The sequence below is a fragment of the Kogia breviceps genome, chromosome 1, assembly GCF_026419965.1.
Source record: "Kogia breviceps isolate mKogBre1 chromosome 1, mKogBre1 haplotype 1, whole genome shotgun sequence".
Classification (NCBI taxonomy): domain Eukaryota; kingdom Metazoa; phylum Chordata; class Mammalia; order Artiodactyla; family Physeteridae; genus Kogia; species Kogia breviceps.
In genome coordinates this window covers 154,307,242-154,595,599 of record NC_081310.1, presented here as the reverse complement: position 1 = coordinate 154,595,599, position 288,358 = coordinate 154,307,242, and the positions used below count along the sequence as shown (strand labels likewise).

Below are 288,358 nucleotides of genomic sequence, written 5' to 3'. Positions count from 1 at the left end.
AAGATAAGAGATTTGCTTAAAATTGGAGGTAAGGAGATTCCTGAAGGACTAGAATTCCAGATCTCTTAATTTCTAAACTAAAATTCTTTTCTTTACATCCTCAAAGAAGCTCAGAAATTTCTGCTGCTCAACCATGGTTTCAGAGAGTAATTTAGAGGGACTGCAGAATTAGCCTCCTGTCTTTACTAAAAAGATGAGAAGTTTTATGTTGTTTTGTATTATAGATTTGGAAAGGAACAACATTGTTGCACCTTCTGTCACTGAAAAGCAAGAATTGGGTTCATTGATTGTCAAGCAGTTATTTGTTACAAAAAGGGAGCTTGAGAACACAAAACAGTAGTATTACTGTACAGCAGCCTCAATTCAAGTCAATATGTTTACCTTTCTACAAGCAGTCATCTTTTTTTAGCTAGAAATTATAGCAGTTAAGAGCTAACATTATGATAATTCAAAGAGTGAATGCTGTTCATTAAATTAAAAAATAAAAAATCTATCTAGAATGGACAGAGGAACTTGCAAATAAAGATGTGGCAGTTCGTCGCCAGAATGGGTAAAACTGGAGCTACGGCTGATAACTCAAAAGGAGACTCATGCTGCCACCTTGTGTCATTGTAGAAAAATGCTAGGACTCCCAAAGTGAAAGTTGTCATAGTTGGGGGATGGGGAATGGTTGTAATGGGAATTCAGAATTTTTATATCATATGTGAAATAATAATAGCCCAGAGTTTTTGATATTTTCCTGATCCAGTATTTATCATTCATGTGACAGGTATATACTGAGTATCTGATATGTACCAAACAATTTTAGGAGCTAGGGATATGGCAATGAACAAAGCAGACAAGAATTACTGTCCTCATTGAGGACCAGTAATTAGGTCTCTAATTATTTCATATGTATGGACTCATTAAACAATTCTATGAGGAAGGTTTTCCCATTTTACAGATAAGGTTACTTGGGCACAGGGAAGTTAAGAAACTAGTCTAAGATTATGAGGTTACTAAGTGGTAAAGCCTGGATTTGAACCTGAGCCGTCTGAGACAAGAGCCATTGAGACTTTAATCATTAATCCACACTGAATAAATTTGTCCTCTGTCTAAGGTACACAAGGGAAAGATCAGTGGTTTCCCCAAGTGGCACTTTAGCTGTGTGTGTCTGGGAAGAAGGGTAGAAGATGTGAACAGTTTTGTGTTTGTGTGTGAGTATACACATAAATATACATTTATGTGCATTTACTGAATTCATATGTATACATATTCTGTATACCTATTCACATACATTATGTGTGTATTCACTGTATATATATGGGTGTTTATTCATTCGTTTAATCACTCACACATTTTCATGAGCACCTGTTCTACACTAGAATTCATGCTAGTGCTACAGATAATCAAATGAAAAGCTTATGGTCCCTTTCCTCAAATGACTCATTTTTAGTAGGAGAAAAACATAACCAAATACTTGCAATATTATCCTGACTCTCATCACATTTTATTATAAAGACTTAATTGGTTTCTTCAAAAGCCTGTACTCTTCAGACAAAAGCCAAACCTTTGTGCCTAGCATGGTACATAATAAGTCATCAAAAGTAGTTGTTGAATAAAAGGTTAGCAGAAAGTTATAAGTTCCACATAGGGCCATCAGGGGAAGTTTCAGAAAGCAGATAAGGCAGGGCTGCATAATAAGGCTGGAAAAGACATGTAAGAACTTGAGTACATAGAAACAAAAAAAAGATGTGGCACATATATACAATGGAATATTACTCCGCCATAAAAAGAAATGAAACTGAGTTGTTTGTAATGAGGTGGATAGACCTGGAGTCTATCATACAGAGTGAAGTCAGTCAGAAAGAGAAAAACAAATACTGTATGCTAACACATATATATGGACTCTAAGAAAAAAAAAATGTCATGAAGAGATTAGTGGTAGGACGGGAATAAAACACAGACTTACTAGAGCATGGACTTGAGGATATGGGGAGGGGGAAGGGTAAGCTGTGACGAAGTGAGAGAGTGGCAGGGACATATATACACTACCAAATGTAAATTAGATAGCTACTGGGAAGCTGCCGCATAGCACAGGGAGATCACCTCTGTGCTTTGTGACCACCTAGAGGGGTGGGATAGGGAGGGTGGGAGAGAGGGTGACTCAAGAGGGAAGAGATATGGGAACATATGTATATGTATAACTGATTCACTTTGTTGTAAAGGAAAAACTAACACACTATTGTAAAACAGTTATACTCCAATAAAGATGTTAAAAAAAAAAAAGTTAAACCATTCATAAAACTTAATCCCAGAAGGATCATTGATATAAACATGAATGATAAAATACAGCTTTTAGAATCGAACAAAGAAGAACCTATTCATGACTGTGGGGTAGGCAAAGATTTCCTATAATGGGAATAAAAAACAATAATGACAAAAGAAGAGATACAAATTGGAATATTTTAAAATTAAGAATTTATATTTATGAAGTACATCCAAGGTCACCAAACTATGGCCTGTAAGTTAAATTCAACCAACTACACATCTTTGTACAGCCTGTGAGCTCAAAATGGTTTTTACGGTTTCACATGGTTGAAAAAACTCTAAAGAAGAATATTTCATGATATGTGAAATATATATGAAATGCAAAATTTTGGTGCCCATACATAAAGTTTTATTGGAATGCATCCATGTTTATTCATTTAATTGTATGGCTATCTACAGCTGCTTTTGAGCTACAAAGGCAGAGTTGAGTAGTTGCAACAGAGATCACATGGCCTACAAAGTCTAAAATATTTTCTATCTGGCCCTTTATGGAAAAAGTTTGATGACAGCCAAAATACATAAGTAAGAAAGTGAAAAGGCAATTAGGACAGATTAGGAAAAGATGTATATCTGCAAACAGGATTTATATCCAGAATGTATAAGGAACTACAAATCACTCAAAAATACAGACAACCCCCCACATTTTTAAAGATTCAGGGGAGAGGAGCGAGTCTTAAATAGGCACTTCACGAAAGAGGGTATATGAATGACCAATAAGTAAAGGACAAGGTGCTCAACATAATTAGACATTAGGGAAATGCAAATTAAAACCACTGTATATCTGTCAGAATGGCTACAATTAAAAATCCTGACAATATCAAGTGTTGATGAGGATGTGGACCAACAGGAGTGAAAACTGGTATAGTTGCTTTGAAAAATTTTTTGGCAATATCTACTAAAATTAAACATATGCATATCCTATGACCCAGCAGTCCCACTCCTATGGATATGCCCAACAAAGATAAAGGCATATGTCTATCAAAAGACTTGTACAAGGAGGTTCAAAGCAACTTTATTCATGATAGCTCACAAATGGAAGCAACACAAATGCCCATCAAAAATAGAATGACTAAATAAATTAGGATATATCATACAGTGGAATACTATGCAGCAGTGAAAAAGAATGACCTGCATCTACACAGAGGAACCTCTCAGGCATAATGTTGAAAAAAAGAAATTGACACGCAGAAGCCCTAAGAAACTAATACCCTGAGTTACTGAGTATATTATTTTCTTCAGTCCAACAAAACTTTTCTTTCTTTCTTTAAATGTTAGAGGATGGGGAAATGGGATACAGAGGGTAGAGACAGGAAGATGCGGGACCTTTGCACTGAATGTTCCCTCTGTTGTAATGTTCCCCTCCTTCAGCCCTTTATTCACCATGTCCACATCTCTCCTGACGCCATTAATTTATTTTTCTCCATAGAATTTATGCATCTTACTTGTTTGTTTCTTTCCTGTCTTCCTCCACCAGACTTCAAACTCTATTAGAATAAGAACTTTTGTCTTTTTTCACCTTGTGTATCCTTAGCGCCTGGCACTTAGCAAATATTTGCTGAATTAGTAAATAGTCAACTTAGTAACTAATTGAATTACTAAATAATCAAACATGTGAGTGAATGAATGAATCACCAGCTGGAATGACACACACGAATGCTTCAGGAAGACTTAACGATAAGTTTAGATATTGTCAAGTCAGAGTCCTCACGGGAGGAGGCCTGCTTTATTGATATTCATCAGATAAAAGACACAGCTGTGGAGTTTCATCTCTTAGCAGCCAGTGTCCCAGACCAATCCAACTCTCCTTTTCTCAGGAACTATAGTGTCTGCTTCACTGTTTAAGCTGAATTCCAAATTTGCTAATTGTGTTCTATCTTTCCAGCCTGGACTGTGCCTCCTCTCTTAGACATTCCTTTTTCCATTGTCCCCTCTTCGGCAATGTTAACCTGGCTTTATCTCCCATCTTACACAGTTGGGCGGTATAGTGGGCTTTCCAGTAGAAGAGGGTATCTCGGGTGAATCTAATCTGGATAAAAACTAAAGTTTGATTAAGACAAAATTCAGGTGGAAAAATAAGGAAAGAAATTTTAGTCCCATTCTTTGAACATCTATTACACACTGGTGTCTTTCATGTATATTATCTCATCTCTTCATGTTAACCCTGTAAGATAATAGTAATAGTTACCACTTATATCGGACTTATATGCCAAGCCCAAAGCATTTTGCTTGTATTATCTAATGCAGCAGTCCCCAACGTTTTGGCACCAGGGACCGGTTTCATGGAAGACAATTTTTCCACGGATGGGGTTGGGGGATGATTCAGGCGGTAATGCAAATGATGGGGAGCTGCAGATGAAGCTTCGCCACTCCCCTTCTGCTGTGCAGCCCAGTTCCTAAGAGGCCATGGACCAATACCAGTCCATGGCCCAGGGGTTGGGGATCCCTGATCTAATGCATGCACTATTTAATGCCCCTAGGAGAAGGTGCTTTTATTAATGAGATTCAGAGAGGTTAAGTAACTTGCCCAAGGTCACACAACAATAGTCATGGTGGAGCCAGGATCCAAAACAGACAGTTGGGGTCCAAAGTCTGTGCTCTTAACCAACAAGCTGTAATAACCCAATACGCTATTATTTGACTTTTAGAGGGTATTGCTATCTCCTGATGAAGGAATCAGGAAAAAAATAATTTTACTCAACGTCACAGTGCTAGTAAATGGCAGAGCCAATATTTAAACCCAATTTAGACTCTATATCAAACTACCTATGTACATAGAGGCTTTGTTGTTTTCAGATGCATCTCAAATTTAACATGTCCGGAAATATACTATCCCAAACCACTCTTCCTCTAGGGGTCTCCACCTAAGTAAATAGAATCTCCATCTACCAATATCCTTCATGCCCTATATCCTACCAGTCACCAACTTTCATTGCTTCTCCCTCCAAAGTAGATCACAAACTCTATCTCTTATCTCTGCCTCAATATCAACGATCCTTTCTTCCTTATGTACTGCAATAACCTTTTAATTGCTCTGGTTCTACATTTGCCCACTTCTAACTCTCCACACAACAGCCAGAACGATTTTTGAAATGGGAATTTGATTATGTCACTTACCTGCTTAAATCCTTTTTAAACTTTGAGGCTTATGATAAAATTTTAAATCCTTCATAATGTAGTCCTTAACTAACTCCCCAGCTTATTTCCCACCTTGTTCATACACTCTGGGGACACTGGCTTTCCCTGTATTCCTCAAAGATACTAAGTTCCTTCCCAATTTGGAGTCTTTACATATACTGCTCCTCTTATTATGTTCTTTCCTCCCTTCTATTACCTTCCATTTTTTAACAGCTTTATAAAGATGTAATTCACACAACAAAAAATAGGCCCATTTAAAGTGTAAAGTTCAATGGTTTTAGTATATTCACAGAGACGAGCAACCATGACCACAATCAATTTTAGAACATTTTATCATCTTCAAAAGAAAGCTGAGGGCTTCCCTGGTGGCTCAGTGGTTAGGAGTCCGCCTGCCAAAGCAGGGAATGCGGGTTCGTGACCAAGTCTGGGAAGATCCTACATGCCGCGGAGTGGCTGGGCCCGTGAGCCATAGCCGCTGAGCCTGCGCGTTCGGAGCCTGTGCTCCGCGGCGGGAGAGGCCACAATAGTAAGAGGCCCGCGTACCGAAAAATAAAAAAAAAAAGCTGGAAAAAAAAAAAATATATATATAACCAATTTTAGAACATTTTTATCATCCTCAAAAGAAACCTGAAAATATATATATATATAACTGAATCACTTTGCTGTACAGTGTAAATTAACACAACATTGTAAATCAACTGTAGTTCAATAAGATAAAATTTTTAAAAAGAAACCTGGGGCTTCCCTGGTGGCGCAGTGGTTGAGAGTCCGCCTGCCGATGCAGGGGACGCAGGTTCGTGACCAAGTCTGGGAAGATCCCACGTGCCGCGCAGCGGCTGGGCCCGTGAATCATGGCCGCTGCGCCTGCGCGTCTGGAGCCTGCGCTCTGCAACGCGAGAGGCCACGACAGTGAGAGGCACGCGTACCGCAAAAAAAAAAAAAAAAAGAAAAAAAGAAACCTGTACCCATTAGCAGTCACCTCCCTATTTCCTCCAATCCCTACAGTGCCAAATAGTCACTAACCTATTTTCTGTCTCTATGGATTTGCTTATTCTGGATATTTCATATAAATGGAGTCGTATAATATATGGTCTTTTTTTTTTTTTTTTTGCGGTATGCGGGCCTCTCACTGTTGTGGCCTCTCCCGTTGCGGAGCACAGGCTCCAGACGCGCAGGCCTAGCGGCCATGGCTCACGGGCCCAGTCGCTCCGCGGCATGTGGGACCTTCCCGGACCAGGGCACGAACCCGTGTCCCCTGCATCGGCAGGCGGATTCTCAACCACTGCGCCACCAGGGAAGCCCTATATGGTCTTTTTTGACTGGCTTCTTTCACTTGGGTAATGTTTTCAAGGTTCATCTAAGTTGTAGCATGTATTAGTACTTCACTTTTTTTTTCTTACCAAGTATTATTCCACTGTATGGGTACACCACATTTTTGTTTATACACCCATTGGGTGACATTTGGGTTGCTTCCACTTCTTGGTTATTATGACTAAAGCTGCTCTAAATATTTGTTCCACTGAGGGACTTTAGCCTTTACTCAGAATGAAATGAAAGTCTATTTCAGAGCTGGGGTCAGAGGAGTGATGATCTGACTTGACTTTTAAAAGAATAGTTCTGGATGTTTTGAGAGTAGACTGGACGTGGGCAAAGGTAGAAGCAGGGCGTCTAGCTTAGAGACTATTTCAGTAATCCGAGAAAGACAGTTGTGGGTCAATTTAAGGCAGTGGTGGTAAAGAAGGTGATGACAGAGGTCAGATTTTGGAGATATTTTGAAGGTAGAACCAACAGGATTTGCTGATAAACTGGATGTGTGGTAGGAAAAAAAGAGAGACGTCAAAGATGACTTGGAGAGGGCTTCTTTCCCTGGTGGTGCAGTGGTTGAGAGTCCACCTGCCAATGCAGGGGACACGGGTTCGTGCTCCAGTCCGGGAAGATCCCATATGCCGCAGAGGGGCTGGGCCCGTGAGCCATGGCCCCTGAGCCTGCGTGTCCGGAGCCTGTGCTCCGCAACGGGAAAGGCCACAACAGTGAGAGGCCCGCGAACAAAAAAAAAAAAAAAAAAAAAAAAAAAAAAATGACTTGGAGGCTTTTAGTCTGGGTAACTAGAAGGATGGAGTTGCCATCCCTAGAGGTAAGAAGAACTGAGAGGGAAGCAGGTATGGGGAGGGAAGATCAGGAGTTCAGTATTGGACACGGAAAATTTGAAATATCTATTAGTTGTTCAGGATGTCAAGTAGACAGATGTATATTACAGATATCCTTTTATTTGTCCTTGTAACATCAAATAACATACTACTAATTTAATTTTTTTACTCATTCAGTGAACAATTAGTGAATGCCTAGATGTTTAAGGCACACCTGTAGATATCCAATAAAGATAAGCTAATTCTGTTTATGCCTCTGACACTATTCTATATACTGCCAGTGAATCAGTGAAAGCAGCATGGGGTGGGACGACAAGAATCTTAGTTCTGTCTCTGTTGCAATTGATTATGTGACTTTGGGCAAGTATCTTCATTTGTTTGTGCTTCAATTTCAACTTTAAAATGGGGGGTTGGACTTCCCTGGTGGTCCAGTGGTTAAGAATCCGCCTGCCAACACAGGGGACACGGGATCCATCCCTGGTTAGGGAAGATCCCACATTGCCACGGAACAACTAAGCCCATGTGCCAGAACTACTGAAGCCCGCGCACCTAGACCCCGTGCTCCGCAACGAAGAGTAGCCCCTGCTCGCCGCAACTAGAGAAAGCCCGCGTGCAGCAATGAAGACCCAGCGCAGCCAAAAATAATTTTTTTAAAAACGGGGGGGTGTGCAAGATGATAGCCAAGATCCCTCCCCCACCCCCAGCCCTAAAAATCCTTCAATTTATTTACCTTAATTGAAACCTAGTTTTCCTCAGTTTACAACATTTCCTTAAACTTTGCTGAGGAAGGCAGCTACTTTACCTTCTAATTCATTGGACAAAGAAAAAGAAGTTGGTCTATATATTCCTGACTCTCCATGGCCACTTCCATACCTTTGTTTCTCTTTCATAAATTTAACAATCTCTTCTTTAAAAAACAAACAAATGAATCTTTTAATTATTATTACAAAAGTAATACATATTCAATGTAGACAAAAATTAAAATTATGTTGCGTCTTCTTTTCCTTTGCTAATTTCTTTTTTTTCTTTTTTTTTTTTTTGCGGTACGCAGGCCTCTCTCTCTCTCTGTTGTGGCCTCTCCCGTTGCGGAGCACAAGCTCCGGACACGGCTCACGGGCCCAGCCGCTCTGCGGTACATGGGATCTTCCCGGACCGGGGCACGAACCCGTGCCCCCTGCATCGGCAGGCGGACTCTCAACCACTGCGCCACCAGGGAAGCCCTGCTAATTTCTATTATTAAATTTTTAAAATTATTTAAATTTTATTTTTTTACATCTTTATTGGAGTATAATTGCTTTACGCTACTGGGTTAGTTGCTGCTGTATAACAAAGTGAATCAGCTATATGTATACATATATTCCCATATCCCCTCCCTCTTGTGTCTCCCTCCCACCCTCCCTATCCTAACCCTCTAGATGGTCACAAAGCACGGAGATGATTTCCCTGTGCTATGTGGCTGCTTCCCACTAGCTATCTATTTTACATTTGGTAGTGTATATATGTTAATGGCACTCACTCTCTCACTTCATCCGTACTTCCCCTTCCCCTTCCCCATGTCCTCAAGTCCATTCTCCACATCTGCGTCTTTATTCCTGTCCTGCCCCTATGTTCTTCAGAACCTTTTTTTTTTTTAGATTCCATATATATGTGTTAGCATACGGTCTTTGTTTTTCTCTTTCTGACTTACTTCACTCTATGTCCATCCACCTCACTATAAATAACTCAATTTCATTTCTTTTTATGGAGTAATATTCCACTGTATATATGTGCCACATCTTCTTTATCCATTCATCTATCGATGGACACTTTGGTTGCTTCCATGTCCTGGCTATTGTACATAGGACTGCAATGAACATTTTGGTACATGACTCTTTTTGAATTATGGCGTTCTCAGGGTATATGCCCAGTAGTGGGAATCCTGGGTCATATGGTAGTTCTATTTTTAGTTTTTTAATGAACTTCCATACTGTTCTCCATAGTGGTTGTATCAATTTATATTCCCACCAAGAGTGCAAGAAGGTACCCTTTTCTCCACACCCCCTCCAGCATTTATTGTTTGTAGATTTTTTGATGATGGCCATTCTGACAGGTGTGAGATGATACCTCATTGTAGTCTGGATTTGCATTTCTCTAATGATAGTGGTGTTGAGCATCCTTTCATGTGTTTGTTGGCAATCTGTATATCTTCTTTCGAGAAATGTCTGTTTAGGTTTTCTGCCCATTTTTGGATTGGGTTGTTTGTTTTTTTTAATATTGAGGTGCATGAGCTGCTTGTATATTTTGGAGATTAATCCATTGTCAGTTGCTTTGTTTGCAAATATTTTCTCCCATTCTGAGGGTTGTCTTTTCATCTTGTTTATGGTTTCCTTTGCTGTGCAAAAGCTTTTAAGTTTCAATAGGTCCCATTTGTTTATTTTTGCTTTCATTTCCATTTCTCTAGGAGGTGGGTCAAAAAGGATCTTGCTGTGACTTATGTCATAGAGTGCTCCGCCTATGTTTTCCTCTAAGAGTTTTATAGTGTACGGTCTTACATTTAGGTCTCAAATCCATTTTGAGTTTATTTTTGTGTATGGTGTTAGGGAGTGTTCTAATTTCATTCTTTTACATGTAGCTGTCCAGTTTGCCAAGCACCACTTATTGAAGAGGCTGTCTTTTCTCCATTGTATATTCTTGCCTCCTTTATCAGAGATGAGGTGACCATATATGCGTGGTTTTATCTCTGGGCTTTCTATCCTGGTCCATTGGTCTATATTTCTGTTTTTGTGCCAGTACCATACTATCTTGATTACTGTAACTTGGCAGTATAGTATGAAGTCCGGGAGTCTGATTCCTCCAGCTCCGTTTTTCTTTCTCAAGATTGCTTTTGTTATTTGGGGTCTCTTGTGTTTCCATACAAATTGTGAAATTTTTTGTTCTGGTTCTGTGAAAAATGCCATTGGTAGTTTGACAGTGATTGCACTGAATCTATACATTGCTTTGGGTAGTATAGTCATGTTCACAAAGTTGATTCTTCCAATCCAAGAACATGGTATATCCCTCCATCTCTTTGTATCATCTTTAATTTCTTTCATTGGTGTCTTATAGTTTTCTGCATACAGGTCTTTTGTCTCCTTGGGTAGGTTTATTCCTAGGTATTTTATTCTTTTTGTTGCAGTGGTAAATGGGCGTGTTTCCTTGATTTCTCTTTCAGATTTTTCATTATTAGCATATAGGAATACAAGAGAATTCCATGCATTAATTTTGTATCCTGCTACTTTACCAAATTCATTGATTAGCTCTAGTTATCTGGTAGCATCTTTAGTATTCTCTATGTATAGTATAATGTCATCTGCAAACAGTGACAGTTTTACTTACTCTTTCCAATTTGGATTCCTTTTACTTCCTTTTTGTCTCTGATTGCTGTGGCTAAAACTTCCAAAACTATGTTGAATAATAGTGGTGAGAGTGAGCAACCTTGTCTTGTTCCTGATCTTAGTGGAAATGGTTTCAATTTTTCACCATTGAGAACGATGTTGGCTGTGGGTTTGTCATATATGGCCTTTATTATGTTGAGGTAAGATCCCTCTATGCCTAGTTTCTGGAGAGTTTTTTTAATCATAAATGGGTGTTGAATTTTGTTGAAATCTTTCTCTGACTCTATGGAGATTATTATATGGTTTTTATTCTTCAATTTGTTAATATGATGTATCACATTGATTGATTTGTGTACATTGAAGAATTTTGCATTCCTGGGATAAACCCCACTTGATCACGATGTATGATCCTTTTAATGTGCTGCTGGATTCTGTTTACTGTATTTTTTTGAGGATTTTTCCATCTATGTTCATCAGTGATATTGGCCTGTAGTTTTCTTTTTTTTTTTGTAACATCTTTGTCTGATTTTCGTATCAGGGTGATGGTGGCCTCGTAGAACGAGTTTGGGAGTGTTCCTCCTTCTGCTATATTTTGGAAGAGTTTGAGAAGGATAGGTGTTAGCTCTTCTCTAAAAGTTTGATAGAATCGCCTGTGAAGCCATCTGATCCTGGGCTTTTATTTGCTGGAAGATTTTTAATCACAGTTTTCATTTCAGTCCTTGTGATTGGTCTGTTTATATTTTCTATTTCTTCCTGGTTCAGTATCGGAATGTTGTGCTTTTCTAAGAATTTGTCCATTTCTTCTAGGTTGTCTATTTTATTGGCATGTAGTTGCTTGTAGTAATCTCTCATGATCCTTTGTATTTCTGTAATGTCAGTTAATACTTCTCCTTTTTCATTTCTAATTCTGTTGATTTGAGTCTTCTCCCTTTCTTCCTTGATGAGGCTGTCTAACTGTTTATTGATTTTGTTTATCTTCTCAAAGAACCAGCTTTTAGTTTTATTGATCTTTGCTATTGTTTCCTTCATTTATTTCTGATCTGATCTTTATGATTTCTTTCCTTCTGCTAACTTTGGGGATTTTTTGTTCTTCTTTCTCTAATTGCTTTAGGTGTAAGGTTAGGTTGTTTATTTGAGATTTCTCTTGTTTCTTGAGGTATGATTGTATTGCTATAAACTTCCCTCTTAGAACTACTTTCGCTGCATCCCATAGGTTTTGGGTAGTCGTGTTTTCATTGTCATTTGTTTCTAGGTATCTTTTAATTTCCTCTTTCATTTCTTCAGTGATCTCTTGGTTATTCAGTAGCATATTGTTTAGCCTCCATATGTTTGTATTTTTTATGGTTTTCTCCCTGTAATTAGTCTTAAAGTGTTGTGGTCCGAAAATATACTTGATATGATTTCAATTTTCTTAAATTTACCAAGGCTTGATTTGTGACCCAAGATATGATCTATCCTGGAGAATGTTCTATGAGCCCTTGAGGAGAAAGTATATTCTGTTGTTTTTTGATGGAATGTCCTATAAATATCAATTAAGTCCATCTAATTTAATGTATCATTTAAACCTTGTGTTTCCTTATTTATTTTCATTTTGATTGATTGTCCATTGGTGAAAGTTGTGTGTTAAAGTCCCCTACTATGATTGTGTTACTGTCAATTTCCCCTTTTACAGCTGTTAGTATTTGCCTTATGTATTGAGGTGCTCCTATGTTGGATGCATAAATATTTACAATTGTTATATCTTCTTCTTGGATTTATCCCTTGATAATGATGTGGTGTCCTTCTTTGTCTCTTATAATAGTCTTTATTTTAAAGTCAACTTTGTCTGATATGAGAATTGCTACTCCAGTTTTCTCTTGATTTCCATTTGCATGGAATATCTTTTTCCATCCCCTCACTTTCAGTCTGTATGTGTCCCTAGGTCTGAAGTGTGTCTCTTGTAGACAGCATATAGATGGGTCTTGTTTTTGTATCCATTCAGCCAGTCTATGTCTTTTGGTTGGAGCATTTAATCTATTTACATTTAAGGTAGTTATTGATATGTATGTTCCTATTACCATTTTCTTAATTGTTTTGGGTTTGTTTTTGTAGGTCTTTTCTTTTCTTGTGTTTCCCACCTAGAGAAATTCCTTTAGCATTTGTTGTAAAGCTGGTTTGGTGGTGCTGAATTCTCTTAGCTTTTGCTTGTCTGTAAACTTTTAATTTCTCTGTCAAATCTGAATGAGATCCTTGCTGGCTAGAGTAATCTTGGTTGTAGGTTTTTCCCTTTCATCACGTTAAATATGTCCTGCCACTCCCTTCTGGCTTGCAGAGTTTCTTCTGAAAGATCAGCTGTTAACCCTTATGGGGATTCCCTTATATGTTATTTGTTGCTTTTCCCTTGCTGCTTTTAATATTTTTTTCTTTGTATTTGATTTTTGATAGTTTGATTAATTTGTGTCTTGGTGTGTTTCTCCTTGGATTTATCCTGTATGGGACTCTCTGCACCTCCTGGACTTGACTGACTATTTCCTTTCCCATATTAGGGAAGTTTTCATGTATAATCTCTTCAAATATTTTCTCAGTCCCTTTCTTTTTCTCTTCTTCTTCTAGGACCCCTATAATTGGAATGTTGGTGCATTTAATGTTGTCCCAGAGGTGTCTGAGACTGTCCTCAATTCTTTTTATTCTTTTTTCTTTATTTGCTCTGTGGTAGTTATTCCCACTATTTTATCTTCCAGGTCACTTACCCGTTCTTCTGCCTCTGTTATTCTGCTATTGATTCCTTCTAGAGAATTTTAAATTTCATTTATTGTATTGTTCATCATTGCTTGTTTGCTCTTTAGTTCTTTTAGGTCCTTGTTAAACTTTTATTTTATTTTCTCCATTCTACTTCCAAGATTCTGGATCATCTTTACTATCATTACTCTGAATTCTTTTTCAGGTAGGCTGCCTATTTCCTCTTCATTTGTTTGGTCTGGTGGGTTTTTACCTTGCTCCTTCATCTGCTGTGTATTTCTCTGTCTTCTCATTTTGCTTAATTTACTGTGTTTGGGGTCTCCTTTTCCCAGGTTGCAGGTTCATAGTTCCCATTGTTTTTGGTGTCTGCCCCCAATGGTTGAACTTGGTTCTGTGGCTTGTGTAGGCTTCCTGGCAGAGGGGACTGGTGCCTGTGTTCTGTTGGATGAGGCTGGATCTTGTCTTTCTAGTGGGGTGGACTGTGTCCGGTGGTGTGTTTTGGGGGGGTCTGTGAATTTAGTATGATTTTAGGCAGCCTCTCTGCTAATGGGTAGGGTTATGTTCCTGTCTTGCTAGTTGTTTGGCATGGGGTGTCCAGCACTGGAGTTTGCTGGTTGTTGAGTGGAGTGGGGTCTTAGTGTTGAGATGGAGATCTCTGGGAGAGCTCTTGTCAATTGATATTACATGGGGCTGGGAGGTCTCTGGTGGACCAATGTCCTGAACTCGGCTCTCCCACCTCAGAGGCTCAGGCCTGACACCTGGTCAGAGCACCAAGACCCTGTCAGCCACATGGCACTATATTAAATTCTCCCAGTGATATCTTGTTCTTGAATAGTTGTTTGTTGTACTGATTCTCTTCCCCAGAAGAGAATGTAAAATGCTTGAGTGATGTTTCCTAGTCTCCCTGATACCTGCTAGTCTTAGAAGGTCTCCTGGGAGTGGGGGAGGCAGCTGTTCATCACTTCACTCAGGCCGGGGAGGAGTACAGCAGCCACGACTGGGGTGTACACAAAGTGCCTGTGGTGGCAGAGACCAGCAGGCAGTTGCAACAGACTCCTCTGCTAATGTCTTGTAACACTGTACTCACAGCTCTGGTAGCATCTGTAACATTTTGTCTGCTATTATAGTTATTTGTGTACTAGGAGACTGTACATTTCATGAGGTCAGTGATTGTGTCATACACATTTTTACAGTTCTCATAGTGTTCAGTTCATTGTCTTGTCGATAACAGACACCCCAAAAGGGTATACTGAATTAATGAGCGAGTCAATCAACCAACTATAACAAAATAAAATTTAAAACATCTGATATACAGGGGCTTCCCTGGTGGCGAGTGGTTAAGAATCCGCCTGCCTGTGCAGGGGACATGGGTTCAAGCCCTGGGCTGGGAAGACCCCACATGCTGCAGAGCAACTAAGCCTGTGCACCACAACTACTGAGTTACTGAGCCTGTGCTCTAGAGCCCGCAAGTCACAACTACTGAGCCCCCATGCCACAGCTACTGAAGCCCGTGCGCCTAGAGCCCGTGCTCCACAACAAGAGAAGCCACCTCAATGAGAAGCCTGCAAACCGCAACAAAGAGTAGCCCCCGCTCACCGCAACTAGAGAAAAGCCCACGCACAGCAAAAAAGACCCAACACAGCCAAAAATAAAATAAATAAAATAAAGTAAATAAAAAACATTTAATATACAATAAACAAAATTTCCCAGGAAGGTCGTTCTGACATCTGTGGATAGTTTTTCTGCTCTTTTTGAGTTTTTATGTAATATCATTAAACCCCCTTTGATTGTATATACACCTATGAGATCACTGGAATTATCTCTGGCACAGGAAAGATATTTCTAATTTTTGAAAAAAGTAGCATAATGGAAATATCACAGCAAGTAGAATCAGCAATTTGAATTACAATTAGTCTCTAAGTAGCTGTGTGACGTTGGGCAAGTTGCTGTCTCTTCTTAAGCTTCTGTTCCCAGTGTGAGAAAGCGAGAATTGCAGACCTTATATTCTAGGCTGAAGTGGGAATACAACGAGATAATTAATGTGGAAATTCTTTGCAGACTGAAATGACCATATTAAAAAAATCATCTTTAAAAAAAATTAACTTCTGAGAAGATATACTATTATTACATTATTTTTACTGTTAAAAGGATCATAATTCTTCAGTGGAATAGGTTAGCTGACTCCTAGTTTAATGCTAAGATTTGATAGGGATTTTACTAGAGAGGCATGTTTTGTAATTTTCAAATAAGGGGACAGAGAAATATGTCCATAAACATTTTGGAAATGTATAAAATCTTAGGGCCACCACACGTGGCTACACAATTCCAGGATCTCCATCCATGTGGACATATATGAAGGCCCCTGGTCTTATATAGCATAGCAGTCCTGGTAGTCAGCCATGTGGTTAAAAAGCATGGAGAGCCTTAGAATGGAGCACCAGATAAATTCTGTGGATATTTTCAGAGATATATTTATAATTTATAGATGTTTAAGCCTCAAAGAAAAAAGGTGGGGGGGAGATAAAGACCATCTCTAATTTTTATGGGGTAAAATCTTCTTGAGGTAAGAAAGACTTAAGACAGCTTGGGGCTCAATATGATCGTTTGACAAGAGGAATTGTTTTAAGCAAGACATTGAATCACTGTCAAATATGTTTCATTCCAGCCAATGGGGAAAAACTTATAAAGCCCTTTGTGAACCAAATTCAGAGCTATGAATTCTGGAAGGGGAAGACCCTTTTCCATTCCCAGTGATACCAGGAAGGGAAGCAGCAGCAGTTTTGGAATGAGCCCAGCAAGTGTCAGAGCAGCAGGGAGACCTGGAGTAGCTGGAGCACCAGCAAGAAAACTTCATCCAGGACCCCATGGGAAAGGCAGCCACTTAGGGGCTTGGGATCCCAGTGACCTCACTGAGAAAGTTTAACAATATTAAAGGTGGTCCCACAGTAACAAAAAGAAAGGGTTAACACAAAGGGACTCGTCACTCAATCTTTTATAAGAATGATAATCCTGTTTATCTTTTTTTTAAAAAAAGTCTTTTTTTTACAGTATTATTTAAATTCAAAATTTCCATTTTTTAACCCAGTTGGTAATATAGTCATAAAGAATATATTATCTTACTGTTGAATCTGGGCAAAGTATTTTGTCTATTTCCCTAATCTGTGAGTTGGAGTAAAGGTAAAGGTCACTGCCTCAAGGTAATCACACATAAAAGTTTGTGTTCTTTCCTTGAGTATTCTTTCCAAGTCATTCTTCTGGGATAATCAGTAGTTATTCAGGTTTCAGGATTTGATACAGATACTCTCTCTTAAAATAGGGCAGGAAACAGAAAACAGGAGAAAATATTAGGACTAATGTTTGAGGAAGTTCCTTAACCCTTAATAGGCATGTTTCTGAATTTTTTTTTTTAATTTGGAGGATAATGGATGTCTTCCTTGAATTACCTAAATGATTCATTTGATTAAACTCAATATTATGATAGTACAGAGTCAGGATGAACTATTTACTAGCACGTGTGACCACGGGCAATTGACTTCAGCTCTCTGTCCCTAGAGTTTCCTGATCCGTAGAATGAGGAGACTAGCTCTGCTTTGAAGTGTTCCTGGGCAGACTAAAAAAGAATGTATATAAAGTCCCAAATAACATGTTCAATTCACAGTAAGTGTTTTATATTTCAGCAATGTAATGGGAGGACTCCCTAGAAACTACATTCTGTCATGAAGGATTAATGCTTCACATTCGGTAACTAACTGAAATGCTCAAATTTCTAAAATGTATAGACAAATGAGAACGGAAACTTAGTATTCTAAACCAGGCAAACAGATTCATCAAAACAGAAAGAGAGCTAAGGAGGAAAGCAAGATTGTGAGTTCATGTAGACCAATAAAAATCTTCCTCTGAAAAAGCCTGTTGAAATTCTTCCTAGGCTTTGTCATCCGACCTCTAGATTATTTGATTGTATCTAAGTAGGAAGAAGGGTGATAGAATCTACACTCCTCCTCTCTGCAATTTACAAGTTGCAAAACTGGTCTGTGACCACCTTTGCCACAGAAATAAGGTATCTCAGCAGAATTAAGTCTTTAATGCATAAACATCATCAAATTTTAGAGCCATAAGAACTCTTAGTTGTAGTTTGGACCTCATTTTATAAGAAGGAAGTTATTGTAGGAAGACTAAGGAACTTGCTTAAAATAGAGAAAGACCAAGATCCCAGATTTGGGATGATCTGTTTTTTGTTCTTCTGTATTTTTGTTTTTGTTTTTCAGTTTAAATGAATTGAATTTTTAAAAAATCCCAGATCTTCTCATTCCTAGTCCTGTGCATTTTTCACCACACCACATTGATTTTGTTCCTGTTTTGTTTTGTTTTACATGTAAAGGATTCTGTTTCACCAAAGAAATTGAGGGGAAAAGAGACTTTACATTCATATACCTATTCCTCTGCCTCCTAATCCATAACTCTTATACATGTGGTTTTCAATCAGAGATATTTAGAAACATAGGATGATATTTTTTAGTAGTAGTGCTAAAATAACTTAGCACTCTTTTAAAAAAGACATCAAAATTGATACCAGGCACCGTAACATCACAATGTCTAGATTCCAGTGAAAAATTGCAAAGAAGCAAAGAAACGTGTGGAGAAGCAGGAAAATGAGACCCATAACTAGAAGAAAAATAAGTTAATATAAACAACTCAGAAATGACAGATGTAGGCAGGAGCTTTAAAACAGTTCAAGAATTTAAAGGAAAATATAAATACAATGCAGAGGAAATTAAAAATTTGAAAAAGAGTAGAATGGAAATTCTACAGTTGAAAAATACAATATCCCAAATTTTTAAAATTCACTGAATGGGTTTAACAGCGTAGGTACTACAGAAGAAAAGATGAGTGAATCTGAAGACACAGTAAACTGAAATATAGCTAAGTGAAGCACAGAGAAAAAAGACTGAAAAAGAATGAGCAGTTACAATGGCTTGTGGAATAACACAGGCATATCTTGTTTTATTGCACTTTGCTTTATTGTGTTTTGCAGATATGCATATTTTACAAATTGAAGGTTTGTGGCAACCCTGCACCTATTGGTGCCATTTTCCCAACAGCATTTGCTCACTTTGTGTCTCTGTGTCACATTTTGGCAATTCTCCCAGTATTTCAAACTTTTTCATTATTATTATATTTGTCATGGTAATCTGTGATCACTCATCTTTGATATTACTTTTGTAATTATTTTGACATTTTTTAGCAATAAAGTATTTTTAAGTAAGATATAAACATTGCGTTTTTAGACATAACGTGATTGCACATTTAGTAGGCTACAGCATAGTGTGAACATAACTTTTATATGCACTGGGAAACCTAAAAATTTGTGTGACTCACTTTATCGCAATACTTTGTTGCAGTGGTCTGGAACCGAATCTACAGTATCTCAGAAATATGCCTATTTGTCATGTAATATATATGTAATTTGAATCCCAGAAGAGGAATAAAGGCTGAAAAATCTCCAAATTTGATGAAAACTATAAACCCACAGATCCACGAAATTCAACAAATAGCAAGCAGAATAGAAACACACACACACACACACAGCAAAGGCAAATCATAAACAAATTACTGAGCACCAGTGTAAAAAGAAAATCTAAATGCAACCAGAGGAAAATAGACATATTACACATATGAGACATTGTCAGAAAAAATTCTAGCCAGAAAAACATATAACAATATACTGAAAGTTTCTTGGGAGGGAGATGTCAATCTGGAATTATATACCCAGGAAAAATATCCTTTAACAATGAAAGTGAAATATAGATTCTTTCAGACAAGAGCATGAAATTTATTGCCAACAGACCTGCACTACAAGAAATAATAAAGGAAGCTCTTCAGGCTAAAGGAAACTCATCTCAATGGATTAGGGCATGGATTGTCCCTGATCCAAGGTTGTGGTCAATTGCTAAAACCCATAGGTGGTAACTTGAAAGAATGTTCTGGTGAAGGGGATTCCGTGGTTGGTGTAATGATTCAAGCATGGGAGTGGGAGGCGATGCATACAAAGACAATGTAATTGGCTAGTTGTTACTAAGTTGTATCTTACAGGTTCTCCCTCCTACAGAGGCATAATGAAAAGCTGAGGGCAATTAACAATGGAAAATTAATTGTGAAGGCCAGAGATCCTTTGTGGTATCTTAGAAAGAGTCCTACTTCACCTACAGTAAGAAGCAGAAAAAGTTAAATCCCAAAAGAACTAGAGAGAGTTCCTAACTTCAAAGACAATTGAACACATAACCAAAGAAGCTCCATCATGCCCATGTCAGTGCCCTGGTTGGGAAAGCCTAGGATCCTGACCCATGGAATAGAGATAACTGCATATCCCCTGAAGAGTTTTGCTCCCCAGACTTATCTAAACCCTCAGAACCTACAGAAGTGGCCTACCCGTCCTCACTTAGAGCCAGCATGCTCTTCATAGAGGAAGACACTCGAGGGAGCTCTCCTTGACAGTGCACCCGGACCCAGCTGCCAAGCCATTTGCTCCACAGAGTAATAGCATAAGCCAGCTGAGTTCATGTTGAGCCTGGTAAGAGAGGATAAGGTTAGTACTCCAAATGCACTGTGAGAATTCATAAGCATGTTCCAGCTGGAGCCAGGGGTTACCTGTGGTACTGGATTTTAGAACATTTTATCAAAGGAACATAAACGTGAATAAGGGAGAGTTTATTGACTTGGTGGGAACTCTCTTGAGATATTGGCTGTAACACCCTTCTAAGACACTCAAGCGACAGTGCAAACTCACTGCAAGGGTGGCTGCAGGAAGTAATGGCTTATGCCAAGATAAGTAGAAATGCTTGTATTTCTGTATATATGGTGGGCAGAGAGGATAAAAAGTTCAGGCAATGGACACGCTGGGGTAGACATACCATGTAAGGCTAAAGGACCCACCAGAAGACTTTGTTCCATGGAAGTCCCAAAGATCATGCAATTTACCAAGGCCATCAGGTATACACCAGTGAGAGAGGCACCTGCATCACGAAGAAGTTTAGTGGTGGCTTTCCTCTAAAGGGCAGGTCTGACAGTAAGAGAGGTATGAGAACTTAGCTCATTGTTAGGAAAGGGGATGAGGCCAACAGGTAGTGTTTAACCACCAGAAATCAAAGGCTCACAATGATCATAATAATGGGCAAAGTTGATGTAGCATCTAAGATACTGACCCACAGACTTGTAGAGATGGTTAATAGAACACAGTGTCCCTGGAGGCAAAACAGATGGGCAGTCAAAAAAGGTACTGCTTTATGCCTCTAATAAAAAACAAAGCAAGAATAGATAACAGGGAGCTGAAAACAGTGGCCTCAATAAAAGTTGATGATTCCTTGATCAGTCTCTGACCTGTGGCAGATACCAAACGTGGAGTCCAATTTTTTCAGTCTGGGTCCAACCAGGAGATAGAAACCACACTGTGATTTAGACAAGGGAAGTTCAATATAAAAAATTATCAAGCAATGATAAAAGAGTAAGTATAAGATATAAATATACCTTGGGGCTGAGGGAGAGTAACCAAGAAAGGACAAACAAGTACAGGAGTTCAGACCTCACTGGAGAATGTGTAGCTGCAGTCCACTAGATGATGAAAAATTCTCTGATGTCCCAGACCACAGCTGGTCCACAGTCGCCGGGAAAGCAGGAAACAACCGTCTGGAACATAGGCAAGCCGAAACCAGTTGGCATGCACAGGTTGTAGGAGAAAGCTACTCCCCTGAGTAAGGGAGCTGAGAGTTAGCTTGAGTTTGTCATTTTTTTCTCTGTATGTGCTGAAGTGCTCTCAAAGGATCCAGGCCATACCACCGTCCTTATAGTCATCTGACGGCACAGTGGTCAAACACAGTAGACACTCAAGTTTCCAAGGCACATACGCCATCTGGCATTTCATCACAATCAACCACAGCTGGATTAATTGTGATGCCATTGCATGTCATGGGTTACTAGCACCCCATTTCCTATTACCAACATGCTCAGCACTGCACTCAAGCCCATGACCTACCCAATCCCCCAATCCTAAATTTCTGGGACCATTCCCATTCTATATCAGTCTAAGTCCAATTAAGAGACAGAAACCACACCATAATTTGAAGAGGGAAAGTTCAATATGAAGGATAATTAAGCTATGATAAAAAGAGTAAGTATAAGACATTAGTACCCTAAGGCTGAGGGAGGGTACCCAAGAAAAGACAACTTGTAAAGTGGGAGGTCTCTCTTGAAGACTGGGTTCAGATCTTGTTGGAAAAGGTAGGTATAGCTGCGACACACTGACTGGCAGGGACATGTGCTGATTTTCCCAGGCCAGGGCTGGACCAGTTTCTGGGCAAGCAGGGAGACAACCCTTTGGGAGTGAGGATGGCCTGCAGGGGGAGTCAGAGTGCCAGTGGAGATGCCATGTCTGGAGAGCACAGCGTCTGTATCAGGAAAGCCACTCAACTGCCCGGGGATGTAGAAGAAAAACCTCTGGGGGGAGGGGTGGAGGCCAGCAGGAGGTGGGGTGCTGGTGCAGGCAGTATGCTTTGAGGGCACAATGTCTGTGTGGAGAGGGCTATGGGAAGATCATCAAGCTAGGCTGGGGTGGTTCATTCATCTTAGTGATGCAGGTGCCCTCCCTCACTGGTGTATACCTGATGGCCTTGGTAAATGGAGCAAGGCTGGGGCAGAGGATGACACTGAGCAGCCAGAAATAGTGAAAGAAGCCCTTTCCTCCAGCAGTGCATCTCTAGCGCTCTCTACTGAGAAAGCTTAGCATTTTGCTCACTGTAAAGAACAAATGCTTAAAAGGAAGGATTCCATCCATTTTCACAGAGTATGTATTAATGTGTAAATTTAAAGCTGGGAGGTAATAAGTTGATAACTAGTACACCACTGAATAAAGAGGTGATCGTCTTCAGGAAGAAGGATCCTGAAATACCACACTAAGTATATACTCAGATTCCCCAGACCTTTCCCAAAGGGACCTAGGGCCATTTGCTTGGGTGACTGTACAGTGGGAAAAGAGAAATACCAATACATTTTTTAAACTATTGCAAAAGGGTCTGACTTTTGACATCGATACTGTGATGGTTAATTTTATGTGTCAGCTGGGCTAGGCTGTGGTGCCCAGATGTTTGGTCAAATACTAGTCTAGATGTTGCTGTGAAGGCATTTTTCAGATGTGACTAACATTCAAGTTAGAAGACTTTGAGCAAAGCAGATTACCCTCCAAAGTCTGAGTGGGCCTCATCCAATCAGCTGAGGCCTTAAGAATAAAAAGATAGGTCCTCTGTAGGAAAAAGTAATTCTTCCTCTAGACTGCCTTTGGACTTGAGCTACAATAGCAACCCTTGCCTGGGTGTCCAGTGTCCAGCCTGCCAGCCTGCCTTGCAGGATTCAGACTTACCAGTCCTTGTAATCACATGAACCAATTCCTTCAAATCTCTCTTTCTCTCCGTATACACACACACACACACACACACACACAACAAAACAACACTGTATTGGTTTTGTTTCTCTGGAAAACCCAGGCTAATATAGATACCTAGAAACTCAATGTTATCCTAAACTTCTGTACAGTGGATGCAAGAGTGAGCCAAGCAGTAAGTGGATTCTTAGCCAAAGTCTGACTTAAAATCTGTATACTAGGCCTGTGCACCCACCCTGTGGTTATTTCCCCCATCCTTGAATGTATAATTGAGATTGACATACTTGGCATTTGGAATAATCCTCAGCCTGTGGGGTAAGGGATATGAAGGTAGGGAAGGCAAAGTGGAAGCCTCTGAAGCTGCCCCATCCCCACCGTTTAATCAAGATAAGAACAACACTATATCCCAGGGAGAATGGAGTGGATTAGTACCACTCTTAAGGATCTCAAGGATGCAGGGGTGGTGATCCCTATGATATCTCCATGTGTCTAGCCAGTCTGGCCTCTGCAGAAACCAGATGATAGATTCTGGAGAATGACTGCTATGAGCTCAACCAAGTAATAACCCTAATTTCAACTAACAGACTGGACATAAACCTTTATAAGAGCACATTAATTGTGGCCTTAGGTGTATGGCATGTGATCATTAACTTGAAGGATGTATTCTTTTCTATTCCAATCAAGAAAAAGGACCAGAATCAGTTCACATGGAATGGACAATTACGTACATTCACAATTTTGTCCCCAGAGCTACCTTACCTCTTCTGCTTTCTGACATTAATACAGTCAAAAGAGATGAGGGCTTTCCTTTCCAGATGTTCCACAAAACATCACATTGATCCACTGCAGTGATGACATCATGCTGATTTGGCAGGATGAATAAGAAGTAGCTAGCACACTAGCTATTCATGTTCTCCAGGAGGTGGGAGATATATCCCATGATAATTAAGGGCCCTGCTGTTTCGGTAAAGTTTCTAAAGCTCCAGTGGTCAGGTACTTGCCAGAACAACTCTTCCAGAGCAAAAGACAAATTGATGCATCTTGCACCTTTCTATAAAGATGGACGCACTATGCCTGGTAGGTCTTTAGGTTCTGAAGGTAGTACACTCCACATCTAGGAATACCACCCATATGTTAGTGTCATGAACGTCTGTCAGCCTTGAGTTGGGCCTGGAATACGAAAGGGCTCTGCAGCAGATCCAGGCTGTAGGGCAAGCAGTTCTGCCACTTGGGTCAGACATTTGATAGATCCTATGTGTTGGAAATAGTGGTGGAAAAAATTTCCGTGTCGAGTTTGTGGAAAGCTCTAGTTGTAGATTCACAATGCAGGCCCTAAGGCTTCTGGAACAAAGATACTCTATTCACAGCAAAGAATTATGTGCCTTTTGAAAAACAGCTCTTGACATGTTACTGGCTCCTGGTAGATGTGGAATGACTTAGGTCACTAAGGACTTAAGGACCGGGTGTTCAGCACTGCCTGCCATGACTTGGGCTCTGTCAGACCCACCAAGTTATAAATTTGGGCAATCCCAATAGTAATCCATCATAAGATGAAAGTGTTACATCTGAGATCAAGCATAAGCAGACTAAAGGGTACAAGTAAACTGCATAACTGGGTATCCCAAACATCCCAAAGAACCCTGGAGGAGATATTCCCTAGGGACTACATGACACAAGAGGTGGACTGTAGTGGTAATCGTGGTGCACCACTTAGCTCTCCCTTCAAGAAGGAACTTGTTGTCCACCACAGTTGCAAAGAGTGAAGTCAGTTGACAGCTTCCAGTTTCAGTGCCTTCAGGATTCATTTTGGCTTTTGAACTGAGAACTTCCTCTTTCCAGGCAACACCAAGCCAATGACTAAACACAGTGGAGGTGTGTTATGGACTGAATGTCCATGTCCCCCTTCTACCAATTCATACGCTGAAGCCCTAACCTTCAATGTGATGATGCTATGGTCTGAATGTCTGTGTGCCTCCCAAATTCATATGTTGAAATACTAATGCCCAGGGTGATGATATTAGTAGGTGGGGCCTCTGGCAGGTGCTTCGGTCAAAAAGGAGAGGTTCTTCAGTCCTCTGAAGATTAGTGTTCTTATAAAAGAGTTCACTAGCCCCTTGGGCCATGTGAGGACACAGCACAAAGTCTATGACACAAAAGTGGGCCCTCACGCAACCATGCTGGCACCCTGGCCTCAAGACTTCCATCCTCCAGAACTGTGAGAAATAAATTCCTGTTATTTACAAGCTACCCATTCTGTGGTATTTTGTTAGAGCAGCCAGAACAGACTAAGACAGATGGTACTTGGAGATGGGGACTTTGAAGTTAATTAAGGTTAGATTAGGGCATGAGAGTGGGGCCCTGATGGTGTGATTTGTGGCCTTCTAAGAAAAGGAAACTAAAAGGACATGTGAGGATGTTGAGAGAAGGCAGCAGTCTGCAAGCTAGAAAGAGAGCTCTCACCAGGGACTGAACCCTGTCCAACTTGGATCTTGGGCTTCCCAAACTCCAGAACTATGAGAAAATAAATGTCTGTTGTTTAAGTCACCCAGTCTAATGGCCTTTTATTATGACAGCCTGAGCAGACTAAGTCAATATACTACAGCCTGGCCATTTATGTCCAACCAGAACCCTGAATCTTTGCTCTAGAGCTCCTCATTGGATTGACTAAGACTTTGTCAGCTCTGCATTTCAGTCTTATGCCCCTGCTTTATTGGTAACTATTCTAGATATATATGGTTTGCAATTTTGTTTTTTCATATAAGCAAATACTAATATATATAGCTGAATCCTCCCCTCCCATTTTTAGATAAGTGGTAACATACTATATTTTCTCCTTGCTTTTTACACTGAACACTATACCCTGAAGGTAACACCATAGTAATATATGTCTTTATTCTCTTTTTTTTTTACATTTGCTTGGTACTCTATTATATGAATGTGCTATAGCATGCTCATCTAATTCCCTGTTGATGACACTGGGTTGTTTTCAGTATTTTGTCATCAGTTTATCTTTAGGATAGAGTCTTAGAAGCATAACTGCCAAGTCAAAGAGCAAATAAATATGTAATTTTGCAAGATATTCATTCTTTAATTTGACATGAAATCCATTTCTGCTCCTTAATTTACCATCTTCGCACAAATAACTTCTCTATCCAGTCGAACAAGTCAGACTTTTGGAAATTTCCTCCAACCTTCCTTTTATTCCCTGCCACTGTCAAAATAGGTATAAAATTAAAATAATTTTGCTTTCCAGGGAGGTTTCAAATGGGGTTCTGACTTTGAATCCCTAAAGCCACTGCTTTAATTCAAACACTTGTAAACTGTTTGGACATGCTCTCTCTTACATCATATTATTGGTGTCTTGGTGCCTAGGATGGAGTGTACAGTAGGAATTTGACTTAGTTGGACAGTTGGAGGATGCTTGCAGTAAAAAGATGATTTCTAAAATTATACCTGAAGACTGAACAGACATTAACTAGAGAAAAGGCATTCTAGGCAGAGGGAAAAGCATATCCTAAGGTACTGTGGTAGGAGGGTGCATAAAGATTGGGAGGAGGGCTTCCCTGGTGGCGCAGTGGTTGAGAGCCCGCCTGCCGATGCAGGGGACACAGGTTCGTGCCCTGGTCCGGGAAGATCCCACATGCCGCGGAGCGGCTGGGCCCGTGAGCCATGGCCGCTGAGCCTGCGCGTCCGGAGCCTGCGCTCCGCAACGGAAGAGGCCACAACAGTGAGAGGCCCGCGTACCGAAAAAAAAAAAAAAAAAAAAAAAAAAAAGATGATTAGGAGGAACTGAAAGAAAGCCAATGAGTTAGAAGCACAAAGAGCAAAATAAAATAAACTGAAGAGGTAGTTAGAGTCTAGAACATGCAGAATTTGTAGGTTAGATTATGGATTCCTTGTTTCATTCTAAAATATATAGAAACAATTTAAAGATTTTAAGCAACCGGGTGACTCAATCAGATTTGGAAATTTGAAACATTATTCTGGCTGCTGGGTCAACAAAAACTCGAGTAGTCCAGGCAAGAGATACCAGACTGGTAGCAGTCATGGTGGCAAAGTAGACAGATTCAAGAAGTATTTTAAAATAGATTTAATGGCAATTAAAGTAATTAAAATACTTTAAAACTCTACAAATAGACATGCTTAGTGATGGACTGGATAAGGGGGTACTTCCCCCTTTACCACATTTCTGCTTATATGACTTGATGGTCAGTAACATCAATCACTGAAACAGAGAACAGCAAAAGACAAGCAGGTTGGGCAGAGTGGAAGGTGGGCTGGAAATAGTGAGTTGGTTTTTTGGACATACTGAACTTGCAGTGCATTTGAGATTCCAAGATAAGATAGTAAACACAAAATGGAAATAAGGGTCAAAGGAGAGGTCTTGGTTGATGAGATACACTTGTGAGTCATCTGCAAATAACAAAATTTGAAAGCAGGGGTGTATATGAGAATGCCTAGGCACGTAATGAGGAGGGAAGAGGCCTAGGCCAAGTCCTGAGGACTCACAGCATTAACAGCCAGAAAGAGGAGGAGGAGCACACAAATGTAATAGAAAAATGGCAGCGTGTAAGTGGGGTTAAAAGGAGGCCAGGGAAAGACAGTGTTTAAAGGAGAGAAGGCTGAGTTGCGTTGACTGCTGCTTGAGGCTGAGTTAAAATGAAGCCATCAATAAAGATCATTAGATTGAGCAACAGGGAATCCTAGGTAACCTTTATAAGGGCAGTTTTAGTGAAGTGGTAGCCCAATTAAAGTGAGTTGAGGGGTGGATAGCAGGTGAGAAAGTGGAGACAGCTTTCCCTGTAGACTGAGAAATGAAGTACAGAAGCAGTAAATGACTACGTGCAGTAAGGGGATGTCTTTGGAAGATGGGAGAGCATTTTGAATGCAGTCGAGTGAGAGAGATGATGGTTGCAAAGAGGAGGGAGAAATTACAAGGAACCAAGCCTGGGAGAAGGCCAGAGGGAATCAGATCTGTATTGAGGAACTGGCTGCCAACAGGAGAAGGGGCACTTCATCAGATGAAATAGGAGAGAAGCAGGAGATGTGGGCAGGGTTTGTTGACCTAGTGATAAGATTACAACAGAGTGCCCATCTGATGGTTTCTATTTTCCCCATTCAATATGAAGAGAGGTTATCAGTTGAAGGTGATAGCAATGGGGATAGGAAGTTGGAAGGTAGAGATTCTATGAAACAGATATCTCAGAGAATATGAAAGTGAGCTTATGAGAGGAATATAGCCTTATGGTTGGACGGTGCTGACAACTCATTTTACTTGTCAATTGGCAACATTACTGTTCTTCTCAATTTAACTTCCTAGCTTGTAAAATTAATCCAAATTGATCTCTGCAAGAGTTTGGTCTCAATTAACCAGATGATGGCTTCAATTTTCCACTTTATTTATGTCCTAGCCTGGATCTCCCAGAAGCAGACCCTGAAGCAGAGGGCTTAGGTGCTCTTATTTTGTTAAGCAGTACAATCCCAGGGAAGAAGAGTGAAGGGCAGGCAGAGTGGAGCAAGGAAGGCACGAAAGCCAAAGTAAGGATGCTATATGTTAATTGCTGCAAGGCCTGATTGTTGGCTGGCTCCCAAAGACTGTGCTCTTAAGAGTCAGGACACAGTGTTTTTCAGGACTGCCCTCTTAGGAAAGAATGCAGTAGAAGAGAGGAAGATTTTAGCCATTGGCTATAATCTGTGAGATCCTTGGTTCACCCCCTGTGCTTCCCGGTCTTATATGTCTGGATGTCTGCACTCTAGTAGGGTCCAGAAGGGGCTGTAACACAAAGAAACCCTGGGATGGGAAGAGAGGGGCACCAGGCAGGGCCAGGAGGCAAAGTGGTTTCAACTTGGGCCTGTGTGAAGTTTGTCAGAGCCCATGCAGAGCTGGTTGGCCCCATAGCAGCTAGAATAAGAGACAGGTACGTCCAAAGAAGTATCTGATACAACTTACAACTGGGAATATGGCTTCCTTGATTTGACTAAACTCACCTAATACTTTATTTTTTTTTAAGATTTATTATTTATTTATTTTATTTATTTATTATTTTTATTTTTGGCTGCGTTGGGTCTAAGTTGTGGCACGTGGGATCTTTCATTGCAGCCGCGGTCTTCTCTCTAGTGTGGCATGCAGGTTTTCTCTTCTCTAGTTGTGGTATGCAGCCTCCAGGTCGCACAGGCTCTCTAGTTGAGGCACGCGAGCTCAGTGGTTGTGGCACGTGGGCTTAGCTGCCTCATGGCACGTGGGATCTTAGTTCCCTGACCAGAGATCCAACCCGCGTCCCCTGCATTGTAAGGTGGATACTTTACCACTGGACCACCAGGGAGTCCCTAAACTCACCTAATTCTTTAGAAACACAGACAAAAATGCAAATCAACTAGTCTGTTTCTGAAGTCATGATAAAGTCCTCTAATCCGGATGATGAACTGACTAGAGATTTTAAAGACGCTTTCAACGTAGCAGGAGGATTTCAGATTTGCATTGGGCAGAAAACAACTTTAAAATTGTTATTTTAATAGGACAAAAGAGTCTTATGGATTCTGAAGGCTGACTTTTTCCCCCTTAATCATAAAGCACTCTGTCCTGCCATCTAGCGTTCACTAGCTTATCAGAGGGAAATTTGTAAGGAGTTGCTTATCTGTTTCCCAGCAGTGGCACTACCAGCATTTTGTGGGAGGACAATTTCTAGTTATGAGGGGCCACCCCAGGCATTTAGGAATATTAGTGTCTCTGCCTCCACCCCACCTCCTCACTAAATAGCAATAACCAACCCCAGTTCTTGTGAGGACTGAAAACACTCCCACATGCTTTCAAATGTACCACTGCAGGAGGGGTTGACCGTGGGTCCCCACTTTTCAGATGAGGAAACCAGGGCATAGAGAAGCTAAGTGACAAGGTCACGTTACAGAAAAGCAATGGGGCAGGTGCTCAGTAAACACAAGTCCTTTTCTAACTTCCCCCTTTCCCTCTACAAAGGGTCTTGAAGTAACTTAAGCATTCTTAGTGCATTTGTACGACACAATTTATTAAAAAATTATTTTCACATGGCTGTATTTCATAAAGTAAGGCTCAATTGTAAGATTATCAGGGTAACAAAAATAAGACAGTTAAGCGATCAAAGTCACAAAGTACAAAGATAATTGAAAGTTTGAGAAAGAACTTGTGAGAGGAAATTTTAAGCAAACTTGGCTATGGAGTCTAAAAATTAGAATGAGGATTTGATAATGGCTTTCTGGTACATGAAGGGTTTTCACACAGAGAATGGTGAGTTTATGTGACATACTACATAGTCTGAGATAATATGAATTCATGGTGATTGTATTGGGGTATTGTTTGTACAGCGCTTAAAAGCTTATCAAGCACTTTCATATACATTATCTCATTTAGTTGTGTTAAAATGTCAATGCTATTTATATGTATCTTGTTATGTACATATGTAAAAGACTGGGAAAAAAACAAACATTACTGATAAAAATGAGAAAAAGGGCTATTGAATACAAACATATCTAATGACCAGATTTTAATTAGATAGGAAGATAGGCGTTCATATGAGCCCATGCCTGACCACCTAATATCTAGGTAATGTAGGGAACTGATTAATTTAATTGAAGGTATAGGTATGTATTACAAGACTTAGCTAGCTGAACAAACCAATAAAACATCAATTAAAGTGAAATCAAGTTCAAAGAGAAAGTATATATGCCTGACATATTGCCAGTTATCTATGAAAACAAACCAGAAAACAGTTAAATTAGGGACACAGAATTACAGGGAATGCATGAGGCACAATAAAAAGACAGGACAAAGAAGATGATATAAGAGAAAAGCCTGAAAAAAATGAGATTTGAGAACTCCTTATGAGAACAAAACTGTGTGTAAGCTACAACCATCTAATTCATTATTCATGAAGAATTGTCCATCCAACTACCCACATTTGTTAGCCTGAATAACTAGAAATGGGCACCTGATGTGAGGTAAGAATGATTCACTATGCATTGTGGATATTTGTTTTCATAGTCACAGTATCTGACCAACTTTTAAATCAAGGAATTATCTTCTGTGATGGTGCTGTTACACCTTCCTCCTTGCATTATTCATTCCACAGAGAGAGCACCCACTGTGTGCCAGACACTATTCTAGGTACTGGGGATATAGTAGAGAACAGGATAAATATATTCTTACCCTCATGGCGATTTCTTTCTCATGTGTATAAGAAGCAGGGGAGGGGAGAAATAGAAGATAGATACACAAAATAAAGAAGTAAAAGAAGTGCAGCATGTAAATAGTGTGACAGAATTAGTAAAGCAGGAAAGGAGGTTAGGGACTATTGGGGCATCAAAGAAAAAACAACATTTGTTGCTTAGCATAAAATATTAGGTGAAAAGAGCAGGACTGAAAACTGCATGTAAGTACATTGCCTATTTTTTATGTAAAAATATATTTTAAAAATATGTATAGAAAACAGAATCAAAGGAAATATTCTTGAATATTAAAGTGATTATCTTTCTGATTGGTGAATCTCAAAGTGGTTTTTAAAGTGCATCTCTTTATTCTTTGCTACTTTATTAGTTTTTCTATGATTAGCATATATTACTTTTATAAATCAGAAACAATAAAAATTTTAAGATATGTTTCTAAATATCTGTTTTCCATTGCCACTGAATATAATGGTTTATGTTCCAGCATAATATATTTGTGTTAGATGTATAGAAGAATCATTTACTCAAGGGATAAAATAAAACCTTCCTGAAGTGTCCTGTATTATCTATCACTACTCACATTTCTGTTAAAATGTTATTAATTTTTACAGTTCTGAACCATATACCCCTGACTTCTCTCCCCTCATGCACTTACTGCTTAAACCACTCATAAGATGCTTATCATCTATTTTCTTGTATCAGTAGCCTCCCCTTGAGAAGCAGTATAATAATCTCTAGGTCCATCCATGTTGCTGCAAATAGCATTATTTCATTCTTTTTTATGGCTGACTAAAATTCTATTGTGTATATATACCACATCGTATTTATTCATTCATCTGTGGATGGACATTTAGATTGCTTCCATATCTTGGCTATTGTAAATAATATGGCTAGGAACATTAGGGTGCATGTATATTTTTGTATTAGAGTTTTTTTCTTTTCCAGATATATGTCCAGCAGTAAGATCATTGGGTCATATGGCAGCTCCATTTTTAGTTTTTTAAGGAACTTCCATACTGTTTCCCATAGCGGGTGCACCAATTTACATTCCCACCAACAGTGTAGGAGGGTTCCCTTTTCTCCACACCCTCTCCAGCATGATTTGTAGACTCTCTGATCAATGTGAGGTGATACTTCATTGTGGTTTTGATTTTCATTTCTCTAATAATTAGTGATGTTTGGCATCTTTTCATATGCCTGTTGGCCATCTGTATACCTTCTTTGGAGAAATGTCTACTTAGGTCTTCTGGCCATTTTTTTGATTGGGTTGTTTTTTTGATATTGAGCTGTATGAGCTCTTTGTATATTTTGGAAATTAAGCCCTTGTCAGTCACATCCTTTGCAAATATTTTCTCCCTATCTGTAGGATGTCTTTTTGTTTTGTTGATGAATGTTACTCATTATTATTCTAAATGTAATTTTCCAAAAGGCAGGGACTATGTTTTATATTTCTCTATATTCTTAGCTACAGTTAAGCACATAGTAAATGCATCCATCCATTTTATTTCCCTAGGACCTAACATGTGGGGAAGAGGTGAGATTTGGGGTGGTGTGGGGGGAGAATTAAATGCCATTTTTAATTAAAAATTAAATGCAGTTTTATATGTTACGTTTGTAATCCATTCTATTATTCTGTGAGGTAGATAGCAGATATGCAAGGTGAGGCTCTGAGAATTTAAACAACTTGCCCAAGATCACCCGGCTGTTAAGTGCAAATTAAATCCATGTTTGTTTGACTCTTTCCTTTGTACTGTGTGTTTGAAATAAACGTGAATAAATGGATGAGTGAATTTGAGAAGGATCTAGAATTGTCTTTTGGCTCCTCCTGTGTTTATCTATTTACCACTGTATTCCCAGAACTTCCCACAGTGCCTACTTCACAGGAAGAATTCAATAATTATTTTTTAAATGAATGAATAAGTAAATGAAGAAAAGGACAAAGGAACAAATCAAGAAATGAATGGACAACATAGCCACTCAAAAATTCTCCTACATCCAGTATATGACATATTTATGACAAATTCTTCTATTCGGTACCTAGAGAAAGTGGAGGAAGTAATTCATTACCTATTTGATACACGTACAAATTCAGACCATCTGGTACACAATCACCTTTGGCTTTATTTTTATAAAATGAAGAAGTAATAAGTGTCTAGCTGTGCAACCATAAGTTTCATTTATTTGTCTGTGGGTTCACTTGGAATAAGCAAAGGAATTCAAATAAATCTGTGTAGTGTATCCCAAACATATTTTTTCTTTCTGATTCAAGGAACTTTGGGAAAACACACATTTGTTTGTATTTTAGATAATTGTGTTCAACTCCCACCCTGCCCCACTCCCCCCCCCCAAAAAAATCAGCCTCAAACTGGTAAGGGTCTACAGGGACTAGGGACTCCTGGAGGGACTATTACAGATACTGCTTTGGATTGAAACTAGTCTCCACTTCCTCGTAATATAAGCATGGAGGAAACACCATAAGCTTAACATAAAATGGATTTGTTTATAATAAGATGTCATCATGATAAAAACACATTAATACATCTGCAGGGTACAATGAAAAACTACTGCAAAAATCAGCTGTAAAGATAATACACATTTCGATGAAAAATACCAGATAGCTCAGGAACGAGCCAATACATGTCTTTGTGAAGGAAGTTTATATCCCACTTGTGCTTGTAAAACATTTCTCAATTTATAAAAATATGCTTTCGTGCATGATTTTAGAAGATATAAAAATACTCATACTGGAAATGGCATAATATCAGTATGTTTTATATGGTTACATTCTCTCCATTCACACATACAAATCTTCAACATTATAATTAATTTTGGAACGCTGAGGTTGTTCTGAGCTAGCCACATAACTAAGAATCACAAATACTTTGTAGTGAGAATAGCAGAAATATAAATGAGTGTTAGTTGTAGATGATTTTCAAGTTTTGTGATGTACTGCTAATGCACAGCATTGAACAAGAAGTCTTTCTTAGTGTTGGAACTACAACCTTGCTACAAATGAGGAAATTGCTCATGTTTGGTATGATTATTTTTATTATCACACATATTCGAGTGTATAGTTATATGGCATTGTATTCATAAACACGGCTTTTTAGTTTTGTTTCCTGTGGTCATTGGTGGATAATGAAAACCATCTGAAGCATTTAATAAGCCTAAAGTTCTATTTTATTACAGTGAAGCTCCCTTACCTCATGTAATTTTCTGCATTGCATTAGATTAATGGCAATAAACTTTATGGTAAAAATGAATCGCTGTCCTTTTGAATTTTATAATCTAAGGAGAATCATGACAGATACATAGCTATTAATTAATTTATACAATCATACAGATATATAGACATACCTGTAGATTATTGCCTGTCTCCGAATATTTGCATCCCAATATTTACATACACTTTGGTACTAAAAAGTTGACATTCTATTAAGGGTGATCAAATGGAGCATATTCCACAATCTGTATATAACATTAGCTTGTTTTTCTGTATTGAAAATCACTTGAGATATCTTGTCTTTTGTTTATATTGTTTACTTTTTTTCACATATGTGTGCTCATAAGGTTGATTCATATTAATCTTATTTGCTGCAGTAACAAACAACCTCAAATTGCAGTGGTTTATACTAATAATGGTTTATTTCATACTCATAGGTCTGTGAGTTGCCTACAGCTTTGATGGGCTCTGTGTGTTTTCTCAGTCTAGGACTATCTGAGGAAATCTCTTCTTTTGGCAGAGGTCAGAAGCTCAAGAGGCCTTGTCAAATTGTGCAAGCATATTTAACACCTCTGCAAAGAAGGGGTGTATGTCACATCTGCCCATGTTCCATTGGCTGAAGCGAGTCACATGGCTAAGCCCCTGGGGAAGTGCATTCTTCCCATTGTGAGGGAAGGGGGATTGGAGAGCTAATATTAACACACTCTATCATGACTACCGATTATAAAGTTAAGTCATATCCCTGAGTTACAAAAAGAGTTAAATACTAAAAAATCATTGCAAATGTAAGTAAAAGTTTAATATTTCTTTGAACAACTACTTACCAAGGACATTATTGTTTGGGAGCCAGAGTGGAAGTTGAGAGAAAAAAGTCCGATACATTAATTAAATCTAAGAAAGTACAAAACAAAACACATTCATTCCTCTTTGGGGCTCCCTTAGCACCTGTGCTTACCTCTATCATGTTGCTTATCACTGTGCTTTCTGATTGTTCATTTTTAAGACAGGAGCACTACTGATTATCTTTGTATATCTGAGGCCGAGTAAAATCCCTGGCACAGAGTAAGCACTCAATGACTGTTGAATGACTAAATGAATCCATGCACACATAACCCAGAAAACATTGTTCTACTGTTTCTTTTTTTAAGTGTGAAGTTATTTATATTTTATGACATGGGAGAACTAACATATTTGCTTTACTACTCCCCACTTTTTTTTCTACCTGGGACTTTTCATGTTTCCTTCCCTCAGTGAGTTTATTTTATTTTTTCTCTTTTCCTTTTATTTATTTCTTAAATTTAATTTTATTTATTTATTTTTAATACAGCAAGTTCTTATCAGTTATCAATTTTATACATATTACTGTATATATGTCAATCCCAATCTCCCAATTCATCCCACCACCACACCCACACCCACCCCACTTTCCCCCCTTGGTGTCCATACATTCATTTGCTCTCTATATCTGTGTCTCTATTTCTGCCCTGCAAACTGATTCATCTGTACCATTTTTCTAGATTCTACATATATGCGTAAATATAGGATACTTGTTTTTCTCTTTCTGGCTTACTTCATTCTGTATGACAGTCTCTAGGTCCATCCACGTCTCTACAAATGACCCAATTTCATTCCTTTTTATGGCTGAGTAATATTCCATTGTATATATGTGCCACATCTTCTTTAGCCATTCATCTGTCGATGGGCATTTAGGTTGCTTCCATGACCTAGTTACTGTAAATAGTGCTGCAATGAACATTGGGTGCATGTGTCTTTTTGAATTATGGTTTTTTCAGGGTATATGCCCAGGAGTGGGATTGCTGGATCATATGGTAGTTTGATTTTTAGTTTTTTAAGGAACCCTCCATACTGTTCTTCACAGTGGCTGCATCAGTTTACATTCCCACCAACAGTGCAAGGGTTCCCTTTTCTCCACACCCTCTCCAGCATTTGTTGTTTGTAGATTTTCTGATGATGTCCATTCTAACTGGTATGAGATGATACCTCATTGTAGTGTTGATTTATATTTCTCTAATAATTAGTGATGCTGAGCAGCTTTTCATGTGCCTCTTGGCCATCTGTATGTCTTCTCTGGAGAAATGTTGATTTAGGTCTTCTGCCCATTTTTTAATTGGGTTGTTTGTTTTCTTAATATTGAACTTCATGAGCTGTTTATATATTTTGGAGGTTAATCCTTTGTCCGTTGATTCATTTGCAATTATTTTCTCCCATTCTGAGGGTTGTTTTCTCATCTTGTTTATAGTTTCCTTTGCTGAGCAAAAGCTTTTAAGTTTCATTAGGCCCCACTTGTTCATTTTTGTTTTTATTTCCATTACTCTAGGAGGTGGGTCAAAAAAGATCTTGCTGTGATTTATGTCAAAGAGTTTTCTTCCTATGTTTTCCTCCAAGAGTTTTATAGTGTCTGGTCTTACATTTAGGTCTCTAATCCATTTTGAGTTTATTTTTGGGTATTGTGTTAGGGAGAGTCCTAATTTCATTCTTTTACATGTAGCTGTCCAGTTTCACCAGCACCACTTATTGAAGAAACTGTCTTTTCTCCATTGTATATCCTTGCCTCTTTTGTCATAGAGTAGTTGACAATAGGTGTGTGGGTTTATCTCTGGGCTTTCTATTCTGTTCCATTGATCTATATTTCTTTTTGTGCCAGGACAATACTGTCTTGATTACTGTAGCTTTGTAGTATACTCTGAAGTCAGGGAGTCTGATTCCTCCAGCTCCGCTTTTTCCCTCAAGATTGCTTTGGCTATTCGGGGTCTTTTGTGTCTCCATACAAATTTTAAGATTTTTTTTTTCTAGTTCTGTAAAAATTGCCATTGGTAATTTGATAGGGATTGCATTGAATCTGTAGATTGCTTTGGGTAGTATAGTCATTTTCACAATATTGATTCTTCCAATGCAAAAACATGGTATATCTCTCCATCTGTTTGTGTCATCTTTGATTTCTTTCATCAGTGTCTTATAGTTTTCTGCGTACAGGTCTTTTGTCTCCTGAGGTAGGTTACTCCTAGGTATTTTATTCTTTTTTGTTGCAATGGTGAATGGGATTGTTTCCTTAATTTCTCTTTCTGATTTTTCATTTTTAGTATATAGGAATGCAAGAGATTTCTGTGCATTAATTTTGTATCCTGCAATTTTACCAAATTCACTGATTAACTCTAGTAGTTTTCTGGTGGCATCTTTAGGGTTATCTATGTATAGTATCATGTCATTTGCAAAACATGACAGTTTTATGTCTTGTTTTCCAATTTGTATTCCTTTTATTTCTTCTCTGATTGCTCTGGCTAGGACTTCCAAAACTATGTTGAATAATAGTGGCGAGAGTGGACATCCTTATCTTGTTCTGATCTTAGAGGAAATGTTTTCAGTTTTCACCATTGAGAATGATGTTTGCTGTGGGTTTGTTGTATATGGCCTTTATTATGTTGAGGTAGGTTCCCTCTATGCCCACTTTCTGGAGAGTTTTTAATCATAAATGGGCGTTGAATTTTGTCAAAAGCTTTCTCTGCATCTATTGAGACGATCATATGGTTTTTGCTCTTCAATTTGTTAATATGGTGTATCACATTGATTGATTTGTGTATATTGAAGAATCCTTACATCCCTGGGATAAATCCCATTTGATCATGGTGTATGATCCTTTTAATGTGGATTCTGTTTGCTAGTATTTTTATTTATTTATTTTTGAGTCTTCATTGTTGGGTGCAGGCTTTATCCAGTTGCGGCGAGTGGAGGCTACTCTTTCTTGCAGTGTGCAGGCTTCTCATTGTGGTGGCTTCTCTTATGGTGGAGCATGGGCTCTAGACACGCAGGCTTCAGTAATTGTGGCACATGGGCTCAGTAGTTGTGGCTTGCGGGCTCTAGAGGGCAGGCTCCTGTAGTTGTGGCACACAGGCTTAGTTGCTCCACGGCATGTGGGATCTTCCTGGACCAGGTCTCAACCCCGTGTCCCCTGCATTGACAGGCAGATTCTTAACCACTGTGCCACCAGGGAAGCCCTGTTTGCTAGTATTTTGTTGAGGATTTTTGCATCTACATTCATCAGTGATATTGGTCTCTAATTTTCTTTTTTTGTATTATCTTTGTCTGGTTTTGGTATCAGCATGATGGTGGCCTCGTAGAATGAGTTTGGGAGTGTTCCTTCCTCTGTAATTTTTTGGAAGAGTTTGAGAAGGACGGGTGTTAGCTCTACTTTAAATGTTTGATAGAATTCACCCATGAAGCCATCTGGTCCTAGACTTTTGTTTGTTGGAAGATTTTTAATCACAGTTTCAATTTCACTACTTGTGGTTGGTCTGTTCATATTTTCTATTTCTTCCTGGTTCAGTCTTGTAAGCTTATACCTTTCTAAGAATTTCTCCACTTTTTCCATGTTGTCCATTTTATTGGCATAGAATTGCTTGTAGTAGTCTCTTATGATGCTTTGTATTTCTTCGGTGTCCATTGTAACTTCTTTTTCATTTCTAATTTTACTGATTTAAGTCCTCTCCCTCTTTTTCTTGACGAGTCTGGCTAAAGGTTTATCAATTTTGTTTATCTTCTCAAAGAATCAGCTTTTAGTTTGATTGATCTTTGCTATTGTTTTCTTTGTTTCTATTTCATTTATTTCTGCTCTGATCATCTCTTTCCTTCTATTAACTTTGGGGTTTTTTTTTGTTCTTCTTTCTCTAGTGCTTTTAGGTGTAAGGTTAGATTGTTTGAGATTTTTCTTGTTTCTTGAGGTAGGCTTTTATTGCTATAAACTTCCCTCTTAAAACTGCTTTTGCTGCATCCCGTAGGTTTTGGATCGCGTTTTTCATCGTCATTTGTCTCTAGGTATTTTTTGATTTCCTCTTTGATTTCTTCAGTGATCTCTTGGCTATTTAGTAACGTATTGTTTAGTCTCCATGTGTTTGTGTTTTTTTCGTTTTTTCCCTGTAACTGATTTCTAATCTCATAGCGTTGTTGTCGGAAAAGATGCTTGATATGATTTCAATTTTCTTAAATTTACAAAGGCTTGATTTGTGACCCAAGATGTGACCTATCCTGGAGAATGTTCCATGTGCACTTGAGAAGAAAGTGTAATCTGCTGTTTTCAGATGGAATGCCCTATAAATATCAATTAAATCTATCTGGTCTATTGTGTCATTTAAAACTTGTGTTTCCTTTTTAATTTTCTGTCTGGATGATCTGTCCATTGGTGTTAGTGAAGTGTTAAAGTCCCCCACTATTATTGTGTTTTATCAATTTCCTCTTTTAGAGCTGTTAGCATATGCCTTGTGTATTGATGTGCCCCTATATTGGGTGCCTATATATTATAATTGTTATATATTCTTGGATTGATCCCTTGATCATTATGCAGTGCCCTTCCTTGTCTCTTATAACATTCTTTATTTTAACGTATCTTTTATCTGATATGACTATTGCTACTCTAGCTTTTTTTTGATTTCCATTTGCATGGATTATCTTTTTCCATCCCCTCACTTTCAGTCTGTATGTGTCCCTAGGTCTGAAGTGGGTCTCTTGTAGACAGCATATAAATGGGTCTTGTTTTTGTAGCCTTTCAGTGAGCCTGTGTCTTTTGGTTGGAGCACTTAATCCATTCACATTTAAGGTAATTATCATTTTGTATGTTCCTATTACCATTTTCTTATTTGTTCTGGGTTTCTTTTTGTAGATCCTTTTCTTCTCTTGTGTTCCTCACTTAGAGAAGTTCCTTTAGCATTTGTTGTATAGCTGGTTTGGTGGTGCTGAACTCTCTTAGCTTTTGCTTGTCTGTAAAGCTTATGATTTCTCTGTTGAATCTGAATGAGATCCTTGCTGGGTAGAGTAATCTTGGTTGCAGGTTCTTCCATTTAATCACTTTAAATATATCATTCCACTCCCTTCTGGCTTGCAGAGTTTCTGCTGAGAAATCAGCTGTTAACCTTATGGGAGTTCCCTTGTATGTTATTAACCTTATGGGAGTTCCCTTGTATGTTATTTGTCATTTTTCCCTTGCTGCTTTTAATAATTTTTCTTTGTCTTCAATTTTTGTCAATTTGATTACTACGTGTCTCGGTGTGTTCCTCCTTGGGTTTATCCTGCTTGGGACTCTCTGCACTTCCTTGAGTTGGGTGCCTATTTCCTTTCCCAGGTTAGGAAAGTTTTTGACTATACTCTCTTCAAATATTTTCTCAGGTGTTTTCTCTCTCTCCTCCCTCTGGGACCCCTATAATGCAAATGTTGGTGCGTTTAACATTGCCCCAGAGGTCTCTTAGTCTGTCTTCATTTCTTTTCATTCTTTTTTCTTTATTCTGTTCTGTGGCAGTGAATTCCATCACTCTGTCTTCCAGGTCACTTATCCATTCTTATTCCTCAGTTATTCTGCTATTGATTCCTTCTAGTATAGTTTTCATTTCATTTATTGTATTGTTCATCTCTGTTTGTTCTTTAATTCTTCTAGGTATTTGTTAAACATTTTCTTGCATCTTTTTGATCTTTGCCTCCATTCTTTTTCCAAGGTCCTGGATCATCATCACTATCATTATTCTGAATTCTTTTTCTGGAAGGTTATCTATCTCCACTTCATTTAGTTGTTTTTCTGGGGTTTTATCTTGTTCCTTCATCTGGTACATAGTCCTCTGCCTTTTCATTTTGTCTCTCTTTCTTTGAATGTGGTTTTTGTTCCACAGACTGCAGGATTGTAGTTCTTCTTGCTTCTGCTGTCTGCCCTCCGGTGGATGAGGCTATCTTAGAGGCCTGTGCAAGCTTCCTGATGGGAGGGACTGGTGGTGTGTAGAGCTGGCTGTTGCTCTGGTGGGCAGAGCTCAGTCAGTGAGGTTATTTTAAATAAAATAAGTTGAACATGCTTGGTGTGATATACCTCAAGTGTGTTCTGCAGATAAGCTTTGTGAACGCACATGTGTGCACCTGGGTGTGTGTGAGTGTGTGTGTGTGAGAGAGAAAGACATCTGTGTTTTTATACACTTAGGAAATATTTTTAGGGTATTCACTATATATTAATGAATATCAGTTCTTGAACTGAGTTCTTGCCACATTTATTTCTTTTGTGATTTGCTTACTGGGAAAACCTTCAGAGAATCACATTATATAGTTATGAGCCTTTCAGAAGGACTATTTCCATGCTAGCACAGTTAAAAAGATTTCAAATAGGTTGTATAATGCAATGCCTTCACAGTAAATATCAGACAACAATAAAGGAATGGGAAAGCTATGATAATTCAAAAGAAATGAAAATGGAAATAGCAGAATGCCAACTGGTTTCTATTACTGTTCAACACAAATAATAAACTTTTCAATTTCTATAAAATTATTGTTAAACTCACTTGGCTCACTTGTGTATTTTTAAACTTCACACTGAAGTATTTTCAAATGAAGTTCGTAAAAATTGCATCTTTGCAAGTCATCAAGAAATAATATAGAGATATCATCTTTACAGTTCCCCACCACTTTCCAATTCTGTGGCTGGTTTTTGATAGACTACTTATGTGACAAGAGTAGAAAATATTTCAATGTAGCTACAGAAAAGGAAACAGAATTTGCTTATGATTTTTACAAATGCATATCATCTTACTGTGAAAAACTTAATTGCTTATGACAAAACTTTTGAGCTCTCAGAGGGATGATTTCTCAGTTCAAGTGACCTTGGGTTTTTTTTTTTTTTTTCCTTATAGGTTAAAATGTGAATAACAGTTTAGAGACTAAATGAATAATCCAAAACACAGAGCAAAACCAGCTTGCCCCATGAAATATCAGATGTATAAGGAATATTCAGAAGAAAATTTTAACTTTGGAACTTAGACATATCATGGCAGGAATACTAAAGTCATTAAAAATAGTTAACATTGAAATCTCAAAACCTTTTCTGACTGCTGAGAAATATTAGCAATACAGTAAGATTGTTGTTTTTACTTGATGATTGATTCTATTCTAAGGATGCTATCAAATACAGACTCAGCTAAGACTCATGACATAAACCTATGATATAGAGCTTCCAACAGCAAAGGAATGAGCATGTACAAATTCTTGTAGGGATTTATTTCTTAATTCATATTTGAAAAATATTTCTAACAGATGGGAAAAAGTAAGGAGCTATTCATAAAACCTTTGGCTTATTCCCACGAAAATGCTCCATTTATTGAACAGGAAACAAGGTGCTGAATGTACTTTTAACCAAACTGAGAATTCATTTCTCCAGTTTATAAAAGCTATTAATTCCTTCTACCAATCCAAACATTTCCTCATCTGATACCACTCAATATGCTTGACTTCTTAAATCAAGCTCAGGAAGAGAAAAAGGAAACATTCCTTTTCAAAGTTGATGAATTCTAGTGAGTGACAAGGTTGGGGATTACTTGGTGTGACAAAAAACTTGCCAGATTGGCATGTTCCTGGTTTATTTGATACTATGGCAACCTTTTACTCAGGCAAAATCCTGGAGCTTGCTAGGGGGTGCCCAAAATTTTTAGAATGAATTTTGGACCTGTGAGGATGAACCAGATGTTTTTGAGACCTTTAGACTGTGGATGGAACAGGAATGGAAAACAAGCATAAACATCAAAAATGTAGAATTAACTGGCAAACTAAGAGGGAAAGTAAGGAACCACTGGTGAGCTGGTGAGCACGTATTTACGACCAATCTCTGGAAGTGCAGAGAGCACTTCCAGCAATAACTCAAGAGTTGAAGCTGAATTTTGGATTCAAGGAACATAATCAATGTCAGGATTTAGAAGATTTTTACAGACAGGTTTGATTAATTTTGTCTCAAAAAACAAAAACGAAACCTCTTTGCCTTCCAGCTTGTTTTCACTAAGCAATCACCATACCATTTAGTTTTTGTCCTGTGGGCATCATAAAAACATCATTAGATTTTAGAATGAAGAAGTAAAGAAAAGGGTGGAAAAAATGTATAATCACAGTCTCTCTCTCTCTCTCTTTTTTAAGAGGTCTATGTTTCTAAGGGTATTTATGTTAAATGCAATGAAAGTAGGTAACAAAAATCGGGTAACTTCTTTCTTATGTAACTAAAGAGAGTTTGGTGAAAGATATATGAGCCGCCGTTTTCATCCACAAGTTAAAATATAAGTAACTTGTCTTTAAATTGTTTCCTGGGTATAAGTCTTCTCCTTGAGAAGGTAAGAGCCTTCAAGGCATTGTTCATGAGATACTTCTTTTGTATCTAAAACGGTAGGCATTAAAAATCCTAGAGGCTTGAGTCATACTCTGAAAAATTAGCATTTAACTTACTCCAAAAATTTCTCTAATGATTCAACTTTATAATAAGCCAAATAATAACTAACTGAAAAAAATTCATGTTAAAAGTAGCTGTAAATTTGAGAAAAGTGAATTAGATCAGCTAAAAAAGTGCCTCAAATTTTAAAAAATTAATTGTTCTTCAAATGGCCTTTGAAATAGTTTGTAGAAGGCTTGACATGTACTTTATAAAATGAGAGGAAGATACTTAAGGTGCTTTTTAAAAAAAATTCCTTAGGAGGAAAACTTTAAAGCCCTATTTCTAAGAACATAGTTAAAGATAGCTTTGAATTCTTTTTTTTTTTTTTTTTCTGGAACAACTCATGAGAAATGTTGTGATAAGTTTTTCATTATACATCATAATTGTTAGCATTTCCCTATGTCTGTAGCTAAGTACGCCTGAAATTCTACACAACTTATTACATAATCTATGAGATATCAGGTAGATATCATAATCTGTGAGATATCAGGTAGATCAAGTAATGAAAGAGTAAAGGAGCAGGATCATTGTGAAGATGCCAACCACATGCTCACTTTCCAAATTCTGGCAAGGGCACCAAAGTGTCAAATTTGCACAGGGTCCTCCCCACGACATGGCTTGTTCTCCATTCTCCCTTTATCTCAGTAACAGGAGAAGCCTTCTGGGGCACTAGGATGATGACAGAAAAAAAAAAAAAAGTGGGGGAAATAAAAGCTGCCTCCAATCTTTGGAAAAGTAGAAGATGTTCCCTGCGAAGGTAATCCAAGTGGTAGAAGAAAGCAGAAAAGACAGGTACAGTGACTTGGGCTATTCAGTTATGGTTTGCAGGTATACTGCTTATGACTACTTGTGGATGATGTCCTTAGTATGTTACTGAGTCCTTTCCCTGAGAAATCTGTTGATAGCTCTTCATTGTCAGGGGCTATGGACTAAAAGAACAAAATCACCTTGTCAATTGTTAAGAGTCGTCACCGTGAGGAGAAAATAAAAATCCTTCCTCCTTAATTTTGAGAATCAGGATGGCAGCAGAGGGCGCCAGATGGACAAACAGTGCTGAGGATCACTGGGAGATGGAAATGAGTGTGGGTCTCATGGGTTCCACAGGGAATAGAGGTCAGAAATCAATAAAACCTCAGGGTAAACTCAGTGCCTAAAATATTTCTACTTGTTTCCAAGACTAGCATGACCTGGGGAAAGAAGCATCATTTTTAAAACGAAAACTATTATTTTCTTAAGAATTTAGTTTATGAAGGACATTACTGTCTTCCTCTAACCTGCACAAATAATTATTTCTGGCTCTAAATAGTAATAGATTAAATGAGTGGACTTATTTTGTACAAAAGACAAAGTCTGAATTCCATCTGAACTTGGTAGTAGAAATAATGCTCCTTCCTTCCTTCTTTTATTCATTCAGCAATTATTTAAAGAATACCTACAATGTGTAAGCCTCAGTGGAGCAAAAGATAATCATAAATAGTTACTAGTGACAGTGTAAATGCAGTAGAATAATTGTTTATTTGAACAAAATAAACCATATCAGATTCATGAGTGTTGATTTACATTCCTCTCCAGTGGGAAAGTATAGAATTTTACCAAGTGCTCTAAGAATTGGTAGGGGTGTGTGCTACCCAAGTGCAGCAGTACACAGAAGAGTTGAAAATCACACTCAACTATATATATATAGATATCAATTGATATATATATTGATATATATTAATATATATATTGATACTATATATCAATAATATCCTAGAAAGTGATGATTACACAGAAGAGATATAGCTACAGTTTAATAGGATGCCAGAGCAAAAGATTAATCCTAGCCAAGAGTGATTAGGGAATTCTTTGTGAAGGTGGAAAAAGATGGGCCTGATTACATGTTATAAGACTTTAAAAGGTAAGATAGCTCTTTAATTATTAAGTAATACATTCTTAAAACATTTATTGAGAACCTAGGTGCTTGGGATACAAAGATAAACAGGATAAAACCCACGCCCTTGAATATTTCAGGCAGGGAGAAATGTTTTTCTCTCTCATAAAGGGAGAAAAAACAATCCCACAGAACAAATACAGTGTTATAGCACAACATAGTGCCAGAATCGAAGTGATAGAGGGCCTTAGAGGAATAAACCAAAAGAAGCCCTAGTGCTGCCTAGGAGGGGATAGGTAAATTGAGATAAAGTTATACCTGAACTGAGATTTCATTCATTTGTTACTCATGCCTACTATGTTCACAGTGCCTGCTCTCAAGGACTTAATAGTCAAATGGTGGCCCAGACATAAATAGATAAGTACAGTGATGGATCTAATTAAGTGTAATTTACACAGCTTTATTACATGCAAGTGGCCAAATGCATCTGGGAGGTTGAAGAAAGCTGCATAGGGGAGGTGAATTTTGAAACTATGTCTGTTAGGTAGACTGTGATTGAGAGTACGAGGCACTAAAGAAGTTCCAGACAATGAGAACAATGGAGAATGAGTACAGAGGCTTACCATAGCTTGCTGTGTACACAGAGTGGAAAGAAATTTGACATGAATAGAGCTTTGAGTAAGGAAGATGAGGTTGGCAGAGACCAGATAGAGGGCCTTGAATGCAGAGTTAAAGACTTTGAATTTGACTCTGTAGACCAGTACTTTTCAAACTGGATTCCACTAAGTCCTTGAGTTCCAAGGAAGTACCTCAGGAAGATGAAGGGCAAAAGGGCAGATTTTAGAGGTCCATGAATTCCAGTATAGAGTTTTAAACATTAATTTTTAGGCAATGTAAAGTCTTTGAATATTTTGAAGGAAGGAAGTGATAGACTAAGAACGGTTTTTGGAAGATTCATCTGTCACAATACCATCATCCAGAATTGTCCCATTTCTCTCCTAATTTATAAATAAACATCACCAAATCCTATTCATTCTTTCTCTTAAATATCTCTCAAATCCATCCATTCCTCTCCTTCCCTACAGGAACGGCCAGTGGTTCGGGTCCTCATTATTTTTCCTCTGGTTAAATATAAGAGCCTTTTAACTTCCTGCTCTACACTCTTCAGTCAGTCTTATCCACAACTTTTCATATCACTCATTGCACCATTCTGAAATTTATTAATTTAAATGTATATGTTTTCCATTAGAGTTTAAGTTCCTTGAAAGCAGGTATGGGTGGTCCTGAAGGAATGTCAAAATGGGATCCACTGCTAAATGCTCTATAGTATTCACTCTGTCACACACCATCCTTTTTTCTTTTTCTACACGATCATTCCTATCAACATACAAGCATGGTGAATTTTTCTTCACCCTAAAAAAATCCACACTTGCCTCCACATTCCCGCTTTGCTACTGCCCCCTTCATAGTAAAACAAAAATTTTCTGCTCCCTTTCATGGCAAACATTAAAAGAATTGTATAGAATCACCTCTCTACTTCTTCACTGCAACTTTCTCATAAACTCAGTCCACTCTTTATCTCCATCATTCCACTACAAAGTCATTTGTCAAGGTCATCAAATCCAACTGTCAACTCTTCATTCTCATCTCACTGGATCTTTTGGTAGCATGAGACATGGTTGATAAGTGTCTTGAAATAGTTGACAATAGTTTCTTAAATTTCCTCCCACTTTAAATTGTTTCTCGTTTTTATTTATTTTTATTTTTTCTTTCTTTCTTTTCTTTTTTTTTTTGGCTGCATTGGGTCTTCGTTGCTGCCTGTGGGCTTTCTCTAGTTGCAGTGAGCGGGGGCTACTCTTTGTTGTGGTGCGTGGCCTTTTCATTGCGGTGTCTTCTCTTGTTGTGGAGCATGGGCTCTAGGCACATGGGCTTCAGTAGTTGTGGCACGTGGGCTCAGTAGTTGTGGCTCACAGGCTGTAGAGCACAAGCTCAGTAGCTGTGGCATGCAGGCTCAGTAGTTGTGGCTCGTGGGCTGTAAAGTGCAGGCTCAATAGTTGTGGTGCACAGGCTTAGTTGCTCCATGACATGTGGGATCTTCCTGGACCAGGGCTCGAAACCATGTACCCTGCATTGGCAGGCGGATTCTTAACCACTGCACCACCAGGGAAGCCCCTCCTCCCACTTTAGTGGATATTCCTTTTCAGTATCTTTTGTTAACTCCTCTTCCTTTTACATATCCTTAAACCTGGGATATCTCAGTCTGAGAATCTCTTCCTTTGGTTGTTTCTATTTCTTCCAAAGGGATCTCCAGTCCTATTGTATATATGCTGATGATTTTGAAACTTACATTTTCAGTTTGGACCTCTCCCCTGAAGTTCACACTCTTGTGGTCAGCTACCTACTTGACCTATCCTTTCGAATTTCAATTAAACATCTCACACTCACAATGATCAAAACAGAATTTTGTCCCTCATCATTCCCTTCTTCCCAACTTATTTCTCATGAAGTCTTTTGCATGTCAGTCTATGGCACCCTTGTTAATCTAGTTGTATGGGCCAAAAAACCCAAGTCTTTGATCCCTCTTTGGTGATTCTTCTTACACCTCCCATCCAACAGTGGCAAATCCACTTGGTGCTAACATCAAAATATATGCCAAATCTGAATGCCTCTCACCATCTTCATTGTAACCACTGTGGTGTAAGCTACTATCAGCACTCAACTGATCTACTACAATGGGCTCTTAATTAGTTTTTCTTCCACTTTTGTCCCCTTAGACTCTTTCCCACACAGCCAAATAGGGAGATCCTTTATGTTTATAATTCATATCATATCATTTCCCTGTTCAAAAATATTCCAAAAATATGTGATTACACTTTAAAAGAAAATCCATAGTTTTTAACATAGCCTACTCTAGATGATCCGGCTCCAGGCATTCTAATTGCAAACCCTGCCATTCTCATTCTTGTGCTTACCACTCTGAATACACTGACTTTCTTGCTATTCCTCCAAAATGCTATTTGTACTGTCTCAGGGCCTTTGCACTTCCCTTTCTTTCTGTCTGGAATGCTCTTATCCCAGATATTTCAATGACTCCTTTCTTCACAGAATTCTCTGGTCTCTGCTCAAATGTTACATTCTCAGAAAGACCTTCTCTGACAACCTATATAAAATGCCTATTCAACCCTCCCCCTTTCCCCACTTTCATCTTTGTATCCATTTACTCTGCTTATTTTCCTTTACAGCACTTGTCACTAACAGTACATTATATTATATATTTGTTTGATTGTTTATTGTCTGGCTCTTCCACTAGAACATGACAAAGACTCTCTCCTTGACCTAACTCTTGTCAGACTCCTCTGAGCCCCAATAGGCCCCATCTTTGGGCACGTCTTCAAGAGCCCAGTTTAAACAGGAATCCTGCTAAGTCAGTTTAGCCAGAATAATCATCCTTGATATCCAACAAAATTCCTCATCCTCACCATCACCTTGGCCTTCCTCTGGCAAGGATCCTGTTAGGTTAGCTTAACAAAGAATTACCCTACCCTCTTAGTAATTTTCTACCCACCAATACTCCCACCCTGCTCCTTGGCTGTAAATCCCAACTATTCTTTGTTGTATTCAGAGTTGAGCCCAATCCAATTTCTCTCATCTCCTGCAAAACCCTATTACAGTAGTTCCTATACCTATAACAATAGTCCTGAATAAAGGATGACTTAGCTTCTTTAAAATTGTCATGAATTTTTTTTCTTTAACAAATGTTAACACTACGAGTGGTAAACAAGAAAGACACCAGGTTGTCTTCTTCATTATCATATCCCCAGTACCTAGAATAGTGCCTAGCACACAGTAGGCATTCAATACATCTTTTTTCAATGAATGAATATATTTAGAACTAGGAACAATATACTCAAAGACTCTGGGAATCTTTAATTGGTGAAATAGCTAGTTTTATACCACTTTTAAAACATTTCAGTATTTTTAAAATGAGAGTGTAAAGTTTATTAATGAACATTTTAAAAAATTATTAACACATTTAATTTCATAAAATCAGAACCTCAGAGTTAAGAGCCCTTAAAGGGCACCTAGTACAAGCCCACTTTCTAATTAAAAAAGAAATGGAAATCTCTGGCTATTTTTTAAGGTCTTTATTCTCGGAGGGAGAGTTATTTTATTATTTACAGAGCATTTGCAAAATTTGAAATTAGCTAATTGATCTTAAGTTTGCACTAATTAATCATGTTAAAGCTTTGTAGTTAATGTTCACAGGATTGAACCAAAAAGCCAAAGCATTAACACCTGCTGAAGGTCATTAAAAATGTATTATAAAAGACTTCAAATAATGTATATACTGTATAATTTTGTCAAGGGTTGTTTTAATTCCAAAGCACAGCCATAACAAAGATGATAATCGTTTCAAGGTGACATTGGTATCTCTTTATTCAAACCTCACTAGTTTAAAAGCACAGTATAGATAGGCACTGAATCCATGCCAGGGGAGAAATAATTGATTTAACTGATTTAAAAGTATGTTTGAGATTTTTTCAGACAAGCTGTCAACACACAAATGAAAGCAAGATTCTAAAAATGCTGTTAGATCCATAATGTTTATACAGCAAAGCAAACAACCTTTGTTATTCCAATTAATGAATCTGCTCACAGAGGAAATCTGATCCAAAATGTTTTATTTTTTTCTCAACTATGCTGAAAAAATGTTGACTCATCTTGAAGCAATTTAGAAACGTACTAGGCAGCAAAATGGAAATGGATTACATTAAGTTTAATATTTGTTACTAGGCTATCTGCTAAAAATAACATCACAAAGTTTTACACTTCTGTGAAAGGGTTTTAACGATTGTCACATGTATTGTATCTATTAATATTTTTGGAGAATGTTGGGCCAGGTAATATCATTCTCTCAACCTTACAAATCAGTAATAATAAATGTCAAGAGGTAAAATGTATGCAGGGAAAATAATGTAGCAAGATCCGTTCATTGAGATACCTTGGACTATAGCCTATAGTACTTCATAGTAATCTCCCTTTTTCCCTTGATAAAATGGGGAGTGGGATTTAGGAATTGAATTGCCTAACAGCTGAAAAGAACTTTAAAAATAATCTACTTCAACACTACTAGTTTTGCCAATGAGATGTAAATGATCTGTTTAAGGACACAGTTAAGTGACTAAGCTGAGACATGAACTCAGGATTTTGTTTATAAATACTATGCTTACTACCATACTACCTCTTATGATCAAGAATAATTATTGAGCTAAGTCCAACAAGGTTTATGATATTCAACAGGTAAAATGACCCAATTTTTCAGCAAATAAATGACATTTTTTAAAAAGAGGGAGGAAAAAAATCATAGATTAAAAGAGATATAAGATCCATCTCAACAAAGTGCTAACTATAAACTTTAAAAAATCTTGTTTAGAATAAACTAAATGTACAATTACATTCTTAAGACAATCAAGGGAAATTGAACACAGAGTGGGTATTTTATAATAGTAAGGAACTATTGTTAATTTTGTTAGATATGATAGTGGTAGTATGGTTATGCTAAAAAGAAGTCCTTATCTGTCAGAGGTATATACTGAAGTATTTACCAGTGACATAGCAAACAATATGTTTTCTATAAAACACCTTAGGAATCAAACAAATTAAAAAGTGCAAAGATAGACTGGTAAATGTTAACGATATTGATAATCATTAAGGGTGGGGGTTAGTTATCCTACTTTGGTGTATGTTCGAAATTTTTCATAATAAAAATTAAAAAGAAGGAATTATTGAACTTATACCACATATAAGACAACATCAACGCACTTCATTAATCACTGAGTGTCCAACTTTCTTTTTATTTTAAACTGGAGAACGATAACAGAAAGACCTTATCATGAATCTCTAAGGTCCTATATGTTCTAGGTTCTGCCTATCGTCAACCTCACTAATGAGCATAACACAGAGATGGGAAATTCTGCTTTGTATTTAACATATGTATGCATGAAATGAAACATTAATTTTGACTTATTTTAAAAAATACTCTTCCCAGAGATTGGTTCAAGATGGCAGAGTAGAAGGATGTGCGCTCACTCCCTCTTGCGAGAGCACCAGAATCACAACTAACTGCTGAACAGTCATTGACAAGAAGACACTGGAACTCAACAAAAAAGATACCCCACGTCCATAGACAAAGGAGAAGCTGCAATGAGATGGTAGGACAGGTGCAATCACAATAAAATGAAATCCCATAACTGCTGGGTGGGTGACTCACAAACTGGAGAACACTTATAGCGCAGAAGTCCACCCACTGGAGTGAAGGTTCTGAGCCCCACATCAGGCTTCCCAACCTGGGGGTCCAGCAACGGGAGGAAGAACTCCCAGAGAATCAGACTTTGAAGGCTAGCGGGATTTGATTGCAGGACTTCGACAGGACTGGGGGAAACAGAGACTCCACTCTTAGAGGGCACACACAAAGTAGTGTGTGCATCAGGACAGAGGGAAGGAGTAGTAACCCCATAGGAGACTGAATCAGACTTACCTGCTAGTGTTGGAGGGTCTCCTGCAGAGGCAGGGGGTGGCTGTGGCTCACCATGGTGACAAGGACACTGGCAGCAGAAGTTCTGGGAAGTACTCCTTGGTGTGAGCCCTGCCAGACTCCACCATCAGCCCCACCAAAGAGTGGGGTAGGCTCTAGTGCTGAGTTGCCTCAGGCCAAACAACCATCAGGGAGGGAACCCCGCCCCACCCATCATCAGAGAAGCTGATTAAAGTTTTACCTAGCTCTACCCACCAGAGCAACAGCCAGCTCTACCCACCACCAGCCCCTCCCATAAGGAAGCTTGCACAAGCCTCTTAGATAGCCTCATGTACCAGAGGGCAGACAGCAGAAGCAAGAAGAACTACAATCCTGCAGCCTGTGGAACGAAAACCACATTCAAAGAAAGAGAGACAAAATGAAAAGGCAGAGGACTATGTACCAGAGGAAGGAACAAGAAAAAACCCCAGAAAAACAACTAAATAAAGTGGAGATAGGAAACCTTCCAGAAGAAGAATTCAGAATAATGATAGTGAAGATGATCCAGGACCTTGGAAAAAGAATGGAGGCAAAGATCGAGAAGATGCAAGAAATGTTTAACAAACACCTAGAAGAATTAAAGAACAAACAAACAGAGATGAATGATACAATAACTGAAATGAAAAATACACTAGAAGGAATCACTATCAGAATAACTGAGGAAGAAGAACGGATAAGTGACCTGGAGGACAGAATGGTGGAATTCACTGCTGTGCAAGAGAATAAAGAAAAACGAATGAAAAGAAATGAAGACAGCTTCAGAGACCTCTGGGACAACATTAAACACAACGTTGGCATTATAGGGGCCCCAGAAGGAGAAGAGAGAGAGAAAGGACCCGAGAAAATATTTGAAGAGATTATAGTCGAAAACTTCCTTAACATGGGAAAGGAAATAGCCACCCAAATCCAGGAAGCACAGAGAGTCCCAGGCAGGATAAACCCAGGGAGAAACACGCAAAGACACATAGTAATCAAATTGACAAAAATTAAAGACAAAGAAAAACTATTGAAAGCAAAAAGGGAAAAATGACAAACAACATACAAGGGAACTCCCATAAGGTTAACAGCCGATTTCTCAGCAGAAACTCTGCAGGCCAGAAGGGAGTGGCACGATATATTTAAAGAGATGAAAGGGAAGAACCTACAACGAAGATTACTCTATGAAATCAAAAGCTTTACAGACAAGCAAAAGCTAAGAGAATTCAGCACCACCAAACCAGCTATACCACAAATGCTAAAGGAACTTCTCTGAGTGTGGAACACAAGAGAAGAGAAGGACCTACAAAAACAAACCCCAAAGAATTAAGAAAATGGTAATAGGAACATACATAATGACAATTACCTTAATTGTGAATGGATTAAGTGCGCCAACCAAAAGACACTGGCTCACTGAAAGGCTACAAAAACAAGACCCATTTATATGCTGTCTACAAGAGACACACTTCAGACCTAGGGACACATACAGACTGAAAGTGAGGGGATAGAAAAAGATATTCCTCGCAAAAGGAAATCAAAAGAAAGCTGGAGTAGCAATACTCATATCAGATGAAAGAGACTTTAAAATAAAGAATGTTATAAGAGACAAGGAAGGACAGACACTACACAATGATCAAGGGATCAATCCAAGAAGAATATATAACAATTATAATATATAAGCACCTAATATAGGAGCAGGTCAATACATAAGGCAAATGCTAACAGCTATAAAAGAGGAAATTGATAGTAACACAATAATAGTGGGGGACTTTAACACTTCACTAACACCAATGGACAGATCATCCAGACAGAAAATTAATAAGAAACACAAGCTTTGTCCATTTGGGATGGGATGAATTGGGAGATTGGGATTGACATATATACACTAATATGTATAAAATAGATAACTAGTAAGAACCTGCTGTATAAAAAATAAATAAAATTAAATTAAAAACTTAAAAAATATTGCTCTTCCCTGTATTCTGTTCCTTGGTTCTACAATTTGGTAATCATTTTATTTATTTCAATTCAATAAATATTTCTTCAATAATGTACCAGGTCTGTTAGGCCCTAGGAATAGCAGATTGGGTATGTCATTTTCACATGTATATGAAATATTAATTTATATATGAAAATATGTGAAAAAAATACAACGTATTCATATATATAACAACAGAATTGATAGATGCTGTATTAACTACATGAAAAAAGCACTATGGGAATCCTAAAGAGGAAGATGTGAAGAGAAACTTGATCAATCATGTTAGAAGAAGAATGGAATTATCTTTCTACTCTCTCTATAAAAATATAAAATATGAAGAGGCAATCAAAGAATACATAGCCAAAAAAATGTAGAAAATAAGTATTATAGAGACATGTGGAATAGCTAATTTATAAAACTATTGTTATTTTTCTGGATTTAGGGATGTTTGTATTATTTGTTAGCTTCAAACATTTTTTAGATAGTTATGTTTTTTTCATTTCAAATATTCACTTTCATGCCCAATTTTGTATTTTTTAATTAAAGAGGTTCCCCCTCACTGTATAAACTTCAGGTGCCCCACCAGCTGAATCCACTGGATGGAGGTTCTGTAATTTGCTAGGATATGTCAGTGCTAAGGACATATCCATCAGTGAACAAAAATAGAGGGGAGAAAACTCTCTTGTGAAGCTTACATTCTAGTTGTGAGACACAGACAAAGCAAAAATGTAATAAACAAGGAAATTAAACCGTATGTCAGAAGGTAAGTGCCATGGAGAAAGTGGAGAAGGGTTAAGGGGATGAGAGTGCAGGGCAGGGAGCATTGGGTGGGTGGTCAGAGTAGATAAGCCTCATGGAGAAGCAAAGAATTGAAGGAGCTCGTAATTGATAATATCAGTGGAGTCTAGTTAAGTATATAAGTTTAGTGGTGCTTCATTATTCTATTCCTCAGCCCCCCAATTTAGAATATTTGAAGTAAAATAATTCCAAAGTAACAGTAGTAGGAGGGTAAAGCAGCAACAGTTGGACTGGGGTTAAGAATTGAATAGCTGCGTGGGACATTAATCTTAGAGACTGGTACTGAACAACAGAGGGACACTAAAACATCACTGGAAAAAAATAAAATGGGGAATATTGTATTTACTAGAACTTCTTTGGAGGGGGGAGGTGAGACCCCCCAAGTGGCACAGCTCTTAAGGAGATTCAGTCTGATGAACTGTCAGGTTGTATTGCGGGGTAGGGTGAGACAAATATGGAACCGTATCTGAAATATTCAGGGCAACAGAAGACTGAGTGCTGCCACCAAGAGTTGTCCTTTCCCACCCTCCTCACCCACTGAGCATTCGATCTTTTCTCTAAATAAAAGTTGGGAAAACAGCCAAAAATGTAAGTTTAAAGTATATATTGTTAGCCTGCCCTAAAAATAATTTAAAAAATGAGAATTGGACTATAATTGTGAAAAATGTAAACGTTCTTAGAGCATCACATATTCTTTTTTGTATAGGTAGCTGTTGTATAGTAGAAAGACAAACAGACAAGTCAGAACTGGATATGAGTTCTGACTCTGCCATTTAGCTGATTAGCCTTGGGCAAATCAGAAAGGGAAAAACTAAGATTTGTCATCTATGAAACGGGGATAATAATAAGTTTCTTTTATGACAATTAGTGAGATAACTGTGTTTAAGTGAACTTTTTAATCAACAAAGTATCATCCCACTTGTTTGGCATAATAATAAAGCTACAAGGTAGTTCATAGTTGCTAGGTAAGGGTCATAGTTATGAGGTGTATAAATAGTTCAAGTTGAAATTATCAACCAATAGTTAAGACAGTGCAGAATGCTTTAAAATCTCTATTTATAGGCTGTCTTCATATAGCTTCAAGAAAGCAAGCTAACACTCTTTAACATCTTTTACTAGGACGTCATAACAAGAGACACATACGTCTTGTACCTCAAAAGTAGAAGAGGTATTTTTTTCTTACTAACTTGAATGAATACTGAAGGAGTGACCCTTAACCAAATGAAGGTTCAGTGTCAAAAATAACTGGCTACTTTCCCCGAATTGCCGGCTAGGTAGAGTGATTCTTAAATGATACTTCTTGTCAGCAAGAAAGATGATCCCAAGAATGAACAAAAATAGCCTCTGTTCAACAGCTGTGATGTCTATAATTTATAAGCTGTGATCATCTCTCATTGGATTGTCTTGGTGTCCAAGCAAGAATGGATGCATGTTTGTCACTTGCATATTTATCACTTCTCAGAAAACAAATTTTTGTTACATCTTATTCTTTCTGATCAATACATTTTTCTCTTTACCTATAAATAGTGAGATGAGACTTACTGTTTGGGGAATGTGACCTTGAAACCCTACTGTCAGGCACAGAGTTAAAAATGTTCAACTAACCCTTAAACATTGATTCCCAATCACGAAAGCACTAAAAGACAGGCAACACTGAAGAATTGGGCATTGAAGGAAGGAAAGAAGAAAAGAAGGAAGGGAGGGAGGAGGAAGCGATAATCACTTTATTTACTCTACCTGGGCAGTCTTTAAATGCTCTGCCTGGATGTCACGCTACTAATTACCTCTTACCGGTTTTCTCCCCGCTTCAATCTTTACCTTTAATTTGTGTACTTATATTGCTCTTGCGCTTCATAATTCTTTGTCCCTTAGGTTTCTTACTTCCCATGCTCACCGCATTCAGTTTCCCTCTCCATTTCTTTCACTGTTTCCCTCTTGTACAGCTCTACCACAAACTATTCCTACGCTATATATTTATGTAAGTATGCGCTAAAATACAATCGAGCAAATATTGGGACTGATTGACCGGAGAACTTTGTACAAACTAGTTAGAATTGAGAGCTCTGGGGGAGACGGTCTCCTCCATCTCAAGGACAAAATAATTGAGAATTAGAAAGTACGTAGAGGAGGACCACTGAAGCCAGCACAGAATCGGGTTCTCTATTGCGCCGTGACCTGTATCAAAACACTCAGCCAGTGACTCAAGAAACTTCCTTGCGGCTCTCCTCCGACTGACCTTCGATCAATGCCCTTCCCCACCGTCTCCGGCCCCCACTTCCCTTGGACCCACACGCTGCTTTTCACGTCCCTCTCTCCTCACACTTCAGGCCTGTTTCTTCTCCAGATTCTACTTCCATCTCTTTCCATTCGCTAAGATTCGGCCCAAATCTCACCCTCTCTTTTCCACTCCCTCCGGTTCTCCTGCTCACCGGCCGCCTAACCCGGCTCCCGCCCTTGGGCCTCTCCCCCAGGTGGCTGGGCGCCGTCCTGCCCCTCACCCCCCGCCCCCGCGCACACCTGTCTGCCTCTGACCCTCCCCGCACGGAGCTCGGGCACACGCTCCACTCCTCCCGCAGCGCTCGGCGTCCCGCGCCCACCCCGGCCGCCCGCCCAGGGGGCTGGGCGCGCACACGCCCCCCGCCCCGCCCACCTGCTCGTGGGCCCCCCCCCCCGCCCCCGCCTCTCCTGGTCCCTGGCGTCTCGGGCCCCCGCCCCCCGCGGGCCCGCTGCACTGTGGGTAGGCGGCGGCGGCAGCACAGAAGAGCTCGCGGCGGCGGCGGCGGCGGCGGCGCGGGCGGCGGAGCAAGGCTGCGCGCGCCGAACATGGCTGAGAAGCAGAAACACGACGGGCGGGTGAAGATCGGACACTACGTGCTGGGGGACACGCTGGGCGTTGGCACCTTCGGCAAAGTGAAGAGTTGAGTACGCGCCGAGGCCGCCGCGCCGAGCTTCCAACCTCGCGGGAGGCCGAGCCCCGGAGCCCCGGAGCCCCGGAGCCCCGGAGCCCGGGAGCTCCGGGCCGCGGGCGGGCTGCTGGCAGCGGGTGGTGGGGCCTGGCGGCAGGTGGAGCGGCCCCGCTCGGGCCGCGCGGAGCCTGGGGACCCCGGGAGGGCAGCGTGCAGCGCCTCGCCCCGCAGCAGCTGGGGGCGCCGGGCGAGGGGGCGCGAGCTGGGGCGCGGGCGTCGCGGGGTCCAGGGTCGGCGCCCACCGCGCTTCTCCCGGCCGACCTCAGTGCTCTCCTCTGTGAAGCAGGGAGACTGTTCTGTAGGGCGAGGTGCCTTCCAGCTGGGAGGCTGTACGGATAGGACTGGGGAATGACCCACGTTCCTGATGGTGGAGTTTCCATTTCGTTCCAGGTGCCCAGTTAGGTGCTTCACGTGTTATCCTTTAATCCTTATAGCAGGTGCAGGTGTTATCTTCACCTTAAACGTGAGAAAACGGGGACCCCTAGGGGTCTAGGAACGTGCTCAAGGTCACACTGAAATTGGCAGAACAGTGATGAAGGTCTAAAATGTCCTCTTAATTTTGGCCAGGCTGGGCGGTTCCTGACATCCTGAGTCTTTCGTGCTCCCAGACTCTGGGTTGGTGGGGATGACAGTTGATGCTCCCAGGGCAAGAACGGGGTGGGTCTTTCTGATGCCTGTGTGAAACGCTGGAATGCCAGCTGGCTTGAGTCAGGGCTTAATCAGAACTGGGAGGTCTGAAGGTTGGTGTTTGTAAAATGGTTCTAGGAAGGCTTCTGGGATGGGGAGGATGGTGATGGAGATCTTGGAGGATGTAGGGCTGAGGCCAGAACTGCTAAGACATGCTCTGCTGAGGTCTGTGTTCTTGGTGATGGGATCCCATTTTGGGTGTAATAAAACAGGCTGGTTTTGAAATTACTTTACTTCTTACCAGTTAAGTATTGAACTTTCCTGTTTTTCTTGTTAATAAGGGTCACGTGGGATTTAATTAATTTGTCCTGTCTCCAGAACTAGAACGAGCTTTTTAAAAATACTTCTCTTTTGATTGTTGCAAATCCAATATTATAAGTAAAATGTTTGCTTTTTCTTTTTCTTTTTGCAGGGGAAATATTAGGTAGGCAGTTTGGAGATTTTATTGAGACCTCTATTTCCTTAAGAAATAATATTTTAACCTTAAATCAAGGCTGTTAAATGGATAGAAGAGACTCGTTCATTCCTGTGGCAAGAATCAGCTCTTATTTACTTCCACGTGTCTGATACCCTTTCGTTTGTTCAGAAAACACTTATTGAGTGCCTACAATGTGCCAGGCACTGTTCTAGGTAATAGGGATACCCTAGGAACAAAATCAATTAAAATCTCACCTTTTGTGAAGCCTCTCTTCTAGTAGGGGAAGACAAACAATAATTGCAATATGTATATAAAATATTCAATATACAGTATTTTTAGTGCTATTGAGAAAAATGAATCAGAGAAGGGAGGATAGGGAGTTTAGTGAGGTTAGCAGTTTTCATTAAGGTTGTCAGGCAAGGCCTCACAGACAGGGTGGTATTTGTGTAAAGACCTCAAGTTTGTAAAATTCTTTGAAGTCCTGTGAGGCTGGGCTGTGAAGTCCTGGCTTAGGTTTGAAAGACATCATAAAGTAGACAGTTAGGAGAATATATTTAGAATGAATATAGGAGGATCCAGGAATTGGATTAATGCCTGTGACATTACTAAGGACTATTGTGTTTTGACGTTATACCCTCAAACCTTTGCCATCTAGACATGTACACTCTCCAGGTTATATAATGTACCCTACGCCCTTTCAAATTGTGTTAAAATTTTTGTCTTTTAAAATTCTTCTGTAATCTCAATGTTGGCTAAAACACCCATCAGATCAATCGGTCCGTTGTCATAGGACAACTTAAATATCTTTTGTATATATTCTTGAGCTGCTTCTAGGCACTTCTTAAAATATAAACCAACAGAAGGTACTTTGATTTATGAGAAATCCTTTTCCTGGAGGACCCCCTTCCTAGTGAGCAACCAACTGGAGGGGTGTTCCTAACACTATATTAGCACTTCTCCAAAGTTAGGCTGTGGTTTCCCATCCAAGGTTAGAATTAGTACAGTTGCTTCATAAAAATTATATAAGTTGCTGCAGTCTAAAGTTACTCATTTACAGTTGACCGTGGAATAACACGAGTTTGAACTGCACAGGTCTACTCCTACAGCAGACTTTTTTCACTAAATACATACTACAGTGTTATACAGTCCCAGGTTGGTTGACTCCTAGAATGCAGAATCATGGATACTGCAGGCTGACTGTAAAGTTAAATACAGGTTTTCAACCGCCTGGGGTTCAGTGCCCCTAACTCTGGTGTCGTTCAAGGTCACTTGTAATTCTTTAAGGGACTAGAAACAAAAGCACATGCATTTTAAACACAGCTTTATTCAGGTGTATTTTACATATCATAAAATTCACCCATTCCAAATGTACAATTCAGTGATTTTTAGTAACTACTGAATGGTACAGCCATCATCATAAATCGATTTTAGAACATTTTCATCACTGCAGTAAGATTCCTCATGCCCATTTATAGTTAACCCTCAGCCCTAGGAAACTGCTAATCTGTTTTCTGTCTGGATAAATCTGCTTTCTCTGGACATTTCTTATAAATGAGATCATTCAATATGGAGTCTCTCATGTCTGACTTCTTTAACAATGCGTTTGAGGTTCATGCATGACATAGCATGTGTCAGTAGTTTGTTCCTTTTTATTGCTGAATAATATTCCATTGCATGAGTATGCCACCTTCTGCCTATGCAGTCACCCATTGATGGCCATTGTTTTCCGTTTGGGGCTATTACAAATAATGACACCACAAACGTTCACATGCAAATCTTTGTGTGGACATATGTTCTCGGACACATTGGATAGATACCTAAGAGCAGAATTGTTGGGTCATATCATAGTTTTATTTTTAGCTCTTGGGGAAACTGCAGACTTTTCCAAAGTGGTTGTACCATTTTACAATCCCACCAACAGTGTATGAGGGTTCTTATTTCTCCAAATCCTAAGATTTGTTTATTGTCTTATTATACCTGTTCTAGGAGGTGTGAAATTGTATCTCATTGGGGTTTCAGTTTGCACTATGCTAGTGACCAATGATGCTGAACATCTTCATGTACTGATTAGCCATTTGTATATCTCCTTGGGTGAAATGTCTGTGCATATATTTAGTTCATTTGTTGAGTTGTTGTTGTAAGTTGAGTTTATAAGAATCTTTTTATAAATTCTGGATACAAGTCCCTTACTGCAAATATTTTCTCCAGGTCAGTTGTTTGACTTTTCATTTTCTTAATCGTGTCTTTTAAAGTATAAATGTTTTGAATTTTTATGAGGTCCAGTTTACTGACTTTTTTCCTTCTATGGACGATGCTTTTGGTGTTATATTTAAGAAATCTTTGCTTTGGGTTTCAAGGATTTGCTCGTATTTTTTTAAATAAATATTTTATTGTTTTAGCTCTTACATTTACGTCTATGACCCATTTTGAGTTAAAATTTGAATATGGTGTAAGATGAGGTTCTAAGGCTAACGGTTTGAATATGGATATCCAATTGTCCCAGCACCATTTGTTGAAAATACATGCCTTTTTATTTGGTATAGAGTTAGACTTTGTAAATTTAATTTCTACTAAAAAACTTAGTAGTAAATGATTTAGTTTTATATGGCTATAAAAACATGGAAATGGGGGAGTGATGAATATTTTATGTGCCTTCTCTCTTAACTATTGTTATTTACAGATATTGAAAGTTTAACTTAAGTTGTTGATGTATCAATTTACAGACCAGAGTTAGGTACAGTAAACAAAAATGGAAATAACTAGTTTTCATTTAATAGTACTGGTTTCAAGCTATTTTTAAAAAGCATATGGAAATCCTTCTATTTGTTGATAAATAATTGAAGCCTTATTTAAAATATTCTTAATTGATTTTTCTCCATTGTTCTAGTGTAAGAGTACAAGGGGAGTGCTTATGGAAACAGATTATGTGGGCTGACAGGGTTTAGAAGTAATGGCTTTTTATCTACTTAAATTTTTTTCTGTGTATTGATTGTTTTGGTTCTTACTCTTTCCAGGGTAAAGTAGAACTTCTGTTTAAGAGCTCTTGTAATTAGACTTGCTCAGTTCTTATCTAAATATTGAACGTGATAGAAATTCTAGAATAGATCTGGTGTTTGTGTTATACACTGGTTGAAGAAAAAAAATGTTTTTAATATAGTGGTAATTATTTGTTTAAAAAGAAGCCTGTATTTTTGAGGTGAGGACTGATAGATTTGGTTTATGAAATAATTACTCTTCATTGGAATTGTACACCATAGGATCCTTTGTAGTCAAAGTAGCCTTTTCTAGTCAACAAGGTCTCATCAAGGCATTACTTTTTCTGTTTTTCAAATAGTTATGTGCATGGCTCACAGAATTGGCTTTCAAGAAATTAAGTAAATATTTTATTAAATCCCCACTTATTTTTTAGGTAACAGGAAAGATAAGCAAATGGAAAAATTTTTATTAATTTTTTTAAACAAGTAATGTTACTTTTTTGAAATAAAAGTAGCAAGTCCTAAATGATAGATTAGATTTTGGGCAACTACCTGGTCAGTTGGTGGGCCTCAGTTATACCTATGGTATTTGGGGCCCACACTGGCATTGTTTTTGACTCTCATGTAGTATCAAGGCCCTAAACAAGTCATTTAACCTCTCTGGGCTTTGTTTTCTTCTTCTCCTAAAGCAGGGCACTAGAATGTGAAATTTGTGAGGTCTTTTACAACTTATTTTTTAAAGATTTAATTTCAAAAAATGGGAGCATTTAATTGTTCCTTCCGGCTTATGGAAATTTAAATTACTGAAGACCAGAGCTGAAATAAAGATGTAGTATAAAGCAAAAGAAAAGGGAAACACATTTGTAACACTTTAGTGATAAAAGCTACAACTTAAATCAGTTCTTACTATGTTTACTATATATGCACTTGATTTTATTTATTCCCCCAGAGTAATCCTGCATTTGATATTATCTCCATTTTACTAATGTAGATATTGAGAATCAGCTACTTTAAGTAATTTGCCCAAGGTCATGTAGTAAGTGGCAGAAATGGCAAATTCAGGGTTCTCTGATGCAAGTCTGTGGTATATGGAATGGAAAGTAAAAATGCATAGTGTGATATCTTGTGAGTTTCAAACCTACAAGGATATCATTTTTACATGTCCATAGATATTTATCAAGGATTAAGAAAATAAGATTTAAATGTATTTATTTTAATCCAAATTTACAGCCAATAACAATTTTTTTGAAACTCCATATGGATGGTTAAAAATTATATTTTCAAAAGAAAATTATATTTTCATATAAATTTTACTCTGGTGCCTTAATCCATTCCATTTTTTACATGATAAATTTACTGAATTCTGACAGTTTTAACCCAAATATTTTAAAATACCAGGTATTTCAGGGTTCCCCCTCATTATGGAAATAACCTTGACTAAAGATTACCAGTAACCTTTAGTAAACAGACTAAAGAGAATTTGTAAAAAAAAATAATAATAATAATAACTTGATGTCCTAGGAAGAAAGAACATTGGTTTAGGAAAGCATTAGCTGGGGATTTTAATTCCATACCACAGCCAGTTATATGAATTTGGGAAAACCATTCAACTTCTCTAAGCCTGTTTCCTCCTTTGTAAAATGGCAATAACAACACTTGGCCTACCTGCTTTCTAGAATTTTTTTGAGGATTAAATAAGTTGAGGCACTAAAATGGCTTTAAAAAATATATTGCCATACAAATAGATGGCACTGTTGTGGAGATGACTAGATACATGGCCATTGTGAGTGAATCCTGCAGCCTGTGTGAGGTGTTAATAAGTGTTTGCTGATTGCAATTCTGATTGCAACACTGAGACAGAGCTTTTGTAATCTGCCTCTATTTTTTGGTTGCCTGCATTGGAAAGTTTCCAATGACTAATTCATTTGTGCTATATGATAATTATTAATGTTTATATTAAAAATGCAGTATCCTTTTTGGTTAAGCCATGAAATTTGTTTTTTCACAAATATGGAAAATGAATAAAATAAAAATGAAATAGAAATAACTGAATGTTCATGTAAGTTACTAGCTGAACTGATTTTACTTTTGAAAATATGCAAATTCTAAACAACTGTTAAACAGTACTTCCAAATAATGAAGCTATATGTTTTCTGAAATACTAGAACATTAGTGTTGGAATGAAAATCAATTCATCATATCTCTCAAACAATTAAGTGAACAGTGTGCTATTTAGGGTTTTGTTTTTTGTTTTTGCTGATTTATATATTGTTTTTTATGATTTCAACATAGGTAATTTTGTCCTTAGTGCTGCATGGATTTTGTTCTTTTTGTGTAATCCATTGACTCTCAAAAGATATTTTTCCATAGGAAACAATGTTTTAAACGATGGATAGATTTCAGGTTAAGTCCACAAAGGCAGCATGGTATATAGTATAGAGAACACTGGATTTTAGAAAGCCTGGTGTGGAAGTTTGCTGTTATATAAGCCAGCTATGCGGCCTTAAGCCAAAGTCACTTGATCTCTGAAAAAGGGAATAAGACTATATGTTCTTTTATACTGTTGAGAGTAGTACAGGAGAAAATGTAGGTGAAAAGATAAAAGTACTTAACTTTTACGTACTTTATATATACTTGGGTCCTATTATGTACTTAAACCTGTAATTTGCTGAACTCTGAGAATAATCTGTGATCTGGTTCTGAGACCAGAATTTATTTGATGATGAGGAGGAAGAGTTTACTATCTCCTGTTTTATTTTTCCCTTGTCTTCTTTCCTATTTCATTTGAATATGTTCATTAATCTAATTCTGTAGACGCTGCTCACTTATCACCATCTTCTGTACACCATGCGTATGCATGCAATGCATATATGCAAACATGTAACAGGTGTATATTCCAGGTCTCATGGTAGTGATCATAGAACTCTTGGAAGAAGGAGGCAAAGCTGGAAAAGGGAGGAGGATGTGAGCAGCAGTTGGCAGTTTTTACGTGTGGCTTGTTGTCAAGGTTCTACTTACAGTAGAACCAAAATAATACATGCAGTTCATTTTTTGTCGAACTATGGAAAATGCAGACTCTGAGCTAAAAATGCCTTTCTACAAACTTTCTCCTAACATATTTATGTAAATTAGAAAGGATTTTTGTAATTGATCATATACTGAGGAAATTACTTCAATTCTGTGGATTCTCTCCCTTTCCCATGCTGACACAGCACTGCTTTATCTAGGTTTTTTTGTTTTTTGTTTTGTTTGTTTGTTTGTTTTTTGTAAGAACATGCCAAAATATTCACTTACCTCGTGGTCCATGTTAGCCTTCCTTAAAGCATTTCGTACTGTTTTGTAATGATGACACTGCCCCATTTATTCTGAGATTCCTGTGGTTTCCTTGATGATAGAGAAAATATTTTATAGAGAAAGCAGTTAATTTTTTGAAGCCAGGTAGATAATTTAATTGGATCTAACAGAAGATCTAATCTCAAATCCTTTAAGAGATAATGAGAAAGTTGGGGGCACAAGACCCCTAAAATACTGAATGGATTATGAAAGTGAGAGCCAATCTCCCTAGTATATTTATTAGACACAAATATAAGAGCAAAGACTGAATCAGGTTGAAATGATTTTTATCTATTATTTAAACCATTGAAATGCATGTGCAAAGCAATGTGTTTATTTTGAAATGTGGTGAACCATTTTATTTTTAGTTTGGTGTTATTAAGGAAAGAATTTGAGGCAGCTCTTATCTCTGCTAATAATAGAAACTTCACCCCTTCAAGGGAACAGTATTCTTGCTTAAGTGGTGTCTTATGGTTAACAATGTTTGCCTCTGATAAATTTTACTGTATTTCTTTTGGTGGTGCTTTCATTTTTAAAGTGTTAATAATTCCTTTTTTAATTTGCCCTTAGTTTTTTTAAACAGCCTTTTATATAATCATCAAGTCTTGCTGTAATGTCTCTTATCCTGAATGCTTATGTATCAATTTATTAAAATACTTGTTTAGAATCTTTTTTCTTCATAGTATTTTGTACATTTTACATGCTATTAAAAACACAATGAGCAATATGTTCTCATTTAACATCTCTCAATTTCTAAATTATAAATTAGTTATAAGTTATCTAGCTATCATAATTGAAAATAATGGAATTAAAATTTTAAATATACCATAAATTTTTCTAAATTCTGACTTTACTTGATGAATACCATAATTATTAGTTATTTAATTTTTGTTTTTAATGTGTTGGAGCATAACTTGGTACCGTATGTATCCCATAATTGACTTCAGTTCTTCCAGACTTAGTTCATGAAATAATTGAACAAATATATATTAAGCATCTACCATGTTTAGTCATATTGGATTTTAAGCAAACTATTTTTACCAGTGTTAAAAATGTGGCAATGATACTACAACAGATGATTTACTAATTTAAGATAAAGAGGAAAATATTCATCACAGAATTTACTTAAGTGATTCTTCTCTCACATTTGAATTCTAAGTCAAATATGATATGATGAATCCACCTTTTACTCAGGTTTATACCAGCCCCTCTTAGTGCTCTACTAATTCACAGATGGATAGTATAACAGTTATACTATATGCTGTAAATTTGCTTTTAGTAAGAAATTTGACTTTGTGTCTTATGGTAGCTTTTCGGATAAGATAAAGAAATGTGCTCTGAATGTCTTATTGCTGATGAACAACTATTCCCAAAGAATAGTTGTTTAGGAGTCATTCTAAAGGGAAATCTTTGTCGTTTATTCTATTTGATAAGTATAGTAAGATTTCCTGTTTGGGGTAGTACAAAGCTAGATGAGATAATTAATAGAAAAATCACAGAATCAGAATTTAAATTTGTATCGACTGCTTGAATTGCTAGGTAGAATTTAATAGGGATAAGTGTCAAATCTAGCACTTGGTTAAAAACAGAAACAAAAAACAGGTGCATAAAAGAGTAGAACAGTTGATAGCAGTTTCTAAGATGTTGAAGTTCTGTCTGACCATGAGTTTTGGAAATATATATTATGAGTGCTTAAATGTAAAAATTGTTATTGGATAGAAAATAGACATATAGAGGCCATACTAATTGATAGTTGTAGAGGTAGTATAGTTCTGTACTTCATATTAAGCTAAATTTTGAATATTGGGTTTAGTTCTTGGTTCCACAATTTGGAAAAAATCTTAGCCAATTATGTTGCATTCAGAGAATGATCATTATAACTAGAGGGGTTCAAAATGTATGCCATATGAGGTATGGTAAAGAATATTTTTCATACTATGAGAAAACCTATTTTAAGTGTGATAGCTGTTTTTAGACAACTAAAGTACCATCATCTGGAAAAAGGAGTCCCCATATTCAGTGATGCTTTGGAGGATAGAACTGTGACTATTGAATGAATGTTTTAAGGAGGCAAATTATAATCCACACGTCAGTTGTATTTCTGTTATTGACATACTTACTTGGGTACCAGATGGCTACTAAGATTGTTGCCATAAAATTTCTAGTTTGAATGGAAAGTTGGCGTAGATAATCTATAAAGTTCTTTTTAACTTTAATACTCTATTACTGCATATACATTTTTTCCAGTGTGATTGACTTCCATATCTGGCTATGATTTCTAACTTGCATCAAATCAATTTTCTAGTTACAAACAATTAGAAAATCTGGAGAAAATTAAAAATCTGAAGGCAGTCAGGACTTGAGTGATCACTATCCCTGGGAGAAGAAAAATGCATTGGAGTGAGTCTGACATTTTATTTGGCTTTTCTCTTTGAGTCATTTGCCAATTTGTAAAAATGGTAACTGTAAGAAGCCAAACAGAGAGCAGTGGCTAAAAGGCATTGCAGAGTTTGAATCCTGGGAAGAACAACAGCTGGAGTTCATAACTTATCAAGGAGGAGAGTCCCAGGTAACCAGTTGGGTTTTGGTTGCAACCCCCTGAAGACGGAAATCCTTAGAATCAGCTTAATCCTAGACTTATTAAGATGATCTGCCTCCTATCTTTATTTTCTGGAGGGAAGTAAAGTCAGGTGGACCGTCTACAGTTTTTCACACACAGTGTTTAACATTCCAGGAGACAAGGCCAAGACAATAGAAAAAACCCCCTAGGGATTCAAATATTAAAGCTATCAGACATGGACTTTAAAATAACTGTGATTGGAGTTATGTCAGCGTCATGGTGGTGTGAGTTGTTCCTTTTTTCTCTGCCCTTCAATTTACATCTAACTGGACATGCATAACCAAAAAAAAAGCGCTTCTGCATAGCATACCAGGACACTCGAGAGATCCATCCATCTGTGTACCTGAAAGTGGGTAGATTGGACTGGCAGAAGAGGCTGTGGAGTGAGGGAATGGTGGCAGCAGGTCTATTTATGGGCCAGCACAGACCTTTTTGGCAGAGGAGGTGAGGGTGAAGGTGGTCAGTGGGGTCTGCCCAGCTCTGCATGCTGCAGCTGCAGAAGCTTGTTTCTCTCTCTGAGGAGCCATCTCAGTGACTGGTGGAGGGAAAGGAAAGGGAATTAGGCAGACAAAGAAAACTGAAGGAAAGCATCTCCCGCTGTTGGTCCTAGGATTCTGGCAAGAAGACTGCCCACGGTTGCTGGCTGCCCGTCCCCCCAGCCCCAAACTTGGGGATCCCTCTACTAGGATGTGGGCACACCCAAAGTCTGAAGTGCTTAATATACACCTCCCTCACTGTGCCGCCAGCCACTCTCCCCTCTTCCATTTTTCTCTGACAGTTTTTGTTTTGTTTTTAATGCACCACGCCCCACTCCCAACCTTAGTGATGAGTTAGCACTGGTAAGAGAAATGAAAAACCTGTGCTGTAGCGCCACCTTCTGGAAAACAAAAGGAAGTCTTCTTATTACCAACCTACTGAACTGTTAGGATCAAAGTAAACAAAGCCTTGCCTAAATAAAGCAAGGTGTTGCTACTTCAAACGTGGCAGCAAAGGCTCTTTTCATCAAACACCATGGGAAAAAAATCATTGTAATATGGTATCACAAAAAGAAAATGACAGTTTTCCAAGAACCAAACCCACGGACATGGAATATTGTGATCTAACTGATAAAGAGTTGAAATTAGCTGTTATGAGGAAATTCAATGAGCTACAGGAAAACTTAGGCAATACAGTGATCTCAGGAATAAAATTAACAAACAGAAGGAGTACTTTACCAAAGAGATTGAAATTCTAGAAAGGAACCAAACAGAAATTCTGTAGTGGAAGAACTCAATAAGTGGGATGAAGAATTAGAATGCAGTAGAAATAGAGCAGATCAGGTGGAAGAAGGAATTAGCTCAAGGGCAGGAATATAGAGATGATTGAGGTGGCAGAGGAGAGAGAAATAAGATTTTTTTAAAAATGAAGAAACCCTGCAAGAACTCTTGGACTTCATCTGACGAGCCAAAAGAAGGAGAAGAGAGAGAAAAGGGAGCAGAGGGTGTATTAAAGAAATAATGTCTGAGAACTTCCCAAACCTGGAGAAGGAACTGGATATACAAGTCCACAAAGCTAATAGAACCGCGAACCATTTCAACACAAAAAGACATTCTGCAAGACAGATTATATTAAAACTGTCAAAGGTCACTGATAACTTTAAAAGGCTGCAAGGAAAAATAGTAGCCTACAAGATTACCCTCATTAGGCTATCAGCAGATTTCTTAGGAGAAACTCTTATAGGCCAGGAGAGAGTGGAATGACATATTCAAAATATTGAAAGATAAAAGCTGCCAACCAAGAATATTCAATTTGGCAAAATGATCCTTCATATATGAAGGAGAAATAAAGGCTTTCACAGACAAACAAAAGCTGAGGCAGTTCACCACCACTAGACCTGCCTTACAGGAGATCTTGAAAAGAGCTCTTCAAGCTGAAATGAAAGATGAAAGTATACAAAGCTCTGATTAAGATGTTAGACTGAAAACTAACCTTTTTTAGAATACTATATTAAACTCTTAATTAGAGTATAAAGTTTAAAGGAGAAGAACTGTAGCTGCCACAACTTGTAATCACTGCATAAAAAGATAATTTGTGATGTCAAAAACGTAAAAGGGGAAGAGTAAAGGAATGGAACCTTCATAGGCAAATGAAGATAAATTGCTATCACCAGAAAAAGGACTATTTTATCTATGAAATGTTTCGTGTAAATTTCATGGTACCCACAAAGCAAAAATCTAGAATGGAGATTGAAACATTAAAAAAAAAGGGGGGAGCGACTTCCCTGGCAATCCAGTGGTAAAGAATCTGCCTTCCAATTCAGGGGACGCAGGTTCGATCCCTGGTTGGTGAACTAAGATCCCACATGCCGTGGAGCAACTAAGCCCGCGTGCCACAACTGTTGAGCTCGTGCACCTCAACAAGAGAGCCCGCGTGCCACACACTACAGAGCCCACTCTCTCTGGAGCCCACGTGCCACAAATATAGAGCTCAGGTGCCCTGGAGCCCGTGTGCCACAACTAGAGAGAAGCCCAGGAGCTGCAACTAGAGAGAAACCCGAGCAGACTATGCACCGTACTAAAAGATCCTGTATGCCTCAACAGAGATCCTGTGTGCTGCAACTAAGATCCAGTGCAGCCAAAAAAAACAAGGAAAATAAATTTGTTTAAAAAATGTTTTTTAAAAAATGGGACACTGAGCAAATCACCATGAAAAATCACCAACTTATAAAGGTAGACAGAAACAGAAGGAAAAAGAAACAGTGGAGAGATAAAAATAACAGAAGATAAAAATAAAATGGCAGTAGTAAATTCTTACATATCAGATAATCACCCTAAATATAAATGGATTGAACTCACCAATCCAAAGGCACAGTGTGGCTGGATGGATTTTTAAAAAAAAGACCCAATTATATGTGACCTACAGGAGACTCTTTAGCTCTGAAGACACACAAAGGCTCAACGTGAAAGGATGGATGATGATATTCCAAGTAAATGGCAACCCAAAGAAGGTGGGCATAGCCATACTTATAGCAGACAAAATAGACTTCAAGTCAAAAAGTGTAAGAAGAGACAAGGTCACTGTATAATGATAGGGGTCAGTATATCAAGAAGATATAACAATCATAAATATATATGCTCCTAACATGCAAGCACCAAAATGTATTAAGCGAATAATAACAGATCTTAAGGGAGAACTAAACAATAATACAATAATTGTAGGGGACTTCAGTATTCTACTATCAGCAGTGGATCATACAAAAAAATTCAACAAGGAAATGTTGGAATTGAATCATACTTTAAAACAAATGGACATGTACAGAACATTCTATCCAACAGCAGCAGAATACACATTCTTCTCAAGTGCACATGGAACATTCTCCAGGATAGATCATATGATAAGCTACAGAACAAATCTTAGCACATCTAAGATTGAAATCATACCATCTTCTCTGATCACAATGGTATGAAACTAGAAATCAACAAGAAGAAGATAGTGAGGGCTTTCCTGGTGGTTCAGTGGTTGAGAGTCTGCCTGCTGATGCAGGGGACACGGGTTTGTGCCCGGTCCGGGAAGATCCCACATGCCGTGGAGCGGCTAGGCCCGTGAGCCATGGCCGCTGAGCCTGTGCGCCCGGAGCCTGTGCTCCGCAATGGGAGAGGCCACAACAGTGAGAGGCCTGCGTACCGCAAAAAAACCCAAAAAACAAAAAAGTGAGATCTAAAAATATATGAAAACTAAACAACACACTTATAAGAAGCCACCGGGTCAAAGAAGAAATCAAAAAGGAAATAAAAAGTCTTGAGACAAATGAAAATGGAAATACAGTATATCAAATATTGTGGGATGCAGCAAAAGCAGTTCTGAGAGAAAAGTTTATTGCAATATACACATGTATTAAGAAATTGGATCTCAAATAAACAACCGAACTTCATACCTCAAGGAATTCAAAAAAAAAAAAGAGCAAATTAAGCCCAAAGTTAGTAGAAGGAAGGAAATAATAAAGATCAGAAAGGAAAACAATGAAACAGAGACCAGAAAAACAATAGAAAGGACCAGTGGAACTGAGAGCCTGTTCTTTGAAAAGATAAACAAAACTGACAAACCTTTAGCTAGACTAAGAAAAAAAGAGATAAGACTCAAGTAAAATTAGAAATGAAAGAGGAGACATTACAGATGACTACAGAAATACAGAATCATAAGAGACTTATGAACAGTTATATGTCAACAGATTACATAACCTAGAAGAAATCGATGCATTTTTAGAAACACAGAACCTAACAAGACTGAATCAGTACTGGAATCCTAGCTAGAGCAGTTAGGCAAGACCAAGGAATAAAAGGCATCCAAATTGGGAAGGAAGAAGTAAAATTATCACTTTTTGCTGATGATATGATCTTACATAAAAAAATCCTAGAGTCAGTCAAGAAACTGTTGGAATGAATCAACAATTTCAGTAAAGTGGCAGGATACAAAATCAACATACGGAAGTCAATTACATTTCTTTTCACTAATGAAGAAGCATCTGAAATAAAGAAATAAAGGAGGCTATCCCAGTCATGATAGCATCAAAAAATAAATGCTTAGGAATAAACTTATCCAAGGAAATGAAAGATCTATACAGTGAAAACTATGAGCCTTTGCTGAAAGAAATCGAAGATACAAACAAATGGAAATACATCTTGTGTTTATGGGTTGGAAGAATTAATAGTGTTAAAATGGCCGTACTATCCAAAGCCATCTGCAAATTCCATATAGTCACCATCAAAATGCCAAAGGCATTCTTCACAGAAATAGAAGAAAAAAATCTTAAAGTTTATGTGGACCCACAAAAGACTCTGAATGGCCAAAGAAATCCTGAGGAAAAAAATAAAGCTGAAGGTATCATACTTAGGAATTTTAATCAAAACAATATTTTACTGGCATAAAAATAAGCACATTGACCAGTGAAACAGAATAGAGAGCCCAGAATTAAATTCCAGCATGTATTGTCAACTAATTTTCAACAAGGGAGCCAAGAATACCCAGTGGGGAAAGGATAGTCTCTCCAATAAGTGGTGCTGAGAAAACTGAAGAAACGCATGCAGGACAATGAAATTGGAACCTTCTTTCACAAAAATTAACCCGAAATGGATCAAAGACTTAAACAAAAGACCTGATATTATAAAACTCCTAGAAGAAAATGTAGGGAAGAAGCTCATTGATTTTGGTTTTGGCAATGATTTTTGGACATGATGCCAAAAGCACAAGCAACAAAAGCAAAAATCAACAAATGGGACTACATCAAACTCAATAGCTTCTGCACAGCAAAAGAAACAGTTAACAAAATGAGATAACAGATTTGAAAAAATGTTCATAGATGTTCTCACTCCAGATGAACAATAGAATCTTCCAGAAACACTCCCAAAGCTTCTTAAGTCATATGTAGGTTTATAGAATGGGAGAAAATTTTTGTAAACCATATATGGGATAATGGGTTAATATCCAAAATACATAAAGAATGCAGTCTCCTTAATAAGAAAACAATTCAGTGCAGTGAAAAAATGGGCAGAAGAACTAAATAGACATTTTTCCAAAGAGGACATGAAAATGGACAACAGACATGAAAAGATGCTCAACATTGCTAATCATCAGGGAAATGCAACTCAAAACCACAATGAGATATCACTTCACACCTGTTATAATGGCTGTCATCAAGAAGACAAGAGACAACAGGTGCTGGTGAAGATGTGAAAATGGAACCTTTATACTTGTTAGTGGGAATGTACTTGGTCTGAACACTATGGAAAATGATATGGAGGTTCCTCAAAACATTAAAAATGGATCTAACATATGATCCAGCAATTCCTCTTCTAGGTATATTCCCAAAGGAAAAGAGAATAAGATTTTAATGAGATATATGCAATCCCATTTTTATTACAGCATTATTCACCATAGCAAAAATATGGAAACAGCCCAAATGGTCATCAACAGATGAATGACTGAAAAATTGTGGTACATATACACAATGAAATATTATTCAGCCATGAGAGAGGAGGATATCCTCCAATTTGTGACAATGTGGATGGACCTTGAGTGCATTTTGCTAAGTGAGATACGTCAGAGAAAGACAAGTATTGTATCATGTCATTTATATGTGGAATATAAAAAGTTAAACCTGGAAAAAACAGAGTGAAGTGGTTGTTACCAGAGGATTGGAAGGAGGGATAAGAGTGATGGTATTTAAGGGTACAAACTTGTAATGAATAGTAAATAAGCCATAGAGATCTAATTCACATTATAATTAATATAGACAATGATACTCTAATTATATAATGTGATAAATATTGCTGTGTTGAAAAACATATTACAACATGTAAATGTATCAAAGTAACATGCTATATATCTTAAATTTACACAATATTGTATGTCAAATTTATTCAGTTAAAAAATAATTGTGATTAATATGTTCAAGGTGGAGAATTTTGGCAGGGAACGGGAATCTATAAAAATAACCAAAGGAAAACTCAGTGCACCCCTTGTGCAGGGCTTAGAAGCTGCATGCATTTGATGTGGTTACTATTTGAGACTTCTGAATGCTGGAGTAGATTGTATCCATCTACAACCTAGTCTCCCTGTGTGATTGATTGATTAAGGGTCTGGGAAGCAGCGACTGATATTTTAAGGACTCCTGATAAAGATGTGTTTGATTTTGCCATGCTGATATACTGTTTCCAGTCCTAAGTCCTTCCAAAAAGCCAAGTCTTAAGATTACTACCTGTTGTGTCCTGTGAGTATGAATGTCATTTTGAACCCAAGACCACTGATGATCATGCAGAGTAGGCACTTTCACAGTTCCAGAAGAGGAAGGGAGAGGGAGTGGGGCAGAAGCAATATCTGAAGAGATAATGGGAGAAAGTTTTCCAAAATTGATAAACACATCAAGCCACAGATTTAGAAGATACATGAACCCTAAGCAGAAGAAATATAAGAAAACCATTCCTAGGCACAATCATTGGAAAACTGCTCAAAACTGTTTTTTTGTTTTTGTTTGGTTTTGTTTTGGCTTGAGACTCTCCTGTGGACTTCATCTGTCTATGCAGAGATGGGGGAAAATGTTCAGAGAAAATCTTAAAGTAGCCAAAGGATAAAAAAGGGCATATTGTTTTCCAAGGAACAAAAGTAAGCAGACTTTCTCAACAAAAACAATATGAAAGCAAGGAAGCGGTGGAGTGATATCTTCAGAGAGGTGAAGGAAACAAACTGCTAACCTATAATTTTGTACCCAACAAAAATATTCTTCAAAAATAAAGGCACAATACATTTTCAGGTAAGCATAAACTGAGAGAATATGTCTCCAGCAGACCTACCGTAAAGGGAACACCAAAGGGAATTCTTCAGGCAGAAAAATAGGTGATGCTTTCCCAGATGGAAGCAAGAGTACAAGAAGAAATGAAGACCATTGAAAAGGGTAAATATGTGGGTAACTAAATAGATATTGACTATGTAAAGTAATAACATCTTGCGAGATTTAAAATACATGTAGAACTAAAGTACAACAACAGAAAAAGTAGGAGAGGAAGCATAGAGTTAAAGTGTTCTAAAGTCTGTGCATTGTCTAGAAAATGGTGAAAACATTATATTAGATTCTATTAATGTCCAAGATGAATATTGTAATCTCTAGGGTAACCACTAAAATGAACACTTGGAGAGACCTCTAAATTATTCCACAGTTCGACTTTCAGGAGAAATTCTATGGAACATAAAATGATATTCAGTAAATATATTCAAAAATAAAAATTATTCAGGTAGGGGCAGTTGATGGGCATAGAAGGGGAGATGTTTGAAGACAGGAAAAGGAAGGAGAGTGAACAAGAGAGAGACAAAGCATGTAGAATAAGAGAAACACAGAGAATAGACACGTAAGGACCAGAATTGGAAAGACAAGAGGGGATGATTTAAGAAGTTTTGGGAGTGTTTCCGGAAGATTCTGTTGTTCATCTGGAGTGAGAAACATCTATGAACATTTTTTCAAATCTGTTATCTCTGACCTGAATGCTAATACTTTCTCCAGCAGTTTTAAATAATCTCTTCTATACCAGAAAACTTTTTCCCTGACTCTATGTAAATGATTCATCTTAAATGATTCTGTAAAATGTAAGTTGATTCTCCTATGGAATTCTTGATTGACTTAAGTTTTAAAGAAGTACTTTAAAATTATAGTCCAAGCCAGTATAAACACAGGTTTTAAAAATAAAGCAGAATATAGCATATCATGAAATCAGTTCTCAAAGAAGGTAGCTTTAGAACAAGTCTTTGCTAAAAAAAAAAATCACATCCTCAGGCCCTTCCTGATCTGTTTAAATTAGTTTTCCCACCTTCACCCCAGTCATTCTTGTTATTCCCAGTACTCTGCTTGATTTCCATTTTTTTTATCATTCTATCACCATTATTATATGTTCTTTTATTGTTTATATTCTCCTCCAGAATACAAGTTCCATTTATACCTGCATTTTCAGCATTTGGAGCAATGGCTAGTACACATTAGACCCTCAGAAGATATTTGTTGATTGAATGAATGAACAAATGAATGTTCAGGCCAACAGGGAGTAAAAACAACTAAGAGAAGAAGGTCTTCAATGATATGTGAGTTTGTTCTCTCAGTAAAAATCTAGTGCATGTTGCATATTGTATTATGGGATTATTTCAGTCTGCATTTTATTTTCTTGAAATTAGGCAGTTCTTAAAGAACAACTTTCATATATCTAATCCATAGTAAAGGCCACAGCCCTATCCCAGCCTGCATTTGAGCTGAACATAGCAATTCTTCTTTCTTGATTTTTCTCACTCCATCCCTTTACTGTGCCCTGATTTCTCAGCTGAAATGCTGGACATAAAAGGATAAACATGCAAGTAAGCACTCTTGACATGTTATAATCAAGAGAGCTTGGTTATTGGGAGGCAAAGTAATGTGAGTTTTGAGCTTGTGTGTTGGAGGCAGATAAACCTTGCTCCTCATTGTTCTCTAATTCTAGTTTCTTCATCTGTTAACTAGGGGTAATGTTTACTTATAGGGTTCTGGGGAATAAATAAGATTTGTATATAAGGTGCCCATAGTACCTTTTTAATTAGTGGTATATCAAAACAGGAAATCTTTTGCTTCCTGTTCATAACTGTCCTTTAGAGAATTTTAAAGGACTTTCAAGGAAAGGAAATTTTGAGAAAAGTAATGAGACTGTTTTGTTTCACCATGGGTAAAGAAGAAGGGAGGCTTGTGTTATTTTGGCAGGAGTCTGCTGAAGGTAGGAGTCAGAACATGTGTGCATCAGATGACACTCCTGACTCCCAGAATGAAGGCTCTTGATACAAATGAGTAAGGGTGTCTGATGCCACACAAGACCCTGCTTGCTGACACATGGTGTCCCTTGGCTTGTAATAGCCTAGGTATGGATATAGTGTCATCCAAACATTCTTTCTTAACGTTTTAAATTGAATTGTACTATGTATGTAAAGCGGTACATACATTCTAAGGGATTTCTTACATAAATCCTCAATGAATTTTCACAGACTGAGCATAGACATATAACCACTACTTAAAGGCACAAAAAATGACCAGTATCACACAAGCCCCCCACCTTTGTCCCATTTTAGTTAACGTTTCCATCTTCCACCCCCACCAAAGGTCACCACTATCCATGGATTATAAATAGTTTCATCTATTTTTGAACTTTATAGAAATATAATCATATTTCTCTCATTTATTTAACTTGAGATTATGTTTGTGAGATTTACCCATGTCATTGCATGTAGTTGTAATTCATTCATTCTCATTGCTGTATAGTATTACATTAAGACTATACCATTATTTATACATACTGTATAATAATAATATAATAATTCAAATTATTATACATGTTATACAGTTTGTAGCCTTTACAGAAGAATGATATTTTGACAGTTCTTTGAACCTCAAAGATAAATAGATGATAATTTAGACTTAAAATACACAATAGTTTATTTTTTGATTGTTCTTTTATTAGATTTTAATAAAGGATTTCTATTAAATTAGATTTTAATAAAATATTTTAATAAATCTTAGATTTAATTGTTTCTTTGCTTTATTAGATATATTATGGTTTTAAATTATGATATTAAAATTGAATGAAGTATTTTAAATGAATTAATATGGAAAAATATATAGGAAGAGAAGTGTTCTAAGTTATTTTTCATAAAATTATAGGGTCCATGCTTGTGGTAAAAAATGCTAGACTTCATTAGGAATGATACTGTACTTTAGAAAAATTATAGTCTTTGTGCAAAACAATCATGTATTTACAACTCCATAATACATCCATAAGAAGTCCTGTGTCTTGTGTATCAAGAAAAGCTGGAAAGCATCCAGAAAATGACAACTAAAATCAAGAGGCTAGAGTGGCTTAAAAGATTTATACCCTTAAAAGATGTAGTGTGGAATGATCCCTGGGGATATAATTACAAAAATCTTAGAATTGGAAGGGGAATTAGGCTTGATCTAGTCCAACCTGTTAGTTAATGCAGGAATTTTTCATATGGTGATCTTGACAAATGGCTGAGCTTCCTCTGTTTGAATATTGGATGGTGCGTGCTGCTGGGTTTTAATTCCATCCCTGCTACTTCATAGCTGAACGACTGTGGGCAAATTCTTAACTTCTCTGTACCTCATTTTCTTGGCTTACCGCTTATTGCCAACCCTGGCAATAGAAAAAGACTACAGGGGACCTGACATCCAGCCCCGTCCCATCTAGTATTGAGAGATGAACTGAAAAATCAATAAATGTCAGTGTTACACATCATGTGAAAAAAGGAATACTCAGGATACAGTAGTAACATTAAAAATTTTTAATGTTTTAATTTTCAGTATAGGCTTGAGTGGTGAAAAAGGTGAGAGGGGCTTCGTAGAGCAGAGGACTCTGTTGAAAGAATTTGTATTGATTATTCCCAGTTTTGCTCCTAGAACAATATAAAACAGTTTTATTCTTTCTTCTGTATAACAACTCTTCACCTTATCAAATGTAAAATTCTAAAAGGATAGATTGGGTAAGTATAGATTTTTCAATCGCTTTAGAGAGTATTGTGTATAATTTGAATAGAGTTTAGGAAAAACAAAATGGACCACTAATGAGTGATAATTTTGTAGAATCCTTTAATCCAAGAAATTGTATGGGCTATAAATTATAGTTTGTTTCCATTAGTTCATGGATGGTAGTTCAGCAAAATGGAAAATTTGAAATAAGTTCAAACATTTTGCATTTTAAAGTATTCTGAATAGGGTATTATTGAGATTCAGCTGTGAATGACAAGAATTTTCAAAATAAAAATAGCTTAAACAAGATAGTATTTTACTGTCTTGTAACAGGCTGAGCAGGTAGTTCCAGGCTTCAGGATGGAGGAAGGGATGAAGAAGCTGCAGCTAGAGACATTTCTGCTCACATGTCATTGGCCAGAACATAGGTCACATGGCCATACCTAGTTACAAGAGATATTAGGATGCAGTCTCTACTCTGGGTAGACATGTGCTCAGGTGTAATTTGGGAATCACATGTCTAGGAAGGAAGGCTGGAATAGATATTGGGGGACACCTAGCAGTGTGACAGAACTAATTTGTTCACTGCTTACATCCCAAGTGCCTATTAACTGCACTTGGTATGGAATACACCATAGTAGGCATTCATTAAATAGTTGTTCCATGGATGAGTGTTCTTTATTGCTCCTGTCAAAAGCGGTATTGATCTGGATATTTACTTATATACATGATAAATTATGGCAAATTTGCCCATCCTTGGTTTTTAAAAATGTTTTCTCATCTATGTTCTCCCTTCACAATCCCTAACAGTTTTCAGACAGATTTGCTACCATACAGAATCGATTTTAGCTCCTTTATTGCTGATTGTTTTTCTCCCTAAAACTTGGAGAACTGTTAAATCTCTCTTTACATGTGTCTTTGATCAACACAGTCCTGGCATGTAAATGGTGCTCAGTAAATGTTTCTAGATTGAATAAATGAATGTTAGTTAAACATTAATGAATCCAAGCCTTTTTTCCCCTGTTACTTCTGTAGAAAAGTTTATAGCTGTAATACACAAAAAGAAATTCTTGGTGTTAAATCTGTTTATATTACAAGATTTTTAGGAATATTCATTTGGCTTTCAGGTAGGATGTGATTATGAGACAACTATCTGGATTTAATTAATTATAGCTAAGTACTAATTCACTTAATAAGTTATTAGGTAATAGAGGCTAGTATATTTCTGCAAAAAGAGGGAGTGTTCTTGATGAATTTGAATCTTTTGACCTCAGATAACCAATTAGCTTATCAGTGTGCTTAAGTGTTTCAAGGGATGATGCCATTTCTTTTTTTTAAATTTTATTGGAGTATAATTGATTTACAATGTTGTGTTAGTTTCAGGTGTACAGTACAGTGATTCAGTTATACATATACATATGTTCATTCTTTTTCAAATTCCTTTCTCATATAGGTTATCACAGAATATTGAGTAGAGTTCCCTGTTCTATATAGTAGGTCCTTGTTGGTTACCTATATATAGTAGTGTGTGTATGTGTATGTTAATCCCAAGCTCCTGATTTATCCCTCCCCCTGACGTTTCCCCTTTGTAAACAGTAAGTTTGTTTCTGATATCTGTAAGTCTTTTTCTGTTTTGTATATAAGTTCATTTGTGTCATTTTTAAAAAATTAGATTCCACAGATGAGTGATATCATATGAAATTTGTCTTTTTCTGTCTGACTTACTTCACTTTGTATGATAATCTCTGGGTCCATCCATGTTGCTGCAAATGGCATTATTTTGTTCTTCTTTGTGGCTGAGTAACATTCTGTTGTATACATGTACCACATCTTTATCCATTCCTCTGTCAATGGACATTTAGTTTGCTTCCATGTCTTGGCTATTGAAAATAGTGCTGCAATGAACATTGGGGTGCACGTATCTTTTTGAATTATGTTTTCTCCTGATATATGCCTAGGAGTGGGAATTGCTGGATCATATGGTAGTTCTATTTTTGTTTTTTAAGGAACCTCCATACTGTTCTCCACAGTGGTTGTACCAATTTACATTTTTACCATCAGTGTAAGAGGGTTCCCTTTTCTCTACACCCTCACCAACATTTATTGTTTGTAGACTTTTTGATGATGGCCTTTCTGACTGGTGTGAGATGATACCTCATTGTAGTTGTGATTTGCATTTCTCTGATAATTAGTGATGTTGAGCATCTTTTCATGTGCTTTTTGTCCATCTGTATGTCTTCTTTGGAGAAATGTCTATTTAGATCTTCCACCCATTTTTTTATGTTGGTTTTTTTTTTTTTTTTCATTTTTGATCTGCATGAGCTGTTTGTGTATTTTGGAGATTAATCCCTGTCAGTCACATCATTTGCAAATATTTTCTCCCATTCTGTGGGTTTTCTTTTCATTTTGTTTATGGTTTCCTTTGCTGTGCAGAAGATTTTAAGTTTAATTAGGTCCCATTTGCTTATTTTTGTTTTTATTTTCATTACTGTATGTCATGGTTCAAAGAAGAATTTGCTGCAATCTATATCAATGAGTGTTCTGCCTATGTTTTTCTCTTAAGAGTTTTATAGTGTCCAGCCTTACATTTAGGTCTTTGATCCATTTTGAGTTTAGTTTTGTGTATGGTGTTAGGGAATGTTCTAATTTCATTCTTTTACTTGTAGCTGTCCAGTTTTCCCAGCACCACTTATTGAAGAGACTGACTTTTCTCCACTGTATATTCTTGCCTCGTTTGTCATAGATTAATTGACCATAGGTGCATGGGTTTATTTCTGGGTTTTCTATCCTGTTCCATTGATCTATATTTCTGTTTCTGTGCCAGTACCATACTGTTTTGATTACTATAGCTTTGTAGTATAGTCTGAAGTCAGGGGGCCTGATTCCTCTAGCTCCTTTTTTCTTTCTCAGGATTGCTTTGGCTATTTAGGGCTTTTTGTGTTTCCATACAAATTTTTAAAAATTGGGGGCTTGTTCTGTGAAAATTGCCATTGGTAATTTAATAGGGATTGCACTGAATCTGTAGATTGCCTTGGGTAGTGTAGTCATTTTGACAATATTGATTCTTCCAATTCAGGAACATGGTATATCTTTCCATCTGTTTGTGTCGTCTTTGATTTCTTTCATCAGCATCTTATAGTTTCCAGAGTACAGGTCTTTTGTCTGCTTAGATACGTTTATTCCTAGATATTTTATTCTTTTTGATGCAATGGTATATGGGATTGTTTCCTTAATTTTTCTTTCTGATCTTTTGTTCTTAATGTATGGGAATGCAACAGATTTCTGTGTATTAATTTCATATGCTGCAACTTTACTGAATTCCTTAAGAACTCCAGTAGTTTTCTGGTAGCATTTTTAGAATTTTCTATGTATAGTATGTCATCTGCAAACAGTGACAGTTTTACTTCTTCTTTTCCAATTTGTATTCCTTTTATTTCTTTTTCTTCTCTGATTGCCATGGCTAGGACTTCCAAACTATGTTAAATAATAGTGGTGAGAGGGGACATTCTTGTCTTGTTCCTGATCTTAGAGGGAATGCTTTCAGTTTTTTACCATTGAGAATGATGTTAGTTGTGGGTTTGCCATATATGGCCTTTATCATGTTGAGGTAATTTCCCTCTGTGCCCACTTTCTGGAGAGTTTTTATCATAACTGGGTGTTGAATTTTATTAAAAGCTTTTTCTGCATCTATTGAGATGATCATATGGTTTTTATTCTTCAGTTTTTTACTGTGGTATATCACAGTGTTTGATTTGCAGATACTGAAGAATTCTTGCATCCTTGGGATAAATCCCACTTGGTCATCATGTATGATCCTTTTAATGTATTGTTGGATTTGGTTTGATAGTAGTTTTTTGAGAACTTTTACATGTATGTTCATTAGTGATATTGGCACATAATTTTCTGTTTTTGTGATATCTTTGTCTGGTTTTGGTATCAGGATGATGGTGGCCTCATAGAATGAGCTTGGGAGTGTTCCTTCTTCTGCAATTGTTTGGAAGAGTTTCAGAAGAATAGGTGTTAACTCTTTTCTAAATGTTTGATAGAATTCACCTGTGAAGTCATCTGGTCCTAGACTTTTGTTTGTTTGAAGTTTTTAAATCAAAGTTTCAATTTCAGTATTTGTGATTGGTCTGTTCATATTTTCTATTTCTTCCTGGTTCAATTTGGAAGGTTGTGTATTTCTAAGAATTTGTCCCTTTCTTCTAAGTTGTCCATTTTACTGGCCTATAGTTGTTCGTAGTAGTCTCTTATGATCCTTTGTATTTCTGTGGTGTCCATTGTAACTTCTTTTTCATTTCTAATTTTATTGATTTGAGCCCTGTATCTTTTTTTCTTGATGAGTCTGGCTAAAGGTTTGCCAATTTTGTTTATCTTTTTGAAAAAACAGGTTTATTTCATTGATCTTTTCTGTTGTTTTCTTTGTCTCTATTTCATTTATCTCTTCTCTGATATTTATGATTTCTTTCCTTCTACTAACTTTGGGCTTTGTTTATTCTTCTTTCTCTAGTTGCTTTAGGTGTAAGGTTAGGATGTTTATTTGAGATTTTTCTTGTTTCCTGAGGTAAGATTGTATTGTTCTAAACTTCTCTCTTAGAACTGCTTTTGCTGTGTCTCATAGGTTTTGTATTGTGGTGTTTTTGTTGTCATTTGTCTCTAGGTATTTTTTTTTATTTCCTCTTTGATTTCTTCAGTAATCCATTGGTTGTTTAGTAACATGTTGTTTAGCCTCCATGTGTCTGTCTTTTACAGTTTTTTTCCCCTGTAATTGATTTCTTTTTTTTTTTTTTACATCTTTATTTGAGTATAACTGTTTTACAATAGTGTGTTAGTTTCTCTTTTACAACAAAGTGAATCAGTTATACATATACATATGTTCCCATAACTCTTCCCTCTTTTGTCACCCTCCCTCCCACCCTCCCTATCCCACCCCTCTAGGTGGTCACTAAGTACAGAGGTGAACTCCCTGTGCTATGCTGTAGCTTCCCACTAGCTATCTAATTTACATTTGGTAGTGTGTATATGTCCCTGCCACTCTCTCACATCGTCACAGCTTACCCTTCCCCCTCCCCATATCCTCAAGTCCATGCTCTAGTAGGTCTGTGTTTTATTCCCATCCTACCACTAATCTCTTCATGACATTTTTTTTTTTTTTTTAGATTCCATATATATGTGTTAGCATACGGTGTTTGTTTTTGTCCTTCTGACTTACTTCACTCTGTATGACAGATTCCAGGTCTATCCAGCTCATTACAAATAACTCAGTTTCATTTCTTTTTATGGCTGAGTAATATTCCATTGTATATATGTGCCACATCTTCCTTATCCATTCATCTGTTGATGGACACTTAGGTTGCTTCCATGTCCTGGCTATCGTAAATAGAGCTGCAATAAACATTTTGGTACATGACTCTTTTTGAATTATGGTTTTCTCAGGGTATATGCCCAGTAGTGGGATTGCTGGGTCATATGGTAGTTCTATTTGTAGTTTTTTAAGGAACCTCCATACTGTTCTCCATAGTGGCTGTATCATTTTACATTCCCACCAGCAGTGCAAGAGTGTTCCCTTTTCTCCACACCCTCTCCAGCATTTATTGTTTCTAGAGTTTTTGATGATGGCCAATCTGGCCGGTGTGAGATGATATCTCATTGTAGTTTTGATTTGCATTTCTCTAATGATTAATGATGTTGAGCATTCTTTCATGTGTTTGTTGGCTATCTGTATATCTTCTTTGGAGAAATGTCTATTTAGTTCTTCTGCCTATTTTTGGATTGGGCTGTTTGTTTTTTTGTTATTGAGCTGCATGAGTTGCTTATAAATTTTGGAGATTAATCCTTTGTCAGTTGCTTCATTTGCAACTATTTTCTCCCATTCTGAGGGTTGTCTTTTGGTCTTGTTTATGGTATCCTTTGCTGTGCAAAAGCTTTTAAGTTTCATTAGATCCCATTTGTTTATTTTTGTTTTTATTTCCATTTCTCTAGGAGATGGGTCAAAAAGGATCTTGCTGTGATTGATGTCATAGAGTGTTCTGCCTATGTTTTCCTCTAAGAGTTTGATAGTGTCTGGCCTTACATTTAGGTCTTTAACCCATTTTGAGTTTATTTTTGTGTATGGTGTTAGGGAGTGTTCTAATTTCATACTTCTACAGGTAGCTATCCAGTTTTCCCAGCACCACTTATTGAAGAGGCTGTCTTTTCTCCAATGTATATTCTTGCCTCCTTTATCAAAGATAAGGTGACCATATGTATGTGGGTTTATCTCTGGGCTTTCTATCCTGTTCCATTGATGTATATTTCTGTTTTTGTGCCAGTACCATACTGTCTTGATTACTGTGGCCTTGTAGTATAGTCTGAAGTCAGGGAGCCTGATTCCTCCAGCTCCATTTTTCGTTCTCAAGATTGCTTTGGCTATTCGGGGTCTTTTGTGTTTCCATACAAATTGTGAAATTCTTTTTTCTAGTTCTGTAAAAAATGCCAGTGGCAATTTGATAGGGATTGCATTGAATCTGTATATTGCTTTGGGTAATACAGTCATTTTCACTATGTTGATTCTTCCAATCCAAGAACATGGTATATTTCTCCACCTATTTGTATCATCTTTAATTTCTTTCATCAGTGTCTTATAGTTTTCTGCATACAAGTCTTTTGTCTCCTTAGGTAGGTTTATTCCTAGATATTTTATTCTTTTTGTTGCAATGGTAAATGGGAGTGTTTTCTTAATTTCATTCTCAGATTTTTCATCATTAGTGTATAAGAATGCCAGAGATTTCTGTGCATTAACTTTGTATCCTGCTACTTTACCAAATTCATTGATTAGTTCTAGTAGTTTTCTGGTAGCATCCTTAGTATTCTCTATGTATAGTATCATGTCATCTGCAAACAGTGACAACTTTACTTCTTCTTTTCCTATTTGGATTCCTTTTATTTCTTTATTTTCTCTAATTGCTGTGGCTAGAACTTCCAAAACTATGTTGAATAAGAGTGGTGAGAGTGGGCAACCTTGTCTTGTTCCTGATCTTAGTGGAAATGGTTTCAGTTTTTCACCATTGAGAACAATGCTGGCTGTGGGTTTGTCATATATTGCCTTTATTATATTGAGGAAAGTTCCCTCTATGCCTACTTTCTGCAGGGTTTTTATCATAAATGGGTGTTGAATTTTGTCAAAAGCTTTCTCTGCATCTATTGAGATGATCATATGGTTTTTCTCCTTCAGTTTGTTGATATGGTGTATCACGTTGATTGATTTGCGTATATTGAAGAATCCTTGCATTCCTGGAATAAACCCCACTTGATCATGGTGTATGATCCTTTTAATGTGCTGTAGGATTCTGTTTGCTAGTATTTTGTTGAGGATTTTTGCATCTTTGTTCATCAGTGATATTGGCCTATAGTTTTCTTTCTTTGTGACGTCTTTGTCTGGTTTTGGTATCAGGGTGATGGTGGCCTCGTAGAATGAGTTTGGGAGTGTTCCTACCTCTGCTATCTTTTGGAAGAGTTTCAGAAGGATAGGTGTTAGCTCTTCTCTAAATGTTTGATAGAATTCGCCTGTGAAGCCATCTGGTCCTGGGCTTTTGTTTGTTGGAAGATTTTTAATCACAGTTTCAATTTCAGTGCTTGTGATTGGTCTGTTCATGTTTTCTATTTCTTCCTGGTTCAGTCTTGGCAGGTTGTGCATTTCTAAGAATTTGTCCATTTCTTCCAGGTTGTCCATTTTATTGCCATAGAGTTGCTTGTAGTAATCTCTAATAATCTTTTGTATTTCTGCAGAGTCAGTTGTTACATCTCCTTTTTCATTTCTAATTCTATTGATTTGAGTCTTCTCCCCTTTTTTCTTGATGAGTCTGGCTAATGGTTTATCAATTTTATTTATCTTCTCAAAGAACCAGCTTTTACTTTTATTGATCTTTGCTATTGTTTCCTTCATTTCTTTTTCATTAATTTCTGATCTGATCTTTATGATTTCTTTCCTTCTGCTAAATTTGGGGTTTTTTGGTTCTTCCTTCTCTAATTGCTTTAGGTGCAAAGTTAAGTTGTTTATTCGAGATGCTTCCTGTTTCTTAAGGTATGATTGTATTGCTATAAACTTCCCTCTTAGAACTGCTTTTGCTGTATCCCATAGGTTTTGGGTCGTCGTGTCTTCATTGTCATTTGTTTCTAAGTACTTTTTGATTTCCTCTTTGATTTCTTCAGTGATCACTTCGTTATTAAGTAGTGTATTGTTTAGCCTCCATGTGCTTGTATTTTTTACAGATCTTTTCCTGTAATTGATATCTAGTCTCATAGCGTTGTGGTCAGAAAAGATACTTGATACGATTTCAATTTTCTTAAATTTGCCAAGGCTAGATTTGTGACCCAAGATATGATCTATCCTGGAGAATGTTCCATGGGCACTTGAGAAAAATGTGTATTCTGTTGGTTTTGGATGGAATGTCCTATAAATATCAAGTAAATCCATCTTGTATAATGTATCATTTAAAGCTTGTGTTTCTTTATTTATTTTCATTTTGGATGATCTGTCCATTGGTGACAGGGGGGTGTTAAAGTCCCCTACTATGATTGTGTTACTGTCGATTTCCCCTTTTATGGCTGTTAGTATTTGCCTTATGTATTGAGGTGCGCCTATGTTGGGTGCATAAATATTTACAATTGTTATATCTTCTTCATGGATCGATCCCTTGATCATTATATAGTGTCCTTCTTTGTCTCTTGTAATAGTTTTTATTTTAAAGTCTATTTTGTCTGATATGAGAATTGCTACTCCAGCTTTCTTCTGATTTCCGTTTGCATGGAATATCTTTTTCCATCCCCTCACTTTCAGCCTGTAAGTGTCCCTAGGTCTGAAATGGGTCTCTTGTAGACAGCATATATATGGGTCCTGTTTTTGTATCCATTCAGCCAGTCTGTTTCTTTTGGTGGGAGCATTTAATCCATTTACATTTAAGGTAATTATTGATATGTGCGTTCCTATTACCATTTACTTAATTGTTTCAGGTTGTTCTTGTAGGTCTTTTCCTTCTCTTATGTTTCTTGCTTAGAGAAGTTCCTTTAGCATTTGTTGTAAAGCTGGTTTGGTGGTGCTGTACTCTCTCAGCTTTTGCTTGTCTGTAAAGGTTTTAATTTCTCCATCAAATCTGAATGAGATCCTTGCTGGGTAGAGTAGTCTTGGTTGTAGGTTTTTTTCCTTCATCACTTTAAATATGTCCTGCCACTCCCTTCTGGCTTGTAGAGTTTCTGCTGAAAGATCAGATGTTAGCCTTATGGGGATTCCCTTGTGTGTTATTTGTTGTTTTTCCCTTGCTGCTTTTAATATGTTTTCTTTGTATTTAATTTTTGACAGTTTGATTATTATGTGTCTCGGCATGTTTATCCTTGGGTTGATCCTGTATGGGACTCTCTGTGCTTCCTGGACTTGGTTGACTATTTCCTTTCCTATATTAGGGAAGTTTTCAACTATAATCTCTTCAAATATTTTCTCAGTCCCTTTCTTTTTCTCTTCTTCTTCTGGGACCCCTATGATTCGAATGTTGGTGCATTTAATGTTGTCCCAGAGATCTCTGAGACTGTCCTCAGTTCTTTTCATTCTTTTTTCTTTCTTCTGCTCTGCAGTAGTTATTTCCACTATTTTATCTTCCAGGTCACTTATCCGTCCTTCTGCCTCAGTTATTCTGCTACTGATCCCGTCTAGAGTATTTTTCATTTCATTTATTTTGTTGCTCATCGTTACTTGCTTCCTCTTTATTTCTTCTAGGTCCTTGTTAACTGATTCTTGCAATTTGTCTATTCTATTTCCAGGATTTTGCATCATCTTCACCATCATTATTCTAAATTCTCTTTCAGGTAGATTGGCTATTACCTCTTCATCTGTTAGGTCTGGTGTGTTTTTATCTTGTTCCTTCATCTGCTGTGTGTTTTTCTGTCTTCTCATTTTGCTTATATTACTGTGTTTGGGGTCTCCCTTTTGCAGGCTGCAGGTTCGAATTTCTATCTATTTTTGGTGGCTGTCCCCAGTGGCTGAGGTTGGTTCAGTGGGTTGAGCAGGTTTCCTGGTTGGGGGGACCAGTTCCCCTGTTCTGGTGGATGAGGCTGGATCCCGTCTCCCTGGTGGGTAGGTCCACGTCTGGGGGCGTGTATGGGGATGTCGGTAGCCTTACTGTGATTCTAGGCAGCCTCTCTGCTAATGGATGGGGCTGTAGACCTGTCTCGCTCTTTGTTGGGGATAGGGTGTCCAGCACTGTTCGTTGCTGGTCCTTGAGTGAATCTGGGTCTTGGTGTTGAGATGGAGCTCTCTCTGGGAGATTTTCGCCGTTTGATATTACGTGGAGCTGAGAGGTCTCTTGTGGACCAGTGTCCTGAGGTTAGTTCTCCCACCTCAGAGACACAGCCTTGACACCTGGCTGGAGTGCCAAGAGCCTTTAATCCACACGGCTCAAAACAAAAGGGAGAAAAATTAGAAAGTCAAGAAAGGAAGGAAGAAAGGAGGAAGGGAGGGAAGGAAGGAAGAAAGGAAGGGAGGGAGGAAGAAAGGAAGGGAGGAAGGAAGGAGGGAATAAAGAAAGGAAGGGAGGGAGGAAGAAAGGAAGGGAGGAAGGAAGGAGGGAATAAAAGGAAGGGAGGGAGGAAGAAAGGAAGGGAGGAAGGAAGGAGGGAATAAAGAAAGGAAGGGAGCGAGGAAGAAAGGAAGAGAGGGAGGAAGAAAGGAAGAGAGGGAGGAAGAAAGGAAGGGAGGGAGGAAGAAAGGAAGGGAGGGAGGAAGGAAGGAGTGAATAAAGGAAGGAAGGGAGGGAGGAAGAAAGGAAGGGAGGAAGGGAGGAGAGAATAAAGGAAGGAAGGGAGGGAGGAAGAAAGGAAGGGAGGAAGGAAGGGAATAAAGAAAGGAAGGGAGGGAGGAAGAAAGGAAGGGAGGAAGGAAGGAGGGAATAAAGAAAGGAAGGGAGGGAGGAAGAGAGGAAGGGAAGAAGGAAGGAGGGAATAAAGAAAGGAAGGGAGGGAGGAAGAAAGGAAGAGAGGGAGGAAGAAAGGAAGGGAGGGAGGAAGAAAGGAAGGGAGGAAGGAAGGAGGGAATAAAGGAAGGAAGGGAGGGAGGAAGAAAGGAAGGGAGGGAGGAAGGAAGGAGGGAATAAAGGAAGGAAGGGAGGGAGGAAGAAAGGAAGGGAGGGAGGAAGGAAGGAGGGAATAAAGGAAGGAAGGGAGGGAGGAAGAAAGGAAGGGAGGAAGGAAGGAGGGAATAAAGGAAGGAAGGGAGGGAGGAAGAAAGGAAGGGAGGAAGGAAGGGAATAAATAAAGGAAGGGAGGAAGGAAGGAGGGAATAAAGAAAGGAAGGGAGGGAGGAAGAAAGGAAGAGAGGGAGGAAGAAAGGAAGGGAGGGAGGAAGAAAGGAAGGGAGGAAGGAAGGAGGGAATAAAGGAAGGAAGGGAGGGAGGAAGAAAGGAAGGGGGGAAGGAAGGAGGGAATAAAGAAAGGAAGGGGGGAAGGAAGGAGGGAATAAAGGAAGGAAGGGAGGAAGGAAGGAAGGGAGGAAGGAAGGAAGGAGGGAAATAGGAAAAGGAGGGAAGAAAGGAAGAAAGGGGAGAAGACAAAATAAAGTAGGGTAAAATACAGTTATTAAAATAACAAAATAATTATTAAGAAAAAAATTTCTATTAAAGAAAAAAAAAAAAAGGTCGGTCTAACCCCAGGACAAATGGTGAAAACAAAGCTACACAGACAAAATCTCACACAGCAGCACCCACATACACACTCACAAAAAGAAAAAAGGGGAAAATAATAGTATATCTTGCTCCCAAAGTCCACTTCCTCAACCTGGGATATTTTGCTGTCTATTCAGGTTTTCCACAGATGCAGGGCACTTCAAGCTGACTGTGGAGCTTTAACCCGCTGTTTCTGAGGCTGCTGGGAGGGACCACCACCTCTCTTTGTTCGCACAGCTCCTGGGGCTCAGCCCTGGACCTGGCCCCGCCTCTGTGCGAAGGTCGTCCGAGGGCGTCTGCCCTTTGCTCAGAGAGGGCGGGGTCAAAGGAGCAGCGTTAACGGAGCAGCTGATTCGTGGTCTCTGGCTCACTCAGGCGGTGGGTGGGGGGGCACGGATGTGGGGCGAGTCCGCGGCGGCAGAGGCCGGCGTGACGCTGCACCGGCCCGAGGCACGCCACGCGTTTTCCCGGGGAAGCAGTCCCAGGATCCCGGGACCCCGGCGCTGGCGGGCTGCACAGGCTCCCGGGAGGGGCGGTGTGGAGAGTGACCTGCGCTCGCACACAGGCCTCTTGGTGGCGGCAGCAGCAACCATAGCGCCCCATACCCGTCTCTGTTGTCCGCGCCGACAGCCGCAGCTCGCGCCCGTTTCTGGAGCTCCTTTATGTGGTGCCCTTAATTCCCTTTCCTCGCGCCCCAGGAAGCGAAAAGGCAAGAAAAAGACTCTTGTCTCTTCGGCAGCTCCGCGCCCGTTTCTGGAGCTCCTTTAAGCGGCGCGCTTAAACCCCTCTCCTCGCGCAGCAGGAGGTAAAAAGGGAAGAAAAGGTCTCTTGCCTCTTTGGCAGCTCCAGACGTCTCCCGAACTCCCTCCCGGCCAGCCGTGGTGCGCTAACCCCTTCAGGCTGTTTTCGCTCTGCCAACTCCAGACCTTTCCCTGGGATCCGCCCGAGGCTCAGTTCCCAGCCCCGCCCGCCGCGGCGGATGAGCAGACAAGCCTCTCGGGCTGGTGAGTGCTGATTGGCACCGATCCTCCGTGCGGGAATCTCTCCGCTTTGCCCTCCGCACCCTGTTGGCTGTGGTCTCCTCCGCGGCTCTGAAGCTTCCCACTCCGCCACCCGCAGTCTCCGCCCGCGAAGGGGCTTCTAGTGTGCGGGAACCTTTCCTCCCTCTCGGCTCCCTCCCACTGGTGCAGGTCCCGTCCCTATTCTTTTGTCTCTGTTTATTCTTTTTTCTTTTGCCCTAACAAGGTACGTGGGGGGGTTTCTTGCCTGAGGTCTGAGGTCTGAGGTCTTCTGCCAGCGTTCGGTGGGTGTTCTATAGGAGAAGTTCCGCGTGTAGATGTATTTCTGATGTATCTGTGAGGAGGAAGAGTGATCCCCGCGTCTTACTCTTCCGCCATCTTCTCGCTCCGCTCTGTAATTAATTTCTAATCTCATAGTGTTGTGGTCAGAAAAGATGCTTGATATGACTTTAATTTTCTTAAATTTACCAAGGCTTGATTTGTGGCCAAAGATGTGATCTATCCTGGAGAATGTTCCATGTGCACTGGAGAAGAAAGTGTGTTCTGTTGCTTTTGAATGGAATGTTCTATAAATATCAATTAAGTTCATCTGGTCTAATGTGTCATTTAAGCCCTGTGTTTCCTATTGATTTTCTGCTTGGATGATCTGTCCATTGATGAAAGTGGGGTCCCCCATTATTATTGTGTTACTGTTGATTTCTCCTTTTATGGCATTTGCCTTATATATTGAGGTGCTCCAATGTGGGGTGCATATGTATCCATAATTATTATATCTTTTTGTATTGATCCCTTGATCATTATGTAGTGTCCTTCCTTGTCTCTTGTAACAGCTTTATTAAAGTCTATTTTGTCTAATACAAGTATTGCTACTCCAGCTTTCTTTTTGTTTCCACTTGCATGGAGTATCTTTTTCCATCCCCTCACTTTCAGTCTGTATGTGTCCCTAGATCGGAAGTGCGTCTCTTATAAACAGCATGTATTTGGGTCTTATTTTTGTGTCCATTCAGCCAGTCTGTCTTTTGGTTTGAGCATTTAATCCATTTAAACTTAAGGTAATTATCAATATGTATGTTATTGCCATTTTGTTAATTGATTTGGCTTTGTGTTTGAAGATGTTTTTTCTTCCCTTCCTTTTTTGTTCTCTTCCCTTATGATTTGATGTCTATCTTTTGTGCTGTGTTTGGTTTGCTTTTTCTTTTTTGTATGTGTATCGTAGATTTTTGGTTTGTTGTTCCCATGAGGTTTTGATATAGCAGTCTATACATGTACAAGATTGTTTTGAGTTGTTGGTCTCTTAATTTCCATTGCATTTTCAATATCCTGTGTTTGTACTCTTCTCACAAGTGCTGGTTTTGATATCATATTTGTGTGTGGGTGATTTCCTACCTTTGCTTTGTGTTTGCCTTTACCGGTGAGCTTTGTGACTTGTAATTTTCTTGTTTCTAGCTGTGGCCTTTTATTTTCTGCCTAGAGAAGTTCCTAGGATTTGTTTAATCCTGGTTTGGAGGTATTGAATTCTCTTAGCATTTGCTTGTCTGTAAAGATTTTGATTTCTCTGTCAAATCTGAATGAGAGCCTTGCTGGTAGAGTATTCTTGGTTGTAGGTTCTTCCCTTTCACTCTGAATATATCATGCCCATTCCCTTGTGGCCTGCCAGGTTTCTTCTGAAAAATTAGCTGATAACTTTATGAGGATTCACTTTTATGTTGTTTGTTGCTTTTCCCTTGTTGCTTTAAAATTTTTTTTTTGGCTTTAATATTTGTCAGTTTGATTAATATGTGTCTTAGCATCTTGTATGGGACTCTCTTTACTTCCTGGACTTGAGTGAGTGTTTCCTTTCTCATGTTAGAGTAGTTTTCAGCTATAATGTCTCCAAATATTTTCTCAGGCCCTTTCTCTCTCTCTTCTCCTTCTGGGACCCCTATAATGTGAATGTTAGTGCATTTAATGTTGTCCCAGAGGTCTCTTAGACTGTCCTTATTTCTTTTCATTATTTTTTCTTTGTTCTGTGGCAGTGATTTCTACCTTTCTGTCTTCCAGCTCACTTATTCGTTCTTCTGCCTCAATTATTCTGCTATTGATTTCTTCTAGTGTATTTTTCATTCAAGTTATTGTATTGTTCATCTCTGTTTCTTTGTTCTTTAAACCTTCTAGCTCTTTGTTAAACATCTTTTGTATCTTCTCGATCTGTGCCTCCATTATTTTTCTGAGATCTTGGAACATCTTTACTATCATTACTCTAAATTTTTTTTCAGGTAGGTTGCCTATTTCCACTTCATTTAGTTGTTCTTGTGGGTTTTTATCTTGTTCCTTTGTCTGGAACATTTTTCTCTGCTGTCTCATTTTGTCTCACTTTGTGTGATTGTGGTTTCTGTTCCACAGGCTGCAGGATTGTAGCTCCTCTTGCTTTTGCTGTCTGTCCCCTGGTGGGTGAGGTTGGTCCTTGGGCTTATGCAGGCTTCTTGGTGGGAGGGACTGGTTCCTGCCCACTGGTGGGTGGAGCTAGGTCTTGTCCCTCTGGTGGGTAGGGCCTTGTCAAGGGATGTGATTAGAGATGGCTGTGAGCTCAGTATGGTGTTAGCAGCCTGTCTGCTGATGGGTGGGGCTGTGTTCCTATCCTGCTGGTTATTTGGCCTGAGCCATTCTAGCAGTGAAGCCTGTAGGCTGTTGGGTAGGACCAGGTCTTGATACCAAAATGGCGACCTCTGGGAGAACTCAAACTGATCAATATTCTCTGGGGCCTATGTTACTAATGTCCTTGCCTCCACAGTGAACCACAGCCAACCCCTGACTCCCCAGGAGACCCTCCAAGACTTGTAGGTAGGTCCAGCCCTGGTTCCTGTTGAGTTACTGCTTTCTGCTGGGTCCCTGTGTATGTGAAACCTGTGTGAGCCCTCCAGGAGTGGAGTCTATGTTTCCCACAGTCCTGTGGAGCTCCTGCACTCAAGCCCCACTGACCTTCAAAGCCAGATGGTCTGGGAGTTCCTCCTTCTGGTGCCAGACCCTCAGGCTGGGGAGCCTGACCGGGGCTCAAGATTTTCACTCTTGTGGGAGAACCTCTTGAATATAGGTATTTTCTAGTTTGTGGGTCATCTATAAAGGGGTATGGGATTTGATTATGTCATGAAAGCACCCCTCCTACAGTTTTGTTGTGGCTCTTTCTTTGTCTTTGAATGTAAAATGTCTTTTTTGGTAGGTTCCAGTCTTTTGTCAGTAGTTATTCAGCAGTAAGTTGTGATTTTGGTGTTTTCATGAGAGGAAGTGAGCTCAAGTTCTTCTCCTCCACCGTCTTTTCCAGGATTGAGGGGCTGCTCTTAGTTTGGATGCTGGCTGTCTCTTTCCTCAGCGTGTGTTGGCTGTTATCCCCTTGATACAGCGTATGCAGGTGCAGTGGCCCTTGCGCACTCTGGGGAGAGCGGCGGCAGGGCTCATTGCTTGCTTGCGGGTCTGCTAGGGGCAGCTGCCATTCCCATGCTCCCGGGACAGAGCTTGGCACCTGCTCACCAGTCTCCATGGGTGGCTACTACCCATGCACTCCTGGGACAGCACCCCTCTGGAGCCCAGGATGGTAGTGACAACTTGTGCCCGCCCCCAGAGTTCCTGTAGTCAGTGTCCTCTTGCCTGGGAGAGCTCACAGGGAAGGAAGCTCTTATGGTGTTCCCGCCTCTCTCTCCTCGTGCACCCCCAAATAATGGCACCTTGCCTCTCCAGTGAGATCTGGTTTCTTCTGAGTACCCCCTCAGTTGCCACAGTCCAGCCTCTTCAGGCTGTCTCTGCACATCCAACTCCGGTCCTCTTCCTGGGTCTGACCTCTGAAGGCTGAGCTTCAGCACCCAGCCCCCACCCACACTGACAAGCAAGTGTCTAAGGCTGGGGAGCACAGGGTGGCAGTGACAAACTTCTGTGCTCGTTACTCTCCATTTTGCCTTCCACAAACCAGTTGTTGTACTCTCCTCCTAGGCTCCAAAGCTCCCCCTCCATCCAGGCTGATCTCCACACTGGTGAGGGTACTCCCCAAGGTGCATAAACCTTTCTTCTTTCATAGCTCCCTTCCTGGGGTTCAGGCCCTGTCCCAGTTCCTTTCTTTATCTTTTCCCTTTGTCCTATATGGTTACATGGAGGTTTTCTTGCCCTTGTGGAAGTCTGAGGTCTTCTGCCAGTGTTCAGTAGATTTTCGGTATGAATCATTCCACTTGTAGATGTGCTTTTATGTTTTTGTGGGAGAAGGTGAGCTCCCCATCCTACTCCTTTGCCATCTTGATCCTCCCCCAATTCCATCGATGCCATTTCTTTGCCATTGCTTCACGAGGAAAAATTTCTCCAGGTATAAAGATAAATGAGTGTGTTATTTCTTCAGATATCATAGACAAAGCAATGATTTGAAAAAACTTTAATTAAGGATTCAGCTTTATTGGGGTATAATTGACAAAATTATAAAATATTTAAAGTGTTCATCATGGTGATGTTTTACATTAGATCCTCATATCTTATTCATCTTAGCACTGAAAGTTTGTGCCCTTTTACCCACTTCTTATTTCTCTCATCCCTCAGCTCCTAGCAACCACTTTTCTACTCTCTGTTTCTATGAGTTTGACTTTTTTTCTTTGATATCCCACATATAACTGGATTTCATGTAGTATTTCTTTATCTGGCTTATTTCACTTAGCATAATACCCTAAGGTCCATCCATGTTGAAAATAGGATTTCTTTCTTTTTCATGACCTAATAATATATTGCACTGTGTGTGTGTGTGTGTGTGTGTGTGTGTGTGTACATGAGAGAGAGAGAGAGAGAGAGAGAGAGAGAGAGAGAATATACACACCACATCTTCTTTATTCATTCATTCATATGTTCATGGACACTGAGGTAGTTTCCATATCTTTGCTTTTGTGAATAATGCTGCGATGAACATGTGAGTGTAGATATTTCTTTGATATCCTGTTTTATTTCAAGTATCCAGAAGTGGGATTGCTAGATCATATGGTAGTTCTATTTTTTATTTTTTAAGGAACCTCCACACTGTTTTACGTAGTGGTCACATCAATGTACATTCCCATCAACAGTGCACAAGGGTTCCCCTTTCTCCACATCTACCAACACTTGTTATCTTTTCAATTTTAATGACAGCCATGCTGAAAGGTGTGAGGTGATAGCTCATTGTGGTGGTGGTTTTGATTTGCATCTACCTGATGGTTAGTGATGATTACCTGATGATTTTGTGTACATGGCCATTTGTATACCTTCTTTGGCAAGAGGTTTATTCAGTTTTTCTGTCCATTTTTAAAATCAGATTGTTTGGTTTTTTGCTATTAAGTTGTTAAGTAATTTATATATTTTGGGTATTAAAACCCCTTATCAGGTATATAATTTGCAAATATTTTCTTCCATTCAGTAGGTTGCCGTTTCATTTTGTTGATGTTCTCTTTTGCTGTGCAGAAGCTTTTTAGTTTGATTTAGTCCCACTTGTTTATATTTGCTTTTGTTGCCTTTGCTTTTGTTGTCAAGTCCCAAAAAATCATTGCTAAGACTAATATCAAGGAGCTTACCTCCTTCTAGAAGTTTTATGGTTTCTGGTTTTAAATTTAAGTCTTTAATCCATTTTGAGTTGATTTTTATGTACTGTGTGAGATAGGGGTCTATTTTCATTCTTTTGTACGTGGCTATCCAATTTTCCCAACACCAATTATTGGAGAGAGTATCTTTTCCCCATTGTATATTCTTCATTCTTTTGTCATAAATTAATTGACCTTATATGCATGAGTTGGTTTATGGGCTCTTTATTCCATTAATCTCTGTGTTTGGTTTTATGCCAGTACTGTGCTGTTTTGATTACTATAACTTTGTAATATAGTTTGAAATCAGGAAGTGTGGTGCATCCAGTATGTACAAAATACTGTGCTTATATACTTCCTAGGAGATTCAGATGAATACTGACTGTCTTATTCAGGGAGGGTAAGAGCTAATAGTTCATGTCATATGATTTTTCAAAAATACAAATATATATAATAGCCTCAAAATGATGAATGACACATGAGCTTTATAAATATACTGTGAGGGTTTGAAAGAAGTTCAAACCCTCAGTATTACATCATTTGAGATTCCATCAAATAGGGAGAAAATGGGAAAGCTTTATAGAAAAGGCAAAAAAAAGGTTACATGTGGATTTTCTGATGAAATAGTTTTGAAACTAGTTATGAGTTTTAGTTTATTGTAGCAATTATTTATTCTTCAATAATACATGACTGGATTAACCAGAAGAGGAGAAAGAAAGAGATTAACGAAACATAGTAAATTCTATTCTATTCTATCCAAAAGATGTTTCAAATATGATTATACTTTTAGTTAAGAATATGGAATTCAGTTGTCCTTTCCACAAAGATTTAATTAATGTCTCTGTGCTAGGTGTTGAGGATACAGAGGAGATTAAGATATAGTTTCTGTCCTCAAGGAGTGCATACTTCAATAGAAGAGACAGACATGAAAAGAGATATCTTCTGTTCTATGCAATAAATGATATCAAAGAGGCATACATGAGTAAAGAAGTTTGGGGTTACAGTGGAAGGAAGCATGAATAAATAATTATGTTGCTATGACAGCAAGGTTATTTTCCTTTTTCTTTTCTCTAGTTGGAGAACATCAATTAACAGGCCATAAGGTGGCAGTTAAAATTTTAAATAGACAGAAGATTCGCAGTTTAGATGTTGTTGGAAAAATAAAACGAGAAATTCAAAATCTAAAACTCTTTCGTCATCCTCATATTATCAAACTGTAAGTATTTTTGCACTTGATAATATAAAAGAGAAACTGTCTTGAAATATTATATTTAATAATTATTTATTTTTAGTTAAACTTTTATAAATATACAATTTTTTCATATTTATATTTAGCAAGTGTTAATTCATTTAACCTCATCAATCCTTTTTTGCATACTTCTGGTTTAGAATTAAAAGTCTAATTGTAGGGCTTCCCTGTGGCGCAGTGGTTGAGAGTCCGCCTGCCGGTGCAGGGGACATGGGTTTGTGCCCCGGTCCGGGAGGATCCCACATGCCACGGAGCAGCTGGGCCCATGGGCCATGGCCACTGAGCCTGCGCGTCTGGAGGCTGTGCTCCGCAAGGGGAGGGGCCACAACAGTGAGAGGCTCGCGTACCGCAAAAAAAAAAAAGTCTAATTGTAAATTGGCTCATCGCTAATATTCATGTTGAAGGTCATTTAGTAGTTTGCTATATCTAGATTTCTTTTATAACTATTTTCTAGTCACTTTTAATTAACATACCAAGATATTTTCTTTATGGAAAAGGTAGAAAGTTACTATTAAAGATTATCTGCCATAGTATTGAATATTATTTGTCAAACTGCAATCATTAATTACTGATCGTAAAGCCCTTAGGAAGGCAAATGAATTTTTTTCTTTTTGGATAAGACAAGTTACAAACTTAGAAGATAAGTAAATTAAGAGTTTAATAAATAACTAAGAAATTAAATTGAAAGGTAAATAATAATTTAAAATCAACTAAACCCATAGAAAATTTAGACATTAAGTATGCAGCAGTGTTCCTTTACATCATTTGAAGTTGTTTTTAATATTTATTGCGAAAATGTAATATGCTAAACACTGAAAACTGTCTTTACTTTTATCTTAAAGCTTGGGTAGAGTTTAATAAAATAAATATTAATTTTATTGACTACCTGATAATGGCTAGAAACTGTATTGAGCATTTTGCATACATAATTTCACTTCATTCTCACAATAAACATATAAGGAGTATTATTATCCTCATTTTATGGATAAGAAAATTGCATATCTAAAGAGGATCAGCAACTTGTCCAAGGTTAAATAGCTAGTAAGTTGCAGAGCTACTGATTGAGTTCATATCTGATTTCAAATGCCATGCTGTTAATTTCTACTTCAGTACTGAGAAAACTGAGAGGACAAGCAGTAAGTAGTATTAATATCTTTGAGGCTTTGTTTGCTAGGTCATTATAGTCAGAGGTTATATTTAGCCTAAACTTTGTTAGTGAGTAATCTTTAGATGTCAGCATTGATGGGGAACGACTTGATAACCCTCTAGAGGTATGTTGTTTACCTAATAACAAGGCTGCGTAGTAGCTGTCATAGAGAATAGTGCCCCCCAGTCCCAAGATGTCCTAATCCCCAGTGAGTATATTACATGGCAAAGGAGAAGTCCAAGGTTATAGATGGACTTAAGGTTGCTAATCAGCTGACAAAAATAGGGAGATTTTCCTGGGTTACCTGGGTGGTCCGAGTGTAATACAATGGTCCTTAGAAGTGGAAGAGGGAATCATAAGCCAGAGGAAGAGATTTGAGGATGGAAGCAAGGTCAGAGTGATGGGACGTGAGAAGGACTGAACTGGCTGTGCCTGGCTTTGAAGATGGAGGAAGGGGGCCATGAGCCAAGGATTGCAGATGGTCTCTAAAAGTTGGAAAATACAAAGAAACGGATTTCTTTTAGAGCCTCCAGAAGGCAATGCAGCCCTGCTATGTCTTGATTTTAACCCAGTGAAGCATGTGTCAGACTTCTACCCTATCAGACTTCTTACCCCTATGTAAGATAATACAGAATACATTTGTGTTGTTTTAAGCACTAAGTTCTAAGTATGGCAACAATAGGAAACCAATACAGTAGCGTTCTTGAAATCCTTAAATGAATGGCTGATCCAGTTATTGCTGGGATTTGGAACCCGCATTTATATATTTCTAGTATTTATAGTATTTCTATAACTAGATACATTTATTGCTAGAGAACCATTGCAAATTGGTATGTTAAATGAGGCTTCCACTCAGTGTATCTTACCAACAGCATGAATATGTCACTGACTGTTCAAAGAAGGCTTTTTTGGGGTTTGGTGTGCCATTGGGTGACCTGTGATGACTCTGTTCTCACATCACCATGATGAAAACTTCATTCTAGCAGTAAGCTTCACTGTCATTTGATCTTTGAAGTTCACTTGATCATAAACGTAAGCAGGAAATGAGGCCCCTGAAATTGTATGGCAGTACTTGATTATGAGGTTGTCATCTAGGACCTGTATTCTAGATAATCCAGAATATGTATATATAGGTTTTTAAAGATTATCATAAGAATTAAAATATCACCTGAGTTCAGTGACTCACTCTCCTATTCTTTGTTTCCTTAACTTTAAAATGGGGATAACCCATGGTGCTATTAGAGGATTAAATGTGTTCTCACTGTTACAGTGCCTGCTATTAGATGAGCATTGGCCCAGAAGCAGGAATAGGCAGCCTGCAAGCTGATTCCAGTCCTCTCATGATTCCGAATGATTTTCAGTTAACTGAAACAGCTCATGTCTGACTTCAGCTCCATGTTAGTAATGACTTTATTCTAGTTACTGAATGACGTCTAAGCTAAGTCTCTTTGCTTTTCCTTACTGAGTGGTCACTTCCTATAAGAGGAGAAAACTGGGAAACCAGACTAAAAATGTCACATGCCAAAGTGAGAATGGAGAAGGGAGAGATCTCTGTATTCTCCTTGTTTCCTGACTTCATCACTTTTAGAATGCCAACCCTGAAAGATCCCAGGGAGGGTATGAGTTCTAGTTCCTGTTCTGTTCCTATAAACACAAATCAGATTTTGTCAATAAGCAGTTGCAGTTGTCATGAGGATTTAGAAGCTGATTTTTGATGTTATAACTACTAGTGTTTTCTTCCTTCCGTTTTTATAATTACTTATAATTGTTTGATTTTGGTTTGATTACTACATCATTCTGTTTTAGAATTATTTAATTATTTGCTGTTTTGTGAAGGAGTTATAGAATGTTCTCAATATTGGTCAGAAGGTAATTTTGGCAGAGGTGAATTTAATGTTTAAAGCTTCTGGCTTCCAGCCTCCAGCTTATCCATTCTGCCACATTTCCTCTTTAATTGCGGATCTGAATTTTTTTTAAAAAGGCACTCATGTATTCTTGCTACACAGCAAGCTTATTGACATAGCCTCTAACAGTGTTAGTGATTCAAACAGGGAGAGAGACCTGATCCTTTTAGTGGTTTTGTTTGTTCTCTGCAGTCTTGGACTAACTGCCAAGGAAAGTTTCCTTGCTACAGAATGGGCTTCTAGAGTGAGCAAGAAAGTTTGAAAACTGAATACTAAGAATGAAGGTTCTATATTGCACAATTTCTCTGTTAATTCCAATTGAAAAATCCCCACTGGGAGAAAATTAAAAGGAATAAACAGGATTGAAAGGAAACTCCAAAATTTCCCATGAACTATTATTTGTTGAAATGACTTTTATCCTTGTTTTTCATTCCCCCATCGTTCTTAGTGAAACTTCATTTTAACTGGTCAAAGGATCAATACTTTCTTATTTGGTAGAGATGGTTTTGCCTGCCAACTCTTAAAAATGCTTTTTTGGGGGCTTCCCTGGTGGCGCAGTGGTTGGGAGTCTGCCTGCCGATGCAGGGGACACGGGTTCGTGCCCCGGTCCAGGAAGATCCCACATGCCGCGGAGCGGCTGGGCCCGTGAGCCATGGCCGCTGAGCCTGCGCGTCCGGAGCCTGTGCTCCGCAATGGGAGAGGCCACAACAGTGAGAGGCCCGTGTACCGCAAAAAAAAAAAAAAAAAAAAGCTTTTTTTTTTTTTTAAAGCAAAATGTTTATCTTATCCAACCTACGGACAGCTTTTAACATTATTCATCACTACCACCTTGAAATGTTGTAGTCTCAAGGTTTCCATGGCACCACAGTCTTCTGATTTTCTTTTTATATTCTTGCCTCTTCTTGAGACTTTCTTTTATGGGTCCCTTGTTATCTGCCTGGCCATTAGATATTGATGTATTTCAGCATTCTGAGCTAGAGTAATCTTAGTGAACCCTTTTTGGGTGACCTTATCTACGATCACGGTGTCATTTGTCATCTCTATCTTAAAAATTTACAAATCTATATTGCTCCTGAATTCTGAACACATTTATCAAACTATTTATTGGGTGTTTCCATTCTGGAGTCACAGAGTCATCTGAAACTAAGTTGAACTTTTTATCCCATATATACATATTTTTGTGCGTGAATGAAAATACCATTCACACAGCTTCCTAAGCCTAAAACTTGGGCATCGTATTTAATTCCTCTTCCCTCACCCCTTACATATAATTGATCATTAAGTTCTGCCACTCTTAATCTTGAGTGTCCCCTAAATCTGTTCATTTCTCTCTGCTGTTATTGTCAGGTCACCATCTTCTCTTGCTTTCTATATTTCAACTGTTGCTTCTGCTTGGAAAACTTTACCTATATCTCCCTTCCTCTAGGCTTCCAATTCCAACTTGTCCTTTAAATATCAGCTTTTAAATGCAACTACCTCTAGAAAAACTACTTTGCCCTAGTCCTAACACTGCGTTAGGTTTCATCCTCTCAGTCCTGGAGCACCCAGAATTTCAGCTTTTCCAAAGTCCTGGGCATTATACTGTAATTGGTCATTTTCTTATTAGTATCGCCATGAGACTGAATTCTTTAGGAGCAGAAGCTATGTTTGTTTTTTGTTTTATTCAGCAAATTTTTATTGGGCACCTAGTATCTGATAGGTAAGGCATTGAGGGTACAGTGGTGAAAGACAGCGTCTCTGCCCTTGTGGAGTTTATGTTCTAGGGGTATCTAGCAGTTCTCGATACTAAGTAAACAAATTTTATTCATTTATTTATTTTAGGCACTGATAAGTGCTATGAGGAGAGTGAAACAGGGTGCTGTCTTTGGGTGTGACAAGGGAGGAGGAGGTGCTAATTTAGATTCGGTTGTTAAGAAAGCTTCACTGAGAGGTAAAGTTTGAGCTAAGACCTAAAGGATGATAAAGATCTAGCCATTTGAAAATCTGGGGACAGAGTGTTTTTAAAGCAAGGGGACCAGCAACCTCAGAGTTGCTGAGGTTGAAACAAAGTTCGAGTATTATAGGAAAAAGAAGATTGCTATAATGTCTGGAGTGGAGTGAATGATGGAAAGAGAGGTAGTTCATCAGGTCAAAGAGTAGACATGGACCACATATCATAGAATCTTGAAGACCTTGCTGATTTTGGATTCTATTCAAAATGGGAAGCTTTCAGAGAGCTGGGGGAGTGACATGATATGACCGTAGTGTGGAACGGGTACAGAGGCAGAAGTGGAAGCAGAGAGACCAGTTAGGAAGCTGTTGCTATGGTCCAGCTGACAGATTAATGGTGGCTTTAGCCAAGTGGTGGTATAGATTTGTGCTGTCCAATACAGTAGCCACTAGCCGTATGTGACATAAATTTAAATTAAATGAATTAAAAATGTTGGTTCTCTGATCACAGTATCCACATTTCAAGAACTTAATAGCCACATGCGGCTAGTGGCTATCGTATTGGACAGAGAAGATTTAAAATATTTCCATCATTGAAGAAAGTTGTATCTGACAACACGGGTCTAGCTGGAGGTAAATCTGTCAATTCAATGTATATTTTGGAGGTAAAACTAATAAATTACTGAGGAAGAGAAAGAGAGTGAGGAGCCTCCCCACACTTTTTTTTTTGCCTGAGCAACTGGGATTTTGGGTTTTGGCTTGAAAAACTAGGTGTTGATAATGATACCATTTTCTGAGATACGAAAAATGGAGGAGAACCATGTTGGGATACAGGTGAACATTAATGGTCTGCTTTGGCTGTGTTAAGTTGAGAATCCCATTAGATATCCAAGTGGAGATGTCCAATACCATCTTTATCTCTCCAGCACCTAGTACAATACTAGGTGTTCAGGGATTACTTATTGCATATATAAGGAAGTAACATGTGAACAAGGTCCTGATGCTTCTAGGAGGACAGCAAAGCAAAAGAATGAAAGTGTAAAGAACATGGTGTGGTGGGAACAGTCTGGTTTGTCTCATGCACAGAGTATGTATAGGGAGATGGAGGAAAATAAGGCCAGAGTGTTAGCTTGTTGATCCATTCATTCAACAAACGGTACCATTTAGGTACTGGGGATACACCAGCAAACAAAAAGATGACAACAACAAAATTGCTGCTATTATGAAGCTCATATTTGTGTGTGTGTGTGTGTGTGTATTTTGTGTGTGTGTGTATTGTGTGTGTGTGTGTGTTATGGGTGACGTTGAAGAGATAGACAGTAAATGCTATGTCAGTAAAATATGTTGTATGTTAGACAGTGAAGAGGAGAGGGAATATGCATGCAGATATCTGGAGGGGGGAAATAACAGATGGTGAGAACAGCACATACAAAGGCTCTGAGGTGGAAATTGCTACAGGCAGTAGTAGGTAGATCATAGTAGGAGAGTGATCTAGGGGGAATTGAAGTAAGAGATGTAGTCAGAGACATAAAGGAGAGCCAGATTTTGTAGGATATACTAGACCACTGTAAGAGCTTTGGCTTTTAACTCTGAGTAAAAGAGAAGCCATTGGCAAGTTTCGACTGGAGGTGTGATGTGACCTGACTTACGCTGAAGCAGGGAAATCAGGGGTCAAATACAGTATTCTGAGCAAAAGAGATGGTGGCTTGGAATAGAGCATAGTGTGGAGGGTGTTGAGAAGTAAGCATATTTTGTATATATTTTCAAGATAGAGAACAGCGTTTGCTGACAGATTAGATGCAGGCTGTGAAAGGAGAGAAGTCAAGGATGACTCCAAGGTTAGCTGGCGTGGGCAAATAAAAAAATGGAGTTGCCATTAATTGAAATGGAAAAGATTGTAGGAGGAACAAGTTTGAAGTGGGATGTTAGGTATCAAGAATTCGATTTTTTTTTTTGAAGTTGAAATGTTTATTAGGCATGCAAGTAGAGATGCAAGTAGGTTATTTGATATGTGAGTCTGAAGTTAAGGGGAGAGGTATAAACCAGAGATAAATTTGGAAGTCATCAGCGTATAGATGGCTTTTAAGGCCCAAAGACTAGATGATGTCACCAAGGATGTGCATATAAATAAATAAGAATACTAGGGTTTGATCTCTATGGCAGTATGATGTTAAGATGTCTGGGAGATGAGGAGGAACCAGCAAAGGAGAATGAAAGTGAGCAGTTAAAATGATTGGAGGAAAACCAAGAGAATTTGGCATCTTGAAGCCAAGGGGAAAATGTGTTTGAAGAAAGAGAGATTATTAACTGTTCCTATACTGCTGAATATTGAGTCAGATGAGGCTGAGGAGGAAGAAACCAAGAAACCAAGAAACCAAGTCCTTTAGTAGGTGGGGCAAAGGAATCCAGTGCATAATTGGAGGCATTAGTCTTAGACTGTATATGACCATGGAATGAGGCATTGTGTGTGGTAGAGGGAAAGAGATTTAGAACTGAGGAGTGAAGGAAATTAGAGGGCATGTATTGGACAGATCATCTAGATGGATATTTTGTTCACCTGGAACGATGACAGCATTAGCAGTGGGGAAAGAGACATTAAGTCAAAATGAGAGGGAGTTGACAATGAAGTTGGTTGATGACCGTAACAAGAAAAGGTATTGGGTAGTGTGATCTGGTGGCCTGCACTTCAGAGACAGTGGGGTTTTTGAGGGAGCATTTCCTTTAGACCATAGCTCATTACTAGACTATGGAAATTGGCCAGCATTTAAAATTTCATTGTGAGTTAATAAAATCTACGCTGTGATCAGTAATGGCTGCTAATATCTCAAAAAAGAGACAGATAATCCTACACCTGTGACTGGAAGCACCTGCCACCATCTAGTCTTTAAGAAGAAAATTAAAATCAAACTGAAAGCTGGTCAAGCCTCTGGATCCAACAATATTTACTGAAGACTGCAATGTACTCAGAGGAGTCAGCAACTAAATTTATTAGAATTGCATCACTTTTCTCTTTTACCCCGAAGATGTACAGAGCAGAAAAGTGACTGAGAATTCTGTTACTAAATCAGATCAGCCTACAGTGACGTGACACAGTGGGCACTCCTGTTCCTCACTATTCATTTTATTCAATTAGAGTTTGCTGCCTGTTAGGATTGCTTTTCTAGAACCATTTTTTTTTTCGAGTTCTCAGGGAAGATTCCCCTTTCGCAGTTCATTTGAAGTAGACTCAACCTTATTTGCCAGTTATATTAGTTTATTCTTTGTGGAGTGGGGTACCTTGTCATTTTTCATCCCAAAGACTGACGATGGCTATTATAAATATTTCTTCTGAAAGTCTGTAATCATTTTCAATACTACAGCTTTACTTTTTTGATTTACAATGTTGTGTTAATATTTTACTTTCTGCAAGTGTTTAATTTATACATGATATGTCCTCTTTTAAAATATATAGCATATAGTTATATCACCAACTTCCTGGTCATTTTTTCCCTCCTCTTTAATGAAGACTTGTAACCAGAACCACCATTTAGAACATACTCTCTTTTTTGCACATTAATAGTAAAAGTTGCCCCATCTGGGTGGACTAATTACCAAAACGTTCCCCTGCTTCTGGCACATCCTGTGTCAAGGTATACTGCCTACAGGGGGGCATCTGGGCCACTTCTCAGCCCCTGCTTGTGCCTTCCACTCGGTGCCTTTAAGCCATGCAGAACTGCCAGCTACACTTAGTGGCTTTAAATAGCAACTCAGTGTAAATTAGATATTGCTCATGCTCAACCAGATTATAAATAATTCTTTATAAATAAAGCAGAGTAGAACAATTTTTCTTTTATATGTGTTAAATGCAACCTTCATTTAAAACAATGTTATATTTAACTTGTTTTTAAAGTTTTCAAAACTCTGGTACAATTGTGTGTGTATGTGGAAGTTGTAGTTTTTTAGGAAAAATTTTATTTTGTCAAATAGAGCTAAGGTGCTTTATTTTATGTGCTCAGCTTTGAGTGCCTAGAAAACATACATATATTTTTTCATACATATACATAAATACATACATCTATTTAATTTTTTATTATGGAAATTTCATAATGAATACAACAGTAAAGTGATGAAGCCTCATTTATCTTTCATTCAGCTTCAACAGTTATTAGTGTATTGTTTTATCTGCTTCCTCCTACTTCTCCCACTCCAAATTATTTTGAAGCAAATCCCAAATAGTATGTTTTTAGTCTGTAAATTCTTCAGTATCTACTGTGGAATTTAAAGGCTCTATTTTAATAAAACAAGCACAGTTCAGTAGAATATTATGAACTATCCAGTCAGTATTCAGATTTTCTTGATCGTTTCATAAATGGTTTTTAAAGTTGGTTTGTTTGAACTGGAATGAAAACAAGTCTATACGGTATAATTGGTCAATATGTCTCTTGATTTGCTTTTACTCTATACCTTCCCCTCCCTTTTTTTTACATTTCATTTTTTGAGGAAAGGATTATTTGTCTACTTTATAGATTTTGCTGATTTGTATCCCTTTTGGTATCATTTTACCTTTCCAAGAATATTTTTCACTTATGTTTAAATATAAGCTACCTCATCTCTATAGACTACAAGCGAATTTTTGTTTAAATGGAAAAATTGATGCTTAATTTAGTTGTTGAGGAATGAAGGATTTCCTAAATTTTGTAAACATGAAAGGGAGGATCTGAAGGGAAGTCTATAAGCCCTAGGAAGTAATTGAGTTTTGTGAAGCTCCGTGTTTATAGCTCTGTGATTATTTTGATAACATTATATAATCTGTTGCCATCTTAAAATATTGTAGAATACTGGAATATCAATTTATAGGAAGAATGGATGTACTAGGTTGATTCTGGTTAAAGTAACATTTTTTATTAATTTTTTTCATTTACAATAAAGATACCAGGTGATCAGCACTCCAACAGATTTTTTTATGGTAATGGAATATGTGTCTGGTGGTGAATTATTTGACTACATCTGTAAACATGGACGGGTGAGTAACATGCTGTTTAGTACAATAAGCCCTTAAGCTAAAAAAGAAGAAAGTAGTGAGAAATAGCAAACCACAAAGGTATCTTCAGAGTTGGGGTTGCTTCTGTAATAATGTCTAACTAAACATACAGAGTATTAGATATATTTTTCCTTAAAAAGTACACCTTATGAAATACCGATTTTAGGAAATATATTCCACTTAATTGCCAACGTGAAAAGCCTGTGCTTTTCAAAATGAAAAATCAGTTCCGTAACACCATGTTGAAGCTTCAGTTATTTCCTTTTCTTAGCAATTTCACGTAAGTTCTGTTTTAGATTAGTTTTACTTGTTGATTCCCTGAAACATTGTGCACACTTAGTAATATTAATTGAAAATGAACTGCCTAGCAGCAAAGAAAAACCTGTTGATTGACATGTTGAGTTTGAATGCAAGTTTCTGGCTTGTTTGTCTCATTTGTTGAGAATTCTAGCACAGTTCTAATTAGCATTCTCAGTTATATTTAGGCTGATTATGAAACTAAAACTTTTGCTATGTAGATGTCCCAAATGTTCTTAGTGCAGTTTCTTTGATACCTGATAGGTTGAAGAGATGGAAGCCAGGCGCCTCTTTCAGCAGATTCTGTCTGCCGTGGATTACTGTCACAGGCATATGGTCGTTCATCGAGACCTGAAACCAGAGAACGTGCTATTGGATGCACACATGAATGCCAAGATAGCTGATTTTGGTATGCAACTCCAGGGTTGTTTTAGAAGTGTGCTAGCTGCCTTTGCAAGTGTGTCAGTACCAACTCTTAATGAACTAAGAACTCTCAACTTCATTGATGTAAATCCTATACCGTGAAAAGGGATTAGTTGGACAGTCTGCACACTAGCTCTGCCCTATTCATTTAAACCACTTTTTAAAAATGCAAGTATTTTTAGAGACATTCTGAGGGCTTGCGTCAAGGTAAATCCACTCAATCTGCATTGCTTCCTCAGGAAATGAGACTTAACTGTTTTTTTGTGAGGGCCACAAACTCCTGTGAAAATCTAATGAAAGTGTGGGCACTTTCCCTGATAAATGCACTTAAATGGAGGTACATGAAAATTTGCACGCAGTTTTGGAGCGTTGTAGTCCTTCGGAATTGATGGAGGAGGAATGTCAGTGGACTACGGGTAACATGCAACGACTTGGTAGAAGAATAGGAGTTTTTGTTGGTGGTAAAATAAGAGAGTAAAATGTAATTTTTATGCACCAAACACTTTGTGGGATAAACATACCTGGACAGGGTGCCATAGTAGAGGAAAGGATTAGAAAGTGAGAGATTATATAAAGAGACAAAAAGGTATCAGAGTTCAGCATTACTTATTTAAAATTTTTGTCTGTACCTTGTCTTTAATCTAAAAGCCAGGAAAGTCATTTTCCTATTTCTCTTCCTTCTCTAAATCACAAAGCTCATTTAGTGCTGTAGTTCAACTAGATTTCTGGTTCAATGGAATATTTTTCTATGTTGAATTAAAGCTTTCCAAATTAAAAACTTTTGGAACATAATGTTTATAAATTGGAGCCTATCTGATTTCTACTTAGAGATTTTTTTAAATGCCTTTGAAAGCAGAGTATAAAAAAGTAATAGTAGTCTCTATTTTCTTTCATTTGCAGAAGTGGGTAAATAATATTTTGATGCTTTTATGTTTGGAAAAGTTCATATAATTTAGAATAACCTCATATTTGTGAAGTGAATCAACATTCTTACTTAGAAAAGGAGTTTAATTTCAATCTTAGGCATGGTGTGCTTTGGCTTTTTTGTCATGTATGAGCACTCTGACATGGAGTCTTTCTAGTCCAACAAATGCTTTCTACTGCTTTTTAAAATAAACATTACGATACGTGAGGCATTACAGACTTGACGTTTTTCCTTATGCATTGATCTATATTTAGTTTTACACATATGTAGCACCAGGTAAACATATTACTCTTATTTTCAGGATTATCTAATATGATGTCAGATGGTGAATTTCTGCGAACTAGTTGTGGCTCCCCAAATTATGCAGCACCTGAAGTCATCTCAGGCAGGTAATAATATATTAGTGAAGAGTAAGCTTTTTGTAATGCTTTGTTCATTCTGATAACATTTAACTATAATATATTCTCTTTGGAAGATAAGATTTTTAACATAATAGAAACATATTGTCAAGAGAGATTACTCATATTAAACAATTTTTTAAAACATTTGATTTAGAGTTTGTTATGAATGTATTTAAGGAGTTTTTCCACTAAAAATTGGAAAAAATCTTGATTTCTTTATTTCATTTTAGAAAATTGCAGCTAGGAGAGCAAGCATTTGCTGCATTTAAGCTAGTGTCATAATTTACTTCTCAGACACAGTCCTTTAATAATTCTATGTATACTCTTTTATAAAGCATACAGAGTATTATTTTTATGTTTTGTCTTTAGAAGAATGAGGTTTTCTGAGGGGACAGTATTGTCATTTCATGAAGTTAACTGCATAAGAGAAGACTGTGTAATTATTCATGTAACTTACTCATTGGTACATTTTTTAAATGTTTATACAGATTGCAGTGATAAATTCAAGTCTTCTATGGTGACCAATGTCTGATTTTAAAAGTTTACAGAATTCTATGAGAGAAAATAAAGAAGAGGTATTATTGCAGTTTGGACTATACAGCAAACAATTTAAATAATGGACAGCAATTTTTATTGAAGTGGAGTGTATTTTTTAAAGTGGAATTGTAGAGATCTACTTTGTTACCTCAGACTTAGGTTTGAGTTTGGTAATGTGCTATCACTGGAATCTTAATAATGTAGAAAGGTGAGAGGAAAAAGGAATAACATTCTAGACATAGGTTTTCTGGATGAAGGTAATCTTAGTCCCAGTGGCTACCAAGTGGTTAGAATGAAAGTAGTAGGTACCCAGGATAATGTGATGAATTTCACAGCATGAATACTCTGAAAGAGATTGCAGTAGGACTAGTTAGGTACTTTACTATTTCAAATGTTCTTTAAAATAGATGTGCCAGGCATAAACATTCTATTATATATGCACTTTCTTTTAGTAGCTTTATAGTAAGAAGGTTTAGCCTATACCCTATATAGTACTGCTTTTCTTCAAGTTTATGGTCATCCACTTCGATGGTTCTATCAAAAATCAACCATAGAAAGTTTTATATTTTTTAATTAGTCAATTAGTAAGTTCAGTTTAGTTTGTGTCAAAAAAAATAAAAACGCTGTTTTCTCTTGGGAAATTTGAATAGTATTTGGTTAGATCACTTGTTCTTTCTGGGGAACAAGCATTGAGTGTTGGGGAGTGGCCACGGACTTCACTAAAGACCTTGGAAAGCAATACATATAGAGTCTATACTGTGTATATAGGTACATATAGAAACAGGGTACACGTAGATGGGAAGTGACAACTTGCATTTCAGGTTTGTGTTGTCATCTTTTCCCCTAGATTGTATGCAGGTCCTGAAGTTGATATCTGGAGCTGCGGTGTTATTTTGTATGCTCTTCTCTGTGGCACCCTCCCATTTGATGATGAGCATGTGCCTACGTTGTTTAAGAAGATCCGAGGGGGTGTTTTTTATATCCCAGAATATCTCAATCGTTCTGTGGCCACTCTCCTGATGCATATGCTGCAGGTTGACCCCCTGAAACGAGCAACTATCAAAGACATAAGGTGAATAGTCTTTTTGTTGCTATTAAGTACACATTCTAGTATTAATATTAGTACCACTACCTGAATGGCTGCTTTATGTTAGGCACTGTAACACTTGATTTTATACGAATTTTACTTTCCTTATTACATAAAGCTGATCCTGTCACTCAACTTTTAAATATTTCAGATTGTTCCCAAACTTTTCACTTTAGGTAGCAAAGCATACAAGGCCCTTCATAGTAAAGGCTCAACGCCGTACCCCTTATACCAGAGCTTCAGCCACAGTGAACTTTTCCTTGTTCCTCAAACATAGTGCATATTTTATGCCTCCTGTCTTTGTTTATATTATTCCCTTTGCCTCTGATGCCTTTTCTGCATTTTTGGACCTGAAAGATTTCCATTCATCCTTTAAAATTCTGCTCACTTAATCGCCTTCCTTGTGAAATCACTTCTGATTCTCCTGAGCAGTTTTAGTTGCTTCCACTTCTGTGATTTCCACATTTTGTTCATGCTTTCATTCTTTCATTCTCATTCTGTATCTAGTTGTTTTCAGTGTATCTTTCTCCTCTCTTGTAACTATAAAAGGGTAGAGAGAGTGTCTTATCATCTTTGTATATACAGTGTTAGAAGGCCTAGAAATATAGTATACACTCAGAAAGTATTTGAATAGGTTTCAAATGGAAAAAACAGGGTGAGAGTTATATATTTTACATACGGTTGATGAAATAAACCATAAAAAGTTTTGCTAAGATTTTGAATCCAAAAATAGCTGCTAGTGGGTTTGCTGAGAAGGATTTCTTGTTATGTGAGAAACTTCGGAAAGTGCAGTTGCTGGTGTTACTGTGAATATGACCTTTATATAGCACACGCAAGTCAGGATGATTCATTGCCTTTTACTTTTTATTTATCAGTCATGTTTCTTAGAGGGTTTTTTGTTCTTACCTAACATTTCATCAGGTATTTATTTGCAGACGCATTCTTTTGACATCTTTCCAGAATACTTTGCCTTGTCTTCATAAGCCAGAAAATGACTCTTGGAATATTTAAATGGTGGCTGAGGTCGTTGTTTTTGTGACTGCTGCTGATCTCTTTTGCACTCCCGTTGCATTCGTGTACTGTTTTCTTCCCCCAGCCTCTCTCAGTGTTCCAGGCCTCATACATAAAAATGTAAAATTGTAAATTAGAAGCAGATTTAGTTATGGAAATGGACTTAGCAGGGAAAACCTCTTTTGTGTTCATAGTCCTTTAGAATAAATAGTTCACTTAATTGGCTTTTCCTTAGAAAAAAAATTAAGTATGCTAATATATATATACTTGCACCTGTTTATATCAGCACATACATTGAGAATAGTAAAAGTACTGATTCTGTTATATTAAAACAGGTGTCTGGGCTTCCCTGGTGGTGCAGTGGTTGGGAGTCCGCCTGCCGATGCAGGGGACACGGGTTTGTGCCCCGGTCTGGGAAGGTCCCGCATGCCGCGGAGCGGCTGGGCCCGTGAGCCATGACCACTGGGCCTGCGCGTCCGGAGCCTGTGCTCCGCAGCGGGAGAGGCCACAGCAGTGAGAGGCCCGCGTACCCCCCCCACACAAACAAAACAAAACAAAACAAACAAACAAACAAGGAAAAAAAAACAGGTGTCTATATTTACAAGTTTTAGAAGAAAAATGTAAATAAAAGTCTACTAGGATGAGTTAATTTACACATATGTAGGTGGTATAAAATAGTGGCAACCATCTCTGTACTTAAAAATAATAACTTGAATTTATAGTTCTCATCACTTTTTTATTTATCCATATTCTGTTTATTAATGTTTGGGAGTTCTTCATTTGACAAAATACGGTTCAACAGAGTTACTAATTATTAACGATTATTATATAACAGGCATTTTGCTAGGTACTTGACATATTTTATTGCATTGATTCATATTAGGTAACTATTATTATTCTCATTTTACAAACCATGAAACTGAAGCTTAGAAAGGTTATGTTTCGATTTATGTATCTGTTTCTCCCTATTAAATTTTAGGGTCCTTTAAATTAGGGACCAAGTATTAATATGTTCTAGGCATTGTGCATTTGATATGAATTAAGTTTCGAGTAAATCTGTTAAATAAATTTTGTGAAAATTACCCAGCTAATAAGAAGCAGGCAGAAGTAGGGCTCAGAAATTGCCTGATTCAGAACCTTTACTACTTCCACTAATCCAGCTTGGCATACCAGTTCTATGACATCCATCCTTTCTCCAAAATACCATGATATGTTATATTTCTCTCATGTTACCACATTCTGTCTTATAGTTACAGACACACCTAGTTTTATTGTGCTTCGCTTTACTGTGCTGTGTAGATGCTTTGTGGTTTTTTTTTTTTTTTTTTTTTACAAATTGAAGGTTTCTGGGAACCTTATGTTGTCAGATGATGGTTTGCATTTTTTTTAATCAATAAAGTGCAGCCATGGCTCACGGGCCCAGCCGCTCCGCGGCATGTGGGATCTTCCCGGACCGGGGCACGAACCCGTGTCCCCTGCATCGGCAGGCAGACTCTGAACCACTGCGCCACCAGGGAAGCCCAATATAAAGTGTTTTTTAATTAAGGTATACACACTGCTTTTTTAGACATAATGCTATTGCAAACATAATAGACTACAGTATACTCTAAATGTAATTTTTATATGCACTGGGAAACCAAAATATTGGTGACTTGCTTTATTGCAATATTCACTTTATTGCAGTGATCTGGAACCAACCCAGCAATCTCTCTAAGGTATGCCTGTATTTTTGTACAGATCTTGTTTTTCTTTTAAGATGGTAAGCTATTGGAGGTTAGAAAATATATCTCAGTATTTATTCGTTCATTTAATCATTTTTGCTTTTATTTATCTAACAATTATTTATTTAACATCTACTCTGTTTAAGGTCCTATGCTAGGTGCTGGGAATATATTGGTAGGCAAGACAGACATTGTCTTCAGGAAAATCACATCTTTAAGTGCCGTAAGCTTAGTATTACTGTTAATGTTATTGTGGTTAAAAGTGAGTGTCTGAAGTTCAACTGTCTAATTACAAATTCTGATTCTCTGTTTACTAGCTATTGGCATATTCCTCATAACTCTTCATGCTTTTAAACTACGTCATATATAGTGGATTTGTTTGGAGGATAGTCTTAGGTTGAACCATATGAATTTACTATTCCTGTAGGTCTAAACACAGTCGAATATTAGAAACTGCAAACATTCATCCTAATATAATTAAAGCTTTTAGAATAATGCCCAGCATACAATATTAGCTATTAATATTATATTAAAGTGAATATATAAGGACCTTTTAGCTGTACTGCACTTAAAGAAGTTTGCACACATTGTGAAGTTTCTAGAATTTGATTGGTAGTCATCAAAACTCATTTAGTCTTAAGTCATATATCAAAATCAGGTACTAGGCAATAGTGACAGAAAGACATAATTTCTGGTGGCTGTGTAGTAACCCATATGAAATGGTTGATTTTGTCTCATGTGAACCTTCATAAACATCCTGGTTACTGCTTACCTCAGTCAAGTTAATTTAGAAATTGACTCCTGAAAATTAAAAGCTGGAAGTATAGCTTTTTTTTTTTTAACATGTGGAGGGTTGCTTTATTATTATAATTATTTTTTTAATTGAAGTATAGTTGATTTACAAGGTCATGTCAATTTCAGGTGTACAGCACAGTGACTCAGTTACACACACACATATATGTATGTATATATTCCTTTTTGGATTATTTTCTGTTATAGGTTTTTACAAAATACTGAGTATAGTTCCCTGTGCTATACAGTAGGTTCTTGTTGCTTATCTATTTTATATATAGTAGTGTATATATGTTAATCCCAACCTCCTAATTTATTCCTCCCCCAGCCCCAAAGTATGGCTTTTTAATTGGCACTGTTATTATTATGAAGAACTGTGGTTCTTTTTCTGAATTAATTGGAAATGAAAATTTAGATTACTTCTCTATTTTTTTAAACATTTATTGGTATAATTCACATACCATAAATTTGCTTCTTTAAATTGTATGATTCAGTGGTTTTTAGCATGTTCACAGAGTTAAACAGTCATCACCACTGTCTAATTCTAGAACATTTTTCTCATCCCCCAAAGAAACTCTATACCCATTTCCTCCTCCTTGCAGCCCCTGGCAACCACTAATCTACTTTCTGTCTTTATGGATTTCTCTCTTCTGGACATTTCATGTAAATGGAATCATACGGCATGTGGCCTTTTGAGTCTGGCTTCTTTCACTTAGCATGATGTTTTCAATGTTCTTTCATGGTGTAGCATGTATCAGTACATCGTTACTGTTTTGCTTGAAAAATATTACATTGTTTAGATATACTAAATTTTGTTTATCTATTCATCACTTAATGGATATTTGAGTTGTTTCCACTTTTTGGTTCGTATATAATGTTGCCATGAACATTTATGTATAAGTTTTTAAATGGTCATATGTTTTTATTCATCTTGCATAGATGCCTAGAATTTGTAATTCTTGTACGTTGTTGTTGCTCTTCTTTGTTAAGTGATTTTATTGAACTAATTCCAAAAGTCTATATTCTTTGTCATGGGTGGCCACTGAAGTCTCTGCTTGGTTAGCTTAATGGTCAGCTAATTATTAGACAAAGCTTTCCTTAAAGACCTTGATCTAATAAGTCTCCCAGCCCTTGCTGAGGGACTCTGTGTACATGTTGGGGTGTGTCTTCAGTGCTTTAATGAAAAGCTCATAACTCTGCATTAGTCTTCATTCCTGCTAGCACAGAGCCTCAAAGTCAACCAGTGATGAGAAATCAGGGCCTTTCTTGGAAATGAACACAGCCCTGCATTTGTGAGTCCCAGGATTATGTCAGAATATTTCAAGGACCACTATGGAATTTACTTCCCTAACTTTTCCTTTTTAGTTTTTTGACGAGCTTCTTGTTTGCTCCAACTCTTATTGCTGCTTTTAGCAGCTGGGATGTTAGACAGTTGCCATTGATTGTTTTTGACAAATGTTCTGGGGAGAAGGCTTTGTAGAGGGAGCTCTGAGTCAGGTCAGATGAAGACAGGGCTTGAGTGTAGAGGTTTCCAGAGATCTGCCAGCCATGTCAAATAACTACAGTTCCCTTGGGATAGGACTTTTGGAGAGCTCTAAACCTATTCTTCTCCCCATATCCCCCCACCAGTGGTTGCTAGATGCTGGTTTTTTGGGCTACAATGATTGTGAGGCTGTTGGTTTTCAAGGCTACCATAGAAATGGGGAAAGGAGATGGATATGGAGTAACTTAACGCTTTATTGACTGGGGGATTTTTGCAGAAACTAAGACTAACACCTGTGGCTGTAATACGTCTTTGGTCAAAAATGTGTTAAAGTGTCACAAATCTCGCTGTGCTTACTGAGACTCGGCCAATTTTTTAAACAAGCACTCCTCAGATTATTACAGGCCTTTGGTTAATTTCCAGAGTTCTGAAAAAGTTGATTTTGACAATTTTCACTAGTAATCTCATTTCTGTTATGGAAGAATGAGTTTTTGGAGTTCATTCAAAAGTGTTCATCTTCCCTATTTGTCATTGACATTTTAAAAACGTTAGATGTGTAACAATTTATTTTTTTCTATTATTTCTTTTGAAAAAATTAGTATTCACCAGTCATTTTTATTACTAAACATTTATTTAAGTGCTTATTATTATCATGATATAGCAATTAAACTCATTTATGAATTCATTTTTGACTTCATTGGCTACTCATCATTTATTCTGCATTTATTGAGCATTTACTCTGCACTGGGTACTGGAATGCAGGTGAATAAGGCATAGTCCCTGGTTCAAGGAGTTCCCAGTTTAGTGGGGAGGATTAAGAAAAACAACTGTAAGAAAGTATGAGTGTTATAATAGCATCGTCTACTAGAAGCTGTAGAAGTTTCATCTCTGTGTATATACTCAAGGCCTGGCACACCATCATCTCTCACTTGGGCTGTTGCACTAGCATCCTCCTCCTCATCGTCATTATTACTCTTATCTTTTCAATTCAATTTCTTTATCACAAGCAGAATGATCTTTACAGAATGCAAATTAGATCATGTCATGCCTGTCTCTTTAAAATCTTTCAGTTATTTTCATCACCCATAGGTTCATCCAAAAACCTTTTTTATAGCCTACAGCTGTCAGAAATACCTGATATCTTTTGCCACTCCAACCCGTAACTCATTATGATTTCATGAGTGTGGCCTCAGTTCAGTTCCTTGAACATAGCAAAATTTTTTCTTATCTCAGAGTCTTTGCATGTATTGTTTCTTTTGCTGGGAATACCTGTTCCCCAGCTCTGCTTAGCTGACTTCTAGTCATTCTGGTATCTGCTTAAATATTACTGAGAGTGGCTTCCTTAATCACCTACCTCCCATCCTGAATTGTATACTCTTATTTTACCCTGTACTTTTCACTCATAATCTTTATCACAGGATTTTTATATTTGTATATTTGTAACTATATATTCATTTTTGAGAGTGTTTGTTTAATCTGTATTCAGCTAGAATATAATTTCTGTGAGAAGGAGCGTGCCTTTTTACCACGGTATGTCCTTAGTAAATATTCATAAATGAATTAGTCAATAGAAGGCATTCAGGTAAAATATGTACTGATCTAAATTTAGCTTAGGGAGTGCCCAATTTACCATGTAGCAGTGCTTACGAAATCTTGAAGGAATAGTACATGTTAGTTAAATGGAAAGGGGTGGGATATTCTAGGGTGGCAATAGTAACATCATGTGCAAAGGCCCAGAAGAGTGAGAAAATAAGATCTAGGAGACTGGTTCTCAGACGTTTTGGTTTGAGTACCCCTTTACAGTCTTAAAATTGAGGACTCCAAAGAGTCTTTTTAAAAATATAGGTCATATTTATCAATATCATATTAGAAATCAAAACTGAGAAATTTAAAAAATATTTAATTCACTTAATAATAAACCTACTACATGTTATTCTGAATAATATGTCTCTTGTTAAAAATAACCTTATTTTCTAAAACAAGAAAATATGGTGACAAGAGTACCTTTATTTTACATTTTTCAAATCCTCTAAATCAGAGACAGCAGCTAGGTTCTCATTATCTGCTTCTTCAGTCATCTGTTGCAATATGTTGTATTAGTTGAAGTCTAGGAAAAATATCGGATCTCAAATAAGTGGTGGGAAAAGGGAGGAACATTTTCATAGCCTTTCAGATAGTTACAGATATTTTTCTTTGATATTAAACCAAAGCTTAACACGTTAATTGCAATATCAAATAAGAAAACATATCAGTGAACTTTTGTACTTTATTACATTAAAATCCACTGGTCTATTCTGTATTTTGAGTGGATCTTTTGCCCATGTATGATTCTGTAACATCTTGCATTGGCCATATGGAAAATATTGGGTTATTGAGGTAGACTGATGTTCCAAATGGTGACACATTTTATTATATAATATCAAATTACAGTCATTATCCTCTTCATGATAAAAGTAGTAGTCTTTAAGTATTGAGAAGCTGTCAGATTCTTGGAGACAGACACAAATTATACACAATTCTAACATTTTGCTTGAAAGCTTGAATTTTATGATTGGCAACAAATACTGCCAGTTGTTTCCTTTGACGTGACAGGCTCATTTCATTTATTTTTGAGAAAATGTCAGCCAAATACCCAAGTCTGAATAATCATAGTTATTCAAGAGCAGGGATGAATCAACGTACCCAGGGTCCCATAGCTAGTAAGTGACTAGAGACCAGGTCTTTCTGATTCTGTTATATTGTATTACCCCATGTCTAAATTGTTTGGGACTTGCCAAAGCATGTTCTTACAATAGTGTATTGTGGTATTTTTCCTAGAGAGCATGAATGGTTTAAACAAGATTTGCCCGGTTACTTATTTCCTGAAGACCCCTCCTATGATGCTAACGTCATTGATGATGAGGCTGTGAAAGAAGTGTGTGAAAAATTTGAGTGTACAGAATCAGAAGTAATGAACAGTTTATATAGTGGTGACCCTCAAGACCAGCTTGCAGTGGCTTATCATCTTATCATTGACAATCGGAGAATAATGAACCAAGCCAGTGAGTTCTACCTCGCCTCTAGTCCCCCAACTGGTTCTTTTATGGATGATAGTGCCATGCATATTCCCCCAGGCCTGAAACCTCATCCAGAAAGGATGCCACCTCTTGTAGCAGACAGCCCTAAAGCAAGATGTCCATTGGATGCACTGAATACAACGAAGCCCAAATCTTTAGCTGTGAAAAAAGCCAAGTGGCATCTTGGAATCCGAAGTCAAAGCAAACCATATGACATTATGGCTGAAGTGTACCGAGCTATGAAACAGCTGGATTTTGAATGGAAGGTAGGAAATTGTAGTATATGAAGATCATTTGTAGAAGCCATTTTTTGTGTAGTAAGCTGCTCTGAGCTGCTGAGTTGAGTACGAAGGTCAATTAAAAAAAGTTGGTTTTGATTTAGATATGAATTTAGTGGTCTTGATGCTTCTGGCTGATAAATCCCATTCTTTCCAATAATGTACCATGTGCATTCAAAACAAAACAAAACAAATCTCTGTAAGGATGAAGAACTGTCAATGTTAGGGACCTTTGTATTTTTTAAATTATAGAATAACATTCTTGGCTGAGAAACAAAGTTTTAATCAACTTGAAATCTCTTGAGAAATTAATCTCTTGAATTCAAGAGAATTGAATCTCTTGAGAAATCTCTTGAAAACCTGTTTCAGCATGCATCATAACAATTAAAAGTCATGCGTCTTCAGAGATAACTGTGTTTTTACTTTTCTCTCTCCTTTTTAAGGGAGGGTTTTTTTCTCTTTGCCAGTAGCTGTAACAGCAAGTGGTTGATACAGATTATACCATCAGGACATATTTATTCAGTAAACAAATACTTTTCTGTAAGTTGAGAAAAATCTGTCTTATTTGGCTTGTTCTTTTTTTTTTTTTTTTTTTTTTTTTTTTGCGGTACACGGGTCTCTCACTGTTGTGGCCTCTCCCGTTGCAGAGTACAGGCTCCGGACGCGCAGGCTCAGTGGCCATGGCTCACGGGCCCAGCCGCTCCGTGGCATGTGGGATCCTCCCAAACCGGGGCACGAACCCGTGTCCCCTGCATCAGCAGGCGGACTCTCAACCACTGCGCCACCAGGGAAGCCCTGGCTTGTTCTTTTAGTCCTTAGTTGCGGTATATTTTTCTTACTCTCAGCCCACGTTTTACTTTTTTATTAGTACTCAAATTCATTTCAATTCTATTTGGGTATATGTGGGGGAAAAATCAGTTTTTTATTTTCAGGTATCTTTTACTCTTGTTCTTTTCTTGAGGACTGTGAATGGCACTTTTAACGGAAGAAAAAAATTTTCAAACATATCATGTAAATATTCATATGACATGTTTTTATTTCATTATTTGTACATGGAATGAATAAACAAAATAATATTTCCTTAAAACCATTAAAAAAAAAACACAGATCTCCCTTTTCCGAAGCAGTTTTATTTAGTTAAAAAGGAGATGTTAATGTCTTTAAAATTCTTACTGAGAAATTTTTGGAACTAATTTGATAAGATGTTTTGAAAACCAGAATCTTCTTTATCTGAGTTGCAGTTTCATTATCTTCAAAAGGCAAATAGTATCTTCTTTACGAGATTACTATGATACTTAAATTTTGTGGCAATACCTGTTAACAGTGCCTGATTCAAACCATTGACATGTTATTTGTCCTTTTTCTGTCTGTTCTGTATTCATAGGTAAAGGTATCCAAGTTGATACCTTTGGGCAGCCAAAATATTACTGATGGTTTAGAGTGGAGGCATATCTGGAAAGAAGGCTCGACTCTCTAGAGTCTCCGAGTTCCCTTTGAATTTTAACTGTTGTACACAGTACTGTTAATGGGATTAAATAAATACTAAACTACTATGTAATGTTAAAAAAAAAAGATCATTCAGGAATTCCCTCTCTACCCCACCTCTATCAGTTATTTGTTTTGATATTATTCTTCGCAATAAGAATAAGGGAGATATTTTATAGTTTGTTATTTTGAATGTTTTTCCTTAAAGATTTTTCATTTTAGGTAGTGAATGCATACCATCTACGTGTAAGAAGAAGAAATCCAGTGACTGGCAATTATGTGAAAATGAGCTTACAGCTTTACTTGGTTGACAATAGAAGCTATCTTTTGGACTTTAAAAGCATTGATGGTAAGGAAGCCATGCAGGCATGAGCTCTGAGAAGATAAAACTTGGCACTAGTTGACAAGATGTTAAACCATCTCAAAGACATGGTGGGTAGGTCTTCTATACTGGTTTTTAAGTAATCTAGACTTAACTAAAAATGTAAGTGAAACAAAGACGATTGAAGATGTGGAAAATCTCTAATCTAGCACTTCTCCAAAAGAAGTGCTTCCTTGGTATAAAAAAAGTCATTTGTAGTGTTGCCTGTGGAGAAAAAAGGAACAACAGGAAAGCAATTTTTACCTAAAATTAGTTGATGTTGTTAGATTCTTTGTCACACTTCTCCATTCATTTTTTATCAGTAAGCATTATAATATCTAAACTTCATTCTTCATCAGCTTCTTTCATCTTGGGTGGCCAAGGTATCCAGATAGGCCTTTCCTGGGATTTGGACTGGATTTTGGTGCCCATGGCCATCCAGGAGGCAGAGGAGTCAACGGACGTGGTCATGTCCAAGGACCTCGTGTGTGCCAAGAGCCAAACCTGGCTGAGCAAATGTGCTTATTCCACTCAGGGGCCCAAGTGGGATACAAGCAGAATAAACCAAGAGTCCACTGCTGGATGGAACCAGAGGAAAACGGAGTTCATAGTTAGGGCAGTTGTTTTCAACAGCATTTAAATAAACTTTATTCTTGAACTGCCATCAACTATAGCTGTGTTTATATGGTCCCCAGACCACCTTCATCAACATTACCCAGAGTTCTTATTAAAAAGAGGATTCTTAGGAGCTCTCCCAGACCTAGCAAATCTGAATCTCTGGAGGTGGGTCCTAGGAAACTGGGAATCTGCATTTTAAACAAGATTTCCCTTGCCCCTTCCCCTAGGCAGTTGCAATGTACACTGAAGGATCAGTGCAGTGGTAACTTTTGTTTTTATCTTGATGATTTTTTTTTCTGTTGATACAACACAAGAAAATAATCTTCCAAAGGTGTGCTTTCTTCGAATGAAAGGGATATCAGTTTGATTTCAAGGTTACTGTCGAATACTATGTTGAGAAGGATTTAGGAGTCACCTTTTGACCGTATGGGAGTGTCCTTGCTCAGATGTGTTTACTTAATATTCTGAATAAGGTGTCTTCATAGGAAGGGCTCGGGCAAATACACCTTTCATATAAATTGCTCTTCTTTGGTCCATTTCAGATGAGGTGATGGAGCAGAGGTCTGGCTCCTCAACGCCCCAGCGGTCCTGCTCTGCTGCTGGCTTACACAGACCGCGATCCAGTTTGGATTCTGTAACTGCGGAGAGCCATTCGCTCTCTGGCTCTCTCATGGGCTCCTTGATGGGAAGCACATCGTCTTCAGTTACACCTCGCTTGGGCAGTCACACCATGGATTTTTTTGAAATGTGTGCCAGTCTGATCACTACCTTAGCCCGTTGATGATCTTTCCTTAGTTTCTATCTTTCTGTTTTTGCACTGTGAAAATCAGATATATTCTTTAAATTATTGTTTTACTTATGGATATCACATATTCTGCAGTACTGGTTGAGAGCTGTGACTATCTCCAGGGGACGTTCAATGCCATTGAAATGACTGAAAACGAAAAAGTCTGACATTTTATTTACTGTAGACATCTGTAATTCTGTTTTGCCTATGATAAATTTACATAGGTAATATCTTTAATACGTGAACATTGATGAAGATTATTGTTAATCTAAAATTGTGGATTCACTACAGATGCTTAATACACCTTTACTGGTGAACCATCTCAGTCAAAGGGTGGTTTGGCAACATCATCTTGCTTTACTGTTTAGTGTAGATAAATCCAGTTTGCTTCCTAAATTTCAGCAGGCTTCAAGCTGTGTTTATGCACAAGAAGATTAAAAAATAGCCCAAACATTAGTAAGATAGTAATTAAATGTTGAAATCTTAAGAACCAGCCCCCCAGATTTCAGAAACCAAGTTCTGCTAGCAGTTTTTGCAAATATTGCCCAGTGTTCAACAGAAGGGCTGTGGTCCTGAAGCAGGTAACGGTCATTTCCAGGTTCCTTAAAAACAGCTATAACTAACTAGAGGTTTTATCTTGAGATTTTCCTGAATAACATATTTAAGAGCCTTCAAGGTTCTACTCAGGACTGGAACATCTGGAATTACAACAACTTTTGTCTTTTTCATAAACTTGTATCATTTTACAACATGCCTTCAGAATCTACGTTTCTCAAATTCTTTTTCACTCTATTTATTTTTGTACTTCACCAAGCATGGTAAAATAGACAGTTAAATGAAACAAAGCAAAATGTCAACAGTCTCTTAAAGAGAACTCTTATCTTTGATCTCTTATTGTGTGTGGTGGTGAGGAGTATGTGTGTGTCCTGTTGCATCCCATAATGCTAATTATTCATCAGAAGTTTGTTACTGTATTCACCCCCCTCCCTCACCTTCCCTAGTCACCTTTGTCTTTGTTTATTGTTTGATCCTTAGTGGCTGATTGACTCAGCTTTGAAATCTTTTCTGGTTCTCTTTCTTTGTTCTATATCTTGGTTTGCTAGCCATCCAGTTTGAAACACTGTTCTGGCCCCTAAGGGCTTTTGTGTACTTCCAAAGCTTGGTAGGCTGTGACTTTCACTGTTGAACCTGGTAGGGCAGGGACGCCTTAAGCATTCAAAAACTTCTCTCTTGAATAAATATATGTGTTGTTTACATATATATATATATATATATATATATATGTATTCGCACCAGTGCTTTTAAATGAAAAACCAAATTTTTTTATTTTGGCTTTGTGCAGGTTTTTTTTTAAGGCTTTTAAAAAACAAAAAACCTATATACAGCAGGGTAGATAACAGCCCATTGATTATATTTTGTTTTAGTAAAAATATTTAATTTTAAAATTATGTATAATTTATCGAATTTGTATTTATTCATTTGTCTTGTTTAATATGTTATAATTAACAATCTCATTCGCCTGACTTACCCTATAAAAGATTAAGCTCTTGAAAACAAAAAGTGACATTGCCTTGACAGGTTTCTCTTTGCCAAAAATAATGTGTTTTCTACCAAGAAGTAAATGAGAATGTTAGACCAAATTTCTCTTGTGTTTATGAAAGACAAGTATGTCTATATCTTTAAAGAGCTTTGAGTCAGGAGTTTGCAGTGTGTCATATCATATTGTTTTGCAGAACTTTTAAAAAATGGTGTTATATAACTTTTAAGCCTGACTTCTTAATATCAAAATACAAGGAATCCTTGTTAGCCAATTTGGGAAAGAGGGTGGGGTTGCAGTTAAGATGTGTTAAGTTTAAACCTTTGAAAGATTGCCATCTAGTGGCATCGAAGGATACTTTTTTGTGAATATTTTTATAGGGGAAAGCAGTCCTGCTGCATATAGGTATGGCATAATTTTGGCCTCAACAAATGTGTAAATACCTCTTTCGGAAAAAACAGGGCCACCTCGTAATACTTACCTATGAATGGGGTGACCTTCAAAATAAGGAATTAATCTGATTCCTTATTCCCAATGACAAAATCCCTAACAATTTTGAAGACAGAGAAACGGTAGGAAGGAATCCAGTGGCATTTTAGCTTCTTCAGTCTAATGAATCAAATGTTAGAAACTTATATCAAAATTGCTTTAAATGGATGATTATCATGTTTTTTAAGAGTTAAAAAGTTATTTACTATTTTCTCATTCTTGCCAGTATTTATGAATATCTACCTTTTGATAGCCATCTGTTGAATTTTAGCAGAACCAAGGGTCACAGTTTGGGTTCCTGTGTCCTTAAGTTTTTAGAGCACAGCTGTTCTGTGAATGTAGATGGCGTAGTATTTTGTAGAGAGAAGATTACAGGAAGCTCAGCCCAGCATAATGGGGCTAGAACATTTTCATAGGAGACTCTTTGTTGCTAATGAGCAGGGAGAGGGAAAGAAATCAGTTGCTAAATTCCCACATTTCAGTCTTGTAAACTGGGTAATTGTGGATGTGGTATGTGGTAGACAGACCTGCGGTAGAAACAGTTTCTTCATGTTAAGATTCTGCAGGAAAGCTTCTATTATTAGGCTACAGATAAAGTCTTAGGTATATCTGGAAATGGAGTCCATAGTGGTTCTAGAATAGCATTTCCCAAACTGCATTCTGTCAGATGCTCTGTAGAAAAGGGGTTTCATTGAGCAAGTTTGGAAAATGATGCATGTTACTCTCCTGCTTGAAGATGACAAAGGATGTGGGCATAAAAACTTTGACCAGTCCTTCTGTGAAAAAAAGAAAACCATTTAACTTTGTTTAATCCTGCTTTGCCCAGATTAATTTAAACATGGTTTTAAACCTACTATCCCCTGGGAAATAACATATTTGAAAAATACTATTTTAAGAAAATTATTGTACCAGGTTGCCATAATGGGTAGATAAGAACAAAATTAAGATTTCCTTTTCCCTTATCAGTTGTTGGAGAGAATCTGGTTCAAAATCAGAATAATTTCATTTTAGCCTGTAGACATATTCATCTTGAGCGAATGCTGGATTAGTAGAATTTTATATGTCTACAACTTGTTTCATAGCACCTTGATTTTCTTAATCAGCTTGTGGTATTTTGTGGAGAGCAAACTTATTCTTTTTGTGTTGAATGGATAACTGAAAAACCTTAAACAAGATTACTTCTAAAAATGGTCTAAGAGACTAGTAACTAATGCTTATGGTTCTATGGGTAATGAGTCAATAACATTGATTCTTACTTTCAGAAAGTATAGGCAGTGCACATTTTCTAAATACTTTTATATATAGAACACCATATTTAGATCTAATTCCTGTTATTCTTTAATGAAGGAACAATCAGCATCCCGAATTAGATATGTTGGGAGGGAGGGAGGCAAACTATTATAAATTGGGCTTTTGTTTTCATCAACAAATTTTTGAGACACTTTTGTAACCACTAGTGTTTGCATTCCTTGATACTTGCCAGCTATAAAGAGAATCCAAGAGCCTAAACTATTCAGAAATAACAGTATTCCATGTCAGGGAATTGGCTATATGTAGTATAGACAATTCTCCCCTTTCTGCAAATAGGTTTCCTGGGACAGTTACATAATCCTGGGCTTGCTTTCTCTTATTCCCTAGCCAGTTTGTACTCAGGGAATACAAATTTATTTTTTATTAGATGAGACATAATTGAGAAGATAATCATAGACAACTGTTACAGATTTTTTGACTATTTGGATTTATCTGTAAATGTACAGTATATTGAGTTAATATAAGCAATGCACCTTCCGTTTATAAAATATAAGATCTTGGAATGTGCCTACCATAGACACTGAATGTTTGTCTATTCACTGGTTAATAATTTAAATCCTGTTAATGGCTGTGAAATATCAATATCTAAATGCTAGTCGTGTTCACAGTTTTGTCTGTTTTTATTTCTTTTTAAAGACCTCCACGTTTTCAATTTGGCACTTCTTTACCTGATCATTCTGTCACTCTGTGACTTTTGAATAGGGAATGTACTTTAATAATAGTTCTCAGAAACTCTAAAATTCTGGATGAGGGATCTGTGCAATCTGTTTGTAAGTCAAATCCTGTGTTGGGCCTCATTTTTAACCTCTAAAGTGGGGGGGATAGATTAAAAGACCTCTGAGTTACCTTTCAGCTTTAAAGTTCTGTCTTCTCTGCCTTTTCATATGATTTGTATTAGTGCTCACTTTTTACATATTTAGAGATTTTTATACTAGTGTGAGTGGTCTGTATTGGTTTGGCGAGGTGTTTTGAAGGTATATACTAAAATATTTTTCTGAATACAGCTGCCTCCCTGGAATACAAATGGTAAAAATCATCCAGAAAACCAAACATGTTAAAATGTCATGTGCACTTGCCATAAAGCAAAAGATTACTAATTTGGAGTGATGGAAGTGTTCCATACATTTTAATAGTGATTTTTAGATCCAGAGACCCTCCATATCTTCTATTAACTTATTTGATATGTTAACAGTACCCTTATGAGTTAACGATTTTCCAGATGAGAAAGCAGGACCAGAAGGCTCTTCACAAGGCTTTAATGCTATACAAGTGCTCAGTGATGCTCTTTATATGCCCCCTTCCTCTGGGGGAAAACAATCTGAATCACTGAAATATCTGCATAGTTGAGTAATAAAAATAAAGATGTATTGCTTTCAAGTCTTAGAGTGACATGAAGTAGTCTTAACTGAATATTTTTTAGTTTAATTATTTGAACCAGTTGATTGTACTAACTAGATGTAATTATCGTCAGTATTTATGATTAGCATATTGATTTTTGTTAAGTATTTCTAAGTTATTGAGTGTGCTTAAAAAATACTGAAGAAACTTTTTAGGACATGATTCTTTAACTTTATTTATATGATTCTCATAGCAAAGATATTTTAGAAAGTAAAACTAGCCCCAACTCCTATCTTAAATTATCATAGTTTTTTACTATTAATCTAAATTAGGCTTATCTAAATTTCATATACAGATTATTTTTCATTTTATATGCATATTAGATGATAAGACACTATTTTCATAGAGTATATTTCTCTTCACAAACTACCTAATTATTATTGGCTTGATATGGATTCTTTCAAACCTTATAAAAATTTGAAATGTAATTTATGTTTGAGCTTTTCAAAGTGTATCTTATTTAAGCAAGTTGCTGGCATCCTTACCAGCCTTTCCCTATATCATTATAATGCATTTGATGCCACTGAACCAGTAATAACATAAAGAACAGGACCCACAGTCTAGACTATGTTGAGTTTTAATTAAACTTTTTCAGTCATAACCTGATAAGAATCAGGCTGGGTCTAGAAGTTAGACTGCGGGGCTGTATTAATTTCATGAGCCAATGTTAATGTTTACTGCCAGCCTGCATAGCAATCCCAGTTTGCAGCCGTGATTGTGTATGTGACTTTTGGTAACTACTGTTTATATGTAAAGCAGCTCAGATGTTATGGAAGTGTGGCTCATGGTTATTTGGACAAGCAGGGTAAGTAAATTTAAGTTACATTTGAAAAAGTGCAATTAAGGAAATCCGAGAGCAGAATGCTCTTTCCAGGAAAAAAGTGAAGTGCTTATAGAATATCCTAGCATGACAACTCTTTTGAACATACAGAGAATTTTGACAAGGTTCATACAGTAGGAATTTTTAAATTCGCGGTTTGCTACTTTGTGTCGATTTAAAACTTCAAGGAAGGATGGGAGGGAGGCTCAAGCGGGAGGGAATATGGGGACATGTGTGTGCATATGGCTGATTCGCTTTGTTGGGCAACAGAAACTAACAGTATTGTGAAACAATTATACTCCAATAAAGATGTATTAAAAAAAAGACTGAAGAAAAAAAAAATTTCAAGGAAGGAATAGGAACATTCTAGCCAAGGAAAACTGCATATTTAATTTTTGCTGCTAATTTAAGCATGCATTTTTCACAGCTAAAAGTCCTTTTTAAGTTTTGTTACAAAGAAAGTCCATTTTTCTAGACAGATAACATTTTCCTAAGATGGAAAAAACAGATCCACTAAAAAAACAAAAACACCTTAATTAATTGTGCCTTTTCTTTTGAATTGTAGGACTAATAATTAGTCAAAACCTTGTTTAAACTGTGTTTTTTCCTTGATTCCTCTCATTTTTCCTTAAATCTGTCCTCCACAAACAGTCACATTTTTGCTTTTGCCTGTTTGTTTTCAGGTTCCTTTGGCCAGACCTCACTATCATTGTCAGAAACTGTTCACTAAATGTGTTTTTCTGTTTGTTTTATGTTGCTTCACTTTTTAAGTCACCTTGGTAAAAGTTTGGCTGCCTTTTCATGTTTTTAAAATCAATGCAATGAATAACAGTCTTTATATTTCAACCCTTTAAAAAGTTTGTAAAGGAAAGAAATAATGCAAAGAACAAAATCTAACTTTGAATCTGATTCTCAGTTTGGCTGCTTGACAGCAGCAAGTCATTTAACCTCATTTAGTTTTTTTTATCTACAAAATGTGGATAATAACCTACCTCACAGATGTGTGTGAGAAACTGAAGGCCCTTGTTTAAAATACAGGGTTTATCATCATATTTAATGTAAATCCCTTCCTTTTTTTTAATAGGTGTCTTTGATACTGATAGGATGAGTATCTTGATTTTAGGTAAGTCTTATGTGGTAAGAATATAGTGGTAAAAATGTTTAAGACCACAGTTTCACAAATTCTGGTATTCTTATTTTAAGGGACTTTTAAAATGTCTTGAAAGTATCAAATATCCAAATATCAAATTTGTCTTTTGTTGCAGCAGATATTCAGAACTTCTTAAACTGTTGGCTGAAGATGCCTTAATGTACCAAAATACAGCTTTCTCTCCAGACTATTCACAAATATCTGTGGTTGTATGATGTTTTGAGTGTTTAATGTAAAATTGTTAGAGAACTGTGAACTCTAAGCATAGTAATCTTAATGTTGTTTTAGGAAGAATGTGTTCTGTATCATGTATGCTTAAATATCATACAGTGGCTTTTGAGTGCAACAAACAAAACTGAAAGTTGACGGCCATTAGGCTGTGTCCATGACAATCATAAGAAAATGTAAGATTGGATATTAATTGTTCAAAAAATTTTCAAGAACACTTTGCATTCATTCTTTCTTAGCCCATCTTTGGAAAAACAACTCCCATAGGTTGATGCATTTATCCACTGAAGCACTTGATTACGTATCTATTAAAATAATTTTTTTAACTGTTGACATTGGGATCATTTTCTATACTTCATTTCAGGAAGGGAAAAAAATGACCAGACTCTTAGTGCTTTTGTGTTTTAATAACCGTAGATTCAAAGTTCAGTTTTGTTTGTTATGTATTTTTTGTGAGTGTTAAATGTTCAGTGGGAAGAATGTCTTCCAGCAACTGTGTGGTAAAGACGTCTTCTTGAATTACACAGCATTTCATAGTTATAGGTTCTCCCTAGTTAATACTTGCAGTGTACAAACTCATAGGTAACAAACACAAAAGAGAAAAGCAGCCTATCCGATTACTTACAAACTTTTTTCACAAAATCAAATTAAAGTCTCTGGTTAATTTGAAAGCTGTTTTGTTTCCGTTCAGTCATTAAGCTAATATTCTGCAACTCAATAGTTACAGACAAAGCCATTGTAGAACTTTGCTGCCTGTGATTCCTTGGAGATTCCAGACCATCTTTGTCCACTTTTGTCTTCCTTTGTTGTACACTTGTAGTTTCTAACTTTAGCCATTGTATTAGTTTTCCTATTGCCGCCATAAGAAGTTACTACAAACTTGTGACTTAACACAAATGTATTGTCTTACGGTTCTGTAAGTCAGAAGTTCGGTGGGCTTGGCTGGTGTTTCTGCATCCAGTCACACAGGCTGAAAACCAAAGCATTGGTAGGGCAGGGTTCTGGGGCAGAGTCTGTTTCAAGGCTCATTCAAGTTGGTGGTGAATTTAGTTCTATGCTGCTGTGGGATTGCAGTCCCGTTTCCTTTCTGGCTCTTGGCTAGGGATCACTTGCCGCTTCTAGAGACCAGCATCATTCTCTGGTCCATGGCTCCCTTCACCTTCAAAGCCAGTGACAGGGGGTTTATGCTTCAAATGTCACCTACCTCTTCTTCACCACATCTCTGACTGGCTGACTCTTCTGCCTTCCTCTTCTGATTGTAAGGGCCCATGCTGTTAAATAGGGTTCATTTCGATAACCTCCCTATTTAAGGCCAGCTGGTTAGCAAACTTAATTTCATCTATAAAGAAGTCCCTTTTTTCCAAGTCACATAACATATTTACAGGTATTAAAAACCAGGACACGAAGATCACGGAGGCCAAAATCCTGCTTACCATAGAAGACCTCAGGTTTGCAACAAAATTTTACACTGAAGGCTGCTGAGACTAGAGAACAAGCAATGTAGATGTGGTCCTATGTGCTTGTGATAGTCACCTCCCATATTTATATATCTAAAAGCAACGTTTTGAAAAATATTATATGCTAGCTCTCATTAAAAACACATCAAAGTCAAGCTATATAAGATTTCAATTTGCTTTATCCAAACTTAGAAGAACAGATTTGTTTTTATTAGCGAATACTTTTTTCCTTTATTTCCTAAATTGTATGGGTAATAGATGCTTATTGTAGGAAATCTGAGTACAGGAAGTTTGAAGAAGCTGAAAAAAATCATCCGGACCCTGTTACCCAGAAACAACCGCTTCTTAGGAATTTGTCATTATGTATTGACTTTTTGCTCTTCCTCTTCTTCCCCTCAGAATCTATGTTTTAAAAGTTCTGAACATGTGCGGGAGAGGCCCTGTTCAAGAGAATGCTCTGTCGACTTGGAAGACCAAGTGTGTCAGAGGTACTCAAAAGGAGGAGGGGACAGCTTTGCTGGTGCATGTTAACAGGTTGCTGGTGGCCTGGCCTATAAGTGAATGAGAGGCCCAGTGGAAGCCTCTGTTAGGGTCAAGTCCCTTTGTAAGTTGTCTTTTATCCAACAGAGTGTTGTCATCTTTAATGATTTCTTTTTATGCAAAATTAAACAGTAAAATAGAAACTCAGTTTTTCCATTGAAATGTTCTGCTAGATTAGGGTTTCTAGGAGACAGATGACATTTGCTTGAGACATTACTGAAACTTTAGTTATAATGTTTACTTTAAAGAACCTTGTAGATTAATAGTGTATGAAGTTTAGTTTCAGTGCCATGACTTAAAGAATGGAAGAAATGTGGCTGATAGCGAAATAGAAACAACTACTTCGATGTGGATGGAATGTTCTTCCTAAAAATGTATTCCATATCAATAAATAGTAATTAGGTACTAGTTTATATTAGACCAAATGGTCTATACTTCAAAAAACATAGAAAAGTGTTCAGTTTCAAAAGACTGTTAAGTATATCTATGTAAAATTATTACATCCTAGCCATTCTTTCAAGTCTTAACCTTTGAATTTCAAAAACCTGTTTTTGTGTTCAGCGTCTTCCAACTTCAGAAAAGGCCAGGTACTAAAAATAACAACAGGGCTTCCCTGGTGGCGCAGTGGTTGAGAGTCCGCCTGCCGATGCAGGGGACACGGGTTCGTGTCCCGGTCGGGAAGATCCCACATGCCGCGGAGCGGCTGGGCCCGTGAGCTATGGCTGCTGAGCCTGTGTGTCCAGAGCCTGTGCTCTGCGACGGGAGAGGCCACAACAGTGAGAGGCCTGCGTACCGCAAAAAAAAAAAAAAAAAAAAAAAAAAAACCAACACTTAGACAGTATTTTGTATTAAGGATTTTAGGACACTTTTATTTATATTATTACATTACAGCCTGACAACAACCCTGAGACGCAGACAAGGTGAGTATTAGCCCTGCTTTACTGATGAGGAAATGGAGACTCAGAGCTGCCGTGGAATTAGAATAAGAGGCCATGTGATGAGATGGAATGTGCATGGGACAAACCTATGTCAGGTAAAATGTAGTCCCCCTGCCACCTCAGGAATTAAGATACTTCACGTTTTGGTGTGGTGGCAAGTGTGACGTGGGTTTTGGTCCTCTTTTGTACAGGATTATTGCAGGAATGGTGTCTGCTCAACGTAGCCCTGTACTCCCTCTAGCTTACCACCTTGCCCATGGGCCATACCTGTCCCATGTCCTCCTCTTCTACTGTGCCCACAGTGTGGGAGAGGGCTGCCGTCGCCTGGTTGCCCTGCCTCTCACTGAGAAGTAAATTCAATCCGGGGGCGGGGGGGGTCCAAGCAGAAATATATTCCCAGTCTTTCTTTGGTGCCAGCCTTAATCTCATCTCCCAGAAAAGAAATCTCAGTGTCACTTCCTAATTCCTTTTCTCTCTCACTTCTACCTCTAATGGGGCTCCTGAAACTATATATTTCTATTGCTGCTGTCTTAAGGTCTAGTGGTCTTAACGCCTCGAATATTACAAAAATAACTAGTCTCTCCTCGTTCTAATCTGTCACCCATATTGCCATGATTTTTTTTTCCTTTTTTTCTCCAGACACCTGGCATTGTCTTCCTGCTTAAGACCTTTGAATGGTTCTTACACTCTAAAAGAAAAAAAAGTCCAAGTGAACTCTGTCACATTCTAGCCCTGACTTACCCCATTCCAGCACTTGCCATTTCCTACCAGATACACTATACTCCTTTTACCTTCAATTTCTTCCTGGTCACCAGGAAGACCATGGATTTCTTCCATCTCTGTGTCTTGTCTAGCAAATATATATGTGTTTAAAGACCAAGCTTCAGTGTCACCTATATGTTGTGTGTTATAATTGTTATTTGTAATAATCTCTGTACCTATCTTTCTCTCTAAACTTTATGAATACTTTTGATCCTTGTCTTCTACAATAAGCTTGGCCTTTATTGGCACGTGCCATTTGGAACAAGAAAAAGAAGATAAAAGAACACAGAAGCTTAAAACATAGTCTCACAGTATAAAGGATGAGGCCATGGATCATACCCTTGAAGGGCAGAGTCACCCTAACAGGCAGTGTTACATCATCTGAAAAATAGAATGTTATTCACAGCTCAGCTTATTTATGTTTCTTTACTTTCTGTAAGTAAAAATACCTATGAATTATTTTAATAGATATACAGCTCAGCTTATTTATGTTTCTTTACTTTCTGTAAGTAAAAATACCTATGAATTATTTTAATAGATATTTGGGCATAAACAAAATAATATTCTGTTGAAAATAAGTAAAATGGTTATTTTAAACTGATACAGCATATATATTATTTAAATTTTATTAAATATATTTAGGCAATTCTCAAAATGTTGGGTGAATTTAGGAAAAAACTACTTTTCAGCATACTACTTTCCCAAAGAAACCAATTTGGGGCAGCATTTGTCCGATTTAGTTTTGTGATAAAATTGGTACATAAATGTCCTTCTGCTTTGAGATTATACCTTAAATTGGAGTATTTAAAAGATGGTGGTTATACTATTTACTTTTCAGAATTAAATTACACCCAATTTAAATGCACAACATCTTCTAGAAATTATAAACACTCGTGTACTAATATTAGAAGCATTAGAAGCAAACTAACCATCTGCACAACTGACTAGGTGCCATAAGGCGTGATTTCTAACTTTGAACATGGCTCATTAAACAAGTGCTGGAATGCCAACACACACTGTTTCACAGTCTCTTGAGCCAGCAGTGAAATAGATACTGAAATAGACATTGAAAGATAACTGCTTAGCAGCAAAATCAACATCTAAATGTGGAGGATTTGTTTTTCTCCTCTAAATTCCTGATGAAAGTTTCCACCATCTCATGCTGACACATAAACTGATGTGAGAGGTAGGACTGAGACCTTAGAACTAGTTCTCACACTAGTTCTCACTTGTGCAGACTGTACCATTTGATCTTGATCTTCCTAAGGTGACCAAACTTCATGCCTGAGAAAAAAGAAAAATAGACAAACATTTTGAAATACAGGTCCATGGAATAGTGAGTAGGAGATTTCAAGGGAATTTTTTATCCAGTTTAATATTCTTATGCTCCTTTAAAATGTTTATAAATATGCTCTGTAGAGAAGTTTGATAACCTCAGGAGCGGCAGACACAAAAATAGTCTCTTCCAAGTAATCCTTATAGAATAGGGCATTGCATATTGAAAAACTTTTCCTGAATTTAAATATATGAAATAGTCTTTCCTTGAGACTTATAGACAGAATAATGTATTATGTATTTAGAATTTATTAAAGTATAAAATCAAACCACTTACTTGAAATCTAGATGTTCAATTAGCACATATCCATCTATAGAAATAAAAATCACTATTACTAATCTGAAAGTTAAATGCGTTGAGATTTTTTTAAAAAACAGTGATTGAAATCTTATGGGCAATAAGCCAGTAACTTACATTTGCCTTTAGAATTGCGACATATCACTAGATTTTCTTCAGTGATATCAATGACTTCCAGTTCTTCTCCAGGGGTTATTGGCAAGTCGAATATTCCATTTCTTGAATTATTGGAACATGCCACTGCTGTGTTCATGACAGTAATTTCTTTGTCATACTGAAAGGAGAAATTCCTAATCGGAATGTGCTTGCATAGTTTTCAGTTTTTCATTGTAACAAAATTAATGGAGGACATACTATACTAACCTCAAAATAAACTCAAGATGCTAGATATTAATTAGTTATACTAACCTCAAAATAAACTCAAGATGCTAGATATTAATTAGTTAACTAATGACTAAGGGAAAAGAAAATAATAGCAAGATATTCAGGGAAAGAAAAGTTATTTAAGGAAATAATAGTACATTTATTATTATCACAATCTTTCTTACATTTGTTCGTTACGGTCATATTGTCAAAGTGTTTTCACACCCGTTATCTAATCGTACTAGAATGAATTCTGGTGGGTGAGAAGGCGTTAACATTGGTATAAATTAAGTACCGTGAATGGTATGTTAACTGTTGCAGTAATAAAGTCACCACCAAACCTGGGAAAGGACAAGTTAAAAAAGAAAAAAAAAAAGGGAAAGAGAAAAACCTCTTTGTTTGTGTAGTGCTTTAGAGTTTATAATTCTTTCTTACACAGGATTTCTAGCTGTTCTTTCTACCCTTCCTTTCTGGTGGGCTCATATATTCTTATATACATACAGCTGTAGCACACACATTTTAAAGAGGTAGGAATGATGTGTGGGGCAATTCCCACTCTCCCTTGGTGGTTAAAGACGAGCATTTGTGGAAAAAAACTGAGGAATTTGATTTCTGACCTCAAGGGAGTTTTTTTCTGTGTGGTAAACTAGCCAACCCGTACATCTACAGGTACACCACCTTCTAAATGTACTGAAATCCATTGACTGGAAAAAATTAGTTCCAGAATACGTAGCTTATATTTACAGATGTCCGCTTCACCAAATTAGGGTGGCCAAACATCTTCCTTTGCTTGGGCTAGTCTCTACTTATGGTTAATGTCTCTATTTATAAATACTTACTGGGATTAAGTGTGCCTCCTTCCACTCTCAGAAATGTCCTGAATTTGGATGATTAACCTATACCAAACGGGATCTAATCCACAAGATTTTTCTTTTGCCTAACAGAGTGATCTTACTCTTTCCAGGCCATTGTTCACTGTGAATGCACAGTGATTTTTTAAAATGGAAATCTGATTAGGTGGTCACCTTTTTTTATAAAGTCCTAGAAACTCTTCATTCAAGGTAAGATCCACATTTCTTAGTTTGACATTCAGAGTCCTTTGCCTACCATCATTCCCCGTCCCCCCATTTCTGTCCCCTTTATTGAAGCCACATCAAGCTATGTGATAATACTGAATGTGCTGTGTACCTTACATATTTATATTTCCATGCCATTGCTCCTCCTGTTTTCTCTGCCTGAAATACTCTTCTTTCTTAAGTACCTTTTGTGAAGACTTTCATGACTGCCATGTATAATTTACTGTTTTAACTGTACTTTGTATATACCCCTATTATGGATTCTGATTAACATACTGTCTCATAAAATGAAAATGGAAAACAGTTTTATCCATCCTTGTACCCTCACTGCCCGGTACAAATGGGGCACCCAATATTTTGTGATTTGAGCTGAATAAAAATTATTGAAACTGTATAGTTTTTCTAAAGATATATCAAGGAAACTCACCATAGGTGATCAGGAGGAATAGACTCACGTACATGAGAATGGGGCTTTCTGTCCTATATGAGAGTGTCACAGCTACAGTGGGGGGGCACTAGATGGAACGTAGGGTCGTTTCAACAAGTAATTGTTACACACTTGTTTTTCAGCTAATCAAATAACGTCACAGTTTGCAGTAAATAATTTCGTTATCACAATTCCTAGATATAGTAACCCTAATCAGCTTTGGTCCAAGCAGAATTTATTAATGATGATGAGGGATATGTGTATGTTCCTATGTTAGTTCAGTCCAAAAACGCTTTTGGATATTTACACAGTGTTAGGTACTCCTATTCTGCTCTGTGTATGGATATAAGGATAGATAATATACCCTTGTCCTCCAGGAGCTCATAGTTTAATTGATGAACATGTAATTGCAATAATGCTAACGTTTTGTGATAAGCTAGAGGTTTGCTCAGGTATATAGGTATGTAGTTTCTTTAATCAGGAAGTGTGGGTTCCTGGAGGAGATGCCTCGATTAGGTCATCATAAATGAACAGGAGCTAGTCAGATGGAGAAAAGTAGCAAGGGTACACCAGACAGTTGGAACAGACCAGATAAATGCCTAGAGGAAGGAAACAGCAGGGCGAGGATAAAGGTGGACTTTCATTCAAGAAACAGAACTATGAACAATTTGTGGCCAAGGCACAAAGTGCAAGGTGAAGAATGGCAGGAAAGACAAGCAAAGGTCATGACATGAAGAGCTTTATAGCTCATGTTAAGAAACCTAATCTTTATCTATTTGGCAATGGGGAACTTTTGAAAGATTTTAGGCAAAGTAGTAATTTGGACAGATTCCATGAGCAGGATGCATTCTTTCTCTCAATCCAATGTCTGGTACATGGAAGGTGTTCAATGTATGTTTCTTAAAATTAATAAATTCTCACTGTGACAGTATATGAAATCAAAAGGGAGGAGTGTTTGAACCTTGCAATTATAGAAAAATGCTCTATGGACTCTAAATGAAAGAAGTTTTTAATCATTTAGTGTGACCATTTTTATGTTGGGAGCTGAAGGGAAAACTTGAACAAGACAAAAATCTCTTCTTCAGAAGGGACTCAAGGCTTCTTTAGTTCAGAATACACACACACACAGTAATATCCCTGATCAGTGTTGTAACAGATACTGTGTAATAGATGTATGAAATGTGCTGAGGGAGTAACTTTGCCTGGTTGAGTTAGGGAAGCGTGGGTGACATTTGAACAGAGCCTTAAAGAATGACTTAGCAGTTTTTCCAGGCAGAGGAAATAGCATGTACAAAGGCATGATAATACAGAGATGTATCAGGGAAAAATTAACCTATTAGATGTTTACTCAAAGATCATATCAATCCCAGTGAGGCAGACGTGCAACACACTTATAGAATCTTTAAAAAAAGAAATTCCTCTTATTGTTAATTTTTACTTTCAGAGGAGAACGTACCTCGAATCTTTCTCTAAAAAGTTTTTCTTCTCTTTCCATTCTGTTCTTTTCTAAGTTTTGCTTCCTGGTTTTGAAGAAATTCCTGGGAGATAAGCGGGCAGAAATATGCAGGTAGAGTGAAGTGTATTATAATAAAACTCTTAAGCTTCCAAAGCCATAAACTCATTCTATTTCAGGATAAATTCAGATGTAATTTTATGTGTTTAATTTTATACCATCTTCCTGTTGCCTCTCCTTCCTCAAGTCTATCTGCATACCTTCCTCCAGAGTCATCTTTCTAAAATTTAATTGATCATGTCACTCTCTTGATTAAAACCTTTCAATCTGTCTCTACTGCCTATAAGATAAAGTCAAATTCCTTAGTGTGGTACACAGGGCATTTTATAATCTGGCCCCAACCTACCTTTCCAGCTGCCCTTTTCCATATACATTCAAAGTCTACATGGAACATCTTAGAAGGTGGGCTGTCATTTCTATGCCTTTATACCAGGGATACCCTTCCCTAGACTTCTCTGAAAACTGGTCATCATCTTTGATTAATAAAGGGATAATAAAAGGGTTGCACTAATATAGAAAGTAACTCTTATTGGTAGAGTAAGTTATGGTAGAAACCATTTAAAAAGGAACAAAGAACACATAGAAAATTGATACATCAATTTATAGGAATAATAATAGACTCAATATTGCATTTTCAAATTTACTCAGTTGAGAAAAAAAGTAAACCATTATATCAGTTTGTTGTAAGAAATCAAAAAGCACGAGAAGATTGTTTCCTAAAAAGACTTATGTATAGACATTAAAATACTAGAAAGCTTCTTTTGGGGTGGGGAAGGTAAACAATTTCACTGTTATTTCATCTCTTGGAATTCTGTTTTGTTATGCTGCACAAAAGTAAAAGTGTGAAGTTTAAGGTAGAAAGATGCTCTTCTTGTCTAATGAATACATCTTTCCAACTTGGGAAAAATAAATGACATCAAGTCTAAACTTAAAGAAAAACTTAAGGGAAGGGCCATCCTATGGTATAGACTGATGTCTGATTTCTTTTGGGGTGCCTGTGTAGGACTTTTCTAGACAGATTTCCCAGAGCAGACTGACCATGCAGTGTTCCCAGCTCAATGACCGTTTAGACAAGGATTTCCCCAAGACACTTGGTAAACAAAGTGCCTCAGCTCCTGCCCCATATCCCAGCAACTGAGAAGACCGAAGCACAGAGCACTAAGTGACCATCAGAGATAGTAAAAAACATCACCACCCCACCAAGCCAATTGGGAATTTGAATCATATGAATAAAGGTGAGATCTTGAATCAATAAAACATTTTTTATTTCTAACACTAATGTAGTGATAACTAGAATTATATTGTATTTTAGGGAAATCGGTCTTACTATATGATACCTAGTTTCTCTTCTCAAAGCATCATTTAAGTTCTAATTGGTGTATTACTGAAGTTCTGTCTTACCGGGGAAAAGTTCCTACAGCCCAAAGGAAGCCTGGACATTTTTCATCATTTGATAAGGACTGGCTAGAATTCTTCTCTTGCTCCCTCACCACCAAAAGCAGGAATAAAGATAAATGTTTGTGACACTTTACATTTTCATATTCTTTTTCTCTTCTAATCCTCTCAGTTGTACTATAATGTAGGTGTTAATATTCTCATTCTATAGATGAGGAACCTGAAAATCAAATTTAATGACCTGCCAAAGGTCACACAGCTAGTAAGAGGTATAAATCACAGCAGATAAGCTGTAATTTAAGTGTACTTTTGTGCTTACCTTTCTGATTCTTTAGCACCATTTTTCTTTTTTTCCTTTGATATGAAAAACTTGGGCTTCCAAGTCTTTAGTTTATCTTCATCACTGAGAAGAAAGTTATTTTGAGCAAGTAAATTAAGATTGAACTAAAACCCTTACGGAACTATCAGTGCTTTCTGGGCAACTGTGTTTTACCAAACAATTAAAAATTAAAAAGCCATCTAGAAGTATATTTTGATAATCTATGGCAAGGCCAGAGAGTAAATATTTTAGGCTTTGCAAGCAATGCCATCTCTATGGGAACTACTCAACTCTGCTGTTGCGACTGTATTTACAATAACAAGTGGCCGGCCATATTTGGCCCCCAGGCCAGAGCTTGATCTGTGGCAATCCAAATTTGAAGCCAGAATCTGAAAAAGAATGGATATATGTATATGTACAACTGAATCACTTTGCTGTACACCTGAAACTAACACAACATTGTAAATCAACTATATTCCAATATAAAATTAAATTTAAAAAAAAATTAAAGCCAGAAGCAAGAGATCAGCCTGCTTAGAATCACACTTCCTCTCCTTTCTGAGCCTCAGTTTCTTCACCTCTAAAACGTGAATGATAAAATGGACCTTCACTGTGGGACAAGACTAATCCAGCTAGTATTTAGCATTAGCAGAAAAGGATGCAGAGAGGAGAGAGGGTATTATAGAAGGAACTAATATTTTTTGAGCACCTATGTGTCAAGTCTTATGCTAGGCATTGTACATATGTTAACTAATGTGGTTTTTCCAGAAGTATTACAACAGTCAGTCCTTTAAAGTAGTCTTTCATAAAGTTTTACAAAGGGGGAAAGAGATGATCTATTTAACTTCTTATGGTCACAGAAATAGTGGCTTTGAATCCAGGTGTGTTTGGCTCCAAAGTCTATGGTCTTTCATCATGCCTGCTGCTTTAAAACTTTACTTTGCTGGTATGACAAAGTAACCAATATGTTCATCATTGATGTGAGCAAAACTGGCCCCTCCTCTATCTACCATCTGTATGTCTATGGTGTCTGCATGTCAGAACACAGCTTTTCACTGGGTAAATTATAACCACAAGAATATTACGTCAGAGGAATTTAAATTTTTTTCAGTGACGTGTCACAGTTCCCTTCAGATTATGGTCACAAGGTCCAACAGAATATCAGGAACTCAGCATCTGACCAGCATTAAAGATGAGGCCTAGGAATATGGGTTTAACAGATACAAACTACTATACATAAAATAGATAAACAGCAAGGATTTACTGTATAGCTCAAGAAATTATATTCAATATCATAATAACCTATAACGGAATATAATCAGAAAAAAATAACTGGATCAGTGTGCTTGCTGTACACATAAAACTAACACAATATTGTAAATCAACTGTACTTCAATAAAAAAGAAAGATGCAGCTTAGGGAAAGCTTTTAAGAAGACTTCCAGGACTCATGTAGGGATCTCCTATCACTCTCTTTTCTCAATGGTTGTTGCCTTTGGAGTCTATAACAAGGAGCTCAGCAGTTACTTCTTTTCTAATTGTCTGATGTTCACTCATTTTATCTCTTCACTTTAGGTTCCCCAAAGATGGGATCCAGACACACATTCCAGATATATCTACCGCAAGCTCAGCACAGTGCTAGGCACAGAGCAAGTGTTTAATATTAGAGAACTTGTGCATGGACTTGTTAGGCAGGAGCTATGGCTGTGAGGGCAGGCAATAGGCAAAACAAGTGCCTGCTTAACAGTTTGTTTTCTTTAATGATTATAAAACAATATATTTTCAGAAAAGTCATACCAATTTTTACCCATGCTAGCCATGTGACCATTATGGTCAACTCTTTGTCAACTTATTTTAGCTTTTACAGGGATCTAGTTAGAGAGCTTAATTAATTTGGCAGGATGAGGATTGTTCTTTTGCCATATCACAGGTTAAGAAGCTAAGATTCAGAGAAGTAACATGACATGCCATAGGGCCCACTGGGACCAGGTTGTAGAAGCTGTTCCAGTGTCTTTTACAAGATCCCCCTCTTCTTCCTTCCCTTGCTGACTCTTTAGGGGAAATTCTAATGAACAAAAGGAAATGAAAATCAGAGGTCCGGATTGTCTAGCAACAATTTAATCCAGAGTTGTTTAGGCATCTCTTCAACCTAATACGTACCAGGACATGACATGCAAACTAGCCAAGCCGACAAGAACTCAGATACCATCTTTCATCTCCCTTCCTATCCCAAATTCTATTTTCCATCAGTGTTCCATCTGCTACAAATGTCTTTAATAATTGATTTCTCTGAGGCCAAAATACAGAAGATTTACTCTGTCACATGAAAAAGAAACTGGTCAGATTTTGATAGGGTTAAGTGACTTGGTAAATATCATTTAATCTTAAAATATCTTCTTCATTTTTTTCACCACCCCAGAACACATTTTGATCATCTTTCACCTGAGCACCTTTAACAATATTAACAAATGTTCTACTTCCAGCCTTCCCTCCAAAGTATTCTGCAGAAGGGTCTAGGTCTAGTTACTCTTCCTGAAGTGTGGCTCTGATTATATTGTCCTCTTGCCCATAGTTCTGGACTTCCTTATTTGGCAGTAGGGCAAAAGAATTTTCTGATAGGGCCCTACCAGTACAAAACTGCTAGATCCTGGATAAAGCATTTGGTTTTGTTTTAACAAATTTCCACACTTCACACTTAGATCAAGTCCTGAACGTTATACCTTAATAGCCCCCAGCAAATAAACTGAAACCAGACAGAGCAGTAAGCAGTATGCAAGCACAGAAGACAAGTCTGTCCTGAGAAAAATGCTATCAGCACCACAATATTTCAGAAGATTAAACTTTACATTAGGGCAAGGTAGGAGTTAAGATGTATCGTCATGTTAGATATATTTTAAAAGCCAGTTCAGCTCTATGCTATTTATATAAGACACATTGAACAAGAATATGGAAATCAGAAAAAGGATCAAAAATGTATACTAGGGAAGTACTAAAAAAAGGTCAGTTAGGTATAAGATTGGTCAAATTAGACTTTAAGACAAAGCACCACTAGGAAATTAGCTTAGTGTTGCAGTAAAGAGAATGGATTGGGAGTCTAGTTGCTGGGGTTTCAATCCTGGTTCTACCACTTACTGGCGCTATGAGCTTGGACAAATAACTTCACCTCTGTGTCTCAACCTCTCTTCTACAAAATTTGTATAATAATAGTATCTACTTCACAGTTGTTGTGAAGATTGAGTGAGTTAATACATGTTAAATCTAAAAACAGTGACTGACTCTCAGACCTACCTATTATTTTTGTTATTAATATTACTGATATTAGGGGGGATGGAGATGGCTACGACCTAAAAAGAAACATTTAATTCACCAGAAGATATTTAAAATTTTGTATGCAACTAATAAAAGAGCCTTAGAATATATAAAGAAAAAAATGATAGAACTTTTGGAAGAAACTGACAAATCTACCATCTTACTGTGAGATTTCAACCCACTTCTTTCATATATTAATGGATCAAGCATCTAAAAATCCATAAATCTATAAACAATTTTATTAAGAGAATTAACACATATTGTGTTGGCCAAAAAATTCGTTTGGGTTTTTCTATAACAGTAGAAAAATCTGAACGAACTTTTTGGCCAAGCCAAATATTTGATTTAGAGGACATAGGTTGATCCTTGTATCAAACAATTAGAGAAGTCATTTTTCTGAAGTACACATGGAACATTTATAAAAGTTGACCATATACTAGGCATGAATCATGTCACAGAATATGTCAAAGTACTGATATCAGCTACTTCCTCAGTGTACTAATACCATATCAACTACTTTTCCAGATCACAATTCAATTAAGATAGAAATGACACGGGGAGGGGGAAGGGTAAGCTGGGACGAAGTGAGAGAGTGGCATTGACATATATACACTACCAAATGTAAAATAGATAGCTAGTGGGAAGCAGCTGCAGAGCACAGGGAGATCAGCTCAGTGCTTTGTGACCACCTAGGGGGTGGGATAGGGAGGGTGGGAGGGAGAGACAAGAGGGAGGGGATATGGGGATATATGTATACGTATAGCTGATTCACTTTGTTATACAGCAGAAATTAACACAACATTGTAAAGCAATTATACTCCAATACAGATGTTAAAAAAAATATGACACAAATAGAATACAGAGCATGGAAACAGATCTTCAGATTTTTGGTAACTTAGTATGACAAAGATGGCACTGTAGAAATGGGGAAAATAGGGGCTATGCAATTAATCATGCTAGAACATTTACCCACATGGAAGAAAATTTAATTGGATCTCTACACTTCACTAAAAATGCCAAAATCAGTTCCAGGTAGATCTAAGGCTTCTGTGTAAAAGCCAAAAAGTTAACAGTTTTAGAAGAAAATGTGGGAGAATATCATATGATCTTGGGATAAAGATTTCTTTAAAGATATAGAAAGCAACAATCATAAATCACGTGTATACTTAGAAGGGAAAATACAATAAATGCAAATTTTACAGGAAATGCAAATTCACAAGAAAATGCCAGCTTATTTTCCAAAGTGGGTGTACCAATTTACACTCTTCCCAGCAGTATTTAAAGGGAATACTGATCCACATTCTCATCAACACAGAAAGAATTCTTAATTTTTGCCAATTTATTGGGTATAAGATACTATCTCATTGTGGTATTAATTTGCATTACCTTCATTACTAACAATGTTGAACCTCTTTTAATATGTTTATTCACCCCTCATGTCTTTCTTTCTATAGAAGACCCGTTCATATCTTTTGCCTATTTTCCTTTGGAAAACAAGTTGGCATTTTCTTATGAATTTTCCTTCCCTATAAAATTTGCATTATTTTCCCTTCTAAGTATACATATAAATAAGAATATTTGTAGCAGTGTTGTTCAAAAGTGCAAAAAATATGGAACTACCCCAATACTTACAAGAAAATGGATAAATTGTGGTATGTACATAAAATAAAATATTGTAGAACAGTAAAAATGAATAAATTAATAGTGGCTTAAAAAAGGATGGATTTTGAGTAAAAAAGAAGTTGCAGAATTCTGTATACAACATACCGTTTTTACAATGTTAAAATCCCTAATGAAACAATATATTTTTATCACCTGTGTTTGATAATAGTATTTTGGTTTTGAACAGGAAGTGAAAGACACGAAATGTAGGAGAGTGTTTACCTTGGGGGAAGGCAATGAGATAGAACAAGGGATGTGCACAAGGTAGAGAAACCAAGGCACTGGATATGTTCTAGTTCTGAAGTTGAGTTATGGGTTGAGGGAAATTTGTTTTATCTTGCTTTAAAATTATATGTTTCTTATTTTCATTTTTACAAATATAATTTATTTTTAAGAAAGAATTCATTCTTAACTCTAATTTTATATTCCAGGGCTCTCCTCTCCACCTCCTGCCAAATTTCATTTCCTGCTCGTAACACCCACTTTCTTGATCACATGCCTTATGGTCCAATGAAACTTCCCAAACACATTTGTTTTCCATGTACACAGCTGTCCACCCCTCTCCCCCCAGCAAACCTTCCCCGCTTCTCTCTCTCTCCCCCCCCCCCCCAATCTCCAACTGTCAAAATGTTTCCTATCCTTGCTTCTTTAACTTGGCACAGAGACTTTTCTGATCCCCTAAATAATGGAAATGTTTACCTATTCTGAGCTTCTAAATTATTTTGCACATTTTTTAGAGGCACGTCCTTCTTTGTTATCTGATTTAACAAACTATGTTTTGGTATGAGGCCACATGATAGAGATCAGAAAGCCACAGCCCCTACCTCAGGGAGTTCCTATCTAGAGGAGGAGACAGGCAAGAAATAAGATGAATACAACTATGAAAAGAATGTTCTGATAAAAAAGGGGGACCTAACCCAAATAGATAAGCTCAGAGAGGACTTCCTGGGGAAAGCAAAATCTGAATTCAGTTTTAAATAATGAAGGACAAAATAGTCAACCAAGCAAAAGGCATGGCAAAGTGTGTTACAGACAGAACAATTCTTTTGTACTTAAATTTTCACCTCCTTGGAAAGGCCTTCCCCAGATTATCTACTTTAAAATGACTATCAGTCTCCTTCCTACACACACACCATATGTCCACTCTCTTTCAAAATATCCAAAGCAATCAAATCCCCATGTTTAATATTAGATTTTTAAAATTAATTTATTTATCTGCCTCTCCAATCAGATAGGAATAGGAATTAACATCTGTTTCATTCACTGTTTTATACCAACACTTAGCATAGTGTCTGGCATATAGTACATGCTCAGTAAATATTTGTTGAATGAACTGAATAAGTTGGAACAAATGTGAAGGTTTAGAAATGCTGGAAAGCTTGAAGAGTTCAAGGAACACCCAAATGTACAGTATGGATGGAACACAGGAATGGTGAGTGAGTGGGACGTACAGCTGAGGCTGAGAGTTTGCCAGGAGCTGGATCAATAATGAATTTTATGCCTTCTTAAGCAGTTTAGATTTCATTTTGAGAGCAGTGGACAACCACTAACCATTTTTAAGCTGGTGAATGGTGGGTTTTGTGACATGATCCTATTTGTACTTTAGAAAGTTTGGAAAATAAACTGAAGTGGAGGTGAGGTGGCCATTCAGGAAGTCATTGCAATAATCCAGCTGAGAAGCAATGAGTGCCTTCATGTGGCTGTGCCATGGGGATGGGGTAGCAGGAACATTTTGAGTGTTATTTAAACAGAAGAGGGTGCAGGGCACAAGAGAAGGAGGAGCCAAGGACAATGAATGCCTAGGGTTTTGGTTTGAGCAACTGTGTGTTTATTGAAACAGTCACCAACATAGAGATTAGAAGAAAGGGATCATATTTGGATGGGGAAAGTTGAGATTATGAATTATGGAATTCTGAGTTTCAAACAGAGTTATCTAGCAGGCTTATTCAAGTGGAAGAGAGAAATCTGACCTCAAAATTGTAAATTTTGATATCTTCACTATAGTGATTGTAATTAAAGCCCTAGATGTAGATGAGACCATTCAAGAACACATAAAGGAAGAAGGGGAGAGAACTGATACAGGAAATCTGAGAAACACATAATTTTTAAAGAAATGAATGGCAGCATTAGAACACATACGTGCACACAAAACCAAAACTAACCAATCAAACAGGAGGAGCAACAGCCAAAGATGAGGAATAAGAAATAATGATAACAGAAACCTGGGGAAAAGTTAATATTTTCTTCCTTTGAAGGATGGCATGAGCAACAATTTAAGATATTACAAAGAAGCCAAGTATAATAAGGACTTACATGTATCCACTGGATTTAACAAAGAAGTTATTACTGACCTTACCAAAAACAAGTCCACTGTCCTGGTGGAACAGAACCCCAGTTGCAGTGAGCTTGGAAAGATGTATCCAAGATGAGCATTTAGTTGAGAGGGAAAGGACAGATGATAAGTAGCTAGAGAAAGGGTACTGCGTTTCAGGATGGTTTCTCTTTTTTGATAGATTTTAGGCCTTGAGAAGAGAGGCTCTGTCTGGTAGTGCTTGCCATCCTCCACAGGAGGCATTTAAACAAGTATTTGTTATGTTGAAATGAGTTTCAAGTCTATAGATTCAAAGGTAAGAAACAAAGCTCCAGTGAGTTTTGAATCACCTACCACTGTTAGGTCATCTACATTACTCATTATTTTCCTTTCCTAGTGGGGGCAATATATCACAACTTGACTTTTCACCCAGTAACCAAGGATCTGAAGGGATGGCCCTCTGACCGTTATTTAACAAAGCATCAGGAAATGGGTTAAATAACAGTAGGGATGACCAATGCGGTAAGTTGACTTACTTTGACTTTTTTTCATTTATGTCCACATCATCATAGATAACAACTTCCTGAGACCTAAGTTCTAGGGTCAAGATAGGATCAAAATAGTCTATTATTAGGGACGGTTTATACAATCCCCAGCTTTCCAAATTATACACAATTACTTAATTATCTAGGTGCACCCCATGCCTGTTTTATCAAAATCTGATCATAGGATATAGAAAGGATCAAAGAACAAAACAAGGATCCATTTGGGAAAAAGTTCAACTGAGGATTAAAAAATAGTGAGATGTCCTAGTATCTCAAACACATGCATGAATATTTATATCAATTTGATTTCATGTGGATTTCCAGAAAATATGAGTTGCTGAAAGGATCATGTTTAGACTAGGTTCCCATCATCCTGGAACTGGACAAAGATGTTATAATGCTAGAGCAGTGAGAGGGCTTAATTCCTAGGAGAAAAAAAACAATAGAATATTAATGTTGATTTTTCTTCCCTGATTGTTATTTCAAAACACTGACAACTGCTTCTTTATAATAGTCTTGCATAAAATTGAATCTGACTTAGTACATAATCATAATTAGATGTTTTCAGTTTAGGCTAGTCATATTCCTTGGTGCTCTACATAGAATTCCATAATATTCAAGTGACTCACCATTTGAACTAATTAGAAACCTTTTGGCATAATTATTCACAATTCATAATTCAGTTATTCATATATTTGGATGGGGGTACAATGCGTGCCTATTCTGACTTTTTTTTTTTTTTTTTTTTTTTACATAGACCAAGGATATTTGGGGAAAGCTGTTATTTTTTAAATTTTATTTATTTATTTTTATTTTTGGCTGCGTTGGGACTTCATTGCCATGCACAGGCTTTCTCTAGTTGCGGCGAGGGGGGACTACTCTTCATTGCAGTGTGCAGGTTTCTCATTGCTGTGGCTTCTCGCAGAGCACGGGCTCTAGGCGCACAGGCTTCAGTAGTTGTGGCACGCAGACTCAGTAGTTGTGGCTCATGGGCTTAGTTGCTCTGCAGCATGTGGGATCTTCCCGGACCAGGGCTCGAACCCATGTCCCCTGCATTGGCCGGCGGATTCTTAAGCACTGCGCCACCAGGGAAGCCTGGGAGAGCTGTTATTGTACCAGGTTTATGTAACTATTTGTTATTTAGTGCAGCAAACTTATATTTGTGGAATATAATATACATTTGAATTGTCAAGTCAGAGTAAAATCAAAGTAGCCACCATCTCTAGAGCCCATAAACTAAACCTGACAAAAAAACAAAACACATGGCCCTCTCTCATCGATAGATTCAACTTACTGAACATGACTGAGAGAGAGTACACTAGATGTCAGGCACGGTACTAATTTGTGCACTGTTGTTTTTATAGGAAAGCAAAAAGTATTCCAATGGCCCATCCTTGATTCAGTTAGTATGTGTACTGCAAAGTGGTCATGTTCAAATTACTATGTCTTAATTCCAGTGAGCTGGCTGTTACATCCTTCAGAATATTATGTGGTAAAATGTAAAATGCATGAGCTTCATATTCAGAGACTTGAGTACAAATCCTAGGTCACTAAAACATGGATGGGAGTCCTAGAGCCTTCCTAAAAAGGGATAATGCATCTATTTCTCAGATTTTAAGAGGCCTGGCGTATAGGAGGCACTTGAGAAATGTTACTCATCTTCCCCAATGTAAGTACCACTATTGTGTAAAAGGTCTTTGATTTTGATATATCAATTTTTCATTAAACGTGGAATGCAGGAAGGATTACTACTTCTCTTTCTCAGACTGTGAATATGTCAGTGCTGAATAATTTTGTTCCAGCAAATAAGCGAATGTCACTTACCTAAATCAGGCAGCGAAATGGAAAGTGCACTGTTAATTGACAAAAAGACACAAAGGGTTAAGGGAAAAAGCCATGTTCAGAGATATTAGCTGATACATCTCAAATAACATATTGATGACTAGGTTTCTTGATATAGATGCTTTGGGGGAAAGATATGAAGCAAACCTTTCCTGCAGCTTTGTTCTGATCTCCTCCCCTCTCTTGTAAATGAGCTTATTTATCCCCAGTGACCACCCACACCCCCTTTCCTAACGAGACAATCTCAGGCTGTCCCTTAGCCCTGCGCTTCTTTGTCCACAGGATTCTGTTTCTGCCTTCTACCTTCCACGATGCCAACTCAATGTGGGTGGGGTAAGTATGGTGAGAGAGAACCATCTGGAGATGCTGGACCCTGACTATGTATACGTTTAACCAAAGAGGTGACTTGAGGGGAGAATTCCAGGCCAGGTGGAAATGGAAGATGGTAAATGTGCTAAGGAGGAGAGGACATTGGCTAGGTAGGTCATCTGGTTTTCCTCAAATCTCACAGTTAAGATTACATGAAAGGAAGCATGATGTAGTAGGAAAAAAAATCCATGTATTTTAAGCAATTAATTTAAGTTCAGTCCTACAGGTATTCTGGGGACACTCATCACGGGCCAGGCCCATGTGCTGGGTGTACAAAATGATCAAACAGGGCTTCCCTGGTGGCACAGTGGTTGAGAATCTGCCTGCCAGTGCAGGGGACACAGGTTCGAGTCCTGGTCTGGGAAGATCCCACATGCCACGGAGCAACTGGGCCCGTGAGCCACAACTACTGAGCCTGCGCATCTGGAGCCTGTGCTCCACAGCAAGAGAGGTCACGACAGTGAGAGGCCCGCGCACCGTGATGAAGAGTGGCCCCCGCTCGCCGCAACTAGAGAAAGTCCTCCCACAGAAACGAAGACCCAACAGCCATAAATAAATAAATAAATTTATTTTTTTAAAAAAATGATCAAACACAGTTTCTGTCCTGAAGTAGCTCGCAGTTTAGTGGGGGGCACCAAAAGTAAGTTAATGTAACACTCTGTGATAAGAACATAATAAAGGACTGACCAAAGGAACAGCACTAACCTTTATGGAAGCTTTAGTTCTCCATTTCCAAAATGAATACCAGCACCTATCTTGTAGAGTTCCCTTTGTACGGGATGAGCTTTCCTAAGTGAATGTGCCTGGGACAGGGCTGATACTCAGTGATCCCTTCCGTTGGTGTCTATGAGACCAGGACTGTGATGTGCAAGACGCAGTAGGAGAAATACATGGTCACTAGAGTCAGAGCTGATTTGACTCTCAGTTCCGCCACTTAGCCACTTACCCTTGGCAAGTCACATAACTTTTCAAAGCCTTAGTTTTTCATCTGTAAAACGGAGGAACAAGTTTCTAACTCATGGGTTATTGTGAGGATTAGAGAGAACACATGTGAAGCCTTAGTGCACTTCCTTCCCTCAACATCTAGTTAGCACATATCCTTGGGGCCTTGGCTTAAGCAAGCGATCCCTTGCTTAAGGGAGCCTTTCTTAACACCCATTCCCTTCCTCCATTTTAATTAGGTCAGGGTGCTGGTAGCTCCTATTTAAACATAGAAACCAAGGCCACACACACACAAAAAAATCTATAATGATATTTCCTTTCTTTAGGTCATCTATTCATTCAACAGATATTTATTGAGTGCCTATTATATCCCAGGCACTGTTCTTTTTTTTTTTTTTTTTTTCTTCTAGGCACTGTACTTTATGTTGGAGATACTGCAGTGGACAAAAAAGTAAAAATCCCTGCCCTCATGGAGTCTAATAGAGTGAGACAGACAGAAAATAAACAAGGAAATTTATGATCTGCCGTGTAAGGAAATTTATGGAGATAAGTGCAATTAAGAAAAATAGAGCAGGGTAACTGGGGAGGGGGACTGGAGGTGAGGGCTGGTTTGCCGTTTTTCAGAGGACGTTCAGGGAAGGCTTCACTGATAAGGTGATTTTGAAGCAGAGGCCTGAAGATAGTGAGAGAATAGGCCAACTAGATATCTGGGGTAAGAGCATTCCTAGGGGAGGAAAGAGCAGACACAGAGACCCTCAAGCTGACGAGTGCTTGGCCTGTTGAAAGAAGAAGTCAGAACATTTGGAACAGAGGGAGTGAGAAGAGGCTTAACATTTAATTCCCATGTAAAATTCATAGCATAGCTAAGACCCATGGCATTTAATTCTTGGTTTATTTATGCCTAAATCAAGCCATTTAATAATGACTGTCCTAACAGGCAGTGCGTGTGTGTATATGTGTGTGTGTGAGAGAGAGAGAGAAGATTGAGAGCCCCAACTCTTTTTAAAGGTCACATTTTCATGGTTTCAACCTCCTTCTGAAGATAACGCAACAGACTAGGAGCTGATGTTCCAGAGAGGAGCCCTCAATCAAAAGGCTGAACAAAAGGTAAACAAAGAAACAAATAAATAAACAAAGTTCTGTTGTTACCTTGGTATGTCTCCATGCTATTAACTGAAAAATTAAGGTAGAGAGGCAGATTTTGGCAAAATTTAAGGGGAAAAAGGCTTTTTAGACCTTCCTACAAATGGCGGATTTCCCCCTGCACATAGTGAATTTCTCTTTATAGAGGTGTGCAGGCATAGAGATTTGGCTTCTTAGGAAACCTGCAGAGAAGCTTGTGTAGTGGGTTGGACTAGGTGTATGGATTTCTCTTCTTACCCTGAGATTCTCTGACTCTAAGAAAAAGGGTTTCTCAGTAGTATTAATAGACGTTACAAGATGTGCACAAGATGTTACGGAAACAGAAGAGAAACCAGCAATACAGGTTTGGGTAGAAAGGTTCATGGAAGGCGTCCCAGAAAGGATAATATTTGACCAAACTTTAAGGGAAGGCTAGAACTTTGATAATCAAAGGAAGTTGGAGAAGGGCAGAAGTTGGAGAAGGGCAGGTACATTCCAGACCAAAGGAATGTCGTGGTCAAAAGCAAGGAGGCATGAAACACCAGGGCACTCATATACAAAGAGGGAATGTGTTAATGGGCTGGTGATGAGAAGAAATCTGAGCAAGAGATGGAGCTGGACAAATAGGAAGGGGCTGCCATAAAAGTATTGACTTGCAATGAAAAGCGATTGGATATTTGTTCTAAAAGTCATAAGCAGTCACTTACAGTTCTAAGAATAGCTCTAAGAAAAGAAATAACATTTGCATTTTAAAAACATCAGCATTGGGACTTCCCCGGTGGTCCAGTGGGTAAGACTCCAGGCTCCCAATGCAGTGGGCCCTGGTTGGGGGAACTAGATCCTGGTTGGGGGAACTAGATCCTGCATGCCTACTGCAACTAAGATCCTGCGTGCTGCAACTAAAACCCTGTGCAGCCAAAATAAATAAATAAATATTATTTTTATAAAAAAACACCATGCATCAGCATTCTCACCTGGATCAAATTTTTAAGGGACTGCAGGTATCACACTAATAATTTTTGTCAGAAACATCTAACCTGCTAAGGTCGGGGTCTGCCTTTAGGTCTCATTGGCCACTGGAGCTAGACTCCCTCTTCTTCCATGGTCAGGACTACAATTTGTAAACCCCATATTCTATATAAATCTCTTGGTAGATCTACCTCCAACGGACAATTAGACTTAAAGTCATGTTACTCTGAGGTTTTATAATTGAAAAGAACTTCAAAGTAGAATAACATAATTCCATGTCAATATATGCAATAACCTGGGTCAAATTATTTTACCATCCTCTGCCCTCATAAAATACAGATCTATGTCTATGTTTGTGTGTGTGTGTCTCTCATACACACACACACACACACACACACACACACACACACACACACACACGAGAGAAGTGCCTCCAGAGACCACCCAGTCTCCCTCCTATTATATGCAAGAAGAAACTTGATCCCTATGAATGCAAAATGGAAGTGATTTGCCCATGGTTGCACACTGAATAAACAGCAAAGCTGAAACTAGAATCCAGAACCTAGGCCTCTTGTTTCTTTCTCCTACTGATGAGTTTCTAACCTTCCCAATTCCCACTGGTAATTAGCTAGGGTGATCTTGGAGGGTCCCTTCCAGGTCTAAGACTTTGAGGTATGTGGACCATTCAGCTGAAAAATTCATCTTCCCTTTCCACACACTGCCTCCCTCAAGAGAGGCAAATTAGAATATGGAACTGTAGACAAATAAAACCACTGGAACTTGTAGGGCTGAGAGAGCATAAAAGGATGTAATTAATAACATAATGCTCAGTAATGACAACAGGAATCTATGCCAAGGATGATGAGGAAAGTTTCTTTCCTGGACTTTGTTTGATTAAGACTTTCCCTCTACCATTGTTCACAACCTTTTCTCATTAATTTTTTCAAAAGGGACATTGTCACTTTCTCATTAGCATCTGTGGGTGTAGGTCACTCAAATATTGGCAAGGAGGTGGTAGGTGATAACCAGGGCCTTTGGTTTTAGTTTCTGGTACTGCTTCACTAGAAGAACAGGATAGAGACCATCAGCTGTGTAACTAACCAGGCCAGCACTGCTAATACTCTCTGGGAAAGAGAAATAAAAAGGGACCTTTTACCTTATATTTTCTTTTGACTTGGTTTTCTTCATTTTAAATCTATCCTTTTCTTTCTTGAAGAACCTCTGCAGTCTTTTAAGTGCTTCTTTTCCATCTAAACTAAGAGGAATCAGAGGATATAAATAACATGGTATTTGAGAGCGTACTGGGGATGGAAGCCTGCTGTAGTAAAAAGGATCAGAGACTTCAGTCTCATTTCTTCAACACACCCCACTCAAGGAAGAGCAGAAAAATGCCTTGTCAGCTTCTATGCTCTTCTTCTTTGTTTAGATGCTGATAGGAAGTAGCACAGATCAGCTATGGATGGAATTACTATATTTCAATACAAACTTTCATCTACTCCAAATGGTTTCTATTTTAAAGAGTTTATGGAGCAAAGTCTTCCTTTTAGAGATGATGTCTCAGGGACCCAATAGTTTACAAACTATACTAGAAATACATTATAGAAATTACTAGCTTCTGAAATTCAGGTCACTGATCTTTAATTTATGGAATGATAATATAACGATGATGGTACACTGGCTGCCTGGTTGATGATTAAAATTTTTCCAAATATGCTCTTGATGGGGGTGGGGGAGTGTAGGGAGAGGGAATGATACACACATCATCCCACCCAGCACGAATGCCCTCTTTTCCCTTCAATCCTCAAACTTCTTGCTTTTGACTATTGCTGTTTTCCTTTCCACAATGTGTGCCTAATAACTGAATTTGATTAATAATGCCCGTTTGAACAAATACTTTCCTTGATAACACTGAATTATTAGGTAATAAATTAAGCCCCAATCCCAGAGATAGCCTCATTAACTTTCAAAGATACAGGTAAATCATAACCATTGATTTCTTCCTGGAAAAGCAACTACAGAATTGAAGCATTTTATTGATATTTACTTCTCTTTTCTCACTTATTCCCTAACACAGTATCAAAGTCCTCTACTCTGGGAGATGGACATTTTCTCAAAAGAGAAAGCAATGTGATCAAAATTATTAGATATGATTCTACACAATTACAAGTACCCTATTGATCACAATGTTGTATTACAATAGCTTATCTCCATTCTCTATGCATATCTTCCCTAAAGATGGGGTGGGTAGGGATGGAGGTCATTTCTTAAACTTTGGTTTTCCTAGACTAACAGGAAATACCCTTAGCTATGAAGCCAAGAAAAAGAGAAACTCACTCTATCTTTGGGTAGTTGCTCTTTGTTTTGTAGACATCTTCATACATTTCTTCACTATTTTCTTTTGAAATTAAAAAAAATTATTCATTATAATGGCAATAATTCAGATTCATATTTGACACAAAATTATTGGATACCTACCAGGTGCTAGGTACTCTAATCTTGTTTGTGAAGTAGTTTTTATTGAAACATATGCACATGTTTTTATAAGCACGTGGTAAAAATAAGTAACCTCTAAAAGTACATACAAACAAACATTAATATTTGCTTCTATCCTGTTTTCAAGTCTGTCTGATTTAGTCAAAGAAAGTTAATTTATTAACAGATTCCCACCTTAAACCCTTCCCCTTTGCATATTTTACATATAACAATTAGTCTACTAAACACCAGACATTGTGCTGAATGCTGGGGAAATAATGGAGACAACCAGATACATCTTGAAAAATCTTCCCCCATCATAGCATGGCTTTCACCTAGTCCAACACATCAGCTTAAAATACACAGATATACTTTGAATCTACCCTGGCAATGGAGGATTTTCAAGTTCAGAACTTGATTCACAATGAGTTTAGGACAGTCACTTAACTTCTCTATGCCTCAGTTTCCTTTTTTTAAAATGAGGGTACCATGTTTAATGATCTCTAAGATTGTTTCTCCATCTAAAATTCTAATATTCTAAGAAGGACAAAAACAACCAGAGTAGCATTTGATTATCCCTCCTCCATTAACTTTTCATTCATTCAACAAATATTTTTTGAATATGTAACATGTGCCTGGAATTATGATAGGGGCTAGGGAAAATGGTGAGCATAGAGAAGGAAATAATTTAGGAGGGCAGAGAATCATTAATCAAAGAATCACATAAATATAGAATTACAACTGTGACAAGTGCTATGAAAAAGAGGGTCATGGTACTATAAGACTGTATACCTAAGAGAATATTCCCTGGGGAATAATGATTGAGCTGAGATGAGAAGAAAGATTAAGAGTCACTTAGAAAAAGGGGCACAGGGGAGGAAAAAACATTCTAGGAAGAGGGAGTAGAATATGTGAACACCCTGCAGTGGGAGCTTGGCAAGTCAGAGAAGCTAACAGGTCAGCATGACTGGATCTCAAAGATGAAGACTGAGTATGTATGAAAAGAGGATGGAGGGGTACGTAGGGGCATTCAAGTCCTGTATACCGTGTTAACGTCAATCTTAAAAGTATTGGGAATATACTACAAAGTTATAGTAGTCAAAACAGTATGGTACTGGCACAAAAACAGACATAGATCAATGGAACAGAATAAAAAGCCCAGAAACACACACACTTATGGTTAATTAATCTATGACAAAGTAGGCAAGAATATACATGGAGAAAAGACAGACTCTTCAATAAGTTGTGCTGGGAAAACTCCTAGAAGAAAACATAGGCAGAACACACTTTGACATAAGTCTTAGCAATATATTTTTTTTTTGGATCTGTCTCCTCAGGCAAGGAAACAAAAGCAAAAATAAACAAATGGGACCTAATCAAAATTAGAAGCTCTTGCACAACAAAGGAAAACATTAACAAAACAAAAAGACAACCTACTGAATGGGAGAAGATATTTGCAAATGATATTTCTGAAAAGGGGTTAATATCCAAAATATATAACAAGCTCATACAACTCAATATCAAAAACACAAGCAACCTGATTTTAAAAAATGGGTAAAGGCCTGAATAGACATCTTTTCAAAAAAGACCTGCAGATGGCAAACAGGCACAAGAAAAGATGCTCAGCAACACTAATCATCAGGGAAATGCAAATCAAAAGCACATGAGGTATCACCTCGCAACTGTCAGAATGGCTATCATCAAAAAGATGACAAAAGGGGCACCTTCAAGTTGGTGGATGAGTAAGACGTGTAGATCACATTCCTCCACACAAATACATCAAAACTACATCTACATGTGGAACAACTCCTACAGAACACCTACTGAATGTTGGCAAAAGACCTCAGACTTCTCAAAAGGCAAGAAACTTCCCACATACCGGGCCGTGTGGCTGACAGGTTCTTGGTGCTCTAGCTGGGTGTCAGGCCTGAGTCTCTGAGGTGGGAGAGCCGAGTTCAGGACTTTAGTCCACCAGAGACCTCCAAGCCCCACGTAATATCAAACAGTGAAAGCTCTCCCAGAGATCTCCATCTCAATGCTAAGACCCAGCTCCACTCAACGACCAGCAATCTACAGTGCTGGACACCCTATGCCAAACAACTAGCAAGACAGGAATACAACTTGACCCATTAGCACAAAGCCTGTCTAAAAACATAATAAATTCATAGACAACCCAAACCACACCACTGGACATGGTCCTGCCCACCACAAAGACAAGATCCAGCCTCATCCAGCAGAACACAGGAACCATTCCCCTCCACCAGGAAGCTTACACAACCCACTGAACCAACCATACACACTAGGAATAGACACCAAAAATGAACCTGTAGCCTGTGAAAAGGAGACACCAAACACAGTAAGTTAAGCAAAATGAGAAGACAGAAAAACACACAGCAGATGAAGAAGCAAGGTAAAAACCCACTACACCAAACAAATGAAGAGGAAATAGGCAGTCTACCAGAAAAAGAATTCAGAGGAATGACGGTAAAGATGACCCAAAATATTGGAAATAGAACGGAGAAAATACAAGAAATGTTTAACAAGAACCTAGAAGAACTAAAGAGCAAACAAACAATAATGAACAACACAATAAATGAAATAAAAAATTCTCTAGATGGAATCAATAGCAGAATAACTGAGGCAGAAGAATAAATAAATGACATGGAAAATAAAATAGTGGAAATAACTACCACAGAGCAGAATAAAGAAAAAAGAAAAGAATTGAGGACAACCTCAGAGAACTCTGGGACAACATTAAACACACCAACATTCAAATTATAGGGGTCCCAGAAGAAGAAGAGGCAAAAAAAGGGGCTGAGAAAATATTTGAAGAAATTTTAGTTGAAAATTTCCCTAACATGAGAATGGAAATAGTCAATCAAGACCAGGAAGCACAGAGAGTCGTACACAGGATAAATCCAAGGAGAAACACGCCAAGACACATATTAATCAAACTATCAAAAATTAAATACAAAGAAAAAATATTAAAAGCAGCAAAGGAAGCAAGAATTAACATACAAGGGAATCACCATAAGGTTAACAGCTCATCTTTCAGCAGAAACTCTGCAAGCCAGAAGGGAGTGACAGGACATATTTAACGTGATGAAAGGGAAAAACCTATAACCAAGATTACTCTACCCAGCAAGGATCTCATTCACATTTGATGGAGAAATTAAAACCTTTACAGACAAGCAAAAGCTAAGATAATTCAGCACCACCAAACCAGCTCTACAACAAATGCTAAAGGAACTTCTCTAGGCAGGAAACACGAGAGAAGGAAAAGACTTACAACAATAACAAACCCAAAACAATTAAGAAAATGGTAATAGGAACATACATATTGATAACTACCTTAAATGTAAATGGATTAAATGCTCCCACCAAAAGACATAGACTGGCTGAATGGATAAAAAACAAGACCCGTATATATGCTGTCTACAAGAGACCTACTTCAGGCCTAGGGACACATACAGACTGAAAGTGAGGGGATGGAAAAAGATATTCCATGCAAATGGAAAGCAAAAGAAAGCTGAAGTAGCAATTCTCATATCAGACAAAATACACTTTAAAATAAAGACTACTATAAGAGACAAAGGACACTACATAATGATCAAGGGATCAATCCAATAAGAGGATACAACAATTATAAATATTTATGCACCCAACATAGGAGTACCTCAATACATGAGGCAAATGCTAACAGCCATAAAAGGAGAAATCAACAGTAACACAATCATAGTATGGGATTTTAACACCCCACTTTCACCAATGGACAGATCATCCAAAATGAAAATAAATAAGGAAATACAATCTTTAAATGATACACTGAACAAGACTAACTTAATTGATATTAATAGGACATTCCATCCAAAACCAGCAGATAACATTTTCTTCTCACGTGCTCATGGAGCATTCTCCAGGATAGAGCATATCATGGGACACAAATCAAGCTTTGGTAAATTTAAGAAAATTGAAACTGTATCAAGTATCTTTTCTGACCACTATGCTATTAGACTAGATATCAATTACAGGAAAAAATCTGTAAAAAATACAAACATATGGAGGCTAAACAATATGATACTAAACAACCAAGAGATCACTGAAAAAATCAAAGAGAAAATTTAAAAATACCGAGACAAATGACAATGAAAACACGATGACCCAAAACCTATGGGATGCAGCAAAAGCAGTTCTAAGAGGGAATTTTATAGCAATAAAATCTTACCTCAAGAAACAAAAAACATCTCAAATAAACAACCTAACTTTACACCTAAAGCAATTAGAGAAAGAAGGAAAAAAAAACTAGTTAGCAGAAGTAAAGAAATCATAATGATCAGATCAGAAATAAATGAAAAAGAAATGAAGGAAACAATAGCAAAGATCAATAAAACTAAAAGCTGGTTCTTTGAGAAAATAAACAAAATTGACAAAGCATTAGCCAGACTCATCAAGAAAAAAAGGGAGAAGACACAAACCAATAGAATTAGAAATGAAAAAGGAGAAGTAACAACTGACACTGCAGAAATTACAAAGGATCGTGAGAGATTACTACAGGAAACTAGATGCCAATAAAATGGACAACCTGGAAGAAATGGACAAACTCTTAGAAAAGCACAACCTTCCGAGACTGAACCAGGTAGAAATAGAAAATATAAACAGACTAATCACAAGCACTGAAATTGAAACTGTGATTAAAAATCTTCCAACAAACAAAAGCCCAGGAGCTGATGGCTTCACAGGCGAATTCTAACAAACACTGAGAGAAGAGCTAGCACCTATCCTTCTCAAACTCTTCCAAAATACAGCAGAGGGAGGAACACTCCCAAACTCGTTCTACGAGGCCACCATCAGCCTGATACCAAAATCAGACAAAGATGCCACAACGAAAGAAAACTACAGGCCAATATCACTGATGAATATAGATGCAAAAATCCTTAACAAAATACTAGCAAACAGAATCCAACAGCAAATTAAAAGGATCATACACCATGATCAACTGGGGTTTATTCCAGGAATGAAAGGATTTTTCAAATACGCAAATAAATAAATGTGATAAACCATATTAACAAATTAAAGAAGAAAAACCATATGATCATCTCAATAGATGCAGAAAAAGCTTTTGACAAAATTCAACACCCATTTATGATAAAAACCCTTCAGAAAGTAGGCATAGAGGGAACTTACCTCAACATAATAAAGGCCATATATGACAAACCCACAGCAAACATCATTCTCAATGGTGAAAACCTGAAACCATTTCCTCTAAGATCAGGAACAAGACAAAGTTGCCCACTCTCACCACTATCATTCAACATAGTTTTGGAACTTTAGCCACAGCAATCAGAGAAGAAAAAGAAATAAATCCAAATTGGAAAAGAAGTAAAACTGTCACTGTTTGCAGATGACATGATACTATACATAGAGAATCCTAAAGACGCTACCAGAAAGCTACTAGAGTGAATCAATGAATTTGTTAAAGTAGAAGGATACAAAATTAATGCACAGAAATCTCTTGCATTCCTATACACTAATGATGAAAAATCTGAAAGAGAAATTAAGGAAACACTCCCATTAACCATTGCAACAAAAAGAATAAAATACCTAGGAATAAACCTACCTGAAGAGACAAAAGACCTGTATGCAGAAAACTATAAGACACCAATGAAAGAAATTAAAGATGATACAAACAGATGGAGAGATATACCATGTTCTTGGACTGGAAAAATCAATACTGTGAATATAACTATACTACCCAAAGCAAAATACAGATTCAATGCAATCCCTATTTAACTACCAATGGCATTTTCCACAGAACTAGAACAAAAAATTTCACAATTTGTATGGAAACACAAAAGACCCCAAATAGCTGAAGCAATCTTGAGAAAGAAAAACGGACCTTGAGGAATCAGGCTCCCTAACTTCAGACTATACTACAAAACTATAGTAACCAAAACAGTATGGTACTGGCACAAAAACAGAAATATAGATCAATGGAACAGGATAGAAAGCCCAGAGATAAACTCACGCACATATGGTCACCTTACTTTTGATAAAGGAGGCAAGAATATACAATGGTGAAAAGACAGCCTCTTCAATAAGTGGTGCTGGGAAAACTGGACAGCTACTTATAAAAAAATGAAATTAGAACACTCCCTAACACCATACACAAAAATAAACTCAAAATGGATTAAAGAACTAAATGTAAGGCCAGACACTATCAAACTCTTAGAGGAAAACATAGGCAGAACACTCTATGACATAAATCACAGTGAGATCCTTTTTGACCCACCTCCTAGAGAAATGGAAATAAAAACAAAAATAAACAAACACGACCTAATGAAACTTAAAAGCTTTTGCACAGCAAAGGAAACCATAAACAAGACAAAAAGACAACCCTTAGAATGGGAGAAAATATTTGCAAATGAAGCAACTGACAAAGGATTAATCTCCAAAATATACATGCAGCTCAGTGTCAAAAAAAACCCAACCCAATCCAAAAATGGGTAGAAGACCTAAACAGACATTTCTCCAAAGAAGATATACAGATTGCCAACAAACACATGAAAGAATGCTCAACATCATTAATCATTAGAGAAATGCAAATCAAAACTACAGTGTGGTACCACCTCACACTGGTCAGAATAGCCATCATCAAAACATCTACAAACAATAAATGCTGGAGAGGGTGTGGAGAAAAGCGAACCTTCCTGCACTGCTGGTCGGAATGTAAATTGATACAACCACTATGGAGAACAGTAAGGAGGTTCCTCAGGAGTCTAAAATTAGAACTACCATACAACTCAGCAATCCCAATACTGGGCATATACCCTGAGAAAACCATAATTCAAAAAGAGTCATGTACCACAATGTTCATTGAAGCTCTATTTACAATAGACAGGACATGGAAGCAACATAAGTGTCCATCGACAGATGAATGGATAAGGAAGATGTGGCACATATATACAATGGAATATTACTCAACCATAAAAAGAAATGAAATTGAGTTATTTGTAGTGAGATGGATGGACCTAGAGACTATCATACAGAGTGAAGTAAGTGAGAGAAAAACAAATATCGTATGCTAACACATATACATGGAATCTAAAAAAAACATGGTTCTGAAGAACCTAGGGGCAGGACAGGAATAAAGACACAGACATAGAGAATGGACTTGAGGACACAGGGAGTGGGAAGGGTAAGCTGGGACAAAGTGAGAGAGTGGCATGGACATATATACACTACCAAATGTAAAATAGATAGCTAGTGGGAAGCAGCTGCATAGCACAGGGAGATCAGCTCGGTGCTCTGTGTCCACCTAGAGGGGTAGGATAGGGAAGGTGGGAGGGAGATGCAAGAGGGGGGAGATATGGGGATATATGTACATGTATAGCTGATTCACTTTGTTATAAAGCAGAAACTAACACACCATTGCAAAGCAATTATACTCCAATAAAGATGGTAAAAAAGAAAAAAGATGACAAAAGGTGTTGGTGAGGATGTGGAGGAAAGGGAACCCTCTTACACTGTTGGTAGGAATGTAAATTGGTGCAACCACTATGGGAATCAGTATGGAGGTTCCTCAAATAATTACAAATAGAACTGCCATATGATCCAGCAATTCCACTCCTGGGTGTCTTTCTGAAGAAAATGAAAACACTAATTCAAAAAAGATGCACTCTAATGTTCATATTAGCATTATTTACAATGGCCAAGATACAGTAGCAACCTCAGTGTCCATTAACAGATGAATGGATAAAGAAGATGTAGTGTACACACACACACACACACACACAGGAATACTACTCAGCCATAAAAAAGAATGTAATTTTGCCATTTGCAACAATATGGATGGACTTGGAGAGTGTTATGCTTAGTAAATAAGCCAGACATAGACAAAAACTGTTATGTTTTCACTTACACGTGGAATCTAAAAAAGAAAAGAAATATAAATGAATATAACAAAACAGACTCACAGATATAGAGAACCAATTGTTACCAGTGGGAAGAAGGGTGGAGGAAGTGGCAAGGTGGGGTATGGGCAAGATGTGGAAGGGGATTAAGAGATACAGACTACTAGCTATAAAATAAATAAGATACAAAGATATGATGTACAGCACAGGGACTATGACCAATATTTTATAATAACTTTAAGTGGACTATAATCTATAAAAATATAAAATCACTATGTACTACATCTGAACCTAATGTTGTAAATAAATTATACTTCAATATTTAAAAAAAGTATTGAGACTCCATACAAGTGTTTTAAATAAAACACATTCCTATCTTCAGACTTGGATTGTGAAGAGATCAGGAAGAAAGCAATTTCACATCAAAGTTGATTTCTTGCCACAAAAGACCCATTACCAGCATCTTCACCTTCATGATTCTAAATGCATTTATTCACACATACCTTGAACCACTTCTATTAGGTTATCATCACCCCACCCAAATGGAATTACTAAAAATATGTAAGTAAAAGATACCTTACTACTAATCTGCCACAGAAACTCTTACCAATTCCTATTGACAGTTTCAAGTGTTTTCTTAAACTTACCTTTATCTGAGACAAATGAGTTAGAGACATCTGACTTTGCTCTGTGGGGAGAAAAGATACAAAGACCATTGACCTGTTGTATTGTACTTTTAAAGTCTCATCACATTCATCTCGCTGAAGGGCTGGCACGTACTTACCCCTCTCTCCCAGGGTACTCAACATCATCATATGTCTCGGAAATAGAATTTGGCTTAAAGGCTCCTTGGCCTGGGGTTTCTTTAGTCATCTCCAAGGCCTTCACATACCCCACTGTAAGGAAAACAGAGAACACCCTGAAAACGTCTCATCAACTTCTCTCATAAATGCATTCACACAGGTCACTGGCAATGGAGACAATAATAGGAAAAGGCAGATTAAATATGGTAACACTGGATTATAACCTTGATATGTATGATCCTTTGGCAAACCACTTCACCTTGCTGAGCCTCAGTTATGATTCTCTCAAGTTGGGATAATGATAGTAACCTCTCTTGGATGATTGTGGCAAGGCTTAATACATATTTATGAAGGGTGCTAATTGCCCAGTAATCCAGTGATTCCTCCCTCTTCTTGGATGTTTCTTCCTCTAATGTTGAAGTCTACCAAGGTGCAGCCCTGGGGCTTCTCTCCCTACATTTAGATGACTTTATCCACTTTGTGGCATTTTTTCTTAAAGTAAAATTTCTTAGACAAGTTGATTGAGCACATGCCAATATTTATTATGCATTAGTGATGGATTCAGCCAGATAGTGTGCCAGGTTAAAAAATGCCTAGGGATTGTTTGCACAAGTAGCTAGCCTGTTACATGCAGGAGCTGGTTTATTTCACAGAGCTATAAACTTGTCATAACCTTAAAACTGTCACCTTTTTATCAGTTGGTATAGGTTAATATTTACAGTATGGGTGACTCAGAACCATTTGAAGACATGAACTATTAATCAGAAATAAGAAATATATCTGAGAAATAACAATAAGCACATTGACTTTTACCTTTTTTTTACATATTTATTGGAGTATAATTGCTTTGCAATGGTGTGTTAGTTTCTGCTTTATAACAAAGTGAATCAGCTATACATATACATATATCCCATATCTCCTCCCTCTTGCATCTCCCTCCCTCCCACCCTCCCTATCCCACCCCTCTAGGTGGTCACAAAGCACCGAGATGATCTCCCTGTGCTATGTGGCTGCTTCCCACTAGCTATCTATTCTACGTTTGGTAGTGTATATATGTCCATGCTACTCTCTCACTTTGTCCCAGCTTACCCTTCCCCCTCCCCGTGTCCTCAAGTCCATTCTCTACATCTGCGTCTTTATTCCTGTCCTGCCCCTAGGTTCTTCAGAACCTTTTTTTTCTTAGATTCCATATATATGTGTTAGCATACGGTATTTGTTTTTCTCTTTCTCACTTACTTCATTCTGTATGACAGTTTCTAGGTCCATCCACCTCATTACAAATAACTCAATTTCGTTTCTTTTTATGGCTGAGTAATATTCCATTGTATATATGTGCCACATCTTCTTTATCCATTCATCTGTCAATTGACACTTAGATTGCTTCCATGTCCTGGCTATTGTAAATAGAGCTGCAATGAACACTGTGATACATGACTCTTTTTGAATTATGGTTTTCTCAGGGTAGTGGGATTGCTGGGTCGTATGGTAGTTCTAACTTTAGTTTTCTGAGGAACCTCCATACTGTTCTCCATAGTGGCTGTATCAATTTACATTCCCACCAACAGTGCAAGAGGGCTCCCTTTTCTCCACACCCTCTCCAGCATTTACTGTTTGTAGATTTTTTGATGATGGCCATTCTGACTGGTGTGAGATGATACCTCATTGTACTTTTTTTTTTTTTTTTTTTCTATTTTGTGGTACGCGGGCCTCTCACCATTGTGGCCTCTCCCATTGCGGAGCACAGGCTCCAGACGCACAGGCTCAGCGGCCATGGCTCACGGGCCCAGCCGCTCCGCGGCATGTGGGATCTTCCCGGACCGGGGCACGAACCCGTGTCCCCTGCATCAGCAGGTGGATTCTCAACCACTGCGCCACCAGGGAAGCCCTCATTGTACTTTTGATTTGCATTTCTCTAATGATTAGTGATGTTGAACATCCTTCCATGTGTTTGTTAGCAATCTGTATATCTTCTTTGGAGAAATGTCAGTTTAGGTCTTCTTCCCATTTTTGTATTGGGTTGTTCTTTTGATATTGAGCCGCAAGAGCTGCTTGTAAATTTTGGAGATTAATCCTTTGTCAGTTGCTTCATTTGCAAATATTTTCTGCCATTCTGAGGGTTGTCTTTTCATCTTGTTTATGGTTTCCTTTGCTGTGCAAATGCTTTTAAGTTTCATTAGGTCCTGTTTGTTTATTTTTGTTTTTATTTCCATTTCTCTAGGAGGTGGGTCAAAAAGGATCTCAATGTGATTTATGTCATAGTGTTCTGCCTATGTTTTCCTCTAAGAGTTTGATAGTGTCTGGCCTTACATTTAGGTCTTTAATCCATTTTGAGTTTATTTTTGTGCATGGTGTTAGGGAGTATTCTAATTTCATTCTTTTACATGTAGCTGTCCAGTTTTCCCAGCACAACTTATTGAAGAGATCATTATTTCTCCATTGTATATCCTTGACTCCTTATTCATAGATTAGTTGACCATAGGTGCGTGGGTTTTTCTCTGGGCTTTCTATCCTGTTCCATTGATCTATATTTCTATTTTTGTGCCAGTACCATACTATCTTGATCACAGTTTCAATTTCAGTGCTTGTGATCAGTCTGTTTATATTTTCTATTTCTACCTGGTTCAGTCTTGGAAGGTTGTGCTTTTCTAAGAGTTTGTCCATTTCTTCCAGGTTGTCCATTTTATTGGCATATAGTTTCCTGTAGTAATCTCTCATGATCCTTTGTATTTCTGCAGTGTCATTTGTTACTTCTCCTTTTTCATTTCTAATTCTATTGATTTGAGTCTTCTCCCTTTTTTTCTTGATGACTCTGGCTAATGGTTTATCAATTTTGTTTATTTTCTCGAAGAAACAGCTTTTAGTTTTATTGATCTTTGCTATCGTTTCCTTCATTTCTTTTTCATTTATTTATGATCTGATCTTTATGCTTTCTTTCTACTAACTTTAAGGTTTTATTTTTGTTCTTCTTTCTCTAACTGCTTTAGGTGTAAAGTTAGGTTGTTTATTTGAGATGTTTATTGTTTCTTGAGGTAGGATTGTATTGCTATAAACTTTCCTCTTAAACTGCTTTTGCTGCATCCCATAGGTTTTGGGTTGTTGTGTTTTCATTGTCATTTGTCTCTAGGTATTTTTTTATTTCCTCTTTGATTTCTTCAGTTATCTCTTGGGTATTTAGTAGTGTATTGTTCAGCCTCCATGTGTTTGTATTTTTTACAGGTTTTTCCCTGTAATCGATTTCTAATCTCATATTGTTGTGGTCGGAAAAGATACTTGATGTGATTTCAATTTTCTTAAATTTACCAAGGCTTGATTTGTGACCCAAAATATGATCTATCCTGGAGAATGTTCCATGAGCACTTGAGAAGAAAGTGTAATCTGCTGTTTTTGGATGGAATGTCCTATAAATATCAATTAAGTCCATGTTGTTTAATGTATCAACTAAAACTTGTATTTCCTTATTTGTTTTCACTTTGGATGATCTGTCCATTGGTGAAAGTGGGGTGTTCAAGTCCCTTACTATGGCTGTGTTTCTGTTGATTTCTCCTTTTATGGTTGTTAGCATTTGCATTATGTATTGAGGTGCTCCTATGTTGGGTGCATAAGTATTTACAATTGTTATATTTTCTTCTTGGATTGATCCCTCGATCATTATGTAGTGTCCTTCTCTGTCTCTTGTAATAGTCTTTATTTTAAAGTCTATTTTGTCTGATATGAGAATTGCTACTCCAGCTTTCTTTTGATTTCCATTTGCATGGAATATCTTTTTCCATCCCCTCACTTTCAGTCTGTATGTGTCCCTAGGCCTGAAGTGGGTCTCTTGTAGACAGCATATATACGGGTCTTGCTTTTGTATCCATTCAGCCATTCTGTGTCTTTTGGTGGGAGCATTTAATCCATTTACATTTAAGGTAATTATCAACATGTATGTTCCTATTACCATTTTCTTAATTGTTTTGGGTTTGTTATTGTAGGTCTTTTCCTTCTCTTGTGTTTCCTGCCTAGAGAAGTTCCTTTAGCATTTGTTGTAAAGCTGGTTTGGTAATGCTGAATTCTCTTAGCTTTTGCCTGTCTGTAAAGATTTTAATTTCTCCGTCGAATCTGAATGAGATCCTTGCTGGGTAGAGTAATCTTGGTTGTAGGTTTTTCCCTTTCATCATGTTAAATATGTCCTGTCACTCCCTTCTGGCTTGCAGAGTTTCTGCTGAAAGATCAGCTGTTAATCTTATGTTATGCTAACATAACATAAGGTTATGTTATTTGTTGTTTTTCACTCACTACTTTTAATATTTTTTCTTTGTATTTAATTTTTGATAGTTTGATTAATATGTGTCTTGGTGTGCTTCTCCTTGGATTTATCCTGTATGGGACTCTCTGACTTTTGTCTATTAATTAAAGGCACCAAGCAACAAGCTTTTATCCTGTGACAAGAAGTCAGTTAGCATATAGGCCCCAAACCGTCTTAATGAATGTCACCTCCCAGAGGCATAAAGGCCCTACTTTTTCTTACGGAATTATCAGTATGTTTCTCCAGCACAAAGCAAAGATGCTGAACACACAGTTGCTTAATTCTTTCTTCAGGACACTTTTTTTCCTTTCTTACTCCTTCCTTTTTGAGGCAGATGTATTGAAAAATGTTTATGGCTTCATTTTAAAAACACAGACAGGGCTTCCCTGGTGGCACAGTGGTTAAGAATCTGCCTGCCAATTCATGGGATACGGATTTGAGCCCTGGTCCAGGAAGATCCCACATATAATGGAACAACTAAACCCATGTGCCACAACTACTGAGCCTGTGAGCCGCAACTACTGAGCCGGTGCACCTAGAGACTGTGCTCCGCAATAAGAGAAGCCACCGCAATGAGAAGCCTGGGCACTGCAATGAAGAGTAGCTCACTGCAACTAGAGAAGGCCTGCACGTGGCAACAAAGACCCAATGCAGCCAAAAATAAATAAATAAAATAAATTTTAAAAAAACAAACCACAGACTACTCCCAAGTTACATCCCTAACTTAGACATCTCATTGAGTTCAACCTTCATACTGTTTCCATTTGGTTGTCTCAACATATTACATTCCAAACCAAACTCTTGTTTTTTCTCTGTGAATGTGCTCTTCCTGAAGTCTGCCCCATCTCAACAAAGAGTAGCAACCCCAACCTTTCAGTTGCTCAGGTCCAAAACCTTGAAGACATCCTTGACTCCTTTCTCTCTCATGTCCCACCTCCAATCCACAGCCATCTGTCATCTTGACTTTCAATCTATATCCTGAATCCAAGCATATCTCAACTCGACTGCGGTACCGTCCTCCAATCTACCATCATCTCTCAGTTAAATTCTTGCAACAAACTCCTAACAGGTCCCAGGTTCTTCTACATTCTTCTTTCAAGACAGCAGCTGAGATATGATTCTTTAAAATACAAGTCAGATCATTCTGTTCTTGTGCTCAAAACCTTTCAATGTTATTAAAAAAATATATATATATATCTTAGAATAAATGCCAAAGTTCTTGCAATGGTCTACAAAAGCCCCTATATTATCTGGCCCCTTGTTATCTCTCTGACCTTATCTCCTTCTACAGTCTCCTTCAGTCACTGCTCTAGCCACACTGCCCTCCTTGCTATTCTACCAACACATCTAGTAGACTCATGCCCTGGGATATTTGCACTCCTTCCCCTCTCTCCCTAGAACATTCTGGATAGCCGTGGCTCTATTCCTTACCTACTTTACATCTTTGAGGTCATCTCTGCACACTTTAAAATTGCAACTTCCACTCCCTCCACCTGCCTCCCTAATTCTCTTTATTTTTCTTTTTTTAAAAAAATGTATTTATTTATTTTGTTTTTGGCTGCATTGGGTCATCGTTGCTGCGCGCAGGCTTTCTCTAGTTGTGGCGAGCGGAGGCTACTCTTCACTGCGGTGCCTGGGCTTCTCATTGTGGTGGCTTCTCTTGTTGCAGAGCACGGACTCTAGGCTTCAGTAGTTGAGGCACTCAGCCTCAGTAGTTGTGGCTCGCAGGTTCTAGAGTGCAGGCTCAGTAGTTGTGGCGCATGGGTTTGGTTTCTCTGCGGCATGTGGGATCTTCCAGGACCAGGTCTCAAACCTGTGTCCCCTGCATTGGCAGGTGAATTCTTAACCACTGCATCACCAGGGAAGCACCCCCTAATTCTCTTTCTTTGCTTTATTATTATTTTCTATAATATTTACTACCATTCTACGTAGTGAATATTTTATTGTGTATATATTTATCATCTGTCTCCTCAGATCAGAATGTAATCTCCATGAGGACAGGAATTTTTGTCTGGTTTATTTACTGCTATACCCCCAGCACCTAGAACAATGCTGGGGACATAAAAGCTACTCAAATATTTTTTAATATTGAATGATTTGAATGCATATGTCCTCTAATTAGAGAGTTTCATGTTTATAGGGTTTACTGATATTTTGAAATTTATATCTAGTATTTTATTACATATTTTATATTTGTTCTATTTTTCCCTCATTTTCCTTGTGCTTGATTGACTGAGGTTTCTTCTCTTTTCTTCATTCTGTTTTTCTTTTTTATTTATTTGGAAAGTAAACATGCTGTGTCTCTCGTTTGACAGTTACCTTAGTAAAATTAAAACTAAAATTTTAATTACAGTATAACATACAGGAAGGGCGCAAATCATAAGAGTACACATCAATGAATTTTCCCAGTGTGTGCATGAGGATCATCTATGGTAACAGATTTTTTTGTCCTTTACCCAGCACCAGGGGCAAAATGGGCAAATTTCCTTCTGCTCCCTGGGGTTTGTCTTATTAATTCTTCTTTTTTTTTAATGGAAGGAAGTAATTCTTTTTATTTTGTTCATTTTTTTCAAAAGAGGCCCATTTGTATAGAAGGAGTATAGAAAGACACTCAATTGTATTTTTTTCCTCGAAACTTTCCTCTCTGTTTTCACGCCACTTTCCTTGACTAAACATTTTGTGCTTCTCTCATCACAAGAGAGTAGGGAACTATTGCAGAGAACTATTAAATGGGTTTAGCACAAACTCCGTTTGTACTTTAGCAGTATGTACGGATTACTTAGAAGAATCTTCTTCAGACTGTTTTCAACATAGTGTAATTCCCAAATCTATAGTGACTCTTCATGGACAGTACTTAATTGCTTGAAAATGGTTTTCAGCCCCATATTTAGGCCTCTCCTTTAACTCTTTTATTCACTTCAGCTTGTTTTCCTCCCTTCCATTTTTTTCTACACTCCAAATTAGTCTATCCACTTCTCATCTTAAGGCGTGGTTTTAGATTCAACACTACCTCTGTGCTTTTCATGTGTCATTTATCTCATTAGAAATGTCTTTTAGTTGTCCCATTTCTTTATTTTTTTCTATATTTTATTGTGTTAAGAACACTTGAGGTCTACTTTTATAATAAATTTATAAGTACACCATATAGTACTGTTAAGAATAGACACAGTCCTATTCATTCTGTGTGGACATAATTCTTTGAGGTCCCTGTTATAAACTCACTTTGGGCAGGCCCTGGGTTATAGCTCCTGTCTTCTGTACACCATGAAGTCAAAACCAGAGCTCAAGGGATTCAGAGCTCAGTGAAAACCCTCAGAGCCAGAGTAGCTTTGGCACTCACTCATTGCCCAGGGTTCCTGGTTACTGCAGGTATGTGGATGCTTCCTTTTAAATCAGTTCTTTTATATTTTTATGAATTTTCCCAAAAAAATATTATTCTTTACTTGTTTTAGTCAGGAGAATCATTCAGATTGTCAAATCTACCATACTCTCTCACTGAAGTTTGATTTATTCTTTCATTCCTCCCTTTAACAAAGTTTTGTTGGGTATATCCACTGTGCCAGGTTGCAGAGATACAGAGAAAAATATCAAATGGTCTCTGATCCCATGGTACTCACTGTGTACTGTGGGAAACAAACATGTACACCGTGAATTATAATGTAAGGCATACTGTAATATTTTTTTAAGAAAGGAAATAAAGAGAACTGACAGTTACGTTGCAATGAACCAGATACTTTATATGCATTGACAAAGAGCCCTGGGAAATAAATAGTACTACCCCCATGTGTACATAAAAGTAAGTAAATTTCCCAAGGCTGTAGGATTAATGCATAGTAATCCTGGGTCCCAGAAATGCTTGACTCTAAAACCTAATATGGAAAAGTGGTCATTTGGTTGTTGTTTAAGTGTCCTGGAAACAGAGAAGAGTGAGCGATTTTATGGTCTCTGGAGAGTGGGAAAGAGGAGGATGGAGGTAAGGAAGGCCTCAGAAGAAGTGACTTCTGAGCTAGATCTTGAAGGATGACTAGGACATCAGCAGGTAAAGAATGGGCATAAAGCCATCTCAGACAGAGGAAAGAGGTCAAGCAAAGTTATAGGGGCACTAAAGCACACGACATAGTCAGTTAACTTAGAATAAAGAGTATATTGGGAAGGAGGTGGGTGGCACGGATGCAGCCATCTAGCCTGGAGGCAGACTTTATGGGGCCTGAGTCCATCTTATGATTGCAATGTATTCTTATCACTCTGATTATAGCACATTATGAAACGTTTGCCATGGCTTATTGGGCTGGAGTAGACATCTGTTTTGCCTACACAGTGTCTACTGTTTTTTCATGATAACAGCTTTTTAATTTTCCTTGGGAAATCCTTCAATCTGAAATGATACCGTTTGGGTAGAACTAATTCTACCTTCAGCTCCAGATGTGAATTTATGACACTGGCTGGGTCAATCAGAGCATCCTATCCCACATTCATGATAACTGGATAGGGGTTGGCATGTCACACAATCAAGCCAATAAGACTCAAATCTGGACCTTTGTTTGAAACTGTTGAGAGGATAATCACTTCTAGTTTTCTTCTGGGGTTCCTAAGAGGACAGATAGCGTGTAAGCTTGTCACTGCTAGATGCCATCTTGCCTTCACAAGGGTAGAGTCTGCTTGAAAATGGAGACAAGAGGGAGGGGAGCAAAGCCAGGAGTAGAAAAAGTAATACTGAGTCCTTGTGATACATACTGTTTGTGTGCCTGGGTCCAGCCATGCCCAAACCTTCTGCTAGGTGAGCCTCCTTTTCCTCTTTTGCTTAACACACTATGATTTGATTACTTGCAATCAAGAGTCTTGACTCACATGAAAGTAAAATGCAACTTGAATAAAGTCAAAGAATAATATCATACTATGTCATCAGTGTGTCAATGTCTTGGGTCTACAAAGAACAATAGGAGCCAGTACATATAAAAAGAAATCAGCAACATTTGCTGAGTACCTATTATGTAACATATGTCAGATTTGGTCCTCACCAAACCCCAATTTGATCTATATTATGATCCCCCTTTTTTAATGATCCCTCTTTATAAATGAGGAAGCTGAGGAATATGAAGGAATATGGAGTTACTATGTTACATAGCTAATAAGTATGAGAGCCTAGGTTTGGACTCAGGCCTTCTACTTCTAAATCCAGTCCTTTTTTCACTCTTGCACAGCTGCCTCACTCAGGCAAGTGACTTTGTATATAATAGATGCTCAGTAAATATTTATAAAAGAAATTAAAATTTTGGTCACACACAGCTTTAAAATAATTCGATAATGGTGAAGAGAACCAGGAAGAAACACAACTCACAGTGGCCATCGGAGTGTCTGTCCAGCTTGGGGTCCTTGGGGCAGGCCTCTGTCTGGATGACGTCAATCTCAGCATCCTGCTTCCTGGCCAGTGTGCTCCTCCTATCCCTGTGGACTTTCACCATCTGGGTTTTTCCAGGTGTGTCTTCATAGGCACCCACCTAAACACATGCAACAGGGACAGTCTGGCGGTGCTTTGGCTTATCTGTTGGTTTTTTGCTTACTTATGCTGTTCTGTATTCATTCATTTCTCCCAGGTAGCCACTGTTTATTCCTTTATTTAACAGAGTCTTATCTCTCTGAGTTTCACAGGAGCACATATAATGTCTTTTGTTGCCCTCTGCACAGCCAGTGAATGCCTGGCACAGAGGCAGGCCCATAGGACAGAGTCAGGATATAATGGAACTCTGACTGCAGGATAGGCTCTTGATATATTTTATCTCACTTACTGTTCATGACAGCCTATTCAAAAAATATCATGATTCCTCTTGATAAAGAATTTAGAAAGGTTAAATGACTGACTTCTGGTCTCATAGCTAGTCATCTGCCCAGGCAGCACTGGACCCCATAGCCCTGTGCTCTTGCCTACCAAAGGATGCTGTGTTCCTTTTGCCTGACATTTCATCTCCCCACCCTCCATTCTTCTGTTCCCCCCCCGCTTCTTTCCACACTTCCTCCCTCCAGCATCTGTCACGCACTTACTGCAGGAAACAACATGCTAGGCCCTGGAGAAAGAGAGAGATGCGATGGGCATAGTGGCTTCCACGCTGGTCATGGAGCAATACATGCAAACAATTAAGGTATATTGTGGTGAATATCATTTACAGCAGGATTGTTCACTGAGGTGGAAATAGGAGGGGCAGGTCAGTTCTTGTGGCTAGGAGACAGGGTGGGGAAGACTTCAGAAGCAGGTTTTATGAAACTCTTTTAAAATTGAAGTAAGAGATTGGTTGAAGGGATAAGGAATACCTGGTAGATAAGTCAACACAGGCAAAGGGACAGAAGTGTTAGTGTCCTCATAAGGGTGGGACAGAGGCTATTGATGAAGGAAGAGTGAAGGGGACAGAGGAGGAAAGACTGGAGGTGAGGCTGAAAAGGTCAGCTAGAATGGAACTGAGTTATGAAGGGTCTTGCACATGAGGCAAAAAGTGTGGGCTTTATCTCCTAGTCTTAGGGAGCCAGGCAGGGGAGAAAGCTGATCAGATTTGCATTTCAGAAAGATCTGGATAGATTGGCAGGAAGTGACGCTGGAGGCAGAGGCGAATTGGGACACTTCTGGCCATCCAAGTATTTCATAATTACGAGATGACGATGGGAGAGGAGATTACTCTCCTTTCGACTACAAGTGGACACAGGGTTCACTGTGACAATCATCTGAAAGTACTTGCAAAAAGGTAAAATAATGAATAGATACAAGGCATGGAATTTCCTGAGTTCTTGGGGGGATCTGGGCAAACGAAGAGGAAAAGAAGAGGAGGGGCATTCTTTTAAGTCACACAGCCAAGAATGAAATTTTTTAATGGGGAAAAATGACAGGGAAGTAATGATATCATTCCACAAATGACACAAATATGGTGTTTCACGCAAATATAGTGACCACCGTCCTTCAGCAGAGCCCCTACTGCAGCACTGCACGGATTCTCTGAGGGCTGTCCTGGGGAATGGTTCCTACAGAGTCAGTTTGAATCACAATGGATTGTATTCCTACTGACCGTACCATCTATATTTGACCCCAAAGAGCACTGCCCAGCTAGACCACCCACCACATTTACCTAACACATTCCAAATAACTTAACAATTTCCCAAACTCAAATCCACTCCATGAAAGTAGGACTATGTCCCTTTAGGTGGTAACCTGACCCCATCTCTGGCTCTTGGCCAGCACTTGGTCAGCACCGGAAAAGGACACACCCCTGCTTTTTTGCCCCTTCATGGTCAGTATCCCTTTTTCTTTCTTCCTTTTTTTTTTGGATGTGGACCATGTTTAAAGTCTTTATTGAATTTGTTACAATATTGCTTCTGTTATGTTTTGGCTTTTTGGCCACGAGGCGTGTGGAATCTTAGTTCCCCAACCAGGGATCGAACCCGCACCCCCTGCACTGGAAGGTGAAGTCTTAACCACTAGACTGCCAGGGAGGTCCCTCATGGCCAGTATCTTTAATCATGTTCCTCTGCTGCCTTTCTCATACGCTCCTGATGAACCCCTTCCCGATCTCTGGCCTCATCACCCATTACGGCCTTGCTCCTGCCCTCTGTCCTTGACATACCATGCTGCTGCACTGGCTCTGGTCCCTGTCTTTTGTTATTAGTGACTTACTTCTTTGAATTATGCCGTTTTGTGACCCTCTGTAAACACCCAAACTGGTCCAGCCCAGCCTCTGGGCCTACACTCCAGTTCAGGCCCACACCACCACCAAGGTGCTTGATTTACCCAAGCCCTGGGTAGAACTGGAACAATTTGATAGGTTGAGATAGGCACATCTCAAACAGGCATCTCAAATGTTTTGAGCCCTAGTAGTAGCCCCAGTGGTATCTATTGTTTAAGCCTCTGACCACACGGTTTTGAAGGGGAGAGTGTCCATTGGATATGGATACACACATATACAGCGTTTACTATTAACCAACAATGTTAATTAATCAATTAATTAATTAACAACAATATATTTCATTTTAATGGTAGCTTGTGGCTTACAAAACAGCTTCAACTACATTATTTCATTTCATTTTCCATCACAAATGAGACAGAATCAGGATGGGAGCGGGGATGGTATAATCAGGTGCCGGATTATTTATTCTCACTTTACACATGAGACGCCTGAGCTCAGAGACTAACGCCCTGTTCTCAGCAGGGCCTCAGAGCACAGAACTTTAAGGAGCCCTCCCTCCAGGTTCTGCAAGAGCAGGGTGGGCACCTGAATGACTGTCTCTTTGTATTTTGCCCTCTGGGTACCTTGCTGAACTCATACCCATCTCAGCCCTGCTTGTGAGGCCTGCTTCCTGGCTAATAAGTGGAAAATCCAAGGCTAGAGTTCAATGTTATTGTCCTGTCGATTGCTTTGATAAAACACCCAACACCCACTGCATCTTCTGACTGTCTCTCTGTCTCTCTGGAGAGCTACATGGCTCAGCCTCTAAAAAGTCACCCCATGAACTGATCCTATTACATGGCTGATGTGGACTGCTTGGTCTGGAACCCTAGAACATAGATACCTTGGAAAGATAGTCTGAATATAGATCCTTTTCTTTTTTTCGTGGTTCCAATTTGCATGGCTCTTTTTCCTTCATTTTTTTATTTTCATCCTCATGTTTCAGGCTGAAATGTGAAAAGATACCAGGGAAAAAGTGAAGGCGAGAGTATTTCGATGATAGAGTACCCCTACCCCCCCCTTTTTTTTTTAAAGATGAGGGGACCAGGATCAAGTCAAACATATCTCCCTGAGTTTCTGCCTGCTCCAATCAATGCCAGAGTGAATTCCTGCTTAAAATCTCTTAACAACTTCCATTGCCTGATGGATAAAACATCAGTCCCACCGTGATCTGGCCCCCAGCTTTCTTTCCAACCCCGTCTCCGTCTACTTCTTCTATCCACGTTTACTCTAGTCTACACTCTCCTAATTCCCCGATCCTTCCATCCCATTTTGAGCAACTCTCCCTTCGTATTTGCTATTTCCCTTGTCAGTCATGCCTTCCACAGCTTACACTGCTGAGAAACCCAGTACCCTTTCCAATCTGTCTAAATCAGCTTACCTCTGAGAATCTTTGCTTGAGTCTCCCAAGCAGCCATATACCCTTTCATCTGTTCCCCTAACACTCTGTCCCTCTATCTTGTATTAAACTCTAGTGTCTATGGATCGGTTTCCAGTTCCTCCACTTTCCCTTGTCAACTAACTAACAATCAGAGCTCTGTTATTTATCTGAATCCCCAGCACTAATGCTGCGTGACCTGTGATAGCAAAGTGATCCCCAGCCAGTATTCCTTCATGAGAGGCATGACTGACATGCACCAGTAACATGGACACCAGCCACAGTGGAAGAGCAGAGGAGGGACAAAGGTGGAGAGTTTAGTGAAAAAGCCGAAAGCCGGGACAGGACACGGAGGAGCATCAGCATTCAGGTGAGAACTTCTGTTTCTGGCATCACAGTGAGGTAGATAGTTCTGCAACTGCATTTACATGGAAAGCAGAGACAGAAGAGCCCTCAAAGAAAACCAGAAGAGGTGGTCGTGAAGGAAGGAGAAACACCAGGAGAGAGTGCTGTTCCCAAAGACAACGGGAAGAATTTTAAGGAGTTTCACTCATCCATTCATCCAATGACTGATGACTCTTATCCACCATTAAGGCCACTAGTTCTAGAACATATATTAGAACAGGGGCTGTGTAGGCAGGGCTGGGTTCCAGCCCCCAGTCTGTCTCTTTCCAAAAGCCTAAGATGAACTTTTCTAAAACCCAAATTTTTCCAGAATGGAGATAAATATAACTGTCAAATTACATTTAATATTGTGACTCCTAGGAATGCTAGGGGAGAGGAGTACATTACTTCTGCTTTAAAACTCTTTTGTGGTTTCCACTGACCTACAGGATAAGGTCTAAATCTGTGCCATCAAGACAGTGGCCACTGTCCACATGTGGCTATTGAACTCTTGAAATGTGTCTGGTCCAAACTGAGCTGTAAGCGGGACTTCCCTGGTAGCGCAGTGGTTAAGAATCTGCCTGCCAATGCAGGGGACACAGGTTTGAGCCCTGGTCCGGGAAGATCCCACATGCTGCAGAGCAACTCAGCCTGTGGGCCACAACTACTGAGCCTGAGCTCTAGAGCCCATGAGCCACAACTACTGAGTCCGCATGCCACAACTACTGAAGCCTGCACGCCTAGAGCCCGTGCTCCGCAACAAGAGAAGCCACCGCAATGAGAAGCCCATGCACGGCAACAAAGAGTAGCCCCCGCTCACCGCAACTAGAGAAAGCCAGCGTGCAGCGAAGACCCAGCACAGCCAAAAATAAATAAATAAATTCAGTTTTTTAAAAAAATTGAGCTGTAAGTATAAAACACATCTGGATCCTAAAGATTTGGTATGAAAAAAAGGATCTAAAATATTTCATTAGTAACTTTTGTGTTGATTACATGTTGAAATGATAATGTTTGGGATCTATCAGGATAAATCAAATACATTATTAAAATTCATTTCACTTTTTTTTTTTGCTTTTTAAAGATGGCTACTAGAAACAAATTAAGTGACATATGTGGTTTGCATTACACTTCTATTGGACAGGGTTGCTCTGAATTTAATTAGGGAGCGCAGGCGCTCCTGGATCCAGCTCTGCACACGACCCCAGCCTCGTTCCTACTGTTCCCACACCACACTTTGTGCTCAAGCATCATCCAGCTTTTTGTGGATCCCTGTACTGGCCTCACGGTTCAATACTACGTCTTTGCTCCCACTTGTCCTTTGCCTGGGACATGCCTTCTGACATTTTCACCTGGCCAGTTCCTACATGTTTTCATGACTCAGCTCAGTTGTCACTCTTGAAGGAAGCATGCCTGGTGCCTCACCTCTGTGTTTTCATAACTGCCTTAGCAGTGATTATATGATATTGTAATTTCCTACTTACGTGGTCATTGTCCCTCCAAGGGACCCCCTCGACCCAACCACTATGGTCTCCACTCTCATCTTGCACTAAGCATTAGAGATATATTCTATTCATTTTCGAACCTCAGAGTCTAGCAGTGTCTGAACAGAGAAAAAGCTCAATAAACGTTGAACTAAATAGGTAATCATCTGACACGTGCCTCCTATGTGCCCAGCACCATGCTAGATACTAGAAGGTAATTGCAGGGGTCATGAATTTAGGGTCAGGCAAGAACCCAAAGAGAGAGACGAAGCAGGGTTTTCTCCCATGATTCAGCTCGTGTGTGTTTTAGCCTCAGCCAGGAAATGTTGATACTTGCTCCTCCAGAGCTCATGGACCATGTTTATTTTAATGCATTAAAAAGATGCATGGGCTTCCCTGGTGGCACAGTGGTTGCGAGTCCGCCTGCCGACGCAGGGGACGTGGGTTCGTGCCCCGGTCCGGGAAGATCCCACATGCCGCGGAGCTGCTGGGCCCGTGAGCCATGGCCGCTGAGCCTGTGCGTCTGGAGCCTGTGCTCCGCAACGGGAGAGGCCACAACAGTGAGAGGCCCACGTACCGCTAAAAAAAAAAAAAAAAAAAAAAAAGATGCAGACATAGAGAATGGACTTGAGGTCACAGGGAGAGGGAAGGGGAGTCTGGGACGAAGTGAGAGAGTGGCATGGACATATATACACTACCAAATGTAAAATAGATAGCTAGTGGGAAGCAGCCGCATAGCACAGGGAGATCAGCTCAGTGTTTTGTGACCACCTAGAGGGGTGGGATAGGGAGGGTGGGAGGGAGACACAAGAGGGAGGGGATATGGGGATATATGTATACGTATAGCTGATTCACTTTGTTATAAAGCAGAAACTAACACACCATTGTAAAGTAATTATACTCCAATAAAGAGGCTAAAAAAAATTACAAACAAAACAAAAAAAAACTCCAGGGGGAGAGAAAGAAAGAGAGAGAGAGGGAGGGAGGGAGGGAGGGAGGGAGGGAGAGAGAGGCAGACTCTGAAGAGTCAGGTAAAAGCACTGTTATGTGCCAAGGCCCTGATCTGGACCAAGCATGAGAAAAATGGGCCCTGCCCACAAGGAGCACACAGACAAGAAGGGGAGGGGAGAGTGAGGATGAACTGGAATCTAAGCAAACAAACAATATACGTGACATCAGTGCAAACGTGTGTGTGCCTTACAGCAGTACTGCAGGGAAGGGACCGCTTACTTCTCTCTGAGGAGGGGAATTAGGAAGGCTTCTTACAGGAGGGGACATTTGATGGTTAGTAGAAGTTTGCCAGATCATTAAGTTGGGGTGAATGAATGAAATGAGCAAAGGCAAAGAGGCCTCAAACAGCATATGGTGCATTTTGGAAACGGTAAATTCTTTGGGATCCAAGTGATTGTTATATGCCTGTTTGACTGTGTCTCTCCCACTGGGGAACCCCTGAGGGTAGTGGCTAGGTCTCTGTCACTGCTCCAGCCCTAGTGGTTAGCAAATGGCCAGCATGCTGGGGACTCAGCAAGCCTCTGCTGAGGGAGTGCAGTGTGCTAGAACGAGATGGACCTGACAGGCCAGGCAGGACCTCTGAGCACATTTTCTGCACCAGGCGCCTTGAAAGGTGCTAGGGGTGTTGAATCAGGTCAGGCACTGGAAACAGCTGGCCCATTAAGGAAAACCAGTGCAGTGCAGAGTGTTAGCAGCTGATTAATGCTTTTCCTTTTGACGATAAAACTCACCTAAGTTCTTGATGGAGAAAACTCTTCCAAGGCTGAAAGTAAAGAGGAAAATGGTCATTTTCAGAAACCTACCCAAGTCAAACCCCAACCAGGCCTCTGTTGTTTGGTTACAGATCATTAGAGACCTGACCGGCCAGTGAGGTCTCAGTACAGAGCAAAGGTAGACGTTGACAACAGAACATTCTATGAACTGCTGCCAGTGTAACTGAAGATCAATCGAAAAGAAAACAGGCATTTCTGAAGGTATGGTGCGTGCCAGTGGGAACGTGTAATTTGACTTAGAAAAATAAACTGTTCGCTGCACATCTTTCCAGGAATGCATCTGTAGAATAAAGAACTTTTAAATCTTATGAGCAAACAGGAATGTGCGATATTTGAGCAATGTTCCAGTGGGCAAAATTGGTACAGGCAAGTGTGCAAGCCATGCTGGGAAATCCCCATTCCTGATCACGTACCGCCTGATCAAAAATCAGCTCTCAGGTAATCTAGACTTGGTGCCATTAAAATTATGTCCCAATGGCCATAACATTGCTCCTCATTTAATCAGTTGTCACATATATGATGCCATTCCCTATCTGGATTCTAGCCAAGAACCTGAAGAGAACAGAAAATATCTAAGCATCCAAAATGCTGCCACAAAGTCCAGGCCCAAGAGCTCATATACCCTCCTTTGAGGAGAGCCTCACGGCTTTCATTCAGGGATGACTGGCTCTCATTTTCCATACAATCCTAGCAGATTGGATGGCAGCACTGGTAGAAAACAAGTCAGACAGACCTTGCTTAGTATCTTTGCTATTGTATTTATAGGTTATTTAACCTCCCTGAGCCTTGAGTTCTCATCTGTAAAACGCAAGCAGGGACACCAGCTCACAGGGTGACCGGGACACACACACAGAGACACAAGTGCCTGTCCCCAAACAGGGACTTGGTGTGTGCTCGACCACCTGAGAGACTCACTGCTGGACACAAGAGGCTGACAGGAGAAGGAAATAATAATTGATAGAAATAAGAAAACAACTACAGCAAACAGACCGTAGTGGTTTGGTGTGAGGGCAACTGGCTCTGAATACCTACAAGGGCCCAAGAGCATCTCACAAGAAAAGCATGAACAGTGCCCATTCAGCCCCTTATACTCCAGGGGACTCCAAGTCATCAAGAAAGGGTGAAATCAGATTCCAGCCACCGAGCTCAAAAACACTGAGATGAACGTAATGCATATCTGAAGGTTGAAAGATATATATATATATATATAAATACTTTCATGCTTTTTATTTTGAATGAGATAAAATTTGGTCATTTGGAAAGTTCCCTTGTGCAGAGAAGTTTATTATTTGCTGATATTGCCAGCTAAGTGAAGCATCTTAATGAACTGTTTCTGCTTTTGTTAATAATCATTTATAGTTTTCTATCTATAAAGTGTATCACAAATGAACAATCCTTTCCAGTAAGCATTAGAACCATGAAGCAGAAAGATGAAGGACCTCAACTAAATGTACCCAGTGATAAAGGAGCAGTACCTTAACTGTCCCAGTTAAAACATTAGGTAAGTGCCTACTGTGTGCCGTGTGCTATATTAGGTGCTCATCTACTTTGTCTGGCTTAGTTCTCTTAGCAATTCAGTGAAACAAGTATTGGCCCCTTATTTATTGAGCCTCTACTACTGCAGATTAGGTAACCACAGGGCATATGCTTCCTGCCCTCACGGGGAATGCACCATTTTACAGAAGACACAGCTGTAGCGCAGAGAGGTAAAATGCCTGGGATAGATTCCAGCACTTCCTATTAAACTGTTTACTTGAATTTACCTCTTTTCATTCTCACAATGACTTCTGATGGGGATGCTTCTATGACCACTATTTTGCACGTGGGGAAAGGGAGGTTCAAGGTCACACAGACAGGAGCCAGGATCAAAGCCCGTGATTCTGCTTGGGCCCTACCTAAATCAAGTTGCTAGCATTGTGCCCACCAGAAGCCCAGAAAATATGCCTTCAGGAGTCTGGTCATTCTTGTGAAAGCACAGGAGCCCTTCTCTCTGAAGGGACAGTTATTAAAGGCCAGTTGGTGCTGGCCACCCTAGATAAGGGGCCAGGAATGGATTAGGACCACCTTCTCCCATCCTAACACATTTTCTGTCTCTGATCTTACAGGGCCTCAGGCTTCAGAATCTTAGCAGCTAGAGTCTGGAAAAGCCCCTCAAATCAGGGGAAAACCCAAAACACAAACCATTCCTCCCTCATGAAAGAAACTACTTCAGAATCAACTCTGCACACTTGCTTTAGTTATGAAGCTGATAAGAAGAGAAGAAACAATACCTTTTGGAGTTCTTCAATTCTGACTTCATAAGTTGCTAAAATAAACATGAAAAAATTAGTTCAAGGCAGTTTCTTATAGTACCCATTTCTTATGCAGTATGCAGGGTTAAAGCAATTATAGAAGGTGGCAGAGTTCAGTTTTCTCAACCTTCAGAACAATCTGTCTATGGGAGCCTTGTCCACGTGGTTTGGGAAATTCTCAGGTCATTGATCACGGTATCATTTCTGGGGGGATTTCTAGGATGGAATGTACAGTCAATTTGTTTCAAAAACATTTGAAACAATTTTCAGTTTCCTTTTTGTTAAGTAGATTCATACTCTACGATGAAGAGAAAGTGCTGCAATTTAGTGGTAGCAATCAGAAGGCAAACTTGAAAGGAAAGGGAAAGGAAAAAGGCCAACAAAAGTCCAAATCCCGCTTCAACAAGTCAAACTCCACAGCACGCCTAAAAGTGTTCGGCTCCATGAGCGTTTTGTTTCCTTAGTACAGCTTGGAAAGAGGAGACTGGCCACCAACGAAGGCTCGAATACCTTTTGATTTTTTCCAAAAGTTTTGTGGGTTTTATTTAGTGACGATGCCAAATTTAACCATTAACAAATACAAGTAGTAGCAAGAATTTGGGTTCTCAGCCTAGTCCTGCCACTTCCTACCCGTGGAACTGCAGACAAATTACTTCATTTCTTTGAACCTCAGATTGCTCATCTGTGAAATGGGGACAACTGGAACCTGCCTTCCAGAGTTCATGGGGAGATGAAAGGAGATGATGTAAGTCACGTATACCTAGCAGAACACCAGACGTTGTATAGAAAGTGACGTTTTCTGATAAAATTGCTAATTTAATTTTTCTTTGCTTATAAGGTATCTATAAAAGTTTTCCTCCTACTGCTAATGAATATGCATGCATAATAAACAGGACTTCCCCAGTTCCTTTTTTCTTTCTTGCTGCTAGAGTCCTAAAGCTTTAGTTTACAGAACTGACCAAACAATAACATGCATTTCTTAGCCATTATTATTCTACACATAAAATCCATTAATAAAGTAAATGAAATCACAGTTTTTCTTTAGGGACTATGTGCATGTGAGTGTTGACACAGGGACCTAAAATTCTGTGTGGAGGATTAATAACATGTACTTCAGCTTCGGTAACTGTACACTCTTATTTTCACCAGTTTTTGAATCAACACATTTTATTCTGCTATTACGTGCTTTAAAAACATTTAAGAATACCTGTTTATAAGCAGTCTGCCTCATCCTTTTCAAGCATACATTTATTTTCCAATTTTAAAAATGATAATCTCCTTCTCTCTCCCTCCCCCTACTTATTTACTGTTCTGTATTTTTGAAAGAATTAACAAATCATGATCTCTTTGCTTCTACCTGCCACCTGGTGGGGAGGGAGATACTATTCTGTCCTAGAAATGGGAAAACCAAGGCTCAGAGAGGACTTATTCAATACTTGCTAAGGCCAGTAAACAAAGATAATCCACACACAATTAATAATGCATTCATAATATGATACTGTTTTTTAGCAAAGTGGAGGTTCTCCCAATAGTAAGTATTGCCATCAAAACCTGCTCCCAACGTAGGAATATAAAGTACAAATATCACATCCCAGGGGGTCAGGAGAGGACTAGGAATTATAATATAACAGGAGGATGTAACCCAAAGCGTTAGAGCCCTCACTTACTTTCCACAGGGAGTTATATAACCCTTTCCACTGAATAGCTTTGTCCCAGCAGGGAGAAAAAGGACAAATATCAGAAGATGGTCCTCAGCAACCCTCCAACTGCAGTATCATATCATGCTCACGTCTTCCAGGCCTCAGCTCTTTTTCCATTTACTAACTCCCTGTGTGACTTTGGAAAAGTCCCTTCACCTGTTTTATACCAGGAGGTGAGACAATTACTACTAATATTATAAAGACAATAATAAAAAATAACTATTTTTATGATATTCATCACTAACATTCTGATTTACTGATGAGGAATAGACAGCGGAGAAATGAAGCAACTTGCCCAGGTTCGCTCAATAGGAAATGGCTTTCAAACTTTTTTCTAGCCATGGAATCCTTCATTTAAATGCAATATTACAGGAGCATAAACAGAACTTCTCTGGAAGTTATCCCCGAGGGTCTCCAGGACCCCTTAGGACAGCCCTTGGTCCTAGGAAGCACAGTCTGAAAGGCACTGGTGTAGATGAGCTCTGAGGACAATTCTGCAGAGCTTCCAGACAAGCCTAAATCCTGCTTACACATCACCAAGGTCTGTACGAAAAGGTGAAGCTTCAGAAAGGCACCTATGCCGAGCTATGCACCCCAGAGGTGATGGCCTTCTGTTTTCTGGGCATTGTTTAAGGGACAGACTCACCCAAAACGGATGGCAAAGCCTCTTTCTCTTTCCCTTCCTTTCCCCCTCATTCTCTTTGTCCCAGAAAAGTAGCATTTAGATTCCTCATCATTGGCAGGCAGAGGAAGGAAGAAACCCATTTTAAGCTAATTTTTTTATAAGATGTGAGACTTACATTGAGGTTTGTTTATTTTTTTTTACCTATGGATATCCAATTGCTCCAACACCATTTGTTAAAAGGCTATCTTTCCTCCATTGAATTGCTTTACAATTGTGTAAAACACCAAAATCAGTTGGGCATATTTGTGTAGGTCTTAATTCTGTGTTCTCAATTTTGTTCTATTGTTCTATGTGTTTCTCTCTGCCAATACCACACAGTCTTGGTTACAGAAGCTATAATTCTTAAAATTAGGTAGTCTGATACCTCCCACTTTTTCTTCTCCAAAATTGTTTTAAGCTATTCTAGTTTCTTTGCCCTTCCATGCACATTTTAGGATAATATTGTCTATATCTATAAAAGAATCTTGATGGGATTTTACTATAACTTGCATTTAGACCTGTATATCAACTTGGGGAGAATTAATATTTTTACTATATTCAGTCTGCCAATCCATAAATGTAGCATAAATGTTTCTCCATTTATTTAGATTTTCTTTGATTTCATCAGCATTTTGTAGTTTTTAACATTTAACTCTTATACATGTTTTGCTAGGTTTTGGTCTAAGCATTTATCTTTTTTGAGTGATTGTAAATGGTATTACATTTTTTTCATTTTTAGTGTTCAAGTGTTCATTGGTAGTATATAGAAACACAATTGATTTTTAAATGTTTATTTTGTATACTGTGACCTTGCTGAACTCATTTATCAGTTCTAGAAGGTTTTCTTTTTTTTTTTGTAAATTCCTTGAGACACCCTACTTAGACAATCATGTCATCTGCAAATAATGACTTTGATCTGTATTCCTTTATTTCCTTTTCTTGTCTTATTGCACTCACTAGAACTTCCAGCACTATATTTAATAGGAGTGGTGAAAGTGGACATCCTTTCCTGGTTCCCAATCTTAGGGGTAAAGTATTCAGAGTTGTATCATTAAGTATCATGCAGACTTTTTGTAAACGTTCTCATCCAGTTTAGGAAGTTCCCCTCTCTTCTTATTTTTCTGAGTGTTTTTATCATGAATTGGTGTTGAATTTGTCAAACACTTTTCCTGCATTGATTGATATGGTTGTGTGATTTTTTTCTTCTTTAGCCTGTCAATATGGCAGATTTAATTGATTGATTTTTGAGTATTGAACCAACTTTACAATGAATAAACCATACTTAGTCGTGGTATATAATTATTTTTCTATCTTGATGAAATCTATTTGCTAATATTTTGTTAAGGATTTTTATGACTATACTCATGAAGGATATTGATCTGCAGTTTTCTTCTTTTGTACTGTTATCTGTGTTTGGTATCAGGTTAATGCTAGCTTCCACTTTTATTTTTCAGAAGAGATTGTGTAGAATTGGTATTAATTTTTCTTTAAACATTTGGTAGACTTCTCCACTGAAATTACCTAGACTTACAGATCACTTTCTTATGTTTTTAAATTATGCATTCAATTTTCTTAATAATTACAGGGCTATTCAAATGATTTATATTGGGTGAGTTGTGTTTTTTGGGGAATTGTTCAATATTTATCTAAGTTGTCAAAATTTACATATATACAGTTGTCCATAATATTCACTTATCCTTTTGACATCTGCAGGGTTTGTAAAGATATCTCTGTTTTGCTTTTAATATTGTTAATCTGTGTCTTCTTTGTTTCTTTGTCAGTCTTACTAGAGGTTTGTTAATTGTATTGCTCTTTTCAAAGAACATGCTTTTGATTTCATTGATTTTCTCTATTTTTTTCTGTTTTCAAGTTTATTTAAGTTTCTTTATTGCTTCTTCTTTATACTTGCTTTGGATTTATTTTGCTCTTCTTTTACTATGTTCTTGAGGTAGGATTTTAGATTTGAGGCTTTTCCTATTTTTCATATAAGAATTTAGGGCTAAAATTTCCCTCTCAGCATTGCTTTAGCTGTATTCCACAATTTTGGGTATGTTGTATTTTCATTTTCATTTAGTTCAAATGTATGTTTTGATTTCCCTTGAGACTTACTTTTTGATCCACATTTAGAAGTGTTGTTTTGTTTCTGAGTGTTTGGAGAATTTACTGTTACCTTTCGGTTCTTGATTTTTAGTTTGATTATACTGTGGTCTGAAAACATACTCTGCATAATTTAAATTCTTTTAAATTTTTTAAGGTTTGTTTTATGGCCCAGAATATGGTCTATCTTGGAATATGTTTATGGGCTCTTGAAAAGTATGTGTATTCTGCACTTGTGTGTTCTATTGATGTCAATTAGATCCTACTGGTTGATAGTATTGTTGAATTCTACTGTACTCTTACTGATTTTTTGTCTAGGTGTTTTGTCAATTGTTGAGAGAGGAATATTAAAGTCTCAAACTATAATAGTCTATTTGTCTATTTCTTTTTTCAGTTTTTGCTTCACATATTTTGCAGCTCTGGAATTTCATGTGTATATATTTAAGATTGCTAAGTCTTGTTATTGCTCCCAGAACAGCTTTTGCTGATACCACAGGGAAGGGGGGCTGCCTTTACTACTGGGTGTTTGTGAAAGTCCTGACTCTCCATGAAGTCTGCTCTGACACCAACACAACAGGGAGGGGAAGGGATGCCTTGTTATTTCTGGGTGGAAGGCTGGAGTCCATGCTCCCCATATGGTCTTCACTGGCTATCACTGTAAGTGGAGTTTTGTTACCCTGGCAGGGATGAAAGTCCCAGTTCTCTACTTGACCTTCTCTGAAAACATCTCAGAGGAGGGGTTGGGGTGCATCATTGTAGCTTGATGAGGGTGGTTGTCCAGGCTCCCCACTCAGCATTGGCTGGTGGGGGGGGCAGTTTTGTTTTGTTTTGTTTTCTGTTACATTTAGCTGGGGGAGAACAGTTGTTGTCTAGAGGCTTTCTGTCTTTCTAGGCTCCCCTTTCCCTGGTCCTTTGGTCAGAAAGAGCAGGATACTGCTGGAGCTCTTTTGTCTGTGCCCATTGGTGTTTCTGGGTTGGCAGCTACTTCAGCTCCAAGTCTGGGATATATGAAGCAAGAAGAAAACCCAAGGAACTCACCACTTATCCTTGTTGGGTCCAGAGGTCCCTAGCTAGTCTACCTTTTCAGAGTGTTCTAGTTTTCTTATGTTTTAATATAAAAAATACTATATATATACATACACACATAAATATATATAGTATGTATATATAGTGTATATATATGTATACACTATATATATACATATATATACATATATATATGTATATATATAACTTTTATATAGACTATCCAGGGGTTTTAGTTGTACTTAGCAGGGGGACCAGGGAAAAGTACATCTGCTCCATCATCTCAGAGCAGAGTTCACTTGACTTTAAATGTATTACCTTCTCAAACACACAGAACAATTACACAAAGGAGACATTATACCAATTTTGTAGATGAAGAAACTGAGGTTCATATATCATTCAACCAGTAAGTGTAAAGAGGATGAAATACATGGGAACAGTCAAACGAACAGGGACAAGTGGGGGTCAAATAGTCCACTTCCTTCCCTTTTTTTCCTGTAGGGTAATTGTATCTTGGCTCTTTAGAGAGGGACAGAGAAAGGAGTGGGGGATATAACGAATCTTTTTGATCCCAGGCTGCAGTTCCCCAGCTTCTTCAGCCCTGGCAGCCCTCTTCCTAACTCCCACAGGATGCCATTCTGGCCTGGGAAGCTCTCACCACCCTCACCCTTCTCTCAGCCTTCCTATTGCCCTCTGCTCGGTTACCTCTCAGTTGCATCAGTGGGTTATTTTCTGAGCCCTTTCTCTTTTCAGTCATAAACTCTTGCTTCCTTAGCAGCACGGAGGGACACAAAGAATTCCTCAGTTGAAGACTGAAGAGAGGCCTGGGTGAGTGGTTCCTTCTCTAGGTATCTCAAATGATGTCCCCCACAGGCCCACCTTGGACATCTGTGGCCTGGAGAGAACAAATGCAGGCCTCTGGTCCAGCTTCCTTCCTTCCTTCTTTTCAATCATCAGCTTCAACCTACACATGAGGGGCCTTGCATATGTCAACACCATCCTCTCCTGCCCCCCATGAACAGATCTCTCTGCAGCCCAATGTGTCCTGAGGAGGAAGGACCTATGGAAGAGACCCAAGCAAGCCACTTATGGGAGGGCATTCTGGGGGTCTCCTGTAGTCCAGAGAGAAGGTACAGGCTCTGACAGGAGAATCCCCTTGGCCCTGTAAGCTCTTAGCTTTGTAGAAAAATGCAGTTGGAATGTAGTGCAAATGGGGCCCACAGCCCTTCTATTAAAAGTGTGTGGTCTGTGAACCAATAGCATCAGGGTCACTAGGGCACTTGTTAGAAATGCAGAATCTCAGGCCCAACCCAGAGCTACTGAACCAGAATTGATGTTTTAACAAGATCCCAAGGTGATTCATGCAAACATTATAATTTAAGAAGCTGTGCCCTTAAGGCAAGGGCCTGGACACCCCAAGTATGGCGCAGCACTGCCTTCTGGGTTGATGGGGACAGGAGTTCTGCTTCTTATGGCTAGTACTTTACAAGCCAAATGGGAGAATCGAGAGTTTGCCCAGTCTAGGAGAGAATTTTTCCAGGAGTTCTTCAACCCCTTATTTCCCAGGGGAGGGGAGGGAAATTTCAATGGGTTCTAACTGTTATCCGTGGACTTCCTAAGTGTGTGATCCCAGGCAAATGACTTCCTCTCCCAGAGCCCTGGGCTTCTTGTCTATACAATAAAGAGGTTGTAGCAGAGGATCTCTCTCTAACTCTCCTTTCAGGGAAGTCAACATTCTTGACTGAGAAGCAGCATAAAATTGTGGAAAGAGCATGGATCTTAGAGGCAGTCTGAACCATTGCACATTACAGCCCTACCGTGTATTACTTGTGTGACCTTATGCAACTCAATCTCTCTGCTCATCAGTTTTCTGTCTCTAAAAGTGGGTTAATACAACCTCTATATCAAAAGGGATGTACACAGAGGTCATAACACAGAACCGTGGCCCATAGTACAGGCTCCATAAATACTAGTGTTTATTCCAGCACTAACATTTATGCCTTTTGTAGAAAATTGGCTGATCCCATAGGCAGATCAAAGACATAGAAACCTGTAGAAATGCTGCGGGTCCCTGCTTCTTCATCATCTTGCCTGAGGGGGTCTCTTTTTTCACTGAAAGTTCTGAGCTTTGTCGGAAGACTTAACTCTGAACGAGTGGTCAGATCCTTTTAATGAATCCTCTGCTTATATTCAGGCTAAACACAAGGACCTCATTCCCACAGTCTCTTAGCTCCCTCTCCACACACTGAGTTTCCAGGGGACTTCAAGACAGACACCACGAGAAAAGAGATGACGTTTCCATGGGAGGAGAAGGAAGAAAAATGAATCGCCATATCTTGATTTTCCCTCCCACGTATCTACAAAAGGCAAAGCATCTAAGCAGATTGGTGAAGGACAGAATAGAAGAGGGTAGAGAGAAGGCAGCACTAGGGCTAGGAGACAGTCCTGATGCCCAACTGGGTTTATTTATATTTTTAAGAGACTAGACAAGGAAAAAAATAAAAGGAAATGTGATAGTAAAGCAACATGGCTGTGAATTTTTAAACTTAGTTAGCTGGGGGGAAAATACCATTTTGGACACATCTTCATTCCATACAGGGTTACGATATTAATTGGCTTAGCAGACTTACAATCAGCAATCTCTTTTGTGGTGCACTGGTTAATGGAGTTGCTGGAGTGTCTCAGACAGGAAATTGTTGCCTCATAATTATGTGGTTCTTCAAATTCAGCACTGAGAAGTGTGGAGGAAAAAAGTTATTTAAAGCAAAACATTTTTAAAACATATTTTCAAACTTTGGGTATCTTTTTCCTCATTAGAGAAGTAATATAAGTAAGTCTGGTCCATATGGTGACCTAAACAGACATGGAAGGCATTCCACCCCCACTTTAAATACAGAGGAATTCTGGATGAAGTATAACGATGCAAAGAATTATAACAAGAACCCATAACTAACCTAGAAATCAATAAGGTAAAAATCCCCAGGTGCCAGACATAAAGTGGAAACTTAACAATTAAAGACATCAGTGAGAATTGCAGCCAAGGTACTCCATGGGAAATTGGGATCAAAGAAAGATCTCACTGATTGGGTGGCTGGGGATTTGATGGCTGGGGATTTAAGTTCAGTCTGAGCCACAGGCCTCATCTGAATGGGAAGCTGGAACTGAGTTAAAAGAATAAGGTCCAGGGTCACAAAATGCCATCCCATCTCTAAAACTAATTCTAAAAAATAACTGTGCACTCTCCCAGGGAGCAAACAGGGAAGGTTGCTATCTGACCAGGGCCACTGGAGCTCAAAGAGTCACCCACGAGAAGGCAGAAACTCTACAACCCAGCACTGAGTAGGGGTTCTAGATGCATACGATCTGTGTCTTTCTGAGACACAAAGCCAAAACTGCTACTTGAAATCCACCCCCAACCTGCCTTGTAAAGGAAGTCTGAAATCATTCTGTAAATATGCTCCCACACCCATGGCACCTATGTTTTCCAAAGGAAACAATTCCCACTCAAAACAAGTGTATAATGAAAAACTGCAAATCACACAAGGAGATGAACCACCATAGGTAGTCAGAAGATGTAATGAATGGGAGAATTAAATATTAGAATGATATGAAAGTGACATTAAAATAAGTAAGTTTTAAGTGTTCAAAGAAATAACATGAGGAATAAAAGCCATTAGGAAAAACAATAGAGTGTGAAAAAATATAGATTTGGGGACAGGATAGGAGTTATGGAAATCATAAATATAGTTTTTTAAAATTAATTTTTAAATTGAGGTATAATTGATGTACAATATTACATAAGTTTCAAGTGTACAGCACAGTGATTCACAATTTTTAAAGGTTATATTCCATTTATAGTTATGATAAAATATTGGTTATATTCCCTGTGTTGTACTATATATCCTCATAGCTTATTTATTTTACACACAGTAGTTTGTATCTCTTAATCCCCTACCCCTATCTTGCCCCTTTCTGCTTCTCTCTCTCCACTGGTGACCACTATTTTGTTCTCTATATCTGTGAATTTACTTCTTTTTTGTTATATTCACTGGTTTTATTTTTTAGATTCCACATTTAAGTGATTACATACAGTATTTGTCTTTCTCTGCCTGACTTATTTCACTTAGCATCATACCCTCCAAGTCCATCCATGTTATTGCAAATGGCAATATTTCATTAAATACAGTTTTTGAAATAAAAATGTAGAACTTGAAAAGTAGACTAGACACAGCAGAAGAGAGAACTGGTGAATTAATTAGGCCTGAGGAAGTCACCTAGCATGCAGCACAGAGAGATTAAGAGATGTAAAGTATTAAAAGAGAGCTCACAGTAGGGAGGATAGAATGAGAAAGTCAAGAGGATGACGAAAAGGAGCCAATATTCAAATGATAATAGCTAAGACTTTAATATTGAAAAGGGAAATAAATCTATCTATTGAAGCAGCTTTAATAATAAATCCACAGGTATACAGTTTTTAATAAATCAGAATAAGTGAAAGAAAAAAATGTAAAAGTTGTGTGAGAGAAAAGACAGATTATCTACAAAGGAATAGCAGTCAGACTGGCAATGGACTTCTCATTAGCAACAACAGATGCTGGGGATGGTGGATATCTTAAGGCAATGAGCTAAGATAGCTGTCAATGTAAAATCCTCTCCAGATATACTATCATTCAAGGGCAAGAGAGAAGCAAAGATGTTTTCAGAGTACAGATACGTGTACTTACTGCTCCCAGATCCTTGCTGAAAACATCAAATGAAACTGAACTAGTACTGAAATATAATATAAGAAACAATGGTGATCAAAGAAATTAATAAAGCTATTGGTAAATCTAAATAAATACTGACTGTAAACAGTAACTAATTTGTAGAAGTTTGAGAATAAAATAGACTTAAAATACTAAATAATAATATGGAAGATTGTGAAAGAGGGCTATGGGAGTTATTCTCAGGTATCATTTAGGAGCAGGATAGAGATTGTGATTATCATTAGACTTGGTTAATTGTGGATGCCTTTAATTGTAATCACTAGAAAGAATAGAAATAGAATATTTAACTTCTCAACTGGTAGAAGGAAAATATTCAATGAGAAAGCTTAAATATTAAACAAGAAGGCAGAAAAGGAAAAAAATGCATGTAAGGGAATTGCATAGTAAATTTAAAACATAAAATATAATGGGAAAAAGTCCAAATCGATCAAGAATCACAATAAATGTACATAGATTAGTCTACTTAAATAAAAATGGAGAGTATCTGACAGGACGTTGTAAAAATCTCGCTAATGCAGCTCAAAACCACCAGACAAACCAAAGCTTCCATATCAATGTATGGAGAAAGAGATGCAAAACAAACTATCCAAAGGAAAGCTTAGGTAGGTATATTAATATTTGACCATACTTTAGCACGACTGATCAAGAAAATGAGAGAAGTTACACACACGTGCATACATATACGCAAATCACAGATACGAAAGGGGACAAAACTAAAGTTAGTTTTAGATTTTCAGAAATCTAAGAAAATGTTAAGATCAGCTCTCTGCCAATAAATTTGAAACTTTAGGGAAATTTGGCAAATTAATAGGGAAATATAAAATTACCACAGTGACTGAAGAAGAACTAGAAAGACTGATAGGCCAATAAACCATCAAAGGGCTTGAATCAATAGTATACACACACGCTTCCACACTCGGGTCACCTCTCTCCTTTTCGTCTGCTAAGTAGTTTTATGAGCAAGTTTTAGCAAAGTTTCAGGGGATAGAGAAACAGAAAAGCTACCCTACTCATTTTCAGAGGATAGTGTAATTTTGATATGAAAACCACAAAAGGACCAAACAATAAAATAAAAATAAAGCCCCATTTCACTTAAGAAATTTTAGCCCAAACTCACTAAATACTAAATAAATGAATTAGTCAGTATTAAAATTAACTCGAGAATAACTAAAATTTATTCCAATACTTCAATGATGGCTCAACATCAGAAAATCTATCTGATGCAAATTACTGCAATTAAGCACACTGAAACAGTAAGAGAGGAAAAAAACCCAAATTATCTTAATAGATGCAAAAAAGCATTTCACATAGATAACTCTCTTAACTAGATTAAATACTAACAAATATCACACTTAATGGCAAAGTATAATAAACTTCAGCCGATATCTAAACTCTGTTGGGAACTCCTGAAATAGGAAAAAAAAACAAATCCATAGAAAATTGGACAAAAGGATATGATAGACATCACAGAAGAGAAAAACGGAATCGTTTACAGAAGTAAATATGCAGCCTTATAGTCAACAGGGAAATGGAGTGAAGAGAATGAGAATTTGGTTTATATCCAACAATTCAGCAAGAATCCCCAAATTGGAAAATAACATCACATTTGGCAAGAACATGGAGAAACAGAAACTCTTTACACTGGTTTGAAAGTATGAATTGACACAGCCATTTTGGGAGACAATTTTTCAATATCTAGTAAAACTGTAGTTCCTTATTTACTATTGTTTAGCAATTCTACTTTAAGTAAATAACCTAGTGAAACTTGCTTATATTCACCTGGAAATACATGAGGATTACCACTGCAGTATCATTTGGAAAGGTGAAAATATAAAACAATCTAAATGTCCCTCAGTAAGAAAATACACAAATTGTGATACACTCATATGATGAAACATATACAATATGCAATTATAATGAATAAACTAGACATACATGCATCGTCATAGATAGAATATGAAAACAGCTTTGAAAAAATTCAAGTTTCAGAAGGATAAAATGAGATACTGTTTATACAAAACTTTAAAATACTGTATCTTTAACAGATATCTGAGTTTGTAGCTGAAGAATAAGAAATACCCTAAATGGATTCACTCCAACAGTCACAGTTGGAGTTGCCTCTGGGAAGAAAGAATGAGAAATGGGACTAGAGAATGAAACAAAGGGGACTTCAACTGTATTCACAGCAAATGAAAAATCACTTCTTCACCCCAACTGCGGATAGGAGAGAGAGAGAAAAAAAATCACCCATAATTCTGCCACCTTCACACTAGTGAGTGAGCTCTGCATTTTGATATTCTTCCTGATTTTCCCCATATTCTTATAGTTGTTATAGACAATGAAAAGGTTGGAGTTCTCTCTCTTCTTTTTTCCCTCTATTTACTTTATAAGCATATTCCACCAATTGTTTTCCCATCTGTGTTTGACCACTTTGAATATTTCAGGTTTTCTTTCACAATCTCTGTAATATTTTAAAAGATGTATATGAGTTCGTTTGGCTGAAGAGGAAAAATATGAATTCTGATGCACCAGTAATTTCTCCCCTCATCATTTTGTTCCCCTCCCCCTCCATGAAATAATCCAGAGAAACGTTCTTTTTTTTTGCGGTACGCGGGCCTCTCACTGTTGGGGCCTCTCCTGCTGCGGAGCACCGGCTCCGGACGTGCAGGCTCAGCAGCCATGGCTCACGCGCCCAGCTGCTCCACGGCATGTGGGATCTTCCCGGACCGGGGCACGAACCCGCGTCCCCTGCATCGGCAGGCGGACTCTCAACCACTGCGCCACCAGGGAAGCCCCAAAGAAACGTTCTTAAATTATAGACTATGCCATATATCTTATGCTCCAATGGCCTAACAATCTCAATGTGTCTATGGTAAATTAATTTATTAATAAGAAACAATTTGCGGAAATATTGAAAGATGTGTAATCAATTTCGTGGACTATTTTTGTCAGAAATGAATAAATATCTGACTTCAGATGATCTGAAAGAATTTCAAGAGAATGTAAAAAAAAAAAAAGTCATCTTTCAGATCAATTGTCTTTGTAGAGAGGCAGTCTCAGGATTAATGCTGAAAGGGAAAAAAGATATTGTACATGTATTTAAACTTTCCTTTTTGTTACCTGAGGATGTCTTTTATCTTTTTCCTGGTCCATTAAAACCAGATCTGAGATCTACCTTGATTTAATACAACATGGGTCAATACAATGAACTTGGATTGCTGGGAAGAAATAACTCTATAATTTAAATACATCAATTTCATTGTTTCCATATTTATTAAAACATTCATGTCTCCAGGACTTCAGACGTTATTGGGAGACAACACAGAATTACAGACAAACTCGGAGCTTGGGGTCAGACATTTGAATTTGAGTACTATCTCTTCCATTTTCTAGTTTTAAAGTATTGAATAAATCCTTAAATCCTTAAATCCCCAGTTTCCTACTCTATAAAACAGTACTAATAAATAATAAAGTCTACTTTAAAGGTTTATTATAGATATTGAATGAAATATTTGCCCTCTGCATATAGGCATCTCACCAAAATTGGGTCAGTAATTTTATTATATTATAAAAATTACGGTATTTTTAAAAAGAAGTGTTGAGGTTGCATTTTGGAAGGTTCCTTTTATTATTGGCATAGCATCAGTTTCTATCTTTTCTGACTTTCTTATAGAAAACCTCTAGTCATTTAAATATTACATAATAAAACACGAATGTTTCTTAATGATATCTTCAACAATATCTCTGTTCCTGGAGAAACAAGAGCTCCATAAATGCAATGGAAATGTTACAGATGATTTACAAAAGCAGGTGTTTTCTAATTGTGTTTGGACGCTTGGAAACCTATCTTCGAAATCGAATTTTGAACAACTAGGGGTCTCTCTGGCTAAAACACAGACTTGTGACCTCCCCTTTTGGTTGTTTCCACTTGCCATGTCCACCCCTGGGCTACTGCCTTCCTTTGGAGAAAATAATTCGTCAACCTCTGTATCAGAGTGTACATGCTAGGGAAGCAGCTCACACAGCTCATTCAAACATCTGCTCATTTGGTCAAACTGAGAAATTGTTCACGACAGGATTATGTGCTATTTGTTGAGGGTTTACCACGTGTTGGGCACTGTACCTAGATTCACCCCATCCACCTCTCACTGGTCGTGTGGTGTCGAACAGTTAGCTTGTCAGAGCCTTCATTTCTTCATAGCGTCATTGGCAATTTGATGGGCGAATAACTGAGTTAACATGTGGGAAATGCCTGACAGGTACGTTTCCTTTCTCATCTTCTCCTGTGCCACACTGCATGAGGGTGAGTCGAAAAGTTTCACTGCGAGAGAGTTCTAGAAAAATCTAAAGAGCTTGCATTAAAGTAGAACGATTGAGACTTGAACAGCAAAACTAGTGAGGCTTTTGCATTTGTTTTATTAGGGGTGTGGACCTAAGTTGAAAAATCCAGCTTCTTCCACTTATGTCAATGGCCCACATGTTCTGGAAACAGGAAGAACACGTGTAGCTTAGCCAGCAGCTGCTCTCTGTGACATTCCACAGGTTCCTGGTGACAAGGAAGGATGAGACCATTCGATTTCTCAATTACTCCAAGTCCCAAACTGGGAAAGTTCCTGTTTCCAACAAATACTTCTTGTAAGACTACTCTCCCCATAGGCTTTTCACTTAAGAAATTCTTGAATGAAAGAATTAACTCTTGAATCAAATAACTGATAATTAAGACTTTAAAAAATGGCATCCATTCTATCTAAAATCGATCTCAAAATGCATTCACGCCAGGTTCACAAAAATGCACGAGAAATTTTAAAGGATTTTTTTTTTTCTGATAAGCTCTTCCAACCTCTGTCTTCAACATGTAAGATAGTGGTTAAAGACGAAGCAGTTGAGCAGAATTCTTATAAGGAGACACAGGCTATGCAAAGAGAGGTGTGGGGTTGAATCTCAGCTTTACCTGGCTGTGATCCTGGATTGGTAATTGGACCCAAGTCACTTCTTCCTTTAATCCTCTTTTTTATGAGGATGAGGTGATGTATATTATGCTGAGCTTAGTGCAGTGCTTGGCACAAAGAGTTCACTACTTCCACTTCCACTATGTTTACTACCACTTCCACCTCTACACACATCAACCACTTGGACTTCAACTTCTACCACCTCTACCACCAGCTCGCCCACTTCTACCATTTTTACAGAACACACACACACCTCTGCATACACAGCTTTGTATATCATGCCTATATTTTATGAATCATATATATGTTTATGCATATACACATGTATACACGTGTTTGTATGCAGGCCTAATTCTACTATTGCATGTTTCATAACCTTATGGATTCTACTAAGACATCTACAACCAACAGCAACAACAAACAACATATACAAGGCCTCCAATGTCATTCAGCCCTGGGCAGTACGTATTTCTTTGTTTCCAATTCATGAATGGATATAACCCAATTCTTTCTATACAGGGCCATAAAAGTACGACGACTAGGATGGTTAATTTTATGTGGCCACAGAGTGTCCTGATAAATATTATTTCTGATGTGTCTGGAGAGTGTTTCTGGAGGAAGACAGCATTTGCATCGGTGGGATCAGCAGAGCAGACTGCCCTCTCTCTAATGTGAGTAGGCATCATGCAGTCCACTGAGGGTCTGAATAGAACAAAAGCAGAAGGAAAGAATTCGCTCAATTTTTCACTTATGAGCTGCCTCACTTATTGAGCTGGGACATGTCAACTCATCTTCTCCTGCCTTGGACTAGGATTTATACCATTGGCTCCCCTGGTTCTCAGGCTGTTGGACTTGGAAATGCACCACTGGCTTTCCTGCTTACAGATGACAGATCATGGGACTTCTTAGCCTCAATAATTGTGTAAGCCATTTCCTCATCCTTTTTTATTTTTTTTAAACTTATTTATTTATTTCTTGGCTGTGTTGGGTCTTCACTGCTGTGCACGGGCTTTCTCTAGTTGTGGCAAGCAGGGGTTACTCTTTGCCACAATGTGCGGGCTTCTCATTGTGGTGGCTTCTCTTGTTGCGGAGCACAGGCTCTAGGCGCGCGGGCTTCAGCAGTTGTGGCACGCAGGCTCAGTAGTTGTGGTGCATGGGCTTAGTTGCTCCATGGCATGTGGGATCTTCCCTGACCAGGGCTCGAACCCATGTCCCCTGCATTGGCAGGCAGATTCTTAACCACTGCGCCACCAGGGAAGTCCCTAATTCCTCATACTTAATGATTAAATAAATATTATATATGTAATATATATAATCTAACATGTAATATATAAGTATATAAAATATATGTGCTACTACTGGTTCTGTTTCTCGGGAGAACCCTGACTAATACAATGACCAAGTAAATGTTATTAAAGTGATCCCAGTTTCGGGAGCATGACTAACTCTGAAGCTACTTTGTCAAACCATTGACCTCATTCAAAAGGAGGGCGTGTCAACAGTAATGATAGCTAATAATCATTACACACTTACTAGTGCCAGGCACTGTTTCAAGTATATGTATCCATTTATTTGATTCTCATTTGAACCTATGAAGATACTGTCATTCTTTCCATGTTCAGATGAGAAAACTGAGGCACAATCCATGGTCACAGAGTAGGAAGCGACAGAGCGGAGATCAGAAGCCAGATATTTGAGTCCAGAATCTGGGGTCCTAACCACTCTGCTGGAGACCGTCTCGGAAAAAGGGAAGTGCCAGCTGAAGTCAAACAGGGAGTGAGTAGCTCCACTGCAATGGAAGTCATCACAGGAGGAGGTCATTGGCAGACACAGCAGAGAGGCCCTCACACGACAAAACAAACTATGAAGCAAAGCCATGATGAGAAACAATCACATGTGCTGAAGATGGGAAAGTACAGAAGATCTGAGATTTCTCATTCATTAACTCACACACCCTCATTCCCTCTTTGACCAAGCTCTATTCATGCTAATGTTATGTATGTTCTCTCCTTGAATCCTCTCAGTAGCACTGTGAGGCATTTTACACATGTGGAAACTAAGGCTTGGAGATATTCAGTAACTTGCCCAAGAGAGAACCATTGTGGGTCCAGAAACCAGGCCTTCTAATTCCTAGGCCATGCTCTTTTCCTCCAAACTACTAGTCACTCTAGAACCAAGGAGAAACTAACATGAAAATGATGAAGCCCAGGTTGATGGTGAAAGTCAAGGAGCTAAAAAGTGAGTTTTGGATGATGTTTTTCAAAATATCACTAGGCTAATCCAATGGTTTCACAGATCAATTCCTCTATATAATAGTCACCTATATTGGGAACATGTGAGAGGGAAGTTACTATACTTCTCTATGCCTGACATTATCATCTATAAGAGAACAGTATTACTTAACCTGTATTTTGAGGTTAAGGCAGAATCTATGAAATCACTGCTGAACTTAGGAATGACTCTTTAAAAGCACCCTGACTTCTACTAATGCAACCATGAAAGCAATTTCTCAATAATCCAGCGTCAACTTCCACAGCATAAACAAAAGATGACCTCAAGCCCTCATTTTCATTATTAAGCTCAAGCTTTAAAATATCTGAATTTCAAATTTCATGGTGTCTGCTTTGAAGTGCGCCATCATATCCGAGAGCATTTGCGTTAAGAAGTAGAAGGCAAGGTCACCCTCTGAGCTGCTGGCAGACTTTCCTAGGAGACCGGCCTCCTGACTCCCAGCTGCTTCCTGTAGCCCTAGACTTCGTTACAGACAAACCCTGCTACTTCAAACACACGACAAATCACTACCATTTATCAAGTGTTTACAACATTGCCAGGTACTTTGTAGAATTATAGATATTTATCTCAATTCTCACAGCAACCCTAAGAGGTAGGATTTATTGATTTCTCCATTGTCCCATGTGAAGAAATAGGAGGCCCAGAGATATTATATAACTCTTCTAAGATCACATAGATAGTGTGGTGCTCAAAACATAAACCCAAGGCTATCTGACCTGACCCCAAGTCTATGCTCTTAATCCCTTATAACACACTCCCTGGATCTTCTTGTTTTCAAGTATTGCTATGTCATTCGATTTAAACAAATTTCATTTATGTAGCTGGTAAGAAAGAAGTATTTGATTCTCCCTCTGCTTTCAAAGAACTTATAATTTAGACAGGGAGGTGAACTACACCCAAGGCTCTGGAAACTAACAAAAAACAGACTGAATATAATAGAGTCACAAGCTAAGAACCATCTAAGTCCATTCTATTATTCAGCCAGCATTTGTTGAACTGTTATTACATGCTACACTGCCCTGTATACATGCTACCACTATACATTCCAATTATGTCAAATTACCTGTGATTCCTGGACACACCAGGAGGTTTCCTGCCTCTGTGCTTTTGTATGTGTGGTTCCCCTGCTTGTAATGTCCTAACCTCCAATGTCCTTTTCACAAACTCCCACTTGTTCTTTAAAGCAGTTATTTTCTCTGGTCCTTCTACAGTCTATTCTCCACACAGCAGCCAGGATGATCTTTTAAAAAGATAACTTATGTCAACACATGAATGGATAAAGATGTGGCAAATATATACAGTGGAATATTACACAGCCATTAAAAGGAACAAAATTGAGTTACTTGTAATGAGGTGGATGGACCTAGAGTCTTTCATACAGAGTGAAGTCAGTCAGAAGGAGAAAAACAAATACCGTATGCTAACACATGTATATGGACTCTAAGAAAAAAAAATGTCATGAAGAGATTAGTGGTAAGACGGGAATAAAACACAGACTTACTAGAGCATGGACTTGAGGATATGGGGAGGGGGAAGGGTAAGCTGTGACGAAGTGAGAGAGTGGCAGGGACATATATACACTACCAAATGTAAATTAGATAGCTAGTGGGAAGCTGCCGCATAGCACAGGGAGATCACCTCTGTGCTTTGTGACCACCTAGAGGGGTGGGATAGGGAGGGTGGGAGAGAGGGTGACTCAAGAGGGAAGAGATATGGGAACATATGTATATGTATAACTGATTCACTTTGTTGTAAAGGAAAAACTAACACACTATTGTAAAACAGTTATACTCCAATAAAGATGTTTAAAAAAAAAAAGCTCAGGTCCTTATTAATGACACATGAGGTCCTACCTCACTTGGGTGTACAACTCCCTCCCCTCCTCAGGACTTATCTGACCTTATCTACTATTCCTCTTCCCCTCATTTAGTTTGCTCCAGGCACGCTGAACTCACTACTTTTCCTGGATCACACCAGAATTTCCCAGTATACTTTTGCCTTAGGGTCTTTGCACTTGCACTTGCTCTTGCCTCATGCCTGGAATGCTCTTTCTCCATATATCTGCATGACTTACTTCGTTTAGATCCTTATTTCGAACTCACCACGTCAAGGAAGCTTTCCTTGGCTACCCTATCTCAAATACCAACAAAAAAAAATAAAATACAAAAATAAAAAATAAAAACAAAAAACAAAACCATCAAACGCTTCACCTTTACAATCTCATTCCTAGTAACCTCTCCAAACCCCTGTCCTGCCACCTTCTCCCTCCCTCATTACACTCTAACCACACTGGTCTCCTTTCTGTTTTGCAAGGATATTATCCTCTCTCCTACCTCAGGGACTTTGCAAATGCTGTTCCTACTTCCCAGAATGCTCCTGTATGGCCAACTGCCTCTCAACCACGAGGTCTCACCTTAGATGTGTGGAGGAAGAAAGTCACCTGCTGTATCAGTAAAAAAAAGGATGTTGCGGCCATCAGGCCACTGCACCCCCACCCCCACCCCGCCACTTCCTGACTGTGCACCCTGAGGTGATTAAAGATGGAAAAAACAGGATTCTGGCCTTAGGTAAGTTAAGGTACATATCAAAGGAATGATTTCAATGAACCCAGGCTCTTGCACCTTCCCATACAGAAAAGTGCTAAATTCATTCACTTGAGATTTTTGTTTTTCCTTTAATTAGTAGAAATCTTTTGATGTTCAACTACCTGATGTTTGCAAAACTCCTCTATACCCTGGCTCTTCCCTTATCTCTTGGGAACAGTCTCTCAGAGCTATCTGAGAGGCTGTCACCCGGGCTTCAGTCCTTAACAAGTCTGCCAAATAAAACACAATTCTCAGCTTTTAGGTTGTGCATTTTTTTTTTTAGTCGACAGACATCACCTTCAAGAAAGTCCTTCTCCTGCTACCTTTTCCCGAGAGCCCTCTTCCCCACCTGTTTCCATCTACCATAATTCTTCGCTTTATACCATTCTTAATAGTTGTCATAAATCTTTAAATTATTTCATTACTTTCATTAGTTTAATTCTGTCTCTTTTACTCTGGGGTCTTATACTGTATCACTCACTGCTGGGTCCCCAGTGACTAACACTACAGGCTCCCAGTGGTCTGGGTCCTCCTCTGATGCTCACAGAAATACTGAAAACTCCTACTAGATGGACAGGTAGATGATGTCATATCATTAATTTTTTCATTGAGCTCCTCCTCTGTGCCAGGCACTGTTCTAGAATATAAAGGCAAATGAGAGACAAGGTCCTTGAACTCAAGACTCTCATGGTCTCAAATAACACAGAAAATAAATAACTAGAATAAACATTATCATTGGAAGCATTAATAAATACTAGCAGAAGGATAAAGCAGCCTTATATATGGAACAGATAGTATCTTGGGAGAGAAAACATGAGCTATAGTCAGGGAGGCTGACATTTCAGCATTTATCATTACCTTACATTATACCATCATTTGCTTATTTATTTTTCTTCCCAGCTAAAATGTATGCATCACGAGGGCAGAGACTTTTTTGTTTTCTGTTGGATTACCAGCATCTAAATGATGTCTGGCACATACTTGGGGTGCAAAAAAGATTAATTGAATGAATGAATGAACGATCGAACAAATCCTGCATGATAAGAAGGAGTCATCAGGTGAAGATCTGGGAAAAGACCACTCTATACATAAGAAAAAGCAAGTATTTCTGCCTGGTAAGAACATGATTGTTGTATCTGCAGAGAAGCCAAAAGGCCAGGGGGCTGAAGACAGTGAACAAGGGAAAGAGGAGGTTAGGAGACAAGTAAAGAGCAGCCAGAATGACAGGACCTTCTTGGCCCTTGTAAAGAGTTTGGGATTTTTAAATTTTATTCTAAATGTAAAATGGAGGTGAAGTTCTCAATGATTAGTTTGGTTAAATAAATATCAATAGTTAATTCAGAGTGTAATGGGTCCACAGAAGAGAGGGAAGAGAGGAGAGAGGGCTAAAATAATAAGGACAAGCATGTTGGCGGAGTGTCACTTGCTGGATGCTAGACTAAAAACGGAGAAGAGAAAAGAGAGGATTTCATGTAAATCCACGTCTTCATATGGCAGGAACCCTTACATGATACACAAGGGCAAATGAAGATGTCAGATCATCCTCATTATTTGGCTTTGTTTAAATTAGAAGGATATGATATCACATGTACAATCAATGCAAAATATACCGATAGAGCCTTGGAATGTTTAGTTACATCAAAGTCCATAGAGGGTAATTCATTCCATCTGTCCATCCTTCTCCCCATAAGTCTGTTTATCTGTCACTCCATTGGTCCATCACTTACTTAGTTAGTACATAATTATTACTTGCATGTCTACTTCCTGGGGAAATAAAGGTGAAAAAGACATGATCCATTCCCTCACTGAGTTTACAGTCTAACAGAAATGTCCCAAAATCCCTCATGTTGAAAAAATTTTGACACAAGACACTGTGGTTGAAAATATTTATAAACACACAGTTCTGAGTTCACAACCTGGATAAGCTCTGTATTATCTTATACTTTAGGTCAAGTCATGAAATGTCTCTGAGCCCGTGGTTTCTCTTCTACAAAATGGGAATATTAGTTTTGCCCTCTTAAAATGGTTATGAGGTTCAAATGAGTCTAACAGATATAAAGGGCTGAGCAATGCCCAGGACGTGCCCAGTAACCAAGTTAGTTTTCACTCAACTTTTCTGAATATACCCATGTACAAAAAAAGGCTCCAAGTCTACAACTTGTGATTGTCTGATTTCTTCCTCAATCATGACCTTTTCCTTATCAACTGAATGCTACCAAAGAGAGAAGGCACCGCTTGACCCTAACACTTTCCACTGTAGCCAGCCTCCCTCACACAGATCTTTCTGCAAAGAGAAAATGAAATCCTAAGGCCACAAGTCTCTTTCTTTTATATATAATTTTATTTCCATTTTATCCACAAACTCATTTTTAATTAGAAAGAACTGGACAACAGGCAATGAGGACAGTGTAAGGGGTGAATCCACAGCTATGCCACACATGAGATGCTGTAAATATGTGTCAATTACCAAACAACAAACGAGGCCAGGAGTCTCTTAAACCTCGCCCTCTTTTGTCGCAGGTAAGAGTCCCATGCGAATCCACAGTAAGGCGCCTGGGAGGCTGTGCTCTGGAGTTGGGCTGACCAGGTCAGACCCCGGCACTGCTGATCCAGTTGCATCTTCCTGGATTACTTAGCCTGACTCTGTGGTAGACAGTCTACTAACCACTTACTTCATGGGGTGGTTGCAGTTGGGAGTTTTAAAATGAAAGTGGGGGGCTTCCCTGGTGGTGCAGTGGTTGAGAATCCGCCTGCCGATGCAGGGGACACGGGTTCGTGCCCCGGTCTGGGAAGATCCCACATGCCGCGGAGCGGCTGGGCCCGTGAGCCATGGCCACTGAGCCTGCGCGCCCGGAGCCTGCGCTTCGCAATGGGAGAGGCCACAACAGTGAGAGGCCCACGTACCGCAAAAAAAAAAAAAATTAAAAAAAATAATAATAATAAAAAATAAAATAAAATAAAATGAAAGTGGGACATAAACATAGGGCACAAGGCTTTGTCTATAAAAAGTGCTCAATAAGTAGAATCTTTAGGTGATTTTTTTTTAAAGGAGGAAAACTTAAAAACACGAAAGAAGAGAAAGAGCCTAAATAAATCCACTGTTCCCACCACCCTTGCCCTTGGGAAAGGCAGACCGAACAGTGGCCTTGGTATGTCCCTAAAGTCCAATTAAAAAAGGGATAGGGCTTCCCTGGTGGCGCAGTGGTTGAGAGTCCGCCTGCCGATGCAGGAGACACGGGTTCGTGCCCTGGTCCGGGAAGATCCCACATGCCGCGGAGCAACTAAGCCCGTGAGCCATGGCCGCTGGGCCTGTGTGTCCGGAGCCTGTGCTCCGCAACGGGAGAGGCCACAACAGTGAGAGTCCCGTGTACCACAAAAAAAAAAAAAAAGGGATAGTAAGAAGTTATTGAAGTGGCTTGAGCTGAAGCCACCTGAGTGTTCTGGATCTAAAAATTAATAAAGGCACAGGCTTAAATTTAAAAAAAAAAAGTCATTCTCTTTATTTTTGCCTCAAAGTGACTCAGTTTAACACACTGGGATCTTGGGGCCAACTTTCACGTGCCAGGTATCATTATGAGGAGCCTACTTTGGGGTTGGTCATTTGGAGCAGATCTATACTAGTATGAACTACCTAAAATGCAGACATTCATGAAACAGCACTGTAGTTACAATCGATTTAAAAACTAGCCTTTAGAAGTTCTAGTGTTACATGCATACAGTACAACGGCATGCTTGTTTTGTTAAATAGAAACCAATCCCCAAAGCTCCATCTTGTGCTGAGCACTGATCAACAGTGATGGAAACAACAAATCACCTACAAGTTCTAGATTCCTCTCTTTCCCTCCCATCTCACTCCCCACAGCTGATCCAGCGATTGCTGGCTTTCCTTTAAAACATAACTTGAATCCATTCATTTCTTTTTTTTTTTTTTTTTTTTTTTTTTTGCGGTACGCGGGCCTCTCACTGTTGTGGCCTCTCCCGTTGCGGAGCACAGGCTCCGGACGCGCAGGCTCAGCGGCCATGGCTCACGGGCCCAGCCGCTCCTCGGCATGTGGGATCTTCCCGGACCGGGCCACGAACCCGTGTCCCCTGCATCGGCAGGCGGATTCTCAACCACTGCGCCACCAGGGAAGCCCCATTCATTTCTTTATCTCCGTTTCTACCCCCTTGTCCATGTCAAGTTATTTAACCTCTCTGTGACTCAGTTTTCTCATCTATAAAATATATAATAGCTTCATCTACTTCATAAAGATTGTCACAAATGGAATCATTTATATACTTAGAACAGACACCCTATCAGTGTTGAGTGCTATTTTTAATGTTATTGTCATTGTTTCGTTGTCACAATGGCTTCCTAGGCTGCCTATTTCCACCTGCTTCTCCACTATATTTAGTATTTATACAGCATCCAGATTGATCTTTACAAAATAAATGCCAGCTCTTGTCACTGCCTGGCTTAAAAACTCTCCTCTGGCTTCCCAATGCATTTAGAGCAAAATCCACACTCATTCCACAGGTCCTAAGAATCACCACCTGCATTCCCCTAGAGCACTGTGTTTTAGCTGAGCTGCCCGCCTTTCTGGTTCTTGAAATGTTTAGAGGGTGGTTCTTGAGAATTCGCCCCAGCTGTTCTCTCTCCTAGAACATCTTCTAGACCTTCCATAACTGGGTCCTCATCATTCAGGTCTCAGCCCAAATGTCACCACCTCAGGGAGGCTTTTCTTGATCATCCTACACCTCCTTTATTTCACTCCCAACCCCCTGTTATTATCCTAATATGCTTAAATTTTTTTTCTTTATAGAAGCAGACTCACAGAGATAGAAAACAAACTAGTGGTTACCATTTGGGGGGCGTAATATATGGGTGGGGAAGTGGGAGGTACAAACTACAGGGTGTAAGATAAGCTACAAGAATGTATTGTACAAAAAAGGGAATACAGTCAATATTTTGTAATAACTGTAAGTGGAGTGTAACCTTTAAAACGTGTATAAAAACTTTTTTTCTTTATAGTGCTTACCACTACTCAAATAAGGACTACAGCTTCATCTTATTTGGCCACCATGTCATTTCTCTGTTATCATCATTATTTTACTTGAATGCTTTAGGAAAGGCGTTTATTCCCCAGGTCCTATTCTTCCTGGTTGTCTAATACAGGTCCCAGACATAGTCACATAATCTGCTCAGCCCTAGAAGATGCTTGTGTTTCCCACTCTGCATGGGGAAGAAATATCAAAAACCAAACACAAAAGTATGTCCCAACGTGTTAGGTTGAAGGAGCCCATCCAGAAGATTGAAAATAGGCTTATATTATCTTTTAAAGACGATCATCGAAATGAAAATACAAAATTCAAAGTCCGGAAGAGAATATGGTGGAATCTTGAGATCCACGCACAGACCCTCATGCGAGAAACAGTGTACTGTCTGAATCTTTCCTACTCCCGAAATAAATAGCCTCTCCCTGCCTTAGTGTCTAAGTCAGAGATTCCCTGACTCAGGACTACCCTCTGACTCTTCTTAATAGGAGAAAACCCATATTGATAGCTAATGAATACAATATTAGCCAACTCTGCTAAGTACTGACATAGACCCAGGGCTGACTGCTGCCCTGGGACTACCCTGCTTTTCTCACAAACACACATAGGAGCTGCTTATTCAAGAGGCAATGCCAACCAGCTTGGTTTGCACGAAAGAGTGATGACAAAGGATAAACTCCAAAGAGTCATTTCATTAATGCGATATTAATATTCCAGAGATAAGAAGAAATGGAGAGGCCAAGAGTTGAAGAAACAGACTCATTGATCATCTTCTGTGTACTCCATGCTTTATATAATTTATCTCATTTAGTCTTTGGGACAATCAATGAAGTAAATATTACTATGTTCACTTTACAGACGTGCATATCAAAACTCTGAGCTGTTGAATGACTTGTGTAAAATACAGTGGTTGAACCCACGCTAAGCTGACTCCAGACCTGTACTTGCTCCATTACACAATGCTGCTTATATTTAATACACACTATAGAGAGGCTCAGAAGTAAAAATGGCTATTCTAAATGCACTGAGTTCCTAACAAAGAGGATTACAAAATATATCCACAGAAATACAGTGAAAACACAAAGACTCCCGTTTTATGAATAATGGTTGAAAACAATGACAGTTTGAGATTAGAGAAGAAAGTAGTCTTTAGATGTTTTTAAAACTGTCATGTAAAGAAGGAGTAAAGACAACATCTATTATACCAATGAATAGATGTTGGAGGGATGGTTGGGAATCTAGAGTAAGGAAGTCATTTCTTTTTCCAGCCCAACTTGAAGGACTTTTGAATAAACAAATGAACAAATGTGTGTGTGGGTACATGTAAGATATTTTATACACTGCTGTATTCTCAATGTATATAAGAGGGCTTGGCATATAGTAGATGCTCAACAAATATATGTCCAGTGGATAAAATCTGGCCCAACAAAGAAAAACACTGGACTCTCCAGGCAATGAGCTCCCCATCAAAGGATTTTTGAAGAGACTAAGGTTCCGAGCATGAATTCTTGCCTTTGGTGGGAGGCTGTATAACAGCCAAGTAAACGTTATTGAGCACTCTCTAGATGCTAGGTAATGCGCTAAACACTTTACAATCATTACTTCATTTAACCAACACCACAACTGCATAAGTTAGGAACTATCAATATCCCATTTTACATAAGTAGAAACTGAGGTTTGCAGAGGTTAAGGCATTTGTCCAGCACTACATAGGTGTTAAATGGTAAGGCTTAGATGAAAAGCCCAGATTTTTGTTAACATTATGCTGTAATGGCCTGGCTGCATTAGACAATTGCCAGGTCTCCTTCCAGTAATAAGATCTGACATATTCTATTTCTAATCTAATATCTTTATTGAAAATTAATACCATGAACATGGAAGATGTTCTTCCCAAACAAGCACCAGTTTCCATAGAAGTCGTATCTAAGGCTGCTTAGCATCATGGCATTTACTTGTTCAACTAATTTCTTATCATTGACAAGATAAAATTCAAAATCCTTAGCATGGCACTTAATGTATTTCAGGAGCTAATGTTATCTCTTACTTTTCCACATCAGCATACTTCTTTTGTCTGTTTATATTCTCTTTTTTATTACTACCACCTCATTTTCAATCATGTTCTAGCTCTATACTGAACACCCATTGCTCTGTCCTTTAGTCCATCCATCCATCCATCTACCAACTACCAGTCAAGAATGTGGTCATTTCCGGGGACAAAACCCTGCCCTCACCTATCTTACAGTCACACAAAAGGGAACAAATAAGTAAGCCTACCTAATCCTGACCTATCATACAGGATACATCTCAAGGTTTTTTTCCTTCTACGAAGCCACACCTAAGTATTCTGGTACCTCTTCATCTCTTGTCTTTCACTCTTATAGCAGTATGGCCCATATCATAACCGAAGTATAGTGAGTCTCATTTTAGATGAGGTTAGGTTCTAAAGTCAGTGTGAAAGGACAGAATAGTGAAACTGTCCTTGTAAATCCCTTAGGAAGAAGGTGTCACGTTAGAGGCTGACTACAGTTTGCCAATACTTGCCTATTACAGCAAGTTTGCACCCCCATGTTGAAATGGTTGATTAAAGTGCCAGAGAAGGAGTCAGCTTAGTTTAGAGCCAAGCTGTAGGGAAAATGCATATCTAGCTGAACACTAGATTATGAGTGTGCTGAATCACACTCATAATCATACTGAGATGCTCACAGTATTTGAGGCAAGAGGGAATTAAGACTGACTCAGAGCACAGCAGAATTACACTGTCCCCTCAAACTGTGATACTGAGGCCCATGTTCATTGAGTAAATAGTGCAAATCATCTCCCAAGCCTTCTAAATTTTTTTCTGTCTTTCATATAAATGCACATAGAAGGTGGCTCCACTGACCTACCTCATGACATCCTTGAACTCTTTCAAACAGACAACTGAACCAGGAGTTCCTAGAACACATGAATCTTTTCTAGCATCATTCAGTCTGTTCCTTGTTGAACAAGAGCATTGTATCAAGTCCTTGGTGTACAAGATCCTCCATGATTTGATTCCTGTCTCCCTCCCATTTCTTTCCATTCCTAACTATACTTTCTATGCTCTAACTCAAGTAGTTCTAGTTTCCAAAAGAAGACTTGTTACTCCACACTTCCTGACTCTGCCTATAGTGTACCGTCCCATGTTTTCCAACAGATGTTTATCCTCAGTACTTATTTCAAATGTTTCCTCTTCACTGTTAGGTTGATTGAATTAATGCCCCTATTCTTCACCCTTTCATGGGTCCCTGCCCACGGCCATGTAAAGCTTCAATGCCCTCCCACTCTGACCCAGTATCAGCAAAACTGTCTAGATAGTCTTCAACATGTGAGCCACACCAGCTGAGCCCAGCCCAGATCAGCCGAACCCACAGTCACTTTGTATACTGTTGATGTTCTGTTGGTATTATGCAGTATTACTGTAGCAATAGACAACTCATATGTTTTCTATAAAGACTTGCCTGACCCTCCCAAGGAAAAATAATCCCTCTGCATTTTTGCAACCTCTGAAACTTATACCTTTCTCTTTTACAAAATGTAACACATTCTACTATTATAAACATTTAATGAATGAATAAGTAGTATGATTATTTATTTTTATGTTTAGTTCTCCTTCTAAGACTGACCTTCTTGAGAACAGGAGCATCTTTGTGAAGGAGTTTGTACAGTCAAAATAGTTTGGGCATAGCTGTTAGTACAGCCACTGTGGAAAACAGTATGGTGCTTCCTTGAAAACTTAGAAATTGAACTGCCTTATGATCCAGAAATCCTATACCTTGGTATACGCCTGAAGGAAGCAAAAACAGGATCTCAAAGAAATATCTGCACTCCCATGTTCACTGCGGCATTAGTCACAATAGCCAAGATATGGATGGACACCTAAGTGTCCACAGATGAATGGGTAGAGAAGATATGAGATATATACATATATATATATATATATTAAATCCATATATTATATATATAAATGCGATAATGTTATAGATATATGAATGTAATATTATAAATGTTATATATATACACACACATTTATATATGGAATATTATTCAGCCTTGAAAAAGAAAGCCATCTTGCCATCTGCAAAGATATGGATGAACCTTGAAGGCATTATGCTAAGTAAGATAAGTCAGGCAGAGAAAGACAAATACTGCATGATATCACTTATATGTGGAATTTTTTTAAAAAACAGAACTTGTAAAAGCAGAAAATAGAATGGTGGTTACCAAGGGCTGGGGAATGGAGAAATTGGAGATGTTGTTTAAGAGTACAAACTTGCAACCTGCAGATAAATAAGTTCTGGAGATTCAATGCACAACATAGGGATTACAGTAAAAAAAATAATGCTATATTATAAACTCAAAGCTGCTGAGAGACTAGATTTTTAACTGCAGCACACAAAAAAATAATTATGCAAGGTGATAAAGGTGTTAGCTAATACTACCGTAGTAATAATATTGTAATATATAAGTGTCTTGAACCAATACACTGTGCACCTCAAACTAATACAATGTTATATATCAATTGCATCTCAGTTAAAAAAATAGTTTGGGCACACCTGGGTTGGAATCATGCCTCTGCAAGTGACAAACTTTCTGAAGCCAACTATCTTAAGCTGTAAAATGAGGACATGGGCAGCAACTTTGCAGCGTTCTTGAGAAGAGGAAGTGAGAAGAACATCTGTATACAGCAGCCAGCTTGATGCACGACACATCAGAGGGCTCAACAGATAGTATGTGGCTGAGTGATTAATGGACTGAAACTTCGTGGCCAAAGTCTTACAATGAGTGCACCAAAATCAGAAGGTCCTTTGTCCCATTACCGATTCCTAACATCACACTGGCTGCCCACAGCACTCTGTGGCCTCTAATCCGATTTATTACTACAGAGGCTGATGATTCAATTAACTGAACCCAACTGTATCATAAGTAAAAGGACCTCAGATGACCATCTTTGCAACTTAACGCCAGCCTGGTTTTTAAATGCAGTTTATTTAATCTCTCATTTAATCAAAAGTTGCAGTTTGGTGCTTATAAATCTGCCCTTCCTGCAACTCTTCTGAGAAACACAGACACCTGGCATGTGCTTATTGCCTGCTTTGGGGCAGGCTAAGCAGCTCCCTTGATGGGCTACGCTCCTACACAATTGAAAAACGGGTACTCACCTCTCCGGAGGCAGGTCACCTTCCTCCTCAGCTGCTGCAAGAGCAAGAGGCAGGGTGAAAAAGAGGGGTTTCAGTGGCAGCCTGTTTAAGTGAATTGTTTGTTCAATGACCACATCCCACCACCTCCTCCCCCCACCCCGAGACAAAAGGGCAGCTTACCTGTGCCCCAAGCCGCCCCTCCCCCTGGCATCCGGGGACCATCGGTCCTGCATGCAGTGTTCACCTACACCTTATGGTGCTTATTTATGGGTGCAATCTCCTGTATTAGACTTTGACCCCCTTGAGCCCTGGAACTCCTCTGGGGTTTACCTCTTAATCTCTTGTTTCTATCACAGAGCCCGGCAAAGAGAGTATAGCTGCTCAGTGTGTGCTTGAGTTAATGATAACAGTGCCTTTATTGAGCATTTACTGGTGTGCCGAGCACTGTTCATTCTTCCCAGGTCTCATCTCATTTCTCCTCACAATCATCGAGTGTTATTATCATCCCCATTTTACAGATACGGACAATGAGGCTCAGTGAGTACCATGCCCAGACTGACATAGCCAGTGAGGGGGGAGCTGGGATTTACAAAGCCCACTGTATTCCCCAAAACTTAGTCCTATGTTCTCTGTTCTCTGACAACCTTCTTCTCTTTCAGGGAGATGGTTTGAGGCCTGAATTATTTAATGTTTATAAAAGTCATACTGAGCCTTCTTTGATATGGAGGTGGCCATATTATCAAAGTATACTTAGAAGAGCTCGATTTCTCCCTATAGGATAAGTCTTAAGATGACTTATAGCAGTGGTTCTCAAAGTGTGGTCCCTGGACCAGCAACAACAGCATCTCGCCGTGAACTTGTTAAAAAGGTAAATTCTGGGCTTCCCTGGTGGCGCAGTGGTTGAGAATCCGCCTGCCGATGCAGGGGATACGGGTTCGTGTCCCGGTCCGGGAAGACCCCACATGCCGCGGAGCGGCTGGGCCCGTGAGCCATGGCCGCTGAGCCTGCGCATCCGGAGCCTGCGCTCCGCAATGGGAGAGGCCACAACAGTGAGAGGCCCACGTGCCACAAAAAAAAAAAAAAAGGTAAATTCTCAGGCCCCAAACCAAGACCAACTGAATGAGAACTCTGGGGTTGGGCCCAGTAAGCTGTGTTTTCACAAGTCCTCTAGTTAACTCTGATGCATGCTGAAGTTTGAGAATCACCGAGTTAAAATTTCACCCGAAGTTTGCCCAAAGCAGTCTAATGAACAGACAACAAACTAAGAATAAATGAACGAAGAATTAGCTCTGGGCTTCCCTGGTGGCGCAGTGGTTGAGAGTCCGCCTGTCCACATGCCGCGGAGCGGCTGGGCCCGTGAGCCACGGCAGCTGAGCCTGCGCGTCCGGAGCCTGTGCCCCGCAACGGGAGAGGCCACAGCAGTGAGAGGCCCGCGTACCGCAAAAAAAAAAAAAAAACCAACAAAAAAAAGAATTAGCTCTTTTTTTTTTTTGTGGTACGCGGGCCTCTCACTGCTGTGGCCTCTCCCGTTGCGGGGCACAGGCTCCGGACGCGCAGGCTCAGCTGCCGTGGCTCACGGGCCCAGCCGCTCCGCGGCATGTGGGATCTTCCCGGACCGGGGCACGAACCCGTGTCCCCTGCATCGGCAGGCGGATTCTCAACCACTGCGCCACCAGGGAAGCCCAAGAATTAGCTCTTTTAGTGTACCATCCACAGGCACTCCGGGCCACAGTAAGACAAATGCTAGCACAGCACTACGCATCACCCCAAAGTGTATGTTCACCTTGTGTTTCACTAGAGCAAATGTAAGCGAAGGTGTTTACATTGTCAACAGGACCAGGCTGCAGTGGGGAGGGAAAGGGGGGTGAGAAGGTGATTCCCTTTACATAGCAGAGGAAAATACACAAGAGCACAGAAGGCTGGCTGCCAAGGATGCTGCAGGTCCCGGAAAGGACGAATGGGGGCAGGGGTAGGGGCCCTTCAATTCATTCCTGAAGGCAGATCACAGAGGCCCAAGGGACTCCCAGCATGATCCCAGGTCAAGTTCACACTGACTTTCCTCTCTTCACTCCCTCCCCTTCTCCTACTGCACTTGGTTGTGTTGACAACATGGGCTTTGTAGGAAAACAAAGACTCCCTGCCTCCCTTCTCAGCTACTTTTTGTTTTCTTCCTCTTGGACAGATTCCCAGTGATCAAAGGCAGCGCTCTCAGGGGAAGCGGGCTGGCCCAGGAGCGATAAGGGGCCAATTCCCACAGATCTGTCATTTCACAGGAGAGCTGCCACAGCCTCTACGTGAGAATAAGCAGTGATGGATGTCCAGCCCCACAGAAAAGCAGTCCGGCACTGTCCCCTGGGAGTCGATGCAGAGGGGGAGGTGACAAGGACCCGGCCACGGGAGCCATGACTTCTGTTGGCTGGCTGTGCACGGGGCCCTGCGTATTTCCTTACCTTCCCTGTGGGTCTTGGGAAGAGCAGCTGCCTGCCTCTGGAAGGCCTGGAGGTTCACGACCGGGGGCCTCGGTGGCTTTGCGGGAGGAGGACCCAGGGACTTGACAGAAGGCAGTGGCTTGGTATTGGGAAGTTGTGGATGACTGACATCCGGCTGGTTCTCTGAGCATAAACAGTCCAAAATGTAAGTTAATATTTCCACTTCATGGCTGGCCTCAGCCTCACTCCCCTCCCATCTATTCTCCACCCAGCAGCCAGAGTGTCCTGATCAAAATGCAAACCTGATCCTTTTTTGGTTTTGTTTTTTGTTTTTTAAATTTTTATTGAACGGACTTCCCTGGTGGTCCAGTGGTGAAGAGTCCGCCTTACAATGCGGGGGAACGCAGGTTCAATCCCTGGTCGGGGAACTAAGATCCCACACGCTGCGGGGCAGCTAGGCCCACGTGTCACAACTACTGAGCTTGCGCGCCCCAACGAGAGAGCCAATGTGCCACCAACTACAGAGCCTGCGTGCCACAACTAGAGAGAGAAAAAACCTACGCACCGCAACGAGGGAGAAGCCCTCGCGCCGCAATGAGGACCTGATACAGCCCCCAAAATAAAGAAAATAACTAAATAATTTTTCTTCAAGTATAGTTGATTTCCATTTGATGTTGTGTTAGTTTCAAGTGTACAGCAAAGTGAATCAGTTATACATACACATATAGTCACTCTTTTTTAATTTTTTTTTAGATAGGGTTCCCTGTTTAAACCCAATCTTGCCACCATCCAGCTATCCAGAGGATGAAGCCCAGTTTCCTCAGCTGCCGTCCACTCACTCCATACTTCTGGCGTTTAAACACCATACAGCCTCAATCTACATTTCTTTTCTTACCACACTTTACCACCCTCCTTCCCCAACCTTAAGTCCTAACATCTTTCACTCACAAACACTGGCTTCTCAGTTTTCCAGATTTGATTTTTTTTTTAATTTACTTTTTAGATTGAAGTACAGTTGATTTACAAAGTTGTGTTTGTACAGCAAAATGAGCCATATATATATATATATATATATATATATATATACACACACACACACACACACACCTGGAACAGCATTCCAGATTTAACTTTAAAAGCCTTAAATAGGTCTCACATATCCAAGATTTTGTTCATGCCATTCCTCCTGGTTCTGGAATGCTGTTCCCTCACTTGTCCCTTGGTGAACTTTGACTCATTCTTTAAGGTCCTGCCCCAATGACACCTCCTCTAGGAGGGCTTTCTTGATTTCTACCAGAAAACAAGCTCAGAATCAACCACTCTTTGTTCTGTATCCTTTAGCATATTGTTACCACTTCTTCATCAGTGTTGTGGCATATTTAAAGAGCTGGTCTATCTTCCCACTGAATGTAGGCTCCTCGAGGGCAGGGACTAGGCTCTAGTGACCTCCCCCCAGCACCAAGCACAGGGCCTGCATCAGGGGAAATGGACAATGACTATTCCCTGAAAGGATTCTTCAAGCACTGATGACAGGCAACTAACATAGGAGCCATGAAGAGGAGGAACAATTCGTCTCTGATTTCCGGGGCTCAATGCCTAGAACAGGCTTCAAGGCTGGCTTTGTGGTACCTGGGCACCTGTGGATTTTGTGTCCTAGAATTTTCCAGGACAGTCCCAATTTCACGTATTTTGTCTTTCTGCACTGATAAGCCAACCAACAGAAATTTCAACATTATATATAAAAATTATATCTGCCTCTTACACTGAAAATAGCCCCAAATCTTATATTATTCAAGCGCCTTGATGTTTTGGTTTACATAATACAGTGGTTGACTACATGGCAAAGCTAGAGAAGTTAGCTAGTGTTTCACAAGTACCTCAGTGCAGCCTCCTCAAAGCCCTGCTATCTTTTGCAGGTGGGAGCGGGGCTTCCTTTTAGCCCTACCAGCAGGGGTTACATACTCAGGGCCAGAGTTCCATTCTTCTAAGGCTTGAATTATAAGCTGCAGTGTCAGAGATTTTAGTCTTTATCAACTCAGGGAGAAGACAGTGAAACTGAACGATCACTTACTGAGCTCCTAATTTTATTTTATTTATTTATTTATTTATTTATTTTTGTGGTTCGCGGGCCTCTCACTGTTGTGGCCTCTCCCGTTGCGGAGCACAGGCTCCGGACGCGCAGGCTCAGCGGCCATGGCTCATGGGCCCAGTTGCTCCGCGGCATGTGGGATCCTCCCAGAGCGGGGCACGAACCCTTGTCCCCTGCATCGGCAGGCGGACTCTCAACCACTGCGCCACCAGGGAAGCCCTGAGCTCCTAATTTTTAACAGGCACTATGCTAAGCAGTTTACATAGGTTATCTCACTTAATTCTCCCAACAGCTCCATCAGGTAGGTTATCTAGCCCTTTCTTTCCTCCCATCTCTCCTTCCTCCCATTCATCCTCTCTTCATTTCCATCCCTTCATCAATAACTATTTACTATATTCCAAGCATTGTTCTAAGGCCTGGGGCTAGAGTTAAGAGCAAGAACATATAGCGTTCTGCCCTCAGGAATTTTCATTCTAATAGGAGGAGGCTGATAATAAACATGCAAACAAATAAACAGATAAGAAAATCACAGACGGGTGGTGGGAAGCAGGGGACAAATCAGGAGTTTGGGATTAATATATACACATCACTATACATAAAATAGATAACCAACAAGGACCTGCTGTATAGCACAGGGAACTCTACTCAATATTTTGTAATAACCTATAAGGGAAAAGAATCTTAAAAAAGAATAGAAACACATATATATGTATAACTGAATCACTCTGCTGTACACCTGAAACTAATACAACATTGTAAATCAACTATACTTCAATTTAAAAAAACCCCAAAAAGAAAATCACAGCAATCTATTAGTTCTATAAAGGAAATAATGATGATATGAAAGAATGTGAACTCTTGGTGGTGAGGTAGGGGTCTTTAGATGGAGATCTCTGGCTAGAGAAGGCTTATCTGGGGAACTGTCATTTGAACTTAGATCTAAAGGCAATTATGCCAAGATCAAAGAAAAGAGTTGTCTAGGAAGAGGGAACAGCAATTGCAAAGGTCCTGAGTCATAACAAAGTCTGTTCAAGGAACAGCAAGAAATCCAGGGTGTTATCTATGGGCTAGTGAACCAGGGAAGAGAGCAGGAGGTAAGTCAGAGACATAAGCAGGGACCCAAAGAAGCAGAGCCATGAAGTCAGTAAGTAGTTTAGGTGCTATTCTGAGTGCAAAGAGAAACCATATAAGATTATAAGCAGGAGATCCATCCATCCATTCATTCAATCATTCAAAAAATACTTTCTTGAGGACCCACTGAAACTGGCCTTGTTCTTCTAGGTTCTGGGGATACAGTGGTAAAGAAGACAGTTTTTTATCCTCATTTAACTTATATTTTACTCAGATAAACAAACAAATACATAATAATATACCAGATAGGGATAAGTGGTACAAAGAAAACCAAAGCAATGTAGGAAGATAAAGAATGCTGGCAGTGGGGTGGCTATTTTAGATAGAGCGATCTACAAGGTCCACTCACAGCAGATGACATTGAGCTGAGATGCTGATGAAGTGGGGGAGCGAGACATCAAAGTCCTAGGGGAAACATGTTCCAGAAGAGGGATCTGCAGGTGCAAAGGTCCTGGGGTGGAAATAGTTTGGTGTATCTAAGGAATAGCAAGAAGGCCAATGTGGTGAGAGAGGAGAGGGTAAGAGAGGTAGTCAAGGAGCAAATCATATGAGCCACTGTAATATGGCTGTGGTTGAAATGAGCTGGGGAGTGACATGATTGGATTTATGCTTTAGAGGATCACTGTGCCTGCAAGGAGGAGAGTACAATATAAGAAGGCAAGAGTATGAAATCAGGTCCAGGCAAGAGATGGTCCATGGTGGTGTAGACATGGGCAGAAGGCAGAAGTGGAAGCAAGTAGAGGGATTCAGAACATATTTTGATGATAGAACCAAGAGCTTGCTGATGGATTAGTTGCAAAGAATGAGGGGGAGACAGGAATAGAGCATGACTCCTAGATTTTTGGCCTGAGCAACCAAGAGCATGGTTGCGCTATTTACCAAGACAAGGAAGACTGGTGATGGATCGATTGATAGGAGAGCAGACCAGGCTTTATGAAGTTAAGCAGATTGTCCAATTTCATGCATCTTGTAAGAAGTAGAGCTAAAATTCAAATCCAAGTTTGCCCCAGCTGTGTCTCCGTATAATTTCAGGAGATTAATCACTTTACCCAAACCTGAAATTATAACCTAGCAAATGGGCCTAGAATACCTGTGCTGGAGTTTGAGGCAAACATTGCCCAGCTCACATATGTGACCATCCCAAGCAGCAAGCTCTACATTAGAAACACAGTGCCCCTTCCCCCGCCCAGGCCTGTGGGGATTTGATTTCTCACCTGGGGCCTGGCTGGTGAACTCACCATCATAGGTAGGGCAGCAGGTGCTTCCTGCCGGGCTCTTCTCAGGACTGGGGTTTGCTGGGCTCCTCCTGCTACGTGGAGAAAGTCGAACAGTGGGATCTTCAGAGGTGACACACAATCTTCTTTGGGCCATCAAGCGCCTCTGGGAAGGAAGGGTCTGGGCTCCTTTTCTTTCCAGCTTTTTCCTGGGCTCCTCTGGAGGAAGCCCTATGCTTTTCTGCTCTTCCAGATGGAAGGCCCTGCTTCCACAACTGGCAGGGATAAAGACTGATGACACCTCACTTTTCTGAGATAAAATCTCCCAGTTCCAGAGCTTGTTTCTGAAGCTGTTGTTCACCATTACTTTCTTCTTAGTGGTTATCTCAGCATTTGACTGATTCACACCTAACAGCAGAGAAGCCTTCTGTGAATTTACTGAAGAACCAGAAGAACTCCCAGGAGGTTCCAGGAAATTAGAACATTTCTGAGTCTCGCTTTTCTGAGCCAACTTCACTTTCTGGGGTTTAAGAGGCTGGGAGTCACCACTGGCACAGTTGGGTAGGGGCTCATTGTGGTTGGAAGAGGGGTGTTTCCCACTGGCCAAAGTCTTTGTGGACTGTCTGCTTCCAGCGTCACCCTTTTGAGAAACACCTTCTGGGAATTTAACAGGTCCTGGGAGAGATGGCGCATCAAGCTTTTGAAATTTGGCTCGAAGTTCCTTGAAGTTTCTTAACACTTCCTAGAGCATAAAAGAAAACAGTAATGTCTCGTTATTCTAGGAAGAAAGCGGCATGATTAGCTGACTTTACTGTGCCTGCTAAGAGGCTGTAGGTGCTGATGTAATGCCATCACTTATCTATTGAGTAATATCAGCCAGTAATGCTATTGTCTGGCAGAGTGAAAACAACTGTGTGCTTTTTGAAACACTTCGGGGATGTTTAATTTCTTCACAACAAATAAAGAACGCTTGTAAAAGAGATGGTACGAACAATTACTGATAAATCCCTTGATGTAAACTTTTGGTGGCTCTCTGCTGCCTATGCAAATAAACCCCTTCGCGTGACAGTCAAGAACATTGGCAAAAGTTGTGGAATTATGATCTTAAAGAGGGTAGAATTATGATCTCCAGCCATAGGTCAACATAACCACACTTAAACCAAACAGGATAATTTACAGTTTTCCTAGAAACCTTATACTCCCCACCACCCTGACTTCGCTCATGCGTTCTTGCTTCCCCCATACACTTGTCAACTGCTCTCTTCCAACAGTAACGCCCACCTTCTCCATCAACATTCCCCCTGTGGCTGACACGTAGAGCTAACTCCTCCCCGACTCCACATTGCTTCCACGGCTCCTCATAACTTGGCTGTTGAACTTAACACCATAGGGTGGAGAAAAGAGCAATCTTTGGAACTAGACAGGTCTGTGCTCAAATTCAGACTCTGCTCTTTATCATCTAGAAAAATACTCTGGGCAACTTGGTATCATCAGTGCAGTCTCATCATGGAAATAAACTGCCAGTGGCAGGAGGATGAGGGGTGCCATATGTAAAGTCCATCACAGTGCCTGACACGTAGTAAACAAAAGCTACTCATAAGAGACGAGATGATGCTCTTGTATTTTTGACTCCCCTTGGGAGACTGTGTTCCACTTTCGAAATTCAGCTCCAATTCAGTATATGAAAATGGGGGTAGTAATAGCAGCGCGACCCTTTGGGCAGAGGAAGGGACATGCCTGGGATTATACGGTGAGCTGGTGGTCTACCGCCTAGGTAGGATTAGGCTTGACTCCTGCTCCGTGCTCTACCCAGTTTCCGCCTTTCTCTCACGAGATTTAATTTACTTTTGTAAGTGCGTTTTGTCATTTTCTGTCTTCAGAGGAGGTTGGAGGGGGAGGAGATAGAGCGTGGGAGGACATCGAATAGAGCCATTTCCAAAGTAAGAGCCACCAACTTCTCTGGATCATCTTAAAGGTCTTAATTTCATGTATACAGACAACCTCCATGCTAGTGACTTCTGATGTTGCCTGCTGAAGGAATGACTGCTGGGTGACGTTTTCTCACTGTGTTTACAGTTGAATCACACTGTAGATTAGTTGACCCACACTGCCCTCTGAAGATTTAGGAGGGGAGAAAAGTTGAACAGGAAATATGAAGCAGGTGTCTGGGAGCTTGCTTGCATGCTCTTCCCTCTTTCCTCCTCTTTCTCTCTCTCTCTTTCTCTCTCTCTCTCTCTCTCTCTCTCTCTCACACACACACACACACACACACACACACACACACACACTCCATACACACATTTATAGCTTTCCTCACAAATTGCCCAGGGTTAATTTCTTACATTTCAACCAGCAGTCAAGTTGATTCCATTGACCTTCCTTTCCCCTGATGTGGCAGAAGCCAGCACTGGGCATGGAACTAGGAGATCTGAGTATGAGGTTCAGCTTTGCCATTTTCTAGTCATATGTATTGGACTGTTCACTTTGCTTCTCTGAGCCTTATGTTCCTCATATAAAATGGGACGATGCTACTAACAGTTCAGAGTTATTGTGAGGGTCCCATGAGATGACAGATGTACATACCTCAGTGGTTAAGATTTTTTAAATTGTGGTAAAATACACCTAACTTTAAATTTACCACCATAGCCATTTTTAAGTGTACAATATAGTAGTGTTAAGTACACTCACATTGTTGTGAATGTCCAGGACTCTTTCATCTTGTAAAACTGAAGCACTATATTCATTAAACAACAGCTTCCCATTGCCCCTCCCTCCAGACCCTGGCAACCATCATTCTACTTTATGTATCTACGAACTTGACTACTCCAGGTACCTCATATAAATGGAATCATATGTACTTTTCTTGTTGTGACTGACTTATTTCACTTAGCATATTGTCGTCAAGGTTCACCCATGCTATGATGTACTGCAACATTTTCTTCCTTTATAAGGTCAAATAATATTCTATTGCATGTATGTAACATATTTTGTTTATCTATTCATTCATCAATGGACATTTGGGTTGCTTCTGCCTTTTAGTTGCTGTGAATAATGCTATGAACATAGGTGTCCAAATATCTCTTTGAAACCCTGCTTTCAATTCTTTTGATTATATGCCCAGAAATGTAATTGCTGGATCATATGGTAAAGCTATTTTTAAGTTTTTGAGGAATCACCATACTGTTTTCCACAGTAGCTTCACCATTTTACATTCCTAATTGGCACATGAGTTCCAATTTTCCCACATCTTTGCAATACTTGTTATTTTGTTGTTGTTGTTTTTATAGTAACCATCCTAATAGGTGCAAGGTAATCAGTGGTTAGTATTTTTGAAGGAATACAATAATGATAATTTTTAGCTCTTCACTGTATGAAGCCACGTGAACTACAATGTTACTGAGATAGATTTTAGTCTCCATAGGAATGATTAGGAAAAACCCCAGCAGGAAACAGAATTAAGGATTGATAACCTCCAAACCAAGGTCCTGGGTAAAGATCGCTGGTTCAGGAGGAACTAAACCTGATTATACCTAGCTCATTCCTCTTTCAGCAAATGCTCATTAAGTATTTACTATATGGGGAAAACACTGTTTTAAACAGTCAAGGGTTCTGCTTTTATATATCACATTCTAATGTCAGGGGAAGACAAAAAAATAAGCAAATACACCTGAAAATATTAGAGATAAGTTCTATGTGGGGAATTAAATAGATGATTCGATAGAGTGACTGGGTGCCTATCACTGATTTTCAGAGGTACCGTAGGAAAGTCATTCCCTTCTTCTGAGTTCAATCATTTATCTACTCAAGGAATTGCCTGGGTAATCTCCAAGGCCTCTTCTATCACTAACATTTGGATTTTATTTTTCTTGCTATGGGAAATAAAAGTTACACATACTGTCATCTATCATACATCATCCATTGGTGGGAGGTCAGGGTTGAGGGTATGAAGCAAGTTGAATGAGGATGGGTTGGGAGGTGGCCAAGGGGACATTCTGGTTAAAAGCATGCCCCACTTTTCTGGGCCCACAACTAGTCAGTCATCACATCCTGCTTATCTTAATTCTTAAAAGCCCATGAGCCTGCCCCTTCTTCATGTCATTGCCACTGCCTTTGAGTCGTCCTTACGTTTTGCTTAAAATGACTTCTTTCTGGCCTCCCTGCCTCCACTCTAGGTCCTTCTAATCTACCATTTACCCAGCTGTTAGACAAATCTGACTGAAAACATGAATCTGATCATGAATCATCCCAGCTTAAAATCCTTCAATTTGGCTTCTTCAAAGCTTTCCAATATAGCTTAAACTCTTGCTTAGTACCTAAGGCCCCCCCAAATCCCAACTCTGTTAATTTTCTGACATCATATTGGCCCCCTCCCTGACATGCTTTCTTCCTTCTGACTTCACTGAATTACTTACATTTTCCCAAACTTATTTTGCTCTTTCATGTCTCTATACCTTTGAATATGCCATTTTCTCTGCCTGGAATGCCCACCTTTCACCCAATTTCTTGAATTAGCAAATCCTTACTTGTTCAAAATTCAACTTGTGACACCTCAAAATATTCACTGGTTTCCTATTATGTGCTAGACAATAGGGTTAAAAAGATGAATAAGACATTTCCTGAACCCTGATATCAAAGCCAGACAAGGATGCCACAAGAAAAGAAAATTGCAGGTCAATACTGATGAACATAGATGCAAAAATCCTCAACAAAATATTAGCAAACCAATTTTAACAGTCCATTGAAAGTATCATACACCATGATCAAAGTGGGATTTATTCCAGAGGTGCAAGGATGGTCAAACATTGGCAAATCCATCAATGTGATACACCACATTAACAAAAGGAAGACAACAAAACATATTATCTCAATAGATGCAGGAAAAGCATTTGACAAAATTCATCATCTATTTATGATAAAAAAAAAAAACTCTCAACAAAGTGGGTATAGAGGTTACATGCCTCAACATAATAAAGGCCACAGCTTATATGATAAGCCCACAGTTAACATCAAGCTGAATGATGAAAAGCTAAAAGCTTTTCCTCTGAGATCAGGAATAAGATAAGGATGCTCACTCTCACCACTTTTACACAACATAGAACTAGAAGTCCTAGCCAGAGCAATTAGGCAAGAAAAAGAAATAAAAGGGATCCAAACTGGCAAGGAAGAAGTAAAACGATCACTATTTGCAGATGACATACTATATATACAAAACCCTTAAAGACGTCACCAAAAACTGATGAAATAAAATTTATATTTTAAGGCAGGACAAGAAAAAAAATCAAACATAAAATTCTCTCTGTGTGTTTGTTTGGGCCTTCTCCCTCCCTAATATGCAGTGTGCATCTGCATTACACATTAACCAAAGCTCCTCAAAGATGGGAGTGTCTGCTCAACCATAAAGATCATTTTTTCTTTCTTCTGACGCAAGCAGTGTAACTTCTTAAAAGAACAGTGTTCTTAGTCAGCTCTGTAGGGGGTCATGGTGACTTGCTGCTTACCTTGTACATGCTTACCTGGACTATGTATCCTTGGTGACCTTTCTGCAAAATATCAGTATGTCATTTTGATGTATGATCCTTTATCTCAAAAATGTATATGACTAAGCCTTTGACTTCTAAAAGGTGGAACAGTTTTCAGAGCTTTCTGAGAATCTGCTTTCTGGGTTATAATCTGCAATTTGGCTCAAATAAAATCCCGTTCTTTCTTCTTAACTTGATAGTAATTAAATTTTTGTCAACAGAACTAATAAACAAATTCAGTAAAGTTGCAGGATACAAAATCAATATACAAAATTCTGTCACATTTCTATGCACTAATAAGGAACTATCAGAAAGGGAAATTAAGAAACCATCCCCATTTCCAATTGCATCAAAAAGAATAAAAATACCTAGAAATAAATTTATAAATTTAACCAAGGAGGTGAAAGACTTGTACACTGAAACTATAAGACATTAATGAGATAAGGAGTCAAGATGGAGGAATAGGAAGACGTGGGCTTTGCCTCTCCCCACAAGTACATCAAGAATACATTTAAAAATGGAACAATTCTCACAGAGCACCTGCTGAACACTAGCAGAGGACCATGGACGCTAAAAGGACAAGAAAAATCCTTGCCAAACCAGGTAGGACAAAAGAAAGAAAAAAAGAGAAAAGAGGAAACGGGATGGAACCTGCACCCCTGCAGGGATAGCTGAAGGAGAGCAGAGGTTTCTGCACTCAGAGAAGCCCCCTAACAGGTGGGGAGATCAGCTGGGACAGAGAGGGAGCTTCAGAAGCTTGGAGGAGAGCACAGTAACCAGTCTGTGGCAGTCAGGACAGAGTAAGACCTACATGGATGGTCCATGCTGCAGCCCTGCATGGCCCAGCCCGAGTCATGTCTGCTGGCACGAAGTGGGGCTGGGTGCTGCAACATGGGGTTTGGAGAGCAGACCCAGGGAGAGGACAGCTGTTGGCTGTGAAGAGACAGCCTAAGGGGCAGGTGTAAGGAGCTCCACAACCGGGAATGTTTGTGGAAGAAGTCTGGACCACCGTAGAAGCCGGGTGCCATGTTGAGTGGCGCACAAGGAGCTGGGCTGCCATTGCAGCCCCCTTTCCCTTGTGCCAGCCCCTGCCTCCATGGGCACTAGGAGAGGCACCCACCTGAGCAGGATTGCTCACCCTCCCACCAATGCCTCCTCCAGCTCTGTCGGCCCCAGTGGGCTCGCGTGTCCTGCCTGTCTCTGTCTCCACTCCTGCCTGCCTGGGCAGGTGCATGTGCTCTGGGGAAGCCTGGGGAGCAGATACCGGTGGGAGGAACACATGCAGAGGTGGGGCTGAAACCACAGCTGAGCCCCAGGGGCCATGCAGCTAAGAAAGAAGAGCTGAATTCTCTCCTCACGGATTCAGGAACTGTGGATTTACACTCCCGCTGCTGGCTTTGTAAACCCAGCACCTGCAGAATATCCGACTGGATGAGAGTGATCCCACAGCTGAGACTGGTCTAGCTTTAGTAGGCACGTACATGCAGAGATTGGACCAGGCCAGAATCTGAGCTGCCTGCATAGCTCCCACAGGGGATCCAGGTACATGATTACTACAGTCTTGGGACCTGACTTTGGTGGATCCATGTTGGTGGCCTGGTAAAAACAACTCCTGAGAGACACTAGGGCCAATTGCTGGCATACCCACAGTTAAGGTGGGGTTGAGAGCAGTTCCAACAATAATGTAATTTGTGAGCCAGCACAATGGGTGAAAAGTGACACAACAGAGTCCAGTCACAGATGAACATCTCCAGAGAAGGAAAACTCAGTGGCTTCTCTCCCAGTGGGAGTGCTCCAATCCCACCTACCTCACACTGCAGATCAGAAACACAGCCCAGAAACAGATCTGGGGGTCTCTACTCCAGCAACCAGGGAGCAGACCCTGCCTCTGACAGGGCAGTAACAACCACAGAGCAGAGGGGAGGCCCTGCTGAATATCTGGTGCAGGCTCAGTTCACCACAACATCAGTCACACTGCCTATCAAGGGGATAATGGCCAGCATACACTGAGGAAAGAGGGGGCAGTCATCCATATTAAAAACAGCCCATGCACCAAAAAATATTAAATACACACAGACTACACAGGGACGTTCTCACATAAAAATAGCCCTCCAAGACAGTCTGAGGGTCAGGCATCAGGAGTAAGAACCCCCAGTGCATTTGGCTTTGAAGTCCAGTGGGGCCTGAATGCAAGAGCTCCAGAGGGCTGGGAGAAACAGAGACTCCACTCTTGGAGAGTGCACACAAGACCTCACATGTGCTAGGACCCAGCAATGCAATACTTACATAGGAACTGGGGTTAGACCTAACTAGGGGTCTGGGAGGGTCTCCTGGTGGGGCAGGGGTTGGCTGTAGTTCACTGTGTGGGCAAGGATACTGGTGGCAGATGCCCCAGAGAATATTGTTCAGTGTGAGCTCTCCCAGAGGTCCCCAATGGGCACCAAGACCTGGCCCCACCCAAGAGCCTACAGTCTCCAAAGCTGGAACTCCTCAGGCCAAACAACCAGAAAGGTAGGAACACAGCCCCACCCATCAGCAGACAGGCTGCCTAAGTCATAATGAGCTCACAGTTACCTCAAAACATACTCCTTGACATGGCCTTGCCCATCAGAGGGACAAGACCTAGCTTTACCCATCAGAGGGCAGGCACCAGTCCCTCCCACCAGGAAGCCTGCACAAGCTCCTAGACCAACCTCATCCATGACGGGGCTGACACCAGAAGAAAGGGGAACTACTATCCTGTAGCCTGTGGAATGGAGACCACAAACACAGAAAGTTAGACAAAATGAGAAATGAAAAAGAAATATGCTGCAAACAAAGGAACATGATAAAAACTGACCAGAACAACTAAATGAAGAGGAGAGAGGCAATCTACCTAAAAAAGAATTCAGAGTAGTGATAGTAAAAATGATCCAAAAACTCAGGAAGAGAATGGAGGCATGGATCGAGAAGATACAAGAAATGTTTAACAAGGAGCTAGAAGATTTAAAGAACAAACAAACAGAGATGAATAATAAAATAACTGAAACGAAAAATATACTAGAACGAATCAACAGCAGAATAACTGAGGCAGAAGAACAAATAAGTGAGCTGGAAGACAGAGTGGTGGAAATCACTGCCACAGAGCAGAATAAAGAAAAAAGAAAGAAAAGAAATTAGAACAGTCTCAGAGACACCTGGGACAACATTAAATGCACCAACATTTACATTATAGGGGTCCCAGAAGGAGAAGAGAAAGAGAAAGGGCCTGAGAAAATATATGAAGATATTATAGCTGATAACTTCCCTAAAATGAGAAAGGAAACACTCACTCAAGTCCAGGAAGAGCAGAGAGTCCCATATAGAATGAACCCAAGGAGGAACTCGGCAAGACACATATTAATCAAATTGACAAAAATTAAAGACAAAGAAAAAATATTAAAAGCAACAAGGGAAAAGCAACTAATAACATACAAAGGAATCCCCATAAGGTTATCAGCTGCTTTTTCAGCAGAAACTCTGCAGGCCAGAGTGGAATGGCACAATATATTTAAAGTGATGAAAGGGAAAAATCTACAACCAAGAATAGTCTACCCAGCAAGGCTTTCATTCAGATTCGATAGAGAAATCAAAAGCTTTACAGACAAGCAAAAACTAAGAGAATTCAGCACCACCAAACCAGCCTTACAAGAAATGCTAAAGGAACTTCTTTAGGTGGGAAAGAGAGCAGCAACTTAAAACAACCTTTTACATACATAGACTGCTATATCAAAACTTCATGGGAACAGCAAACCAAAAAACTACAATAGATACAAACACAAAAAAGAAAAAGCAATCTAAACACAATACTAAATATAGTCATCAAATCACAAGAGAAGAGGAAGGGAAGAAAAAAGACCTATGAAAACAAATCCAGAACAGTTAAGAAAATGGCAATATAATTACCTTAAATATAAACGGTTTAAATGCTCCAACTAAAGGACACAGACTGGATGAATGGATACAAAAACAAAACCCATATATATGCTGCCTACAAGAGACTCATTTCAGATGTAGGGACACATACAGACTGAAAGTGAGGGGATTGAAAAAAAGATATTCCATGCAAATGGAAACCAAAAGAAACCTGGAGTAGCAATACTCATATCAGACAAAATAGACTTTAAAATAAAGACTGTTACAAGAGATAAGGAAGGACACTACATAATGATAAGGAATCAATCCAAGGAGAAGATAAAACAATTATAAATATATATGCACCCACCATAGGAGCACCTCAATATATGAGCCAAATGCTAATAGCCATAAAAGGGGAAATCGACAGTAGCACAACAGTTGGGGACTTCAACACCCCACTTAACACCAATGGACAGATCATCCAAACTGAATGCCAATAAGGAAACACAGGCCTTAAATGACACATTAGATACAGGTGGACTGAACTGATATTTGTAAAACATTCCATCCAAAAGCAGAAGAATACACTTTCTTCTCAAGTGCACATCGAACATTCTCCAGGATAGATTACATACTGGGCCACAAATCAAGCCTTGGTAAATTTAAGAAAATTGAAATCATATCAAGCATCTTTTCCAGCCACAACACTATGAGATTAGAAATCAACTAAAAGAAAAAGAAAACATGTAAAAAACACAAACACATGGAGACCAAACAATATATTACTAAACAACCAATAGGTCACCAAGGAAATCAAAGAGGAAATTAAAAAAAACATCTAGAGGCAAATGACAATGAAAACATAATGACCCAACCCCTATAGGATGCAGCAAAAGCAGTTCTAAGAGGGAAGTTTAGAGCAATACAATCTTACCTCAGCAAATAAGAAAAATCTCAAACAAACAACCTAAACTTACCACTAAAGCAAATAGAGAAAGAAGAACAAACAAAATCCAAAGTCAGTAGAAGGAAAGAAATGATAAAAATCAGAGCAGAAATAAATGGAGATGAAGAAAACAATAGAAAAGATCAATAAAACAAAAAGCTGGTTCCTTGACAAGATAAACAAAATTGATAAACCATTAGCCGGACTCATCAAGAAAAAAGGGAGAGGGCTCAAATCAATAAAATTAGAAATGAAAAAAGAGAAGTTACAACCAACACCACAAAAATACAAACGATCAAAAGAGCCTACTACAAGCAACTATATGCCAATAAAATGGACAACCTAGAAGAAATGGACAAATTCTTAGAAAGGTACAACCTTCCAAGATTGAACTAAGAAGAAATAGAGACTATGAACAGACAAATCACAAGTAATGAAATTGAAACTGTGATTTAAAAACTTCCAACAAACAAAATTCTAGGACCAGATGGCTTCACAGGTAAATTCTACCAAAAATTTAGAGAAGAGCTAACACCCATCCTTCTCAAACTCTTCCAAAAAGTTGCAGAGTAAAGACCACTCCCAAGCTCATTTTATGAGGCCACCATCACCCCGATACCAAAACCAGACAAAGATATCACAAAAAAAGAAAGAAAGAAAATTACAGGTCAATATCACTGATGAACATAAATGTAGAAGTCCTCAACAAATTTCTAGCAAACTGAATCCAACAACACATTAAAAGGATCACACACCATGACCAAGTAGGATTTATCCCAGGGATGCAAGGATTCTTCACTATATGCAAATCAATGTGATACACCATCTTAACAAATTGAAGAATAAAAACCATATGATCATCTCAATAGATGCAGAAAAAGCTTTCGAAAAAATTCAATACCCATTTATGATAAAAAATCTCCAGAAAGTGGGCATAGAGGGAACCTATTTCAACATAATAAAGGCCATATACAAGAATCCCCCGGCAAACATTTCCTCTAAGATCAGGAACAAGATCAGGATGTCCACTCTTGCCACTTTTATTCAACATAGTTTTGGAAGTGCTAGCCATGACAATCAGAGAAGAAAAAGAAATAAAAGGAATCTAAATTGGAGAAGAAGAAGTAAAACTATCACTGTTTGCAGATGACATGACACTATACATAGAAAATCCTAGAAATGCTACCAGGAAACTACTAGAGCTCATCAATGAATCTGGTAAAGTTGCAGGACACAAAATTAATACACAGAAATCTCTTGCATTCATATGCACTAACAACAAAAGATCAGAAAGAGAAATTAAGGAAACAATCCCATTTACCGTCACATTAAAAGAATAAAACACCTAGGAATAAACCTACCTAAGGAAAAAAAAGACCTGTAATCAGAAAACTATAAGACATTGATGAAAGAAATCAAAGGTGACACAAACAGATGGAGAGATATACCATGTGCTTGAATTGGAAGAATCAATATTTTCAAAATTACTATACTACCCAAAGCAATCTACAGATTCAATGCAATCCCTCTCAAATTACCATGGCGTTTTTTTTTACAGAATTAGAATGAAAATGTTCACAATTTGTATGGAAATACAAAAGACCCCAAATAGCCAAAGCAATCTCAAGAAAGAAAAACGGAACTGGAAGAATCAGTCTCCCTGACTTCAGACTGTACTATAAAGCTAGAGTAATCAAAACAGTATGGTACTGGCACAAAAACAGAAATATAGATCAATGGAACAGAAAGTCCAGAGATAAACCCATGCACCTATGGTCAACCAATCTATGATAAAGGAGGCAAGAATATACAATGGATAAAAGACATCCTGTTCAATAAGTGGTGCTGGCAAAACTGGACAGCTACATGTAAACTAATGAAATTAGTACACTTCCTAATATCATACACAAAAATAAACTAAAAATGGATTAAAGACCTAAATGTAAGGCCATATACTATAAAACTCTTAGAGGAAAACATAGGCAGAACTCTCTCTGACATAAATCAAAGCAAGATCTTTTTTGATCCACCTCCTAAAGTAATGAAAATTTTAAAAATATAAACAAATGGAACCTAATTAAACTTAAAAACTTTTGCACAGCAAAGGAAAGCATAAACAAAATGAAAAGACAACCTACAGAATGGGAGAAAATATTTGCAAACAAAGCAACGGACAAAGGATTAATCTCCAAAATATACAAACAGCTCATGCAGCTCAATAAAAAACAAACAACCCAATCGAAAAATGGGCAGAAGGTCTAAATAGATATTTCTCCAAAGAAGACATACAGATGGTGAAAAAGCACATGAAAACATGCTCAACATCATTTCTCCAATTATCAGAGAAATGCAAATCAAAACTATAATGAGGTATCACCTCACACTGGTCAGAATGGCCATCATCAAAAAATCTACAAACAATAAATGCTGGAGAGGGTGTGGAGAAAAGGGAACCCTTCCACACTGTTGGTGGAAATGTAAATTGGTACAGCCACTATAAAGAAAAGTATAGAGGTTCCTTCAAAAACTAAAAATAGGACTACCATATGATACAGCAATCCCACTCCTGGGCATATACCTAGAGAAAACCATAATTTGAACAGATACATGCACCCCAATGTTCACTGCAGCACTGTTTACAATAGCCAGGACATGGAAGCAACATAAATGTCCATTGACAGAGGAATGGAAAAAGAAGATGTGGCACATATATACAATGGAATATTACTCAGCCATAAAAAGAAACGAAATTGAGTTATTTGTAGTGAGGTGGATGGACCTGGAGTCTGTCATACAGAGTGAAGTAAGTCAGAAAGAGAAAAACAAATACTGTATGCTAACACATATATATGGAATCTAAAAAAAAAAAAAAAAAGGTCACGAAGAACCTAGGGGCAAGACAGGAGTAAAGACACAGACCTACTAGAGAATGGACTTGAGGATATGGGGAGGGAGAAGGGTAAGCTGTGACAAAGTGAGAGAGTGGCATGACCATATATACATTACCAAACTTAAAAAAGATAGCTAGTGGGAAGCAGTTGCATAGCACAGGGAGATCAGCTCGGTGCTTTGTGACCTCCTAGAGGGGTGGGATAGGGAGGGTGGGAAGGAGTGAGACGCAAGAGGGAAGAGATATGGGAACATATGTATATGTATAACTGATTCACTTTGTTATAATGCAGAAACTAACACACTACTGTAAAGCAAGTATATTCCAATAAAGATGTTAAAAAAAAAGATGTGGCACATATATACAATGGAATATTACTCAGCCATCAAAAAGAATGAAATAATGCCATTTACAGCAACATGGATGGACCTAGAGATTGTCATACTGAGTGAAGTAAGTCAGACAGAGAAGGACAAATATCATATGATAACACTTCTATGTTGAATCTAAAAAAATGGTACAAATGAACTTATTTACAAAACAGAAATAGAGTCACAGATGTAGAAAAAAATCTTATGGTTATCAGCAAGGAAAAGGAGGGGAGGGGTGGGATAAATTGGGAGTTTGGGATTGACATATATACACGACTATATGTAACACACATAACTAATAAGGACCTACTCTATAGCACAGGGAACTCTACTGAATACTCTGTAATGACCTATATGGGAAAGGAATCTTAAGAAGCATGTATATATGTATATGTATAACTGATTCACTTTGCTGTACAGCAGAAAGTAACAACATTGTAAATCAACTATACTCCAATAAAATTTTTTTTAAAAAGAATCAAGTAAGAAAAAAAGACATTAATGAAAGTAATTGAAGAAGACACAAATAAATGGAAAGATATCCCACAGAAATCTATGCATTCGTGCAATCCCTATCTAAATTCCAAAATTCCAACAAACAATTCTGAAAATTTTATGGAACCACAAATGATCTCAAATAGCAAAAGCAATCTTGAGAAATAACAACAAAGCTGGAGTATCATATGTCCTGATTTTAGACTTTATTACAAAGCTATATTAATCAAAGCAGCATGGTATTGGTATGAGAACATACACATAGATGAACAGAATAGAACAGAGAGCCCAGAAATAAATCCACACATATATGGTCAATTATTTTAGAACAAAGGAGCCAAGAATATACAATGGGGATAACAGTCTCTTCAATAAATGGTGTTCAGAAGACTGGACAGCCACATGGAAAAGAATGAAATCAGACCACTATCTTACACCATACACAAAAATTAACTCAGAATGGATTAAAGACTTGAACATAAGACCTGAAACCATAAAACTCCTATAAGAAACATAGGTAGTAGGCTCCTTGACATCAGTCTTGGTGATGACTTTTTGGACCTGATTCCAAAAGCCAAGGCAACAAAAGTAAAAATAAACAAGTGGGGCTACATCAAACTAAAATGCTTCTGCACATCAAAGGAAACCAACAACATGAAAAGGCAATGTACTGAATGGGAGGAAACGTTTGCAAATCATATATTTGATAAGGGGTTAAAGTATATTTTAAAACTCTTACAACTCAATGGTAATAAAAACAAAGAATCCAATTTTAAAATGGGCAGAAGATCTGAATAGATCTTTTTCCAAAGAAGACATACAGATGGCCAACAGGTACATGAAAGTTTCTCAACATAGTATATTAATAAGCAGGGAAATGTAAATCAAAACCACAATGATATATTACCTCACAGCTGTTAGAACAGCTATTATGAGAAAGACAAGAACTAAGAAGTGGTAGCATGGATGTAGAGAAAAGGAAACTCTTGTGCACTGTTGGTGGGAATGTAAATTGGTTCAGCCACCTAAATTGGTGGAAAACAGTAAGGAGATTCCTCAAAAAATTGAAAATAGAACTACTATATGATCTCCAGCAATTTCACTTCTCGTCATTTTTCTGAAGAAAAGGAAAACAGTACCTCAAAAACACATAAGCACCCCCATATTCACTGAAGCATTATTTACAATAGCCAATATATGGAGACAATCTAAATGTCAATTGACAGATGAATGGATAAAAGAAAATGATACACACACACACACACACACACACACACACACACACACACACACGATGGAATATTATTCAGCCATAAAGAAGGAAATCTTGTCATTTTTGACAACATGGAGGGACCTTACGGGCATTATGCTAAGTGAAATAAGGCAGACAGAGAAAGAAAAATACTGTATGATTTCACTTATATTTGTAATCTAAAAAAACAAAACAAAAACCCCATCAAGCTCATAGATACAGGAAACAGACTAGTGGTTGCCAGAGGTGGGGGGTGGGAGGTAGAAGAAATGGATGAAGAGGGTCAAAAGGTAGAAACATCCAGTTATAGAATAAGTAAGTCATGAGGATGTAATGTACAGCATGGTGACTGTAGTTCATAACACTGTGTTGCATGTTTGAAAGTTGCTATAGGAGAGCAAATCTTACAAGTTCTCATCCCAAGAAAACAATTGTAACTACACATATGGTGATGGATGTTTGCAGACTTATTGTAGTGATCATTTTTCAATGGATACAATTATCAGATCATTATGTTTTATACCTAAAACTAATATAGTGCTTTATGTCAATTGTACTTCAATAAAAAGAAAAAAGAGGAAAAACAGTCCCTGACCTCTCTAAGCTTGTGGAATGAGGGAGGCAGATGCAAATTGATCATTCCAGCATAAAACAGAAAGTTATTAGGTACACAGCACAAAGCCTGCTCTGAGAACATAGAGATCAGAAGAGATCATTGGGCTTCCCTGGTGGCGCAGTGGTTGAGAGTCCGCCTGCCGATGCAGGGGACACGGGTTCGTGCCGCGGCCCGGGGAAGATCCCGCATGCTGCAGAGCAGCTGGGCCCGTGAGCCATGGCCGCTGAGTCTGCGCGTCCGGAGCCTGTGCTCCGCAATGGGAGAGGCCACAGCAGTGAGAGGCCCGCATACCGCAAAAAAAAAAAAAAAAAAAAAAAAAAAAAGAAGAGATCATGATGCCAACGGGGAGGAGGGTACAAAGAAGGCTTCCTAGAGATAACTCCTCGGATAAAACAGGCAGTCAAGCAAAGAACAGCAGGAAAGGCAGTTCAGATGAGAGAAGGGCATCAACAAAGGAGGCATGGGATTGTGAAATAACAGGTCATATATGGGAAGAATAGGAATTCCATATTATTGGAGCCCCAGTGTTCAGTGTGTAAGGCTGGAGAAGGAAGTACAGATCAAGTCTCCTTAAAGTAGCTGAGCTTAATTTTCAGAGTGGATGGAGAGATACTGATGAGTTTTACATGGGGATATGACATGGTTCAATGTATATTTCATGCTGATTAGAGACCAGAAACCAATTAAGAGGCCACTACAATGGTCAAGTAAAAATGATGACAGGATGGACTTGGGCCATGTTGGTGGTAATGGAAGAAGGGGGACAGATAAGAGAAATGTGCAGAGAGTGGTATGGACTGGACCTGGAGATTTACTGGGTCTGAAGGAAAAGGGAGGAAGGACTCCAGGATGATGCCCAGGTTTCTAAATTGGGTGAGAGATGAATGTTAGTACCTGAAACTAACACTAAGGACTGGAGATATAGATACTGGAGAAAGATGGTGAGCCCAGTTTGGAATGTGATGGGTTGCATTTTTAGGGAAACCATCTATCAGGTAGTTATACATGTGAATCCTATAAGGGTTAGAAATTTACATTTGGCATTACAGTATTAGTTTATTGGTTAGCACGGAGCTTAAGAGCATGGACTCTGAAGTCCAACTAAGTTTAAATGCCAGCTCTGCTCTTTATTAGCTTTACAACTCAGAGCAAATTACTTAACTATTCTGTATTTGTTGCCTTATCTGAGATAATAATTGCATTCCTCAAAGGGTGGATGTCATAAGTAAGATAATGGCACCTCAAAGATGTCCACATCCTAGCCCCTGAAACCTGTGACTATGTTACCTTGCATGGGAGAAAGGACTTTGCAGATGTGATTAAGGTAAGCTTCAGATGGGAAGCTTATCCTCTATTATCCCGAGGGCCCTAATGTAATCACAAGGGTCCTTATAAGAGGGAAGCGGGAGAGTCAGAAAAGGAGATGTGTCAATGCAAGTAGACATGAGAGAGGTAGGGGCTGAACATGCTACGTGCTGGCCTTAAAAATGGAGGAAGGGTCCACAAGCCAGGGAAGGCAGGTAGCCTCCAGAAGCTAGAAAAGGTAAGGAGAGGGATTCTTCTCTAGAGCCTCCAGAAGGAAGGACATTGGCAAACACCTTGATTTTAGGCATCTGATCTCCAGAACTGTAAGATAATAACTTTTTAATGCTATTGTAAACTACTAAACTGGTGGTAATTTGTTAAGGCCTCACTAGGAAACTAACACAGCTGTTATGAGGATTAAATAAATAAGTACACATAAAGCATTTAGAAGGCATAATAAGTGCTCATTAAATTTTAACACTTGCTGTTATTATCAGAAGTGGTTGTTGAGGCCATGAGACTGGATGGGATCATGGAAGGGAATGTGCGGTGAGATCAGAGTCATAGGACAATAGCAGAGGCCAAGAAGAAAGTCTAAGAAGAAGCAGAGAGGTATGAGGTTAGGAGAGAAAGAGAAGGAGTGGGCAGTATTAATGAGGAACGAGTGCCCACAGTGGCAAGTGCAGCAAAGAAGTTCTGTAAAATAAAGATGGAAAAGCGTCTGGTGGAATCTGTCAAGATGGAAACAATTTCATGGACACTGCAAAAGAATGTCATGGCAGAAGCAAAGCTGCAGTGGCTTCCAGAGTGAATGGGAGGTGAGGGAGTAAAAAAATGACTGTAACTTTTCTTTTAGGAAGCTTGCATGGCAAAGGAAGGAGAGGGGAGTAATTAGAAGGGGATTCAACAACCACCAAAGGTTTTAAATTAATTTTTCTTCCCAGTGAGCCTTCCCCTAACACAGATCCTGGAAAGCTCAGAACTATATTTCCCAGGCAGTCTTTCAGCTAGAATTCTGCCAAGCACAGGTGTCAGTGGGGTGTGGGAAATGAGCACATGAGGGTGTAGCCACTCAGCGGGAGAGGGGATCCCCTGTGGAGCAGCTGTGACAGATGTTCCCATGCTGTGCACTGGGCGGTAGCATCGATGAGTTCCCACTGGAATGGTCCCACATTGGACGTTTCCCTTAGTTGTAGCATACAAGCTCATCCCCAGCCTTTCTGGAGGTCCCTAACATAACCTATTAAAAATCCTTTCTGCTCAAACAGGCAACTACAGATTTGGTTGTCTACAACAAAACCCATTGACCAGTACATCTTAGTTTACACTTCCTCATAGCATCTATCAACGCCCAATATACCATCTATCTCCCTCCGTCAGAATATAAACTCCTTGAGGACAGGTACTTTGTCAGTATGTGTTCACCGCTATAGCACCAGTGCCCAAAAGCATATTTGGCCCATAGCAGGTGCTCAGTAAAAATGAGGTGAATGAATGAATCCTGGATTTACAAGTCTTTCAACATCCTTTCAAGACAAGGATAGTGTCTCATTTATTTTGGTACCCCCAGTACTATCCCTGGGGAGCACCAAATATTTGTTGAATGAATGAATCAGTGAATGAACATTTAGAAAAATTAGCTGGTTCATATAATGCATGCACTGTAACTGTACAGAATTTAAAACTTTTTTTTCCCTCCGACAGCTTAGGATGCACATAGAAACAAGTTATCTACATGCTTCTGATCTGGGTGGAACAAGACTCAAATACCTCATCAGGGAAACAAAGACCAAAACAATTCCAGATACTGAAGGAACAACCTAAGATAAAAGACAGTGGTGTCCTCTTAACAGAAGGGATTTATCTCTTTGATATGGAAATTAACCAAAGAGGTAGCAATCAGCCAAGAAAAACAAAGACATTGTTATTCTAGAAGAATAGGGAGACCAGTGTGAGAAGGCTACAAGTCTGAACTCCCATTCTCTAAATGTGGTATTATTATATCTACATGAATATGAATAGCCAAACTAGGGGGAAAAGACTCCAACAAACAGACGTCTCTCATTCAGTATTTCTTTTTCAGGAATCTAAGAAATGATAATGATGATGATAATAATAATAACCAAGACAGGCATTACATGCCTATTTGACATACACATGCCTTACATGACATCACTGTGGGCCAGGCACTGTATAAACACTTAACTAAACAACAAAAAAGCAACCTAATCAACAAATAGGCAGAAGACTTAAATAGACATTTCTCCAGAGAAGACATACAGATGGCCAATAGGCACATGAAAAGATGCTCAACATCACTAATTATCAGAAAAATTCAAATCAAAACTACAATGAGGTACCACCTCACACCGGTCACAATGGCATGGCCATCATTAAAAAGTCTACAAATAACAAATGCTAGAGAGGGTGTGGAGAAAAGGGAACCCTCATACACTTTTGGTGGGAATGTAAACTGGTGCAGCCACTATGGAAAACAATATGGAGGTTCCTCAAAAAACTAAAAATCGAGTTGCCATATGATCCAGCAATCCCACTGCTGGGACTATACCAAGACAAAACTATAATTCAAAAAGATATATGCACCCCTATTTTCATAGCAGCACTATTCACAATAGCCAGGACATGGAAACAACCTATGTCCATCAACAGATGAATGGATAAAAATATATATATTTATACAACGGAATATTAGCCATAAAAAATAATGAAATAATGCCATTTGCAGCAACATGGATGGACTTAGAGATTATCATACTAAGAGAAATAAGTCAGAAAGACAAATACCATATGATATCACTTATATGTGGAATCTAAAATACAATACAAATCAACATATCCAGGAAACAAAACAGACTCACAGATATAGAGGGCAGACTTGTGGTTACCAAGGGGAAGGGTGGGTAGGGGAGAGAAGGAATGGGAATTGAGATTAGCAGAGGCAAACTATTACATGTAGTATGGATAAACAACAAGGTCCTACTGTATATATAGCACAGGGAACTATATTCAATATCCTGTGACAACCATAATGGAAAAGAATATGAAAAAGAAGAAATATATATATGTACATACACATACATATATATATATATATATATATATATGTCACTTTGCTGTACAGGAGAAATTAACACAACATTGTAAATCAACTATATTTCAATAAATTTTTTTTAAAAAACCACTTAACGATATTACACCATGACCATGTACCTTGTATTTTCAAGGCAGTGGTTTAACGTAATTTAAAAGGTGATAAAAAAAATGCAGAACCAGATAACAAAATACAAGTTAGTGTTGTTATACCCTTTCAAAATAGACCTGCAAATGAGAATAAATTCCATGTCAAATCACATGTGCTGACTTCTGGTTTATAAAATATGGTAAAGGGAGCTGCTCCACCTTCTCTGGAGTTTGCCCTGCTGTGGCAGGCTGCTTGGAAACCCGCTCCTGCATCACAGCTCCCTGAGTTTATATCTACAATGACATATATCCCAGCACAGTGAACGAGGACTGCAGGTGCTCAGTGGATTCGTAGTGACTCAGGAAGTGAAAGTTGCCATCAAAATATACATAAAATAAGTTCCCAAAGGAGAAGACACTGTTTTGATGCTGATTTAAAAAGAAAAGTGGGGCTTCCCTGGTGGCGCAGTGGTTGAGAATCCGCCTGCCGATGCAGGAGACACGGGTTCGTGCCCTGGTCTGGGAAGATCCCACATGCTGCGGAGCAACTAAGCCCGTGAGCCATGGCCGCTAGGCCTGCGTGTCCGGAGCCTGTGCTCCGCAACGGGAGAGGCCACAACAGTGAGAGGCCCGCATACCGCAAAAAAAAAATAAAAATAAAAATAAAAAAATAAAAAGAAAAGTGAACTCATACCTGAATTTCTGCAAATCGCCGAATAGTGCCTTCCACAGGGAGAAACAATGACCAACATCAAATGGCAAGAGTTTATAATGTTGGACATTCTTCTGGTAAGCAAATGCAAGACCCATAAGGAGAATGCAAACTCAAAATCCAAGGCTTGGGGAAGGCAGTAGAAGTCAAGAAATTACAAGCCCAAGAAAAGAGCTGTCAAATCCTATCTAAGATGTAAAGAAGTAAAAGTTGATTAATATTAGCATCTGAGTCAGCCTTTATGAATAAAAGGGCTTTGATTCAATCCTCAATACTACAAGAGCTGTAACAAGGGAAAAGTGGTCTGTGTTCTTGGTACCAATGATTGATTCCAAAGCCCCCAAGGAAGGGGTAGGAACAACAGAGCAGACAAGTGCTGTTTAAAATCCTCCCACCTGCCCTCTGAACAGACCTAGGATAGAAAGGTTAAAAGCTTCCATCATAAAGGTGCAAGAACCAATAACTGCACATACCATCTCTCCATTACCCATCAGGTCAAGTCAGTACTTTTCATCCTTCACGTTAGATATGGGCAAGAAGCCCAGCTCTGCCAGATGATCTTGAGTAAGTTACTAAATTCTCTGCATGTACAAAATGGGGCTAATAATGCCCGAGACATGGAGTTATTGTAAGGTTTCAGTCAAATGGGTACAAAGCCTGGTAAGTGTCTAGCCCCAGGCCAGTGCTCTTGGTAAGACTGCCCCTACTGTGGTTGCAACCACATATGCTGCATGCTAAATAGGAGGCATCTAGAGCTCCCCATTCTACTTGTAAAAATCCTCCTGCCCCAGTCATGACACTGCCCACTGCTGCCTTTAAAAGGAGCCCACAGGGCTTACCTGGTGGCACAGTGGTTGAGAGTCCGCCTGACGATGCAGGGGACGCGGGTTCGTGCCCCGGTCTGGGAAGATCCCACATGCCACGGAGCGGCTGGGCCCGTGAGCCATGGCCGCTGGGCCTGCGCGTCCGGAGCCTGTGCTCCGCCACGGGAGAGGCCACAACAGTGAGAGGCCCGCATACCGCAAAAAAAAAATAAATAAAAAAAAAAGCAGCCCACAGAGTCCCATGTGGTCCTAATAAGACTACCGTGTCTCCCTCACCACCATATCCCCTGCATCACCATGAAAGCTGTAGTGGGCAATAGTTAGCCAGTGACTCAGCGTCCCCTAAAACAACAGGCCATCATGCCTTATATCCCTGTTTTTACCTTGGTCATTGTTGGAAAGCCAAGCCAGCCCATTAACACAGGGCTTTACCTCCCACAGACCTTTATAACATCCCCAGCTGAATCCCATTCTCACCCTTCCCTCACATCCCCAACCCTTCCACTGAGCAATCTGGAAATCACAGTCAGTGGTCAGGAAAATTCCTCAGATCTTCAGTCTCATTTAGGAACATGTGCTCTGCCTGTTTACTGCAACTCAAACTGCTGTCTACCCTGAAGACACAGCTTCCCCTGATGCTCTCCCAGGTGTGGCTTTTTTTCGGCCACATTCCTCTACTCCTGGACCAGGAGGTGGGGAAAGTGTTCTCTCAGCTCTTCACTGTTGCTTCCAAATCACTTCTTCCTTAGAGATACCAACTGCCACTAACAAGATACCAAACGAAACCCACTGCTCCCTGTGGAAGCCATCTACAACATCCCTGGCCAATCCTCTTCTTTAATGACGATTTTAGCACCTGACTCATTCCTCTCCCCTTCCTTACGACACCCATAACAACAAGTAAATTTAGAATCCATATAGATAATCCTTCCAACACCCTGGCTTCATTTCTGATGACCTTGTCTTCACCCCGACCTCAGCCACTGGTTTCCATGGATACACCTTAGACTTTGTCTTTACCAATAACTGGACCATCCCCAACACATCAATTTCAAGTATCTTACTCCTGCATCACCACGTCCACTTTCAGCCTGCCTATTCTGGTACCTCAACTCCAGCAATTTTTTGGCCCCATCACATGAATCCTCAGGCCCCAATATTTCTTCCCTGCTAGTCTAGTCTCCCCTGCTGTCTTCATTTCCCCATTTACCCAGATTCGATCCCATGGATGGCACTATAATCACTCTCATGTATATCAATTCTCTTGCCTCCCTCCCACTTCACATTACTTGTGCCTAGATGAAGGCATAAAATGTGCCTAGAATTCTATCCCTGTTTAAACTCTCTTCCTCCTCTTTATCTGTACCTGTAGTGTACCCAGGGTAGCTCCTACCTTGCAGTGTATCAAAAGCTGGAATTATCTATTAGAGTAGGGGCATGCAGAAACTTGGAGTCTGAGTTAAGGATTTAGGATTTTATTCTGGAGGTACTGGAGAGCCTCTAAAGATTGTAAGCAGGAAAGAGACACAGTAGGGAACCCCTACACACTCGAGTCTCATTCAAGGCGTTGTTTCCCAAGCCTCCGGTCCTCTCTTAGTTCTAGGCCAAGTGCTTCCCTCTGCTGACTTCTGTCTCAGTGCTTGCCACACTCCAGCTTCTCATAATGGTTTACTGACCTGTGGGATCGTCTTCCACGGCAAAGATGATGTCATTCCATCACTGTAACTTCCGTTGACTGCTAGGCTAGCTAAACAGACCAATTCAAAACTTTTGATCCCTGTTTAGAGAAGGCACTTATGTAAACAATTACCTAACAATGTCTGTGTATGGGATCCATGAAAATACAGTCAGGTGAAAAATTAGTTTGGCCTGGCCCGTTCAAGGAGTCTTTCCCAAAGGAGGTAAGATTGAAGGATAAATGGGTTTTCATTGGAGAGAGGCAGGGGCTCTGAATTCGAGGCTAAAGGAACAGCATAGGCAAAGGCAGGAGGCATGCGGGTCCACTGTATTTTCAGGCGAGTAGATAGAGTGAGTGAGGTGGAAGGAGAAAGTCATTATTCTTCCCTGAAGCTCTTCTCACTTAGGGCCTTCAAAGCTTTCGCTCAAAGAAGTAAAATGAGGACTTCCCTGGTGGTGCAGTGGTTAAGAATGTGCTGGCCAATGCAGGGGACACGGGTTCGAGCCCTGCTCTGGGAAGATCCCACATGTTGTGGTGCAACTAAGCCTGTGTACCACAACTACTGAGCCTGTGCTCTAGAGCCCGTGAGCCACAGCTACTGAGCCTGAGTGCCGCAACTACTGAAGCCCACGTGCCTAGAGCCCGTGCTCCACAACAAGAGAAGCCACCGTGATGAGAAGCCCGTGCACCTCAACAAAGAGTAGCCCCCGCTCATCACAACTAGAGAAAAACCTGTGAGCAGCAGCAAAGACCCAACACAGCCTAAACAAATAAATAAATTTTTTTTTAAATATATATATAAAAGAAACTTTCTGGAATTACACAACTATACTAAAAAAAGAAGAAGAAGTAATTAGATATTTTTTTAAGGTAATAAGAAATGTTTTTTAAACAAAGAAGTAATACGAAATTTTAGTTGCCTTTGATGGACAATAAGAGAGAAGAGATGTTTTGGTGCAGAGAGACTTTTGGTAGATTTAATATCCTATCACTTTGCTACTTTCTTATCTACATCTACCTACGCCCTTCTCTTCATGAGGGCCTTTCTGCCCACCCATCACTAATGACAGAGCCATTAGAACTTTCATTCAAGAATCCCAATCGTGTTTTGACACCAACATACATAATCACCTCCCTTGCATTCAACATGAAATCCTGTTGGCGCTACCTCTGTAAAGCCTCTTCCATCCACGTCGTCCCCGTCATAGGAGCTCAGGCCCCATTTCTTCCTCTTTCCTTGGGAAAATTACTTGGGTTCTCTAAGATTTCGTTTCAGCCTTTACAAAACCATGCTAATTTAGGTCTATACTCCCTTTACAAAACCCTTGGGCCAGATGTACTTTGGAATTCAGAAATTTTTCGATTTTTGAAAGGTTACAGATTACAAATACTATATATGAGGTCTAAGGCAGCATGCTGTGATCAAGTGTGGTACTGTTGGGCTTCCCTGGTGGCGCAGTGGTTGAGAGTCCCCCTGCCGATGCAGGGGACATGGGTTCGTGCCCCGGTCCGGGAGGATCCCACATGCCGCGGAGCGGCTGGGCCTGTGAGCCATGGCTGCTGAGCCTGCGCGTCCGGAGGCCTGTGCTCCGCAACGGGAGAGGCCACAACAGTGAGAGGCCCGCGTACCGCAGGAAAAAAAAAAAAAAGTGCTACTGTTTCTGTAGTAAGCTATATTAACGTTCATCTAATGTAGCAAAAATAAAGACTATAACATGGCCCATGTTGGTTCAGGTAGGCTTCTGAAAAAGCCTACCTTTTATGAAAAACTTGTGGGTTTTAGAGCTTATTGGATTTTGGAATTATGGGTAAGAAATCATGGGCTTGTTCCTATTCATTTCCTAGGGTTCTTTCAAGGCTTGAAGAAGGAGAATAAGGCAAAACAATTATCTTAACTCCAAGCATAGTAAATGGTAGCTGTTACTATAATTATCCCTTGTTCAGCTGGCCATCTTCCACTAAGATTTTTTTCAATCATTTTCTAACAGGTGATCTAGCCTCATTCAGACATTTCTTCAGTGACCCAATGGCTCTAAAATACAGTTCTGGTTATGTCATTCCATTTTTTGAAAAATTAGTAATGTTTAATAATTATCTAGCAATTAAAGTATCAACTCCTTTGCCTCCTTGATCTGGTCCCAAACCACCATTACACCTCTTTATGCTACAGTCATGTACAACTCTTGGGGTTCTCCCAATGTGTGGTTTCTTTTCCTGCATCCCACCATAGCCTATGCACCAGCCATCTGGAACGGCCTTGCCAGACGTCTGCTGTCCAAATTCTACTCATCTGTCTAGACACAGCTCAAATGCTTCCTACTCCATGAAGCCCTCCATCACCAGCCCCTTTAAAAATGTAACCTCTCCTTCCTCAGAGCTCTCTGGCAATGGTTCTCAAATCTGGCTGTGCACTGGAATGTCCTGAGGACTCCTAAACCTGCCCCACTAAAACAGAATTTCTGGACAGCCCATGTATTATGAATCATCTTGAGGGCTTATTATGTAGCCTGCATCTGGTCCAAGGAATAGATTGAGAAACACGTCTATAGAATTTTATCTGCGTACCTCTTTTGGTCTCATGCCTCTTATCACTTTCCATGTCCTACTACTTTTTTTTTTTTTTTTTTTTTTTTTTTTTTTTTTATTTTATTTTATTTTTTTTTGTGGTACGCGGGCCTCTCACTGTTGTGGCCTCTCCCATTGCGGAGCACAGGCTCCGGATGCGCAGGCTCAGCGGCCATGGCTCACGGGCCCAGCCGCTCCGTGGCATGCGGGATCCTCCCGGACCGGGGCACGAACCCGTGTCCCCTGCATCGGCAGGCGGACTCTCAACCACTGCGCCACCAGGGAAGCCCTCCATGTCCTACTACTATTACTCAAATAGATGCCTCGTCTTCCCCAATCGTCTGTGAACTCCTTGGCAGCGGGTAGAAAAATAATATGTACCTCTGAAGAGCCCACAGGCTCAAGCATGATGCTTTACTCCTAGTAAGTACTCAATAAGTATTTGCCAAATGAATATTGAATGAAACAAATAAATGGGTTTCTGGGGTAATGACCTAGAGGGGATGCTCTTTTTTCTTTTCTTTTCTTTTTTTTTTTTTTTTTCTGTTTGGCTGAGCCAGGTATTAGTTGTGGCATGTGGTATGCAGGATCTTTTTAGTTGCAGCATGTGGGATCCAGTTCCTTGACCAGGGATTGAACCTGAGCCGCCTGCTTCGGGAGCATGGAGCCTTAGCCAGTGGACCACCAGGGAAGTCCCAGGATGCTCTTTTAAAAGACCGTCTTAGAGACTTACAAATCAAGTTCATGCCAGTGATCCATCTAAAATGCAGTTCTGACTATGTCACTCCCTGTTAAAACCCTTCAGTGGTTCCCTATTACCCGGATGATAAGTCATACCTTCCTCAGCCATACATATAAGAACCTCTGATATTTTTCTGCCTCTATCACCAGCTTCGTTTCCCTATTCCTGCCTCTAACTCACCCCTCCAGCAAAACTGAACTTGCCCCAGTGCGTTTGTTCATGCTGTTCCCTCTGCCTGGAATGCCTTTCCCATACCTATTCACTTGGCTAAACATATTCATCTTTTGAGATTTAGCCGAGTTATCAATCTCTCCCAGAAGCACCTTCCAGCTCTCAGGTTGGGCTAGGAGTACCTGATCCATATTTTGTAGCACCTCTGGCTTACCTCTACCTTCCCATTTGTTTAATTTTGTTAAAATCTTCTATATTTATGTCTGCTTACTCACATCCCATTCACACTGTGAGGACCTCAGGGTCATGGACCAGACTATATTCTTTTCTACTTGTGCTTCTGTCACTATGCCCGCACACAATGAACTTAGATGGACAGTATGTGTTCTTTTGAATTGAACTGAGCTGATTAGAAAGCATTTGGATGTATTTATAGATGAAGGAAACTGAGGGAAAGTTAGGAATAATGCCAAATAAAAGAATATGAAAGGTGCATTGAATCCTTATTATGTTATTAGGCTTCCAGGCACTGTGCACAAAACATATATTTCCTCTCAATTACTTTAATCCTTATAATGGGCTCTTGAGCTGTACCCCTGAAGGTGAGGACAAACCAAGGATCAAAGTTTTCTGTACCTTGCTCAGGTCACATAGCTAATGAGTGCCTAGCCAAGGGCGGAACCCAGTCCTGACATTAAAGCCTGTGATGTTTTATTATTATTATTTTTAATTTTATCGAAGTATAGTTGATTTACACTGTTGTGTTAATTTCTGCTGTACGGCAAAGTGATTCAGTGATACATATATACATATTCTTTTTCATATTCTTTTCCATTATGGTTTATCACAGGATATTGAATATAGTTCCTTGTGCTATACAGTAGGACCTGGTTGTTTATCGATCCTATATATACTAGTTTGCATCTGCTAACCCCAAACTCCTACTCCATCCCTCCTCCCGTCCTGGCCTTGGCAACCACAAGTCTGTTCTCTATGAGTCTGTTTCTGTTTCATAGATATGTTCATGTGTGTCATATTTTAGATTCCACATATAAGCGATATCATATAATATTTGTGTTTCTCTGTCTGACCTATTTCACTAAGTATGATAATCTCTGGGTCCGTCCATGTTGCTGCAAATGTCATTATTTCATTCTTTTTTATGGCTGAGTAACATTCCATTGTATATATATATACTATATCTTCTTTATCCATTCATCTGTCGATAGACATTTAAGTTGTGTCCATGTCTTGGCTATTGTAAACAGTTAAAGGCTGTGATGTTTTAAAATGAACTCCATGTTATAGCATGCCTTTTCTCTGTGACAGTCTTTCATTTGTCTTTCCCCAAATTCATTCAGCAATTGTGTATTGCATTCCTACTATGGGTAACATAAATGATTAAAACACACACAGGTCTTGCCCTCATGGTGTTCACACAGGCTTATGGAAAAGACGGACAAGTAAACAGATGATAACAGAACCCAACGGTCACTGTGACCAGGCAGCACCACGGCTAGCAGAGGGAAAAACCTAACCAGGTTTGGGGAGTGCAAAGTCCTTCCTGGAGAAAACCAGATGTGAAGAACAAACAGGAGCTTGACCATCAGAAGGGTGGGGGACATTCTAGGTAGAGGAGACATTTCTAAGACCTGAGACATTTATAAGACCTAAGTCTGGTATGTGTGGGTTTCCAAAGTGGAGAGTGTGGCTGAAATGTGAGATGGGGAGCGGTAAGAAATTGGGCCAAGCCTGCAACCTGAAAGGCCCTGCAAGCCATTAAAAACAAACTTCTCAACACATGTTAACATGTTTGCAGTTTTGTGGTTCTAAATACCTTCACAGGTTATACAGGGAAATGGTAAATTAGAAATCAATAATTTGCAACTTACCCTCATTCAAGTCACGGCAATATAGAAACCCTCAAGATGAAGAAAATGGAGAGAGCTATTCATTTCAAACAAACGAGGTTTATGATGCCTTTTAGGAAATTAGAAAAAAAAAAAAAAAAAAAAAACCCAACCTAAACCAAAACAGAAAAACCGCAATGGTCTAGAGATTGCTTTAAGATACCAAAATGTTGCTTTTTACAGACATTTTGTGGTGGGGTGAGGAAATATTGGGCCATACATCCTCAGATGCCTAATTCAAAATGCAGCTCCCAGCAGAGGGGCTCAAGTATGACTGAGTTAATAGTCTGGGGATAAGGGCCTGAATTCAGAATTTATGATCTCTGATGGCAGGCCAGTCCTTAAACTACCCCATTACAGGCCTCCTCATTACATTCTCCGTGCTTGTTTGGCACTGAAACTTGGGGCAAGAACGGGGAAATTTCCCTAGACTGGCTGCCAGCAAGTGGGAAAAATCGACCACAGAGTGTCCTTATTTGAAAATGCTTCCTGCTCTCCGTACCGCCCTCTTATGCCCCAGACAGAACAGTCATTCAGCGTCCATTGGGTTTGTGACAGTTTTATTTAAAGTACAATTTACTGAACACTGAAAAGAGAAGGGCTGAATAACTTCTTTGAGCCACTTTATTGCTTTGACCCTACAGCGTGTGGTATAAACTCCTTAGCCAATGTGGCCATTTTAATTTCTTAGGTTTGCTTTTCATATTAGAGTCCCAGCTGCATGAAGAAACAGTACAAGAAATCAAAGACACCATTCTAAATGCAACAGGGAACAGATTTTACAGGTGTTTGATGTTTTTGTTTTGTTTTTGTTTTCTAAAGAAGAGAAAGCAGCTCTATCTCCTTTTCTGTCTATTCAGTATCTTCTCTCTCCAATAATAGCCATAGAAGTCACCTTGAAGATCTGCAGTGCCAATAATCCCCATGGGTATCACCATCCCCTCCACCACCTCTACCACCACGGCCCCACCACCATACCACACACTAAGCTATGTGGACCCCTGCAACAGGTGCTTTCCAGATATACCCTCCTACCAACCAGGCTGGGCAGGTGTTATTAGCCCCATTTTAAAGATAACAAAACTGAGGTTTGGAGAGAACAGTTTAGCTTAGAGATTAAAAACCATGTTGTGACTACTAATTATTAGAGAGATGCAAATCAAAACCACAATGAGGTATCACCTCACACCAGTCAGAATGGCCATCATCAAAAAGTCTACAGGGCTTCCCTGGTGGCGCAGTGGTTGAGAGTCCACCTGCCAATGCAGGGGACACGGGTTCGTGTTCTGGTCCGGGAAGATCCCGCATGCCGCGGAGCAGCTGGGCCCGTGAGCCATGGCCGCTGAGCCTGCACGTCTGGAGCCTGTGCTCCGCCACGGGAGAGGCCACAACAGTGAGAGGCCCGCGTACCGCAAAAAAAAAAAAAAAAAAAAAAAAAAAAAAGTCTACAAATAAATGCTGGAGAGCGTGTGAAGAAAAGGGAACCCTCGTACACTGTTGGTGGGAAAGTAAATTGGTGCAGCCACTATGGAGAACAGTACGGAGTTTCCTTAAGAAACTAAAAATAGAGTTGCCATATGATCCTCCAGTCCCACTCCTGGGCATATATCCGGAATAGATGAAGACTCTAATTTGAAGATACATGCACCTCAGTGTTCATAGCAGCACTATTTATAATGGTCAAGACATAGAAACTACCCAAGTGCCCATCAACATACGATTGGCTTAAGAAAATGTGGTATGTATATACAATGGAATATTACTCCGCCACAAAAAAGAATGAGATATTGCCATTTGCAGCAACATGGATGGACCTAGAGATTATCACACTAAGTGAAGTCAGACAGAGAACAAATAGTATATCACTTATACGTGGAATCTAAAACGTAATACAAAATGAATCCATATTCGAAACATAAACTCACAGACATAGAAAATACACTTATGATTACCAAAGGGGAGAGAGAGGAGTGAGGGATAAGTTAGGAGTATGGAATTAATAGATACAAACTACTGTACTTAAAATATACAGGCAACAAGGATGTACTGTATAGCACAGGGAATTATACCCAACATCTTATAATAACCTACCATGGAATATAATTTGCATTAAAAAAAGAATCACTATGCTGTATACCTGAAACATAATATTGTAAATCAACTATGCTTCAATTAAAAAAAGCCACGTTGTGGACTTCGTGTGTTTGGATCCTGCCCCTTCACTCTCAGCAAGGTGATGTCCAACTTTACCTTTATCACCTCAGTTCTCATGAATAAAATGGAAACAATAATAGTGTTTACTCTACTGTTGCCTATTAATTTAGACAATCCTTGTTAAGTGTTTAGCATGGGGCCTGGCGCATAGCATGTTTTCTATAAATTCTAGCTATTATTATTATTGTTATTATTATCACTGGTGTTGTTGAAGTTTGCATCATTATTAAGAGGTAAATTTGAATTTAAAAAATCAAGTCTGATTCCAAAACTCAGGCTCTTTCATTCTACTGCACTGGGTTAGACGCTTTTCGTACATTGTTTTGTTTACTCAATGCTGCCACGGAGAAGTGGTTAACTTCCATTTTACAGATGAAGAGACTAAACTGGAGGGATCAAGTGACTTGCCTAAGATCAAAGAGCTAAGAAACGGCTGACCCTAGACCTTGGGACCTCCATCCCCCATTCTTTCTAAGACACTACTGCAGCCTCAAATTTTGTCTGAAAACAGTCAAGAAATGCAGCTGAAGAGTGTCTGCCAGGCCCTTTATCTGGGACAAGATTTCTTCATCCAAAACTGATGCTCAGCAATCTTTGTACTGTGTGAATACATATCCTGCTAATCCACTCACTGAACCTCGGGATCTTTACTCAAAGAACTATTGACGTCCAAGCCTCTTGTGAGAGGTTTGCAGCAGCAATTTTACTTACACATTGATCCCTGACACAGGCTCCCGGCACCAGCTCCCAATTTCCTTTACCTCGGGAGGGTGCCAGCTGTGTGGGACCAGGGACACACTCTGCAACCCAGCCATTTTCTAGGAAAGAGGCAACCTTGGCCCCTTGGAAGAAACCATGAACTGATGGATTTACAGAGAAACGGCACACTGTAGCAGAAAAGCATTGACTAGAGGAGGCCTGGGTTCCTCTTTTGGCTCTTCTCCCTAGATGTGTGTTTTGAGGGAGGCCCTTTATATCTCTTCCCCATCTGTGAAATAGACATGCTGATTTATATATAGCATGAGAGTTAACTAATGCCTCTTCCATGACTAAGAGGCTGAATAACACTAATCTCTGTTGAGCATTCCTTCCTGCCTTCTTCATTCGTTAGCTTATTCAATCAACAAATATGAATCCCCCGGAGCAGGTGTGAACCCAAGTTTCCATGCTGTACATCCCCAGGGGCACTTGTGACATTGTGATCACACAGACCATTCACATAGACTACCGTGTAGACAGTGTCCTCTGGAGACCTGCAACTCAGTGGCTCCCCTGCAGATACAAGTGGTGATTGTGGTGAACAAATGTTCTCTGTCCTCGTGGGACTAATTATAAGCAAATGGATTGTGTTAAAGGTCAAGAGAGATAATTCATTCAGTCCTTCATTAACTAGTCAAATGCCTATTATGTACTAGGTTGTGTTCTAGGCATGTGAAAAGGCACGCTAAATCATAATACAGGATATTATCAACAGCCTGTTTTCCTCTCATTTCCCCCTCTAAATTCTTATTGTTCTTGAAGCTTCCAGACTTATCTTCTCTAGGGCATCCACTGCACTGGATACATTTCTCTCTTTCTTACTCACCCTTGGGTTTCCTAACATAGTACCTGGAGCAGAGAAGACAGTAAATATTTACTGAAGGAATGAATGCCTCCATACTTACACAGACACTTCACCCTCTGCCTAGAATGTTCTCCTTTTTTCTTGTCTGAAATGTGTGCACTGCTTGACCCGACTCAGTTGTAACTCCCTGAGGAAGCTGTCCATCAAGTATGCAGCCAGAGGTACTGACTCCTCTCTGCTCCTGGATACCCTGTGCTTCTCTCAGTTGCAGTGTTGATTACATAGTTATTGTCTTTTACATTTCCCCTTCCTGCCTAGACTAAGAGCTACTGTAAGGGCAACAATAGGATTAAGCATGTGGGCTTTGTTTGGAGTTTGAAGTCTTAGGTTAAAACCCTATCTGTATGAATTCTGGCTCTGTCACCTTGAAAAAACTATTTCTGTTCTCTGTCCCCTATTTCCAGATTAGTAACTCGGAGATTCAACTATTCACATCATAGAACTGTCATGGACATCAACACTGGCCCAGTGCCTGGCACAAAGGAGGCCTCCAGTAATGACATTTTGATGGGAAGAGTTGTAATATGGATAAAAAGAATGATGATTATGAACAGGAGGAGGAAGAGGACAATGAGTTGATGATCATGATTATCATGGTGATTTTGACAATGATGAAATGATTATCTGTGTCAAAGAGCACATGCTTAGAAAATATGTACAGAATTAACTGGCCTGATGATTTCAGATGGAAAAATTGTATCCATTCTAATTGGTGGCATTTTGGTTTCCAGTAACAGAAATGCTTCCATTTTGACCCCCCTCTTCTTCTGCATTCACTGACCTGAAGTATCCATGGATTTTACACCTTGGTTCTGCTCATTTTGTGAAATCTCTGTATCCTTCTCCATTCCCCACCTGTGCTCCAACCCAGCCAACAAAGCTAGTTCAGAACAATGGACGGCAACACGGGACCCACCTTTCAAATGTTCAGTTTGGCTTTACTTAGGCTCAATCTACATTTGCACTCCCTCCTGAAGGCTTCTCTTGTTTATCGGCAGCTAAATCTAGAAATACCAAAGGGGCCCCAAGCAAGGAAAAAAAATGACAAGGCAACTAGATGGAGATGGCCCTGTACTGATCTCATGGGTGCTGGGTCAGACTTCGTCACTTAGCTCAGAGAGACTAGCTTGAGGTAAACAGGCAGAATAAGTGAAGGGCAAAATGAGAAGAATGTATGGCTTAGTGGTAAATTAACTGAGATTTTTCTTTGTGTTAAGTGACCATAGGAAATAATAAGGCTTTAATAACAGATGATGCTGGCAAACAAAAAATAACCATTGAAAATTGCCTAACTTCGAGAAAAGAAATATGAGAACTAGGAGAGAAGTGATCTAGCTGATTTTTAAGGTGTATCTCTTTGGGTCCTTGTGAAGAATGTGTAAGCTTTTGACTCACTGAAGCCAAACTGAATATATAAATAATATTGGAATCAGCCCAGGGGTGAATATCTATGTCACTCTGTGATCTTTGAGAAGTCATTTAGTTTCTCAGAGCCTCAAATTGTTCATCTATAGAATAGGATACCTTGCTTTTGAAAGCTTATGGTAAGGATTAGAAATCCCTCTGAGTCTAACTTGATGCTGATCACACAGTAAACAGTTACTGAATTTATGATGACTAAAGGAATATGCATACAAGAACTTTAATAACCACAACCTTATTCAACCATAGAAATTATTTCTCACAGCACTTACCACGGCTTGAGGAAGTTAGCTAAAACACATATTGACCAATTGAAGATATAAAATCTCATTCTTTTTTTGTAATACTTAAAATGTAAATAATTGCATTTGTCCTGTCTACCTCACAAAGTCCTTATAAATATCAAATACAATGAATTATGAGGACACTTTGAATATAATAAAAAATAAACGGAATGCAACACAGATTTAAGACATTATCTTTAAACATGTATAAATGCCATAGATCTGATCAAAAAGGATTTTCCAGATAGAAAGAGCAGTTAACCCTTGGAATTGGCTTACCAAAGGGGAGAAGCAATTAGCTTGGGATTTCAGTGTTCAACAAGGCAGCTACCACGTGGTAGATACTCAAAAATACATACTAAATTAATGAATAGATGAATAAATCTCATGGGGGGCTGGGGTAAAAAAAAAGGGGGGGGGAGAATGGCTTAAAGCAGGACTCAATATAATGATTCTATGACGCTCTATCTGAAACTTTGAAACTAAGCAGTTCCCTAACCACATACCCGCAGGCTCATAAGCAACTTGAGGAAGGGGGAAAGGACTTAGTTAATTCAGAATCTGTTCTATCCTTGCTGTCGGCCCCCCCACACACTCTTCACCCTAGTACTTGTCCATTGCTGTGTAGAGGATGCAGTCCTCAGCAGAGGCACACAAGCCCCCAAGTTTTCCTTATGCCACTGTCCCTTTGTACCCAAACATGCCATGCCATTTTCCGCCTCAGTTCCTGCGTATGCTATTCCCTATGCCTGGAATCCCTTTCCCCTTGCCATCCCCCATTGCCTGGTGAATGCTTTTCATCTTTTAAAACCCAAATCAGAAATTACCTCTCTTGGGAAAGCCTTTTCTACCTTACCCAGGTCTAGTTAAAAGATTCTTTCTCTCTGCTCTCTGTTACTTGAACATCTAGTGTCATTGTTCACATTGTTATAATTGTCACACTGTACTATAATTGTTATTTTCATACATCTTCCCTATTAAACTCTGAGCAATTTGAGGAAGGTATAAATTGTGTTTGATTTTGTGGTCCCTCAGCACCTTGTCTGTTAAATGAAAGATCTCTGGGACAGATTTGGGTTCAACTCCTGGATCAACTTAACAGTTGTGTGGCTTTGGGGGTCTCGCTATTTAAACTCACTGAGGCTCAGTCTCCCCACCTGAAAACAGGAACAGTAATGTTACTCCTCCTTGCCAGATCGCTGGGCGGATTAAATTATATTATTCAAAGGAAGAGCTAGACACAGTGCTTAGACTCCAAAATGTTATCTATTGTCATTATTGTTGTTATTTAATCATTTAAACTATCAGGAGAGAGAACAGTGAACAAGAAGTAGGCATTGCCTCTTCCTAATGGAATTTAGAATCTAGAATGGGAGAAAGTAAATAAATATTTACACTTAAAAAAAAAAAAGCTGTGACACATGCTCTGAAAAAGAAAACACAACAACTTTGGGGTGAATATGGTCAGGATAGGCTAGGGCTGTGGTAGGCTGAATAATGTCCCCTCCCAAAGATATCCATGCCCTAATCCTCAGAACCTGTGAATATGTCATCTTACATGGTAAAAAAGGATTTAGAAATGTGATTGAGTTAAAGATCTTGAGACGAGGAAATTATCCTGGATTATCCAGGTGGGCTTAATATAATTATAAGGGCCTTTATAAGAGGAAGGGAGGAAAGTCATAGAAGATATGAAGACGGAAGCAGAGGTCATAGAGAAGATACTCTGCTGCCGGTTTGAAGCTGGAGGAAGGGCCCATAGACCAAGGCATGTGGGTAGTTTCTAGGCTGAAAAAGGCAAGGAAACAGACTCTTCCCAAGAGCCTCCAGAAGAAACGCAGCCCCGCAGACCCATTTCAAACCTATGACCTCCAGAACCGTAAGAGAATGAATTTGTGGTACTTTAAGCCACCAAGTTTGTGGTAATTTGTTACAGCAGCAATAGGAAACTAGTATACATGCTCTGAAATAAAACTTTGGGGCATATAGTGGTTAGGATAGGAGAGGTTTTATTGTAACCAAACAACTGCTCAATCTCAGTGGCTTAACCTAAAGGTCAGGCTCGCTCACTCTCTCTCTCTCTCTCTCTCTCTCTCTCTCTCTCTCTCTCACACACACACACACACACACACAAATACACACCACACAGACACACACACACAGACACACACCCCATACACCCCCCCACACACACACACACAAACACAGAGAGACAGACACACACACACACATGCACACACCCCACACACAGAGACACACACACACACACACCACATGTCTGATATGAGTTGGAAAAGACTCTGCTCCTCATCCTCACTGAGGGACCTACCATCTAGTGATGTCACCCCCTCAACACATGGCTTGAAAGTCATGGAGCTAGAATTTGAACCAAATGTTTGACTTGAAGCTATTAGATGCTCAGTATTGACTACGATCCTACATTTGGAGATCATTAGCCAGAGAAGCAAAAAGAAATGTGGAGACGTTAATGTGTGAGTTGTTTCATATTCTACTTGGTAAAACAGTGGGTTTACCAATGAATAAAATAACCATCACTAATCCTCTTAACCTCCCCACAAACCAGAAATTTTCCCTTGATGTTAGGTATAAAATCTTTGAATGTCAGTACTCAAAGCGGTAACTGAAGATTCTGATTCAACCTATTGTTTAATAGATGAAGATCCTGAAGACTTGCCCAGTCACATAGATTTCCTGCCAAGGCCAAGACTGTTTCTCAAAACAACACTTTTCTTAACATTCTGGGTGGGAGAATTGAAGCAGAGAAAGACATTCCAGGTAAATCTTTGCACCATTTTAATAAGATAGATTCAGATATTATTTCAACATTTCAGGTTTTAAAAACTGAGGTCCATGGAGTTAATGTCCCAAGGGCTTAACCTTCAGCCTCTGGAACCCTGCCCAGGCTCCTAACCTGTACCACGCTGCCTCATCTGGGTGGACGCGGCCCTCTCTCCACCAGTGCTGGTAGCATGGAAAGGCAATAATGGGATTCCTTCTCATCCCTTACCACCCCCAGGTCCACACTGCACTCCTGGGTTGGAGGAGAAAACAGGAAACATCCCAACAGTGAGTCTGAAAGTTGAATATTCTCTCCTAAATCAGTCTTGTGAAGCTAAAAGTCAATAGAAATCTCTCTTCAGCACTAGTAAAGATATGGGAGATTTATAGCCCGTGAGGCAAAGATGAATGCCATCGCCTGTTGAAGGAGTTAATTCGAAAGTGCTCAAAACAGTTACAGATACATTTGGAAACAACTTTTCAGATGAAGGGCGTTTACCAGGTTCTGTTTTTCTGCTGGGAGATTTCTTACTGTTTTTCCTTGTGAATGCATGCTATGAAGAGATGTCTTCTGAAAGAGAGGCTTGAGGAACGGTAAGAATGTTTTGACTATGCCATTTTCCCTGGGGGTAGTATATGGTCAAAACTGCTTTTGGTTTTCCAAGCAGAGACTGAAGCTATTTGTGTCCTTGGGTTTCATGGCATTGGTGTGCTGGGATACCTCCCCTTTTTCAGCAAGCTCTGTACTTTTGACAGCCTGATACCACTACCCTAGAGTTTCTGGGAGAGAGGAACTCTTACAGAACATGTTCTTTAAAACTGCAGCTTCTGGGTTTGAATTCCAATGCCACCACCAACTGGCTGTGTGACCTTCAGCAAACTATTCAACCTCTCTGGGTCTCTCAAAGGGAGTGCCTACCCCCCTTATGACAGTGCCTATCTTAGAGTGGCTGTGAGTTAATACATATCTAGCACTCAGAGTCATGACTGATGTACAGATGTGCTCACTGTTAGCTGCTATTGTTAATAATGACAATAGCAAAACCATGTAACCCCAAAGAACTTTGGTTTCCTCATCTGTAAAATGGGGATAATATTTCTCTCAGGTGATTTGTGAGCTTGAATGAAATAATGCACTTAGTGCAGGGGTTGGTACAAAGTGGGTCCTCCATCAATATGGTCTTCCTTCCTTCCTGCAATATAGTTCAACACAATAGTTACTAAGCAAGGCACATGGGTGGGCGCTAAGGGGAAGTAAGAGCACAGAGCTGGTTAGAGCCCATCTACTGTTAATTCATTTGTTTCTGAGAATTACAGAGCCAGGCATTAGGGTCCCTTGCCCATGAAATGTTGATCAGAATGAGGCAGAAACATCTTAAATTCTTCCTAAGGTCTTACCATCCAGCTTAAAAGGACTAGCAGGTTAGACCAAGAGTGCATGGATATATTTGACGCTAGCTGCTTTCTTTCGATATGTCACCTCATTCCTTTAATCCTTGTTAGTAAGTGAGGAGACTGAGGCCTCCCTGAGGTGAAACATTTGCTTCAGCACACACGGGCAGGGGCGGCAGAGACTAAATTCAGAAACCAGTCCTCAGATTCCCAATTCAGTGTCCTTTCCTGGGTACCACAGCTTGGGGAAAAGCTCCAGAGCATGTACTCAGGAACAGCACTGGGTGAAAAACAGAACACAGGAGACTTTGGGGTGATATTTTTAAGGGTGGCACTTCTGTCCTGATCCTTTAAACGTTTAAATGACAATGCTTTGTTTTTGTATATCAACCTCAAATGGTTAAACACCTTTCTCAAGTATGATTTCCTTCTTCTTTCCATGTTCTTACCTGAGATCACACACTGATCTCTGAGATGAGCTCTTGGCTGGCTCACATAAAGTGGAGAGTGCAGGGCTCGGAAAGTGCTTTGAATTCTACTGTCTTCTCTGCTCAAATTTTGGTTGGGGAATTGTAATGATATCAACAATTCTGAGTATTTGTATGGAATTTTATTATTTACAACCGTACCTTCAGATACATTATCCTATGTACTCCTCATGGACAAACTATCAAATAGGTATCATTAGACGCACAGAGATAAGAACACTGAGTCTCAGAGAAGTTAAGTGGTTCGTTCAAGGCCACATAACAAGTGGTTGGGATGGCAGACCTAGACTCAAATTCAGGCGTTCTGTTTGAAACATTTCTAAACACTTCTGTCCAATAAACCACTCACTGTGATCATTCTAAAAAGGAACCAAACCAGGGATCAAGAATAGGGGCCCTGAGTCAAATACGTCTGAGTTTGAGTCCTGATTCTGCCTCACCTGTAAAATGGGTAAGATGAAAACAGTAATAGAGTGAAGAGTAAGAAGTAAAACTTTAACTTTTTCCAGTATTATGATTCAAAACTGTTCATCATTGCTGAAGCATGTTATCTGTAACTTGCCTGTATTTAGTATGTCCTAACAAAATATTAGTATTAATTTTAAAAAAATCACCCCAAGAGCTCGCTATTTTAGAGTTTCACAGACGAGGAAAACCAAACCCAAGAGTCAGTGATCAGAAGGGAACACTGACCACTGGCCCTGAGAGCATGTCACTCCATTTCCAAAGCGGGGTACTAATAAATACTTCTCAGATTTCTTCTCTGAAGAGCTAAGCACAGCTGTCTTTTTTTGAGAAGACAAAACAACAACATGGTACAAAATCCTTCCCAGGTTGATGGAGAAAGGACACTGCATTGGGTATTCACATAAATTCTCTTAATTTCCCGGTCAGGTCCATGTAAGAGTTTGCTAGGCCTGCCATAAAAACGGTACCCCAGACTGTGTGACTCAAACAACGGTGCTGGAGGTTGGAAGTCCAAGATCAAGGTGTCATCGGGGTTGGTTCCTTCTGAGGGCTGTGAGGGAAGGATCTGTTCCAGGCCTTTCTCCCTGGCCTGTAGATGGCCGTCTTCATGTTCACAAGATGTTCTCCTTTTATCTTCATGTTGTCCTCCCTGTGTATCTCCATGTCCACATCCTTCCTTTTTATGAGGACACCAGTCATATTGGATTAGACCTGCCCTAATGACCTCACCTTAACTTCGCAACCTCTGTAAAGACCCTATTTCCAAATAAGGTCACCTTCTGAGGCAGTGGAGGTGAAGACCTCAACATACGGATTTGCGGGGAGGGGACACAGTTCAACCCATAATGGTCCATTTATTATTACTGTACCGTATTGCTATTTTAGTTTGTAGAATTACCTGCCCTTTGAGCTCATTGAGCTGTCCTAAGCTCTTTATATAAAACTCAGTTGACTGCTGAGAGGTAGCTATTATTATCCCATTTACCAATGAGAACTGGGCACAGAGAGATTAGGTAACTTGCTCAAAGCTGAACAGCTAGTAAATGGTGGAGCCAGAAATTGAAACCAGCTGGGCTGCCCCAGAGTCTGTGCTTTTAAGTGCCAGGCTGTGCTGCCTCTGGGATCCCACAGTCCAGACTTGGGGCTGTTCAAAGGGCTGGGGTCTTGCAAGGTGGAGAAAGACCAATTGTGACCCAGGGGCTAGGGAAGGCTTCTCAGGGAGGTGATACCTGAGCTGAGTATTAATGAAATGACAATCAGGATTCTGGAGAGAGGAGTGTGCATGGGGTAGAACAGGCTGGAGCACAAGGGGTGCAGGGCCAGGAGGCTGGGGTGGGAGCACCTTGGCCTTGTCAGCCAGGTGAAGGGGCTTGGGTTCTACCTGCACAGGCAACAGGGGACAACTGAAGGGGATTCAGCAGGGGTGTGACATGATCAGATTAGCCTATTAGAACCACCTCTCCAGTGGAGAAATGTAGGTGCATAGTTTGGGGACGGGAAAGCTTGACTCAATGTCAAGGTAACACTGGGTAAATCCAGGGTGCAAGCTGCTGGTTAAGACCGAGCATCAGCCCTGCACCTGTGTAGGCCATTTAATGTTTCATGGTCAAGGACAAAGCAATACAGTTCAAGAGGCCTCTGCAGCACATTTTCTCTGCAAAGACAGTGGAGAGGTGGCCAGTCTTTAGGAATCGTGAATAATTGGGTGATCTTTCCTTGTCCCCTTCTCAGATATCCTCTTGGAACTCCCAAGAAGCCTCACCCTGATGATCTGATCTGAATCCCCAGTGAACTCCACTCTCCCAAGAACAAGTTCATTAACAACAGACCATTTTTACGGCTGCATCCTTCTCAGCGGGCCCATCCCCTTTTTCAGATGTTACCCTGTCTCATGACCTATTTATTAAAGATCAGAGAAAGACAAATATCATATGATATCGCTTATATGTGGAATCTTAAAAAAAGGTACAAATGAACTTATCTACAAGACAGAAATAGAGTTAAAGATGTAGAAAACAAACTTGTGATTACCAGGGGATAAGGCATGGGGAGGGATAAATTGGGAGACTGGGACTGACATACATGCACTACTATATATAAAATAGATAACTAATAAGGACCTATGGTATAGCACAGGGAACTCTACTCAATACTCTGTAATGGCCTATATGGGAAAAGAATCTTTAAAAAAAGTGGATAGATGTGTACGTATAACTGAATCACTTTGCTGTACAGCAGAAACTAAGACAACATTATAAACTGACTATACTTCAATAAATTTTTTTTAAAAATCAGAGTATTCAGGAAAAAACCCTGAAATTGTTCTTGAGGGCTTGCTAAGTGGTCTCACAGGCATTTAGAACCCAGGTTCTAGCCTAAGTGCTATCAAAAATAAGCCACATATGACCTGGAGAAAGTCCTGCAGTCCCAGGACATCAGAGCATGAGAAGACTGCAGGGGACATTTAGTCCCACTTTGGAGGTGCAGTCCCTCAGTGGCTCCCTTGGCCTCCAGGATGAAGTACATCTGCTTTCAGGGGCTTTCTGGTCCCTATTTACTTCTTGGGATTTGATTCTAGCTCCTTCCTTCCTGGATTCTCACCCCACCATGGTGCTCAGCTCTGCTCCTTTGTCCGTGCTCTGCTTTCCTCCCCTCCTTTCCTCTTTCCCTGATGAAGTGCCACCTAGTTCTCTGACGTGCAAGTCAGATACCAACTCCTCCAGCGCGCCCAGGATGGTTGCACTTTGGGTTAGGCCCCTATTCTCGGTGCTCCTGTTGAAACATGAGCCTTTCTTCCTTATTCTACTTTTCGTTACTACTGCAGTTGTCTGTTTTCTTGACGCTCTCCCCTGCAAAACTGAACAAATAGGGGGCATCTATGATAGGCCCCCTCTCAGAAATTCTAAGCAAGGGCCTGATTCAGAGAAGATGTTTGGTGAATTTCTATCAAATAATGCAAGGGGAGAGTGTAGGCATCTGCTGCTCAGAGTTTACTCTCAAAATTAACAAGAACATTTAAGAGCATCCACTCTGTATGAGGCACAGTGGGGAAGTAGTTACAAAGTGTGTGCCCACTTTCCCCTGTGGGTCCCAAGTCTCCCATCTCGAAAATGGGAGTTGTTAGACTGGTTGGTCTTTGAGAAATCTCCCAACTCCTACATTTCATTTTTCAATGGCTGGCTCAAATCACTTGACTATTAAGAGGCAGAAGTAAACATAAATATGGATCTTTCAATTCCAACTCCAATGCTCATTGATCAAAAATTCAAGTACCCTTTGCTAAGCTTACTAGCATTCCCAGCTCAAAAATACTAGGATTCTCTCTTGCCAAGACTGTCGGGCTACTCAGCTGAGGGACTGCACTAGGGTAGAACTTCACTCTCAGATTTAGAAAAACAAAAGCTCATCAATCTCTCTTTGGGTAGCTAAACTACATAATAAATTATATTTTTATAGAAACCCCCTGGAGGCTTATGTCTATAGGGGTGAATGATATTTTTTTTATAACCAAAAAGAATGAAGGATACTTGTACCTATTGATGCAAAACAAACCACCTCAGAACTGAGTGGCCTGAAACAATAACCATTTTTCCGTATCTCACAATTTTGTGGGATAGGAATTTGGGCAAGGAAGGCTCAGCTGGGTGACTCTTCTGTTCCACGGGGTGTTGATGAAATTGACCCAGTGGTATCTCACTGGTGGACGGGCTGGTCTGCAGAGCCCTGGTTCTTGTCTTGCAGGAATGCTGGGAGGCTAAGCTTAGGTGCTCAACGAGAGCACCTACCTGAGGTGTCTCCAAAGACCTCTTATGTAGAGGCTGAGGGATACAAGAGTGAGGGTTCTCACAAACCAGATGGAAGCTGCATAGCCTTTCATGTCACAGCCTCTGAAGTCACATAATGTCACATGTGTTGCAGTCTATTGGCTAAAGCAGTCATGGTTTACCCAGATTCAAGGGAAGGGAACACAAACTCCACTTCTTTATGGAGGAATGTCAGGGAATATGTAGCCAAGTTTGAAAAGCACCACGGTAACATATACCAAACACTACTATGCACCCAGTATTTGCTAGGCAATGAAAATTTACTCTCTTAATCGTACTTACTGCCTGGGCCTCTACCTTGAACTCTAAACCTAAATATCCAACTGCCTACTCAGCCCCTCAACCTACAACTTACTATGTCTAAAACTGACGCCCTGATCTCCTTGCAAACCTGTTCTACCTTAAATTATCTCATTCAACCTCAACTCCATTCTTCCAGGGGCTCAGGCTTCACACCTTGGAGTCATTTTCTTTCACATCTTTTTGGTCCAATCCTTCAGTTAATCCTGTTGAATCTACCTTTAATATCTATCCGGAATCTGACCATTTCTTGCCCCCTTTACTGCTAAGATTCTGGATTGAGCCACCATTTTCTCTTGCTTGAATTAGGGCAAGAGCCTCCTAACTGGTCAGCCAACTTCTAATCCTGCTCTATCATCGGGTTTGTAAACAACAGCCAGGTGATCCTTTTAAAAAGTAAAAGTTGGATCATTCCCTTCTGCCACTCATGACACTCAGGTGCTCTCCATCTAACTCAGAGGAAAACCTGCAATTCCTACAATGGCCTCCGGCACCCTACATGACCTGGCCTCTACCTCTGACCACTCTCTCCTTTGATTTCTCTGCGCCAGCCATTTTACTGCCCCTTGAACACATCAGACAAGCTTCTGCCCCAGGGCCTTTGCATTCGCTGTTATCCCTCTGCAGAATACTCTTCCCTAAGAGATCCACAGGGCCATCTTCCTCACTTGCTTCAAAATTCTGCTCAAATGGCACCTTACATTGATGCCTTTCTTGAAACTATCCCATTTAAAATAGCAGCCTCTCCTGCTTGGTGCCTCACCATCCTGAAACTCTTCCTTACGCTGTGGTTCTATGTTGAATTCACTGCCATTTGACCTAATATATATATATATATATATACACACATACACTCTGTGTGTGTGTATGTGTGTGTGTGTGTGTGTATTTGTGTATGTTTGTCTTTGCCACTAGAATATAAGTTGTATAAAGGCAGGCATTTTTGACTGGGTCACTGTGGTATCTGTAGCCCCTGAAACAGGCCTGACAACTCAATACAGGTGCTTAGTAATGCATATTGAATGGATATTTTATTGACTTAAGAAAAAAACAGAATCCTCCTTTTAAAATGAGAAATAACCCAAATTTCTCTTTTGATCTTTTTTTCCCTCTTTCTCTGAGCAGAAAAAGTTGCATAACCACATCAGCTTATCCCATAACTGCATTATCTTCTCCCATAAAAATGTTATGAGCTAACATGCCCTTTGGTACATTTTTCTCCTCAGTTGCCTAACATTCCACCTGTTTTCTTGTCATCCTTGCTAGTGATGACCTGGCTTACAGTTGGCACTCAATATTTGTTATTGACAAATTGCAGTCTGTGCTACTTACTGTGTGATATTGAGCAACAGACAACAGTCTGACTGTTTCCCCCATAAGAGCTGGGGCAATTGGCATTGACCTCACTGTGTTGTCCTGTAGGTAAACTGAAATAATGGATGCCAGTGCATATCTTGGCACATCAGAGAGGGCAAAATATAAGTCCGTTTCTTTTTCTCACAATCACACTAGATCTATTCAGCCCGCCATTTTTCCATCAAGGAGGAGTTTCTCAGAAGTTGCTAAACCGCTGGGTAGGGGGAGAGAGAATTCAGAGGAGGAGAGACGGAAGCCATACCAGCGTGCCTTTGCTGTCTCTTTTCCAAAACTCAGCTAGTTAGACTGGAGGGTCAGCCACAGAGAGACACATGTCCGCTGCCTTGGGACAAAGGGGAGCTTCTCCTGATGGGTGACTGCTGAAGAGGGTCCTCCGTCCCAATGTACCTCTGGGAAGGAAGCCTCCTGATTCACAGAAGAAAACGACTTGACTCCAATTGTATAATAAAGAAGGTATGGAGGTGAAACGCATCCCTGCCCCGCCCCCTTGGAAAGAAACTGACTTATTGAAGGGGGGAAGGGAGGAGGTGGAGAATTAGAGAAAGAAAAAGGAAACTATGGTCGGTCAGGCGGAGAAACTCCAACTAGGCGAACAGCACGTGGCCAGCCAAGGAGAAGGAAGTCCTACTCTGTGCTGCGCACGTCCCCATAGGTCATGTCTATTTTTTACAAGCAGCTCCAATCATCTCACAAGCGAGTTATTCTAGTAGGAATCCTATTCTACCAGCGAGGAACCAGACGCTTAGGAAGATGCACTTACTGGCCCCAGGCCACACAGTTTATAAGACGCAGAGCCGGCAGGAAAGTCACAAGCCACAGAAGAGCCCCCGCGGCCCTGCCCTCTGACCAGGAAGCCCACGAATCTCCGGAGGACCTGCACAGTCCCCAAGGGCAAGCAAACAAAGGGGCCAACATTCACTGACACCCAGGCTGGAGGCGGGGGGAGAGGGGGGAGGAGGGGAGGATGGAAGCCCAGCTCGCAGGGTTAGAGGTAGGGTCCCTCACGCCACCACTCCTGAGAGCCTCTGTGCCCTCAGCCTCCAAGGTGGCACAGGACGGGTACATACCCCTCTCCCGCCCCCCCTACCCCCCCCCCCCCGGCCAGGCCACTGTGAGCTGGGCGCCACTAACACAACTAACACATCCTGTTTATTCCTCTCCGTGGGGAGGCGGCGTGCACAGGCTGCCTCTCCCCACGCTTTCTACTGGGAGGAACTGGACGCGGAACCAGAAAGCCCACAACTAAACCCGCACGACTTACCCCTTCCATGGCTTTCCTCCGAGGCAGAGTCTGGGAGACAGAGTCTGGATCCTGAGGCCACGGGACCGTTTTGCTCCGCCTGCCCCGGCCAGGAAGCAATTGCTTCTCCCGGCCGCCACGCACACACCTGAGCCCAGGCTCCCTACCTGCCCCACCTGGGCGGCAGCTCCTCCCTCCGCTGCGGCTGGAGCGTTCTTGCCCGCGGCGGGGCGCGCGCCGGCCTCCGTACGCCAAGTCCGCAGGACCTGCACCTGCCGGGGTCAATAGGGATCTCTCCGACTAGAGATCTGCAGACTCTGGCCCTTCTCGGCAAGCGGCTCTCCGCACGGTTCTTCCCCAGGCTGGGCCGACAGTCACCCTGCAGGGAGTTCACATGGTGTCCGAGGCTCGGGGGAGTAGCTGGGGAACAGAGGGCGGCGGCGCTCCGGTTAGGGCAGCCGGCTCAGGCCCGACCACGTACTCTTCCTTAGTAAAAGCCTCGGCCTACCCTGATGGCTACTCACCCTCACAAAAGGCCGGGGAAACCGAAGCCCAACGGGGGCAGCTAGTACCCAAGCTCATAGAAGGATTTCAGGGAGGCTAGAAAGGGAGCTGCTATAATAGGGCATCTGTTTGGGGTCAGGCACTATCTCAGCAGGATACATCACTGTACCCAAATCCTGCAATCGCCCTGGGAAGTGCTATAATCCCATTCAAAAGGGGAGGAATCTGAGGTGCCCAGAGACCCAGTAACCTGCCCCACACGTAGTACGTAGAAGGATCCGGGTTCTTAAGAGTTCACAGCTGTCCTGGAGTTTGGGAGGCCAGCACAGCAGGCAATCTGCGTGACCTTTCTTGCCTTGTTAGGGCCAAACTCCTGAAGTGAAAAGCCCCTCCTGCCCTGTCCAGGGCAGAGGAGGGGGAGGGCAGGTGAGGAGAGCCCACCTGCCTGCCCGTTTCCTCTAACAGGGGGCTCCCATACAGAGCTGATCATCACAGCTGCCAGGGAATATATTACAAATACAGGCTTCAAGGCCCCAGGGCAGACAGGAGCCCACTCTTCTGGTCTAGGGTCTGGGAATCTGGATTTCACTAAGCTTTTTTCGGTCAAGGTGTTTTAATAACAAATGACTCACAGACCTATCTTTTACATCATGACTCAGCACACAGGCACACACACGCTAAAATTAAAATTTCTCCAAACAATAATCACTCGTGCTGTGTGTGATCACAGTGATTATTTTCTATTTTCTTCTGAGCCATGATGTGCTATTTAATTAAAAACTCAATGGTCAACACACCCACTCCATTGATTTCACGACTCACAGTTTGATCCACACTGTTGTTACGGGGACTCAGCCCACAATCAGATTAGGGGCCCACTCCCCCAAGCTACATGGGGCACAAGCCCAAGGTTCTCTGTAACTTTCCCTCCCAGCCTGGCCTTCACTCAGGTCAAAGGCAAGTATTTCTTGTGTACATGTGTACAGGATACAGTGAGGAATCAAGGGCAGAAGCCCTCAGGAGAACTTGAGCCCTCCTCCCAATCCCAGTTGATAATTAGGCTGTCAAATGTCCTTTGCTCTTAATGCAAGGGCTCCTCCTGGTGGCTTCAGACCAGCCTACAAAGGCAGAGAGGGATGGACTAGGTCAGAAGGGGTCTCACCTCCCTGGACCTGCCAGGACTGGCAGCTCTGTGATTTTTGGTTTGGGTCAGGACAAGTTACAGTGGCAGGTCATAGGATGCAATACTTATTGGTAGCTGTTAGGAGTCTTTTGCAAGTGGGCTTAAGAACCATGACTGTTAGAAACCTGTCATTACGTTATGATCCTCTAGATGCTAAACTCAGTTTTTCCGCTAAATGTTGGCCTTGGGAATGTCAACAAACCCCTAGGATGTACGTTTCTCTTGTGTACAACTAGATAAGAGGGCTGGCAGTGTTAGCTTGAGGATTACTGTGCCAGGTGAAAATCTCTACAGTCCTCACTGCTTAATAAGCACCAAAAGTATTGGTTCCTCTCTTCCTTTATTTTCTCCTTCTCAATTCATGCTGGTTATGTCACTGTCAAAATGCACATGTTGCACTTGGATGTACTAGTGAAGGAGCATTGTTTTATTTCCGTATAATGATCCCATTTTGCTCATGAGCTCCCACACCATGAGTACGCAGGTCCTCGCATCCGGCTTGATACAAGGAAAACTCACATGGGCTTATGTGGGAGGGTGGAGGCAGGTACAAAGTGCAGACATTGGGGGGGCTTGATCTAAGTTTAGATCTCATTACACTTTAGGAATAAGTAATTCAACTGAATAAAGAACTATGAGATCCTCCTATATCTACAAGGTGCTTTGGTGGCCCACTGTGAAGCTTCAGTGATCTGCACTTCATTATGGACCAGGAAGTGACAGACTGAGGGTATACTGCCCACTGGGAATGGTCTCCCAGACCTTAGAAACATCACCTTATTTAGTTCTTATTATGATTCTCATTTTCCAGTTGAGGAAACTGAGACACAGACCAGTTAAAGTCACCAATCCAGGGCAACATAGTTAACACGTGGGAGAGCAGTCTTTGCAATCCAGGAAGTCTGGCTCCAGAGCCCACACTCAACAGCACTCTGGTTGCTTCCATTTAAATCTTAGAGAAATGCAGAATAATAAACTCACAGAATCTGTGAGCTTGAAGGGTTCTTTGAACCCTCCTCTCATTCAGTGAGAAAGCTTAGCAGATACTTTGGCTGAAGTTAGGCTCGATATTTTCTAGACCTTTCTGTCTTTCAAGCCCCTAGCTTCAGTTTGGCCCCCTGGTAATGGGGATAATGGACCACACTCTCCAACAAGGTCCCGTCCATTCCTGGGCATACTGAGCAGTAGATATCAGTATTTCCAGCACATTCTTCATGCTTCCAAACCTTACTTTCAGTCTCAGATACTGCTCGTAGACTTTCAGTGTTTCCATTCCTGTCTGTCTTTCATTACTCGGCAAACGTATCGCTACAAATTGCACCATAAGTAATGGTTTGTAGCAGAACACTGTGATGTAGAAAAGGTTTTAAACAATATCCAAAAATGGGAAATCATGTGCATTCACCTCTTTCTAGGGTAAACTTTGAGCACCATTTGTTATATGAGGACAAAGGTGGAGCAAGTAGATTGATTGTCGGAATCAGGACGGTGCTGCTAGAGCAACATATGATTAATATTAAAATTATAGGTTACATTAAGCATTTCTGAGGATTTCCAGTGCAATGCATGATTTATTTATATATAATTTATATCCTGACTACTTTTGAAACGGAGAGAAGGAAAGAGGAAGGGAACTTAAATTTATTGAGAGTCTATTGTGTAAGAAGCTACACGGTTTGCATATGTTTCCCTCTATTCCTCAGGATGATGGTGAGATAAGAGGTGTTATCCCTGGTTGACAAGTGAAGCACATGAGACTCAGGAAGGTCAAGGCAGATAACCCTGGCCTTGAAGAGTCCAAGTCTGACTCTCTGTTTGGATTCTACCCTGCCTCCACACATGGCTCCTTCCTTCCTTCCATGCTGCGGCCAGAAGGACTTGAAGGATTGGGCGATACAAAGCCAAATAAAGTAGGATGGTTGAACAGGAAGATAAATGCCATATAGAGGACAGGGCACATGGGAAGGCAGAAGGGATGGACAAACAGTACAGAAATATGGGATGGTTACTACAAGGTATGCAGTTATCTAAATGGAAATCATTTAAGGATAAAATACCTCAAATTATCTTAGGAGGTATGTGGGTTCAAAAAAGGGTTTGCTTCCTTTCTACTGGTTTGCAAAAACTGTATAAGCCAGCTGGTTTCTCTTTAGCCTGGAAGGAAGCTCACAGCTGAATTGTGTGCTTATCTAAGGCATCAACTTAACACTATATCATGATTTAGTAAGAAATTTTTTGAAGGATGCTAAACAAACATGACCAAGGCAAGTTTCTTTCCCTTTAACAGCCTTTTACCAAGAATCTAAGCACCTAGTTTATGTCAAGTGCTGTGCTTGGAGCTGGAGACACAGCAGCCCTTTAGGCTCATCTTCCTCCACTAATGCCAGTTATATTATGTATGCATCACTCAGATGAATGATTAAGATGTTTTCTGATCTGCTTATCTTGTAGAGATCAAAGGAATACCACTCCTCTGCGGGAAGGAGATGGGGCTTGCCAGGAAGTAGGGAATTGTTCCCAGTATCAGCCATTCCTATATCCCATCATCCAGAAAAAGGGGTCCTCAGATGGACAATTCAAGCAGAAACCCCCCCCTCTCTCTTTGGTCATGTTTCCTCGGGTCTGGACTTCAAGGCACAGGAATACCACATGATCGCAACTTGGAGGCTCAGAGTACTAAGATGTAGGAGTGGTACAGGTCAATTGGCATGTGACTCATGAATCATAATTTGGGTAGCTGATTTTATATATATTTGAAAGCTCTATCAAAGGATAAGAATTAGATTTGCTTTCCTTGCAAGCAGTTAGGGAGGCATAATTTCTCTCCTCCACCCACGTACACATCCCCCTCTCTTTCTAGCCACTCTCCTTCAAATGCCATGCTTATGTTTTGTGGACTTAAGACACCTGTGTAGCCTTTCTGGATAGGAGGGGTCAAATGGCCCCTGACCTCTGGCTCTGGGACAGGAGTGTGGCAGGCAGGTGGTCCTACGGAAGACTCAGTTGAAGATACATAAAATCCATTTTAAAAAAAGCAAATTAGCAACTGTAGCTTACTCTCTGTTTATTTTTTTAAATTTTTATTGGAGTATAGTTGCTTTACAATGCTGTTAGTTTCTACTGGACAGCAAAGTGAATCAGCTATACGTATACGTATATCCCCTATTTTCTGGATTTCTTTCCCATTTAGGTCACTGCAGAGCACTAAGTAGTGTTCCCTGTGCTATACAGTAGGTTCTCATTAGTTACCCATTTTATACATAGTGTCAATAGCATATATATGTCAATCCCAATCTAGAGACTGTCATACAGTAAATCAGAAAGAGGAAAACAAATATCGTGTATTAACGCATATATGTGGAATCTGAAAAAATTGGTACAGATGATTTTTTTTTTTTTTTTTTTTTTTTTTTTTTTTTTTTTTTGTGCTAGGCGGGCCTCTCATTGTTGTGGCCTCTCCCGCTGCGGAGCACAGGCTCCGGACGCGCAGGCTCAGCGGCCATGGCTCACGGGCCCAGCTGCTCCGCGGCACGTGGGATCCTCCCGGACCGGGGCACGAACCGGTGTCCCCTGCATCGGTAGGCGGATTCTCAACCACTGCGCCACCAGGGAAGCCCTAGTACAGATGATCTTATTTACAAAGCAGAAATAGAGACACAGATGTAGAGAAAAAACGTACGGATACCAAAGGGGGGTGGGGGGATGAATTGGGAGATTGTGATTGACATATATACTCTCTGTTTAATTCCTCATATATCATCCCCCAATCTTTGGTAAAATCTAATATTGTTAGATACTTAACTTCAGCTCTGGCATAGTGAAAAAGGAAGCACCTTTGGTCCACATTTGGGATGGAATGTTAAATAAAGGGAGAGCAGTGTCCACTGAGGTCAGCATGGGTGCAGTACTGATTAATGAGACTCAGTGCTGGTGCACCTGGAGGACAGGGGATGTAAGACTCAGGGTTCTGAGATACAGCTACCTCTTCTCACTTGTTGGGGGCTATGGAGGTTATTTTATTAAGGGAGGTAAGATGAGCAGAGAAAATGCTTGTATTCACCAAATCCCAATTCCTTCTCCTTTTCTTGGGTATGTGAGAAGGCTCTATTTCCCAACCTCCCTTGCAATTAGATTTAGGTGTGTGACTAGGTTCTCATCAACGGGATGTGGGAAGGATTAGTGAATGTTACTTGTAGGCCTGCCTGCTCAATTGTCCACTTTCTCTCTTCTCCTTTTGCAGCAATCTCAGGAGCCATGTGCTGAAGATGGTGGAATCACAAAACAGAAGGAGACTGGATCCCAAAGTCCCTTCTTCTAAGAGAGCTACTAAGGAGATCTGTCCAATAGTCATCAGATAATGATATAAATAAATCTTTGCTACATAAAGTTATTAAAATTTGGGGGTTATTTGTTACTGCAGCATAATCTATCTTATTCTGACTAGTGAAATGTATTAGTGAGCTGGTAGGAAAAGCAGAAGAAATAGGAAGAGTTGGGTCAGGGAATAAGGAAACTAATCCTTGGGTGGGTTTAGCCAGCTTCTAGAGGATTGAATTGAAGACCAGATATCTATGCTTAAATGACTTTATCTGGGCTGCTGGGAATAACAACCGACATCCTTTATTTATTGAGTGCTTGTGTTGTATCAGGCACAGTGGTCATTACTTTACGTATATCAAGTTGCCTTATATACATTAAATACATATACCATTCAATCTTCTCATTAATCTTAGGAGGTAGATGTCATTACTCCTATTTTATGGATGAAGACACTGAGGCACAGAGACTGAGAGTTTTTCCCTTAGGTACAAAGCCTATAAGAGTCAGAATTGGGTTCAAACTCATCTGATCGATTGGAGTCAAGTGCTATTAGTCACAGTGCTATAGGTTGTAGCCAAGCTGAAGCTCACAGGGGTGGCATCATTGTGATTTTAGGGGAGGGATGGTATTAATTAGTTAGAGGATTATTGGCAGCATCTGGGGGATAGATTTCAACACCTTGGGAAAGAAGCTGCAGCATCTAGAAAAGTTATTAGGGCATCGGGCAAGCAGACTAGGGTTTAAGGACTCACAGAGAAAAAAGAGTAAAAACCAAGAATAGAGGCAATGTTTCATCAGTGAAACAAGGTACACACAGCAAAGGCTGGGTGACAGCTGAGGCACAATAGCACACTGGTGACAGAAAATTCATCCCAGAGAACAATGGACACCAGACCAGAGTAGCAAGATTAGCACCAGCCCTCCTCTGCTGGTGTGGATGCCCCCTACCATCCTCCTACTTGGTTAGGAGGTGCTCAGGGTCTGAGCCCTAGTGGTCAAAGGCCTCTAGACCTCCTCAGTGTATAGCTGGGACAGGAGGGGAGATGGATTAGAGAGGATTCTGGCTCTGAGGCACCCACTTGTGAACAGATCAACGAAAGCCACACAATTAGTGTTCTGTTAGAAATATGGCGAAAGCAAATACACTGGGTACTTGATTTTTGACCAATTCTGGCTCAGCCACTTATGAGCTTTCCTTCAGCCAAGTGACTTGTGTCATTGACCCTCAGCTTCCCGATCTGTAAAAGGGGTCTAACAAACTCAACCCCTCAGATGGTTCTGAGTATGAAATGGTAAAAGGTAACATAAAGAATCACGTGCAGTAGTTGACACCTAGTAGGCACTTGGTGAAGGCTGGATCTCTCCCCTCTTCTCTCTCCATAGAGAGGGAGTTATCTATCTCTGCCCAGGGGGTGGAGAAAGGCTTCAGAGAGGAAACAAGGCTTGATCTTAGTGCTAGAGTAGTCAAGGAGGGGACAGTCCAGAGGAAGAAAGTGGCCTGTGCAAAGCCCTGCCTTTAACAATCAAGCCTCCCAAGCAGGCCCTTTAGTGGGAGAAAAGTTTAAAAAAGCTTGGTCTCTGCTTTCAGGAGTTGCTGCTCCGGATCCTTTGTCATCCTGAAAGCAGCCCTGTGATGGCACATTCTTTTCTGATCTAATGCTGGTTTCTTGCTCTCTAGCTACGTTATCAGAGTGGCCAGTGGCTCAGGTCCCACATTACCAAGAGCTGGTGCAACAGCTTGCAGGGAGGTGGGTTGCAGCCAGGCCCCCTCACCCCAAGCCCTGTGTGAAAGACCTCAGTCAAGTCTGAATGAGGCTGTTGGACGAGACAGGCCCTTCGCCCCTGTTCAGGTTGCAAGATGAGAGCCTTTTGTCGTTGCAATGAAGGGCTTCCTGGGAAGAGGGGTGGCATGTGTCAAAGAGATCTTGTTTCCCACTCTTTCCCAGAGCAGAGGATGCTGCTTCAATCCAGGTGGAACAGAGCATGGAGGTCAGTGTACTTATTCAAAGGCATTTCTCACCATGGCATTTAATCACCTATGTGAACATTTGGTGAATTAAATTACCTCATTTGATGTTCACAACCAGGGCACATAATAAATCCTATTATACAGATGAGGGAAAAGCAGCTCAGAGAAGGACTTGAAAGGACTTGATCAGGATTAGATTTGGGGGAGTAGCATGTGGAGAAAGAGGAGGGAATGGAGGAAGTTGGAAGAAAATGTTACAAACAAGTAACTCTGAACCTGGAAGCTCCAGCTCACCAAGACCCATCCTTTCCCTTGGCTTGCATCCACATCCTGTCTGTGTCTACATCCATATCTCTAGCCCTTCATTCATTCAACTAGTATTGACCTAATCTTGACTCTAAGCTAGCTTAGGCCAAGACATCCAGTGAAGAACAAAACACACACTGTGCTCACGTGCAGTCTAGTCAGGGAGTCAGGCATCCAACAAACAGGTGAATTGTCATCTGATGACTCACACCCATAATTTCTGTGAAGGAAAACAACAGGGCACAATATAACAAGGAGCCCCACTTTGTAGAAGGTGGTCAAGGAGTCTAGGTCATAACTGAATTCTAGACCCATTCACTCATTCATGCATCCCCACAAAGATTTATTTATTTGTTGAGCTAGGCATTTTTCTGTATAACAGTGATCCATTTATCCAACTACCTGATGGACTGCTTACCTGGGTGCTCCATAGACACCTCACATTCAACACGGCGATAACTGAGACAATGACTTGATCCCCTAAACCCACTCAAATGGCATCAAGCTCACCCACTTTCCAAAGCAGAAAACTTGCCATTCTTTTTTTCAAACTGCATTTAATTTTTATTGTATATTGGAGTATAGTTGATTTACAATGTTGTGTTAGTTTCAGGTGTACGACAAAGTGATTCAGTTGTGCATATATACATATATTCTTTTTCAAATTCTTTTCCCATTTGAGTTATTACAGAATATATATTTTTAATGAATTTATTTATTTATTTATCTATTTTTGGCTGCATCGGGTCTTCATTGCTGCGCATGGGCTTTCTCTAGTTGGGGCGAGCAAGAGCCACTCTTCACTGTGGCGCGCGGGCCTCTCGCTGCGGTGGCTTCTCTTTGCACAGCACGGGCTCTAGGCGCGCAGGCTCAGCAGTTGTGGCGCATGGCTCAGTCGCTCCGCAGCATGTGGGATCCTCCCGGACCAGGGACCGAACCCGGTCCCCTGCATCGGCAGGCGGATTCTCAACCACTGCGCCACCAGGGAGCCCTATTACAGAATATTGAGTAGAGTTCCCTATGCTATAACAGTAGGTCCTTGTTGATTATCTATTTTATATACAGTAGTGTGTATATGTTAATCTCAACTTCATAATTTATCCCCACCCCACCTTTCCCCTTTGGTAACGGTAAGTTTGTTTTTGAAGTCTGTTTCTGTTTTGTAAATAAGCTCATTAGTATCATTTTTTTAGATTCCACATGTAAGTGATATCAGATGATATTTGTCTTTCGCTGTCTGGCTTACTTCACTCAGTATGATAATCTCTAGGTCCATCCATGTTGCTGCAAATGGCATTATTTCGTTCTTTTCTATGGTTGAGTAATATTCCATTGTATATATGTACCACATCTTCTTTATCCATTCATCTGTCAATGGACATTTAGGTTGCTTCCATATCTTGGCTATTGTAAACAGTGCTGCAATGAACATCGGGGTGCACATATCTTTTTGAAGTATGGTTTTCTCTGGATATATGCCCAGGAGTGGGATTGCTGGGTCATATGGTAGTTCTATTTTTAGTTTTTTAAGGAAACTCCATACTGTTCTCCATAGTGGTAATACCAATTTACATTCCCACTAAGAGTGTAGGAGGGTTCCCTTTTCTCCACACCCTTTCCAGCATTTATTGTTTGTAGATGTTTTTATTATGGCCATTCTGACCAGTGCGAGGTGATACATCATTATAGTTTTGATTTGCATTTCTCTAATAATTAGTGATGTAGAGCATCTTTTCATGGGCTTTGTTGGCCATCTGTATGTCTTCTTTGGAGAAATGTCTAGTTAGGTCTTCTGCCCATTTTTTGATTGGGTTGTTTGTTTTTTTGATATTGAGCTGCATGAGAGAAAATATTCGCAAACGAAGTGACAAAAAGGGATTAAAATCTCCAAAATGTACAAACAGCTCATGAAATCTTGCCATTCCTGACTCCTATCAATCCTCACTTTTCAAGTGTAATTGACTGTGCCTCATTCAACAACATTCACAGATATTTACTCAGTGCCCATTCCTGTGTTAGGCACTTGAGGTTTTCTGGCACAAAAGAGGTACCATCCTTGCCCTCAAGAGGCTTACAGTCTAGTTTCACCTCAGAAAATGACAAGACTACTCAAAAACATCTCTTCAACCAGTTTGCTTCCCTCCGTCCCCTATATGGGGGGGTATAGGCTTAGACTGGTGGTCCCCCTGCTGTAAGCAGCTCTTTGCAGGAAACTGTCCTCAGCAGGAAGCCCATTTTCTTGTCACTTTTGCAAAGCTACATTGCAACTAACTTTTAAACCATGTGGGGTCAAAGTGATTTGAGAGATGCCTGGGGCAGGAAGGGGCAGGGAGGTGGGCGGCACCTCCCTCTTCAAGGAGCGGAAGCATTAACCCCCAGCCACTCCCAGATCCCTTCCTAATGCCTGGTTCGTATTCACTTGGCCTCCAGACCGTGGCAATAAAATGATGCTCTGGGCAGCACTGAGGAGACCATCCAGCCATGTGCTGGTCTCACGCACAGGGGAGCATTTTAGCAGCCAGGCTAATACTCAAATCTTCCACGTTGGCCACAAACGTGCATCTTCCCTTTATCTGCAACTTGCACTGGACTCTGGGAATCACTGTAAATTGGCCTGGCTCTGGCTTAAGTCACAGACAGACCTGAAGAGCGGAGAGATCATGAATCCTTCACTGTCATCCTGTGGGTTCCGGCCAACGCCTGGGTTTGTTGCATTCTGCAGCTGTTCTCATCTTGATGATCTCACTCCACACCCGATGTCTTCACCATCTGTCAGCGATGCAGAGGCCATGCCGGACTTGAGTGTGGGTAAACTTGAACAAGGGGTTTGGGGTTGGGGAATTCAGCTAGGAAAAGTGGATAGAGCTTGAAAACAAATATTAGGGGTAGCAGAAGGAGAAAAAGATTGATAGGAAGAGTCATAAAAGTTTCTTAGGAAATAGAAATATACAAATTATGTATGACAGGTAAACATGGTTGTCTGTTCATCCATTCACTGATGTCATTCATTTAACCAACCATTCTTGACTGCTGGATGGTGGACATGAGCTGATGTATCAGTCAGGGTCCAGTTAGGAAAAGTGAAATCACTCTAAATGTTTGAAATAGAGGGGATTTAACACAAAGAATTGGTTACACCAGGGATGGAAGAGCTAGGACCAAAATGGGGACCACGAGGAAACCTAGAGATTCCCAACAGCTGGGAGCCACTAGGCTGAAGTGAAAAACAAGAGGTGGTGTTATCAGGGCTCAGGAGCTGGAATCACACAGAGGAGACGAGAGAGAAATGGCCTCTGTCACATATACCTCCTGAGGCTTCTATAGAAAGGATGCAATCAGCCTGGCTTCTCCCTTCCTCCCATCCTGTCTCCTGTCAGTGCCTCCCAATAGCCAAACCCAGGCAGATGCCAGCCAATGCAAGGGCCTGAGCCATGCAGCCTGCAGGGTCAGATACCCTGCCACCCAGGAGAGAGCAGGATCGGGTGAGGATAGGATCTGTGAGCAATCTCACCCAGGTCAAGCACAGAGGATAAATACAAATATCACAAGAGAAAAAGTAAACGCTATAATAGACTTCTCTTCTAAAGTTGCAAGACCAAAAAAAGATAGAGTAACAAAGTGCCTTTTTTGTGGAGGGGAAGGGTTAGGAAAACTTCTTGGAGGAGATGACAGATGAGCCAGGTCTTGTGTGGGGCATAAGAGGATGACGTGGAAGCAGGGAGAGGACATTTCAGGAGAGGCGATGGCATGCAGAGGACCACAGCTTCTGAAGAGGTGCTGGCATCCCCAGGGAGCAGAGAGAGCCTTAAGGCGGGCAGGGCATGTGGGCAGGAAAGCAGCCCAGAGGAGGTAACAGCAGGATGTAGGGGCAGCCCGAGGCCTAAAGGGTCTGCTGAGTTCAGATTTAGCCCGGAAGCCTGGGGAATCCAGCTGTACGGTGACTGAAAGAGGGTGGTAAGCAGATCATCTTCATTGTACAGGAAGAGTTTAATACCCCAATATCCTCTCTTCTCCTACTAAACCAGTGGGAAATGCATGTGTCCTCCTGAATGCTCACTTTTAACATTTATTCAAAATAGGTTTGTAATTCTCTGATCTGACAACTGTCTTCAGATCTCAAGATAGGTTATCTGAAAAGGCACATCTTTGCTTTGGAGGACAGATTCACTGTTTTGAAAACCTCACAGGGGATTGGGAATCCAGTCAGAGGAAGAGTGTGGTCAGACAAGCCACTGTGCTTTTGTGGCTCAAACTGAGGTGTAATTAATACAATCTGAGCTATGGCTACATCACTGGAATGTGAAGGTCACTTCTCTAGGTGGCTGCTCAGAAGAGCGGTACTCATTCTTATATCTAAGGAATCTGTTTAAAAGTCAGTCTCATTATTTTATGATTGAGCATCGTTATGATTTAGTTGAGGCATGAAGAGCAGATAAAAAGGACAGCCCCTCCCATTGGTATAGCATCTTATGCTTTCTAAAACACTTGCACAAAATCCAAGGAAAGTACAAAGAAATAAAGATAGGAAAAGGAGGCAGAAGGGCAAGAAACTAAATTATTCTTAAGAGACATTTTTTTAACACTGCACTGTCGAGAGCGACAGGAAGTCAATATCCGCGTATATTTCAAGAAGTCACTATCTGAGGATACTTTAGGGAACTCATTGTCAGAGGTTTGCAGGTTGAAAACCATAACATCCAGTTAACTTTCAGATTTCTGAAAGGTTGGATGATCACTCCTAGTGATCACAAAATAACATTTACTATCTACTCCTACAACTTTTTTTTTTTTTTTTTTTTGCTTCAAGGAAAATAAACGTACCAATTGCGACACACACTTTTGGTAGCTAGCATTCATTTCCCCTGGTTCCCTCTTTCTCCTGCTTAAAAATATTCTTGCAAAAAACTGTATGCGCTCATTCTTCCCCCACAAGCCCATGGGATCTTGGGAAAGCTGATCCCACCCCTAGTTCCAGGTATGGGTCTTGATTGACAGGTCTCCACCCCAACAAAGTGATTGGGTCAGTGGTGATCATGTGATCTAAGCCAATCCAATCAGAGGAGTTGGGGGATTCTTTCTTAGAATACTGGAATGAGATTTCTTCTTGTTCTCAAAGTACACTAGGAACATGTAGTAGTGAGGGCTGTTGACAGCCATCTTTGACCATCAGGAGAGTCAGGTTTAGAACATCTGAAACTAACGCAACATTGTAAATTAACTATACTTCAATAAAAAAATTTTTTTAAAAAGAATTAAACTTACCAGGCAGAAGAAAGAACATGGGTCCTCAAGCTTCTGGATAGATTAAACCAGCCCTAAGGCTTAATCTACACATGGAATTTCTAGCTCTGGGAGCCAATAAAGTCCCCATTTGGCTTGCCATTTGAAGTTGGGTCTTCTTTTTCTTGTGATAGAAACCTGTGTGATAACAATACAAAATTCTTTTGTAGAATGAAAATATTGCTTATGTGAGACACAATTGCTTTTTAACCAGCATTTATTGAGCCCTGAGTCTGTGCCAAATGTTTTCATATACATTTTTTTAAATTGAATCTTCATACATTATCCCTATTTTTAGTTAAGGAAACTAGGGCTGAAACAGGTGACCTGACTTGCTTTCGCAGGATAATTAACACTGGATGCTGTAACAAATACCTCTTAATTAGTGGCTTAGCATATATAAGTTTATTTCTTGCTCACATCACAGTTCGAAGGTAATCACATGGTTCTCCTGTGTGAGTGTCCTTAAGTGATAACTCACGGTTTTGGCTCACTTCCCTTGTGTGACCCTGACATCCTCGATTATTCTGTTCCCATCCGTGTGGATACAGAGACAGAGAGTGTGTGAAAAATCACTAGGGATGCTTTAGGGATAAGGTCTGAAAGGGCTGCATCACTTTTGCCTACATTCTATTGGCCAGAACTCAGTCAATGGCTCCCAGCTGCAAGGTGGGCTGGGAGAGAGTCTTCCTAAGTGCCCCAGGGACGAGGGAGCATGTCTGTCTGTCTCCCTTGTGGAGGGCCATCTCAGGATGCCGCCTACCACCTTCTGTAAGCGGAGCCAGGATTCTAAGCTCAGCATTCTGTTTCCATAGCCTTCTGTTTCTCCCGTTTCTCCTTTTTCCTCCTCTAAACACCCCTCCTCCCGGCCACCATACACATTCACATTTTTGTTAATTCCCTCAGTAAGCAGTTACATAAAGGTCAATTTGTATTTTTCTTCAGTATCTTCCGAAGGAAAGAAGAAACTCCCAGCTTCCCTGACATTTTGGTAGAACCACAGTAGCGGTTACTACCTCAGAGAAGTGCTCACTGCATGATAATGTATATGAGGGATTGATCATTTACTTATCCTCAAAGCAGATGGACTTTATAAGGAGAAGTGTTCTGTAATGCAGACATGACTGTGAAGAATAAATCAAATTTCTCTGTGTACTTAGGGGAGAAAGAATTATTCAAATGCCTTGTCGGCAGCTTTCGGTCCATTTACTGGACCCGCAATCCCACGTAAAGGCCACCAGGGGGAGCGCTAGGCCCATCCCTGCACAAGCAGCTATTGTAGAGGCTGCTCCTAGCCTCAAGGAAGAAGCCAAAGAAATAAAGGACTATGATATTTTTTCCAAACCGGACCAACTTATAAATTATTTGTGAGTCCAATAAAAGGCAATTATCAACATTTCCTACTATTTCCAGAGCAATATATTCTATGTTAGAAAAAGATTCAATTATTTCCATGGCTATGATTCAGACAATGGAAATCAGAAGCAACCAATACCCCCCCACACCCCCCCAAAAAAAGATTGTAATCCTGTGTAAATCTCTGTCTTTAAAACTCAAATCAGAGGATGTGAATTCTGGCCCTGGTGGACATGAGATATTTGCCCTGAAGGCAATAGAATTTGACGGGCTTGGGGGAGGTGGCTAGAGAGGGGGTGAGTGGTGTGTGGGGGGTGTGTGTGTGTGGGGGGGTGTTCGGGGGTGTGTGGTGTGTGTGTGTGTGTGTGTGTGTGTGTGTGTGTGTGTGTGTGTGTGTGTGTGTGCAACCACTGTGAATTTGACTTCTTATTCTTTCCCAGCACAAGGGAGGTAGGGCAGAATAATCTTGTCCAAACAACTGAATGATGAACATTATAGAATTATTTTAGGAAGTATAGTTTTGTTATTCCCAGCTCTATAGACATACCAAATAATGAGGCTCAGAAGATCTTGCTTTCATAAACCATGTTGTTGTGTTAAGACAGGCCTTTTTGCCCTGTCCAGCGGATCCTCTGAGCAGCACTCTTGCTAAGCAGCAGCCTAGGGGTGTAATGACACAAGCGTGGTCCTTGGCTCCGGAGAGACAGAGCCGGAATCTTGCCTCTGTGGGCTAGTAAAAATGAGACTTTGAGCAAGGTACTTAACCTTTCTGATCTTCAGTTTCTACAAAACCCATCTCACAGAATAAGCACAAAGATGAAATGAAGTGGGATAAGTGAGTATCCATCACATCATGAGTGGTCAATGAGTATCAGCTTTCTTCTTTGATAAGCCCCCTTGTTTTCCTAAAGAGGGCAACAAGTAAGTTTGAACGGAGTCTGGTTCTGCATTTCCACAAATTCTGAGTCTGTGGGCCTGGATTCATGAGGACTTACTTTGAAGGCACAGCGGGAGTTCTCTCCCCGAATCCCTTAGCTCTGGAACAGGCAGCTTGTTGGTTGGGGTGTGCACTCTCCAGGGGACCCAGGCACTTAACTGAGCTAAGAAGTACTTTCTCAAGGACAGGGACCCAAGGGAGCAGAGAGTGGGAACTAGAACACGTAAACCTCACGTTCTCCATCAGCTGGCATGGTTACTTAGACACCCTTTTCCCCGGTTGCGTGAAAAGCAGAACAACAGGAGAGCCTCAGCTAGCATCTGGGGAACTCAGACACGCCAGGCCTAGGGCTTGGAAGGAGGATGGGTTGCAGGCATCCTGCGAGGGCCAGGACTCTGGGGAATCAGGTTAGCACCCCAGAACTGAGAGAAAAGTGATGATCCTAGCAGGAAGGTCCTCTATGCCACAGGGACTGCCAGCAAGCTGCCTGGAGAGCCCAGAGCCAACTCTCCATTCCCAGAACTGGTCCTGAACACTCACCTCTGTTCCCTCCCACTCCTCCTGGTCTGATCCCTGTTTGTCACCCCGTGTGCATCACGACTGCCTGTTCTCAATTCCCCCTCCCCCACCTTCCACCACTTCCCTCAGCCTTTCTCTGGGCCCTGGGAGGCTGACCTGCACAGACTGCATCACCTGGCCTTCCTCACTGTTTGGTTCAGGCTGTGAAGTGCCAGCGGGAACTCCTAAGGTGAGATGAGAAGGAGGTCGGGGCATTTGTCTCCTGGCCCCTCTCCCTGCTTGGAGTGGTGTCTCTGGCAGCACCTGTGTCCTCCCATCACTACAGCACCACTGGCCTCCTCCCGGCCAGGTACCCACTGGGCTCTATTCACCACCTTTCCTCCAGCCATATGGGTGGTAATGGCTTCCTGCTCTTGCTAATCTCTAGGTGCCTCAGCGCCCCTTGTCAGTTCCCTCAACTTCATCCACACCTCCCCGAGAGGCCCCATCATTCAAATCTCTCCTTTTGAATGACCCAACCTAAATTCTGATCTCCACCAGGGCCTTGATGGATATAGCATCCCTTTATGAAGATTTATTTATTTATATATTCTCTTGTTTTAGAAAGGAGCTTATCAGGATATATAAGATATGAAATCACCAACGTTAAAAGTGGAATTAAAAACTGGGTAGAAGCGCATGCTTTGGAACCAAAGATAAAACTAAGAAAACTGCATGCATCATAACCTCCCCCCTCGATCACTGGCAGGCCACACACGCAGCCCCTTACTTTCCAAATGCCCACAAAGTCTCGCATCTATTAAGTCCCAAGTCTATAAAATACAAATAAGTCAGTTACCCTGCACAAACACAAGTGTTTGGAGATAGGAGTTTCAGCAGCCTTCTCTTAGCTGTAATGAAAATGTTAGCACAAGTTCGTGTGCCGGATACACAGTGAGGCCAAACTCACCGAAACGTCATCGGAGTTTGGAGGAGAGAAAGGTTCATTGCAGGGCCACGCAACGAGATGAGTGGCTCACGCTGGAGCTCCCAGAAGGGTTTTCGGCAAAGTATTTTTAAACGCCAGGTGAGGGAGGGAGGTCGCAGGCTATGGGATTAGCTCTTGCACAATTCTCCGATTGGCTGATGGTGAGGTAGCAGGGTGGTGTCACAGGATACCCTTGCGCTCCAGGAGGCCTGGGGCTATGTGCTCAAGGTCATCAAGTAGTTAACATCTTCCATTTGGTGGTGAGGGGGGGTTGGTTCACATCTGTATAAAACAGCTCAGGAAACGTGCACCAAATACTGTTACCTAGGTTCTTCAGGGAGGAGCTAAAGCAGAGGATACGGGGGAAGGGACTGTCCCGGGAAGGCCCCTTAGGGTCCTGCTGGGTTACAAAAAGAGGGTGGTGCAGACGGGCACCGTGCCAGAAAGGGAAGGAGGCGGGGAGGCTGTCACCCTAATGATGGCCTTGGCAGTGACAGACGGGAGAATACTCCGGGAATCTAAGAGCGGGACCAGAGCGTGGCTGGGCCCCCCAGTCCTGGCCTGGATCCAGGGTCCCTGCAGAACCTCGAGGAAGGGATGGCTGGATCGCCATCCTATGTTCTGCTGTTAGCACAGCTGAGCTCTGTCCAAGGAGTGGCTTCTCTCTGCTTCTTTTCCTGCCAATGCTCCCTCACTTGTCTTTTGTCTTCCTTAGAGCTTCTAGTTACTCGGGTTTCCACATCGTCATGACTTTTGTTTGCACCTCACATCAGTTTATTCAGGGCCTCTGTTCTACCTGACAGCCTTTCTCTGGGCATCCAAGCAGGCTTAGCTACTCATAACTGGATTTTCCTTATATCTTTCAAGTCAGCTTCCCTAGAGTGAAAATCTAATTGGCCAGCTCACCTCTCTCTGGGCGGAGCTTTCCATGTTTGGCCGCACGAGAGCCGGCCTTTGTCCACCCTTAGTGCAGTCACAGGCTCCCCGGGAGTCACATGCGAAACGTGGCAGCTCAGGGGCGGTGGTGTGTATGTGTGTGTGGTGGGGGGTGGGGTGGACGTGGGCACTGCTGTCAATCATGTGTCCTCTTCATAAAGAAATTGTGGATGATTTGTAAACATCTGTTGATTCAGGTCCCTTGCGGCTCCTGGGAGTCTCTTCTATGGCTCCATCCTCTGCAAGGAACTCTGCTGATCTACTCCAGCCCTGAGAGCAGGATGCAGACAGCAGAGGGAATATAGCCTGGGCCCAAACAGTAGGACTTGAAGTTTGGTGAGGTCATGGTTCCCAACATACCAGAGAGTGAGCTAGAGGCTACAAGACAAATCCCAGACACTATCTGCTGGTGAGGACAGAGCAGGACTCTGGCCTGTTTCAAAGTGACTCAGGACATGGAGAAGGTGAGCTATGGATGGAGATCCAGGGGTACTCCAGCTGAGCCTGGGGTAGGCAAGCGCTGTCCCTTAGCCAGTCTCGATAGCAAGTTCCTCTTCAGTGTGGACAGCCGTCAGAGGAGAACTTTCCCCAGAGACTTTTGCAGTGTCAGTGATGGCAGAATGGAAATCCCAAGTCTGCCATGTATTAGCTATGTGACCTTAAACAAATTACCTGATTATTGAACCTGTTTGTGCGTATATAAAATACAGACAGTAAGTTCTACCTTTTGGAGCGGAAGCAAGAAATCCATGATAGGGTGGGTATTAAATCCTTAGAGACCAAGCTCTCAGCAATGGATAGTAATTTTTATGAATATGAGCACTGGTAGAGCTGCTGACCTATCTTCTAATATTTGCTCCCAAATATTAGATTGGACTTGGGCTCCCAAAGACTTAGGAAGGAAATCATCTTTCCAACCAACATGGGACGTCGTGCCATCGATGACAAGGCAGACACAGAGTCTTGAATTACACAGGGCTGGCTGTGGGTTGAATAATCTATTGGCAAAGCTGAGCTTCGGAAATAAACTTTTTAAAAAGGCAGCAGGGGCTTCCCTGGTGGCGCAGTGGTTGAGAGTCTGCCTGCTGATGCAGGGGACACGGGTTCATGCCCCGGTCCGGGAAGATCCCACATGCCGAGGAGCGGCTGGGCCCGTGAGCCATGGCCGCTGAGCCTGCACGTCCGGAGCCTGTGCTCCGCAACGGGAGAGGCCACAACAGTGAGAGGCCCACGTACCGAAAAAAAAAAAAAAAAAAAAAAAAAGGCAGCAGTACAAGAAAAGATAACCATTCTCCCTAGAGGCACAGCAGGCTAGAAAGCATCTTCTTGCCCGGAGTCACAACCGTGGCTGGGTCCATCATAGCATCCCCCTGCCTCTGAAATCCAGGAGGTTGTGAGGGAAAGCGCAGGCCACCTTGACCTCATACTCCAGACACCGTCTCTCAAGACAGTCCTCTCCGGCAGTATCAGAGATCCTTTGTTCAAGTGAGAAGGTAAGCCACGAAGGCCAGTGGCTTATGGCTTCTCTCCTTCTGCCTCCTGGGGGAAGGGACTGTTCCCTGGCAGCTGGGGGGTTGGGGGGGAGTGGCACATTTCTCTAGTGAGAAGGGAGGGAGCCCCTCAATCTTGCTGCTGGGGCGGGAGTGGGGGGTCAGGCTGAATTATCTCTCAACAGCAACTGGCGTCTACCTTGGCTGAAGTCAGTGAGCTTGTAAAATCACTTCCCCGAGGCACTCCAGCACCCAATTTGGAGATGAGTGGGGATTTACATGATTCAACGGAATGTTTCTTTCCGGTATCGG

The 288,358-nt window shown here is 39.6% G+C and overlaps 2 protein-coding genes across 10 annotated transcripts; one reads left to right on the top strand and one right to left on the bottom strand.

The window, feature by feature from the left end:
• The first annotated feature begins 57,653 nt into the window (after positions 1–57,653).
• PRKAA2 (protein kinase AMP-activated catalytic subunit alpha 2) lies at positions 57,654–131,326 on the top strand. 9 transcript variants are annotated; one of them, XM_067007030.1, is made up of 10 exons: positions 57,671–57,854; positions 76,379–76,537; positions 98,286–98,427; positions 108,349–108,442; positions 109,022–109,166; positions 110,407–110,494; positions 111,891–112,115; positions 119,955–120,459; positions 122,179–122,305; positions 123,478–131,326. In XM_067007030.1, exons 2-10 carry the CDS (start codon positions 76,531–76,533, stop codon positions 123,714–123,716), a joined length of 1,572 nt encoding a protein of 523 aa, XP_066863131.1. In that variant the 5' UTR covers positions 57,671–57,854; positions 76,379–76,530; the 3' UTR covers positions 123,717–131,326. The 9 variants fall into 9 exon arrangements, with proteins under 9 accessions (XP_058908842.1, XP_066863139.1, XP_066863147.1 ...); XM_067007033.1 differs by lacking the exon at positions 57,671–57,854 and adding an exon at positions 75,089–75,221; XM_067007035.1 differs by lacking the exon at positions 57,671–57,854 and adding an exon at positions 75,261–75,362.
• A 3,970-nt stretch (positions 131,327–135,296) lies between these two features.
• FYB2 (FYN binding protein 2) lies at positions 135,297–222,525 on the bottom strand. Its single transcript, XM_067025757.1, is given in 18 exon segments — positions 135,297–135,406; positions 136,103–136,259; positions 139,308–139,389; positions 141,079–141,162; positions 148,896–148,956; positions 150,729–150,757; positions 155,305–155,403; positions 156,483–156,543; positions 165,178–165,218; positions 165,315–165,426; positions 174,957–175,116; positions 178,166–178,268; positions 182,307–182,338; positions 184,619–184,653; positions 192,757–192,857; positions 214,933–214,966; positions 217,362–217,523; positions 221,775–222,525. Coding segments are annotated over 18 exon segments (2,214 nt in total).
• Positions 222,526–288,358: the final 65,833 nt, after the last annotated feature.

Bases quoted from the DNA above. Each gene is read 5' to 3' on its own strand.
- PRKAA2 (XM_059052859.2), top strand. From the start codon at position 57,761: ATGGCTGAGAAGCAGAAACACGACGGGCGGGTGAAGATCGGACACTAC. The intron at 108,443-109,021 runs GTGAGTAACATG...GATACCTGATAG, and splicing joins ACATCTGTAAACATGGACGG to GTTGAAGAGATGGAAGCCAG. The intron at 109,167-110,406 runs GTATGCAACTCC...TCTTATTTTCAG, and splicing joins TGCCAAGATAGCTGATTTTG to GATTATCTAATATGATGTCA.